The sequence below is a fragment of the Mustelus asterias genome, chromosome 5, assembly GCF_964213995.1.
Source record: "Mustelus asterias chromosome 5, sMusAst1.hap1.1, whole genome shotgun sequence".
Lineage (NCBI taxonomy): Eukaryota > Metazoa > Chordata > Chondrichthyes > Carcharhiniformes > Triakidae > Mustelus > Mustelus asterias.
Genome location: NC_135805.1, coordinates 12687220 through 12970095, shown reverse-complemented (window position 1 = coordinate 12970095; position 282876 = coordinate 12687220). Strand labels below are relative to the sequence as shown.

The 282876-nt window shown below is 45.4% G+C and overlaps 1 protein-coding gene across 1 annotated transcript; it reads left to right on the top strand.

Moving 5' to 3' along the window:
• The first annotated feature begins 83694 nt into the window (after window positions 1-83694).
• susd4 (sushi domain containing 4) lies at window positions 83695-280760 on the top strand. The gene is made up of 11 exons (XM_078213637.1): window positions 83695-83812; window positions 95915-95920; window positions 175986-176180; window positions 178925-179128; window positions 184176-184391; window positions 195605-195784; window positions 210932-211120; window positions 213156-213377; window positions 220774-220918; window positions 230027-230421; window positions 280606-280760. The coding sequence occupies exons 1-11, from the start codon at window positions 83695-83697 to the stop codon at window positions 280632-280634; spliced, it is 1899 nt and encodes a 632-aa protein (XP_078069763.1). The 3' UTR covers window positions 280635-280760.
• Window positions 280761-282876: the final 2116 nt, after the last annotated feature.

Here is a 282876-nt window from a genome sequence, read left to right as displayed (position 1 = left end):
GCACATGCGCACTATATGCGAGTCCAGCTGCCAGCAAGAAAGATGGCGCCACTCAATTGTTCACAGTGAGGAAAAGCAAATCAACTCCGAGTGTTCCCGGCGGAGGCGGCGACATAGTGATCCGGGTTCGAATCCCGCCATGGCAGATGGTGGAATTTGAATTCAATAAAAAAAAACTGGAAATAATCTACTGGTGACCATGAAACTACTGTGGATTGTCAGAAAAACCCACCTGGTTCACTAATGCCCCATTAGGGAAGGAAATCTTTGTGGAAATGATAATTTGGGACAACATTGACAAGGAAGGGAAGTCTTTACCTGGTCTGACCTACATGTGACTCCAGAGCCACAGCAATGTGGTTGACTTTCAACTGCCTTCAGGCAACTAGGGATGGGCAATAAATGCTGGCCAGCCAGCGACGCCCATGTCAATGAATAAAAAAAATCTTTCCCCACACCCACTCGAAGCTACCTCATCCCATTCCACCACTACCTCCCTTTCCCTTCTCCCTATTCCTGTCATTAATGAGTGCCAGTGGCTGCTCATAAGAATAATAAGGAATAGGAGCAGGAGTTGGCAGTTCAGCCTGCCCCGTCATTCAATATGAACATGGCTGGTCTCATCTTGGCCTCAACTCCACTAACCTGTCCACTTACCATAGCCCTTCGAACCCTTACCAATTAAAAATCTCCACCTCTTCCTTAAATTTACTCAATGTCCCAGCATTCACCATGCTCTGGGGTAGTGAATTCCACACTCACAACCTTTTGAGGGCATAGTTCAGCAAATCTTATTGAAGTATTTGCAGTCTTATGAAGTCTAACAGAAAGTATTTATTAATTATTGGAAACATAGGCACAGTAAATGTCCAAAATATCCAGATGGGTGGCAGGGTGGCACAGTGGTTAGCACTGCTGCCTCACAGCACCCAGGGACCTGTGTTCGATTCCCGGCTTGGGTCACTGTCTGTGTGGAGTTTGCACGTTCTCCTCATGTCTGTGTGGGTTCCTCCGGGTGCTCCGGTTTTCTTCCATAGTCCAAAGATGTGTGAATTATGTGCATTGTCCATGCTAAATTGACCCTTCATGTCAAGTGGACTAACTAGGGTAAATGCATGGGGCTATGGGGATAGGGTCTGGGTGGGATTGTGGTCAGTGCAGACTCGATGGGCTGAATGGCCTCCTCCTGCACTGTAGGGTTCTATGAAACTAGGAGTTATCTCCAATGCTTTGATTGATTGATTTATTATTGTCACATGTATTAGTATACAGTGAAAAGTATTGTTTCTTGTGCGCTATACAGACAAAGCATACCGTTCATTGAGAAGGAAAGGAGAGGGTGCAGAATGTAGTGTTACAGTCATAGCTAGGGTGGAGAGAAAGATCTACTTACTGCAAGGTAAGTCCATTTAAAAGTCAGCAGGGAAGAAGCTGTTCTTGAGCCAGTTGGCACGTGACCGTTTGTATCTTTTTCCCAACGGAAGAAGGTGGAAGAGAGAATGTCCGGGGTGCGTGGGGTTCTTGATTATGCTGGCTGCTTTTCCGAGGTAGTGGGAAGTGTAGACAGAGTCAATGGATGGGAGGCTGGTTTGCGTGATGGATTGGATTACATTCACGACCTTTTGTAGTTTCTTGCAGTCTTGGGCAGAGCAGGAGCCATACCAAGCTGTGATACAACCGGAAAGAATGCTTTCTATGGTGCATCTGGAAAAGTTGGTGAGAGTCGTAGCTGACATGCCAAATTTCCTTAGTCTTCTGAGAAAGTAGAGGCATTGGTGGGATTTCTTCACCATAGTGTCGGCATGGGGGGCCAGGACAGGTTGTTGGTGATCTGGATACCGAAAAACTTGAAGCTGTCGACCACTTCTATTTCGTCCCCGTTGATGTAGACAGGGGCATGTTCTCCATTATGCTTCCTGAAGTCGATGACAATCTCCTTCGTTTTGTTGACATTGAGGGAGAGATTATTGTCATTGCACCAGTTCACCAGATTCTCTATCTTATCCCTGTATTCTGTCTCGTCATTGTTTGAGATCTGACCCACTACGGTGGTGTCATCTGCTCACGGCTCTGTCCAACACTACATGCCCCCCAGATGTGTTCTCTGTGTGGTGAGTACTGAGTTCCACTTTAACTGTTTAAGTGCCAGGTGCTTATGCTATACCTCCCCCAAGTCTTTATCCAATGCATTTGCAAGTTAGCCCAGTTTACTTTATGTAGTACACCTATGCCCCAGGTTCCTTTGCTCCTGCACTCACTTTTGAATTGTTCACTTTATATTCTCTCTCCCCATTCTTCTTACTGAAATTAATCACTTCACAGCTCTCTGGATTAAATTTCATCTGCCAGCTTCTGATCGGCCGACAGCCCTTGGGGTCCTTAAGATCTGGGCAGGCTCACTGATTGGCATTTAGTTGCACAGTATCCAAATGGAGGTTACAAAGGGCACTAGGCAGCTCTCCAGTCAGAGGGCGAGATCCTTCTCGCCTGGTTTAAATGCCACCCTCTGCTTTTCTCCAACAATGTTGCCTGACTTGCTGATTATTTCCAACAATGTTTGGTTTTATTTCAGATTCCCAGCATCTGTACTATTTTGCTTTTGTATTAATCTATTTGCAGTCTCAATATCCTGTTTGACTCTAAGCTGAGCTGCCAGGCCCATATCCTCTCTATTACAAAGACTGCTTCTCTCTCTACGATGTATCTTCAAATTGCCTCAAGGAGATCCATAGAGGCAAGCAATTTGAAGTTATTTTTAGACTGCAAAATGTGTCATTTCAATGCAGAAGAAGCATTTTCTGTTCATGGTAAATGAAATGTACTTTAAACTATCAAAGATATCTTTAATCCTTTTCCCTTTGAAGATTATTCTGATTTCCTGAAGTTTTTTTTCTGAATTGGCCACAGATGTTTCCTCTGCATTTTCACCTCATCCAGGCAAAAGGACAGTTGGGATTGGGAGGGTGAGTTGGAACTGGTGTGACGACAATAATCTCTCCCTCAATGTCAACAAAACGAAGGAGATTGTCATCGACTTCAGGAAGTGTAGTGGAGGGCATACTCCTGTCTACATCAATGAGGATGAAGTGGAAGTGATTGAGAGCTTCAAGTTTCTAGGTGTCCAGATCACCAATAACCTGTCCTGGTCCCCCCATGCCGACACTATAGTTAAGAAAGCCCACCAATGCCTCCATGTTCTCAGGAGGCTAAGGAACTTTGACATGTCCGCCACAACTCTCACCAACTTTTACAGATGCACCATAGAAAGCATTCTTTACATAGAAACATAGAAAAAATACAGCACAAACAGGCCCTTCGGCCCACAAGTTGCGCCAGTCATGTCCCTACCTATCTAGGTTTATATATAGGCTTACCTATAACCCTCAATCTTATTAAGTTCCATGTACTCATCCAGAAGTCTCTTAAAAGACCCTATCGGGTTTGGCTCCACCACCACTGACGGCAGCTGATTCCACTCACCCACCACCCTCTGAGTGAAAAGCTTACCCCTGACATCACCTCTGTACCTACTCCCCAGCACCTTAAACCTGTGTCCTCTCGTAGCAGCCATTTCAGCCCTGGGAAAAAGCCTCCGAGAATCCACCCGATCTATACCTCTCAACATCTTGTACACCTCTATCAGGTCACCTCTCACCCTCCGTCTCTCCAAGGAGAAAAGTCCGACCTCCCTCAACCTATCCTCTAAGGCATGCCAACCAATCCAGGCAACATCCTTGTAAATCTTCTCTGCACCCTTTCAATCATTTCCACATCCCTCCTGTAATGAGGCGACCAGAACTGAGCACAGTACTCCAAGTGGGGTCTGACGAGGGTCTTACATAGCTGCATCATTATCTCCCGACTCCTAAACTCAATCCCTTGATTGATGAAGGCCAGCACACCATACGCCTTCTTAACCACCTCCTCTACCTGTGAGGCCGATTTAAGAGTCCTATGGACCCGGACCCCAAGGTCCTTCTGATCCCCTACACTGCCAAGAGTCTTACCCTTGATATTATATTCCTTCATCCCATTTGACCTGCCAAAATGGACCACTACACATTTATCTGGGTTGAAGTCCGTCTGCCTCTTCTCCGCCCAGTCTTGCATCCTATCTATGTCACGCTGCAGCTTCTGACATCCCTCCAAACTATCCACAACACCACCAACCTTCGTGTCGTCGGCAAACTGACCAACCCATCCCTCCACTTCCTCATCCAGGTCATTTATGAAAATGACAAACAGCAAGGGTCCCAGAACAGATCCCTGGGGCACTCCACTGGTGACCGACCTCCATTCAGAAAAAGACCCATCTACAACCACTCTCTGCCTTCTTCAGGCAAGCCAGTTCTGGATCCACAAGGCAACAGCCCCTTGGATCCCATGCCCTGGTTGTTGTCAAAGCTTGGTATGGCTCCTGTTCTGCCCAAGACCACAATAAACTACAAAGGGTTGTGAAAGAAGCCCAATCACACAAACCAGTCTCCCATCCACTGACTCTGTCTACACTTCCCGCTGTCTTGGAAAAACAGCCAGCATAACCAAGGAGCCCACGCACCTCGGACATTCTCTCTTCCACCTTCTTCCATCATGAAAAGGATACAAAAGTCTGAGGTCATGTACCAACCAACTCAAGAACAACTTCTTCCCTGCTGCCATCAGACTTTTGAATGGACCACCTCATATTAAGCTGATCTTTCTCTACACCCTAACTATGACTGTAACACTACATTCTGCAGTCTCTCGTTCCCTTCTCCCTACGTACTCTATGAGTGGTATGCTTTGTCTGTATAGCGCGCAAGAAACAATACTTTTCACTGTATGCTAATACATGTGACAATCAAAGTGAGGGTACCCTTCTATTCTAGCCGGGGCGGGGGGCGGGGTGGTTAGGTCTGTTAGACTTTTCTCACCTGTGATATTCGTGTGTTTTGGACAGTTTTTTCCTTCCCAGTGAATTTAAGGTTTCATTTTCTGTTTGGCTGGCAGCAGTTTTAGTTTAGAAGGGACATCAAGCTGAAAAGAAGTGTTTCTCCCTGGTTTTTGGAAATTCTGCTGAAAGCAAGGCGTCTTGCCTTCCTGGAGTAGAGAATCTGCTGTTGGTGGCTCAACCAGAGTCTTTCCCTGGTGTTCTGGGAAGCTTTTTGACTCCAAGCCTGTCTGTGTGTGCCTCAAGAGAACTGCAGCATTCATCTAAAGGACTCAGTCCCAGTATCACTTGAACATTCGTGTTTGCTGTGTAAAACTTGTGGAAAGGGTTTTTATTGTCTCTGGGAAGTTTTGTTTGATTGGAACATTTTAGATATATTTATTAAGGATTATATATTATCATGATTTTTTTCTTGTTTGTAATTGATAAGAACTCATGCTAATTTTCTTCTGTACATGTTTGCTGTATTCTTAAAAAAACTATGTTTGATAAAAGCTCCCTAGTGGGTCATTTGAATCGTATCTGAAGTGAAACATATCATGCTTATACTAGCCAAATTCAAAGTGCAAAACTTATGATGCAGGCAAGCTTCATAAAACACTTTTGACCTGAATTATAACACACCCTTTTCCCACATTTCCACTTTCAGAGCAGGGGTTGAAGTCCGAAACTGTCTGATGTGTAAGGTTCAAATGTTATTGTGTACACACTGAGCCCAACTTATTCTAGCTCTGATTCTAACTGTGACACCAGATTTTCAGCACACATTTAGATTTCCTTCCGTATATTTCTTTAATATATTTAAGTGTTGCCGTTAAGTAGTTGAAAATCTGTGGCAGAAGCTGTCTGAACACAAGCTCCAATTCCAAGTTTCCAATCTCACCCAGCATTGACTCCCTGAAAATTGGTTACTTTTTCTTCTTCACACTTCACATTTCTCCACGTTAAGTTTCCTCTGCTATGTTTTTGCTTACAAAGATCTCCACATCTTTGCTTAGTTTACCAGTCCATAAAAGGCAGGCTGCAGTATACAGCGGGCAGCGTCGGGAGCGAGCAGTGGAGTGTGTGGGAAGCAGAGTGTGAGCTATAAGGGCTTTGCCTCACAGGGCTTCGGGGGACAGGGCGAGCAGGGGTGAGTTTTTTCATTCTTGGTTACTTTTCTCTGTGTACCTTGGTATAAAGGGGCAAATATGAGTGTGAAGCCAGCGTGTTGTTCCCAGTGTAGGATGTGGGAGGTCCTGGAGGCACCTGGCCTCCCGGACATCCACATCTGTGAGGGGTGTATCGAGCTGCGGTTCCTGAGGGGCTGTGTTAAGGAGCTGGAAGTGCAGCTCGAGGATCTTAGGCTGTTAAGGAAGAATGAGGAGGTGATAGACAAGAGCTATCATCAGGTGGTCACACCAGGGCCACGGGTGGAGGCCAAGTGGGTGACGGCCAGGAAGGGTAAAGCTCGGGTGATTGAGAGCACCCCGGTGGATGTGCCCCTACACAACAAGTACTCCTGCTTGAGTACTGCTGGGGGGGACAGCCCGCCTGGGGGAAGCAGCAGTGGCCGTGTCTCCGCAGTGGAGTCCGGCCCTGGAACTCAGAGGGCTAAGGAAAAGGGGAGGAAGGCGGTATTAATCGGGGACTCGACAGTAAGGGGGTCGGACAGGCGTTTTTGCGGAGGCAGGCGGGAGTCTCGGATGGTGGTCTGCCTCCCTGGGGCCGGGATCCAGGATGTCGCTGGTCGACTCCCGGAAATCCTGAGGGGGGGAGGGAGAGGAGCCAGAGGTAGCGGTACATATTGGTACCGCTGATGTGGGAAGGAAGGGGGAAGGGGTCATGAAAAGAAAGTATAGGGAATTAGGGAGACAGCTGAGAAGGAGGAAAGCAAAGGTAGTGATCTCAGGATTGCTGCCTGTGCCACGGGAGGGTGAGGGCAGGAATGGAGTGAGGTGGAGGATGAATGTGTGGCTGAGGGACTGGTGCAGGGGGCAGGGATTCAGGTTCCTGGACCACTGGGACCTCTTTAGGGGCAGGTGTGACCTGTACACACAAAACGGGTGGCACTTGAATCCCAGGGCGACCAATATCCTGGCAGGAAGGTTGGCTAAGGCTACTGGGGAGAGTTTAAACTAGATAAGTTGGGGGGAGGGAATCGAGACGAGGTGACTGGGAGCGAGGAACTTAGCTCGCAAACAGAGAAGGGTTATAGACAGTGCAAGAGGGAGGATGGACGGGGGATAGAGAAGGGGAGAGCTCAGACCAAAGGATTGAGATGTGTTTACTTTAATGCCAGGAGTATAGTGAATAAAGGGGATGAGCTCAGAGCGTGGATCGATGCCTGGAAGTGTGATGTGGTGGCCATAACGGAGACTTGGATGTCTCAGGGACAGGACTGGATACTACAGGTGCCGGGATTCAGATGTTTCAGGGCCTGATGGAATCTATCCAAGGCTGCTCAGGGAGACGAGAGGTGAAATCGTTGGGCCTCTGACGCAAATCTTTGTCTCGTCACTGGACTCAGGTGAGGTCCCAGAGGATTGGAGGATAGCCAATGTGGTCCCGTTATTTAAGAAGGGTAGGAAGGATAACCTGGGTAATTATAGGCCGGTGAGCTTGACGTCCGTGGTGGGGAAGTTGTTAGAGAAGATTCTTAAAGATAGGATGTATGCGCATTTAGAAAGGAATAAACTCATTAACGATAGTCAACATGGTTTTGTGAGAGGGAGGTCATGCCTCACTAACCTGGTGGTGTTTTTTGAAGAAGTGACCAAAATGGTTGACGAAGGAAGGGCCGTGGATGTTGTCTATATGGACTTTAGTAAAGCGTTTGACAAAGTCCCTCATGGTAGGCTAGTGAAAAAGGTTGGATCCCATGGGATAAAGGGGGAGGTGGCTAGATGGGTGGAGAACTGGCTTGGTCACAGAAGACAGAGGGTGGTAGTGGAAGGGTCTTTTTCCGGCTGGAGGCCTGTGACTAGTGGTGTACCGCAGGGCTCTGTATTGGGACCTCTGCTGTTTGTGATTTATATAAATGATCTGGAAGAAGGAGTAACTGGGGTGATCAGTAAGTTTGCGGACGACACAAAACTGGCAGGACTTGCAGATAGTGAGGAACATTGTCAGAGGCTACAGAAGGATATAGATAGGCTGGAAATTTGGGCAAGGAAATGGCAGATGGAGTTCAATCCTGATAAATGCGAAGTGATGCATTTTGGTGGGAATAATGTAAGGAGGAGCTACACGATAAATGGAAGAACCATAAAGGGTGTAGAGACGCAGAGGGACCTGGGTGTGCAAGTCCACAGATCTTTGAAGGTGACGTCACAGGTGGAGAAGGTGGTGAAGAAGGCATATGGCATGCTTGCCTTTATAGGACGGGGCATAGAGTATAAAAGTTGGGGTCTGATGTTGCAGATGTATAGAACGTTGGTTCGGCCGCATTTGGAATACTGCGTCCAGTTCTGGTCGCCACACTACCAGAAGGACGTGGAGGCTTTGGAGAGAGTACAGAGGAGGTTTACCAGGATGTTGCCTGGTATGGAGGGGCTTGGTTATGAGGAGAGATTGGGGAAACTGGGGTTGTTCTCCTTGGAAAGACGGAGGATGAGGGGAGACTTAATAGAGGTGTATAAAATTATGAAAGGCATAGATAGGGTGAACGGTGGGAAGCTTTTCCCCGGGTCGGTGGTGACGTTCACAAGGGGTCATAGGTTCAAGGTGAAGGGGGGGAGGTTTAACACAGATATCAGAAGGACATATTTCACACAGAGGGTCGTGGGGGCCTGGAATGTGTTGCCGGGCAAGGTGGTGGAGGCGGACACACTGGGAACGTTTAAGACTTATCTAGACAGCTATATGAACGGAGTGGGAATGGAGGGATACAAAAGAGTGGTCTAGTTTGGACCAGGGAGCGGCGCGGGCTAATTGTTCCTTGTTTCTCGTGGAAGTGGAAATGACTAGGGTTGGGAAGCATTTTCCGATCAGGGCCATTGTGATCTCCTGGACTCGTTTCGATCGCCTCAGGGGGTCGGAGAGGAATTTCCCAGATTTTTTTTTCCCCATATTGGCCCTGGGGTTTTTCACTCTGGGTTTTCGCCTCTCCCTGGAGATCACATGGTCTGGAATGGGGGGGTGGGGGTGAGTTAATAGGTTGTAATGAACAAAACATCGTAGCTGTGGGGGACAGCTCGGTGGATAGGATATTGGTATGTAGATAGGCTGGAAAATTGGGCGGGGATCCTGGATTCAGGATTCAATCCTGGACCGGGGAGCGGCGCGGGCTTGGAGGGCCGAAGGGCCTGTTCCTGTGCTGTATTGTTCTTTGTTCTTTGTTCTTTGACAGGGAGGGAGGCAAGAGAGGGGGTGGAGTGGCACTGCTGATCAGGAATAGTGTCACAGCTGTAGAGAAGGTGTATGCTGTGGAGGGATTGTCTACAGAGTCTCTGTGGGTGGGAGTTCGGAGTGGGAAGGGGTCGATCACTTTGCTGGGAGTTTTCTAGAGGCCGCCCAATAGTGACAGGGAGGCGGAGGAGCAGATAGGGAAACAGATCCTGGAGAGTTGCAATAATAGCAGAGTTGTTGTGATGGGAGACTTTAATTTCCCAAACATAGATTGAAATATCCCTAAGGTAAGGTGATTGGATGGGGAGGAGTTCGTGAGGTGTGTTCAGGAGGGTTTCCTGACACAGCATGTGGACAAGCCTACAAGAGGAGAGGCTGTACTTGATCTAATACTGACCAATGAGCCTGGACAGGTGTCAGATCTCTCAGTGGGAGAGCATTTTGGAGACAGCGATCATAACTCTATCTCCTTTATGCTTGCATTGGAAAAAGAGAGGATCAGGCAAGCTAGGAAAGCATTTATATGGAGTAAGGGGAAATATGAAGACATAAGGCAGCAAATTAGAGGAGTAAATTGGAAGGAGGTATTCTCGAGGAAATCTACTGAAGAGAGGTGGCAGTTTTTCAAGGAATGTCTGTCTAGGGTTCTACAGGACAACGTTCCGAGCAGAGAACATTGTCCTGTAGGAGGGCAGCACGGTAGCACAGTGGTTAGCACTGCTGCTTCACAGCTCCAGGGTCCCGGGTTCGATTCCCGGCTCGGGTCACTGTCTGTGTGGAGTTTGCACATTCTCCTCGTGTCTGCGTGGGTTTCCTCCGGGTGCTCCGGTTTCCTCCCACAGTCCAAAGATGTGCGGGTTAGGTTGATTGGCCAGGTTAAAAATTGCCCCTCAGAGTCCTGGGATGTGTAGGTTAGAGGGATTAGCGGGTAAATATGTGGGGGTAGGGCCTGGGTGGGATTGTGGTCGGTGCAGACTCGACGGGCCGAATGGCCTCCTTCTGCACTGTAGGGTTTCTATGATTTCAGACAGGGAGGAGTTGGCAGGTTAAAGGCACCGTGGTGTACGAAAGCTGTGCGGGACCTAGTCGAGAAGAAAAGGAAAGCGTACAAAAGGTTCAGAGAGCTTGGCGAAGATAGGGATCTAGATGAGTATACGGCTTGTAGGAAGGGACTAAAGAAGGAAATTAGGAGAGCCAGAAGGTGTCACGAGAAGGCCTTGGCAAGTAGAATAAGGCGTTCTATAAATATGTGAAGAGTAAAAGGATGAGACGTGAAGGAATAGGGCCTATAAAAGGTGAAGGCGGGAAAATCTGTACGGAACCAGTAGAAATGGCAGAGGTGCTTAATGAGTATTTTGCCTCGGCTTTCACAGAGGAGAAGGACATGGGTGGATGTACTGTGGGCTTGCGGTGGACTGAAAAGATTGAGCATGTGGACTTTAACAAAGAGGTTGTGCTGGAATCTTTGAATGGCATCAAGATAGATAAGTCGCCGGGACCGGATGGGATGTACCCCAGGTTGCTGTGGGAGGCGAGGGAAGAGATTGCAGAGCCTCTGGCGATGATCTTTGTGTCGCCGATGGAGACAGGAGAGGTGCCGGAGGATTGGAGGATTGTGGATGTGGTTCCTATTTTCAAGAAGGGGAATAGGGATAGCCCAGGAAATTACCGACCGGTGAGTCTAACCTCAGTGGTTGGTAAGCTGATGGAGAAGATCCTGAGGGACAAGATTTATGAGCATTTAGAGAGGTTTAGTATGCTCAAGAGTACTCAGCATGGCTTTGTCAAAGGCAAATCGTGCCTTACGAGCCTGGTGGAGTTCTTCGAAAATGTGACTAAACACATTGACAAAGGGAAAGCGGTAGATGTGGTTTATATGGATTTTAGCAAGGCGTTCGATAAGGTCCCCCATGCAAGGCTTCTAGAAAAAGTGAGAGGGCATGGGATCCAAGGGGCTGCTGCCCTGTGGATCTAGAACTGGCTTGCCCAAAGGAGGCAGAGAGTGTGTATAGATGGGTCTTTTTCTAATTGGAGGTCGGGCACCAGTGGTGTGCCCCAGGGATCTGTTCTGGGACCCTTGCTGTTTGTCATTTTCATAAATGACCTGGATGAGGAAGTGGAGGGATGGGTTGGTAAGTTTGCCGACGACACAAAGGTTGGTGGGGTTGTGGATAGTCTGGAGGGATGTCAGAAGTTACAGAGGGACATAGATAGGATGCAAGACTGGGCGGAGAAGTGGCAGATGGACTTCAACCCATCTGGTGGTCCATTTGGGCAGGTCAAATGGGATGAAGGAGTACAATATAAAGGGAAAGACTCTTAGTACGGTAGAGGATCAGAAGGACCTTGGGGTCCGGGTCCATAGGACTCTAAAATCGGCCCCGCAGGTGGAGGAGGTGGTTAAGAAGGCGTATGGTATGCTGGCCTTTATCAATCGAGGGATTGAGTTTAGGAGTCCGGGGATAATGATGCAGCTATATAAGACCCTCGTCAGACCCCACTTGGAGTACTGTGCTCAGTTCTGGTCGCCTCATTACAGGAAGGATGTGGAAAAGATTGAAAGGGTGCAGAGGAGATTTACAAGGATGTTGCCTGGATTGAGTGGCATGCCTTATGAGGATAGGCTGAGGGAGCTCGGTCTTTTCTCCTTGGAGAGACGTAGGAAGAGAGGAGCCCTAATAGAGGTGTATAAGATGTTGAGAGGCATAGATCGGGTGGACTCTCACAGGCTTTTTCCCCAGGGTGGAAATGGCTGCTACGAGAGGACACAGGTTTAAGGTGCTGGGGGGTAGGTACAGGGGAAATGTTAGGAGGAAGTTTTTCACACAGAGGGTGGTGGGTGAGTGGAATCGGCTGCCATCAGTGGTGGTGGAGGCAAACTCAATAGGGTCTTTTAAGAGACTCCTGGATGAGTACATGGGACTTAATAGGATGGAGGGTTATAGGTAGGCCTAAAAGGTAGGGATATGTTCGGCACAACTTGTGGGGCCGAAGGGCCTGTTTTGTGCTGTAGTTTTCTATGTTTCTATATCCTCCTGAAGTCTATTACTGTCCATCTCACTGTTTACGATATTTCCAAGCTTTATGTCATTCACAAATCTGAAATGCTGTCCTGTATCTCTGTTTATTCATCTATATGAAAAACAGCAGCAACCTCTGTGTTGTAGGTAAAAAATACCTCTGAGACTGGTCTGAGTCAAAATACAGTGAGGCTTCATTCTCACAAGCTTGCAGGAGAACCTGACCCCTGAAAGCGGAAGCCAAAGTTCTCCCTGAACACAGAAAAGTGGGGATATATATACAGCATGGCTCCCAATACTAGTCACAAAGCAATCTCCAGACTAATCACGACTCAAAAGTACAATTCACAACTGCTGGTCACGAAGCAAACTCCAGACCAGTTACATCAGTGCTATACCGTATAATAAAAATAATCAAGCGGCTGTTATATCATGCCACTTTACACAGCAAAACCGTAATATCCAAACCCTTTTAATTCAAGCTGTTTCCATTTTTAAACTGAGCTCCAGATCAAACCCCCGCTCTCGAGGAAAACCACAGGCGCCAAATCAAAACCAAAGTAGGTACAATACATACTAGTTAATTAATCAGTAACATTTTGGTTTGACTTTAACTGGCTAGATTTTAAGCTTGGCAGTGCTCTATATTTGGCAAACTTTGAACACTAGATAGCACATAAAATTCCAACGGCAGTACATAATTTTAACCAGTTACAGAATACTAAACTATCAGACATTCGTAAATCGCTATATCCTGCGGACCTTAACACTGCATTCTAAATGGGCAATTTGCATTGGCAACTAAGATTTAATTGGTTAATCTCCTGCTGGAACTTGAAATAAGCAGAATTACGATTCATTTCACTAACTTAATATATTTTAAACTGACTCATAGACAGTACATTTACCTCATTCCTTTGTTCTTGCTTATCTACTTTCCATAAAATTATTTATTTTCTTCTCCCAATTCTCAACTAATTCTCTCATAATCTTCACTTTGAGACAAAGGAGAGAGCACATGGTTCCCTCCAAGGTTTAAATCCTTTCTTAACAAAATTCAAACACAGGTTTATTCAAAATTCAAATTGGCCATTTCAAACTTCAATTTATGTACTTCGATTTTGAAATTTCAATTTACTTTCCAATTTTTATTTAAACTCTGTATCAAACCCACTATTGTAAAACCACAACTAGGGGAAAACACCAAAGCAAACAACTTTGTTAAACACACACATAGACTCACATGGAAGCTTCCAACATTCATTCAAACTTAACACCTTAAACTGAGATGTAAGTAAAACATTTAAAAGAATACAGAAAGTTGATTAAGACAGTCGCTTTTATTCTTCTTTCTTCCAAACTGTAATTAAACTCAAAACAGAAGTAAATTCAAGAAATCTTATCACTTTAACCTTTAACAGTTTTAACACTTCCACAGCTCCCCTGAAGCTAAACTAAGATACAAAGCATTGCATTTATTACCCACAATAAACACTCCACAAGAACAAACAGGCTACAACAACTTCTGTTCTCAATCTAATACAACAACAACCACCTACATTCGACTAGCATTCAGATCACACAAACACACTGAAATACAAAAACTAAGATTTCTCCTATCCACCCCCAGGTATGGCACTAGCCCACTCTACCAATTCATCATAATCCTGGGACATAATCACTCCCGCTTTTAGGATGTTTTGATGAACACTAAAGAATTCATCCTTAAAAGCCTGGATGAACACTCGATCTCCTTGTCCTGAGCACTCCTGATATATCTGGAACAACCATCCCCCATATTCAGAAGCTCCTTCCCCTTTTAACTGTTTTGTTGTGGTTATTCTACTCCAGTTAGTAGGAGCATTCCCTACCACTCTCAGAGTTTCAAACTGGGCGAAGGGTGTCTCCTGGGCATCTATCTCTGATGTTAGGGCGACTACATGTGTCCACCGTCCCCCACTATAATCCTGTGCTGGAGGAGTGGCGGGTCCACCTGCTACCTGCCTCCACTTACCCGCTGGACAGGCTGCCCTTACCAGCTGGTGTACGTCTCTCAGGTGTAATAGGTGTCCTACCCAGATTGTGTCTAATTCTTCCCAGAATTTAGTGTTTGCGCTTCTAGGTTGCAATTTACCCAGGGAAGCCATTATCTGCTGCCTCTCACCTGGGGTGAAGGGTTCATAATTTACTTTTGGCTGCGCATCCGTTCCCCCTTGGGTTACTGGCGCTAAGTTGTGTTCTAGCGCTTCCCACTCCTCTGGAAGAGCGGTTAGTCCCTGTTGTGTGGACTCAAAAGGAGGTAGAAGAACGGTTTCCCCTCTCCATTGCTTTTCTTCTAATACTTGGTTTTGTTTCTCCAGTTCCCTTACTCTGGATTCTAACTCCCTAATCCTTTCTTTATCCTCACTCGACTTCTTAGTGGAGGCGATTACTTGCTCAATTAGTCCAGTTAACTGATGTATTAACAATACTCCTATTTTCTTTGTCATGTTTCTCTTTTCTATATCCAACCACTTATGCTGTTGGCCCAGAGGGTAGGATAAGTCCCACCCCCCTTTTCTCATCTGTTTAATGAATTTGTTCCTCTCAGTCATACACTCATTTATCAGGGATCCTGGCGGTCCCCACTGTCCTTGTGATCCCGCCATAATACAGATAAGTTTTATACTCACCACCTGGACTCTTCTATTCTCCCTTCTCGCTCTCCCCCTCCTAGGTCGCTCTTATCAGAGTCCGGTGTTACCTGTCAGGGGTGATCAAATCCCTCCGTACCAGCGCTTACACTATTAAGCTCACACCATTAAGCTTACACCACTAAGCCGGCTTCTACTCTGGTGATCACTCAGACAGTCTCTCTCTCTCACTCACGTCTGAACATCACACCTCAGGCATCTCTTTTTAGAACATAGAACATAGAAAAGCTACAGCACAAACAGGCCCTTCGGCCCACAAGTTGCGCCGAACAATTTCCTTACCTTCTAGGCTCATCTATAACCCTCTATCTTACTAACCTCCATGAACCTATCCAAAAGTCTCTGAAAAGATTTTTTCTCCAGTCTTTATACCCAAAAGGCTGAGTATAAAAGACAAATGATGCCTCCTTGTCCGTATGTGTTCAGTTCAGACGTCTTTCACTCTCACACTCTCTCATCACATATGATCACCTCACTGTAGTTTGACTCACCCCATTAGGTTCAGAATTCTATTCCAGTACCCAGGTTGTGGCCATTCAACCTGAGCCCGCAAACAGATCCCGGGGTCTCCCGGGTTTCGGCACCAATTGTTGTAGGTAAAAAATACCTCTGAGACTGGTCTGAGTCAAAATACAGTAAGGCTTCATTCTCACAAGCTTGCGGGAGAACCTGACCCCTGAAAGCAGAAGCCAAAGTTCTCCCTGAACACAGAAAAGTGGGGATATATATACAGCATGGCTCCCAATACTAGTCACAAAGCAAACTCCAGACTAGTCACAACTCAAAAGTACAATTCACAGCTTCTGGTCACGAAGCAAACTCCAGACCAGTTACAAATCAAAAGTACAATTCACAGCTTCTGGTCACGAAGTAAACTCCGGTTTCCTGCTCTTCCGCGGTTTCCCCTTTGAAGTTACCGGCGCATTTGCAGCTGTCCCAGCGGGGAGTCTTCCTGTCAAATGGCCGTATCGCACTCCACATCATGTAATTGCTTTCTTTCCTCAAACCACACACACGCTTGTAGAAAAGGTCAGACTTTACAATTAACATTCACATTGACTGTCTATCGTTATAAGAATAAGAGTTTAAAGAATGAATAACTTGTATTAATGTCAGGAGTAGTATAGACAAGGGGAGATTAGCCACAATGAAGGGTTATGTTGGTGATACATTCTAAGTACAAAGTTCAACCTTTTAGGTACAAAGTACATTTACCCTTTCCCTTCTTCACTCTGGAACACCAATGAATACCTTTGCCAATTACTCCCCCTTCCCACACACCAACTCTCAAAGAAGCAGCCATCATCTGAGGTATTGTTCTACAGTTCTATAGATTGGACAATGTACAGCAGGCACCTCAAAGCACCAGTGAGGTGCCATCCGTGGTGCCTTTGCAAGATCCTTCAAATTCAGGGACAAGGAAGGCAGTCCAATAGCAGCGCCCTCTCCTAAAACAATTTTCCCAGCTTCGAGGCAATCACTTAAAACCAACCACGAGATGTTCTTGGCAGGCAGGATTAAGGAGAATCCTGAAGCATTCTATTCATATGTACGGAACAAAAGAGTTGTCAGGGAGAAAATCAGACCTCTCAGGGACAAAGGAGGGGAATTATGCTTAGAAGCCAAGGGAATAGGGGAGATCCTAAATGAATACTTTGCATCGATATTCACGAAGGAGAGGGACATGTTAACCGGGAGTGTCTCGGAGGGAGGTGTTGACCCGTTAGAGAGAATCTCCATTACAAGGGAGGAAGTGTTAGGTTTTTTAGGGAACATTAAAACTGACAAAGCCCCAGGGCCTGATGGCATCTATCTTAGACTGCTCAGGGAGACGAGAGATGAAATTGCTGGGCCTCTGACGGAAATCTTTGTCGCTTCTTTGGTCACAGGTGAGGTCCCTGAGGACCAGATCGCCTCCACGGAGACAGGCTCAGGGGTCCGGAAGGGAAAGAAGGGGTTTAGGAGAGCGATAGTTGTGGGGGACGCAATAGTTAGAGGCACGGACAGGCGCTTCTGTGGGACTGAACGAGAATCCAGGATGGTAGTCTGCCTCCCTGGTGCCGGGGTACTGGATGTCTCCGAGAGGGTAGGAAGCATATTTAAAAAGGAAGGTAGTCAAACGGATGTGATTGTACACATTGGGGGAAATGATGTAGGTAGGAAGAGCAGGGGGGTCATACGAGAGAAATTCAGGGAGTTGAGTGCTAGGCTAAAAAGTAAGACCTCCAGTGTAGCAATCTCTGGACTGCTCCCGGTGCCTAGTGCAAGTGAGGCTCGGAACAGGGAGATTCTACAGTTGAACGCGTGGCTAAAGGACTGGTGCAAGAGGGAGGGTTTTAAATTCATAGATAACTGGGAAATCTTCAAGTCAGGATGGCAACTGTACAGAAAGGATGGGTTACACCTTAACGGGAAGGGAGCAAATATCCTGGCTGGGAGTTTTGCTCGAGTGTTTCAGCAGGATTTAAACTAGTGTGGCAGGGGGGTGGGGAACAAAACAGGAGGTCAGTAAATACTGAGGCTGGGGTCGAGCTGGGGGCCAGGGCAAGGCTAGCTAAGAAGAGGAGCACTCTGGAGGAGGAGGACCTGACTGGGCCTGGAGGTCTGGAGTGCATCTGCTTCAATGCGAGGAGTGTAACGGGTAAAACAGACGAACTTAGGGCCTTAATGCTTGTGCGGAATTTGGATGTGGTTGCGGTGACGGAAACTTGGTTAAAAGAAGGACAGGACTGGCAGCTGAATATTCCGGGGTATCAGTGTTTTAGGCGAGACAGAGGAGGGGCTAAAAAAGGTGGGGGAGTAGCGATATTAGTTAAGGAGCATATTACCGCGGTGCAGAGGGTAGACAACTTAGAGGGGTCATGTACTGAGTCGCTGTGGGTGGAACTCAGAAACAGGAAGGGTGCAGTCACTATGCTGGGGGTGTACTACAGACCACCCAACAGCCCACGGGAAGTGGAGGAAAGGATATGTCAGGAGATTCTGGATAGGTGCAGAAAAAATAGGGTTGTTGTAGTGGGGGACTTTAATTTCCCTGGCACAGACTGGAAAGTGCTTAGAGCTGGGGGACCGGACGGGGAGGAATTTGTAAAATGCGTACTGGAAGGTTCTTTGGAACAGTATGTAGATAGCCCGACTAGAGAGGGGGCTATACTGGACCTAGTTCTGGGAAATGAGCCCGGTCAGGTCGTCAAAGTTTCGGTAGGGGAACATGTGGCAAATAGTGACCACAACTCTGTTAACTTTAGGATAGTAAATGGACTAGGATGAGTGCTGTCCTACGGGCAGGGTGCTAAATTGGGGGAAGGCTGACTATAGCCGGATTAGGCAGGAATTGGTGGATGTTGATTGGGAGAGGATGTTCGAGGGTAAGTCCGCGTCTGGCATGTGGGAGTCTTTTAAGGATCTATTGATAAGGCTGCAGGATAGGCATGTGCCTGTAAAAAGGAAAGATAGGAAAGGTAGGATTCGAGAGCCGTGGATAACCAGGGAAATTGAGGATCTGATTAAAATGAAAAGGGAGGCGTACGTTAAGTCCAGGCAACTGAAAACAGATGGAGCTCTGGAGGAATACAGAGAGAATAGGAAAGATCTCAAACGGGGAGTTAGAAGGGCAAAAAGAGGGCACGAGATGTTCTTGGCAGGCAGGATTAAGGAGAATCCTAAGGCATTCTATTCATACGTTAGGAACAAAAGAGTTGTCAGGGAGAAAATCGGACCTCTCAGGGACAAAGGAGGGGAATTATGCTTAGAACCCAAGGGAACAGGGGAGATCCTAAATGAATACTTTGCATCGGTATTCACGAAGGAGAGGGGCGTGTTAACCGGGAGTGTCTCGGAGGGAGGTGTTGACCCGTTAGAGAAAATCTCCATTACGAGAGAGGAAGTGTTAGGTTTTTTAGGGAACATTAAAACTGACAAAGCCCCAGGGCCTGATGGCATCTATCCTCGACTGCTCAGGGAGACGAGAGAGGAAATTGCTGGGCCTCTGACGGAAATCTTTGTCGCTTCTTTGGACACGGGTGAGGTCCCTGAGGATTGGAGGATAGCGAATGTGGTCCCGTTGTTTAAGAAGGGTAGCAGGGATAACCCAGGAAATTATAGGCCGGTGAGCTTGACATTCGTGGTAGGGAAGTTGTTGGAGAGGATTCTTAGAGACAGGATGTATGTGCATTTAGAACGGAACAATCTCATTAGTGACAGACAGCATGGTTTTGTAAGAGGGAGGTCGTGCCTTACAAATTTGGTGGAGTTTTTTGAGGAAGTGACAAAAACGGTTAATGAAGGAAGGGCCGTGGATGTCGTCTATATGGATTTCAGTAAGGCATTTGACAAATTCCCACATGGCAGGTTGGTTAAGAACGTTAAGGCTCATGGGATACAAGGAGAAGTGGCTCGATGGGTGGAGAACTGGCTTGGCCATAGGAGACAGAGGGTAGTGGTCGAAGGGTCTTTTTCCGGCTGGAGGTCTGTGACCAGTGGTGTTCCGCAGGGCTCTGTACTGGGACCTCTGCTATTTGTGATATACATAAATGATTTGGAAGAAGGTGTAACTGGTGTAATCAGCAAGTTTGCGGATGACACAAAGATGGCTGGAATTGCGGATAGCGAAGAGCATTGTCGGGCAATACAGCAGGATATAGATAGGCTGGAAAATTGGGCGGAGAGGTGGCAGATGGAGTTTAATCCGGATAAATGCGAAGTGATGCATTTTGGAAGAAATAATGTAGGGAGGAGTTATACAATAAATGGCAGAGTCATCAGGAGTATAGAAACACAGAGGGACCTAGGTGTGCAAGTCCACAAATCCTTGAAGGTGGCAACACAGGTGGAGAAGGTGGTGAAGAAGGCATATGGTATGCTTGCCTTTATAGGACGGGGTATAGAGTATAAAAGCTGGAGTCTGATGATGCAGCTGTATAGAACGCTGGTTAGGCCGCATTTGGAGTACTGCGTCCAGTTCTGGTCGCCGCACTACCAGAAGGACGTGGAGGCATTGGAGAGAGTGCAGAGAAGGTTTACCAGGATGTTGCCTGGTATGGAGGGTCTTAGCTATGAGGAGAGATTGGGTAGACTGGGGTTGTTCTCCTTGGAAAGACGGAGAATGAGGGGAGATCTAATAGAGGTATACAAGATTATGAAGGGTATAGATAGGGTGAACAGTGGGAAGCTTTTTCCCAGGTCGGAGGTGACGATCACGAGGGGTCACGGGCTCAAGCTGAGAGGGGCGAAGTATAACTCAGACATCAGAGGGACGTTTTTTACACAGAGGGTGGTGGGGGCCTGGAATGCGCTGCCAAGTAGGGTGGTGGAGGCAGGCACGCTGACATCGTTTAAGACTTACCTGGATAGTCACATGAGCAGCCTGGGAATGGAGGGATACAAACGATTGGTCTAGTTGGACCAAGGAGCGGCACAGGCTTGGAGGGCCGAAGGGCCTGTTTCCTGTGCTGTACTGTTCTTTGTTCTTTGTTCTTTGATTGGAGGATAGCGAACGTGGTCCCGTTGTTTAAGAAGGGTAGCAGGAATAACCTGGGAAATTATAGGCCAGTGAGCTTGACATTCGTGGTAGGGAAGTTGTTGGAGAGGATTCTTAGAGACAGGATGTATGTGCATTTAGAACGGAACAATCTCATTAGTGACAGACAGCATGGTTTTGTAAGAGGGAGGTCGTGCCTTACAAATTTGGTGGAGTTTTTTGAGGAAGTGACAAAAATGGTTGACGAAGGAAGGGCCGTGGATGTCGTCTATATGGATTTCAGTAAGGCATTTGACAAAGTCCCACATGGCAGGTTGGTTAAGAAGGTTAAGGCTCATGGGATACAAGGAGAAGTGGCTCGATGGGTGGAGAACTGGCTTGGCCATAGGAGACAGAGGGTAGCGGTTGAAGGGTCTTTTTCCGGCTGGAGGTCTGTGACCAGTGGTGTTCCGCAGGGCTCTATACTGGGACCTCTGCTATTTGTGATATATATAAATGATTTGGAAGAATGTGTAACTGGTGTTATCAGCAAGTTTGTGGATGACACGAAGATGGCTGGACTTGCGGATAGCGATGAGCATTGTCGGGCAATACAGCAAGATATAGATCGGCTGGAAAATTGGACGGAGAGGTGGCAGATGGAATTTAATCTGGATAAATGTGAAGTGATGCATTTTGGAAGAAATAATGTAGGGAGGAGTTATACAATAAATGGCAGAGTCATCAAGAGTATAGAAACACAGAGGGACCTAGGTGTGCAAGTCCACAAATCCTTGAAGGTGACAACACAGGTGGAGAAGGTGGTGAAGAAGGCATATGGTATGCTTGCCTTTATGGGATGGGGTATAGAGTATAAATGCTGGAGTCTGATGATGCAGCTGTATAGAACGCTGGTTAGGCCACATTTGGAGTACTGCGTCCAGTTCTAGTCGCCGCACTACCAGAAGGACATGGAGGCATTAGAGAGAGTGCAGAGAAGGTTTACCAGGATGTTGCCTGGTATGGAGGGTCTTAGCTATGAGGAGAGATTGGGTAAACTGGGCTTGTTCTCCCTGGAAAGACGGAGAATGAGGGGAGATCTAATAGAGGTGTACAATATTATGAAGGGGATAGATAGGGTGAACGGTGGGAAGCTTTTTCCCAGATCAGAAGTGACGATCATGAGGGGTCACGGGCTCAAGGTGAGAGGGGCGAAGTATAACTCAGATGTTAGAGAGATGTTTTTTACACAGAGGGTGGTGGGGGCCTGGAATCCGCTGCCAAGTAGGGTGGTGGAGGCAGGCACGCTGACATCGTTTAAGACTTACCTGGATAGTCACATGAGCAGTTTGGGAATGGAGGGATACAAACGATTGGTCTTGTTGGACCAAGGAGCGGCACAGGCTTGGAGGGCCGAAGGGCCCGTTTCCTGTGCTGTACTGTTCTTTGTTCTTTGTTTGTTCTTTGTTCAACTCCACTGGGCGGGACATTCTCTGACAGGGGACTCCTGAAACAACTGCTCTACTCAAACCTCTTTGTGGCAGGGGTTCTCAGGAGTACACTCAAAGAAGTCAATTATAATGGTTGGCATAAGGGAGATCCTGGCTTGTGACTGATCAAAATGAAGGAGGCTAACTTGGGAAGGCATGAGTGACGTTGTTTGGAAGGTGCGGGGGCAAAGTGGAGGCATTTAGAGGAGTTACAGGAACCTCCAAACACCACCATTCACCCAACCCTTCAAACACCAGCTAACCCTGCACGTGGCAGAGTCTGCAGATCGTGCACTGGACTTATCAGCCATCTCAGAACCGCTCGAACCAGATTAGAAACAAGTCAGCCTCAATCCCGAGGGGCTGATGAAGAATAATAATAGTTCTACAGGCATCCTTCCCCTTCATCATATGTGCCCGGACAGCACATCTGAGATCAGCTATCTCAGCACAGAGCAAACACAGAATCAGCTTTCTTGTTGTCTGGTGTGTTTACCTCAGCATTCCATGTAAATGATGCCCTTGCTGGCTGAACCTGAGGAGTTAAATTCACCTTTCTAATCATCATAATTAAATAACATTGTGTTCTTTTCAGTTTCTTCTACTTCTACCTTTGGAATATATTTTAATCAGACATCCTTTTCTTTTTATAATTGCTTTAACTCACATCTATTTGTATTTCTTTCAACTAGTTTTGATTTGATCCATTGACAGTATCTCATTTACCAATTCCTAACACCCTTTGTTCTTTGTCTTCTGGTTATTTTAACAAGCACTTTCAACCCTGATTTTTGTTTGTTTCATTATTACTTTCGTTGCGAGGATTGATTTTTAGATCTTGTTTATGATCAATTTTCATACTTATTAAGATGAAGGACAAACCTCGGTGCCCTACCCTGTAGTTCATTTATTTGACACCAGCAGATCCCCAGATATATGAATTAAAAGGACTGTAGTGTTGAACCATATTATTCTCAATGTCTTAAGCTGAAGCCCTGGCCCTTCAAAGACAGCCGAGTCCAATTTTTAAGCCAACACCCTTCAGGTCATTCAGAGTTCAGTTGTTTGGACATCAGGCAGTGCTGGTCAGTTTCCGGTCATTCAGAGTTCAGTTGTTTGGACATCAGGCAGTGCTGGTCAGTTTCAGGTTGCAAGTCAAAGTAAGAAATATTAAGCAACACAAAATGTCATTTGATGCTGTGCACAGCTTGCAATAAATCACTTTAATCCAGCGCCATCGTGGAAACAAAATGTAATGAGTGCGACAGATAGATATTGTGCGAAAGCATCTTTTACATAGCAGAATCAAGTTTGGTCTGCTGATCAGAAATAGAGACTAATGGCCTCACTAGCAAATGGAAATGTAACTTTAAAATTTATAGCTGAAATGTAGGATGTCCTGATGTGTAGGTGTGTCCTGGTGTGTCAAAGTCTCCTCATAATAATTAGAGCAAAAGAAAATACATGCAAATTTACTTAAAATGATCATGCTACCCAAACCAAGGAATGAACTGACACCAGCAAAGTTCACCTGCTTGAAAATCACTTCAAAGGTTCAGGTTGCAAAACTGGGCCCCAAGCACTGTCCGCGATGTCAAAAATGTCGGCCAGATTTTGTTCAACCACTTCTCATGCAGCTTGGGCAAACATGTCATGCATGTGCTAAAGCAGGCAGCGTGCGCAGGCAGTTATCTGAGGATTACTACCAATACCACATCCTAGTCAGAGTAGAACCAACAGGATATGTAGCATGAATATGTGGCTGAAAAGCTGGTGTGAGGGGGAGGATTTCATACTCTTAGGGCATTGGGCCAGTACTAGGGGTGGTGGGAAAAACTGGAATCTCCTTGGGGGTGGGGGGGATGACTTGCTAGAGTGTTTGGGGATATGGACGACACATTGAGGTTCTACTGGGGATATTGAGTAAACGTTGAGGTTCTAATGGGGACGTTGTGTAAACAGAGAGGTTCCAATGGGGATATTGAGTAAACAGTGAGATTCCAATGGGGATATTGTGTAAACAGTGAGGCTCCAATGGGGATATTGTGTAAACAGTGAGATTCCAATGGGGATATTGTGTAAACAGTGAGGTTCCAATGTGGATATTGAGTAAAAAGTGAGGCTCCAATGGGGATATTGTGTCAACAGTGAGATTCCAATGGGGGTATTGTGTAAACAGTGAGGCTCCAATGGGGATATTGTGTAAACAGTGAGATTACAATGGGGATATTGTGTAAACAGTGAGGTTCCAATGGAGATATTGAGTGAAAAGTGAGGTTCCAATGGGGATATTGAGCAAACATTGAGGTTGTAATGGGGCCATTGAGTAAATATTGAGGTTCTAATGGGGATATTGAGTAAACACGGAGGTTCCAATGGGGATATTGAGTAAACAGTGAGGTTCCAATGGAGATATTGAGTAAACACTGAGGTTCCAATGGGGATATTGAGTAAACACTGAGGTTCCAATGGGGATATTGTGTAAACAGTGAGGTCCCAATGGGGATATTGAGTAAACACTGAGGTTCCAATGGGGATATTGAGTAAACACTGAGGTTCCAATGGGGATATTGTGTAAACAGTGAGGTTCCAATGGAGATATTGAGTAAACACTGAGGTTCCAATGGGGATATTGTGTAAACAGTGGGGTCACAATGGGGATAATTTGTAAACAGTGAGGTTCCAATGGGAATATTGAGTAAACAGTGAGGTTCCAATGGGGATATTGAGTAAACAGTGAGGTTCCAATGGGGATATTGAGTAAACAGTGAGGTTCCAATGGAGATATTGAGTAAACACTGAGGTTCCAATGGGGATATTGTGTAAACAGTGAGATTCCAATGGAGATATTGAGTAAACACTGAGGTTCCAATGGGAATATTGAGTAAACAGTGAGGTTCCAATGGGGATATTGAGTAAACAGTGAGGTTCCAATGGAGATATTGAGTAAACACTGAGGTTCCAATGGGAATATTGTGTAAACAGTGGGGTCACAATGGGGATAATTTGTAAACAGTGAGGTTCCAATGGGAATATTGAGTAAACAGTGAGGTTCCAATGGGGATATTGAGTAAACAGTGAGGCTTCAATGGGGATATTAAGTAAACAGTGAGGTTCCAATGGGGATATTGAGTAAACAGTGAGGTTCCAATGGGAATATTGAGTAAACCGTGAGGTTCCAACGGGGATATTGAGTAAACAGTGAGGTTCCAATGGGGATATTGAGTAAACACTGAGGTTCCAATGGGGATATTGAGTAAACACTGAGGTTCCAATGGGGATATTGTGTAACCAGTGAGACTCCAATGGGGATATTGTGTAAACAGTGAGGGTCCAATGGTGATATTGAATAAACAGTGAGGTTCCAATGGGGTTATTGTGTAAACAGTGAGGTCCCAATGGGGATATCGTGTAAACAGTGAGATTCCAATTGAGCTATTGTGCAAACAGTGAGGTTCCAATGGGGATATTGAGTTAACAGTGAGGCTCCAATGGGGATATTGTGTAAACAGTGAGGCTCCAATGGAGATATTGAGTAAACAGTGAGGTCCCAATGGGGATATTGTGTAAACAGTGAGGCTCCAATGGGGATATTGTGTAAACAGTGAGGTTCCAATGGGGATATTGAGTAAACAGTGAGGTCCCAATGGGGATATTGTGTAAACAGTGAGATTCCAATTGAGCTATTGTGTAAACAGTGAGGTTCCAATGGGGATATTGAGGAAACTGTGAGGCTCCAATGGGGATATTGAGGAAACAGTGAGGCTCCAATGGGGATATTGTGTAAACAGTGAGGTTCCAATGGTGATATTGAATAAACAGTGAGGTTCCAATGGGGTTATTGGGTAAACAGTGATGTCCCAATGGGGATATTGAGTGAACAGTGGGGTCACAATGGGGATAATTTGTAAACAGTGAGGTCCCAATGGGGATATTGTGTAAACAGTGAGATTCCAATTGAGCTATTGTGTAAACAGTGAGGTTCCAATGGGGATATTGAGTTAACAGTGAGGCTCCAATGGGGATATTGTGTAAACAGTGAGGTCCCAATGGGGATATTGTGTAAACAGTGAGGCTCCAATGGGGATATTGTGTAAACAGTGAGGCTCCAATGGGGATATTGTGTAAACAGTGAGGTCCCAATGGGGATATTGTGTAAACAGTGAGATTCCAATGGGGATATTGTGTAAACAGTGAGATTCCAATGGGGATATTGTGTTAACAGTGAGATTCCAATGGGGATATTGTGTAAACAGTGAGGTTCCAATGGGGATATTGAGTAAACAGTGAGGACCCAATGGAGATATTGTGTAAACAGTGAGGTTCCAATGGGGAAATTGAGTTAACAGTGAGGTTCCAATGGAGATATTGAGTAAACAGTGAGGTCCCAATGGGGATATTGTGTAAACAGTGAGGCTCCAATGGGGATATTGTGTAAACAGTGAGGCTCCAATGGGGATATTGTGTAAACAGTGAGGTTCCAATGGGGATATTGAGGAAACAGTGAGGCTCCAATGGGGATATTGAGGAAACAGTGAGGCTCCAATGGGGATATTGAGTAAACAGCGAGGCTCCAATGGGGATATTGTGTCAACAGTGAGATTCCAATGGGGATATTGTGTAAACAGTGAGGCTCCAATGGGGATATTCTTTCAACAGTGAGGTTCCAATGGGGATATTGAGTAAACAGTGAGGTTCCAATGGAGATATTGAGTAAACAGTGAGGTTCCAATGGGGATATTGAGGAAACAGTGATGTTCCAATGGGGATATTGTGCAAACAGTGAGGTTCCAATGGAGATATTGAGTAAACAGTGAGGCTCCAATGGGGATATTGAGTAAACAGTGAGATTCCAATGGGGATATTGAGTAAACAGTGAGGTTCGAATGGAGATATTGAGTAAACAGTGAGGCTCCAATGGGGATATTGAGTAAACAGTGAGGTTCCAATGGGGATATTGAGTAAACAGTGAGGCTCCAATGGGGATATTGAGGAAACAGTGAAGCTCCAATGGGGATATTGTGTAAACAGTGAGGTTCCAAAGGGAATATTGAGTAAACAGTGAGGCTCCAATGGGGATATTGAGTAAACAGTGAGGTTCAACTGGGGATATTGTGTAAACAGTGAGGTTCCAATGGGGATATTGAGTAAACAATGAGGCTCCAATGGGGATATTGTGTAAACAGTGAGGTTCCAATGGGGATATTGTGTAAACAGTGAGGTTCCAATGGGGATATTGAGTAAACAGTGAGGTTCCCATGGGGATATTGTGTAAACAGTGAGGTTCCAATGGGGATATTGTGTAAACAGTGAGGTTCCAATGGGAATATTGAGTAAACAGTGAGGTTCCCATGGGGATATTGTGTAAACAGTGAGGCTCCAATGGGGATATTGTGTAAACAGTGAGGTTCCAATGGGGATATTGTGTAAACAGTGAGGTTCCAATGGGGATATTGTGTAAAGAGTGAGGTTCCAATGGAGATATTGAGGAAACAGTGAGGTTCCCATGGGGATATTGTGTAAACAGTGAGGTTCCAATGGGGATATTGAGTAAACAGTGAGGTTCCCATGGGGATATTGTGTAAACAGTGAGATTCCAATGGGGATATTGTGTAAACAGTGAGGTTCCAATGGGGATATTGAGTAAACAGTGAGGTGCCACTGGGGATATTGTGTAAACAGTGAAGCTCCAATGGGGATATTGTGTAAACAGTGAGGTTCCAATGGGAATATTGAGTAAACAGTGAGGTTCCAATGGGGATATTGTGTAAACAGTGAAGCTCCAATGGGGATATTGTGTAAACAGTGAGGTTCCAATGGGAATATTGAGTAAACAGTGAGGCTCCAATGGGGATATTGTGTAAACAGTGAGGTTCCAATGGGGATATTGTGTAAACAGTGAGGCTCCAATTGGGATATTGTGTAAACAGTGAGGCTCCAATTGGGGTATTGAGTAAACAGTGTGGTTCCAATGGGGATATTGTGTAAACAGTGAGGTTCCAATGGGGATATTGTGTAAACAGTGAGGTTCCAATGGGGATATTGAGTGAACAGTGAGGTTCCAATGGGGATAATGAGTGAACAGTGAGGTTCCAATGGAGATATTGTGTAAACAGTGAGGCTCCAATTGGGATATTGAGTAAACAGTGAGGTTCCAATGGGGATATTGAGTAAACAGTGAGGTTCCAATGGGGATATTGAGTAAACAGTGAGGTTCCAGTGGGGATATTGTGTAAACAGTGAGGCTCCAATTGGGGTATTGAGTAAACAGTGTGGTTCCAATGGGGATATTGTGTAAACAGTGAGGTTCCAATGGGGATATTGTGTAAACAGTGAGGTTTCAATGGGGATATTGAGTAAACAGTGAGATTCCAATGGGAATATTGAGTGAAGAGTGAGGTTCCAATGGAGATATTGTGTAAACAGTGAGGTTCCAATGGGGATATTGTGTAAACAGTGAGGTTCCAATGGGGATATTGAGTGAACAGTGAGGTTCCAATGGGGATATTGTGTAAACAGTGAGATTCCAATGGGGATATTGAGTGAAGAGTGAGGTTCCAATGGGGATATTGTGTAAACAGTGAGGTTCCAATGGGGATATTGAGTGAACAGTGAGGTTCCAATGGAGATATTGTGTAAACAGTGAGGCTCCAATGGGAATATTGAGTAAACAGTGAGGCTCCAATGGGAATATTGAGTAAACAGTGAGGCTCCAATGGGGATATTGTGTAAACAGTGAGTTTCCAATTGAGATATTGTGAAAACAGTGAGGTTCCAATGGGGATATTGAGTAAACACTGAGGTTCCAATGGGGATATTGTGTAAACAGTGAGGTTCCAATGGTGATATTGAGTAAACACTGAGGTTCCAATGGAGATATTGAGCAAACAGTGATGTTCCAATGGGGATATTGTGTAAACAGTGAGGTTCCAATGGAGATATTGTGTAAACAGTGAGGCTCAAATGGAGATATTGTGTAAACCGTGAGGTTCCAATGGGGATATTGAGCAAACAGTGAGGTTCCAATGGAGATATTGAGCAAACAGTGAGGTTCCAATGGTGATATTGAGTAAACAGTGAGGTTCCAATGGAGATATTGTGTAAACCGTGAGGTTCCAATGGGGATATTGTGTAAACAGTGAGATTCCAATGGAGATATTGTGTAAACAGTGAGGTTCCAATCGGGATATTGTGTAAACAGTGAGGCTCCAATGGGGATATTGTGTAAACAGTGTTGTTCCAATGGGGATATTGTGTAAACAGTGAGGTTCCAATGGGGATATTGCGTAAACAGTGAGGTTCCAGTGGGAATATTGTGTAAAAAGTGAGGTTCCAATGGGAATATTGTGTAAAAAGTGAGGTTCCAATGGGGATATTGTGTAAACAGTGAGGCTCCAATGGGGATATTGTGTAAACAGTGAGGTTCCAATGGGGATATTGTGTAAACAGTGAGGCTCCAATGGGGATATTGTGTAAACAGTGAGGTTCCTGTGGAGATATTGTGTAAACAGTGAGATTCCAATCGGGATATTGTGTAAACAGTGAGGCTCCAATCGGGATATTGTGTAAACAGTGAGGCTCCAATGGGGATATTGAGTAAACACTGAGGTTCCAATGGGGATATTGTGTAAACAGTGAGGTTCCAATGGGGATATTGAGTAAACAGTGAGATTCCAATGGGGATATTGAGTGAAGAGTGAGGTTCCAATGGAGATATTGTGTAAACAGTGAGGTTCCAATGGGGATATTGTGTAAACAGTGAGGTTCCAATGGGGATATTGAGTGAACAGTGAGGTTCCAATGGGGATATTGTGTAAACAGTGAGATTCCAATGGGGATATTGAGTGAAGAGTGAGGTTCCAATGGGGATATTGTGTAAACAGTGAGGTTCCAATGGGGATATTGAGTGAACAGTGAGGTTCCAATGGAGATATTGTGTAAACAGTGAGGCTCCAATGGGAATATTGAGTAAACAGTGAGGCTCCAATGGGAATATTGAGTAAACAGTGAGGCTCCAATGGGGATATTGTGTAAACAGTGAGATTCCAATTGAGATATTGTGTAAACAGTGAGGTTCCAATGGGGATATTGAGTAAACACTGAGGTTCTAATGGGGATATTGTGTAAACAGTGAGGTTCCAATGGTGATATTGAGTAAACACTGAGGTTCCAATGGAGATATTGAGCAAACAGTGATGTTCCAATGGGGATATTGTGTAAACAGTGAGGTTCCAATGGAGATATTGTGTAAACAGTGAGGCTCCAATGGAGATATTGTGTAAACCGTGAGGTTCCAATGGGGATATTGAGCAAACAGTGAGGTTCCAATGGAGATATTGAGCAAACAGTGAGGTTCCAATGGTGATATTGAGTAAACAGTGAGGTTCCAATGGAGATATTGTGTAAACCGTGAGGTTCCAATGGGGATATTGTGTAAACAGTGAGATTCCAATGGAGATATTGAGTAAACAGTGAGGTTCCAATGGGGATATTGTGTAAACAGTGAGGTTCCAATCGGGATATTGTGTAAACAGTGAGGCTCCAATGGGGATATTGTGTAAACAGTGAGGTTCCAATGGGGATATTGCGTAAACAGTGAGGTTCCAGTGGGAATATTGTGTAAAAAGTGAGGTTCCAATGGGAATATTGTGTAAAAAGTGAGGTTCCAATGGGGATATTGTGTAAACAGTGAGGCTCCAATGGGGATATTGTGTAAACAGTGAGGTTCCAATGGGGATATTGTGTAAACAGTGAGGCTCCAATGGGGATATTGTGTAAACAGTGAGGTTCCGGTGGAGATATTGTGTAAACAGTGAGATTCCAATCGGGATATTGTGTAAACAGTGAGGCTCCAATCGGGATATTGTGTAAACAGTGAGGCTCCAATGGGGATATTGAGTAAACAGTGAGGTTCCAATGGGGATATTGTGTAAACAGTGAGGTTCCAATGGGGAGATTGAGTAAACAGTGAGGTTCCAATGGGGATATTGTGTAAACAGTGAGGTTCCAATGGGGATATTGAGTAAACAGTGAGATTCCAATGGGGATATTGTGTAAACAGTGAGATTCCAATGGGGATATTGAGTAAACAGTGAGGTTCCAATGGGGATATTGTGTAAACAGTGAGGTTCCAATGGGGATATTGTGTAAACAGTGAGGTTCCAATGGGGATATTGAGTAAACAGTGAGATTCCAATGGGGATATTGTGTAAACAGTGAGATTCCAATGGAGATATTGTGTAAACAGTGAGATTCCAATGGTGATATTGAGTAAACAGTGAGATTTCAATGGGGATATTGTGTAAACAGTGAGGTTCCAATGGGGATATTGAGTAAACAGTGAGATTCCAATGGGGATATTGTGTAAACAGTGAGATTCCAATGGTGATATTGTGTAAACAGTGAGGTTCCAATGGGGAAATTGTGTAAACAGTGAGATTCCAATGGTGATATTGAGTAAACAGTGAGGTTCCAATGGGGATATTGTGTAAACAGTGAGGTTCCAATGGGGATATTGAGTAAACAGTGAGATTCCAATGGGGATATTGTGTAAACAGTGAGATTCCAATGGAGATATTGTGTAAACAGTGAGATTCCAATGGTGATATTGTGTAAACAGTGAGGTTCCAATGGGGAAATTGTGTAAACAGTGAGATTCCAATGGTGATATTGAGTAAACAGTGAGGTTCCAATGGGGATATTGTGTAAACAGTGAGATTCCAATGGGGATATTGAGTAAACAGTGAGGTTCCAATGGGGAAATTGTGTAAACAGTGAGATTCCAATGGGGATATTGTGTAAACAGTGAGGTTCCAATGGGGATATTGTGTAAACAGTGAGATTCCAATGGAGATATTGTGTAAACAGTGAGATTCCAATGGGGATATTGTGTAAACAGTGAGATTCCAATAGAGATATTGTGTAAACAGTGAGATTCCAATGGGGATATTGTGTAAACAGTGAGGTTCCCATGGGGATATTCAGAAAACAGTGAGGTTCCAATGGGGATATTGAGTAAACAGTGAGATTCCAATGGGGATATTGAGTAAACAGTGAGATTCCAATGGGGATATTGTGTAAACAGTGAGATTCCAATGGAGATATTGTGTAAACAGTGAGGGTCCAATGGGGATATTGTGTAGACAGTGAGGTTCCAATGGGGATATTGAGTAAACAGTGAGATTCCAATGGGGATATTGAGTAAACAGTGAGATTCCAATGGGGATACTGAGTAAACAGTGAGGTTCCAATGGGGATATTGTGTTAACAGTGAGGCTCGAATGGGGATATTGAGTAAACAGTGAGGTTCCAATGGGGATATTGAGTAAACAGTGAGGTTCCAATGGGGATATTGTGTTAACAGTGAGGCTCCAATGGGGATATTGAGTAAACAGTGAGGTTCCAATGGGGATATTGTGTAAACAGTGAGGTTCCAATGGGGAAATTGTGTAAACAGTGAGGCTCCAATGGGAATATTGTGTAAACAGTGAGGTTCCAATGGGGATATTGTGTAAACAGTGAGGTTCCAATGGGGATATTGTGTAAACAGTGAGGTTCCAATGGAGATATTGAGTAAACAGTGAGGTTCCAATGGGGATATTGAGTAAACAGTGAGGTTCCAATGGGGATATTGTGTAAACAGTGAGGTTCCAATGGGGATATTGAGTAAACAGTGAGGTTCCAATGGGGATATTGAGTAAACAGTGAGGTTCCAATGGGGATATTGTGTAAACAGTGAGGCTCCAATGGGGATATTGTGTAAACAGTGAGGCTCCAATGGGGATATTGTGTAAACAGTGAGGTTCCAATGGGGATATTGTCTAAACAGTGAGGTTCCAATGGGGATATTGAGTAAACAGTGAGATTCCAATGGGGGTATTGTGTAAACAGTGAGGCTCCAATGGGGATATTGTGTAAACAGTGAGATTCCAATGGAGATATTGAGTAAACACTGAGGTTCCAATGGCGATATTGTGTAACCAGTGAGACTCCAATGGGGATATTGTGTAAACAGTGAGGTTCCAATGGAGATATTGAGTAAACATTGAGGTTGTAATGGGGCCATTGAGTAAATATTGTGGTTCTAATGGGGATATTGAGTAAACACGGAGGTTCCAATGGGGATATTGAGTAAACGGTGAGGTTCCAATGGAGATATTGAGTAAACACTGAGGTTCCAATGGGGATATTGAGTAAACACTGAGGTTCCAATGGGGATATTGTGTAAACAGTGAGGTCCCAATGGGGATATTGAGTGAACAGTGGGGTCACAATGGGGATAATTTGTAAACAGTGAGGTTCCAATGGGAATATTGAGTAATATGTGAGGTTCCAATGGGGATATTGAGTAAACACTGAGGTTCCAATGGGGATATTGTGTAAACAGTGAGGTCCCAATGGGGATATTGAGTGAACAGTGGGGTCACAATGGGGATAATTTGTAAACACTGAGGTTCCAATGGGGATATTGAGTAAACACTGAGGTTCCAATGGGGATATTGTGTAACCAGTGAGACTCCAATGGGGATATTGTGTAAACAGTGAGGGTCCAATGGTGATATTGAATAAACAGTGAGGTTCCAATGGGGTTATTGTGTAAACAGTGAGGTCCCAATGGGGATATTGAGTGTGCAGTGGGGTCACAATGGGGATAATTTGTAAACAGTGAGGTCCCAATGGGGATATTGTGTAAACAGTGAGATTCCAATTCAGCTATTGTGTAAACAGTGAGGTTCCAATGGGGATATTGAGTTAACATTGAGGCTCCAATGGGGATATTGTGTAAACAGTGAGGCTCCAATGGAGATATTGAGTAAACAGTGAGGTCCCAATGGGGATATTGTGTAAACAGTGAGGCTCCAATGGGGATATTGTGTAAACAGTGAGGTTCCAATGGGGATATTGAGTAAACAGTGAGGTCCCAATGGGGATATTGTGTAAACAGTGAGATTCCAATTGAGCTATTGTGTAAACAGTGAGGTTCCAATGGGGAAATTGAGGAAACTGTGAGGCTCCAATGGGGATATTGAGGAAACAGTGAGGCTCCAATGGGGATATTGTGTAAACAGTGAGGTTCCAATGGTGATATTGAATAAACAGTGAGGTTCCAATGGGGTTATTGTGTAAACAGTGATGTCCCAATGGGGATATTGAGTGAACAGTGGGGTCACAAGGGGGATAATTTGTAAACAGTGAGGTCCCAATGGGGATATTGTGTAAACAGTGAGATTCCAATTGAGCTATTGTGTAAACAGTGAGGTCCCAATGGGGATATTGTGTAAACAGTGAGATTCCAATTGAGCTATTGTGTAAACAGTGAGGTTCCAATGGGGATATTGAGTTAACAGTGAGGCTCCAATGGGGATATTGTGTAAACAGTGAGGTCCCAATGGGGATATTGTGTAAACAGTGAGGCTCCAATGGGGATATTGTGTAAACAGTGAGGCTCCAATGGGGATATTGTGTAAACAGTGAGGTCCCAATGGGGATATTGTGTAAACAGTGAGATTCCAATGGGGATATTGTGTAAACAGTGAGATTCCAATGGGGATATTGTGTTAACAGTGAGATTCCAATGGGGATATTGTGTAAACAGTGAGGTTCCAATGGGGATATTGAGTAAACAGTGAGGACCCAATGGAGATATTGAGTAAACAGTGAGGCTCCAATGGGGATATTGAGTTAACAGTGAGGCTCCAATGGAGATATTGAGTAAACAGTGAGGTCCCAATGGGGATATTGTGTAAACAGTGAGGCTCCAATGGGGATATTGTGTAAACAGTGAGGTTCCAATGGGGATATTGTGTAATCAGTGAGGCTCCAATGGGGATATTCTTTCAACAGTGAGGTTCCAATGGGGATATTGAGTAAACAGTGAGGTTCCAATGGGGATATTGAGTAAACAGTGAGGTTCCAATGGAGATATTGAGTAAACAGTGAGGTTCCAATGGGGATATTGAGTAAACAGTGAGGTTCCAATGGGGATATTGAGTAAACAGTGAGGTTCCAATGGAGATATTGAGTAAACAGTGAGGTTCCAATGGGGATATTGAGTAAACAGTGAGGTTCCAATGGGGATATTGAGTAAACAGTGAGGTTCCAATGGAGATATTGAGTAAACAGTGAGGTTCCAATGGGGATATTGTGTAAACAGTGAGGTTCCAATGGGGATATTGTGCAAACAGTGAGGTTCCAATGGGGATATTGTGTAAACAGTGAGGTTCCAATGGGGATATTGAGTAAACAGTGAGGTTCCAATGGGGATATTGAGTAAACAGTGAGGTTCCAATGGAGATATTGAGTAAACAGTGAGGCTCCAATGGGGATATTGTGTAAACAGTGAGGTTCCAATGGGGATATTGTGTAAACAGTGAGGCTCCAATGGGGATATTGTGTAAACAGTGAGGTTCCAATGGGGATATTGTGTTAACACTGAGGTTCCAATGGGGATATTGTGTAAACAGTGAGGTTCCAATGGGGATATTGTGTAAACAGTGAGGCTCCAATGGGGATATTGTGTAAACAGTGAGGTTCCAATGGGGATATTGTGCAAACAGTGAGGTTCCAATGGGGATATTGTGCAAACAGTGAGGTTCCAATGGAGATATTGTGTAAACAGTGAGTTTCCAATGGAGATATTGTGTAAACAGTGAGGTTCCAATGGGGATATTGAGGAATAGTGAGGTTCCAATGGAGATATTGAGTAAACAGTGAGGTTCCAATGGGGATATTGAGTAAACAGTGAGGTTCCAATGGGGATATTGTGCAAACAGTGAGGTTCCAATGGAGATATTGAGTACACAGTGAGGCTCCAATGGGGATATTGAGTAAACAGTGAGATTCCAATGGGGATATTGAGTAAACAGTGAGGTTCCAATGGGGATATTGTGTAAACAGTGAGGTTCCAAAGGGAATATTGAGTAAACAGTGAGGCTCCAATGGGGATATTGAGTAAACAGTGAGGTTCAACTGGGGATATTGTGTAAACAGTGAGGTTCCAATGGGGATATTGAGTAAACAGTGAGGCTCCAATGGGGATATTGAGTAAACAGTGAAGCTCCAATGGGAATATTGAGTAAACAGTGAGGTTCCAATGGGGATATTGCGTAAACAGTGAGGTTCCAATGGGGATATTGTGTAAACAGTGAGGTTCCAATGGGGATATTGAGTAAACAGTGAGGCTCCCATGGGGATATTGTGTAAACAGTGAGGTTCCAATGGGGATATTGTGTAAACAGTGAGGTTCCAATGGGGATATTGAGTAAACAGTGAGGTACCACTGGGGATATTGTGTAAACAGTGAGGTTCCAATGGGAATATTGAGTAAACAGTGAGGTTCCCATGGGGATATTGTGTAATCAGTGAGGTTCCAATGGGGATATTGTGTAAACAGTGAGGTTCCACTGGGGATATTGTGTAAACAGTGAGGTTCCAATGGGGATATTGTGTAAACAGTGAGGCTCCAATGGGGATATTGTGTAAACAGTGAGGTTCCAATGGGGATATTGAGTAAACAGTGAGGTTCCACTGGGGATATTGTGTAAACAGTGAGGTTCCAATGGGGATATTGTGTAAACAGTGAAGCTCCAATGGGGATATTGTGTAAACAGTGAGGTTCCAATGGGAATATTGAGTAAACAGTGAGGCTCCAATGGTGATATTGTGTAAACAGTGAGGTTCCAATGGGGATATTGTGTAAACAGTGAGGTTCCAATGGGGAAATTGTGTAAACAGTGAGGCTCCAATGGGAATATTGTGTAAACAGTGAGGTTCCAATGGGGATATTGTGTAAACAGTGAGGTTCCAATGGGGATATTGTGTAAACAGTGAGGTTCCAATGGAGATACTGAGTAAACAGTGAGGTTCCAATGGGGATATTGAGTAAACAGTGAGGTTCCAATGGGGATATTGTGTAAACAGTGAGGTTCCAATGGGGATATTGAGTAAACAGTGAGGTTCCAATGGGGATATTGAGTAAACAGTGAGGTTCCAATGGGGATATTGTGTAAACAGTGAGGCTCCAATGGGGATATTGTGTAAACAGTGAGGCTCCAATGGGGATATTGTGTAAACAGTGAGGTTCCAATGGGGATATTGTGTAAACAGTGAGGTTCCAATGGGGATATTGAGTAAACAGTGAGATTCCAATGGGGGTATTGTGTAAACAGTGAGGCTCCAATGGGGATATTGTGTAAACAGTGAGATTCCAATGGGGATATTGAGTAAACACTGAGGTTCCAATGGCGATATTGTGTAACCAGTGAGACTCCAATGGGGATATTGTGTAAACAGTGAGGTTCCAATGGAGATATTGAGTAAACATTGAGGTTGTAATGGGGCCATTGAGTAAATATTGTGGTTCTAATGGGGATATTGAGTAAACACGGAGGTTCCAATGGGGATATTGAGTAAACAGTGAGGTTCCAATGGAGATATTGAGTAAACACTGAGGTTCCAATGGGGATATTGAGTAAACACTGAGGTTCCAATGGGGATATTGTGTAAACAGTGAGGTCCCAATGGGGATATTGAGTGAACAGTGGGGTCACAATGGGGATAATTTGTAAACAGTGAGGTTCCAATGGGAATATTGAGTAAACAGTGAGGTTCCAATGGGGATATTGAGTAAACAGTGAGGCTTCAATGGGGATATTAAGTAAACAGTGAGGTTCCAATGGGGATATTGAGTAAACAGTGAGGTTCCAATGGGAATATTGAGTAAACCGTGAGGTTCCAACGGGGATATTGAGTAAACAGTGAGGTTCCAATGGGGATATTGAGTAAACACTGAGGTTCCAATGGGGATATTGAGTAAACACTGAGGTTCCAATGGGGATATTGTGTAACCAGTGAGACTCCAATGGGGATATTGTGTAAACAGTGAGGGTCCAATGGTGATATTGAATAAACAGTGAGGTTCCAATGGGGTTATTGTGTAAACAGTGAGGTCCCAATGGGGATATTGAGTGTGCAGTGGGGTCACAATGGGGATAATTTGTAAACAGTGAGGTCCCAATGGGGATATTGTGTAAACAGTGAGATTCCAATTGAGCTATTGTGTAAACAGTGAGGTTCCAATGGGGATATTGAGTTAACATTGAGGCTCCAATGGGGATATTGTGTAAACAGTGAGGCTCCAATGGAGATATTGAGTAAACAGTGAGGTCCCAATGGGGATATTGTGTAAACAGTGAGGCTCCAATGGGGATATTGTGTAAACAGTGAGGTTCCAATGGGGATATTGAGTAAACAGTGAGGTCCCAATGGGGATATTGTGTAAACAGTGAGATTCCAATTGAACTATTGTGTAAACAGTGAGGTTCCAATGGGGATATTGAGGAAACTGTGAGGCTCCAATGGGGATATTGAGGAAACAGTGAGGCTCCAATGGGGATATTGTGTAAACAGTGAGGTTCCAATGGTGATATTGAATAAACAGTGAGGTTCCAATGGGGTTATTGTGTAAACAGTGATGTCCCAATGGGGATATTGAGTGAACAGTGGGGTCACAAGGGGGATAATTTGTAAACAGTGAGGTCCCAATGGGGATATTGTGCAAACAGTGAGATTCCAATTGAGCTATTGTGTAAACAGTGAGGTCCCAATGGGGATATTGTGTAAACAGTGAGATTCCAATTGAGCTATTGTGTAAACAGTGAGGTTCCAATGGGGATATTGAGTTAACAGTGAGGCTCCAATGGGGATATTGTGTAAACAGTGAGGTCCCAATGGGGATATTGTGTAAACAGTGAGGCTCCAATGGGGATATTGTGTAAACAGTGAGGCTCCAATGGGGATATTGTGTAAACAGTGAGGTCCCAATGGGGATATTGTGTAAACAGTGAGATTCCAATGGGGATATTGTGTAAACAGTGAGATTCCAATGGGGATATTGTGTTAACAGTGAGATTCCAATGGGGATATTGTGTAAACAGTGAGGTTCCAATGGGGATATTGAGTAAACAGTGAGGACCCAATGGAGATATTGAGTAAACAGTGAGGCTCCAATGGGGATATTGAGTTAACAGTGAGGCTCCAATGGAGATATTGAGTAAACAGTGAGGTCCCAATGGGGATATTGTGTAAACAGTGAGGCTCCAATGGGGATATTGTGTCAACAGTGAGGTTCCAATGGGGATATTGAGTAAACAGTGAGGTTCCAATGGGGATATTGAGTAAACAGTGAGGTTCGAATGGAGATATTGAGTAAACAGTGAGGTTCCAATGGGGATATTGAGTAAACAGTGAGGTTCCAATGGGGATATTGAGTAAACAGTGAGGTTCCAATGGAGATATTGAGTAAACAGTGAGGTTCCAATGGGGATATTGAGTAAACAGTGAGGTTCCAATGGGGATATTGAGTAAACAGTGAGGTTCCAATGGAGATATTGAGTAAACAGTGAGGTTCCAATGGGGATATTGTGTAAACAGTGAGGCTCCAATGGGGATATTGTGTAAACAGTGAGGTTCCAATGGGGATATTGTGCAAACAGTGAGGTTCCAATGGGGATATTGTGTAAACAGTGAGGTTCCAATGGGGATATTGAGTAAACAGTGAGGTTCCAATGGGGATATTGAGTAAACAGTGAGGTTCCAATGGAGATATTGAGTAAACAGTGAGGTTCCAATGGGGATATTGTGTAAACAGTGAGGCTCCAATGGGGATATTGTGTAAACAGTGAGGTTCCAATGGGGATATTGTGCAAACAGTGAGGTTCCAATGGGGATATTGTGCAAACAGTGAGGTTCCAATGGAGATATTGTGTAAACAGTGAGTTTCCAATGGAGATATTGTGTAAACAGTGAGGTTCCAATGGGGATATTGAGGAACAGTGAGGTTCCAATGGAGATATTGAGTAAACAGTGAGGTTCCAATGGGGATATTGAGTAAACAGTGAGGTTCCAATGGGGATATTGTGCAAACAGTGAGGTTCCAATGGAGATATTGAGTCAACAGTGAGGCTCCAATGGGGATATTGAGTAAACAGTGAGATTCCAATGGGGATATTGAGTAAACAGTGAGGTTCCAAAGGGAATATTGAGTAAACAGTGAGGCTCCAATGGGGATATTGAGTAAACAGTGAGGTTCAACTGGGGATATTGTGTAAACAGTGAGGTTCCAATGGGGATATTGAGTAAACAGTGAGGCTCCAATGGGGATATTGAGTAAACAGTGAAGCTCCAATGGGAATATTGAGTAAACAGTGAGGTTCCAATGGGGATATTGCGTAAACAGTGAGGTTCCAATGGGGATATTGTGTAAACAGTGAGGTTCCAATGGGGATATTGAGTAAACAGTGAGGCTCCCATGGGGATATTGTGTAAACAGTGAGGTTCCAATGGGGATATTGTGTAAACAGTGAGGTTCCAAAGGGAATATTGAGTAAACAGTGAGGCTCCAATGGGGATATTGAGTAAACAGTGAGGTTCAACTGGGGATATTGTGTAAACAGTGAGGTTCCAATGGGGATATTGAGTAAACAGTGAGGCTCCAATGGGGATATTGAGTAAACAGTGAAGCTCCAATGGGAATATTGAGTAAACAGTGAGGTTCCAATGGGGATATTGCGTAAACAGTGAGGTTCCAATGGGGATATTGTGTAAACAGTGAGGTTCCAATGGGGATATTGAGTAAACAGTGAGGCTCCCATGGGGATATTGTGTAAACAGTGAGGTTCCAATGGGGATATTGTGTAAACAGTGAGGTTCCAATGGGGATATTGAGTAAACAGTGAGGTACCACTGGGGATATTGTGTAAACAGTGAGGTTCCAATGGGAATATTGAGTAAACAGTGAGGTTCCCATGGGGATATTGTGTAATCAGTGAGGTTCCAATGGGGATATTGTGTAAACAGTGAGGTTCCACTGGGGATATTGTGTAAACAGTGAGGTTCCAATGGGGATATTGTGTAAACAGTGAGGCTCCAATGGGGATATTGTGTAAACAGTGAGGTTCCAATGGGGATATTGAGTAAACAGTGAGGTTCCACTGGGGATATTGTGTAAACAGTGAGGTTCCAATGGGGATATTGTGTAAACAGTGAAGCTCCAATGGGGATATTGTGTAAACAGTGAGGTTCCAATGGGAATATTGAGTAAACAGTGAGGCTCCAATGGTGATATTGTGTAAACAGTGAGGTTCCAATGGGAATATTGAGTAAACAGTGAGGTTCCAATGGGGATATTGTGTAAACAGTGAAGCTCCAATGGGGATATTGTGTAAACAGTGAGGTTCCAATGGGAATATTGAGTAAACAGTGAGGTTCCAATGGGGATATTGTGTAAACAGTGATGTTCCAATGGGGAAATTGTGTAAACAGTGAGGCTCCAATGGGAATATTGTGTAAACAGTGAGGTTCCAATGGGGATATTGTGTAAACAGTGAGGTTCCAATGGGGATATTGTGTAAACAGTGAGGTTCCAATGGAGATACTGAGTAAACAGTGAGGTTCCAATGGGGATATTGAGTAAACAGTGAGGTTCCAATGGGGATATTGTGTAAACAGTGAGGTTCCAATGGGGATATTGAGTAAACAGTGAGGTTCCAATGGGGATATTGAGTAAACAGTGAGGTTCCAATGGGGATATTGTGTAAACAGTGAGGCTCCAATGGGGATATTGTGTAAACAGTGAGGCTCCAATGGGGATATTGTGTAAACAGTGAGGTTCCAATGGGGATATTGTGTAAACAGTGAGGTTCCAATGGGGATATTGAGTAAACAGTGAGATTCCAATGGGGGTATTGTGTAAACAGTGAGGCTCCAATGGGGATATTGTGTAAACAGTGAGATTCCAATGGGGATATTGAGTAAACACTGAGGTTCCAATGGCGATATTGTGTAACCAGTGAGACTCCAATGGGGATATTGTGTAAACAGTGAGGTTCCAATGGAGATATTGAGTAAACATTGAGGTTGTAATGGGGCCATTGAGTAAATATTGTGGTTCTAATGGGGATATTGAGTAAACACGGAGGTTCCAATGGGGATATTGAGTAAACAGTGAGGTTCCAATGGAGATATTGAGTAAACACTGAGGTTCCAATGGGGATATTGAGTAAACACTGAGGTTCCAATGGGGATATTGTGTAAACAGTGAGGTCCCAATGGGGATATTGAGTGAACAGTGGGGTCACAATGGGAATAATTTGTAAACAGTGAGGTTCCAATGGGAATATTGAGTAAACAGTGAGGTTCCAATGGGGATATTGAGTAAACAGTGAGGCTTCAATGGGGATATTAAGTAAACAGTGAGGTTCCAATGGGGATATTGAGTAAACAGTGAGGTTCCAATGGGAATATTGAGTAAACCGTGAGGTTCCAACGGGGATATTGAGTAAACAGTGAGGTTCCAATGGGGATATTGAGTAAACACTGAGGTTCCAATGGGGATATTGAGTAAACACTGAGGTTCCAATGGGGATATTGTGTAACCAGTGAGACTCCAATGGGGATATTGTGTAAACAGTGAGGGTCCAATGGTGATATTGAATAAACAGTGAGGTTCCAATGGGGTTATTGTGTAAACAGTGAGGTCCCAATGGGGATATTGAGTGTGCAGTGGGGTCACAATGGGGATAATTTGTAAACAGTGAGGTCCCAATGGGGATATTGTGTAAACAGTGAGATTCCAATTGAGCTATTGTGTAAACAGTGAGGTTCCAATGGGGATATTGAGTTAACATTGAGGCTCCAATGGGGATATTGTGTAAACAGTGAGGCTCCAATGGAGATATTGAGTAAACAGTGAGGTCCCAATGGGGATATTGTGTAAACAGTGAGGCTCCAATGGGGATATTGTGTAAACAGTGAGGTTCCAATGGGGATATTGAGTAAACAGTGAGGTCCCAATGGGGATATTGTGTAAACAGTGAGATTCCAATTGAGCTATTGTGTAAACAGTGAGGTTCCAATGGGGATATTGAGGAAACTGTGAGGCTCCAATGGGGATATTGAGGAAACAGTGAGGCTCCAATGGGGATATTGTGTAAACAGTGAGGTTCCAATGGTGATATTGAATAAACAGTGAGGTTCCAATGGGGTTATTGTGTAAACAGTGATGTCCCAATGGGGATATTGAGTGAACAGTGGGGTCACAAGGGGGATAATTTGTAAACAGTGAGGTCCCAATGGGGATATTGTGCAAACAGTGAGATTCCAATTGAGCTATTGTGTAAACAGTGAGGTCCCAATGGGGATATTGTGTAAACAGTGAGATTCCAATTGAACTATTGTGTAAACAGTGAGGTTCCAATGGGGATATTGAGTTAACAGTGAGGCTCCAATGGGGATATTGTGTAAACAGTGAGGTCCCAATGGGGATATTGTGTAAACAGTGAGGCTCCAATGGGGATATTGTGTAAACAGTGAGGCTCCAATGGGGATATTGTGTAAACAGTGAGATTCCAATGGGGATATTGAGTAAACACTGAGGTTCCAATGGCGATATTGTGTAACCAGTGAGACTCCAATGGGGATATTGTGTAAACAGTGAGGTTCCAATGGAGATATTGAGTAAACATTGAGGTTGTAATGGGGCCATTGAGTAAATATTGTGGTTCTAATGGGGATATTGAGTAAACACGGAGGTTCCAATGGGGATATTGAGTAAACAGTGAGGTTCCAATGGAGATATTGAGTAAACACTGAGGTTCCAATGGGGATATTGAGTAAACACTGAGGTTCCAATGGGGATATTGTGTAAACAGTGAGGTCCCAATGGGGATATTGAGTGAACAGTGGGGTCACAATGGGAATAATTTGTAAACAGTGAGGTTCCAATGGGAATATTGAGTAAACAGTGAGGTTCCAATGGGGATATTGAGTAAACAGTGAGGCTTCAATGGGGATATTAAGTAAACAGTGAGGTTCCAATGGGGATATTGAGTAAACAGTGAGGTTCCAATGGGAATATTGAGTAAACCGTGAGGTTCCAACGGGGATATTGAGTAAACAGTGAGGTTCCAATGGGGATATTGAGTAAACACTGAGGTTCCAATGGGGATATTGAGTAAACACTGAGGTTCCAATGGGGATATTGTGTAACCAGTGAGACTCCAATGGGGATATTGTGTAAACAGTGAGGGTCCAATGGTGATATTGAATAAACAGTGAGGTTCCAATGGGGTTATTGTGTAAACAGTGAGGTCCCAATGGGGATATTGAGTGTGCAGTGGGGTCACAATGGGGATAATTTGTAAACAGTGAGGTCCCAATGGGGATATTGTGTAAACAGTGAGATTCCAATTGAGCTATTGTGTAAACAGTGAGGTTCCAATGGGGATATTGAGTTAACATTGAGGCTCCAATGGGGATATTGTGTAAACAGTGAGGCTCCAATGGAGATATTGAGTAAACAGTGAGGTCCCAATGGGGATATTGTGTAAACAGTGAGGCTCCAATGGGGATATTGAGTAAACAGTGAGGTCCCAATGGGGATATTGTGTAAACAGTGAGATTCCAATTGAGCTATTGTGTAAACAGTGAGGTTCCAATGGGGATATTGAGGAAACTGTGAGGCTCCAATGGGGATATTGAGTAAACAGTGAGGCTCCAATGGGGATATTGAGTAAACAGTGAGGCTCCAATGGGGATATTGTGTAAACAGTGAGATTCCAATGGGGATATTGTGTAAACAGTGAGGTCCCAATGGGGATATTGTGTAAACAGTGAGGCTCCAATGGGGATATTGTGTAAACAGTGAGGCTCCAATGGGGATATTGTGTAAACAGTGAGGTCCCAATGGGGATATTGTGTAAACAGTGAGATTCCAATGGGGATATTGTGTAAACAGTGAGATTCCAATGGGGATATTGTGTTAACAGTGAGATTCCAATGGGGATATTGTGTAAACAGTGAGGTTCCAATGGGGATATTGAGTAAACAGTGAGGACCCAATGGAGATATTGAGTAAACAGTGAGGCTCCAATGGGGATATTGAGTTAACAGTGAGGCTCCAATGGAGATATTGAGTAAACAGTGAGGTCCCAATGGGGATATTGTGTAAACAGTGAGGCTCCAATGGGGATATTGTGTCAACAGTGAGGTTCCAATGGGGATATTGTGTAATCAGTGAGGCTCCAATGGGGATATTCTTTCAACAGTGAGGTTCCAATGGGGATATTGAGTAAACAGTGAGGTCCCAATGGGGATATTGTGTAAACAGTGAGATTCCAATTGAGCTATTGTGTAAACAGTGAGGTTCCAATGGGGATATTGTGTAAACAGTGAGGTTCCAATGGGGATATTGAGTAAACACTGAGGCTCCAATTGAGCTATTGTGTAAACAGTGAGGTTCCAATGGGGATAATGTGTAACCAGTGAGGCTCCAATGGGGATATTGTGTAAACAGTGAGGCTCCAATGGAGATATTGAGGAAACAGTGAGGCTCCAATGGGGATATTGAGTAAACAGTGAGGCTCCAATGGGGATATTGAGTAAACAGTGAGGTTCCAATGGGGATATTGTGTAAACAGTGAGGTTCCAATGGGGATAATGTGTAAGCAGTGAGGTTCCAATGGGAACATTGTGTAAACAGTGAGGTTCCAATGGGGATATTGAGTAAACAGTGAGGTTCCAATGGGGATATTGTGTAAACAGTGAGGCTCCAATGAGGATATTGTGTAAACAGTGAGGCTCCAATGGGGATAATGTGTAACCAGTGAGGCTCCAATGGGGATATTGTGTAACCAGTGAGGCTCCAATGGGGATATTGTGTAAACCGTGTGGCTCCAATGAGGATCATGTGTAAACAGTGAGGTTCCAAAGGGGATATTGAGTAAACAGTGAGGTCCCAATGGGGATATTGTGTAAACAGTGAGGCTCCAATGGGGACATTGTGTAAACAGTGTGGTTCCAATGGGGATATTGTGTAAGCAGTGAGGTTCCAATGGGGATATTGAGTAAACAGTGAGGTTCCAATGGAGATATTGAGTAAACAGTGAGGTTCCAATGGGGATATTGAGTAAACAGTGAGGTTCCAATGGGGATATTGAGTAAACAGTGAGGTTCCAATGGGGATATTGAGTAAACCGTGAGGTTCCAATGGGGATATTGAGTAAACAGTGAGGTTCCAATGGAGATATTGAGTAAACAGTGAGGTTCCAATGGGGATATTGAGTAAACAGTGAGGTTCCAATGGGGATATTGAGTAAACAGTGAGGTTCCAATGGGGATATTGAGTAAACAGTGAGGTTCCAATGGAGATATTGAGTAAACAGTGAGGTTCCAATGGGGATATTGAGTAAACAGTGAGGTTCCAATGGGGATATTGAGTAAACAGTGAGGTTCCAATGGAGATATTGAGTAAACAGTGAGGTTCCAATGGGGATATTGTGTAAACAGTGAGGCTCCAATGGGGATATTGTGTAAACAGTGTGGTTCCAATGGGGATATTGTGTAAGCAGTGAGGTTCCAATGGGAATATTGAGTAAACAGTGAGGTTCCAATGGAGATGTTGAGTAAACAGTGAGGTTCCAATGGGGATATTGAGTAAACAGCGAGGCTCCAATGGGGATATTGTGTCAACAGTGAGATTCCAACGGGGGATATTGTGTTAACAGTGAGGTTCCAATGGGGATATTGAGTAAACAGTGATGTTCCAATGGGGATATTGAGTAAACAGTGAGGCTCCAATGGGGATATTGTGTAAACAGTGAGGTTCAAATGGGGATATTGTGTTAACAGTGAGTTCCAATGGGGATATTGTGTAAACAGTGAGGTTCCAATCGGGATATTGAGTGAACAGTGGGATCACAATGGGGATAATTTGTAAACAGTGAGGTCCCAATGGGGATATTGTGTAAACAGTGAGGCTCCAATGGGGATATTGAGTAAACAGCGAGGCTCCAATAGGGATATTGTGTCAACAGTGTGATTCCAATGGGGATATTGTGTAAACAGTGAGGCTCCAATGGGGATATTCTGTAAACAGTGAGGTTCCAATGGGGATATTGAGTAAACAGTGAGGTTCCAATGGGGATATTGAGTTAACAGTGAGGTTCCAATGGGGATATTGAGTAAACAGTGAGGTTCCAATGGGGATATTGTGTAAACAGTGAGGTTCCAATGGGGATATTGAGGAAACAGTGAGGCTCCAATGGGGATATTGAGGAAACAGTGAAGCTCCAATGGGGATATTGTGTAAACAGTGAGGTTCCAATGGGAATATTGAGTAAACAGTGAGGCTCCAATGGGGATATTGTATAAACAGTGAGGTTCCAATGGGGATATTGTGTAAACAGTGAGGTTCCAATGGGGATATTGAGTAAACAGTGAGGTTCCAATGGGGATATTGTGTAAACAGTGAGGTTCCAATGGGGATATTGAGTTAACAGTGAGGTTCCAATGGGGATATTGTGTTAACAGTGAGGCTCCAATGGGGATATTGAGTAAACAGTGAGGTTCCAATGGGGATATTGTGTAAACAGTGAGGTTCCAATGGGGATATTGTGTAAACAGTGAGGTTCCAATGGGGATATTGTGTAAACAGTGAGGTTCCAATGGGGATATTGAGTAAACAGTGAGGTTCCAATGGGGATATTGAGTTAACAGTGAGGCTCCAATGGGGATATTGAGTAAACAGTGAGGTTCCAATGGGGATATTGTGTAAACAGTGAGGTTCCAATGGGGATATTGTGTAAACAGTGAGGTTCCAATGGGGATATTGTGTTAACAGTGAGGTTCCAATGGGGATATTGAGTAAACAGTGAGGTTCCAATGGGGATATTGTGTAAACAGTGAGGTTCCAATGGGGATATTGAGTAAACAGTGAGGTTCCAATGGGGATATTGAGTAAACAGTGAGGTTCCAATGGGGATATTGTGTTAACAGTGAGGCTCCAATGGGGATAATGAGTAAACAGTGAGGTTCCAATGGGGATATTGTGTAAACAGTGAGGTTCCAATGGGGAAATTGTGTAAACAGTGTGGCTCCAATGGGAATATTGTGTAAACAGTGAGGTTCCAATGGGGATATTGTGTAAACAGTGAGGTTCCAATGGGGATATTGTGTAAACAGTGAGGTTCCAATGGGGATATTGTGGAAACAGTGAGGCTCCAATGGGGATATTGAGTAAACAGTGAGGTTCCAATGGGGATATTGAGTAAACAGTGAGGTTCCAATGGGGATATTGAGTCAACAGTGAGGTTCCAATGGGGATATTGTGTAAACCGTGATGTTCCAATGGGGATATTGAGTAAACAGTGAGGTTCCAATGGGGATATTGAGTAAACAGTGAGGTTCCAATGGGGATATTGAGTAAACAGTGAGGTTCCAATGGGGATATTGTGTAAACAGTGAGGTTCCAATGGGGATATTGTGTAAACAGTGAGGTTCCAATGGGGATATTGTGGAAACAGTGAGGCTCCAATGGGGATATTGAGTAAACAGTGAGGTTCCAATGGGGATATTGTGTAAACAGTGAGGTTCCAATGGGGATATTGAGTAAACAGTGAGGTTCCAATGGGGATATTGTGTAAACAGTGAGGCTCCAATGGGGATATTGTGTAAACAGTGAGGCTCCAATGGGGACATTGTGTAAACAGTGAGATTCCAATGGGGATATTGTGTTAACAGTGAGGTTCCAATGGGGATATTGTGTAAACAGTGATGTTCAAATGGGGATATTGAGTAAACAGTGAGGTTCCAATGGGGATATTGTGTAAACAGTGAGGTTCAAATGGGGATATTGAGTAAACAGTGAGGTTCCAATGGGGATATTGTGTAAACAGTGAGGCTCCAATGGGGATATTGAGTTAACAGTGAGTTCCAATGGGGATATTGTGTAAACAGTGAGGTTCCAATGGGGAAATTGTGCAAACAGTGAGGCTCCAATGGGAATATTGAGTAAACAGTGAGGTTCCAATGGGGATATTGAGTAAACAGTGAGGTTCCAATGGGGATATTGTGTAAACAGTGATGTTCCAATGGAGATATTGAGTAAACAGTGAGGTTCCAATGGGGATATTGAGGAAACAGTGAGGTTCCAATGGGGATATTGTGTAAACAGTGAGGTTCCAATGGGGATATTGAGTAAACAGTGAGGTTCCAATGGGGATATTGAGTAAACAGTGATGTTCCAATGGGGATATTGAGTAAACAGTGAGGTTCCAATGGGGATATTGTGTAAACAGTGAGGTTCCAATGGGGATATTGAGTAAACAGTGAGGTTCCAATGGGGATATTGAGTAAACAGTGAGGTTCCAATGGGGATATTGTGTAAACAGTGAGGTTCCAATGGGGATATTGTGTAACCAGTGAGGCTCCAATGGGGATATTGTGTAAACAGTGAGGTTCCAATGGGGATATTGAGTAAACGGTGAGGTTCCAATGGGGATATTGAGTAAACAGTGAGGTTCCAATGGGGATATTGTGTAAACAGTGAGGTTCCAATGGGGATATTGTGTAAACAGTGAGGCTCCAATGGGGTTATTGTGTAAACAGTGATGTTCCAATGGGGATATTGAGTAAACAGTGAGGTTCCAATGGGGATATTGAGTAAACAGTGAGGTTCCAATGGGGATATTGAGTAAACAGTGAGGTTCCAATGGGGATATTGTGTAAACAGTGAGGTTACAATGGGGATATTGTGTAAACAGTGAGGTTCCAATGGGGATATTGTGGAAACAGTGAGGCTCCAATGGGGATATTGTGTAAACAGTGAGGTTCCAATGGGGATATTGTGTAAACAGTGAGGTTCCAATGGGGATATTGTGGAAACAGTGAGGTTCCAATGGGGATATTGTGGAAACAGTGAGGCTCCAATGGGGATATTGAGTAAACAGTGAGGTTCCAATGGGGATATTGAGTAAACAGTGAGGTTCCATTGGGGATATTGAGTAAACAGTGAGGTTCCAATGGGGATATTGTGTAAACAGTGAGGTTCCAATGGGGATATTGTGGAAACAGTGAGGCTCCAATGGGGATATTGAGTAAACAGTGAGGTTCCAATGGGGATATTGTGTAAACAGTGAGGTTCCAATGGGGATATTGTGTAAACAGTGAGGTTCAAATGGCAATATTGTGTAAACAGTGAGGTTCCAATGGGGATATTGCGTAAACAGTGAGGTTCCAATGGGGATATTGAGTAAACAGTGAGGTTCCAATGGGGATATTGAGTAAACAGTGAGGTTCCAATGGGGATATTGTGTAAACAGTGAGCTTCCAATGGGGATATTGTGTTAACAGTGAGGCTCCAATGGGGATATTGAGTAAACAGTGAGGTTCCAATGGGGATATTGAGTAAACAGTGAGGTTCCAATGGGGATATTGTGTTAACAGTGAGGCTCCAATGGGGATAATGAGTAAACAGTGAGGTTCCAATGGGGATATTGTGTAAACAGTGAGGTTCCAATGGGGAAATTGTGTAAACAGTGAGGCTCCAATGGGAATATTGTGTAAACAGTGAGGTTCCAATGGGGATATTGAGTAAACAGTGAGGTTCCAATGGGGATATTGTGTAAACAGTGAGGTTCCAATGGGGATATTGAGTAAACAGTGAGGTTCCAATGGGGATATTGAGTAAACAGTGAGGTTCCAATGGGGATATTGAGTAAACAGTGAGGTTCCAATGGGGATATTGTGTAAACAGTGAGGTTCCAATGGGGATATTGTGTAAACAGTGAGGTTCCAATGGGGATATTGTGGAAACAGTGAGGCTCCAATGGGGATATTGAGTAAACAGTGAGGTTCCAATGGGGATATTGTGTAAACAGTGAGGTTCCAATGGGGATATTGAGTAAACAGTGAGGTTCCAATGGGGATATTGTGTAAACAGTGAGGCTCCAATGGGGATATTGTGTAAACAGTGAGGCTCCAATGGGGACATTGTGTAAACAGTGAGATTCCAATGGGGATATTGTGTTAACAGTGAGGTTCCAATGGGGATATTGTGTAAACAGTGATGTTCAAATGGGGATATTGAGTAAACAGTGAGGTTCCAATGGGGATATTGTGTAAACAGTGAGGTTCAAATGGGGATATTGAGTAAACAGTGAGGTTCCAATGGGGATATTGTGTAAACAGTGAGGCTCCAATGGGGGTATTGAGTTAACAGTGAGTTCCAATGGGGATATTGTGTAAACAGTGAGGTTTCAATGGGGAAATTGTGTAAACAGTGAGGCTCCAATGGGAATATTGAGTAAACAGTGAGGTTCCAATGGGGATATTGAGTAAACAGTGAGGTTCCAATGGGGATATTGTGTAAACAGTGATGTTCCAATGGAGATATTGAGTAAACAGTGAGGTTCCAATGGGGATATTGAGTAAACAGTGAGGTTCCAATGGGGATATTGTGTAAACAGTGATGTTCCAATGGGGATATTGAGTAAACAGTGAGGTTCCAATGGGGATATTGAGTAAACAGTGATGTTCCAATGGGGATATTGAGGAAACAGTGAGGTTCCAATGGGGATATTGTGTAAACAGTGAGGTTCCAATGGGGATATTGTGTAAACAGTGAGGCTCCAATGGGGTTATTGTGTAAACAGTGATGTTCCAATGGGGATATTGAGTAAACAGTGAGGTTCCAATGGGGATATTGAGTAAACAGTGAGGTTCCAATGGGGATATTGAGTAAACAGTGAGGTTCCAATGGGGATATTGTGTAAACAGTGAGGTTACAATGGGGATATTGTGTAAACAGTGAGGTTCCAATGGGGATATTGTGGAAACAGTGAGGCTCCAATGGGGATATTGTGTAAACAGTGAGGTTCCAATGGGGATATTGTGTAAACAGTGAGGTTCCAATGGGGATATTGTGGAAACAGTGAGGTTCCAATGGGGATATTGTGGAAACAGTGAGGCTCCAATGGGGATATTGAGTAAACAGTGAGGTTCCAATGGGGATATTGAGTAAACAGTGAGGTTCCATTGGGGATATTGAGTAAACAGTGAGGTTCCAATGGGGATATTGTGTAAACAGTGAGGTTCCAATGGGGATATTGTGGAAACAGTGAGGCTCCAATGGGGATATTGAGTAAACAGTGAGGTTCCAATGGGGATATTGTGTAAACAGTGAGGTTCCAATGGGGATATTGTGTAAACAGTGAGGTTCAAATGGCAATATTGTGTAAACAGTGAGGTTCCAATGGGGATATTGCGTAAACAGTGAGGTTCCAATGGGGATATTGAGTAAACAGTGAGGTTCCAATGGGGATATTGAGTAAACAGTGAGGTTCCAATGGGGATATTGTGTAAACAGTGAGCTTCCAATGGGGATATTGTGTTAACAGTGAGGCTCCAATGGGGATATTGAGTAAACAGTGAGGTTCCAATGGGGATATTGAGTAAACAGTGAGGTTCCAATGGGGATATTGTGTTAACAGTGAGGCTCCAATGGGGATAATGAGTAAACAGTGAGGTTCCAATGGGGATATTGTGTAAACAGTGAGGTTCCAATGGGGAAATTGTGTAAACAGTGAGGCTCCAATGGGAATATTGTGTAAACAGTGAGGTTCCAATGGGGATATTGAGTAAACAGTGAGGTTCCAATGGGGATATTGTGTAAACAGTGAGGTTCCAATGGGGATATTGAGTAAACAGTGAGGTTCCAATGGGGATATTGAGTAAACAGTGAGGTTCCAATGGGGATATTGAGTAAACAGTGAGGTTCCAATGGGGATATTGTGTAAACAGTGAGGTTCCAATGGGGATATTGTGTAAACAGTGAGGTTCCAATGGGGATATTGTGGAAACAGTGAGGCTCCAATGGGGATATTGAGTAAACAGTGAGGTTCCAATGGGGATATTGTGTAAACAGTGAGGTTCCAATGGGGATATTGAGTAAACAGTGAGGTTCCAATGGGGATATTGTGTAAACAGTGAGGCTCCAATGGGGATATTGTGTAAACAGTGAGGCTCCAATGGGGACATTGTGTAAACAGTGAGATTCCAATGGGGATATTGTGTTAACAGTGAGGTTCCAATGGGGATATTGTGTAAACAGTGATGTTCAAATGGGGATATTGAGTAAACAGTGAGGTTCCAATGGGGATATTGTGTAAACAGTGAGGTTCAAATGGGGATATTGAGTAAACAGTGAGGTTCCAATGGGGATATTGTGTAAACAGTGAGGCTCCAATGGGGGTATTGAGTTAACAGTGAGTTCCAATGGGGATATTGTGTAAACAGTGAGGTTTCAATGGGGAAATTGTGTAAACAGTGAGGCTCCAATGGGAATATTGAGTAAACAGTGAGGTTCCAATGGGGATATTGAGTAAACAGTGAGGTTCCAATGGGGATATTGTGTAAACAGTGATGTTCCAATGGAGATATTGAGTAAACAGTGAGGTTCCAATGGGGATATTGAGTAAACAGTGAGGTTCCAATGGGGATATTGTGTAAACAGTGATGTTCCAATGGGGATATTGAGGAAACAGTGAGGTTCCAATGGGGATATTGTGTAAACAGTGAGGTTCCAATGGGGATATTGAGTAAACAGTGAGGTTCCAATGGGGATATTGAGTAAACAGTGAGGTTCCAATGGGGATATTGTGTAAACAGTGAGGTTCCAATGGGGATATTGTGTAACCAGTGAGGCTCCAATGGGGATATTGTGTAAACAGTGAGGGTCCAATGGGGATATTGAGTAAACAGTGAGGTTCCAATGGGGATATTGAGTAAACAGTGAGGTTCCAATGGGGATATTGTGTAAACAGTGAGGTTCCAATGGGGATATTGTGTAAACAGTGAGGCTCCAATGGGGATATTGTGTAAACAGTGATGTTCCAATGGGGATATTGAGTAAACAGTGAGGTTCCAATGGGGATATTGAGTAAACAGTGAGGTTCCAATGGGGATATTGAGTAAACAGTGAGGTTCCAATGGGGATATTGTGTAAACAGTGAGGTTACAATGGGGATATTGTGTAAACAGTGAGGTTCCAATGGGGATATTGTGGAAACAGTGAGGCTCCAATGGGGATATTGTGTAAACAGTGAGGTTCCAATGGGGATATTGTGTAAAGAGTGAGGTTCCAATGGGGATATTGTGGAAACAGTGAGGTTCCAATGGGGATATTGTGGAAACAGTGAGGCTCCAATGGGGATATTGAGTAAACAGTGAGGTTCCAATGGGGATATTGAGTAAACAGTGAGGTTCCAATGGGGATATTGAGTAAACAGTGAGGTTCCAATGGGGATATTGTGTAAACAGTGAGGTTCCAATGGGGATATTGTGGAAACAGTGAGGCTCCAATGGGGATATTGAGTAAACAGTGAGGTTCCAATGGGGATATTGTGTAAACAGTGAGGTTCCAATGGGGATATTGTGTAATCAGTGAGGTTCAAATGGCAATATTGTGTAAACAGTGAGGTTCCAATGGGGATATTGCGTAAACAGTGAGGTTCCAATGGGGATATTGAGTAAACAGTGAGGTTCCAATGGGGATATTGAGTAAACAGTGAGGTTCCAATGGGGATATTGTGTAAACAGTGAGCTTCCAATGGGGATATTGTGTTAACAGTGAGGCTCCAATGGGGATATTGAGTAAACAGTGAGGTTCCAATGGGGATATTGAGTAAACAGTGAGGTTCCAATGGGGATATTGTGTTAACAGTGAGGCTCCAATGGGGATAATGAGTAAACAGTGAGGTTCCAATGGGGATATTGTGTAAACAGTGAGGTTCCAATGGGGAAATTGTGTAAACAGTGAGGCTCCAATGGGAATATTGTGTAAACAGTGAGGTTCCAATGGGGATATTGTGTAAACAGTGAGGTTCCAATGGGGATATTGTGTAAACTGTGAGGTTCCAATGGGGATATTGTGGAAACAGTGAGGCTCCAATGGGGATATTGAGTAAACAGTGAGGTTCCAATGGGGATATTGAGTAAACAGTGAGGTTCCAATGGGGATATTGAGTAAACAGTGAGGTTCCAATGGGGATATTGTGTAAACAGTGAGGTTCCAATGGGGATATTGAGTAAACAGTGAGGTTCCAATGGGGATATTGAGTAAACATGAGGTTCCAATGGGGATATTGTGTAAACAGTGAGGTTCCAATGGGGATATTGTGTCAACAGTGAGGTTCCAATGGGGATATTGTGGAAACAGTGAGGCTCCAATGGGGATATTGAGTAAACAGTGAGGTTCCAATGGGGATATTGTGTAAACAGTGAGGTTCCAATGGGGATATTGAGTAAACAGTGAGGTTCCAATGGGGATATTGTGTAAACAGTGAGGCTCCAATGGGGATATTGTGTAAACATTGAGGCTCCAATGGGGACATTGTGTAAACAGTGAGATTCCAATGGGGATATTGTGTTAACAGTGAGGTTCCAATGGGGATATTGTGTAAACAGTGATGTTCAAATGGGGATATTGAGTAAACAGTGAGGTTCAAATGGGGATATTGTGTAAACAGTGATGTTCAAATGGGGATATTGAGTAAACAGTGATGTTCCAATGGGGATATTGAGGAAACAGTGAGGTTCCAATGGGGATATTGTGTAAACAGTGAGGTTCCAATGGGGATATTGTGTAAACAGTGAGGCTCCAATGGGGTTATTGTGTAAACAGTGATGTTCCAATGGGGATATTGAGTAAACAGTGAGGTTCCAATGGGGATATTGAGTAAACAGTGAGGTTCCAATGGGGATATTGAGTAAACAGTGAGGTTCCAATGGGGATATTGTGTAAACAGTGAGGTTACAATGGGGATATTGTGTAAACAGTGAGGTTCCAATGGGGATATTGTGGAAACAGTGAGGCTCCAATGGGGATATTGTGTAAACAGTGAGGTTCCAATGGGGATATTGTGTAAACAGTGAGGTTCCAATGGGGATATTGTGGAAACAGTGAGGTTCCAATGGGGATATTGTGGAAACAGTGAGGCTCCAATGGGGATATTGAGTAAACAGTGAGGTTCCAATGGGGATATTGAGTAAACAGTGAGGTTCCATTGGGGATATTGAGTAAACAGTGAGGTTCCAATGGGGATATTGTGTAAACAGTGAGGTTCCAATGGGGATATTGTGGAAACAGTGAGGCTCCAATGGGGATATTGAGTAAACAGTGAGGTTCCAATGGGGATATTGTGTAAACAGTGAGGTTCCAATGGGGATATTGTGTAAACAGTGAGGTTCAAATGGCAATATTGTGTAAACAGTGAGGTTCCAATGGGGATATTGCGTAAACAGTGAGGTTCCAATGGGGATATTGAGTAAACAGTGAGGTTCCAATGGGGATATTGAGTAAACAGTGAGGTTCCAATGGGGATATTGTGTAAACAGTGAGCTTCCAATGGGGATATTGTGTTAACAGTGAGGCTCCAATGGGGATATTGAGTAAACAGTGAGGTTCCAATGGGGATATTGAGTAAACAGTGAGGTTCCAATGGGGATATTGTGTTAACAGTGAGGCTCCAATGGGGATAATGAGTAAACAGTGAGGTTCCAATGGGGATATTGTGTAAACAGTGAGGTTCCAATGGGGAAATTGTGTAAACAGTGAGGCTCCAATGGGAATATTGTGTAAACAGTGAGGTTCCAATGGGGATATTGAGTAAACAGTGAGGTTCCAATGGGGATATTGTGTAAACAGTGAGGTTCCAATGGGGATATTGAGTAAACAGTGAGGTTCCAATGGGGATATTGAGTAAACAGTGAGGTTCCAATGGGGATATTGAGTAAACAGTGAGGTTCCAATGGGGATATTGTGTAAACAGTGAGGTTCCAATGGGGATATTGTGTAAACAGTGAGGTTCCAATGGGGATATTGTGGAAACAGTGAGGCTCCAATGGGGATATTGAGTAAACAGTGAGGTTCCAATGGGGATATTGTGTAAACAGTGAGGTTCCAATGGGGATATTGAGTAAACAGTGAGGTTCCAATGGGGATATTGTGTAAACAGTGAGGTTCCAATGGGGATATTGTGTAAACAGTGATGTTCCAATGGGGATATTGAGTAAACAGTGAGGTTCCAATGGGGATATTGAGTAAACAGTGATGTTCCAATGGGGATATTGAGGAAACAGTGAGGTTCCAATGGGGATATTGTGTAAACAGTGAGGTTCCAATGGGGATATTGAGTAAACAGTGAGGTTCCAATGGGGATATTGAGTAAACAGTGAGGGTCCAATGGGGATATTGTGTAAACAGTGAGGTTCCAATGGGGATATTGTGTAACCAGTGAGGCTCCAATGGGGATATTGTGTAAACAGTGAGGGTCCAATGGGGATATTGAGTAAACAGTGAGGTTCCAATGGGGATATTGAGTAAACAGTGAGGTTCCAATGGGGATATTGTGTAAACAGTGAGGTTCCAATGGGGATATTGTGTAAACAGTGAGGCTCCAATGGGGATATTGTGTAAACAGTGATGTTCCAATGGGGATATTGAGTAAACAGTGAGGTTCCAATGGGGATATTGAGTAAACAGTGAGGTTCCAATGGGGATATTGAGTAAACAGTGAGGTTCCAATGGGGATATTGTGTAAACAGTGAGGTTACAATGGGGATATTGTGTAAACAGTGAGGTTCCAATGGGGATATTGTGGAAACAGTGAGGCTCCAATGGGGATATTGTGTAAACAGTGAGGTTCCAATGGGGATATTGTGTAAAGAGTGAGGTTCCAATGGGGATATTGTGGAAACAGTGAGGTTCCAATGGGGATATTGTGGAAACAGTGAGGCTCCAATGGGGATATTGAGTAAACAGTGAGGTTCCAATGGGGATATTGAGTAAACAGTGAGGTTCCAATGGGGATATTGAGTAAACAGTGAGGTTCCAATGGGGATATTGTGTAAACAGTGAGGTTCCAATGGGGATATTGTGGAAACAGTGAGGCTCCAATGGGGATATTGAGTAAACAGTGAGGTTCCAATGGGGATATTGTGTAAACAGTGAGGTTCCAATGGGGATATTGTGTAATCAGTGAGGTTCAAATGGCAATATTGTGTAAACAGTGAGGTTCCAATGGGGATATTGCGTAAACAGTGAGGTTCCAATGGGGATATTGAGTAAACAGTGAGGTTCCAATGGGGATATTGAGTAAACAGTGAGGTTCCAATGGGGATATTGTGTAAACAGTGAGCTTCCAATGGGGATATTGTGTTAACAGTGAGGCTCCAATGGGGATATTGAGTAAACAGTGAGGTTCCAATGGGGATATTGAGTAAACAGTGAGGTTCCAATGGGGATATTGTGTTAACAGTGAGGCTCCAATGGGGATAATGAGTAAACAGTGAGGTTCCAATGGGGATATTGTGTAAACAGTGAGGTTCCAATGGGGAAATTGTGTAAACAGTGAGGCTCCAATGGGAATATTGTGTAAACAGTGAGGTTCCAATGGGGATATTGTGTAAACAGTGAGGTTCCAATGGGGATATTGTGTAAACTGTGAGGTTCCAATGGGGATATTGTGGAAACAGTGAGGCTCCAATGGGGATATTGAGTAAACAGTGAGGTTCCAATGGGGATATTGAGTAAACAGTGAGGTTCCAATGGGGATATTGAGTAAACAGTGAGGTTCCAATGGGGATATTGTGTAAACAGTGAGGTTCCAATGGGGATATTGAGTAAACAGTGAGGTTCCAATGGGGATATTGAGTAAACATGAGGTTCCAATGGGGATATTGTGTAAACAGTGAGGTTCCAATGGGGATATTGTGTCAACAGTGAGGTTCCAATGGGGATATTGTGGAAACAGTGAGGCTCCAATGGGGATATTGAGTAAACAGTGAGGTTCCAATGGGGATATTGTGTAAACAGTGAGGTTCCAATGGGGATATTGAGTAAACAGTGAGGTTCCAATGGGGATATTGTGTAAACAGTGAGGCTCCAATGGGGATATTGTGTAAACAGTGAGGCTCCAATGGGGACATTGTGTAAACAGTGAGATTCCAATGGGGATATTGTGTTAACAGTGAGGTTCCAATGGGGATATTGTGTAAACAGTGATGTTCCAATGGGGATATTGAGTAAACAGTGAGGTTCAAATGGGGATATTGTGTAAACAGTGATGTTCAAATGGGGATATTGAGTAAACAGTGAGGTTCCAATGGGGATATTGTGTAAACAGTGAGGCTCCAATGGGGATATTGTGTAAACAGTGAGGCTCCAATGGGGACATTGTGTAAACAGTGAGATTCCAATGGGGATATTGTGTTAACAGTGAGGTTCCAATGGGGATATTGTGTAAACAGTGATGTTCAAATGGGGATATTGAGTAAACAGTGAGGTTCCAATGGGGATATTGTGTAAACAGTGAGGTTCCAATGGGGATATTGTGTAAACAGTGAGGTTCAAATGGGGATATTGAGTAAACAGTGAGGTTCCAATGGGGATATTGTGTAAACAGTGAGGCTCCAATGGGGATATTGAGTTAACAGTGAGTTCCAATGGGGATATTGTGTAAACAGTGAGGTTCCAATGGGGAAATTGTGTAAACAGTGAGGCTCCAATGGGAATATTGAGTAAACAGTGAGGTTCCAATGGGGATATTGAGTAAACAGTGAGGTTCCAATGGGGATATTGTGTAAACAGTGAGCTTCCAATGGGGATATTGTGTTAACAGTGAGGCTCCAATGGGGATATTGAGTAAACAGTGAGGTTCCAATGGGGATATTGAGTAAACAGTGAGGTTCCAATGGGGATATTGTGTTAACAGTGAGGCTCCAATGGGGATAATGAGTAAACAGTGATGTTCCAATGGGGATATTGTGTAAACAGTGAGGTTCCAATGGGGAAATTGTGTAAACAGTGAGGCTCCAATGGGAATATTGTGTAAACAGTGAGGTTCCAATGGGGATATTGTGTAAACAGTGAGGTTCCAATGGGGATATTGTGTAAACAGTGAGGTTCCAATGGGGATATTGTGGAAACAGTGAGGCTCCAATGGGGATATTGAGTAAACAGTGAGGTTCCAATGGGGATATTGAGTAAACAGTGAGGTTCCAATGGGGATATTGAGTAAACAGTGAGGTTCCAATGGGGATATTGTGTAAACAGTGAGGTTCCAATGGGGATATTGAGTAAACAGTGAGGTTCCAATGGGGATATTGAGTAAACAGTGAGGTTCCAATGGGGATATTGAGTAAACAGTGAGGTTCCAATGGGGATATTGTGTAAACAGTGAGGTTCCAATGGGGATATTGTGTCAACAGTGAGGTTCCAATGGGGATATTGTGGAAACAGTGAGGCTCCAATGGGGATATTGAGTAAACAGTGAGGTTCCAATGGGGATATTGTGTAAACAGTGAGGTTCCAATGGGGATATTGAGTAAACAGTGAGGTTCCAATGGGGATATTGTGTAAACAGTGAGGCTCCAATGGGGATATTGTGTAAACAGTGAGGCTCCAATGGGGACATTGTGTAAACAGTGAGATTCCAATGGGGATATTGTGTTAACAGTGAGGTTCCAATGGGGATATTGTGTAAACAGTGATGTTCAAGTGGGGATATTGAGTAAACAGTGAGGTTCCAATGGGGATATTGTGTAAACAGTGAGGTTCAAATGGGGATATTGAGTAAACAGTGAGGTTCCAATGGGGATATTGTGTAAACAGTGAGGCTCCAATGGGGATATTGAGTTAACAGTGAGTTCCAATGGGGATATTGTGTAAACAGTGAGGTTCCAATGGGGAAATTGTGTAAACAGTGAGGCTCCAATGGGAATATTGAGTAAACAGTGAGGTTCCAATGGGGATATTGAGTAAACAGTGAGGTTCCAATGGGGATATTGTGTAAACAGTGATGTTCCAATTGGGATATTGAGTAAACAGTGAGGTTCCAATGGGGATATTGTGTAAACAGTGAGGTTACAATGGGGATATTGTGTAAACAGTGAGGTTCCAATGGGGATATTGTGGAAACAGTGAGGCTCCAATGGGGATATTGTGTAAACAGTGAGGTTCCAATGGGGATATTGTGTAAACAGTGAGGTTCCAATGGGGATATTGTGGAAACAGTGAGGTTCCAATGGGGATATTGTGGAAACAGTGAGGCTCCAATGGGGATATTGAGTAATCAGTGAGGTTCCAATGGGGATATTGAGTAAACAGTGAGGTTCCAATGGGGATATTGAGTAAACAGTGAGGTTCCAATGGGGATATTGTGTAAACAGTGAGGTTCCAATGGGGATATTGTGGAAACAGTGAGGCTCCAATGGGGATATTGAGTAAACAGTGAGGTTCCAATGGGGATATTGTGTAAACAGTGAGGTTCCAATGGGGATATTGTGTAAACAGTGAGGTTCAAATGGCAATATTGTGTAAACAGTGAGGTTCCAATGGGGATATTGCGTAAACAGTGAGGTTCCAATGGGGATATTGAGTAAACAGTGAGGTTCCAATGGGGATATTGAGTAAACAGTGAGGTTCCAATGGGGATATTGTGTAAACAGTGAGCTTCCAATGGGGATATTGTGTTAACAGTGAGGCTCCAATGGGGATATTGAGTAAACAGTGAGGTTCCAATGGGGATATTGAGTAAACAGTGAGGTTCCAATGGGGATATTGTGTTAACAGTGAGGCTCCAATGGGGATAATGAGTAAACAGTGAGGTTCCAATGGGGATATTGTGTAAACAGTGAGGTTCCAATGGGGAAATTGTGTAAACAGTGAGGCTCCAATGGGAATATTGTGTAAACAGTGAGGTTCCAATGGGGATATTGAGTAAACAGTGAGGTTCCAATGGGGATATTGTGTAAACAGTGAGGTTCCAATGGGGATATTGAGTAAACAGTGAGGTTCCAATGGGGATATTGAGTAAACAGTGAGGTTCCAATGGGGATATTGAGTAAACAGTGAGGTTCCAATGGGGATATTGTGTAAACAGTGAGGTTCCAATGGGGATATTGTGTAAACAGTGAGGTTCCAATGGGGATATTGTGGAAACAGTGAGGCTCCAATGGGGATATTGAGTAAACAGTGAGGTTCCAATGGGGATATTGTGTAAACAGTGAGGTTCCAATGGGGATATTGAGTAAACAGTGAGGTTCCAATGGGGATATTGTGTAAACAGTGAGGCTCCAATGGGGATATTGTGTAAACAGTGAGGCTCCAATGGGGACATTGTGTAAACAGTGAGATTCCAATGGGGATATTGTGTTAACAGTGAGGTTCCAATGGGGATATTGTGTAAACCGTGATGTTCAAATGGGGATATTGAGTGAACAGTGAGGTTCCAATGGGGATATTGTGTCAACAGTGAGGTTCAAATGGGGATATTGAGTAAACAGTGAGGTTCCAATGGGGATATTGTGTAAACAGTGAGGCTCCAATGGGGATATTGAGTTAACAGTGAGTTCCAATGGGGATATTGTGTAAACAGTGAGGTTTCAATGGGGAAATTGTGTAAACAGTGAGGCTCCAATGGGAATATTGAGTAAACAGTGAGGTTCCAATGGGGATATTGAGTAAACAGTGAGGTTCCAATGGGGATATTGTGTAAACAGTGATGTTCCAATGGAGATATTGAGTAAACAGTGAGGTTCCAATGGGGATATTGAGTAAACAGTGAGGTTCCAATGGGGATATTGTGTAAACAGTGATGTTCCAATGGGGATATTGAGTAAACAGTGAGGTTCCAATGGGGATATTGAGTAAACAGTGATGTTCCAATGGGGATATTGAGTAAACAGTGAGGTTCCAATGGGGATATTGTGTAAACAGTGAGGTTCCAATGGGGATATTGAGTAAACAGTGAGGTTCCAATGGGGATATTGAGTAAACAGTGATGTTCAAATGGGGATATTGAGTAAACAGTGAGGTTCCAATGGGGATATTGTGTAAACAGTGAGGTTCAAATGGGGATATTGAGTAAACAGTGAGGTTCCAATGGGGATATTGTGTAAACAGTGAGGCTCCAATGGGGGTATTGAGTTAACAGTGAGTTCCAATGGGGATATTGTGTAAACAGTGAGGTTTCAATGGGGAAATTGTGTAAACAGTGAGGCTCCAATGGGAATATTGAGTAAACAGTGAGGTTCCAATGGGGATATTGAGTAAACAGTGAGGTTCCAATGGGGATATTGTGTAAACAGTGATGTTCCAATGGAGATATTGAGTAAACAGTGAGGTTCCAATGGGGATATTGAGTAAACAGTGAGGTTCCAATGGGGATATTGTGTAAACAGTGATGTTCCAATGGGGATATTGAGTAAACAGTGAGGTTCCAATGGGGATATTGAGTAAACAGTGATGTTCCAATGGGGATATTGAGGAAACAGTGAGGTTCCAATGGGGATATTGTGTAAACAGTGAGGTTCCAATGGGGATATTGAGTAAACAGTGAGGTTCCAATGGGGATATTGAGTAAACAGTGAGGTTCCAATGGGGATATTGTGTAAACAGTGAGGTTCCAATGGGGATATTGTGTAACCAGTGAGGCTCCAATGGGGATATTGTGTAAACAGTGAGGGTCCAATGGGGATATTGAGTAAACAGTGAGGTTCCAATGGGGATATTGAGTAAACAGTGAGGTTCCAATGGGGATATTGTGTAAACAGTGAGGTTCCAATGGGGATATTGTGTAAACAGTGAGGCTCCAATGGGGATATTGTGTAAACAGTGATGTTCCAATGGGGATATTGAGTAAACAGTGAGGTTCCAATGGGGATATTGAGTAAACAGTGAGGTTCCAATGGGGATATTGAGTAAACAGTGAGGTTCCAATGGGGATATTGTGTAAACAGTGAGGTTACAATGGGGATATTGTGTAAACAGTGAGGTTCCAATGGGGATATTGTGGAAACAGTGAGGCTCCAATGGGGATATTGTGTAAACAGTGAGGTTCCAATGGGGATATTGTGTAAAGAGTGAGGTTCCAATGGGGATATTGTGGAAACAGTGAGGTTCCAATGGGGATATTGTGGAAACAGTGAGGCTCCAATGGGGATATTGAGTAAACAGTGAGGTTCCAATGGGGATATTGAGTAAACAGTGAGGTTCCAATGGGGATATTGAGTAAACAGTGAGGTTCCAATGGGGATATTGTGTAAACAGTGAGGTTCCAATGGGGATATTGTGGAAACAGTGAGGCTCCAATGGGGATATTGAGTAAACAGTGAGGTTCCAATGGGGATATTGTGTAAACAGTGAGGTTCCAATGGGGATATTGTGTAATCAGTGAGGTTCAAATGGCAATATTGTGTAAACAGTGAGGTTCCAATGGGGATATTGCGTAAACAGTGAGGTTCCAATGGGGATATTGAGTAAACAGTGAGGTTCCAATGGGGATATTGAGTAAACAGTGAGGTTCCAATGGGGATATTGTGTAAACAGTGAGCTTCCAATGGGGATATTGTGTTAACAGTGAGGCTCCAATGGGGATATTGAGTAAACAGTGAGGTTCCAATGGGGATATTGAGTAAACAGTGAGGTTCCAATGGGGATATTGTGTTAACAGTGAGGCTCCAATGGGGATAATGAGTAAACAGTGAGGTTCCAATGGGGATATTGTGTAAACAGTGAGGTTCCAATGGGGAAATTGTGTAAACAGTGAGGCTCCAATGGGAATATTGTGTAAACAGTGAGGTTCCAATGGGGATATTGTGTAAACAGTGAGGTTCCAATGGGGATATTGTGTAAACTGTGAGGTTCCAATGGGGATATTGTGGAAACAGTGAGGCTCCAATGGGGATATTGAGTAAACAGTGAGGTTCCAATGGGGATATTGAGTAAACAGTGAGGTTCCAATGGGGATATTGAGTAAACAGTGAGGTTCCAATGGGGATATTGTGTAAACAGTGAGGTTCCAATGGGGATATTGAGTAAACAGTGAGGTTCCAATGGGGATATTGAGTAAACATGAGGTTCCAATGGGGATATTGTGTAAACAGTGAGGTTCCAATGGGGATATTGTGTCAACAGTGAGGTTCCAATGGGGATATTGTGGAAACAGTGAGGCTCCAATGGGGATATTGAGTAAACAGTGAGGTTCCAATGGGGATATTGTGTAAACAGTGAGGTTCCAATGGGGATATTGAGTAAACAGTGAGGTTCCAATGGGGATATTGTGTAAACAGTGAGGCTCCAATGGGGATATTGTGTAAACAGTGAGGCTCCAATGGGGACATTGTGTAAACAGTGAGATTCCAATGGGGATATTGTGTTAACAGTGAGGTTCCAATGGGGATATTGTGTAAACAGTGATGTTCAAATGGGGATATTGAGTAAACAGTGAGGTTCCAATGGGGATATTGTGTAAACAGTGAGGTTCAAATGGGGATATTGAGTAAACAGTGAGGTTCCAATGGGGATATTGTGTAAACAGTGAGGCTCCAATGGGGATATTGAGTTAACAGTGAGTTCCAATGGGGATATTGTGTAAACAGTGAGGTTCCAATGGGGAAATTGTGTAAACAGTGAGGCTCCAATGGGAATATTGAGTAAACAGTGAGGTTCCAATGGGGATATTGAGTAAACAGTGAGGTTCCAATGGGGATATTGTGTAAACAGTGAGCTTCCAATGGGGATATTGTGTTAACAGTGAGGCTCCAATGGGGATATTGAGTAAACAGTGAGGTTCCAATGGGGATATTGAGTAAACAGTGAGGTTCCAATGGGGATATTGTGTTAACAGTGAGGCTCCAATGGGGATAATGAGTAAACAGTGATGTTCCAATGGGGATATTGTGTAAACAGTGAGGTTCCAATGGGGAAATTGTGTAAACAGTGAGGCTCCAATGGGAATATTGTGTAAACAGTGAGGTTCCAATGGGGATATTGTGTAAACAGTGAGGTTCCAATGGGGATATTGTGTAAACAGTGAGGTTCCAATGGGGATATTGTGGAAACAGTGAGGCTCCAATGGGGATATTGAGTAAACAGTGAGGTTCCAATGGGGATATTGAGTAAACAGTGAGGTTCCAATGGGGATATTGAGTAAACAGTGAGGTTCCAATGGGGATATTGTGTAAACAGTGAGGTTCCAATGGGGATATTGAGTAAACAGTGAGGTTCCAATGGGGATATTGAGTAAACAGTGAGTTTCCAATGGGGATATTGAGTAAACAGTGAGGTTCCAATGGGGATATTGTGTAAACAGTGAGGTTCCAATGGGGATATTGTGTCAACAGTGAGGTTCCAATGGGGATATTGTGGAAACAGTGAGGCTCCAATGGGGATATTGAGTAAACAGTGAGGTTCCAATGGGGATATTGTGTAAACAGTGAGGTTCCAATGGGGATATTGAGTAAACAGTGAGGTTCCAATGGGGATATTGTGTAAACAGTGAGGCTCCAATGGGGATATTGTGTAAACAGTGAGGCTCCAATGGGGACATTGTGTAAACAGTGAGATTCCAATGGGGATATTGTGTTAACAGTGAGGTTCCAATGGGGATATTGTGTAAACAGTGATGTTCAAATGGGGATATTGAGTAAACAGTGAGGTTCCAATGGGGATATTGTGTAAACAGTGAGGTTCAAATGGGGATATTGAGTAAACAGTGAGGTTCCAATGGGGATATTGTGTAAACAGTGAGGCTCCAATGGGGATATTGAGTTAACAGTGAGTTCCAATGGGGATATTGTGTAAACAGTGAGGTTCCAATGGGGAAATTGTGTAAACAGTGAGGCTCCAATGGGAATATTGAGTAAACAGTGAGGTTCCAATGGGGATATTGAGTAAACAGTGAGGTTCCAATGGGGATATTGTGTAAACAGTGATGTTCCAATTGGGATATTGAGTAAACAGTGAGGTTCCAATGGGGATATTGTGTAAACAGTGAGGTTACAATGGGGATATTGTGTAAACAGTGAGGTTCCAATGGGGATATTGTGGAAACAGTGAGGCTCCAATGGGGATATTGTGTAAACAGTGAGGTTCCAATGGGGATATTGTGTAAACAGTGAGGTTCCAATGGGGATATTGTGGAAACAGTGAGGTTCCAATGGGGATATTGTGGAAACAGTGAGGCTCCAATGGGGATATTGAGTAATCAGTGAGGTTCCAATGGGGATATTGAGTAAACAGTGAGGTTCCAATGGGGATATTGAGTAAACAGTGAGGTTCCAATGGGGATATTGTGTAAACAGTGAGGTTCCAATGGGGATATTGTGGAAACAGTGAGGCTCCAATGGGGATATTGAGTAAACAGTGAGGTTCCAATGGGGATATTGTGTAAACAGTGAGGTTCCAATGGGGATATTGTGTAAACAGTGAGGTTCAAATGGCAATATTGTGTAAACAGTGAGGTTCCAATGGGGATATTGCGTAAACAGTGAGGTTCCAATGGGGATATTGAGTAAACAGTGAGGTTCCAATGGGGATATTGAGTAAACAGTGAGGTTCCAATGGGGATATTGTGTAAACAGTGAGCTTCCAATGGGGATATTGTGTTAACAGTGAGGCTCCAATGGGGATATTGAGTAAACAGTGAGGTTCCAATGGGGATATTGAGTAAACAGTGAGGTTCCAATGGGGATATTGTGTTAACAGTGAGGCTCCAATGGGGATAATGAGTAAACAGTGAGGTTCCAATGGGGATATTGTGTAAACAGTGAGGTTCCAATGGGGAAATTGTGTAAACAGTGAGGCTCCAATGGGAATATTGTGTAAACAGTGAGGTTCCAATGGGGATATTGAGTAAACAGTGAGGTTCCAATGGGGATATTGTGTAAACAGTGAGGTTCCAATGGGGATATTGAGTAAACAGTGAGGTTCCAATGGGGATATTGAGTAAACAGTGAGGTTCCAATGGGGATATTGAGTAAACAGTGAGGTTCCAATGGGGATATTGTGTAAACAGTGAGGTTCCAATGGGGATATTGTGTAAACAGTGAGGTTCCAATGGGGATATTGTGGAAACAGTGAGGCTCCAATGGGGATATTGAGTAAACAGTGAGGTTCCAATGGGGATATTGTGTAAACAGTGAGGTTCCAATGGGGATATTGAGTAAACAGTGAGGTTCCAATGGGGATATTGTGTAAACAGTGAGGCTCCAATGGGGATATTGTGTAAACAGTGAGGCTCCAATGGGGACATTGTGTAAACAGTGAGATTCCAATGGGGATATTGTGTTAACAGTGAGGTTCCAATGGGGATATTGTGTAAACCGTGATGTTCAAATGGGGATATTGAGTGAACAGTGAGGTTCCAATGGGGATATTGTGTCAACAGTGAGGTTCAAATGGGGATATTGAGTAAACAGTGAGGTTCCAATGGGGATATTGTGTAAACAGTGAGGCTCCAATGGGGATATTGAGTTAACAGTGAGTTCCAATGGGGATATTGTGTAAACAGTGAGGTTTCAATGGGGAAATTGTGTAAACAGTGAGGCTCCAATGGGAATATTGAGTAAACAGTGAGGTTCCAATGGGGATATTGAGTAAACAGTGAGGTTCCAATGGGGATATTGTGTAAACAGTGATGTTCCAATGGAGATATTGAGTAAACAGTGAGGTTCCAATGGGGATATTGAGTAAACAGTGAGGTTCCAATGGGGATATTGTGTAAACAGTGATGTTCCAATGGGGATATTGAGTAAACAGTGAGGTTCCAATGGGGATATTGAGTAAACAGTGATGTTCCAATGGGGATATTGAGTAAACAGTGAGGTTCCAATGGGGATATTGTGTAAACAGTGAGGTTCCAATGGGGATATTGAGTAAACAGTGAGGTTCCAATGGGGATATTGAGTAAACAGTGAGGTTCCAATGGGGATATTGTGTAAACAGTGAGGTTCCAATGGGGATATTGTGTAACCAGTGAGGCTCCAATGGGGATATTGTGTAAACAGTGAGGGTCCAATGGGGATATTGAGTAAACAGTGAGGTTCCAATGGGGATATTGAGTAAACAGTGAGGTTCCAATGGGGATATTGTGTAAACAGTGAGGTTCCAATGGGGATATTGTGTAAACAGTGAGGCTCCAATGGGGATATTGTGTAAACAGTGATGTTCCAATGGGGATATTGAGTAAACAGTGAGGTTCCAATGGGGATATTGAGTAAACAGTGAGGTTCCAATGGGGATATTGAGTAAACAGTGAGGTTCCAATGGGGATATTGTGTAAACAGTGAGCTTACAATGGGGATATTGTGTAAACAGTGAGGTTCCAATGGGGATATTGTGGAAACAGTGAGGCTCCAATGGGGATATTGTGTAAACAGTGAGGTTCCAATGGGGATATTGTGTAAACAGTGAGCTTCCAATGGGGATATTGTGGAAACAGTGAGGTTCCAATGGGGATATTGTGGAAACAGTGAGGCTCCAATGGGGATATTGAGTAAACAGTGAGGTTCCAATGGGGATATTGAGTAAACAGTGAGGTTCCAATGGGGATATTGAGTAAACAGTGAGGTTCCAATGGGGATATTGAGTAAACAGTGAGGTTCCAATGGGGATATTGTGTAAACAGTGATGTTCCAATGGAGATATTGAGTAAACAGTGAGGTTCCAATGGGGATATTGAGTAAACAGTGAGGTTCCAATGGGGATATTGTGTAAACAGTGATGTTCCAATGGGGATATTGAGTAAACAGTGAGGTTCCAATGGGGATATTGAGTAAACAGTGATGTTCCAATGGGGATATTGAGTAAACAGTGAGGTTCCAATGGGGATATTGTGTAAACAGTGAGGTTCCAATGGGGATATTGAGTAAACAGTGAGGTTCCAATGGGGATATTGAGTAAACAGTGAGGTTCCAATGGGGATATTGTGTAAACAGTGAGGTTCCAATGGGGATATTGTGTAACCAGTGAGGCTCCAATGGGGATATTGTGTAAACAGTGAGGGTCCAATGGGGATATTGAGTAAACAGTGAGGTTCCAATGGGGATATTGAGTAAACAGTGAGGTTCCAATGGGGATATTGTGTAAACAGTGAGGTTCCAATGGGGATATTGTGTAAACAGTGAGGCTCCAATGGGGATATTGTGTAAACAGTGATGTTCCAATGGGGATATTGAGTAAACAGTGAGGTTCCAATGGGGATATTGAGTAAACAGTGAGGTTCCAATGGGGATATTGAGTAAACAGTGAGGTTCCAATGGGGATATTGTGTAAACAGTGAGCTTACAATGGGGATATTGTGTAAACAGTGAGGTTCCAATGGGGATATTGTGGAAACAGTGAGGCTCCAATGGGGATATTGTGTAAACAGTGAGGTTCCAATGGGGATATTGTGTAAACAGTGAGCTTCCAATGGGGATATTGTGGAAACAGTGAGGTTCCAATGGGGATATTGTGGAAACAGTGAGGCTCCAATGGGGATATTGAGTAAACAGTGAGGTTCCAATGGGGATATTGAGTAAACAGTGAGGTTCCAATGGGGATATTGAGTAAACAGTGAGGTTCCAATGGGGATATTGTGTAAACAGTGAGGTTCCAATGGGGATATTGTGGAAACAGTGAGGCTCCAATGGGGATATTGAGTAAACAGTGAGGTTCCAATGGGGATATTGTGTAAACAGTGAGGTTCCAATGGGGATATTGTGTAATCAGTGAGGTTCAAATGGCAATATTGTGTAAACAGTGAGGTTCCAATGGGGATATTGCGTAAACAGTGAGGTTCCAATGGGGATATTGAGTAAACAGTGAGGTTCCAATGGGGATATTGAGTAAACAGTGAGGTTCCAATGGGGATATTGTGTAAACAGTGAGCTTCCAATGGGGATATTGTGTTAACAGTGAGGCTCCAATGGGGATATTGAGTAAACAGTGAGGTTCCAATGGGGATATTGAGTAAACAGTGAGGTTCCAATGGGGATATTGTGTTAACAGTGAGGCTCCAATGGGGATAATGAGTAAACAGTGAGGTTCCAATGGGGATATTGTGTAAACAGTGAGGTTCCAATGGGGAAATTGTGTAAACAGTGAGGCTCCAATGGGAATATTGTGTACACAGTCAGGTTCCAATGGGGATATTGTGTAAACAGTGAGGTTCCAATGGGGATATTGTGTAAACAGTGAGGTTCCAATGGGGATATTGTGGAAACAGTGAGGCTCCAATGGGGATATTGAGTAAACAGTGAGGTTCCAATGGGGATATTGAGTAAACAGTGAGGTTCCAATGGGGATATTGAGTAAACAGTGAGGTTCCAATGGGGATATTGTGTAAACAGTGAGGTTCCAATGGGGATATTGAGTAAACAGTGAGGTTCCAATGGGGATATTGAGTAAACAGTGAGGTTCCAATGGGGATATTGAGTAAACAGTGAGGTTCCAATGGGGATATTGTGTAAACAGTGAGGTTCCAATGGGGATATTGTGTAAACAGTGAGGTTCCAATGGGGATATTGTGGAAACAGTGAGGCTCCAATGGGGATATTGAGTAAACAGTGAGGTTCCAATGGGGATATTGTGTAAACAGTGAGGTTCCAATGGGGATATTGTGGAAACAGTGAGGTTCCAATGGGGATATTGTGTAAACAGTGAGGCTCCAATGGGGATATTGTGTAAACAGTGAGGCTCCAATGGGGACATTGTGTAAACAGTGAGATTCCAATGGGGATATTGTGTTAACAGTGAGGTTCCAATGGGGATATTGTGTAAACAGTGATGTTCAAATGGGGATATTGAGTAAACAGTGAGGTTCCAATGGGGATATTGTGTAAACAGTGAGGTTCAAATGGGGATATTGAGTAAACAGTGAGGTTCCAATGGGGATATTGTGTAAACAGTGAGGCTCCAATGGGGATATTGAGTTAACAGTGAGTTCCAATGGGGATATTGTGTAAACAGTGAGGTCCCAATGGGGAAATTGTGTAAACAGTGAGGCTCCAATGGGAATATTGAGTAAACAGTGAGGTTCCAATGGGGATATTGAGTAAACAGTGAGGTTCCAATGGGGATATTGTGTAAACAGTGATGTTCCAATGGAGATATTGAGTAAACAGTGAGGTTCCAATGGGGATATTGAGTAAACAGTGAGGTTCCAATGGGGATATTGTGTAAACAGTGAGGTTCCAATGGGGATATTGAGTAAACAGTGAGGTTCCAATGGGGATATTGAGGAAACAGTGAGGTTCCAATGGGGATATTGTGTAAACAGTGAGGTTCCAATGGGGATATTGTGTAACCAGTGAGGGTCCAATGGGGATATTGTGTAAACAGTGAGGGTCCAATGGGGATATTGAGTAAACAGTGAGGTTCCAATGGGGATATTGAGTAAACAGTGAGGTTCCAATGGGGATATTGTGTAAACAGTGAGGTTCCAATGGGGATATTGAGTAAACAGTGAGGTTCCAATGGGGATATTGAGTAAACAGTGAGGTTCCAATGGGGATATTGAGTAAACAGTGAGGTTCCAATGGGGATATTGTGTAAACAGTGAGGTTCCAATGGGGATATTGTGTCAACAGTGAGGTTCCAATGGGGATATTGTGGAAACAGTGAGGCTCCAATGGGGATATTGAGTAAACAGTGAGGTTCCAATGGGGATATTGTGTAAACAGTGAGGTTCCAATGGGGATATTGAGTAAACAGTGAGGTTCCAATGGGGATATTGTGTAAACAGTGAGGCTCCAATGGGGATATTGTGTAAACAGTGAGGCTCCAATGGGGACATTGTGTAAACAGTGAGATTCCAATGGGGATATTGTGTTAACAGTGAGGTTCCAATGGGGATATTGTGTAAACAGTGATGTTCAAATGGGGATATTGAGTAAACAGTGAGGTTCCAATGGGGATATTGTGTAAACAGTGAGGTTCAAATGGGGATATTGAGTAAACAGTGAGGTTCCAATGGGGATATTGTGTAAACAGTGAGGCTCCAATGGGGATATTGAGTTAACAGTGAGTTCCAATGGGGATATTGTGTAAACAGTGAGGTTCCAATGGGGAAATTGTGTAAACAGTGAGGCTCCAATGGGAATATTGAGTAAACAGTGAGGTTCCAATGGGGATATTGAGTAAACAGTGAGGTTCCAATGGGGATATTGTGTAAACAGTGATGTTCCAATTGGGATATTGAGTAAACAGTGAGGTTCCAATGGGGATATTGTGTAAACAGTGAGGTTACAATGGGGATATTGTGTAAACAGTGAGGTTCCAATGGGGATATTGTGGAAACAGTGAGGCTCCAATGGGGATATTGTGTAAACAGTGAGGTTCCAATGGGGATATTGTGTAAACAGTGAGGTTCCAATGGGGATATTGTGGAAACAGTGAGGTTCCAATGGGGATATTGTGGAAACAGTGAGGCTCCAATGGGGATATTGAGTAATCAGTGAGGTTCCAATGGGGATATTGAGTAAACAGTGAGGTTCCAATGGGGATATTGAGTAAACAGTGAGGTTCCAATGGGGATATTGTGTAAACAGTGAGGTTCCAATGGGGATATTGTGGAAACAGTGAGGCTCCAATGGGGATATTGAGTAAACAGTGAGGTTCCAATGGGGATATTGTGTAAACAGTGAGGTTCCAATGGGGATATTGTGTAAACAGTGAGGTTCAAATGGCAATATTGTGTAAACAGTGAGGTTCCAATGGGGATATTGCGTAAACAGTGAGGTTCCAATGGGGATATTGAGTAAACAGTGAGGTTCCAATGGGGATATTGAGTAAACAGTGAGGTTCCAATGGGGATATTGTGTAAACAGTGAGCTTCCAATGGGGATATTGTGTTAACAGTGAGGCTCCAATGGGGATATTGAGTAAACAGTGAGGTTCCAATGGGGATATTGAGTAAACAGTGAGGTTCCAATGGGGATATTGTGTTAACAGTGAGGCTCCAATGGGGATAATGAGTAAACAGTGAGGTTCCAATGGGGATATTGTGTAAACAGTGAGGTTCCAATGGGGAAATTGTGTAAACAGTGAGGCTCCAATGGGAATATTGTGTAAACAGTGAGGTTCCAATGGGGATATTGAGTAAACAGTGAGGTTCCAATGGGGATATTGTGTAAACAGTGAGGTTCCAATGGGGATATTGAGTAAACAGTGAGGTTCCAATGGGGATATTGAGTAAACAGTGAGGTTCCAATGGGGATATTGAGTAAACAGTGAGGTTCCAATGGGGATATTGTGTAAACAGTGAGGTTCCAATGGGGATATTGTGTAAACAGTGAGGTTCCAATGGGGATATTGTGGAAACAGTGAGGCTCCAATGGGGATATTGAGTAAACAGTGAGGTTCCAATGGGGATATTGTGTAAACAGTGAGGTTCCAATGGGGATATTGAGTAAACAGTGAGGTTCCAATGGGGATATTGTGTAAACAGTGAGGCTCCAATGGGGATATTGTGTAAACAGTGAGGCTCCAATGGGGACATTGTGTAAACAGTGAGATTCCAATGGGGATATTGTGTTAACAGTGAGGTTCCAATGGGGATATTGTGTAAACCGTGATGTTCAAATGGGGATATTGAGTGAACAGTGAGGTTCCAATGGGGATATTGTGTCAACAGTGAGGTTCAAATGGGGATATTGAGTAAACAGTGAGGTTCCAATGGGGATATTGTGTAAACAGTGAGGCTCCAATGGGGATATTGAGTTAACAGTGAGTTCCAATGGGGATATTGTGTAAACAGTGAGGTTTCAATGGGGAAATTGTGTAAACAGTGAGGCTCCAATGGGAATATTGAGTAAACAGTGAGGTTCCAATGGGGATATTGAGTAAACAGTGAGGTTCCAATGGGGATATTGTGTAAACAGTGATGTTCCAATGGAGATATTGAGTAAACAGTGAGGTTCCAATGGGGATATTGAGTAAACAGTGAGGTTCCAATGGGGATATTGTGTAAACAGTGATGTTCCAATGGGGATATTGAGTAAACAGTGAGGTTCCAATGGGGATATTGAGTAAACAGTGATGTTCCAATGGGGATATTGAGTAAACAGTGAGGTTCCAATGGGGATATTGTGTAAACAGTGAGGTTCCAATGGGGATATTGAGTAAACAGTGAGGTTCCAATGGGGATATTGAGTAAACAGTGAGGTTCCAATGGGGATATTGTGTAAACAGTGAGGTTCCAATGGGGATATTGTGTAACCAGTGAGGCTCCAATGGGGATATTGTGTAAACAGTGAGGGTCCAATGGGGATATTGAGTAAACAGTGAGGTTCCAATGGGGATATTGAGTAAACAGTGAGGTTCCAATGGGGATATTGTGTAAACAGTGAGGTTCCAATGGGGATATTGTGTAAACAGTGAGGCTCCAATGGGGATATTGTGTAAACAGTGATGTTCCAATGGGGATATTGAGTAAACAGTGAGGTTCCAATGGGGATATTGAGTAAACAGTGAGGTTCCAATGGGGATATTGAGTAAACAGTGAGGTTCCAATGGGGATATTGTGTAAACAGTGAGCTTACAATGGGGATATTGTGTAAACAGTGAGCTTCCAATGGGGATATTGTGGAAACAGTGAGGCTCCAATGGGGATATTGTGTAAACAGTGAGGTTCCAATGGGGATATTGTGTAAACAGTGAGCTTCCAATGGGGATATTGTGGAAACAGTGAGGTTCCAATGGGGATATTGTGGAAACAGTGAGGCTCCAATGGGGATATTGAGTAAACAGTGAGGTTCCAATGGGGATATTGAGTAAACAGTGAGGTTCCAATGGGGATATTGAGTAAACAGTGAGGTTCCAATGGGGATATTGTGTAAACAGTGAGGTTCCAATGGGGATATTGTGGAAACAGTGAGGCTCCAATGGGGATATTGAGTAAACAGTGAGGTTCCAATGGGGATATTGTGTAAACAGTGAGGTTCCAATGGGGATATTGTGTAATCAGTGAGGTTCAAATGGCAATATTGTGTAAACAGTGAGGTTCCAATGGGGATATTGCGTAAACAGTGAGGTTCCAATGGGGATATTGAGTAAACAGTGAGGTTCCAATGGGGATATTGAGTAAACAGTGAGGTTCCAATGGGGATATTGTGTAAACAGTGAGCTTCCAATGGGGATATTGTGTTAACAGTGAGGCTCCAATGGGGATATTGAGTAAACAGTGAGGTTCCAATGGGGATATTGAGTAAACAGTGAGGTTCCAATGGGGATATTGTGTTAACAGTGAGGCTCCAATGGGGATAATGAGTAAACAGTGAGGTTCCAATGGGGATATTGTGTAAACAGTGAGGTTCCAATGGGGAAATTGTGTAAACAGTGAGGCTCCAATGGGAATATTGTGTACACAGTCAGGTTCCAATGGGGATATTGTGTAAACAGTGAGGTTCCAATGGGGATATTGTGTAAACAGTGAGGTTCCAATGGGGATATTGTGGAAACAGTGAGGCTCCAATGGGGATATTGAGTAAACAGTGAGGTTCCAATGGGGATATTGAGTAAACAGTGAGGTTCCAATGGGGATATTGAGTAAACAGTGAGGTTCCAATGGGGATATTGTGTAAACAGTGAGGTTCCAATGGGGATATTGAGTAAACAGTGAGGTTCCAATGGGGATATTGAGTAAACAGTGAGGTTCCAATGGGGATATTGAGTAAACAGTGAGGTTCCAATGGGGATATTGTGTAAACAGTGAGGTTCCAATGGGGATATTGTGTAAACAGTGAGGTTCCAATGGGGATATTGTGGAAACAGTGAGGCTCCAATGGGGATATTGAGTAAACAGTGAGGTTCCAATGGGGATATTGTGTAAACAGTGAGGTTCCAATGGGGATATTGTGGAAACAGTGAGGTTCCAATGGGGATATTGTGTAAACAGTGAGGCTCCAATGGGGATATTGTGTAAACAGTGAGGCTCCAATGGGGACATTGTGTAAACAGTGAGATTCCAATGGGGATATTGTGTTAACAGTGAGGTTCCAATGGGGATATTGTGTAAACAGTGATGTTCAAATGGGGATATTGAGTAAACAGTGAGGTTCCAATGGGGATATTGTGTAAACAGTGAGGTTCAAATGGGGATATTGAGTAAACAGTGAGGTTCCAATGGGGATATTGTGTAAACAGTGAGGCTCCAATGGGGATATTGAGTTAACAGTGAGTTCCAATGGGGATATTGTGTAAACAGTGAGGTCCCAATGGGGAAATTGTGTAAACAGTGAGGCTCCAATGGGAATATTGAGTAAACAGTGAGGTTCCAATGGGGATATTGAGTAAACAGTGAGGTTCCAATGGGGATATTGTGTAAACAGTGATGTTCCAATGGAGATATTGAGTAAACAGTGAGGTTCCAATGGGGATATTGAGTAAACAGTGAGGTTCCAATGGGGATATTGTGTAAACAGTGAGGTTCCAATGGGGATATTGAGTAAACAGTGAGGTTCCAATGGGGATATTGAGGAAACAGTGAGGTTCCAATGGGGATATTGTGTAAACAGTGAGGTTCCAATGGGGATATTGTGTAACCAGTGAGGGTCCAATGGGGATATTGTGTAAACAGTGAGGGTCCAATGGGGATATTGAGTAAACAGTGAGGTTCCAATGGGGATATTGAGTAAACAGTGAGGTTCCAATGGGGATATTGTGTAAACAGTGAGGTTCCAATGGGGATATTGTGTAAACAGTGAGGCTCCAATGGGGATATTGTGTAAACAGTGATGTTCCAATGGGGATATTGAGTAAACAGTGAGGTTCCAATGGGGATATTGAGTAAACAGTGAGGTTCCAATGGGGATATTGAGTAAACAGTGAGGTTCCAATGGGGATATTGTGTAACCAGTGAGGTTACAATGGGGATATTGTGTAAACAGTGAGGTTCCAATGGGGATATTGTGGAAACAGTGAGGCTCCAATGGGGATATTGTGTAAACAGTGAGGTTCCAATGGGGATATTGTGTAAACAGTGAGGTTCCAATGGGGATATTGTGGAAACAGTGAGGTTCCAATGGGGATATTGTGGAAACAGTGAGGCTCCAATGGGGATATTGAGTAAACAGTGAGGTTCCAATGGGGATATTGAGTAAACAGTGAGGTTCCAATGGGGATATTGAGTAAACAGTGAGGTTCCAATGGGGATATTGTGTAAACAGTGACGTTCCAATGGGGATATTGTGGAAACAGTGAGGCTCCAATGGGGATATTGAGTAAACAGTGAGGTTCCAATGGGGATATTGTGTAAACAGTGAGGTTCCAATGGGGATATTGTGTAAACAGTGAGGTTCAAATGGCAATATTGTGTAAACAGTGAGGTTCCAATGGGGATATTGCGTAAACAGTGAGGTTCCAATGGGGATATTGAGTAAACAGTGAGGTTCCAATGGGGATATTGAGTAAACAGTGAGGTTCCAATGGGGATATTGAGTAAACAGTGAGGTTCCAATGGGGATATTGTGTAAACAGTGAGGTTCCAATGGGGATATTGTGTAAACAGTGAGCTTCCAATGGGGATATTGTGTAAACAGTGAGGTTCCAATGGGGATATTGTGTAAACAGTGAGGTTCCAATGGGGATATTGTGTAAACAGTGAGGTTCAAATGGCAATATTGTGTAAACAGTGAGGTTCCAATGGGGATATTGAGTAAACAGTGAGGTTCCAATGGGGATATTGAGTAAACAGTGAGGTTCCAATGGGGATATTGTGTAAACAGTGAGCTTCCAATGGGGATATTGAGTAAACAGTGAGGTTCCAATGGGGATGTTGTGTAACTAGTGAGGTTCCAAATGGGGATATTATATAAACAGTGAGGTTCCAATGGAGATATTGAGTAAACAGTGAGGTTCCAATGGGGATATTGATTAAACAGTGAGCTTCCAATGGGGATGTTGTGTAAACAGTGAGGCTCCAATGGGGATATTGATTAAACAGTGAGCTTCCAATGGGGATATTGTGTAAACAGTGAGGCTCCAATGGGGACATTGAGTAAACAGTGTGGTTCCAATGGGGATTTTGAGGAAACAGTGAAGTTCCAATGGGGACATTGAGTAAACAGTGAGGTTCCAATGGGGATATTGTGTAAACAGTGAGGTTCCAATGGCGATATTGAGTAAACAGTGAGGCTCCAATGGTGATATTGAGTAAACAGTGAGGTTCCAATGGGGATATTGCGTAAACAGTTAGGTTCCAATGGGGATATTGAGTAAACAGTGAGGCTCCAATCGGGATATTGAGTAAACAGTGAGGCTCCAATGGGGATATTGAGTAAACAGTGAGGTTCCAATGGGGATATTGAGTAAACACTGAGGTTCCAATGGGGATATTAAGTAAACAGTGAGGCTCCAATGGGGATATTGAGTAAACAGCGAGGCTCCAATAGGGATATTGTGTCAGCAGTGAGATTCCCATGGGGATATTGTGTAAACAGTGAGGCTCCAATGGGGATCTTCTGTAAACAGTGAGGTTCCAATGTGGATATTGAGTAAACAGTGAGGTTCCAATGGGGATATTGAGTTAACACTGAGGTTCCAATGGAGATATTGAGTAAACAGTGAGGTTCCAATGGGGATATTGTGTAAACAGTGAGGTTCCAATGGGGATATTGAGGAAACAGTGAGGCTCCAATGGGGATATTGAGGAAACAGTGAAGCTCCAATGGGGATATTGTGTAAACAGTGAGGTTCCAATGGGAATATTGAGTAAACAGTGAGGCTCCAATGGGGATATTGTATAAACAGTGAGGTTCCAATGGGGATATTGTGTAAACAGTGAGGTTCCAATGTAGATATTGAGTACACAGTGAGGCTCCAATGGGGATATTGTGTCGACAGTGAGGCTCCAATGGGGATATTGTGTGAACAGTGAGGTTCCGATGGGGATATTGAGTAAACAGTGAGTTTCCAATGGGGATATTGAGTAAACAGTGAGGTTCCTATGGGGATATTGAGTAAACAGTGAGGTTCCAATGGGGATATTGTGTAAACAGTGAGGTTCCAATGGGGATATTGAGTAAACAGTGAGGTTCCAAAGGGGATATTGAGTAAACAGTGAGGTTCCAATGGGGATATTGAGTAAACAGTGAGGTTCCAATGGGGATATTGTGTAAACAGTGACGTTCCAATGGGGATGTTGTGTAACTAGTGAGGTTCCAATGGGGATATTGTGTAAACAATGAGGTTCCAATGGGGATATTGAGTAACAGTGAGGTTCAAATGGGGATATTGAGTAAACAGTGAGGTTCCAATGGGGATATTGTGTAAACAGTGTGGTTCCAATGGGGATATTGAGTAAACAGTGAGGTTCCAATGGGGATATTGAGTAAACAGTGAGGTTCCAATGGGGATATTGAGTAAACAGTGACGTTCCAATGGGGATATTGTGTAATCAGTGAGCTTCCAATGGGGATATTGAGTAAACAGTGAGGTTCCAATGGGGATATTGTGTAAACAGTGAGGTTCCAGTGGGGATATTGTGTAAACAGTGAGGTTCCAATGGGGATATTGAGTAAACAGTGAGGTTCCAATGGGGATATTGAGTAAACAGTGAGGTTCCAATGGGGATATTGAGTAAACAGTGAGGTTCCAATGGGGATATTGAGTAAACAGTGAGGTTCCAATGGGGATATTGTGTAAACAGTGAGCTTCCAATGGGGATATTGAGTAAACAGTGAGGTTCCAATGGGGATGTTGTGTAACTAGTGAGGTTCCAATGGAGATATTGAGTAAACAGTGAGGTTCCAATGGGGATATTGATTAAACAGTGAGCTTCCAATGGGGATATTGTGTAAACAGTGAGGCTCCAATGGGGATATTGATTGAACAGTGAGCTTCCAATCGGGATATTGTGTGAACAGTGAGGCTCCAATGGGGACATTGAGTAAACAGTGTGGTTCCAATGGGGATTTTGAGTAAACTGTGAGGTTCCAATGGGGACATTGAGTAACCAGTGAGGTTCCAATGGGGATATTGTGTAAACAGTGAGGTTCCAATGGAGATACTGAGCAAACAGTGAGGTTCCAATGGGGATATTGAGTAAACAGTGAGGCTCCAATGGGGATATTGAGTAAACAGTGAGGCTCCAATGGGGATATTGAGTAAACAGTGAGGTTCCAATGGGGATATTGTGTAAACAGTGAGGTTCCAATGGGGATATTAAGTAAACAGTGAGGCTCCAATGGGGATATTGAGTAAACAGTGAGGCTCCAATGGGGATATTGAGTAAACAGTGAGGCTCCAATGGGGATATTGAGTAAACAGTGAGGTTCCAATGGGGATATTGTGTAAACAGTGAGGCTCCAATGGGGATATTGAGTAAACAGTGAGGCTCCAATGGGGATATTGAGTAAACAGTGAGGCTCCAATGGGGATATTGAGTAAACAGTGAGGTTCCAATGGGGATATTGTGTAAACAGTGAGGCTCCAATGGGGATATTAAGTAAACAGTGAGGCTCCAATGGGGATATTAAGTAAACAGTGAGGTTCCAATGGGGATATTGAGTAAACAGTGAGGCTCCAATGGGGATATTGTGTAAACAGTGAGGCTCCAATGGGGATATTAAGTAAACAGTGAGGCTCCAATGGGGATATTGAGTAAACAGTGAGGTTCCAATGGGGATATTGAGTAAACAGTGAGGCTCCAATGGGGATATTGTGTAAACAGTGAGGCTCCAATGGGGATATTGAGTAAACAGTGAGGTTCCAATGGGGATATTGAGTAAACAGTGAGGTTCCAATGGGGATATTGAGTAAACAGTGAGGTTCCAATGGGGATATTAAGTAAACAGTGAGGCTCCAATGGGGATATTGAGTAAACAGTGAGGTTCCAATGGGGATATTGAGTAAACAGTGAGGTTCCAATGGGGATATTAAGTAAACAGTGAGGCTCCAATGGGGATATTGAGTAAACAGTGAGGTTCCAATGGGGATATTGAGTAAACAGTGAGGTTCCAATGGGGATATTGAGTAAACAGTGAGGTTCCAATGGGGATATTAAGTAAACAGTGAGGCTCCAATGGGGATATTGAGTAAACAGTGAGGTTCCAATGGGGATATTGAGTAAACAGTGAGGTTCCAATGGGGATATTAAGTAAACAGTGAGGCTCCAATGGGGATATTGAGTAAACAGTGAGGTTCCAATGGGGATATTGAGTAAACAGTGAGGTTCCAATGGGGATATTAAGTAAACAGTGAGGCTCCAATGGGGATATTGAGTAAACAGTGAGGTTCCAATGGGGATATTGAGTAAACAGTGAAAAATGGTGTTTCAAGCAACTCTCACACCCTCAGCAGGCGGATGACGCGTCGCGTCGCGCCTGCGCACACCCTGGTCTCACACCTGATCCGCACTGGGGGGCGGGACTTCGTAACTGCCACCTGTGGGCGTGGCCTGCGACCTGCCAATCACTGGGGAGCGGCGCGTTCTGTCAATCATGTGGTGTGGACACGCATCTGTCAATCACAGGGCTGGGCCAGGACTGGCCTCGTATCTGTCAATCACAGCCCAGAGGGCGGGGCCTGTCAGCTGTCAATCACACGGCGGGCTGTGAGCGCGGCGAGGGGTGGAGCCACCCGTCAGGGCGCGTGGTCTGCGGAACTGTCAATGAAGCAGCAGGGGGCGGCGGGGGATGGCAGTCCGGGCGGGCCTTGTGGATCAGTCAGTGATGGCGGAGGAGGCTCGGTGGAGCTGTTAGTGAAGGGGTGAATGGGCAGAGGCAGGCCTGGGAGTACAACTGTCAGGCGGGGGCGGTCAGTCAGAGAGGATGCGAGGTTATCAGGCCACGGGGCAGCTGTCAGCACTCTGGGGCGGGGTCTGAGCAGCTGTCAATCAGGCAGTGGGCGGGGCTGTGTTAAAGGGGCGGGGCTGTGAATGGGTTAAAGGTAAAGTTTATTCATCAGAAGTCGACTTACATTAACACTGCAATGAAGTTACTGTGGTTAGGGGCGGGTCTGAGCTGAGCTGCCAGTCAGTGGGGCGGTGAGTGCTATGGGCGGGGTTGAGCTGTCAATCTGTCAGTGGGGCGGGACTGTCGGCTCGGGCCTGAGCTGAGCTGTCAATCAGTCAGTGGGGCGGGACTGTCGGCTGACGCTGAGCTGTCAATCAGTCTGGGGCGGGGTTGTCGGCTCGGGGGCTGAGCTGAGCTGTCAATCAGTCAGTGTGGCGGGGTTGTCGGTTAGGGGCGGGGCTGAGCTGTCAATCTGTCAGTGGGGCGGGACTGTCGGCTGGCGCTGAGCTGTCAGTCAGTCAGAGGGCGGGGCTGTCGGCCGGCGCTGAGCTGTCAATCAGTCAGTAGGGCGGGGCTGTCGCCTAGGGGCGGGGCTGAGCTGTCAATCAGAGCCCCGGTTGGGGAGGGGAGGGAGCGCTCTGAGGTTCACCGCGGAAGTGGCGGTCAATGCAGGTATGCTGAGGAATGTCCCAGCACAGCTCACAGCACCTCATATTCAACTCTGCTCTCTCCCCGGAGGATAGTAATCCTTATCTAATTCAGTGTAATACTCTCTGTCTATAAATGCCTGGTTAAAGATATGAATGAGTGAGTGCTGTGAACAGAATGGTTTGTGTGATTGGAGAATGAATGGGCTGCACAGTTTATACAGGAGAGGGCAGGAGCACTGTGCCCAGTGAAAGCTGGTAATCTTTCCCGTTTAATAACAGAGACATGGATAATCTCTGCCCCGTTTAATAACAGGGACATGGATAATCTCTGTCCCGTTTAATAACAGGGATATGGATAATCTCTGTCCCGTTTAATAGCAGGGACATGGATAATCTCTGTCCCGTTTAATAACAGGGACATGGATAATCTCTGTCCCGTTTAATAACAGGGATATGGATAATCTCTGTCCCGTTTAATAGCAGGGACATGGATAATCTCTGTCCCGTTTAATAACAGGGATATGGATAATCTATGTCCCGTTTAATTGCAGGGATATACACAATCTCTGTCCCGTTTAATAGCAAGGATATGGATTATCTGTCCCGTTTAATAACAGGGATATGGATAATCTCTGTCCCGTTTAATACCAGGGATATGGATAATGCTGTTGTATTATTGATGATATTTTCTCTTTGCAGCTTGCAGTCTAATTGAGGCTCTCTGCTGCTACTGAAACATGTATTATGGGATGACTTCTCGCAGCCCAGTTACATCTGGGACTTCCTGGCACCTTCAATCAGCCACTTTGATCCTGTGCGCTGAAGTCTTGCTGTGTGTTTTCACTGCGGACCAGGGTAAGTTCTCCTCTATAACTTGCCTGGGCCAGGCAGGGTTATGTTTGCACTGCGTCCCATGATCTGTTCATTATTTGCAATGCAACGCATTAAAATATAAATTATTCTAAAGTTATTGTTAAAATTCTGCATCCATCTTGCACGGTGCGGAACCCTGCTTGTCCATCTCGAGGTTATATAAATGTTATGGGGAAATGTATGACACACTGTTATATAAATGTTGCACCGACAAGCTTGTAAAAGGATTACTCCAAGGTGGAACCGTGTGCAAGGTGGCTTTTAGATAAACGGCAAGTACATGTCTGAGATCAGTCCCTATCCAATCACTGGTATCAGTCAAGTTTGCAGTTCAGAGGGTTTCTGTATTTCCAGCTTCAGGACAGTGTAACATTACTGCTCCTCCTTTCACTGTTTCAGCATTTGGATTGTGATATTTGAAAGATGTTCCTGGAATTTGACTAAGAGAGTTTAAGTTTATTTATTAGTGTCACAAGTAGGCTTACGTTAACACTGTAATGACGTTACTGTGAAAATCCTCTAGTCATCACATTCCAGCACCTGTTTGGGTACACTGAGGGAGAATTTAGCATGGCCAATGCACCTAACCAGAAAGTCTTTCAGACTGTGGGAGGAAACCGGAGCACCCGGAGGAAACCCACGCAAACACGGGGAGAACTTGCAGATTCCTCACAGACAGTGACCCAAGCCGGGAATCGAACCTGGGTCCCTGGCACTGTGAGGCAGCAGTGCCAACCACTGTGCCACCGTGTTCCCCCTATTGATGCTATAGTCAAAGACTGTAGGTTTAAACACCTCTGGTACTTAAGCTCATCAATCTGGGCTGACAGTTAGGTCCAGTACTGTATTTGCTAACATTAGGATGAACTTCCATGAAGATGGAAAAGATTCCGTGATTAATTGAAGAAGAGTTCTCCTCAGTGCCAGTGAGGCCACGAAACGGGTAATATTGTCATGCAACTCACTGTTGTTGGTAAGAACCTTCTGTGTGCAAGTTAGCTACATTTCCATATATCGCAACAGCAACACACTTCATAATGGACTATAAAGGACTTTGGGACATTGAGAAAGGCGTTATATAAATGTAAGATCTCCCTTTACAGTGACGGATGCTGTTGGGAATCCTGCAGTGATTTGCTGAGTGCAGTTTCTTCAGCCTCTATTGGAAATGAGAGTTACTGCTTTTCACCAACCTCCAGAGACAGTGGGACAAGAGTTTGCAATGTGGAGTCATCTGCTTCAGTATTATTAACAATTCTGCCGTCCTGTTCCTTTGAGCTGCTGCTGTCTGGATGTACTTCAGTTCCATTCAATTTCACTTCACTGCCCACATGGAAATCAATTTCAGGTACATTGCTCATTCATTAAAAATGAACCACAACAATAAAAAGAAAAGAAATTACCTTATCACAGATATCTAACTTTAATTAAACTGTGTATTAGAAACCACTCCAGTGCATTGAAATAACTAGTCATTCAGCTCCATCCTGAGTGTGTATCTTCACCCACGCATCAAACAAATGGCTTCAGGAACCGATTTGTCCTCATCTGAGGGATTGTAGACTTTTCCCTGACTACATCCAACAGTAACACAGAGACAAGAGACGATTCTCATTGTTCATGATAGTCTTTACCTGTGTCAGAAATCTTTGTGAACACATGTTTAGCACTGCTGCCTCACAGCGCCAGGGACCTGGATTCGATTCCCGGTTTGGGTCAGTGTCTGTTTGGAGTCTGCACGTTCTCCCGGTGTCTGCGTGGGTTTCCTCCGGGTGCTCCGGTTTCCTCCCACAGTCCGAAAGACGTGCTGGTTAGGGTGCATTGGCCATGCTAAATTCTCCCTCAGTCTACCTGAACAGGCGCCGGAGTGTGGCGACTCGGGGATTTTCACAGTAACTTCATTGCGGTGTTAATATAAGACTACTTGTGACACTAATAAATAAACTTAAACTTTGCCAAGAAGGGTCTGCTCATCAAAAACCCTTCCTGCCTGGTTCAAGATGGAAGGGATCTGTGAAACTTTCACTCCATGTTCGGAATGACTAGTTGGTGTCCATCTTTCGACTGTACCATCACAGCAAGATAGCACATTCACACCAGGCATTCTTCCTTTTCCTCTGTGTTACAGGACTTCCACCCTCAGCCAGGGTGGAACAGTACAGTGCCAGGAAAATGAGAGCGCTATTATTTCTTTTTAGCAATATCACCGTTGTGTATGGGGAAACAAGCTTGTGCGGGTATGACTAGTTTAACTGAATTGGAGACAGATAGACTGCAAAGACCAGACTTCAACAGAGGGTGCTAAGGCAAGTGGTTTGACATGGTGGACTGACGAATGGCAGATGGAGTTTAATTTAGACAAATGCGAGGTGATGCATTTTGGTAGATTGAACCAGGGCAGGATTTACTCAGTTAATGGCAGGGCATTGGGGTGAGTTACAGAACAAAGAGATCTAGGGGTACATGTGCATAGCTCCTTGAAAGTGGAGTCACAGGTGGGCAGAGTGGTGAAGAAGGCATTCGGCATGCTTGGTTTCATCGGTCAGAACATTGAATACAGGAGTTGGGACGTCTTGTTGAAGTTGTACAAGACATTGGTAAAGGCCACACCTGGAGTACTGTGTACAGTTCTGGTCACCCTATTATAGAAAGGATATTATTAAACTAGAAAGAGTGCAGAAAAGATTTACTAGGATGCTACTGGGACTTGATGGTTTGAGTTATAAGGAGAGGCTGGATAGAACATAAGAACATAAGAAATAGGAGCAGGAGTAGGCCATCTAGCCCCTCAAGCCTGCCCCGCCATTCAATAAGATCATGGCTGATCTGACGTGGATCAGTACCACTTACCCGCCTGATCCCCATAACCCTTAATTCCCTTACCGATCAGGAATCCATCCATCCGCGCTTTAAACATATTCAGCGAGATAGCCTCCACCACCTCAGTGGGCAGAGAATTCCAGAGATTCACCACCCTCTGGGAGAAGAAGTTCCTCCTCAACTCTGTCTTAAACCGACCCCCCTTTATTTTGAGGCTGTGTCCTCTAGTTTTAACTTCCTTACTAAGTGGAAAGAATCTCTCCGCCTCCACCCTATCCAGCCCCTGCATTATCTTATAAGTCTCCATAAGATCCCCCCTCATCCTTCTAAACTCCAACGAGTACAAACCCAATCTCCTCAGCCTCTCCTCATAATCCAAACCCCTCATCTCCGGTATCAACCTGGTGAACCTTCTCTGGGACTGGGACTTTTTCCTCTGGAGCGCAGGAGGCTGAGGGGTGACCTTATAGAGGTCTATAAAATAATGAGGGGCACAGATCAGCGAAATAGTCAATATCTTTTCCCAAAGGTAGGGGAGTCTAAAACTAGAGGGCATAGGTTTAAGGTGAGAGGGGAGAGATACAAAAGTGTCCAGAAGGGCAATTTTTTCACACAGAGGGTGGTGAGTGTCTGGAACAAGATGCCAGAGGTAGTAGTAGAGGCGGGTACAATGTTGTCTTTTAAAAAGCATTTAGATAGTTACATGGATAAGATGAGTGTAGAGGGATATGGGCCAATTGGGATTAGCTTAGGGGTTTAAAAAAAAGGGCGGCATGGACAAGTTGGGCCGAAGGGCCTGTTTCCATGCTGTAAACCTCTGTGACTCTATGATTCTATGACTCCATGGTACTGAACAGGGAGCCAAGAGAGCTTGAATAGAAATTTATATATTTGATTTGATTTGATTTATTATTGTCACATGTATTAACATACAGTGAAAAGTATTGTTTCTTGCATGCTATACAAACAAAGCATACCGTTCATAGAGAAGGAAAGGAGAGAGTGCAGAATGTAGTCATAGCTAGGGTGTAGAGAAAGATCAACTTAATGCAAGATGGGTCCATTCAAATGTCTTGACAGCAGCAGGGAAGAAGTTGTTCTTGAGTCGGTTGGTACGTGACCTCAGACTTTTGTATCTTTTTCCCGAAGGAAGAAGGTGGAAGAGAGAATGTCCGGGGTGTTTGGGGTCCTTAATTATGCTGGCTGCTTTGCCGAGGCAGCAAAAAGTGTAGACAGAGACAATGGATGGGAGGCTGGTTTGCGTGATGGATTGGGCTACATTCACGACCTATTGATAGAGTGGACGTTCAGAGACTATTTCCTCGGGTGGATGCAGCTGTTACTAGGGGGCATAACTATAAGGTTCGTGTTGGGAGATATAGGAGGGATGTACGAGGTAGGTTCTTTACTCAGAGAGTGGTTGCGGTGTGGAATGGACTGCTTGCTGTGATAGTGGCGTCAGAGACTTTAGGAACTTTCAAGCGGTTATTGGATAGGCACATGGAGCGCACTGGAATGATAGGGAGTGGGATAGCTTGATCTTGGTTTCGGAAAAGGTTTGGCACAACATCGTGGGCCGAAGGGCCTGTACTGTGCTGTACTGTTCTATGTTCTATGTTTGTAGTTCCTTGCGGTCTTGGGCAGAGCAGGAGCCATACCAAGCTGTGATACATCCAGAAAGGATGCTTTCCATGGTGCATCTGTAAAAGTTGGTGAGAGTCGTAGCTGACATGCCAAATTTTCTTAGTCTTCTGAGAAAGTAGAGGCGTTGGTGGGCTTTCTTAACTATAGTGTCGGCATGGGGGGGACCAGGCCAGGTTTTTGGTGATCTGAACACGTAGAAACTTGAAACTCTCGACCCTTTCTACTTCGTCCCCGTTGATGTAGACAAGTGAATAAAAGAAGTGGTTTGAAGTTGGCTGTTGTACTTCAAAAAGGATCATATACAATTGGAAGATTGCAAATAGATGAGGCAAAATAGTGTAAGTTTACCTTTAAAACATGGTAACTATAAAGTAAAAAAAGGGATGCAATTCTGGGAAAAGATACTTCTGAAGGATCATAGAAAACAACAGAGGGTAAGATCAAAGGGGAAAAACATTGACGACTGTCTCAGGTGGCTGATGAGATCTCGAACAAGACAGAGTGTGAATGAAGTCAGACCTGTGAACACCAGTTTGCTGTCACCCTTCGAGACCAGCCTAGAGCAGGCCATTTTCTGGTAATGCTAGTGGAATTTTATAGATTAGAAAATCTTTAAGGACCCCATCAAAATGGGGTTTAGCTCTGGGTTTATTTATGCCAATGTTTCTAAAGTACTGGTAACTGCGTAAAGATATTATTATATTTTAATTGTTACTTTTTCTTCTTTTGTTTAAAACATAAAATGATCAGATTTGATCTGAGTCACTTGTCTTGACTTTAGAAAACCTCCTCATAATACACAAATTACAAAACCATTCAGACAACTGTTTCAAGTTTCCCTTTTACTTGCCATCTGCTGTGCAATGTCAGTAGAGATTGGGAAAAACTCAACTTGCTTCCTGACTTTATATGGTCCAAGATATTTCCAACCATGGAAACTGCTGATCTGCCTTTAGTTATGAGACAGATAGCTAAGACAGTTAGCAGAGCACGTAGAATTGTGTTAATTCCACCGACGCTTCTCCTGGAAAGTGCAAAACGTCAGCAGCCAGGAGATGCTTGTGCTCCCGAACCACCCCCAATAAGTTCCAGCATCTCCACACCAAGATCTGGTCCAGTGCAGTGTCCTTCAATGTTGCTGCCTGCCATCCATATTTGATTGTGAAAGTTTGAACTTCATCAGTTGTGTGATTTCAGTGCTTTGTTAATTGAGGGAGGAATGTGATGAAGGAGCAGCGCTCCAAAAGCTCATGATTCCAAATAAACCTGTTGAACTTTAACCTGGTGTTGTGGGACCTCTTACTGAGCCTACCCCAGTCCAACGCCTGCATCTCCACATCATGGTTGTAAGGCAGCAGTGCTAACCTCTGTGCCATCATGCCGCCCAGGTCAGGTTATTGGTCTGTTTGTATGCGTGTGTATGTATATATTTTATATATATATATTTACAACCCCTGAAGGTAAAGAGATGGCTTTAGAGTTTAACGATTGTGGGGAGGAAAATATAAAGTAGAAAAAAAACCTTACTGTTGCCGAGCAACAGCGATCTAGGGACACAGACAGAGATAAGACAGCAGAGGGAGTTGAGTGTGTGTCAGATAGTGAAGACAGGGGTTTTCAGCTCTCTGAGAAGAGAAACGTCACAAGGCTATTGGGACAGTGGTTGACTGAATAGTCAGTTAAAGAACTCAGTAAAGTTCTTGTTCAGCAGAGGTGTTACTGGAAGACTGAGTTGAGAGTGGATTTCTTGGCCGTCCCAACGAGAGATACGAGTTGGGTGAAAAGCATTGAGCGAATGCTCAGGAAATCATTGAAAGAAAATAGTTTGAAACTGTGCCAGTCCCAAGCAAGAAACCTTCATGTATTTAGCTAGTGGTAACCCTTCACTGTTCATGTGTCTGTAAATATAGTGCTGGGGTAAAGGAATAGTGCAAATTGGAAGCACTTTATGTATTTGTATTGCGATCTCTCCAATCTATTTTTCTGGTGTAATATAGTTCATCCTTCTTGCTCAATAAATATTTTATTCTTTGTGTGGAAAATTCTTCAGCAGACTCCTGTGAATTTGTTCAGTAACTTTCCTCCCAGGTTTCTAAAAAAAAAGTTAGGATCTATCAAGGGGTTTCACTTTAGGATCCGACTTAGCCTTTATTAACCATCAGCTGGGAGCATAACACAAATAACATCAACAGAAATACTGCTGTCCGTGAGATCTTGCTGTGCAGAACTAGGCTATTGAATGAATGCACATAAAACAGTTGATTGTACTTCATACTGGGCTTTGCACCTGAGATGTTTCTGAAAGATGAGGATATGGGCTTGAATTTTTGGGATGGCGTGGTCTTGCTTCTTGCCATCCAGAGAGATTCTGGGAGTGATCTTACCAGCTCCTTCCACTGGTCGATCGGAGTGGTGAGCAGGATGTGAGGTGCATAATTGGGTTTGCGCCTGGTTTCTCGCCTCTCGTGATCCTACCGGCACTGTTTTGCCGGCAAAATCAGCTTTGTGTCCATCAAGAGTGTGAAGACAATTTCAATGCTCATTACTTAATTTAAATATCATTAGTGAGTCACGGACATGATTGTCTGGGCTCACTTGCCCTTACCTGCTCCCTGGTCGAGGGCCTCACCAGTGATGATCACGTGTGGTCCCCATCATCAGGAACTAGTCGTGACGGTCTCGTCAGTGGGACTGGAGGACATTGAAGCCCCCTGGATGGCCAGGGCTGGGTTTGGCACTGCCTGCCCGACACTCTGGCACTATCCACTGGACAGTGCCAAGAGGGTAGGGCCTGGGGGCCCAAAGGGGGGCAGGGACATGATGGGGGGAGGCGGCAGGATGGGAGCTCCATTGAGAGGAGGGAAGGAGAGACCTCTGCAGGGTGGGGGGTTGACTGGTCGGCGATCGGGGCGGGTGGGTTGATCAGCCAGGGTGACGATCAGCAGGGGCTGGAGTAGGGCGGAGGGCGGAGACATCTTATACACCTCTATCAGGTCACCTCTCATCCTTCGCCTCTCCAAGGAGAAAAGACCTAGCTCTCTCAACCTATCCTCATAAGGCATGCCACCTAATCCAGGCAACATCCTTGTAAATCTCCTCTGCACCCTTTCTATGGCTACAAAGAGTCATGAACAAAGTCCAATCCATCATGCAAACCAGCCTCCCATCCATTGATGCTATCTGCACTTTCTGCTGCCTCAGAAAAGCAGCCAGCATAATTCAAGACTCCACGCTCCCCGGACATTCTCTCTTCCACCTTCTTCCATCAGGAAAGAGAAACAGAAGTCTGCGATCACGTACCAAGAACAGCTTCTTCCCTGCTGCCATCAGACTTTTGAATGGACCTACCTTGCACTAAGTTGATCTTTCTCTACACCCTAGCTATGACTGTAACACTACATTCTGCACCTTCTCCTTTCCTTCTCTATGAACGGTATGCTTTGTCTGTATAGTGCGCAAGAAACAATACTTTTCACCGTATACTAATACATGTGACAATAATAAATCAAATCAAATTAAAGATGAGATTGGTCACCTCTGTCTCAATCTTACACGTTCACAGAATAAAGGTGACATGACCCTACAAAGCATGTGAACAAGGTTTGTTCCACAATCACACGTGACATTAAAGTCGAGACATCACTGATGGTGAGACTGAACTGGAAAAGAGGCACACACGCTGGTGATGTGGAAGTGAACTACAGATCGGAGAGGCCCAAGACAGCAACAGCTGGTATGAGCAGCTCGTTTTCTATTTTATTCACTTGTACAAAGTACTGAAAACACTTGGCATATGAACTCCATGATACATTTTCTTCATTGAGCCAGGGATCCTAATTGACCCACCATTTCTGTTGTAAGCACCAGCAACTCGAAACTATCTATTTTTCTACTGCCTTCCCAGTACTCCCCTTTTTACCCTGGAGACTGTTGACATCAAATGGCTCCACCTATACAGCAAAGTATCTACTCTTTTCAAATATGCCAGATACTGCCTGGAATCTCACCCCGTCTTTGAAAACCACTTCTGACTTGAGTCTTCCTTCACTGGCACTTAATCTTTAATCCTGTTGTTCCTTCTTCCCAGCTTCTAATATTTGAAGTGTGAGGAGCCACAATTTTACTCTTAGGATCTTTTCTCGATGAAACAAAATCCCGACTCGTCGCCAGTTTTCTTTCTGTAATAGAAACATAGAAAGAAACATAGAAAAACTACAGCACAAAACAGGCCCTTCGGCCCCACAAGTTGTGCCGAACATATCGCTACCTTTTAGGCCTACCTATACCCCTCCATCCTATTAAGTCCCATGTACTCATCCAGGAGTCTCTTAAAAGACCCTACTGAGTTTGCCTCCACCACCACTGACGGCAGCCGATTCCACTCGCCCACCACCCTCTGTGTGAAAAACTTCCCCCTAACATTTCCCCTGTACCTACCCCCCAGCACCTTAAACCTGTGTCCTCTCGTAGCAGCCATTTCCACCCTGGGAAAAAGCCTCTGAGAGTCCACCCGATCTATGCCTCTCAACATCTTATATAGCTCTATTAGGTCTCCTCTCATCCTACGTCTCTCCAAGGAGAAAAGACCGAGCTCCCTCAGCCTATCCTCATAAGGCATGCCACTCAATCCAGGCAACATCCTTGTAAATCTCCTCTGCACCCTTTCTATCTTTTCCACATCCTTCCTGTAATGAGGTGACCAGAACTGAGCACAGTACTCCAAGTGGGGTCTGACGAGGGTCTTATATAGCTGCATCATTATCCCCGGACTCCTAAACTCAATCCCTCGATTGATAAAGGCCAGCACACCATACGCCTTCTTAACCACCTCCTCCACCTGCGGGGCCGATTTTAGAGTCCTATGGACCCGGACCCCAAGGTCCTTCTGATCCTCCACAGTACTAAGAGTCTTTCCCTTTATATTGTACTCCTTCATCCCATTTGACCTGCCAAAATGGACCACTATGCATTTATCTGGGTTGAAGTCCATCTGCCACTTGTCCGCCCAGTCTTGCATCCTATCTATGTCCCTCTGTAACTTCTGACATCCCTCCAGACTATCCACAACCCCACCAACCGTCGTGTCATCGGCAAACTTACCAACCCATCCCTCCACTTCCTCATCCAGATCATTTATGAAAATGACAAACAGCAAGGGTCCCAGAACAGATCCCTGGGGCACACCACTGGTGACCGACCTCCATTTAGAAAAAGACCCATCTATACACACTCTCTGCCTCCTTTGGGCAAGCCAATGTCTGAATGTCTGAACTATGTTAGGGGTTGTGGGTTTTACTCAGAAAGAAAAGACTTGGCTTGCACGTGTAGATTCAAGCAAGCCCACAACAGGTTTTATTGAAGAGCTGCTCTCTGCTCTGCATCAGAATACAAAACTGAAAGTAAAACAGCAGCTTGAGCACGCACCCTAATGACATCACCGTCAAATCATGCGATCAGCTTTTAAAGCAACCTTTCAACCCTTTTTAAATATATAACACGGAGACAATCACAGAAAGGAAGGAATGTTAGCTGTACTCCTCAGGTTGCAATATATGATGGACAAGTCTGCCCGCCTTCAATCTGAGGTGATATCACCAGCATGTCAACAAGTGAGGTCAACACTGGCAGGATGGCGGCTGCCGTAGAGACCTTAGTTCAAGACTAAGTCTAAGTCTAAGCCACTCAAGTGGATAGAGCTGTGAAGAAGGCCTATAGTGCGTTAGCTTTTATTAACAGGGGGTTGGAGTTTAAGAGCCGTGGGGTTATGCTGCAACTGTACAGGACCTTGGTGAGACCACATTTGGAATATTGTGTGCAGTTCTGGTCACCTCACTATAAGAAGGATGTGGAAGCGCTGGAAAGAGTGCAGAGGAGATTTACCAGGATGCTGCCTGGTTTGGAGGGTAGGTCTTATGAGGAAAGGTTGAGGGAGCTAGGACTGTTCTCTCTGGAGTGGAGGAGGCTGAGGGGAGACTTAATAGAGGTTTATAAAATGATGAAGGAGATAGATAGAGTGAACGTTCAAAGACTATTTCCTCGGGTGGATAGAGCTATTACAAGGGGGCATCATGGTGGGAGATATAGGAAGGATATCAGAGGTAGGTTCTTTACGCAGAGAGTGGTTGGGGTGTGGAATGGACTGCCTGCAGTGATAGTGGAGTCAGACACTTTAGAAACATTTAAGCGGTTATTGGATAGGCACATGGAGCACACCAGGATGATAGGGAGTGGGATAGCTTGATCTTGGTTTCAGATAAAGCTCGGCACAACATCGTGGGCCGAAGGGCCTGTTCTGTGCTGTACTGTTCTCTGTTCTAAGACACAGACCCTGCACTGATGCAGTGGGGTTGCACTCCATCACGGCAGCCCTTGTTGGCATCCATCAATGTCAAAGTGAGAGGGGGGGGTGGTGATCAGGACACCTAGACTCACTCCCTGCCCCTTCTCCTCAAGTAGTCAGCCAGGGGCCCTCAGGCACCTCAGGAAGGGGGGCTAGTAACTCGACACCCCGGAATCATCCACCCAGGTGACTCCGAGACAGTCCGGCTGATCCCATTCTCCTCTTCTTGTCATCCCATGAGCTCCACTCTCCAGGACAACCATGGCCCTGTCATGGAGAACCAAAGCAGGCCAGGGCCCTCCAGGTCTCAGCTCTCCAAAGGATGCCCACCAAAAGCATCATAGATAGCAGGGCTTAGCAGCCAGCAGGCTACATCCACCTCCGCTGTGGATGTCAGGGATGCACCAAGATGTAACAGTAGGGTCAGGAAAGTTAATTTAGGAGAATGGGTGTTCCGAACAAGTATATCATGTTCACAAATGGAAATAGAACCCATTTCACATCTCCTCCTGTCTATGCCTCCTTTTTATGATAGAATCCTACAGAGCAGAAGGAGGCCATTCAGCCCATCAAGTCTGCACTGACCACAATCCCAGCCAGGCCCTATCCCTATAACCCCATGCATTTATCCTAGCCAATACCCCTGACACTAAGGGGCAATTTATCATGGCCAATCCACCTAACCCGCACACCTTTGGACTGTAGGAGGAAATTGGAGCACCCGGAGGAAACCCATGCAGACACGGGGAGAATGTGCAAACTTCACACAGACAGTGACCCAAGCCGGGAATCGAACCCGGGTCCCTGGCGCTTTGAGGCAGCAGTGCTAACCATTGTGCCACTGTGCTGCCCATGGTGAGTTGTGTAATTGTCGATCAGGTGTGGTACCATGGTTCCTCCCCCGAGTTGGGGGAGGGTCCATGGTACCACACCTGATTGACAATTGTCTCAGTACAATTGGAAGTAAAACCTACAATTTGCCCTGGAACTTGGTTCATCCAGCAAAGCCAGGAAGCAAAACTGACAATGACTTTTCTTTGAAGAGCATTACTCTCCAAAGCCATCGATCATCACGACCAACAAAGAACAAAGAAAATTACAGCACAGGAACAGGCCCTTCGGCCTTCCAAGCCTGCACCGACCATGCTGCCTGACTTAACTAAAACCCCCTACCCTTCCGGGGACCATATCCCTCTATTCCCATCCTATTCATGTACTTGTCAAGATGCCCCTTAAAAGTCACGACCGTATCCGCTTCCACTACCTCCTCCGGCAACGAGTTCCAGGCACCCACTACTCTCTGTGTAAAAAATCTGCCTCGTACATCTCCTTTAAACCTTGCCCCTCACACCTTAAACCTATGCCCCCATTAATTAACTCTTCCACCCTGGGAAAAAGCTTCTGACTATCCACTCTGTCCATGCCTCTCATAATCTTGTAGACTTCTATCAGGTCTCCCCTCAACCTCCGTCGCACCAGTGAGAACAAACCAAGTTTCTCCAACCTCTCCTCATAGCTAATGCCCTCCATACCAGGCAACATCCTGGTAAGCCTTTTCTGTACCCTCTCCAAAGCCTCCACATCCTTCTGGTAGTGTGGCGACCAGAATTGAACACTATATTCCAAGTGCGGCCTAACTAAGGTTCTATAAAGCTGCAACATGATTTGCCAATTTTTAAACTCAATACCCCGGCCGATGAAGCATGCCGTATGCCTTCTTGACTACCTTCTCCACCTGCATTGCCACTTTCAATGACCTGTGAACCTGTACACCCAGATCCCTTTGCCTATCAATACTCTTAAGGGTTCTGCCATTTACTGTATATTTCCTATCTGTATTAGACCTTCCAAAATGCATTACCTCACATTTGTCTGGATTGAACTCCATCTGCCATCTCTCCGCCCAAGTCTCCAACTGATCTATATCCTGCTGTATGCTCTGATGGTCCTCATCGCTATCCGCAAATCCACCAGCCTTTGTGTCGTCCGCAAACTTACGAATCAATCCAGTTACATTTTCCTCCAAATCATTCATATATATTACAAACAGCAAAGGTCCCAGCTCTGATCCCTGAGGAACGCCACTTGTCACAGCCCTCCATTCAGAAACGCACCCTTCCACTGCTACCCTCTGTCTTCTTTGACCAAGCCAGTTTTGTATCCACCTTGCCAGCTCACCTCTGATCCCATGCGACTTCACCTTCTGCACCAGTCTGCCATGAGGGACCTTGTCAAAGGCCTTACTGAAGTCCATGTAGACAACACCCACTGCCCTACCCTCATCAATCATCTTTGTCACTTCCTCGAAAAACTCGATCACGTTCGTGAGACACGGCCTCCCCTTCACAAGCCCAGTTCAGGCTCCACTGAAGGAATCAAGTGGAAGGTGAAAGTATTGCTCTGTTTGTGGCAACTGTAAAAAGCTGGAAATACATTGTGAGTTTAGTGAGTTGTTAGAGGATTCTCTTCACGATCGGCTAGTTTGTGGTATCCAAAACGAGGCCATTGAAAGAAAATTGCTTACTGAACCTGATTTGACTTTCAAAATAGCAGTAGAAATCGCAGTGCCAGTGGAACTGGCTGCTAAAGAGGCTTCACAATTTACAGAATTGAAGATCCACAAGTTGGGAATTGCCCATCATAGGTCAAAATGGAAACAAACATGTCACAGATGTGCCAAATGGGCCATTCAGCGTGCGAATGCTGGAGCAAGAATAGTCATACAACAATTGTGACAAAATGGTCACATTGCAAAAGCTTGTTGGGCTAGACCAGCTTCCCCTGAGAAAAATATTCCGAAGAAGAATCTAGGTATCTTCAAGAAGAACAACAAATTGAGTTCTTCAAAAAGAGTTTACAACATGGAAGAAAAGGATTAGGAGTGTGAAGAAGAGAATGTCCAGAAATACGATGAAGAGTTCCAGCTAAACATCTTATCCATACAGGGTGAATCACATAGATTCCGGGTGGATTAGAATGAAGGTCGATAGTGGTGCTGCTATATCTTTATTTCTGAGACTACATAGCAGCAAAAGTTGAAGCATCTTTGTTTAAAGCCAGCTGATGTGATTTTAAGGACATACATGGAACAGATCGTGCTGTTAAAAGGTTACACCATAGTCGATGTAGAGTTGATTTGACAAACAGCAAAGTTGCCTCTCCATGTGGTCTGTGGTAATTTTCCAGCTCTATTTGGGAGGCAATGGTTGGAGAAGATAAAGCTTAACTGGACTTCTGTCAACAGATTGACCAATGTTAAACCAGACCTACAGCACCTTCTGGGTAAACACAAGAGTGTATTCAAAGAGATTCAAAGAGGTAACTAAGTGTGTTGATGAAGGTAGGGCAGTTGATGTCATATACATGGATTTTAGTAAGGCGTTTGATAAGGTCCCCCATGGTCGGCTTATGATGAAAGTGAGGAGGTGTGGGATAGAGGGAAAGTTGGCCGATTGGATAGGTAACTGGCTGTCTGACCGAAGACAGAGGGTGGTGGTCGATGGAAAATTTTCGGATTGGAGGCAGGTTGCTAGCGGTGTGCCGCAGGGATCAGTGCTTGGTCCTCTGCTCTTTGTGATTTTTATTAATGACTTAGAGGAGGGGGCTGAAGGGTGGATCAGTAAATTTGCTGATGACACCAAGATTGGTGGAGTAGTGGATGAGGTGGAGGGCTGTTGTAGGCTGCAAAGAGACATAGATAGGATGCAAAGCTGGGCTGAAAAATGGCAAATGGAGTTTAACCCTGATAAATGTGAGGTGATTCATTTTGGTAGGACAAATTTAAATGTGGATTACAGGGTCAAAGGTAGGGTTCTGAAGACTGTGGAGGAACAGAGAGATCTTGGGGTCCATATCCACAGATCTCTAAAGGTTGCCAGTCAAGTGGATAGAGCTGTGAAGAAGGCCTATAGTGTGTTAGCTTTTATTAACAGGGGGTTGGAGTTTAAGAGCCGTGGGGTTATGCTGCAACTGTACAGGACCTTGGTGAGACCACATTTGGAATATTGTGTGCAGTTCTGGTCACCTCACTATAAGAAGGATGTGGAAGCGCTGGAAAGAGTGCAGAGGAGATTTACCAGGATGCTGCCTGGTTTGGAGGGTAGGTCATATGAGGAAAGGTTGAGGGAGCTAGGGCTGTTCTCTCTGGAGCGGAGGAGGCTGAGGGGAGACTTAATAGAGGTGTATAAAATGATGAAGGGGATAGATAGAGTGAACGTTCAAAGACTATTTCCTCGGGTGGATGGAGCTATTACAAGGGGGCATAACTATAGGGTTCGTGGTGGGAGATACAGGACGGATATCAGAGGTAAGTTCCTTACGCAGAGAGTGGTTGGGGTGTGGAATGGACTGCCTCCAGTGATAGTGGAGTCAGACACCTTAGAAACATTTAAGTGGTTATTGGATAGGCACATGGAGCACACCAGGATGATAGGGATAGCTTGATCTTGGTTTCAGATAAAGCTCGGCACAACATCGTGGGCCGAAGGGCCTGTTCTGTGCTGTACTGTTCTATGTTCTATGTTCTATACTTGGCTCAATGAAGAGAGTTCAAGTGAAACTCAAGATAAAGCCTAATACAAATATGGCAAAATTGTTCCTAACTTAGCTACATTATTGAAGCCATTGCATAATTTATAAAAAGTCTCAAAGCAAGAGCGGTGCCATATGCTATTCTTCCCAAGGTCAAAGCAGAATTAATAAGACTTGTTAACATTGGTGTGTTACAGCCAGTTATAATGAGTGACTGGGCTACCCCCATTGTACCTGTCATGAATCAGATGATTCAGTTTGTGTTTCTGGTAATTTAAAAACAATAAATCCAGTGTTGTGTGCTAATCAATATCCACTTTCTTTCATTGAAGATTTGTTTGCGGGGTTATCAGATGGGCAGAAATTCAGCAAGATAGGCCTTTCACAAACATATTTACAGATGAATATAGCTATTGAATCTCAACCATTGCTTACCATCATTAGTCATAAAGGTCTGTTCCATTATAAAAAGATTACCTTTTGGAATAGCATCTGCACCAGCCTTATTCCAAAGATTGATGGATCAGATTTTAAGTGGTCTCTCTGGTGTACAATGTTACCTGGATGGTATTCTAATTATAAGGTTCAGTGAACAAGACCACTTGAATAATTTAGAAGTAACATTGGAACATCTTGAAGCACATGGTCTGCGTATCAAGAAGGAAAAGTATGACTTTTTCCAGACGTCAGTCCAGTGTTTCAGTCATGTTGTTGATAGTGAAGGCCTACATAAAGCACCTAAAAAGATGGAAGCTATTTTAGAAGCACAATGTCAGATGAATGTGATACGATTGAGGTCCTTTCTAGAATTAGTAAATTATTATGGCAAAATTGTTCCTAACTTAGCTACATAATTGAAGCCATTGCATAATTTACTGTGCGTGAAACAGTCATGGGACTGGACAACAGATTATGAGAAAGTATACAAGAATGTCAAAGATGCTTTGCAGAAGTCTGAAATGTTGGTTTTTTTAAAATCCAAAGCTACCATTACCGCTTGCTTGCAACACTTCACTTTAAGGAGTAGGGGCAGTCGTTTTACATATTATACCTTCTGGAGAACAACAACTAGCTTTTGTTCACATACTCTGATCAGTGCTGAATCTAACTATCTTCAGTTAGAAAAAGAATTGAGCATAATTGATGTACGAATGTTTCATCATTATTTATATCGTTGTCATTTCACATTATTGACTGATCATCGACTTTTAACTACGATTTTTGGACGATATAATGGGAAACCTTTATACATTTGGTTCCCTCATCCAAGCACTGATCCCTGCCACTCAGAAAAAGACCCCTTTATTTTTACTCCTGTTATGTATGTGTATTAATCTTTATCAGATGACGGAAGCTCCATTTCACTGGAAGTGACGTTACAAGTCACTAGCGCAGGGAACAGGCAGAGGAGAGGCAGCATATAAGACAACACATTCCTGTAAATAACGCTGCATTGTATTAATTCTCCATGTCCTGTCTGCAGCATATTTCCAATATACAACAATTCCCAACCTGTTTCCTGTCTGTCAACCAATTCACGATCCATGTCAATACATTTCCCCTAAACCCAAGTGCTTCAATTTTCCCACTAACCTGATGTCATATACATGGATTTTAGTAAGGCGTTTGATAAGGTCCCCCATGGTCGACTTATGATGAAAGTAAGGAGGTGTGGGATAGAGGGAAAGTTGGCCGATTGGATAGGTAACTGGCTATCTGATCGAAGACAGAGGGTGGTGGTGGATGGACAATTTTCGGACTGGAGGCAGGTTGCTAGCGGAGTGCCACAGGGATCAGTGCTTGGTCCTCTGCTCTTTGTGATTTTTATTAATGACTTAGAGGAGGGGGCTGAAGGGTGGATCAGTAAATTTGCTGATGGCACCAAGATTGGTGGAGTAGTGGATGAGGTGGAGGGCTGTTGTAGGCTGCAAAGAGACATAGATAGGATGCAAAGCTGGGCTGAAAAATGGCAAATGGAGTTTAACCCTGATAAATGTGAGGTGATTCATTTTGGTAGGACAAATTTAAATGTGGATTACAGGGTCAAAGGTAGGGTTCTGAAGACTGTGGAGGAACAGAGAGATCTTGGGGTCCATATCCACAGATCTCTAAAGGTTGCCAGTCAAGTGGATAGAGCTGTGAAGAAGGCCTATAGTGTGTTAGCTTTTATTAACAGGGGGTTGGAGTTTAAGAGCCGTGGGGTTATGCTGCAACTGTACAGGACCTCGGTGAGACCACATTTGGAATATTGTGTGCAGTTCTGGTCACCTCACTATAAGAAGGATATGGAAGCGCTGGAAAGAGTGCAGAGGAGATTTACCAGGATGTTGTCTGGTTTGGAGGGTAGGTCTTATGAGGAAAGATTGAGGGAGCTAGGGCTGTTCTCTCTGGAGCGGAGGAGGCTGAGGGGAGACTTAATAGAGGTTTATAAAATGATGAAGGGGATAGATAGAGTGAACGTACAAAGACTATTTCCTCGGGTGGATGGAGCTATTACAAGGGGGCATAACTATAGGGTTCGTGGTGGGAGATACAGGAAGGATATCAGAGGTAGGTTCTTTACGCAGAGAGTGGTTGGGGTGTGGAATGGACTGCCTGCAGTGATAGTGGAGTCAGACACTTTAGGAACATTTAAGCGGTTATTGGATAGGCACATGGAGCACACCAGGATGATAGGGAGTGGGATAGCTTGATCTTGGTTTCAGATAAAGCTCGGCACAACATCGTGGGCCGAAGGGCCTGTTCTGTGCTGTACTGTTCTATGTTCTATGTGACCTCTTATGAGGGACATTATCAAAAACCTTCTGAAAGCCCAAATACACCACTGGTATCTATTCTACTCGTTACATCCTCAAAATACTCCAGTAGATTTGTTAAGCATGATTTGCCTTTCATAAACCCATGCTGGCTTTGACAATTCCGTTAATGCTTTCCAAATGCTCTATTATCTCATCTAATAAACTCTAGCATCTTCACCGCTACTGATGTCAGGCTAATTGGTCTGTAGTTCTCCCATTTTCCTCTACCTGCCTTTTTAACTGGGGGGGGGGGGGGGAGCGTGGGGGCAGTTACATTTGCCACCCTCCAATCTATAGGAACTGCTCCAGAGTATATAGAATTTTGAAAGATGAATACCAATGCATCCAATATGCAAGCCACTTCCTTAATACTCTGAGATATAGAGTATCAGATCCTGGTGATTTGTCAGCCTTTAACCCCATTAATTGCCTCAGCACCATTTTCTGACTAATACTGATTTCCTTCAACTCTGCCCACTCACTAAGCCCTTGTTCCTGAGGAACTGGTGCAGGGGGCAGGGTTTCCAATTCTTGGATCATTGGGACCTCTTTTGGGGCAGGTGGGACCTGTACAAGAGAGACGGGTTACACCTAAACTACAAGGGGACCAATATACTTGCAGGGAGATTTGCTAGTGTTATTGGGGAGCGTTTAAACTAGATTTGCAGGGGGGTGGGAACCAGAGTGCCAGAACAGATAGTGGAGCAGGGGTAAAAAGACAGGTTAGTTCAAGCAAAATCACAAATGGAAGGGTAGAGTGTGGTGGAAATAATTTTTTGAGGTGTGTCTATTTCAATGCCAGGAGTATTGTGGGGAAGGCATGAAGGCGTGGATAGACACGTGGAAATATGACATTATAGCCATTAGTGAAACTTGGCTACAGGAGGGGCAGGACTGGCAGCTCAATGTTCCAGGGTTCCAATGTTTCAGGCGGGATAGAGGCAGAGGGATAAAAGGTGGGGGGGTGGCATTGTTGGTCAGGGAAAATGTTACAGCGGTACTCAGGCAGGATAGATTAGGGAGCTTGTCTACAGAGGCCCTATGGGTGGAGCTGAGAAACAGGAAAGGTATGACCACATTAATGGGGTTGTATTATAGACCACCCAATAGCCAGCGAGAATTGGAGGAGCAAATCAGCGGAGAGATAGCTGACAACTGCAAGAAACACAAAGTTGTGATAGCGGAGAGATAGCTGACAACTGCAAGAAACACAAAGTTGTGATAGTAGGGGATTTTAATTTTCCACATATAGATTGGGACTCGCATACTGTTAAAGGTTTAGACAGGGTAGAGTTTGTAAAATGTGTTCAGGAGAATTTTCTACATCAGTATATAGAGGTGCCAACTAGAGAGGATGCGATATTGGATCTCCTATTGGGAAATGAGTTAGGGCAGGTGATGGATGTGAGTGTGAGGGAACACTTTGGATCCAGTGATCATAATGCCATTAGTTTCAACCTGATCGTGGATAAGGATAGATCTGGTCCTCGGGTTGAAGTTCTGAACTGGAAAAAGGCCAAATTTGATGAAATGAGAAGGGATCTGGGAAGTGTGGATTGGCACAGGCTGTTCTCTGGTAAGGATGTAAATGGAAAGTGGGAGGCCTTCAAAGGAGAAATTTTGAGAGTGCAGAGTTTGTATGTTCCTGTCAGGATTAAAGGCAAAGTAAATAGGAATAAGGAGCCTTGGTTCTCGAGGGAGATTGTAACACTGATTAAGAGGAAGAGAGAGTTGTATGAAATGTACAGGCAGCAAGGAACACATCAGATGCTCGAGGAGTATAAAAAGTGCAAGAAGCTACTTAAGAGGGAAATCAGGAGGGCCAAAAGAAGACATGAGGTTGCTTTGGCAGACAGAGTGAAGGAAAATCCAAAGAGCTTCTATAGGTATGTTAGGAGCAAAAGGATAGTGAGGGATAAAATTGGTCCTCTTGAAGACCAGAGTGGTAGACTGTGTATGGAACCAAAAGAGATGGGGGAGATACTAAATGGTTTTTTTGCATCCGTATTTACTGAGGAAACGGGCATGGAGTCTACGGAAATAGGGCAAATAGGGTAGGGAGGCCATGGAACCTTTACAGATTAAAGGGGAGGAGGTGCTCGCTGTCTTGAGGCAAATCAGAGTGGATAAATCCCCAGGACCGGACAGGGTATTCCCACGGACCTTGAGGGAAGCTAGTGTTGAACTTGCAGGGGCCCTGGCAGACATATTTAAAATGTCAGTATTCACGGGGGAGGTGCCGGATGATTGGAGGGTGGCTCATGTTGTTCCGTTGTTTAAAAAAGGTTCCAAAAGAAATCCGGGAAATTATCGGCCAGTAAGTTTGACGTCGGTGGTGGGCAAGTTATTGGAAGGTGTGATAAGGGATAGGATCTACAAATATTTGGATAGACAGGGACTTATTAGGGAGAGTCAACATGGCTTTGTGTGTGGTAGGTCATGTTTGACCAATCTATTAGAGTTTTTCGAGGAGGTTACCAGGAAAGTGGATGAAGGGAGGGCGGTGGATGTTGTCTACCTGGATTTCAGCAAGGCCTTTGACAAGGTCCCTCATGGGAGGTTAGTTAGGAAGGTTCAGTCGCTAGGTATACATGGGGAGGTAGTAAATTGGATAAGACACTGGCTCAATGGAAGAAGCCAGAGAGTGGTTGTGGAGGATTGCTTCTCTGAGTGGAGGCCTGTGACTAGTGGTGTGCCGCAGGGATCGGTGTTGGGTCCATTGTTGTTTGTCATCTATATCAATGATCTGGATGATAATGTGGTCAATTGGATCAGCAAGTTTGCTGATGATACAAAGATTGGAGGTGTAGTGGACAGTGAGGAAGGTTTTCAAAGCTTGCAGAGGGATTTGGACCAACTAGAAAAATGGGCTGAAAAATGGCAAATGGAATTTAACGCAGACAAGTGTGAGATATTGCACTTTGGAAGGACAAACCAAAGAAGAACGTACAGGGTAAATGGTAGGACTCTGAAGAGTGCAGTTGAACAGAGGGATCTGGGAATACAGGTACAGAATTCCCTAAAAGTGACGTCACAGGTGGATAGGGTTGTAAAGAGTGCCTTTGGTACATTGGCCTTTATAAATCGGAGTATCGAGTATAAAAGTTGGAGTGTTATGGTAAGGTTATATAAGGCATTGGTGAGGCCGAATTTGGAGTATTGTGTACAGTTTTGGTCACCTAGTTACAGGAAGGATGTAAATAAGATTGAAAGAGTGCAGAGAAGGTTCACAAGGATGTTGCCAGGACTTGAGAAGCTGAGTTACAGAGAGAGATTGAATAGGTTGGGACTTTATTCCCTGGAGCGTAGAAGATTGAGGGGAGATTTGATAGAGGTGTATAAGATTTTGATGGGTATAGATAGAGTGAATGCAAGCAGGCTTTTTCCGCTGAGGCTAGGGGAGAAAAAAACCAGAGGGCATGGGTTAAGGGTGAAAGGAGAAAAGTTTAAAGGGAATATTAGGGGGGGCTTCTTCACGCAGAGAGTGGTGGGAGTGTGGAATGAGCTGCCGGATAAAGTGGTAAATGCGGGGTCACTTTTAACATTTAAGAAAAACTTGGACGGGTTCATGGATGAGAGGGGTGTGGAGGGATATGGTCCAAGTGCAGGTCAGTGGGACTAGGCATAAAATGGTTCGGCACAGACAAGAAGGGCCAAAAGGCCTGTTTCTGAGCTGTAATTTTCTATGGTTCTATGGTTCCCTAACATTTCTGGGAAGGTATTTGTGCCCTCTTTGGTGAAGACAAAATCAAAGTATGTGTTCAATTCTTCCACCATTTCATTGTTCCCCATTGTAATTCCTCTGGTTTCTGACATTTGTCTTTACTAACCTTTTTATCTTCACATATTAAGATAAGTTTTTCAGTCAGTTTCTATGTTCCCTGCAGTTTTACTCTCATACTCTATTATCTCCCTGTGATAATCCTCATGAGTTCTAATCTCTAATTGATCTCCCTGTGGGGATCATTGAACATGAGTTCCTCCGGTAACAGCCTGCCCAGGTGGAACTTGTCAGCTGAGCCCTTTATGAGGTAGATGCTGGGAAGGTCTACAGAACTGTTGTCCATTCTGGGACTTGTGTGAAAACTGTTCCGGTTGGGACTTGTGTATCCTAGAAGGTGAAACTCTGGAATGTGTAACCCTGGAAGGCAAAGCCCTTTGGTTTAATTAACATACAAGAATATGAACTGTTTTCATTGTATAAAGTATATTTGCTGCTGACATTGTGATTATATCAGCTTGTTGTTTTAATAATTTATCATTGGGTAAGAAAAGAGGCTGGTGCTGACTATCTACCATGTTAATGGGGTTGCCATTATTTTATGATTGTGACAGTTTGTTTAATACAGGTGACGATGCTTCATGGGGAATTGGCCATCCTCTCAACTTCATTGATAAGGAAATGAACTGATTCTGCCAGCCTGTTAATACTTAATTCTAAATCATGTTAGAGGAGTACCTATTTCAGAGAGGTTGCTAAAATGGACTGGGTCTACAATGTATTGTAATTTATAATGTATTTGGATAAATTGAAATAGATTTGGATACATTGTTTCAACATAAAAGAAAGGTGGGACTTGTGTATGTACGCTACAGATTTTATTTTATGTTTAACGATAGATACCATTCCTTTCCAGTCGGGCTTCCTGAGTTATTACACTGGCGACGAGGAACAAGGAGTGCTTTGGATAACCTTGCCTTTCAATGGAAGCGGTAAGACAGTAATGCTAAAAATAGTGAAAATGCCGCTGTTTGGAAAATTTGGTACCACAACCATGGAGGATGGGCCGGAGTACAGCAAACAAATGAAATACTTCTTCCAGGCAGATGGGAGAGAAGAGGACGACCTGTAGAAAGTCATCCTCCTGACTGCTTGTGGGCCACAACTTTCAGCATTATAACCAACCAGGCAGCCCCAGATTCAAAGTCCTTTAATGGACTGATAAATTTGGCAGCGAACCATTACAACCCCCAACCGTCTGTTATATTGCAGCGATACAGGTTTAATACGGCACCGTCTGTTATATTGCAGCGATACAGGTTTAATACAGCACCGTCTGTTATATTGCAGCAATACAGCTTTAATACAGCACCGTCTGTTATATTGCAGTGATACAGCTTTAATACAGCACCGTCTGTTATGTTGCAGTGATACAGGTTTACTACAGCACCGTCTGTTATATTGCAGCAATACAGCTTTAATACAGCACCGTCTGTTATGTTGCAGTGATACAGGTTTAATACGGCACCGTCTGTTATATTGCAGTGATACAGGTTTAATACAGCACCATCTGTTATATTGCAGTGATACAGGTTTACTACAGCACCGTCTGTTATATTGCAGCAATACAGCTTTAATACAGCACCGTCTGTTATGTTGCAGTGATACAGGTTTAATACGGCACCGTCTGTTATATTGCAGTGATACAGCTTTAATACAGCACCGTCTGTTATGTTGCAGTGATACAGGTTTACTACAGCACCGTCTGTTATATTGCAGTGATACAGGTTTAATACAGCACCGTCTGTTATATTGCAGTGATACAGGTTTAATACAGCACCGTCTGTTATATTGCAGTGATACAGGTTTAATACAGCACCGTCTGTTATATTGCTGTGATACAGGTTTAACACAGCACCGTCTGTTATATTGCAGTGATACAGGTTTAATACAGCACCGTCTGTTATATTGCAGTGATACAGGTTTAATACAGCACCGTCTGTTATATTGCAGTGATACAGGTTTAATACAGCACCGTCTGTTATATTGCTGTGATACAGGTTTAACACAGCACCGTCTGTTATATTGCAGTGATACAGGTTTAATACAGCACCGTCTGTTATATTGCAGCGATACAGGTTTAATACAGCACCGTCTGTTATATTGCAGTGATACAGGTTTAATACAGCACTGTCTGTTATATTGCAGTGATACAGGTTTAATACAGCACTGTCTGTTATATTGCAGTGATACAGGTTTAATACAGCACTGTCTGTTATATTGCAGCGATACAGGTTTAATACGGCACCGTCTGTTATATTGCAGTGATACAGGTTTAATACAGCACCGTCTGTTATATTGCAGCAATACAGGTTTAATACAGCACCGTCTGTTATATTGCAGTGATACAGGTTTAATACGGCACCGTCTGTTATATTGCAGTGATACAGGTTTAATACGGCACCGTCTGTTATATTGCAGCGATACAGCTTTAATACAGCACCGTCTGTTATATTGCAGCGATACAGCTTTAATACAGCACCGTCTGTTATATTGCAGTGATACAGGTTTAATACGGCACCGTCTGTTATATTGCAGTGATACAGGTTTAATACAGCACCGTCTGTTATATTGCAGTGATACAGGTTTAATACAGCACCGTCTGTTATATTGCAGTGATACAGGTTTAATACAGCACCGTCTGTTATATTGCAGCGATACAGCTTTAATACAGCACCGTCTGTTATATTGCAGTGATACAGGTTTAATACAGCACCGTCTGTTATATTGCAGCAATACAGGTTTAATACAGCACCGTCTGTTATATTGCAGTGATACAGGTTTAATACAGCACCGTCTGTTATATTGCAGTGATACAGCTTTAATACAGCACCGTCTGTTATATTGCAGTGATACAGCTTTAATACAGCACCGTCTGTTATATTGCAGTGATACAGGTTTAATACAGCACCGTCTGTTATATTGCAGTGATACAGGTTTAATACAGCACCGTCTGTTATATTGCAGTGATACAGGTTTAATACGGCACCGTCTGTTATATTGCAGTGATACAGGTTTAATACAGCACCGTCTGTTATATTGCAGTGATACAGGTTTAATACAGCACCGTCTGTTATATTGCAGTGATACAGGTTTAATACGGCACCGTCTGTTATATTGCAGTGATACAGGTTTAACACAGCACCGTCTGTTATATTGCAGTGATACAGCTTTAATACAGCACCGTCTGTTATATTGCAGTGATACAGGTTTAATACAGCACCGTCTGTTATATTGCAGTGATACAGGTTTAATACGGCACCGTCTGTTATGTTGCAGTGATACAGGTTTAATACGGCACCGTCTGTTATATTGCAGCGATACAGGTTTAATACGGCACCGTCTGTTATATTGCAGTGATACAGGTTTAATACAGCACCGTCTGTTATATTGCAGTGATACAGGTTTAATACGGCACCGTCTGTTATATTGCAGCGATACAGGTTTAATACGGCACCGTCTGTTATATTGCAGTGATACAGGTTTAATACAGCACCGTCTGTTATATTGCAGTGATACAGGTTTAATACAGCACCGTCTGTTATATTGCAGCGATACAGGTTTAATACAGCACTGTCTGTTATATTGCAGTGATACAGGTTTAATACAGCACCGTCTGTTATATTGCAGCGATACAGGTTTAATACGGCACCGTCTGTTATATTGCAGTGATACAGGTTTAATACGGCACCGTCTGTTATATTGCAGCGATACAGGTTTAATACGGCACCGTCTGTTATATTGCAGTGATACAGGTTTAATACAGCACCGTCTGTTATATTGCAGTGATACAGGTTTAATACAGCACCGTCTGTTATATTGCAGCGATACAGGTTTAATACAGCACTGTCTGTTCTATTGCAGTGATACAGGTTTAATACAGCACCGTCTGTTATATTGCAGTGATACAGGTTTAATACAGCACCGTCTGTTATATTGCAGTGATACAGGTTTAATACAGCACCATCTGTTATATTGCAGCAATACAGGTTTAATACAGCACCATCTGTTATATTGCAGTGATACAGGTTTAATACAGCACCGTCTGTTCTATTGCAGTGATACAGGTTTAATACAGCACCATCTGTTATATTGCAGCAATACAGGTTTAATACAGCACCGTCTGTTATATTGCAGTGATACAGGTTTAATACAGCACCGTCTGTTATATTGCAGTGATACAGGTTTAATACAGCACCGTCTGTTATATTGCAGTGATACAGGTTTAATACAGCACCGTCTGTTATATTGCAGTGATACAGGTTTAATACAGCACTGTCTGTTCTATTGCAGTGATACAGGTTTAATACAGCACCGTCTGTTATATTGCAGCGATACAGGTTTAATACAGCACCGTCTGTTATATTGCAGTGATACAGGTTTAATACAGCACCGTCTGTTATATTGCAGTGATACAGGTTTAATACAGCACCGTCTGTTATATTGCAGTGATACAGGTTTAATACGGCACCGTCTGTTATATTGCAGCGATACAGGTTTAATACAGCACCGTCTGTTATATTGCAGTGATACAGGTTTAATACAGCACCGTCTGTTATATTGCAGCGATACAGGTTTTATACAGCACCATCTGTTATATTGCAGTGATACAGGTTTAATACGGCACCGTCTGTTATATTGCAGTGATACAGGTTTAATACGGCACCGTCTGTTATATTGCAGTGATACAGCTTTAATACGGCACCGTCTGTTATATTGCAGTGATACAGGTTTAATACAGCACCGTCTGTTATATTGCAGTGATACAGGTTTAATACAGCACCGTCTGTTATGTTGCAGTGATACAGGTTTAATACAGCACCGTCTGTTATATTGCAGTGATACAGGTTTAATACAGCACCGTCTGTTATGTTGCAGTGATACAGGTTTAATACGGCACCGTCTGTTATATTGCAGTGATACAGGTTTAATACAGCACCGTCTGTTATATTGCAGCGATACAGGTTTAATACAGCACCGTCTGTTATATTGCAGCGATACAGGTTTAATACGGCACCGTCTGTTATATTGCAGTGATACAGGTTTAATACAGCACCGTCTGTTATATTGCAGCGATACAGGTTTAATACGGCACCGTCTGTTATATTGCAGTGATACAGGTTTAATACAGCACCGTCTGTTATATTGCAGCGATACAGGTTTAATACAGCACCGTCTGTTATATTGCAGTGATACAGGTTTAATACAGCACCGTCTGTTATATTGCAGCGATACAGGTTTAATACAGCACCGTCTGTTATATTGCAGTGATACAGGTTTAATACGGCACCGTCTGTTATATTGCAGTGATACAGGTTTAATACGGCACCGTCTGTTATATTGCAGCGATACAGGTTTAATACGGCACCGTCTGTTAGATTGCAGCGATACAGGTTTAATACGGCACCGTCTGTTATATTGCAGCGATACAGGTTTAATACGGCACCGTCTGTTATATTGCAGCGATACAGGTTTAATACGGCACCGTCTGTTATATTGCAGCGATACAGGTTTAATACGGCACCGTCTGTTATATTGCAGCGATACAGGTTTAATACGGCACCGTCTGTTATATTGCAGTGATACAGGTTTAATACAGCACCGTCTGTTATATTGCAGCGATACAGGTTTAATACGGCACCGTCTGTTATATTGCAGCGATACAGGTTTAATACGGCACCGTCTGTTATATTGCAGTGATACAGGTTTAATACAGCACCGTCTGTTATATTGCAGCAATACAGGTTTAATACAGCACCGTCTGTTATATTGCAGTGATACAGGTTTAATACAGCACCGTCTGTTATATTGCAGCAATACAGGTTTAACACAGCACCGTCTGTTATATTGCAGTGATACAGGTTTAATACAGCACCGTCTGTTATATTGCAGCAATACAGGTTTAACACAGCACCGTCTGTTATATTGCAGTGATACAGGTTTAATACAGCACCGTCTGTTATATTGCAACAATACAGGTTTGATACAGCACCGTCTGTTATATTGCAGTGATACAGGTTTAATACAGCACCGTCTGTTATATTGCAGTGATACAGGTTTAATACGGCACCGTCTGTTATATTGCAGCAATACAGGTTTAACACAGCACCGTCTGTTATATTGCAGTGATACAGGTTTAATACAGCACCGCCTGTTATATTGCAGCGATACAGGTTTAATACGGCACCGTCTGTTATATTGCAGCAATACAGGTTTAACACAGCACCGTCTGTTATATTGCAGCGATACAGGTTTAATACAGCACCGTCTGTTATATTGCAGCGATACAGGTTTAATACAGCACCGTCTGTTATATTGCAGCAATACAGGTTTAACACAGCACCGTCTGTTATATTGCAGCGATACAGGTTTAATACGGCACCGTCTGTTATATTGCAGCAATACAGGTTTAACACAGCACCGTCTGTTATATTGCAGCAATACAGGTTTAATACAGCACCGTCTGTTATATTGCAGCAATACAGGTTTAACACAGCACCGTCTGTTATATTGCAGCGATACAGGTTTAATACAGCACCGTCTGTTATATTGCAGTGATACAGGTTTAACACAGCACCGTCTGTTATATTGCAGTGATACAGGTTTAATACAGCACCGTCTGTTATATTGCAGCGATACAGGTTTAATACGGCACCGTCTGTTATATTGCAGTGATACAGGTTTAATACGGCACCGTCTGTTATATTGCAGCGATACAGGTTTAATACGGCACCATCTGTTATATTGCAGTGATACAGGTTTAATACGGCACCGTCTGTTATATTGCAGCGATACAGGTTTAATACGGCACCGTCTGTTATATTGCAGTGATACAGGTTTAATACGGCACCATCTGTTATATTGCAGTGATACAGGTTTAATACGGCACCGTCTGTTATATTGCAGTGATACAGGTTTAATACGGCACCGTCTGTTATATTGCAGCGATACAGGTTTAATACGGCACCGTCTGTTATATTGCAGTGATACAGGTTTAATACGGCACCATCTGTTATATTGCAGTGATACAGGTTTAATACGGCACCGTCTGTTATATTGCAGCGATACAGGTTTAATACGGCACCGTCTGTTATATTGCAGTGATACAGGTTTAATACGGCACCGTCTGTTATATTGCAGCGATACAGGTTTAATACGGCACCGTCTGTTATATTGCAGTGATACAGGTTTAATACGGCACCATCTGTTATATTGCAGTGATACAGGTTTAATACGGCACCGTCTGTTATATTGCAGTGATACAGGTTTAATACGGCACCGTCTGTTATATTGCAGCGATACAGGTTTAATACGGCACCGTCTGTTATATTGCAGTGATACAGGTTTAATACGGCACCATCTGTTATATTGCAGTGATACAGGTTTAATACGGCACCGTCTGTTATATTGCAGCGATACAGGTTTAATACGGCACCGTCTGTTATATTGCAGTGATACAGGTTTAATACGGCACCGTCTGTTATATTGCAGCGATACAGGTTTAATACGGCACCATCTGTTATATTGCAGCAATACAGCTTTAATACGGCACCGTCTGTTATATTGCAGCAATACAGGTTTAACACAGCACCGTCTGTTATATTGCAGCGATACAGGTTTAATACAGCACCGTCTGTTATATTGCAGCGATACAGGTTTAATACGGCACCGTCTGTTATATTGCAGCGATACAGGTTTAATACGGCACCATCTGTTATATTGCAGCAATACAGGTTTAATACGGCACCATCTGTTATATTGCAGCAATACAGGTTTAATACAGCACCGTCTGTTATATTGCAGCAATACAGGTTTAATACAGCACCATCTGTTATATTGCAGTGATACAGGTTTAATACGGCACCGTCTGTTATATTGCAGCAATACAGGTTTAATACAGCACCGTCTGTTATATTGCAGCGATACAGGTTTAATACAGCACCGTCTGTTATATTGCAGCAATACAGGTTTAATACGGCACCATCTGTTATATTGCAGCAATACAGGTTTAATACGGCACCGTCTGTTATATTGCAGCAATACAGGTTTAACACAGCACCGTCTGTTATATTGCAGCGATACAGGTTTAATACAGCACCGTCTGTTATATTGCAGTGATACAGGTTTAACACAGCACCGTCTGTTATATTGCAGTGATACAGGTTTAATACAGCACCGTCTGTTATATTGCAGTGATACAGGTTTAATACGGCACCGTCTGTTATATTGCAGCGATACAGGTTTAATTCGGCACCATCTGTTATATTGCAGCAATACAGGTTTAATACGGCACCGTCTGTTATATTGCAGTGATACAGGTTTAATACAGCACCGTCTGTTATATTGCAGTGATACAGGTTTAATACGGCACCGTCTGTTATATTGCAGTGATACAGGTTTAATACAGCACCGTCTGTTATATTGCAGTGATACAGGTTTAATACGGCACCGTCTGTTATATTGCAGTGATACAGGTTTAATACAGCACCGTCTGTTATATTGCAGTGATACAGGTTTAATACAGCACCGTCTGTTATATTGCAGTGATACAGGTTTAATACGGCACCGTCTGTTATATTGCAGCGATACAGGTTTAATACAGCACCGTCTGTTATATTGCAGCGATACAGGTTTAATACAGCACCGTCTGTTATATTGCAGTGATACAGGTTTAATACAGCACCGTCTGTTATATTGCAGCGATACAGGTTTAATACGGCACCGTCTGTTATATTGCAGTGATACAGGTTTAATACGGCACCGTCTGTTATATTGCAGTGATACAGGTTTAATACAGCACCGTCTGTTATATTGCAGCGATACAGGTTTAATACGGCACCGTCTGTTATATTGCAGCGATACAGGTTTAATACGGCACCGTCTGTTAAATTGCAGTGATACAGGTTTAATACAGCACCGTCTGTTATATTGCAGTGATACAGGTTTAACACAGCACCGTCTGTTATATTGCAGTGATACAGGTTTAACACAGCACCGTCTGTTATATTGCAGTGATACAGGTTTAATACAGCACCGTCTGTTATATTGCAGTGATACAGGTTTAATACAGCACCGTCTGTTATATTGCAGTGATACAGGTTTAACACAGCACCATCTGTTATGTTGCAGTGATACAGGTTTAACACAGCACCGTCTGTTATATTGCAGTGATACAGGTTTAACACAGCACCATCTGTTATATTGCAGCAATACAGGTTTAATACAGCACCGTCTGTTATATTGCAGTGATACAGGTTTAACACAGCACCGTCTGTTATATTGCAGCAATACAGGTTTAATACAGCACCGTCTGTTATATTGCAGCAATACAGGTTTAATACAGCACCGTCTGTTATATTGCAGTGATACAGGTTTAATACAGCACCGTCTGTTATATTGCAGTGATACAGGTTTAACACAGCACCATCTGTTATATTGCAGTGATACAGGTTTAACACAGCACCGTCTGTTATATTGCAGTGATACAGGTTTAATACGGCACCGTCTGTTATATTGCAGCGATACAGGTTTAACACAGCACCGTCTGTTATATTGCAGTGATACAGGTTTAACACAGCACCATCTGTTATATTGCAGTGATACAGGTTTAACACAGCACCGTCTGTTATATTGCAGTGATACAGGTTTAATACAGCACCGTCTGTTATATTGCAGTGATACAGGTTTAACACAGCACCATCTGTTATATTGCAGTGATACAGGTTTAACACAGCACCGTCTGTTATATTGCAGTGATACAGGTTTGATACAGCACCGTCTGTTATATTGCAGTGATACAGGTTTGATACAGCACTGTCTGTTATATTGCAGCAATACAGGTTTAATACAGCACCGTCTGTTATATTGCAGCGATACAGGTTTAATACAGCACCGTCTGTTATATTGCAGCAATACAGGTTTAATACAGCACCGTCTGTTATATTGCAGCAATACAGGTTTAACACAGCACCGTCTGTTATATTGCAGTGATACAGGTTTAATACAGCACCGCCTGTTATATTGCAGCGATACAGGTTTAATACGGCACCGTCTGTTATATTGCAGCAATACAGGTTTAACACAGCACCGTCTGTTATATTGCAGTGATACAGGTTTAATACAGCACCGTCTGTTATATTGCAGTGATACAGGTTTAATACGGCACCGTCTGTTATATTGCAGCAATACAGGTTTAACACAGCACCGTCTGTTATATTGCAGTGATACAGGTTTAATACAGCACCGCCTGTTATATTGCAGCGATACAGGTTTAATACGGCACCGTCTGTTATATTGCAGCAATACAGGTTTAACACAGCACCGTCTGTTATATTGCAGCGATACAGGTTTAATACAGCACCGTCTGTTATATTGCAGCGATACAGGTTTAATACAGCACCGTCTGTTATATTGCAGCGATACAGGTTTAATACAGCACCGTCTGTTATATTGCAGCGATACAGGTTTAATACAGCACCGTCTGTTATATTGCAGCGATACAGGTTTAATACAGCACCGTCTGTTATATTGCAGCAATACAGGTTTAATACAGCACCGTCTGTTATATTGCAGTGATACAGGTTTAATACAGCACCGTCTGTTATATTGCAGCGATACAGGTTTAATACAGCACCGTCTGTTATATTGCAGTGATACAGGTTTAATACAGCACCGTCTGTTATATTGCAGCAATACAGGTTTAATACAGCACCGTCTGTTATATTGCAGCAATACAGGTTTAATACAGCACCGTCTGTTATATTGCAGCAATACAGGTTTAATACAGCACCGTCTGTTATATTGCAGTGATACAGGTTTAATACAGCACCGTCTGTTATATTGCAGTGATACAGGTTTAATACAGCACCGTCTGTTATATTGCAGCAATACAGGTTTAATACAGCACCGTCTGTTATATTGCAGTGATACAGGTTTAATACAGCACCGTCTGTTATATTGCAGCAATACAGGTTTAATACAGCACCGTCTGTTATATTGCAGCAATACAGGTTTAATACAGCACCGTCTGTTATATTGCAGCAATACAGGTTTAATACAGGACCGTCTGTTATATTGCAGTGATACAGGTTTAATACAGCACCGTCTGTTATATTGCAGTGATACAGGTTTAATACGGCACCGTCTGTTATATTGCAGTGATACAGGTTTAATACAGCACCGTCTGTTATATTGCAGTGATACAGGTTTAATACAGCACCGTCTGTTATATTGCAGTGATACAGGTTTAGTACAGCACCGTCTGTTATATTGCAGTGATACAGGTTTAATACGGCACCGTCTGTTATATTGCAGTGATACAGGTTTAATACAGCACCGTCTGTTATATTGCAGTGATACAGGTTTAGTACAGCACCGTCTGTTATATTGCAGTGATACAGGTTTAGTACAGCACCGTCTGTTATATTGCAGTGATACAGGTTTAATACGGCACCGTCTGTTATATTGCAGTGATACAGGTTTAATACGGCACCGTCTGTTATATTGCAGCAATACAGGTTTAATACAGCACCGTCTGTTATATTGCAGCAATACAGGTTTAATACGGCACCGTCTGTTATATTGCAGTGATACAGGTTTAATACGGCACCGTCTGTTATATTGCAGCAATACAGGTTTAATACGGCACCGTCTGTTATATTGCAGTGATACAGGTTTAATACGGCACCGTCTGTTATATTGCAGCAATACAGGTTTAATACAGCACCGTCTGTTATATTGCAGCAATACAGGTTTAATACGGCACCGTCTGTTATATTGCAGTGATACAGGTTTAATACGGCACCGTCTGTTATATTGCAGCAATACAGGTTTAATACGGCACCGTCTGTTATATTGCAGCGATACAGGTTTAATACGGCACCGTCTGTTATATTGCAGCGATACAGGTTTAATACAGCACCGTCTGTTATATTGCAGTGTTACAGGTTTAATACGGCACCGTCTGTTATATTGCAGCAATACAGGTTTAATACGGCACCGTCTGTTATATTGCAGCAATACAGGTTTAATACGGCACCGTCTGTTATATTGCAGTGATACAGGTTTAATACGGCACCGTCTGTTATATTGCAGCAATACAGGTTTAATACGGCACCGTCTGTTATATTGCAGCAATACAGGTTTAATACGGCACCGTCTGTTATATTGCAGTGATACAGGTTTAATACGGCACCGTCTGTTATATTGCAGCAATACAGGTTTAATACGGCACCGTCTGTTATATTGCAGCGATACAGGTTTAATACGGCACCGTCTGTTATATTGCAGTGATACAGGTTTAATACGGCACCGTCTGTTATATTGCAGCAATACAGGTTTAATACGGCACCGTCTGTTATATTGCAGCGATACAGGTTTAGTACAGCACCGTCTGTTATATTGCAGTGATACAGGTTTAATACGGCACCGTCTGTTATATTGCAGTGATACAGGTTTAATACGGCACCGTCTGTTATATTGCAGTGATACAGGTTTAATACGGCACCGTCTGTTATATTGCAGTGATACAGGTTTAATACGGCACTGTCTGTTATATTGCAGCAATACAGGTTTAGTACAGCACCGTCTGTTATATTGCAGTGATACAGGTTTAATACGGCACCGTCTGTTATATTGCAGTGATACAGGTTTAATACAGCACCGTCTGTTATATTGCAGTGATACAGGTTTAGTACAGCACCGTCTGTTATATTGCAGTGATACAGGTTTAATACAGCACCGTGTGTTATATTGCAGCGATACAGGTTTAGTACAGCACCGTCTGTTATATTGCAGTGATACAGATTTAATACAGCACCGTCTGTTATATTGCAGCGATACAGGTTTAGTACAGCACCGTCTGTTATATTGCAGTGATACAGGTTTAATACAGCACCGTCTGTTATATTGCAGCGATACAGGTTTAATACAGCACCGTCTGTTATATTGCAGTGATACAGGTTTAATACAGCACCGTCTGTTATATTGCAGCGATACAGGTTTAATACAGCACCGTCTGTTATATTGCAGCGATACAGGTTTAATACAGCACCGTCTGTTATATTGCAGTGATACAGGTTTAATACAGCACCGTCTGTTATATTGCAGCGATACAGGTTTAATACAGCACCGTCTGTTATATTGCAGCGATACAGGTTTAATACAGCACCGTCTGTTATATTGCAGTGATACAGGTTTAATACAGCACCGTCTGTTATGTTGCAGTGATACAGGTTTAATACAGCACCGTCTGTTATATTGCAGTGATACAGGTTTAATACAGCACCGTCTGTTATATTGCAGTGATACAGGTTTAATACAGCACTGTCTGTTATATTGCAGTGATACAGGTTTAATACAGCACTGTCTGTTATATTGCAGTGATACAGGTTTAATACAGCACCGTCTGTTATATTGCAGTGATACAGGTTTAATACAACACCGCCTGTTATATTGCAGTGATACAGGTTTAATACAGCACCGTCTGTTATATTGCAGTGATACAGGTTTAATACAGCACCGTCTGTTATATTGCAGCGATACAGGTTTAATACAGCACCGCCTGTTATATTGCAGTGATACAGGTTTAATACAGCACTGTCTGTTATATTGCAGTGATACAGGTTTAATACAGCACCGTCTGTTATATTGCAGTGATACAGGTTTAATACAACACCGCCTGTTATATTGCAGTGATACAGGTTTAATACAGCACCGTCTGTTATATTGCAGTGATACAGGTTTAATACAGCACCGTCTGTTATATTGCAGCGATACAGGTTTAATACGGCACCGTCTGTTATATTGCAGCGATACAGGTTTAATACGGCACCGTCTGTTATATTGCAGTGATACAGGTTTAATACGGCACCGTCTGTTATATTGCAGTGATACAGGTTTAATACAGCACCGTCTGTTATATTGCAGTGATACAGGTTTAATACGGCACCGTCTGTTATATTGCAGCGATACAGGTTTAATACGGCACCGTCTGTTATATTGCAGCGATACAGGTTTAATACGGCACCGTCTGTTATATTGCAGTGATACAGGTTTAATACAGCACCGTCTGTTATATTGCAGCGATACAGGTTTAATACAGCACCGTCTGTTATATTGCAGCGATCCAGGTTTAATACAGCACCGTCTGTTATATTGCAGTGATACAGGTTTAATACGGCACCGTCTGTTATATTGCAGTGATACAGGTTTAATACGGCACCGTCTGTTATATTGCAGTGATACAGGTTTAATACAGCACCGTCTGTTATATTGCAGCGATACAGGTTTAATACAGCACCGTCTGTTATATTGCAGCGATACAGGTTTAATACAGCACCGTCTGTTATATTGCAGTGATACAGGTTTAATACAGCACCGTCTGTTATATTGCAGCGATACAGGTTTAATACAGCACCGTCTGTTATATTGCAGTGATACAGGTTTAATACAGCACCGTCTGTTATATTGCAGCGATACAGGTTTAATACGGCACCGTCTGTTATATTGCAGTGATACAGGTTTAATACAGCACCGTCTGTTATATTGCAGTGATACAGGTTTAATACGGCACCGTCTGTTATATTGCAGTGATACAGGTTTAATACGGCACCGTCTGTTATATTGCAGTGATACAGGTTTAATACAGCACCGTCTGTTATATTGCAGCGATACAGGTTTAATACAGCACCGTCTGTTATATTGCAGCGATACAGGTTTAATACAGCACCGTCTGTTATATTGCAGCGATACAGGTTTAATACAGCACCGTCTGTTATATTGCAGTGATACAGGTTTAATACAGCACCGTCTGTTATATTGCAGCGATACAGGTTTAATACAGCACCGTCTGTTATATTGCAGCGATACAGGTTTAATACAGCACCGTCTGTTATATTGCAGTGATACAGGTTTAATACAGCACCGTCTGTTATGTTGCAGTGATACAGGTTTAATACAGCACCGTCTGTTATATTGCAGTGATACAGGTTTAATACAGCACCGTCTGTTATATTGCAGTGATACAGGTTTAATACAGCACTGTCTGTTATATTGCAGTGATACAGGTTTAATACAGCACTGTCTGTTATATTGCAGTGATACAGGTTTAATACAGCACCGTCTGTTATATTGCAGTGATACAGGTTTAATACAACACCGCCTGTTATATTGCAGTGATACAGGTTTAATACAGCACCGTCTGTTATATTGCAGTGATACAGGTTTAATACAGCACCGTCTGTTATATTGCAGCGATACAGGTTTAATACAGCACCGCCTGTTATATTGCAGTGATACAGGTTTAATACAGCACTGTCTGTTATATTGCAGTGATACAGGTTTAATACAGCACCGTCTGTTATATTGCAGTGATACAGGTTTAATACAACACCGCCTGTTATATTGCAGTGATACAGGTTTAATACAGCACCGTCTGTTATATTGCAGTGATACAGGTTTAATACAGCACCGTCTGTTATATTGCAGCGATACAGGTTTAATACAGCACCGCCTGTTATATTGCAGTGATACAGGTTTAATACAGCACCGTCTGTTATATTGCAGTGATACAGGTTTAATACGGCACTGTCTGTTATATTGCAGTGATACAGGTTTAATACAGCACCATCTGTTATATTGCAGCAATACAGGTTTAGTACAGCACCGTCTGTTATATTGCAGTGATACAGGTTTAATACAGCACCGTCTGTTATATTGCAGTGACACAGGTTTAATACGGCACCGTCTGTTATATTGCAGCAATACAGGTTTAGTACAGCACCGTCTGTTATATTGCAGTGATACAGGTTTAATACAGCACCGTCTGTTATATTGCAGTGATACAGGTTTAATACAGCACCGTCTGTTATATTGCAGCGATACAGGTTTAATACAGCACCATCTGTTATATTGCAGTGATACAGGTTTAATACAGCACCGTCTGTTATATTGCAGCGATACAGGTTTAACACAGCACCGTCTGTTATATTGCAGTGATACAGGTTTAATACAGCACCGTCTGTTATATTGCAGCGATACAGGTTTAACACAGCACCATCTGTTATATTGCAGTGATACAGGTTTAATACAGCACCGTCTGTTATATTGCAGCAATACAGGTTTAACACAGCACCGTCTGTTATATTGCAGTGATACAGGTTTAATACGGCACCGTCTGTTATATTGCAGCAATACAGGTTTAATACGGCACCGTCTGTTATATTGCAGCAATACAGGTTTAATACAGCACCGTCTGTTATATTGCAGCAATACAGGTTTAACACAGCACCGTCTGTTATATTGCAGTGATACAGGTTTAATACGGCACCGTCTGTTATATTGCAGCAATACAGGTTTAACACAGCACCGTCTGTTATATTGCAGTGATACAGGTTTAATACGGCACCGTCTGTTATATTGCAGTGATACAGGTTTAATACGGCACCGTCTGTTATATTGCAGCAATACAGGTTTAATACAGCACCGTCTGTTATATTGCAGCGATACAGGTTTAATACAGCACCGTCTGTTATATTGCAGCGATACAGGTTTAATACAGCACTGTCTGTTATATTGCAGTGATACAGGTTTAATACAGCACCGTCTGTTATATTGCAGTGATACAGCTTTAATACGGCACCGTCTGTTATATTGCAGTGATACAGGTTTAATACAGCACCGTCTGTTGTATTGCAGTGATACAGGTTTAATACAGCACCGTCTGTTATATTCCAGCGATACAGGTTTAATACGGCACTGTCTGTTATATTGCAGCGATACAGGTTTAATACGGCACCATCTGTTATATTGCAGTGATACAGGTTTAATACGGCACCATCTGTTATATTGCAGTGATACAGGTTTAATACAGCACCGTCTGTTATATTGCAGTGATACAGGTTTAATACGGCACCATCTGTTATATTGCAGTGATACAGGTTTAATACAGCACCGTCTGTTATATTGCAGCGATACAGGTTTAATACGGCACCATCTGTTATATTGCAGCGATACAGGTTTAATACGGCACCATCTGTTATATTGCAGCGATACAGGTTTAATACGGCACCGTCTGTTATATTGCAGTGATACAGGTTTAATACAGCACCGTCTGTTATATTGCAGCGATACAGGTTTAATACGGCACTGTCTGTTATATTGCAGTGATACAGGTTTAATACAGCACCGTCTGTTATATTGCAGTGATACAGGTTTAATACAGCACCGTCTGTTATATTGCAGTGATACAGGTTTAATACAGCACCATCTGTTATATTGCAGTGATACAGGTTTAATACAGCACCGTCTGTTATATTGCAGCGATACAGGTTTAATACGGCACCGTCTGTTATATTGCAGCGATACAGGTTTAATACGGCACCATCTGTTATATTGCAGTGATACAGGTTTAATACAGCACCGTCTGTTATATTGCAGTGATACAGGTTTAATACGGCACCATCTGTTATATTGCAGTGATACAGGTTTAATACAGCACCGTCTGTTATATTGCAGTGATACAGGTTTAATACAGCACCGTCTGTTATATTGCAGTGATACAGGTTTAATACAGCACCGTCTGTTATATTGCAGTGATACAGGTTTAATACAGCACCGTCTGTTATATTGCAGCGATACAGGTTTAATACAGCACCGTCTGTTATATTGCAGTGATACAGGTTTAATACAGCACCGTCTGTTATATTGCAGCGATACAGGTTTAATACGGCACCGTCTGTTATATTGCAGCGATACAGGTTTAATACGGCACCGTCTGTTATATTGCAGTGATACAGGTTTAATACGGCACCGTCTGTTATATTGCAGTGATACAGGTTTAATACAGCACCGTCTGTTATATTGCAGTGATACAGGTTTAATACGGCACCGTCTGTTATATTGCAGCGATACAGGTTTAATACAGCACCGTCTGTTATATTGCAGCGATACAGGTTTAATACGGCACCGTCTGTTATATTGCAGTGATACAGGTTTAATACAGCACCGTCTGTTATATTGCAGCGATACAGGTTTAATACAGCACCGTCTGTTATATTGCAGCGATCCAGGTTTAATACAGCACCGTCTGTTATATTGCAGTGATACAGGTTTAATACGGCACCGTCTGTTATATTGCAGTGATACAGGTTTAATACGGCACCGTCTGTTATATTGCAGTGATACAGGTTTAATACAGCACCGTCTGTTATATTGCAGCGATACAGGTTTAATACAGCACCGTCTGTTATATTGCAGCGATACAGGTTTAATACAGCACCGTCTGTTATATTGCAGTGATACAGGTTTAATACAGCACCGTCTGTTATATTGCAGCGATACAGGTTTAATACAGCACCGTCTGTTATATTGCAGTGATACAGGTTTAATACAGCACCGTCTGTTATATTGCAGCGATACAGGTTTAATACGGCACCGTCTGTTATATTGCAGTGATACAGGTTTAATACAGCACCGTCTGTTATATTGCAGTGATACAGGTTTAATACAGCACCGTCTGTTATATTGCAGTGATACAGGTTTAATACGGCACCGTCTGTTATATTGCAGTGATACAGGTTTAATACAGCACCGTCTGTTATATTGCAGCGATACAGGTTTAATACAGCACCGTCTGTTATATTGCAGCGATACAGGTTTAATACAGCACCGTCTGTTATATTGCAGTGATACAGGTTTAATACGGCACCGTCTGTTATATTGCAGTGATACAGGTTTAATACGGCACCGTCTGTTATATTGCAGTGATACAGGTTTAATACGGCACCGTCTGTTATATTGCAGTGATACAGGTTTAATACGGCACCGTCTGTTATATTGCAGCGATACAGGTTTAATACGGCACCGTCTGTTATATTGCAGCGATACAGGTTTAATACGGCACCGTCTGTTATATTGCAGTGATACAGGTTTAATACAGCACCGTCTGTTATATTGCAGCGATACAGGTTTAATACAGCACCGTCTGTTATATTGCAGCGATCCAGGTTTAATACAGCACCGTCTGTTATATTGCAGTGATACAGGTTTAATACGGCACCGTCTGTTATATTGCAGTGATACAGGTTTAATACGGCACCGTCTGTTATATTGCAGTGATACAGGTTTAATACAGCACCGTCTGTTATATTGCAGCGATACAGGTTTAATACAGCACCGTCTGTTATATTGCAGCGATACAGGTTTAATACAGCACCGTCTGTTATATTGCAGTGATACAGGTTTAATACAGCACCGTCTGTTATATTGCAGCGATACAGGTTTAATACAGCACCGTCTGTTATATTGCAGTGATACAGGTTTAATACAGCACCGTCTGTTATATTGCAGCGATACAGGTTTAATACGGCACCGTCTGTTATATTGCAGTGATACAGGTTTAATACAGCACCGTCTGTTATATTGCAGTGATACAGGTTTAATACGGCACCGTCTGTTATATTGCAGTGATACAGGTTTAATACGGCACCGTCTGTTATATTGCAGTGATACAGGTTTAATACAGCACCGTCTGTTATATTGCAGCGATACAGGTTTAATACAGCACCGTCTGTTATATTGCAGCGATACAGGTTTAATACAGCACCGTCTGTTATATTGCAGCGATACAGGTTTAATACAGCACCGTCTGTTATATTGCAGTGATACAGGTTTAATACAGCACCGTCTGTTATATTGCAGCGATACAGGTTTAATACAGCACCGTCTGTTATATTGCAGCGATACAGGTTTAATACAGCACCGTCTGTTATATTGCAGTGATACAGGTTTAATACAGCACCGTCTGTTATGTTGCAGCGATACAGGTTTAATACAGCACCGTCTGTTATATTGCAGTGATACAGGTTTAATACAGCACCGTCTGTTATATTGCAGTGATACAGGTTTAATACAGCACTGTCTGTTATATTGCAGTGATACAGGTTTAATACAGCACTGTCTGTTATATTGCAGTGATACAGGTTTAATACAGCACCGTCTGTTATATTGCAGTGATACAGGTTTAATACAACACCGCCTGTTATATTGCAGTGATACAGGTTTAATACAGCACCGTCTGTTATATTGCAGTGATACAGGTTTAATACAGCACCGTCTGTTATATTGCAGCGATACAGGTTTAATACAGCACCGCCTGTTATATTGCAGTGATACAGGTTTAATACAGCACTGTCTGTTATATTGCAGTGATACAGGTTTAATACAGCACCGTCTGTTATATTGCAGTGATACAGGTTTAATACAACACCGCCTGTTATATTGCAGTGATACAGGTTTAATACAGCACCGTCTGTTATATTGCAGTGATACAGGTTTAATACAGCACCGTCTGTTATATTGCAGCGATACAGGTTTAATACAGCACCGCCTGTTATATTGCAGTGATACAGGTTTAATACAGCACCGTCTGTTATATTGCAGTGATACAGGTTTAATACGGCACTGTCTGTTATATTGCAGTGATACAGGTTTAATACAGCACCATCTGTTATATTGCAGCAATACAGGTTTAGTACAGCACCGTCTGTTATATTGCAGTGATACAGGTTTAATACAGCACCGTCTGTTATATTGCAGTGACACAGGTTTAATACGGCACCGTCTGTTATATTGCAGCAATACAGGTTTAGTACAGCACCGTCTGTTATATTGCAGTGATACAGGTTTAATACAGCACCGTCTGTTATATTGCAGTGATACAGGTTTAATACAGCACCGTCTGTTATATTGCAGCGATACAGGTTTAATACAGCACCATCTGTTATATTGCAGTGATACAGGTTTAATACAGCACCGTCTGTTATATTGCAGCGATACAGGTTTAACACAGCACCGTCTGTTATATTGCAGTGATACAGGTTTAATACAGCACCGTCTGTTATATTGCAGCGATACAGGTTTAACACAGCACCATCTGTTATATTGCAGTGATACAGGTTTAATACGGCACCGTCTGTTATATTGCAGCAATACAGGTTTAACACAGCACCGTCTGTTATATTGCAGTGATACAGGTTTAATACGGCACCGTCTGTTATATTGCAGCAATACAGGTTTAATACGGCACCGTCTGTTATATTGCAGCAATACAGGTTTAATACAGCACCGTCTGTTATATTGCAGCAATACAGGTTTAACACAGCACCGTCTGTTATATTGCAGTGATACAGGTTTAATACGGCACCGTCTGTTATATTGCAGCAATACAGGTTTAACACAGCACCGTCTGTTATATTGCAGTGATACAGGTTTAATACGGCACCGTCTGTTATATTGCAGTGATACAGGTTTAATACGGCACCGTCTGTTATATTGCAGCAATACAGGTTTAATACAGCACCGTCTGTTATATTGCAGCGATACAGGTTTAATACAGCACCGTCTGTTATATTGCAGCGATACAGGTTTAATACAGCACTGTCTGTTATATTGCAGTGATACAGGTTTAATACAGCACCGTCTGTTATATTGCAGTGATACAGCTTTAATACAGCACCGTCTGTTATATTGCAGTGATACAGGTTTAATACAGCACCGTCTGTTGTATTGCAGTGATACAGGTTTAATACAGCACCGTCTGTTATATTCCAGCGATACAGGTTTAATACGGCACTGTCTGTTATATTGCAGCGATACAGGTTTAATACGGCACCATCTGTTATATTGCAGTGATACAGGTTTAATACGGCACCATCTGTTATATTGCAGTGATACAGGTTTAATACAGCACCGTCTGTTATATTGCAGTGATACAGGTTTAATACGGCACCATCTGTTATATTGCAGTGATACAGGTTTAATACAGCACCGTCTGTTATATTGCAGCGATACAGGTTTAATACGGCACCATCTGTTATATTGCAGCGATACAGGTTTAATACGGCACCATCTGTTATATTGCAGCGATACAGGTTTAATACGGCACCGTCTGTTATATTGCAGTGATACAGGTTTAATACAGCACCGTCTGTTATATTGCAGCGATACAGGTTTAATACGGCACTGTCTGTTATATTGCAGTGATACAGGTTTAATACAGCACCGTCTGTTATATTGCAGTGATACAGGTTTAATACAGCACCGTCTGTTATATTGCAGTGATACAGGTTTAATACAGCACCATCTGTTATATTGCAGTGATACAGGTTTAATACAGCACCGTCTGTTATATTGCAGCGATACAGGTTTAATACGGCACCGTCTGTTATATTGCAGCGATACAGGTTTAATACGGCACCATCTGTTATATTGCAGTGATACAGGTTTAATACAGCACCGTCTGTTATATTGCAGTGATACAGGTTTAATACGGCACCATCTGTTATATTGCAGTGATACAGGTTTAATACAGCACCGTCTGTTATATTGCAGTGATACAGGTTTAATACAGCACCGTCTGTTATATTGCAGTGATACAGGTTTAATACAGCACCGTCTGTTATATTGCAGTGATACAGGTTTAATACAGCACCGTCTGTTATATTGCAGCGATACAGGTTTAATACAGCACCGTCTGTTATATTGCAGTGATACAGGTTTAATACAGCACCGTCTGTTATATTGCAGCGATACAGGTTTAATACGGCACCGTCTGTTATATTGCAGCGATACAGGTTTAATACGGCACCGTCTGTTATATTGCAGTGATACAGGTTTAATACGGCACCGTCTGTTATATTGCAGTGATACAGGTTTAATACAGCACCGTCTGTTATATTGCAGTGATACAGGTTTAATACGGCACCGTCTGTTATATTGCAGCGATACAGGTTTAATACAGCACCGTCTGTTATATTGCAGCGATACAGGTTTAATACGGCACCGTCTGTTATATTGCAGTGATACAGGTTTAATACAGCACCGTCTGTTATATTGCAGCGATACAGGTTTAATACAGCACCGTCTGTTATATTGCAGCGATCCAGGTTTAATACAGCACCGTCTGTTATATTGCAGTGATACAGGTTTAATACGGCACCGTCTGTTATATTGCAGTGATACAGGTTTAATACGGCACCGTCTGTTATATTGCAGTGATACAGGTTTAATACAGCACCGTCTGTTATATTGCAGCGATACAGGTTTAATACAGCACCGTCTGTTATATTGCAGCGATACAGGTTTAATACAGCACCGTCTGTTATATTGCAGTGATACAGGTTTAATACAGCACCGTCTGTTATATTGCAGCGATACAGGTTTAATACAGCACCGTCTGTTATATTGCAGTGATACAGGTTTAATACAGCACCGTCTGTTATATTGCAGCGATACAGGTTTAATACGGCACCGTCTGTTATATTGCAGTGATACAGGTTTAATACAGCACCGTCTGTTATATTGCAGTGATACAGGTTTAATACAGCACCGTCTGTTATATTGCAGTGATACAGGTTTAATACGGCACCGTCTGTTATATTGCAGTGATACAGGTTTAATACAGCACCGTCTGTTATATTGCAGCGATACAGGTTTAATACAGCACCGTCTGTTATATTGCAGCGATACAGGTTTAATACAGCACCGTCTGTTATATTGCAGTGATACAGGTTTAATACGGCACCGTCTGTTATATTGCAGTGATACAGGTTTAATACGGCACCGTCTGTTATATTGCAGTGATACAGGTTTAATACGGCACCGTCTGTTATATTGCAGTGATACAGGTTTAATACGGCACCGTCTGTTATATTGCAGCAATACAGGTTTAATACGGCACCGTCTGTTATATTGCAGCGATACAGGTTTAATACGGCACCGTCTGTTATATTGCAGTGATACAGGTTTAATACAGCACCGTCTGTTATATTGCAGCGATACAGGTTTAATACGGCACCGTCTGTTATATTGCAGTGATACAGGTTTAATACGGCACTGTCTGTTATATTGCAGCGATACAGGTTTAACACAGCACCGTCTGTTATATTGCAGCGATACAGCTTTAATACAGCACCGTCTGTTATATTGCAGTGATACAGGTTTAATACAGCACCGTCTGTTATATTGCAGTGATACAGGTTTAATACGGCACCGTCTGTTATATTGCAGTGATACAGCTTTAATACAGCACCGTCTGTTATATTGCAGTGATACAGGTTTAATACAGCACCGTCTGTTATATTGCAGTGATACAGGTTTAATACGGCACCGTCTGTTATATTGCAGTGATACAGCTTTAATACAGCACCGTCTGTTATATTGCAGTGATACAGGTTTAATACAGCACCGTCTGTTATATTGCAGTGATACAGGTTTAATACAGCACCGTCTGTTATATTCCAGCGATACAGGTTTAATACGGCACTGTCTGTTATATTGCAGTGATACAGGTTTAATACAGCACCGTCTGTTATATTGCAGCGATACAGGTTTAATACGGCACCGTCTGTTATATTGCAGTGATACAGGTTTAATACAGCACCGTCTGTTATATTGCAGCGATACAGGTTTAATACGGCACCGTCTGTTATATTGCAGCAATACAGGTTTAATACGGCACCGTCTGTTATATTGCAGTGATACAGGTTTAATACAGCACCGTCTGTTATATTGCAGCGATACAGGTTTAATACGGCACCATCTGTTATATTGCAGTGATACAGGTTTAATACAGCACCGTCTGTTATATTGCAGTGATACAGGTTTAATACGGCACCGTCTGTTATATTGCAGCGATACAGGTTTAATACAGCACCGTCTGTTATATTGCAGCGATACAGGTTTAATACGGCACCGTCTGTTATATTGCAGTGATACAGGTTTAATACAGCACCGTCTGTTATATTGCAGCGATACAGGTTTAATACAGCACCGTCTGTTATATTGCAGCGATCCAGGTTTAATACAGCACCGTCTGTTATATTGCAGTGATACAGGTTTAATACGGCACCGTCTGTTATATTGCAGTGATACAGGTTTAATACGGCACCGTCTGTTATATTGCAGTGATACAGGTTTAATACAGCACCGTCTGTTATATTGCAGCGATACAGGTTTAATACAGCACCGTCTGTTATATTGCAGCGATACAGGTTTAATACAGCACCGTCTGTTATATTGCAGTGATACAGGTTTAATACAGCACCGTCTGTTATATTGCAGCGATACAGGTTTAATACAGCACCGTCTGTTATATTGCAGTGATACAGGTTTAATACAGCACCGTCTGTTATATTGCAGCGATACAGGTTTAATACGGCACCGTCTGTTATATTGCAGTGATACAGGTTTAATACAGCACCGTCTGTTATATTGCAGTGATACAGGTTTAATACAGCACCGTCTGTTATATTGCAGTGATACAGGTTTAATACGGCACCGTCTGTTATATTGCAGTGATACAGGTTTAATACAGCACCGTCTGTTATATTGCAGTGATACAGGTTTAATACAGCACCGTCTGTTATATTGCAGTGATACAGGTTTAATACAGCACCGTCTGTTATATTGCAGTGATACAGGTTTAATACAGCACCGTCTGTTATATTGCAGTGATACAGGTTTAATACGGCACCGTCTGTTATATTGCAGCAATACAGGTTTAATACGGCACCGTCTGTTATATTGCAGCGATACAGGTTTAATACGGCACCGTCTGTTATATTGCAGTGATACAGGTTTAATACGGCACCGTCTGTTATATTGCAGTGATACAGGTTTAATACGGCACTGTCTGTTATATTGCAGTGATACAGGTTTAATACAGCACCGTCTGTTATATTGCAGTGATACAGGTTTAATACGGCACCGTCTGTTATATTGCAGTGATACAGGTTTAATACGGCACCGTCTGTTATATTGCAGTGATACAGGTTTAATACGGCACCGTCTGTTATATTGCAGTGATACAGGTTTAATACGGCACTGTCTGTTATATTGCAGTGATACAGGTTTAATACAGCACCGTCTGTTATATTGCAGTGATACAGGTTTAATACGGCACCGTCTGTTATATTGCAGTGATACAGCTTTAATACAGCACCGTCTGTTATATTGCAGTGATACAGGTTTAATACAGCACCGTCTGTTATATTGCAGTGATACAGGTTTAATACGGCACCGTCTGTTATATTGCAGTGATACAGCTTTAATACAGCACCGTCTGTTATATTGCAGTGATACAGGTTTAATACAGCACCGTCTGTTATATTGCAGTGATACAGGTTTAATACAGCACCGTCTGTTATATTCCAGCGATACAGGTTTAATACAGCACCGTCTGTTATATTGCAGTGATACAGGTTTAGTACAGCACCGTCTGTTATATTGCAGTGATACAGGTTTAATACAGCACCGTCTGTTATATTGCAGCGATACAGGTTTAATACGGCACCATCTGTTATATTGCAGTGATACAGGTTTAATACAGCACCGTCTGTTATATTGCAGTGATACAGGTTTAATACGGCACCATCTGTTATATTGCAGTGATACAGGTTTAATACAGCACCGTCTGTTATATTGCAGCGATACAGGTTTAATACGGCACCATCTGTTATATTGCAGCGATACAGGTTTAATACGGCACCATCTGTTATATTGCAGCGATACAGGTTTAATACGGCACCATCTGTTATATTGCAGTGATACAGGTTTAATACAGCACCGTCTGTTATATTGCAGCAATACAGGTTTAATACAGCACCGTCTGTTATATTGCAGTGATACAGGTTTAATACAGCACCGTCTGTTATATTGCAGCGATACAGGTTTAATACAGCACCGTCTGTTATATTGCAGCGATACAGGTTTAATACGGCACCGTCTGTTATATTGCAGCGATACAGGTTTAATACAGCACTGTCTGTTATATTGCAGCGATACAGGTTTAATACGGCACCGTCTGTTATATTGCAGTGATACAGGTTTAATACAGCACTGTCTGTTATATTGCAGCGATACAGGTTTAATACAGCACCGTCTGTTATATTGCAGCGATACAGGTTTCATACAGCACCGTCTGTTATATTGCAGTGATACAGGTTTAATACAGCACCGTCTGTTATATTGCAGTGATACAGGTTTAATACAGCACTGTCTGTTATATTGCAGTGATACAGGTTTAATACAGCACCGTCTGTTATATTGCAGTGATACAGGTTTAATACAGCACTGTCTGTTATATTGCAGTGATACAGGTTTAATACAGCACCATCTGTTATATTGCAGTGATACAGGTTTCATACAGCACCATCTGTTATATTGCAGTGATACAGGTTTAATACAGCACCGTCTGTTATATTGCAGTGATACAGGTTTCATACAGCACCATCTGTTATATTGCAGTGATACAGGTTTAATACAGCACCGTCTGTTATATTGCAGTGATACAGGTTTAATACAGCACCGTCTGTTATATTGCAGTGATACAGGTTTAATACAGCACTGTCTGTTATATTGCAGTGATACAGGTTTAATACGGCACCGTCTGTTATATTGCAGTGATACAGGTTTAATACAGCACCGTCTGTTATATTGCAGTGATACAGGTTTAATACAGCACTGTCTGTTATATTGCAGTGATACAGGTTTAATACGGCACCGTCTGTTATATTGCAGTGATACAGGTTTAATACGGCACCGTCTGTTATATTGCAGTGATACAGGTTTCATACAGCACCATCTGTTATATTGCAGTGATACAGGTTTAATACAGCACCGTCTGTTATATTGCAGTGATACAGGTTTCATACAGCACCATCTGTTATATTGCAGTGATACAGGTTTAATACAGCACCGTCTGTTATATTGCAGTGATACAGGTTTAATACAGCACCGTCTGTTATATTGCAGTGATACAGGTTTAATACAGCACTGTCTGTTATATTGCAGTGATACAGGTTTAATACAGCACCGTCTGTTATATTGCAGTGATACAGGTTTAATACAGCACCGTCTGTTATATTGCAGTGATACAGGTTTAATACAGCACCGTCTGTTATATTGCAGTGATACAGGTTTAATACGGCACCGTCTGTTATATTGCAGTGATACAGGTTTAATACAGCACTGTCTGTTATATTGCAGCGATACAGGTTTAATACGGCACCGTCTGTTATATTGCAGTGATACAGGTTTAATACAGCACTGTCTGTTATATTGCAGCGATACAGGTTTAATACAGCACTGTCTGTTATATTGCAGTGATACAGGTTTAATACAGCACCGTCTGTTATATTGCAGCGATACAGGTTTAATACAGCACCGTCTGTTATATTGCAGTGATACAGGTTTAATACAGCACCGTCTGTTATATTGCAGCGATACAGGTTTAATACGGCACCGTCTGTTATATTGCAGTGATACAGGTTTAATACAGCACCGTCTGTTATATTGCAGTGATACAGGTTTAATACAGCACTGTCTGTTATATTGCAGCGATACAGGTTTAATACAGCACTGTCTGTTATATTGCAGCGATACAGGTTTAATACAGCACCGTCTGTTATATTGCAGCGATACAGGTTTAATACAGCACCGTCTGTTATATTGCAGTGATACAGGTTTAATACGGCACCATCTGTTATATTGCAGTGATACAGGTTTAATACAGCACCGTCTGTTATATTGCAGTGATACAGGTTTAATACGGCACCGTCTGTTATATTGCAGTGATACAGGTTTAATACGGCACTGTCTGTTATATTGCAGCGATACAGGTTTAATACAGCACCGTCTGTTATATTGCAGTGATACAGGTTTAATACAGCACCGTCTGTTATATTGCAGTGATACAGGTTTAATACAGCACCGTCTGTTATATTGCAGTGATACAGGTTTAATACAGCACCGTCTGTTATATTGCAGTGTTACAGGTTTAATACGGCACCGTCTGTTATATTGCAGTGATACAGGTTTAATACAGCACCGTCTGTTATATTGCAGTGATACAGGTTTAATACAGCACCGTCTGTTATATTGCAGTGATACAGGTTTAATACAGCACCGTCTGTTATATTGCAGTGATACAGGTTTAATACAGCACCGTCTGTTATATTGCAGTGATACAGGTTTAATACGGCACCGTCTGTTATATTGCAGTGATACAGGTTTAATACAGCACCGTCTGTTATATTGCAGTGATACAGGTTTAATACAGCACCGTCTGTTATATTGCAGTGATACAGGTTTAATACGGCACCGTCTGTTATATTGCAGCGATACAGGTTTAATACAGCACCGTCTGTTATATTGCAGCGATACAGGTTTAATACAGCACCGTCTGTTATATTGCAGTGATACAGGTTTAATACGGCACTGTCTGTTATATTGCAGCGATACAGGTTTAACACAGCACCGTCTGTTATATTGCAGCGATACAGGTTTAGTACAGCACCGTCTGTTATATTGCAGCGATACAGGTTTAATACGGCACCGTCTGTTATATTGCAGTGATACAGGTTTAATACGGCACCGTCTGTTATATTGCAGTGATACAGGTTTAGGACAGCACCGTCTGTTATATTGCAGTGATACAGGTTTAATACAGCACCGTCTGTTATATTCCAGTGATACAGGTTTAATACAGCACCGTCTGTTATATTGCAGTGATACAGGTTTAATACGGCACCGTCTGTTATATTGCAGTGATACAGGTTTAATACAGCACCGTCTGTTATATTGCAGTGATACAGGTTTAATACGGCACCGTCTGTTATATTGCAGTGATACAGGTTTAATACGGCACCGTCTGTTATATTGCAGCGATACAGGTTTAATACAGCACCGTCTGTTATATTGCAGTGATACAGGTTTAATACAGCACCGTCTGTTATATTGCAGTGATACAGGTTTAATACAGCACCGTCTGTTATATTGCAGTGATACAGGTTTAATACGGCACCGTCTGTTATATTGCAGTGATACAGGTTTAATACGGCACCGTCTGTTATATTGCAGTGATACAGGTTTAATACAGCACCGTCTGTTATATTGCAGCGATACAGGTTTAATACAGCACTGTCTGTTATATTGCAGTGATACAGGTTTAATACAGCACCGTCTGTTATATTGCAGCGATACAGGTTTAATACAGCACCGTCTGTTATATTGCAGCGATACAGGTTTAATACAGCACCGTCTGTTATATTGCAGCGATACAGGTTTAATACAGCACCGTCTGTTATATTGCAGCGATACAGGTTTAATACAGCACCGTCTGTTATATTGCAGTGATACAGGTTTAATACAGCACCGTCTGTTATATTGCAGTGATACAGGTTTAATACAGCACTGTCTGTTATATTGCAGTGATACAGGTTTAATACGGCACCGTCTGTTATGTTGCAGCGATACAGGTTTAATACAGCACCGTCTGTTATATTGCAGTGATACAGGTTTAATACAGCACCGTCTGTTATATTGCAGTGATACAGGTTTAATACAGCACCGTCTGTTATATTGCAGTGATACAGGTTTAATACGGCACCGTCTGTTATATTGCAGTGATACAGGTTTAATACGGCACCGTCTGTTATATTGCAGCGATACAGGTTTAATACAGCACCGTCTGTTATATTGCAGTGATACAGGTTTAATACAGCACCGTCTGTTATATTGCAGTGATACAGGTTTAATACGGCACCGTCTGTTATATTGCAGCGATACAGGTTTAATACGGCACCGTCTGTTATATTGCAGCGATACAGGTTTAATACGGCACCGTCTGTTATATTGCAGCGATACAGGTTTAATACAGCACCGTCTGTTATATTGCAGCAATACAGGTTTAATACAGCACCGTCTGTTATATTGCAGTGATACAGGTTTAACACAGCACCCTCTGTTATATTGCAGTGATACAGGTTTAATACGGCACCGTCTGTTATATTGCAGCGATACAGGTTTAATACAGCACCGTCTGTTATATTGCAGCGATACAGGTTTAATACGGCACCGTCTGTTATATTGCAGTGATACAGGTTTAATACAGCACCGTCTGTTATATTGCAGTGATACAGGTTTAATACAGCACCGTCTGTTATATTGCAGTGATACAGGTTTAATACAGCACCGTCTGTTATATTGCAGTGATACAGGTTTAACACAGCACCCTCTGTTATATTGCAGCGATACAGGTTTAATACAGCACCGTCTGTTATATTGCAGCGATACAGGTTTAATACAGCACCGTCTGTTATATTGCAGTGATACAGGTTTAATACAGCACCCTCTGTTATATTGCAGCGATACAGGTTTAATACAGCACCGTCTGTTATATTGCAGCGATACAGGTTTAATACAGCACCGTCTGTTATATTGCAGCGATACAGGTTTAACACAGCACCGTCTGTTATATTGCAGTGATACAGGTTTAGTACAGCACCGTCTGTTATATTGCAGTGATACAGGTTTAATACAGCACCGTCTGTTATATTGCAGCGATACAGGTTTAATACAGCACCGTCTGTTATATTGCAGCGATACAGGTTTAATACAGCACCGTCTGTTATATTGCAGCGATACAGGTTTAATACAGCACCGTCTGTTATATTGCAGTGATACAGGTTTAACACAGCACCGTCTGTTATATTGCAGTGATACAGGTTTAATACAGCACTGTCTGTTATATTGCAGCGATACAGGTTTAATACAGCACCGTCTGTTATATTGCAGTGATACAGGTTTAATACGGCACCGTCTGTTATATTGCAGTGATACAGGTTTAACACAGCACCGTCTGTTATATTGCAGTGATACAGGTTTAATACAGCACCGTCTGTTATATTGCAGTGATACAGGTTTAATACGGCACCATCTGTTATATTGCAGTGATACAGGTTTAATACGGCACCGTCTGTTATATTGCAGCAATACAGGTTTAACACAGCACCGTCTGTTATATTGCAGTGATACAGGTTTAATACGGCACCGTCTGTTATATTGCAGCAATACAGGTTTAACACAGCACCGTCTGTTATATTGCAGTGATACAGGTTTAATACAGCACCGTCTGTTATATTGCAGCAATACAGGTTTAATACGGCACCGTCTGTTATATTGCAGCAATACAGGTTTAACACAGCACCGTCTGTTATATTGCAGCGATACAGGTTTAATACAGCACCGTCTGTTATATTGCAGTGATACAGGTTTAACACAGCACCGTCTGTTATATTGCAGTGATACAGGTTTAATACAGCACCGTCTGTTATATTGCAGCGATACAGGTTTAATACAGCACCGTCTGTTATATTGCAGCAATACAGGTTTAATACGGCACCGTCTGTTATATTGCAGTGATACAGGTTTAATACGGCACCATCTGTTATATTGCAGCAATACAGGTTTAATACGGCACCGTCTGTTATATTGCAGTGATACAGGTTTAATACAGCACCGTCTGTTATATTGCAGTGATACAGGTTTAATACGGCACTGTCTGTTATATTGCAGTGATACAGGTTTAGTACAGCACCGTCTGTTATGTTGCAGTGATACAGGTTTAACACAGCACCGTCTGTTATATTGCAGTGATACAGGTTTAATACAGCACCGTCTGTTATATTGCAGCGATACAGGTTTAATACGGCACCGTCTGTTATATTGCAGCGATACAGGTTTAATACGGCACCGTCTGTTATATTGCAGCGATACAGGTTTAATACGGCACCGTCTGTTATATTGCAGCGATACAGGTTTAATACGGCACCGTCTGTTATATTTCAGCGATACAGGTTTAATACAGCACCGTCTGTTATATTGCAGCGATACAGGTTTAATACAGCACCGTCTGTTATATTGCAGTGATACAGGTTTAGTACAGCACCGTCTGTTATATTGCAGCGATACAGGTTTAATACGGCACCGTCTGTTATATTGCAGTGATACAGGTTTAATACGGCACCGTCTGTTATATTGCAGTGATACAGGTTTAATACAGCACCGTCTGTTATATTGCAGCAATACAGGTTTAATACAGCACCGTCTGTTATATTGCAGTGATACAGGTTTAACACAGCACCGTCTGTTATATTGCAGTGATACAGGTTTAATACAGCACCGTCTGTTATATTGCAGCGATACAGCTTTAATACAGCACCGCCTGTTATATTGCAGTGATACAGGTTTAATACAGCACCGTCTGTTATATTGCAGCAATACAGGTTTAATACAGCACCGTCTGTTATATTGCAGCAATACAGGTTTAATACAGCACCGTCTGTTATATTGCAGCAATACAGGTTTAATACAGCACCGTCTGTTATATTGCAGCGATACAGGTTTAATACGGCACCGTCTGTTATATTGCAGTGATACAGGTTTAATACGGCACCGTCTGTTATATTGCAGCGATACAGGTTTAATACAGCACCGTCTGTTATATTGCAGCAATACAGGTTTAATACAGCACCGTCTGTTATATTGCAGCAATACAGGTTTAATACAGCACCGTCTGTTATATTGCAGTGATACAGGTTTAATACAGCACCGTCTGTTACATTGCAGCAATACAGGTTTAATACGGCACCGTCTGTTATATTGCAGCGATACAGGTTTAACACAGCACCGTCTGTTATATTGCAGCGATACAGGTTTAACACAGCACCATCTGTTATATTGCAGCGATACAGGTTTAATACGGCACCGTCTGTTATATTGCAGCGATACAGGTTTAATACGGCACCGTCTGTTATATTTCAGCGATACAGGTTTAATACAGCACCGTCTGTTATATTGCAGCGATATAGGTTTAATACAGCACAGTCTGTTATATTGCAGTGATACAGGTTTAGTACAGCACCGTCTGTTATATTGCAGTGATACAGGTTTAATACAGCACCGTCTGTTATATTGCAGTGATACAGGTTTAGTACAGCACCGTCTGTTATATTGCAGTGATACAGGTTTAGTACAGCACCGTCTGTTATATTGCAGTGATACAGGTTTAATACGGCACCGTCTGTTATATTGCAGTGATACAGGTTTAATACGGCACCGTCTGTTATATTGCAGTGATACAGGTTTAATACGGCACCGTCTGTTATATTGCAGTGATACAGGTTTAATACGGCACCGTCTGTTATATTGCAGCAATACAGGTTTAATACGGCACCGTCTGTTATATTGCAGCGATACAGGTTTAATACAGCACCGTCTGTTATATTGCAGTGATACAGGTTTAATACGGCACCGTCTGTTATATTGCAGTGATACAGGTTTAGTACAGCACCGTCTGTTTTATTGCAGCAATACAGGTTTAATACGGCACCGTCTGTTATATTGCAGTGATACAGGTTTAGTACAGCACCGTCTGTTATATTGCAGCAATACAGGTTTAATACAGCACCGTCTGTTATATTGCAGTGATACAGGTTTAGTACAGCACCGTCTGTTATATTGCAGCAATACAGGTTTAATACGGCACCGTCTGTTATATTGCAGCGATACAGGTTTAATACAGCACCGTCTGTTATATTGCAGCGATACAGGTTTAATACGGCACCGTCTGTTATATTGCAGCAATACAGGTTTAATACGGCACCGTCTGTTATATTGCAGTGATACAGGTTTAATACGGCACCGTCTGTTATATTGCAGTGATACAGGTTTAATACAGCACCGTCTGTTATATTGCAGCGATACAGGTTTAATACGGCACCGTCTGTTATATTGCAGTGATACAGGTTTGATACAGCACCGTCTGTTATATTGCAGTGATACAGGTTTAATACAGCACCGTCTGTTATATTGCAGTGATACAGGTTTAGTACAGCACCGTCTGTTATATTGCAGCAATACAGGTTTAATACGGCACCGTCTGTTATATTGCAGTGATACAGGTTTAGTACAGCACCGTCTGTTATATTGCAGCGATACAGGTTTAATACAGCACCGTCTGTTATATTGCAGCGATACAGGTTTAATACAGCACCGTCTGTTATATTGCAGCGATACAGGTTTAATACAGCACCGTCTGTTATATTGCAGTGATACAGGTTTAGTACAGCACCGTCTGTTATATTCCAGTGATACAGGTTTAATACAGCACCGTCTGTTATATTGCAGCGATACAGGTTTAATACGGCACCGTCTGTTATATTGCAGTGATACAGGTTTGATACAGCACCGTCTGTTATATTGCAGTGATACAGGTTTAGTACAGCACCGTCTGTTATATTGCAGTGATACAGGTTTAATACAGCACCGTCTGTTATATTGCAGCAATACAGGTTTAACACAGCACCGTCTGTTATATTGCAGCAATACAGCTTTAATACGGCACCGTCTGTTATATTGCAGTGATACAGGTTTAATACAGCACCGTCTGTTATATTGCAGTGATACAGGTTTAATACAGCACCGTCTGTTATATTGCAGTGATACAGGTTTAGTACAGCACCGTCTGTTATATTGCAGTGATACAGGTTTAATACGGCACCGTCTGTTATATTGCAGTGATACAGGTTTAATACGGCACCATCTGTTATATTGCAGCAATACAGGTTTAATACGGCACCGTCTGTTATATTGCAGTGATACAGGTTTGATACAGCACCGTCTGTTATATTGCAGCAATACAGGTTTGATACAGCACCGTCTGTTATATTGCAGCAATACAGGTTTGATACAGCACCGTCTGTTATATTGCAGTGATACAGGTTTAATACAGCACCGTCTGTTATATTGCAGCAATACAGGTTTAATACGGCACCGTCTGTTCTATTGCAGTGATACAGGTTTAATACAGCACTGTCTGTTCTATTGCAGTGATACAGGTTTAATACGGCACCGTCTGTTCTATTGCAGTGATACAGGTTTAATACAGCACTGTCTGTTCTATTGCAGTGATACAGGTTTAATACAGCACCGTCTGTTATATTGCAGTGATACAGGTTTAATACGGCACCGTCTGTTATATTGCAGTGATACAGGTTTACTACGGCACCGTCTGTTATATTGCAGTGATACAGGTTTAATACGGCACCGTCTGTTATATTGCAGTGATACAGGTTTAATACAGCACCGTCTGTTATATTGCAGTGTTACAGGTTTAATACAGCACCGTCTGTTATATTGCAGTGATACAGGTTTCAAACAGCAGCGTCCATTATATTGCAGTGACACAGGTTTAATACGGCACCGTCTGTTATATTGCAGTGTTACAGGTTTAATACAGCACCGTCTGTTATATTGCAGCGATACAGGTTTAACACAGCACCGTCTGTTATATTGCAGCGATACAGGTTTAATACAGCACCGCCTGTTATATTCCAGTGATACAGGTTTAATACAGCACCGTCTGTTATATTGCAGTGATACAGGTTTAATACGGCACCGTCTGTTATATTGCAGTGATACAGGTTTAATACAGCACCGCCTGTTATATTCCAGTGATACAGGTTTAATACAGCACCGTCTGTTATATTGCAGTGATACAGGTTTAATACAGCACCGCCTGTTATATTCCAGTGATACAGGTTTAATACAGCACCGTCTGTTATATTGCAGTGACACAGGTTTAATACGGCACCGTCTGTTATATTGCAGTGTTACAGGTTTAATACAGCACCGTCTGTTATATTGCAGTGTTACAGGTTTAATACAGCACCGTCTGTTATATTGCAGCGATACAGGTTTAATACAGCACCGTCTGTTATATTGCAGCAATACAGGTTTAATACGGCACCGTCTGTTCTATTGCAGTGATACAGGTTTAATACAGCACTGTCTGTTCTATTGCAGTGATACAGGTTTAATACGGCACCGTCTGTTATATTGCAGCGATACAGGTTTAATACAGCACCGTCTGTTATATTGCAGTGATACAGGTTTAATACGGCACCGTCTGTTCTATTGCAGTGATACAGGTTTAATACAGCACTGTCTGTTATATTGCAGTGATACAGGTTTAATACAGCACCGTCTGTTATATTGCAGTGATACAGGTTTAATACGGCACCGTCTGTTATATTGCAGTGATACAGGTTTAATACGGCACCGTCTGTTATATTGCAGTGATACAGGTTTAATACAGCACCGTCTGTTATATTGCAGTGTTACAGGTTTAATACGGCACCGTCTGTTATATTGCAGTGATACAGGTTTAATACAGCACCGTCTGTTATATTGCAGCGATACAGGTTTAATACAGCACCATCTGTTATATTGCAGTGATACAGGTTTAATACAGCACCGTCTGTTATATTGCAGTGATACAGGTTTAATACAGCACCGTCTGTTATATTGCAGTGATACAGGTTTAATACAGCACCGTCTGTTATATTGCAGCGATACAGGTTTAATACAGCACCGTCTGTTATATTGCAGTGATACAGGTTTAATACAGCACCGTCTGTTATATTGCAGTGATACAGGTTTCAAACAGCAGCGTCCATTATATTGCAGTGACACAGGTTTAACACGGCACCGTCTGTTATATTGCAGTGATACAGGTTTAATACGGCACCGTCTGTTATATTGCAGTGATACAGGTTTAATACAGCACCGTCTGTTATATTGCAGTGTTACAGGTTTAATACAGCACCGTCTGTTATATTGCAGTGATACAGGTTTCAAACAGCAGCGTCCATTATATTGCAGTGACACAGGTTTAATACGGCACCGTCTGTTATATTGCAGTGATACAGGTTTAATACGGCACCGTCTGTTATATTGCAGTGATACAGGTTTAATACAGCACCGTCTGTTATATTGCAGTGATACAGGTTTAATACAGCACCGTCTGTTATATTGCAGTGTTACAGGTTTAATACAGCACCGTCTGTTATATTGCAGTGACACAGGTTTAATACGGCACCGTCTGTTATATTGCAGTGTTAGAGGTTTAATACAGCACCGTCTGTTATATTGCAGCGATACAGGTTTAACACAGCACCGTCTGTTATATTGCAGCGATACAGGTTTAATACGGCACCGTCTGTTATATTGCAGTGATACAGGTTTAATACAGCACCGCCTGTTATATTCCAGTGATACAGGTTTAATACAGCACCGTCTGTTATATTGCAGTGATACAGGTTTAATACGGCACCGTCTGTTCTATTGCAGTGATACAGGTTTAATACAGCACCGTCTGTTATATTGCAGTGATACAGGTTTAATACAGCACCGTCTGTTATATTGCAGTGATACAGGTTTAATACGGCACCGTCTGTTATATTGCAGTGATACAGGTTTAATACGGCACCGTCTGTTATATTGCAGTGATACAGGTTTAATACGGCACCGTCTGTTCTATTGCAGTGATACAGGTTTAATACAGCACTGTCTGTTATATTGCAGTGATACAGGTTTAATACGGCACCGTCTGTTATATTGCAGTGATACAGGTTTAATACGGCACCGTCTGTTATATTGCAGTGATACAGGTTTAATACGGCACCGTCTGTTATATTGCAGTGATACAGGTTTAATACAGCACCGTCTGTTATATTGCAGTGATACAGGTTTAATACGGCACCGTCTGTTATATTGCAGTGATACAGGTTTAATACGGCACCGTCTGTTATATTGCAGTGATACAGGTTTAATACAGCACCGTCTGTTATATTGCAGTGATACAGGTTTAATACGGCACCGTCTGTTATATTGCAGCGATACAGGTTTAATACAGCACCGTCTGTTATATTGCAGTGATACAGGTTTAACACAGCACCATCTGTTATATTGCAGCGATACAGGTTTAACACAGCACCATCTGTTATATTGCAGTGATACAGGTTTAATACAGCACCGTCTGTTATATTGTAGTGATACAGGTTTAACACAGCACCGTCTGTTATATTGCAGTGATACAGGTTTAACACAGCACCGTCTGTTATATTGCAGTGATACAGGTTTAATACAGCACCGTCTGTTATATTGCAGTGATACAGGTTTAATACAGCACCGTCTGTTATATTGCAGTGATACAGGTTTAATACGGCACCGTCTGTTATATTGCAGTGATACAGGTTTAATACGGCACCGTCTGTTATATTGCAGCGATACAGGTTTAATACAGCACCGTCTGTTATATTGCAGTGATACAGGTTTAATACAGCACCGTCTGTTATATTGCAGTGATACAGGTTTAATACAGCACCGTCTGTTATATTGCAGCGATACAGGTTTAATACGGCACCGTCTGTTATATTGCAGCGATACAGGTTTAATACGGCACCGTCTGTTATATTGCAGCGATACAGGTTTAATACAGCACCGTCTGTTATATTGCAGCAATACAGGTTTAATACAGCACCGTCTGTTATATTGCAGTGATACAGGTTTAACACAGCACCCTCTGTTATATTGCAGTGATACAGGTTTAATACGGCACCGTCTGTTATATTGCAGCGATACAGGTTTAATACAGCACCGTCTGTTATATTGCAGTGATACAGGTTTAACACAGCACCCTCTGTTATATTGCAGCGATACAGGTTTAATACAGCACCGTCTGTTATATTGCAGCGATACAGGTTTAATACAGCACCGTCTGTTATATTGCAGTGATACAGGTTTAACACAGCACCCTCTGTTATATTGCAGCGATACAGGTTTAATACAGCACCGTCTGTTATATTGCAGCGATACAGGTTTAACACAGCACCGTCTGTTATATTGCAGTGATACAGGTTTAGTACAGCACCGTCTGTTATATTGCAGTGATACAGGTTTAATACAGCACCGTCTGTTATATTGCAGCGATACAGGTTTAATACAGCACCGTCTGTTATATTGCAGCGATACAGGTTTAATACAGCACCGTCTGTTATATTGCAGCGATACAGGTTTAATACAGCACCGTCTGTTATATTGCAGTGATACAGGTTTAACACAGCACCGTCTGTTATATTGCAGTGATACAGGTTTAATACAGCACTGTCTGTTATATTGCAGCGATACAGGTTTAATACAGCACCGTCTGTTATATTGCAGTGATACAGGTTTAATACGGCACCGTCTGTTATATTGCAGTGATACAGGTTTAACACAGCACCGTCTGTTATATTGCAGTGATACAGGTTTAATACAGCACCGTCTGTTATATTGCAGTGATACAGGTTTAATACGGCACCATCTGTTATATTGCAGTGATACAGGTTTAATACGGCACCGTCTGTTATATTGCAGCAATACAGGTTTAACACAGCACCGTCTGTTATATTGCAGTGATACAGGTTTAATACGGCACCGTCTGTTATATTGCAGCAATACAGGTTTAACACAGCACCGTCTGTTATATTGCAGTGATACAGGTTTAATACAGCACCGTCTGTTATATTGCAGCAATACAGGTTTAATACGGCACCGTCTGTTATATTGCAGCAATACAGGTTTAACACAGCACCGTCTGTTATATTGCAGCGATACAGGTTTAATACAGCACCGTCTGTTATATTGCAGTGATACAGGTTTAACACAGCACCGTCTGTTATATTGCAGTGATACAGGTTTAATACAGCACCGTCTGTTATATTGCAGCGATACAGGTTTAATACAGCACCGTCTGTTATATTGCAGCAATACAGGTTTAATACGGCACCGTCTGTTATATTGCAGTGATACAGGTTTAATACGGCACCATCTGTTATATTGCAGCAATACAGGTTTAATACGGCACCGTCTGTTATATTGCAGTGATACAGGTTTAATACAGCACCGTCTGTTATATTGCAGTGATACAGGTTTAATACGGCACTGTCTGTTATATTGCAGTGATACAGGTTTAGTACAGCACCGTCTGTTATGTTGCAGTGATACAGGTTTAACACAGCACCGTCTGTTATATTGCAGTGATACAGGTTTAATACAGCACCGTCTGTTATATTGCAGCGATACAGGTTTAATACGGCACCGTCTGTTATATTGCAGCGATACAGGTTTAATACGGCACCGTCTGTTATATTGCAGCGATACAGGTTTAATACGGCACCGTCTGTTATATTGCAGCGATACAGGTTTAATACGGCACCGTCTGTTTTATTTCAGCGATACAGGTTTAATACAGCACCGTCTGTTATATTGCAGCGATACAGGTTTAATACAGCACCGTCTGTTATATTGCAGTGATACAGGTTTAGTACAGCACCGTCTGTTATATTGCAGCGATACAGGTTTAATACGGCACCGTCTGTTATATTGCAGTGATACAGGTTTAATACGGCACCGTCTGTTATATTGCAGTGATACAGGTTTAATACAGCACCGTCTGTTATATTGCAGCCAAACAGGTTTAATACAGCACCGTCTGTTATATTGCAGTGATACAGGTTTAACACAGCACCGTCTGTTATATTGCAGTGATACAGGTTTAATACAGCACCGTCTGTTATATTGCAGCGATACAGCTTTAATACAGCACCGCCTGTTATATTGCAGTGATACAGGTTTAATACAGCACCGTCTGTTATATTGCAGCAATACAGGTTTAATACAGCACCGTCTGTTATATTGCAGCAATACAGGTTTAATACAGCACCGTCTGTTATATTGCAGCAATACAGGTTTAATACAGCACCGTCTGTTATATTGCAGCGATACAGGTTTAATACGGCACCGTCTGTTATATTGCAGTGATACAGGTTTAATACGGCACCGTCTGTTATATTGCAGCGATACAGGTTTAATACAGCACCGTCTGTTATATTGCAGCAATACAGGTTTAATACAGCACCGTCTGTTATATTGCAGCAATACAGGTTTAATACAGCACCGTCTGTTATATTGCAGCGATACAGGTTTAATACGGCACCGTCTGTTATATTGCAGTGATACAGGTTTAATACAGCACCGTCTGTTATATTGCAGCAATACAGGTTTAATACGGCACCGTCTGTTATATTGCAGCGATACAGGTTTAACACAGCACCGTCTGTTATATTGCAGCGATACAGGTTTAACACAGCACCATCTGTTATATTGCAGCGATACAGGTTTAATACGGCACCGTCTGTTATATTGCAGCGATACAGGTTTAATACGGCACCGTCTGTTATATTTCAGCGATACAGGTTTAATACAGCACCGTCTGTTATATTGCAGCGATACAGGTTTAATACAGCACCGTCTGTTATATTGCAGTGATACAGGTTTAGTACAGCACCGTCTGTTATATTGCAGTGATACAGGTTTAATACAGCACCGTCTGTTATATTGCAGTGATACAGGTTTAGTACAGCACCGTCTGTTATATTGCAGTGATACAGGTTTAGTACAGCACCGTCTGTTATATTGCAGTGATACAGGTTTAATACGGCACCGTCTGTTATATTGCAGTGATACAGGTTTAATACGGCACCGTCTGTTATATTGCAGTGATACAGGTTTAATACGGCACCGTCTGTTATATTGCAGTGATACAGGTTTAATACGGCACCGTCTGTTATATTGCAGCAATACAGGTTTAATACGGCACCGTCTGTTATATTGCAGCGATACAGGTTTAATACAGCACCGTCTGTTATATTGCAGTGATACAGGTTTAATACGGCACCGTCTGTTATATTGCAGTGATACAGGTTTAGTACAGCACCGTCTGTTTTATTGCAGCAATACAGGTTTAATACGGCACCGTCTGTTATATTGCAGTGATACAGGTTTAGTACAGCACCGTCTGTTATATTGCAGCAATACAGGTTTAATACAGCACCGTCTGTTATATTGCAGTGATACAGGTTTAGTACAGCACCGTCTGTTATATTGCAGCAATACAGGTTTAATACGGCACCGTCTGTTATATTGCAGCGATACAGGTTTAATACAGCACCGTCTGTTATATTGCAGCGATACAGGTTTAATACGGCACCGTCTGTTATATTGCAGCAATACAGGTTTAATACGGCACCGTCTGTTATATTGCAGTGATACAGGTTTAATACGGCACCGTCTGTTATATTGCAGTGATACAGGTTTAATACAGCACCGTCTGTTATATTGCAGCGATACAGGTTTAATACGGCACCGTCTGTTATATTGCAGTGATACAGGTTTGATACAGCACCGTCTGTTATATTGCAGTGATACAGGTTTAATACAGCACCGTCTGTTATATTGCAGTGATACAGGTTTAGTACAGCACCGTCTGTTATATTGCAGCAATACAGGTTTAATACGGCACCGTCTGTTATATTGCAGTGATACAGGTTTAGTACAGCACCGTCTGTTATATTGCAGCGATACAGGTTTAATACAGCACCGTCTGTTATATTGCAGCGATACAGGTTTAATACAGCACCGTCTGTTATATTGCAGCGATACAGGTTTAATACAGCACCGTCTGTTATATTGCAGTGATACAGGTTTAGTACAGCACCGTCTGTTATATTCCAGTGATACAGGTTTAATACAGCACCGTCTGTTATATTGCAGCGATACAGGTTTAATACGGCACCGTCTGTTATATTGCAGTGATACAGGTTTAATACAGCACCGTCTGTTATATTGCAGTGATACAGGTTTGATACAGCACCGTCTCTTATATTGCAGTGATACAGGTTTAATACAGCACCGTCTGTTATATTGCAGTGATACAGGTTTGATACAGCACCGTCTGTTATATTGCAGTGATACAGGTTTAGTACAGCACCGTCTGTTATATTGCAGTGATACAGGTTTAATACAGCACCGTCTGTTATATTGCAGCAATACAGGTTTAACACAGCACCGTCTGTTATATTGCAGCAATACAGCTTTAATACGGCACCGTCTGTTATATTGCAGTGATACAGGTTTAATACAGCACCGTCTGTTATATTGCAGTGATACAGGTTTAATACAGCACCGTCTGTTATATTGCAGTGATACAGGTTTAGTACAGCACCGTCTGTTATATTGCAGTGATACAGGTTTAATACGGCACCGTCTGTTATATTGCAGTGATACAGGTTTAATACGGCACCATCTGTTATATTGCAGCAATACAGGTTTAATACGGCACCGTCTGTTATATTGCAGTGATACAGGTTTGATACAGCACCGTCTGTTATATTGCAGCAATACAGGTTTAATACAGCACCGTCTGTTATATTGCAGTGATACAGGTTTAATACAGCACCGTCTGTTATATTGCAGCAATACAGGTTTAATACGGCACCGTCTGTTCTATTGCAGTGATACAGGTTTAATACAGCACTGTCTGTTCTATTGCAGTGATACAGGTTTAATACGGCACCGTCTGTTCTATTGCAGTGATACAGGTTTAATACAGCACTGTCTGTTCTATTGCAGTGATACAGGTTTAATACAGCACCGTCTGTTATATTGCAGTGATACAGGTTTAATACGGCACCGTCTGTTATATTGCAGTGATACAGGTTTACTACGGCACCGTCTGTTATATTGCAGTGATACAGGTTTAATACGGCACCGTCTGTTATATTGCAGTGATACAGGTTTAATACAGCACCGTCTGTTATATTGCAGTGTTACAGGTTTAATACAGCACCGTCTGTTATATTGCAGTGATACAGGTTTCAAACAGCAGCGTCCATTATATTGCAGTGACACAGGTTTAATACGGCACCGTCTGTTATATTGCAGTGTTACAGGTTTAATACAGCACCGTCTGTTATATTGCAGCGATACAGGTTTAACACAGCACCGTCTGTTATATTGCAGCGATACAGGTTTAATACAGCACCGCCTGTTATATTCCAGTGATACAGGTTTAATACAGCACCGTCTGTTATATTGCAGTGATACAGGTTTAATACGGCACCGTCTGTTATATTGCAGTGATACAGGTTTAATACAGCACCGCCTGTTATATTCCAGTGATACAGGTTTAATACAGCACCGTCTGTTATATTGCAGTGATACAGGTTTAATACAGCACCGCCTGTTATATTCCAGTGATACAGGTTTAATACAGCACCGTCTGTTATATTGCAGTGATACAGGTTTAATACAGCACCGCCTGTTATATTCCAGTGATACAGGTTTAATACAGCACCGTCTGTTATATTGCAGTGACACAGGTTTAATACGGCACCGTCTGTTATATTGCAGTGTTACAGGTTTAATACAGCACCGTCTGTTATATTGCAGTGTTACAGGTTTAATACAGCACCGTCTGTTATATTGCAGCGATACAGGTTTAATACAGCACCGTCTGTTATATTGCAGCAATACAGGTTTAATACGGCACCGTCTGTTCTATTGCAGTGATACAGGTTTAATACAGCACTGTCTGTTCTATTGCAGTGATACAGGTTTAATACGGCACCGTCTGTTCTATTGCAGTGATACAGGTTTAATACAGCACCGTCTGTTATATTGCAGTGATACAGGTTTAACACAGCACCGTCTGTTATATTGCAGTGATACAGGTTTAATACGGCACCGTCTGTTCTATTGCAGTGATACAGGTTTAATACAGCACTGTCTGTTATATTGCAGTGATACAGGTTTAATACAGCACCGTCTGTTATATTGCAGTGATACAGGTTTAATACGGCACCGTCTGTTATATTGCAGTGATACAGGTTTAATACAGCACCGTCTGTTATATTGCAGTGTTACAGGTTTAATACGGCACCGTCTGTTATATTGCAGTGATACAGGTTTAATACAGCACCGTCTGTTATATTGCAGCGATACAGGTTTAATACAGCACCATCTGTTATATTGCAGTGATACAGGTTTAATACAGCACCGTCTGTTATATTGCAGTGATACAGGTTTAATACAGCACCGTCTGTTATATTGCAGTGATACAGGTTTAATACAGCACCGTCTGTTATATTGCAGCGATACAGGTTTAATACAGCACCGTCTGTTATATTGCAGTGATACAGGTTTAATACAGCACCGTCTGTTATATTGCAGTGATACAGGTTTCAAACAGCAGCGTCCATTATATTGCAGTGACACAGGTTTAACACGGCACCGTCTGTTATATTGCAGTGATACAGGTTTAATACGGCACCGTCTGTTATATTGCAGTGATACAGGTTTAATACAGCACCGTCTGTTATATTGCAGTGTTACAGGTTTAATACAGCACCGTCTGTTATATTGCAGTGATACAGGTTTCAAACAGCAGCGTCCATTATATTGCAGTGACACAGGTTTAATACGGCACCGTCTGTTATATTGCAGTGATACAGGTTTAATACGGCACCGTCTGTTATATTGCAGTGATACAGGTTTAATACAGCACCGTCTGTTATATTGCAGTGATACAGGTTTAATACAGCACCGTCTGTTATATTGCAGTGTTACAGGTTTAATACAGCACCGTCTGTTATATTGCAGTGACACAGGTTTAATACGGCACCGTCTGTTATATTGCAGTGTTACAGGTTTAATACAGCACCGTCTGTTATATTGCAGCGATACAGGTTTAACACAGCACCGTCTGTTATATTGCAGCGATACAGGTTTAATACGGCACCGTCTGTTATATTGCAGTGATACAGGTTTAATACAGCACCGCCTGTTATATTCCAGTGATACAGGTTTAATACAGCACCGTCTGTTATATTGCAGTGATACAGGTTTAATACGGCACCGTCTGTTCTATTGCAGTGATACAGGTTTAATACAGCACTGTCTGTTCTATTGCAGTGATACAGGTTTAATACAGCACCGTCTGTTATATTGCAGTGATACAGGTTTAATACAGCACCGTCTGTTATATTGCAGTGATACAGGTTTAATACGGCACCGTCTGTTATATTGCAGTGATACAGGTTTAATACGGCACCGTCTGTTATATTGCAGTGATACAGGTTTAATACGGCACCGTCTGTTCTATTGCAGTGATACAGGTTTAATACAGCACTGTCTGTTATATTGCAGTGATACAGGTTTAATACGGCACCGTCTGTTATATTGCAGTGATACAGGTTTAATACGGCACCGTCTGTTATATTGCAGTGATACAGGTTTAATACAGCACCGTCTGTTATATTGCAGTGATACAGGTTTAATACGGCACCGTCTGTTATATTGCAGTGATACAGGTTTAATACAGCACCGTCTGTTATATTGCAGTGATACAGGTTTAATACGGCACCGTCTGTTATATTGCAGTGATACAGGTTTAATACAGCACCGTCTGTTATATTGCAGTGATACAGGTTTAATACGGCACCGTCTGTTATATTGCAGTGATACAGGTTTAATACGGCACCGTCTGTTATATTGCAGTGATACAGGTTTAATACAGCACCGTCTGTTATATTGCAGTGATACAGGTTTAATACGGCACCGTCTGTTATATTGCAGTGATACAGGTTTAATACAGCACCGTCTGTTATATTGTAGTGATACAGGTTTAACACAGCACCGTCTGTTATATTGCAGTGATACAGGTTTAACACAGCACCGTCTGTTATATTGCAGTGATACAGGTTTAATACAGCACCGTCTGTTATATTGCAGTGATACAGGTTTAACACAGCACCATCTGTTATATTGCAGCGATACAGGTTTAATACAGCACCGTCTGTTATATTGCAGTGATACAGGTTTAACACAGCACCATCTGTTATATTGCAGCGATACAGGTTTAATACAGCACCGTCTGTTATATTGCAGTGATACAGGTTTAACACAGCACCGTCTGTTATATTGCAGTGATACAGGTTTAATACAGCACCGTCTGTTATATTGCAGTGATACAGGTTTAACACAGCACCATCTGTTATATTGCAGCGATACAGGTTTAATACAGCACCGTCTGTTATATTGCAGCGATACAGGTTTAACACAGCACCATCTGTTATATTGCAGTGATACAGGTTTAATACAGCACCGTCTGTTATATTGTAGTGATACAGGTTTAACACAGCACCGTCTGTTATATTGCAGTGATACAGGTTTAACACAGCACCGTCTGTTATATTGCAGTGATACAGGTTTAATACAGCACCGTCTGTTATATTGCAGTGATACAGGTTTAACACAGCACCATCTGTTATATTGCAGTGATACAGGTTTAATACAGCACCGTCTGTTATATTGCAGTGATACAGGTTTAATACAGCACCGTCTGTTATATTGCAGTGATACAGGTTTAACACAGCACCATCTGTTATATTGCAGCGATACAGGTTTAACACAGCACCATCTGTTATATTGCAGTGATACAGGTTTAATACAGCACCGTCTGTTATATTGTAGTGATACAGGTTTAACACAGCACCGTCTGTTATATTGCAGTGATACAGGTTTAACACAGCACCGTCTGTTATATTGCAGTGATACAGGTTTAATACAGCACCGTCTGTTATATTGCAGTGATACAGGTTTAATACAGCACCGTCTGTTATATTGCAGTGATACAGGTTTATCACAGCACCATCTGTTATATTGCATTGATACAGGTTTAACACAGCACCGTCTGTTATATTGCAGTGATACAGGTTTAATACAGCACCGTCTGTTATATTGTAGTGATACAGGTTTAACACAGCACCGTCTGTTATATTGCAGTGATACAGGTTTAACACAGCACCGTCTGTTATATTGCAGCGATACAGGTTTAATACAGCACCGTCTGTTATATTGCAGCGATACAGGTTTAATACAGCACCGTCTGTTATATTGCAGTGATACAGGTTTAATACAGCACCGTCTGTTATATTGCAGTGATACAGGTTTAATACAGCACCGTCTGTTATATTGCAGCGATACAGGTTTAACACAGCACCATCTGTTATATTGCAGTGATACAGGTTTAACACAGCACCATCTGTTATATTGCAGCGATACAGGTTTAACACAGCACCATCTGTTATATTGCAGTGATACAGGTTTAATACAGCACCGTCTGTTATATTGTAGTGATACAGGTTTAACACAGCACCGTCTGTTATATTGCAGTGATACAGGTTTAATACAGCACCGTCTGTTATATTGCAGTGATACAGGTTTATCACAGCACCATCTGTTATATTGCAGTGATACAGGTTTAACACAGCACCGTCTGTTATATTGCAGCGATACAGGTTTAATACAGCACCGTCTGTTATATTGCAGTGATACAGGTTTATCACAGCACCATCTGTTATATTGCATTGATACAGGTTTAACACAGCACCGTCTGTTATATTGCAGTGATACAGGTTTAACACAGCACCGTCTGTTATATTGCAGTGATACAGGTTTAGTACAGCACCGTCTGTTATATTGCATTGATACAGGTTTAACACAGCACCGTCTGTTATATTGCAGTGATACAGGTTTAACACAGCACCGTCTGTTATATTGCAGTGATACAGGTTTAACACAGCACCATCTGTTATATTGCAGTGATACAGGTTTAATACAGCACCGTCTGTTATATTGCAGTGATACAGGTTTAACACAGCACCGTCTGTTATATTGCAACAATACAGGTTTGATACAGCACCGTCTGTTATATTGCAGCGATACAGGTTTAGTACAGCACCGTCTGTTCTATTGCAGTGATACAAGTTTGATACAGCACCGTCTCTAGTCTTTGCCGTGTGCTTCTTTCTTTCCCTTATCCCCCTCTTAATCTGTGACTGTACCGGGGGCTGTGTTAAGAACCGCCTTCCAGTGTTTGGAGTGAATCACAGAATCATTGTATTGTTACGGCACAGAGTGAGGCCCTTTGGTCCATTGAGCCTGCCCAGCATTATGACTTAGTGCCTTTTCCCCATACCCCCTGCACATTGTTCCTCTTCAAATAATCATCTAACGCCCTCTTGAGTGCCTTGATTGAACCTGCCTCTACCCCACTTCCAGGCAGAGCATTCCACACCCCAACCACTCACTGTGAAAATGATTTTTCTCACATCACATTTTCTTCTTTTGCAAATCACTAAATCTGTGCCCTCTGGTTCTCCATTCTTGGGGTTCTGTGTTCTCTCATTAGCTGCCACACATTGTACGAGTTTGTTTTGAGTAAGACATCTGGAAGTTTGTGTGGTTGAACATTAAGTGCGGATTTTTCCCACACAATTCTCGGTGCTATCCCCAATGGGAAAGCCAGTGAGATTCCCGCTCGATGGTTTGGAGCGATTCAGTTTACAATTCACCCTCACTGGGGACCTGAGGAGCAAGGCCAGCTCCTGAGATATCGGGGCACCCGTTTTAAATCTCCAGACAACCTTACACACTTCACCCCCATCCCAATTCACTGGCTAAGACACCCTCACCCACTCACTGGCAGCAGCACCCCCTGCCCCATGCCCCCCGTTCCACCACAAGTGAGCGACATTCTGCTGCGGGATTGCCAGAGGCCACTCCTTCAGGACCCTTCCCCCCTCCTCCCCCACTTCAGGAGCCCCCATTTGGCACTACCGACCTAGCACTCTGGCACTTTGCCAGGTTGGCACTGCCAGGGTGTCAGGGGCAGTGCCAGGACACTACCCAGCCATTTCCTCGACCGTCCAGGGGCTTCAACAGTCTCCGATGCCCCCAGCGTAACCATCACTACTGCTCTCTGTGGAGCTGAGTAGTGACTGGCTCCAGGTTCCTGCTGTTACCAAGAGTAGGAGAATTGAAGGAGCCGGGAGATATGTAAATGATTATTTGAATATGCTAATCTGGTTCACACCCTCTCTGGGCATGAACCAGATGACATTGGGGACTGGTTCTTGCTGGCGCTAACCTCTCTTTGTCCCCTCCCCCATGATTCTCCGGCCCTATTGCGATTTGCGTATGAGCAGGCAGGGCCGAGATTCAGGTCCTATGTAACTATATAAATATCTCCAAGCTATGGCCCAAACTCGGTACTGTCTCCATGCTGGATTCTGCTCGACTATCACTGTACTCAGTGCACTATCATGTGACTCTCTACATCATACTGTGGGCAGTACTGTTTCTCCCTGTCCCATATTAACCCTTGCTATGCCAAACACCTCTGTACAACATCAAGTTGCACATTCTCACCACTTCCTGTGTAAAGTAGGTTTTTCTAAATTCCCTGTGGGATTTCTTGCTTTATTGTATTGTAATGCCATGAGATTTTTTCTTGTTTCCAAGTGTATTAGAACGTTTCGTAATTTTAAAGACCTTTTTTAGATCGCCCCAAGCCTTTACATCTGTTTCCCTGTTCCCTCTCACTCAGATGCTGTAAGCTAACATCTTGCAAGGTGGATATATAGACTACTGCTTGAAATGCCTTTTATTCAGCAGTTCACCGACTAGTTAAGTATCCATCCCTCTATTACTGACGTACAATGGCTGGATTGTTTACTTTATATAAGATGCAATGCAACCACTCACCAAGACGTCTCTCAAACTGTACCTCTACCACCTAGAAGTACAGGAAGAGCAACATTTCACATATTTCACATAATCCCTACAGTGTCGGAGGAGGCCATTTGGCCCATCAAGCCTGCATCGACAGCAATCCCACCCAGGCCCTATCCCCGCAACTCCATGTACTTACCCTGCTAAGGGGCAATTTAGCATGGCCAATCAACCTAACCCGCACATCTATGGACTGTGAGGTGAAACCGGAGAACTTGGAGGAAACCCACCATAAACAGGAAAAACGTGCAAACTCCGCACAAACCGTGACCCAGGGCCGGAATTGAACCTGGATCCCTGGCGCTGTGAGGCAGCAATGCTAATCACTGTGCCACCGTTTCCTTCAAGTTGTCCTCCCAAGTCAAACATCACAATTGTTATGGTGCCAAAGGAGGCCATTTGGCCCATCGTATCTCCAATGACCAGCACAATACAATATCTTCACTTGTGTGTGCAGGTATATAGATATTATATATATTATATTTCATTGTCAGTGGCTCAAGTTCCTGGAAAACTCCAACAAAACATTAATAATTTGGAAGAGAAGGAAGTGGCGAAAACAGATTGGGAAAGGAAGATGGTAGAAAAAACAAAAAGCAGAGAAATGTTGCTGTTTTGAAGGAAGGTTTATAAATAGATGCAAGGCAGTGAGTCAGCCTGTGTTACTCCCCCACATCATAAAACTACTGCTTTCAGAATGGCTGGAGCAGAAAACTGGGTCTACAGCCCCTCTGGAAATATTCATAACCTGGGCACAGGTGTTACAGAAAGTGATGTGAGAGGGCAATGATAAACAGAGGTCAGCTGTCCCTGCTATTAAAAGATCACCATATTCATGCCATATAAAGGCAGGATTATATTAATCATTAATATTGGGATATGTCGATGTACAAAGTAACCTGGGTGTCTTCGTATGAAAGACAGTGACTAGTGGAGTCCCACAGGGATCAGTGCTTGAGTCCCAGCTATTCACTATACACATCCAACACGTGGTTTTGTGAAAGGCAAGTCTTGTTTGACAAACCTGCTAGAGTTCTTTGAGGGTATAACCAGCAAGGCAGATAATGGGGATCTGTGGATGTGATCTATCTGGACTTCCAGAAGGCATTTGATAAGGTGCCACACAAGAGACTGATCCAGAAGGTTATATCCCAAGGGGTTGGGGGTAGAGTAGTGGCTTGGATTGAGGATTGGCTAACTGACAGAAAGCAGAGAGTTGGGATGAAGGGGTCCTTCTCCAGTTGGCGATCTGTAACTAGTGGGGTCCCACAGGGTTCAGTTCTCAGACCACTATTTACAATCTATATCAATGATCCACAGGTAGGGACAGAGTGTTACATGGCGAAATATGCTGACGGCACGAAAATAGGTGGGAAAACAGGCTGTTATGAGATAAACAGTTTACAAATGGATATTGACAGGCTAGGGGATTGGGCCAGAATCTGGCAAATGGAGTTTAATGTAGATAAATGTGAGGTCATCCATTTTGGTAGGAAAAATAAAAGGGCAAATTATAGATTCAAAAGGCATCTGTGCAGAGGGATCTGGGTGTCCTTGTGCACAAGTCTCAGAAAGTGGGTATGCAGGTGCAGAATGTTATAAGGAAGGCAAATGGAATCTTGGCATTTATTGCAAAGGGTCTAGAGTATAAAAGTAGAGAAGTGTTGTTACAATTGTATAAGGTATTGGTGAGACCACACTTGGAATATTGTGTTCAGTTTTGGTCACCTTCCTCGAGGAAGGAGGCGGTGGCACTGGAGACGGTTCAGAAGAGGTTCACTAGATTGATTCCAGATTTGAAGGGGCTGTTGTATGAGGAACGGTTGAGTAGCTTGGGCTTGTACTCGCTGGAGTACAGAAGAATGAGGGGGGGATTTGATAGAGGTATATAAAATACTCAATTGATAAAGTAAATGTAAACCAAATGTTCCCCCTTCTAGAACAGTCTAGGACAAGAGGTCATAGTTGTAGAGTAAGAGGGGGGCAGTTCAAGATAGAGATAAGGAGAAGCTACTTCTCACAGAGGGTTGTGAATCTATGGAACTCACTGCCCCAGAATGCAGTGGATACAGAATCAATCAATGGATTCCAGAAAGAGATAGATAAATATTTGATCAAAAGCAGGATAAAGAGCTATGGGGAAAAGGCAGGGAAGTGGAGTTAGGATGAGATGGAGATCAGCCATGATCAGATAGAATGACGGAACGGGCTCGAAGGGCTGAATTGCCTACTCTCACTCCTAATTCCTATGTTCTTAATGTTTTGGATGAGGGAATCAAATGTAATATTTCCAAGTTTGCTGACACCACAAAACTAGGTGGAATTGAGAGTGATGAGGAGGCTGTGAAGAGGCTTCAGGGCAATTTAGCCAAGTTGAATGAGTGGGCAAATACATGGCAGATCCAGAAAAACATGGATACTTTGTTCAGAGAAACAGGATGGCAGAGTATTATTTAAATGGTAGTAGATTGGGAAATGTTGATGTACAAAGCAATCTGGATGTTTGCTTGTACAGCAATCACTGAAAGCAAGCATGCAGGTACAGCAAGCAGTTAGGAAGGCAAATGGTATGTTGGCCTTCATTGCAAGAGGACTTGAGTACAGGAGCAAGGATGTCTTACCCGAGCTGTACAGGGCCTTGGTGAGACCACACCTGGAGTATTGAGTGGAGTTTTGGTCTCCTTATCTAAGAAAGCGGGAGAATCCATCAAGGAGAGTCGTGCAATATTGGTCTGAGGAATCGGATGGTCTACGGGGATGCTTGGAGTCAGTGGACTGGTCAGTATTTAAAAACTCGGTGACCAGCCTGAATGGATACGCCACTACAGTAACTGACTTCATTAGTAAGTGTGTAGAAGACTGTGTGCCAAAGAAGCAAATCCACATGTTCCCCAACCGGAAACCATGGATGAACAGGGATAGCCACTGCTTGCTGAAGTCCAGGTCTGAGGCGTTCAAGTCAGGCGACACTGACCTACACAAGAAAGCCAGATACGATCTAAGGAGATGCATCAAAGATGCCAAAAGACAGTACCGGACCAAGCTAGAGTCCCAGGCTGGCCACACCGACCCCTGCCGATTATGGCAAGATCTGCAAGACATAACACGCTACAAGATGAAGGCATGTAAAATCGCTGGCTCCAACGCACCCCTCCCTGATGAGCTCAATGCATTCTACGCCCGATTTGAGCAAGAGGTCAGCGAGAACGTGCCCTCCACCCTGGAAGCCCTGGATGAACCTGTATCTGGGGTCATCATTGCAGGTGTCAGGGCAGCTTTCTCGAAGGTCAATCCATGGAAAACAACTGGCCCGGATGGGGTACCCGGACGAGCACTCAGATCCTGCGCAGGTCAGCTGGCGAGAGTATTCACCGACATCTTCAACCTCTCTTTATACCAATCTGAGGTCCCTGTCTGCTTCAAGAAGACAACCATCATCTCGGTATCGAAGAAAAACCAAGCAGCGTGCCTTAATGACGATCAGCCGGTGGCTCCGACATCCATCATTATGAAGTGCTTCGAAAGGCTGGTCATGGCACTAATCAATTCCAGCCTCCCGGACTACCTGGATCCACTACAGTTTGCCTACCATTGCAACAGGTCCACAGCAGACGCCATCTCCCTAGCCCTGCACTCAACCCCGGAATACCTAGATAACAAGGATACCTATATCAGTTTCCTATTTATTGACTACAGCTCAGCCTTCAACACCATTATTCCCACAAAACACATCTCCAAACTCCATGGCTTGGGCCTTGGCACCTCCCTCTGTGACTGGATCCTGAACTTCCTAACTCACAGACCACAATCAGTAAGGATAGGCAACAACATGGGATGTTGGCCTATATCGCAAGTGGGATAGAATATAAAAGCAGAGATGTCTTGCTGCATCTGTACAGGGCATTGGTGAGGCCGCAGCTGGAATACTGTGTGCAGTATTGGTCCCCTTATTTGCGGAAGGATATATTGGCCTTGGAGGGAGTGCAGAGAAGGTTCACCAGGTTGATACCAGAGATGAGGGGTGTTGACTCTGAGGAGAGACTGAGCAGATTGGGTTTGTATTCGTTGGAATTTAGAAGGCTGAGGGGTGATCTTATAGAGACCTATAAGATAATGAAGGGGCTGGATAGGGTAGAGATGGAGAGATTCTTTCCATTTAGAAAGGAAACTAGAACTAGAGGGCACAGCCTCAAAATAAAGGGGGGTCAGTTTAGGACAGAGTTGAGGAGGAACTTCTTCTCTCAGAGGGTGGTGAATCTCTGGAATTCTCTGCCCACTGAAGTGGTGGAGGCTACCTCGTTGAATATGTTTAAATCACGGATAGATGGATTCCTGATTGGTAAGGGAATTAGGGGTTATAGGGATCAGGCGGGTAAGTGGAACTGATCCACTTCAGATCAGCCATGATCTTATTGAATGGCGGGGCAGGCTCGAGGGGCTAGATGGCGTACTCCTGCTCCTATTTCTTATGTTCTTAACACCTCCTCCATGATCATCCTCAACACTGATGCCCCACAAGGCTGTGTTCTCAGTCCCCTACTATACTCCTTATATACCTATGACTGTGTGGCCAAATTCCCCTGCAACTCAATTTTCAAGTTTGCTGACGACACCACCGTAGTGGATTGGATCTCAAACAATGACGAGACAGAGTATAGGAATGAGATAGAGAATCTGGTCAACTGGTGCAGCAACAATAATCTCTCCCTCAATATCAACAAAACGAAGGAAATTGTCATTGACTTCGGGAAGTGTGAAGGAGAACATGCCCCTGTCTACATCAATGGGGACGAAGTAGAAAGGGTTGAGAGTTTCAAGCTTTTAGGTGTCCAGATCACCAATAACCTGTCCTGGTCCCCCCATGCCGACACTATAGTTAAGAAAGCCCACCAACGCTTCTACTTTCTCAGAAGACCACGGAAATTTGGCATATCAGCTACGGCTCTCACCAACTTTTACAGATGCACCATAGAAAGCATTCTTTCTGGTTGTATCACAGCTTGGTGTGGCTCCTGTTCTGCCCAAGACCGCAAGGAACTACAAAAGATCATGAATGTAGCCCAATCCATCACGCAAACCAGCCTCCCATCTATTGACTCTGTCTACACTTCCTGCTGCCTCGGCAAAGCACCCAACATAATTAAAGACCCCACGCAACCCGGACATTCTCTCTTCCACCTTCTTCCATCGGGAAAAAGATACAAAAGTCTGAGGTCACGTACCAATCGACTCGAGAACAGATCCTTCCCTGCTGCTCTCAGACTTTTTAATGGATCTACCTCGCATTAAGTTGATCCTTCTCTACACCCTAGCTATGACTGGAACACTACATTCTGCACACTTCCTTACCTCTTCTATGAATGGTATGCTTTGTCTGTATAGCACGCAAGAAACAATACTTTTCACTGTACAATAATACATGTGACAATAATAAATCAAATCAAATTAAAATTGAAAGGATATACTTGCCATTGAGGGATTGCAGTGGAGGTTCACCAGACTGATTCCTAGGAGGACAGGATTATCTCCCGAGGTGAGATTGTGTCAACTAGACCCGTATTCAATTTAGAAGAATTCGAGGCGATCTAATTGAATCGTATAAAATATTACAGAGCTGGATAGATTGGATGCAGGGATGTTATTTCCTCTGGGGATACGGGGTCTGGAACAAAGGGCCACAGACTCAGAATACAGGGTTGGCTATTTAGAACTGAGATGGGGAGAAATTTCTTCACTCAGAGGGTGGTGAACCTGTGGAAATCTCGAACCCAGAAGGCTGTGGAGGCCAAGTCACTGAAAAGATTTCAGAAGGAAATGGATAGATTTCTCTAAAAGCAGCAAGAGGTATGGGGAGAGTGTGGAAGGATGGCATTGAGATGGAGAATCAGCCATGATGATATTGAATGGTGAAGCAGGCTTGAGGGGCTGAATGGCTTCCCCCTGCTCCTGTTTTCAATGTTTCTAATCACGCCTAGCAACATGACCTGTACATGCTATGCGGAGCACAGCACCATGCTAAAAATCCATGCACACATAGAATCAGCAAAGCGCAACAGGAGGCCATTCGCCCTGTCCAATCAGTGCTGGCTCTCTGCAGGATCAGATCCCATCCCCGGCCCATTCCCTACCAAGTTTATTCCTCTGTGAGTGTTCCTTATTTAAAGCCCAGTTGAGTCTGCCTCCAGCACTGTCTCAGCCAGTGCATTCCAGTTGCTAACAGTTCACTGCTTGAAAATGTTTTTCTTCACATCTGCTTCTTTTGCCATTCGCTTTATATCAGTGTTCTTTGCTTCTCAAATCTCTGCCAATGGGAACAAATTCTCCCTATCTCCTCTGTCTCTATCCCTCTCATGAATTTGAACACCTCTATCAAATAAACCCTCAACCTTCTCTGAGAACAACCCCAGTTTCTCCAATCTCTTCAAGTAGCTGAAGTTCCTCATCCCTGGAACCAACCTCAAAAATCTTCGCTGCATCCTCTCTCATGCCTTTTCATCTTGGGCCAAAGTTTTGTGGCCCATCCCAAGGTTGAGAGTGGATGTGCTGGAGATGTTTAAAATCATGAGGGATCCGGACAGAGTAGACAGGGACAAAGTGTTCCCATCAAAAACCAAAGGACATTGATTTAAAATGAAAGGCAAAAACTGAAATGGCAACACAATGGAAACCCTTTAAGTACAGCGAGGGGTTAGAATGGGGAATACACTGCCTCAGAGTGTTTGGAGATTTACTCAGGGTTTTTAAAAGGAAATTGAGTAATTATGTGAAGAGATGAGATTGGCAGAGATACAGGGAAAAAGCAGGAGAGTGGGACTAGCTGGGATGTTCCTGTGGAGAGATAGCACCAACACGAAGGGCTGAGTTGCCTTGCTCTGTATTGAGTCTGTGCTTCTATGATCGCTGCCGCTTAGCCAAAGGCATTGCTGCAAGTTATCTGTCGACGAGACCAAACCCATCATCTCTGGAGCTGATCCCGGCTCTCTCACTAACAGCTTCACCTCATACAAGTGATTAAGGTTAAGCTGACACCTTGTAAAGGCAACCGTGTGAAATGGCACACTGTCAAAGATCAATATACTTGCTTATTTATGAATACTGTAGACTGGACCACTTTCAGACTAAAGTAATTGTCCTATTTTGAGCTAGAATCTCAAATCTGACTGAGCGAAAGAATAATTGCCTGCTGTTCACTTTCTCACTGAATAATTCAAAATCTAATCTCTGTGCTGTTTTTACCTGCAAAGCCTGTATTCTGGACTGGCAAATGGTTTTGCTGCATTACTTGAGTTAGACTTAAGCAAAGTGAATTAAGTGACCACAACTTAAAGATCCCAATTGAGGGTTTATATATAGAATAATGGATACCTGGGAGTGATTACAGACTGGAATCTAATCCAGGGGTTCAGATGGTTTATATATAGAATAATGGATACCTGGGGGTGATTAGAGACTGGAATCTAATCGAGGGGTTCAGATGGTTTATATATAGAATAATGGATACCTGGGAGTGATTACAGACTGGAATCTAATCGAGGGGTTCAGATGGTTTATATATAGAATAATGGATACCTGGGAGTGATTACAGACTGGAATCTAATCCAGGGGTTCAGATTTTATTTGATTTTGATTTATTATTGTCACATGTATTAACATACAGTGAAAAGTATTGTTTCTTGCGCGCTATACAGACAAAGCATACAGTTCATAGAGAGGGAAACAAAAGAGTGCAGAATGTAGTGTTACAGTCATAGCTAGGGTGTAGAGAAAGATCAACTTAATGCAAGGTAGGTCCATTCAAAATTCTGATGGCAGCAGGGAAGAAGTTGTTCTTGAGTCGGTTGGTACGTCACCTCAGACTTTTGTATCTTTTTCCCGACAGAAGAAGGTGGAAGAGAGAATGTCTGGGGTACGTGGGGTCCTTAATTATGCTGGCTGCTTTTCCGAGGCAGTGGGAAGTGTAGACAGAGTCAATGGATGGGAGGCTGGTTTGCGTGATGGATTAGGCTACATTCACGACCTTTTATAGTTTCTTGCGGTCTTAGGCAGAGCAGGAGCCAGACCAAGCTGTGATACAACCAGAAAGAATGCTTTCTATGGTGCATCTGTAAAAGTTGATGAGAGTCGTAGCTGAAATGCCAAATTTCTTTAGTCTTCTGAGAAAGTAGAGGCGTTGGTGGGCTTTCTTAACTAAAGTGTCGGCATGGGAGGGACCAGGACAGATTGTTGGTGATCTGGAAAACTAAAAACCTGAAGCTCTCGACCCTTTCTACTTTGTCCCGGTTGATGTAGACAGGGGCATGTTCTCCTCTATGCTTCCTGAAGTCGATGACAATCTCCTTCGTTTTGTTGACATTGAGGGAGAGATTATTGTTGCCGCATTAGTTCACCAGATTCTCTATCTCATTCCTGTACTCTGTCTCGTCATTGTGTGAGATCCGACCCACTATGGTGATGTCATCAGCAAACTTGAAAATCGAATTGGAGGGGAATTTGGCCACACAGTCACAGGTGTATAAGGAGTATATTAGGGGGCTGAGAACACAGCCTTGTGGGGCATCGGTGTTGAGGATGATTATGGAGGAGGTGTTGTTGCCTATCCGTACTGATTGTGGTCTGTGAGTTAGGAAGTTCAGGATCCAGTCACAGAGGGAGGTGCCGAGGCCCAGGCCGTGGAGTTTGGAGATGAGTTTCGTGAGAGTAATGGTGTTGAAGGCTGAGCTGCAGTCAATAAATAGGAGTCTGACATAGGTATCCTTGTTATCTAGGTGTTCCAGGGTTGAGTGCAGGGCCTGGAAGATGCGTCTGCTGTGGACCTGTTGCGGCGGTAGGCAAACTGTAGTGGATCCAGGTAGTCCGGGAGGCTGGAATTGATTCGTGCCACGACTAGCCTTTTGAAGCACTTCATAATGATGGATGTCAGAGCCACTGACCAATAGTCATTGAAGCACGATGCTTGGTTTTTCTTAGGTACCAGGTCATCTTCTTAAGGCAGATAGGGACCTCAGATTTTTGTAAAGAGAGGTTGAAAATGTCTGCAAACACCCCTGCCAGCTGATCCGCGCAGGATCTGAGTGCCCCATCCGGGCCAGTCGCTTTCCATGGGTTGACCTGCGAGAAAGCTGCTCTGACATCTGCAATGGTGACCCCAGATACAGGTTCATCCAGGGCTTCCAGGATGGAAGGCATGCTCTCGCTGACCTCTTGCTCATAATGCATACCTGGGAATAATGTATACCTGGGAGGGATTACACACTGGAATCTAATCGCGGTGTTCAGATGGTTTATATATAGCATAATGGATACCTGAGAGTGATTTCAGATAAATCTAATTGAGGGGTTAAGATGGTTTATATATAAAATAATGGATACCTGGGAATGATTACAGACTGGAATCTAATCGAGGGATTCAGATAGTTTGTATGTAGAATAGTGGATACCTGGGAGTGATTACAGACTGGAATCTAATCGAGGGATTCAGATAGTTTGTATGTAGAATAGTGGATACCTGGATGCGATTACAGACTGGAATCTAATCGAGGGATTCAGATAGTTTGTATGTAGAATAATGGATACCTGGATGCGATTACAGACTGGAATCTAATCGAGGGATTCAGATAGTTTGTATGTAGAATAGTGGATACCTGGGAGTGATTACAGACTGGAATCTAATCGAGGGATTCAGATAGTTTGTATGTAGAATAATGGATACCTGGATGCGATTACAGACTGGAATCTAATCGAGGGATTCAGATAGTTTGTATGTAGAATAGTGGATACCTGGGAGTGATTACAGACTGGAATCTAATCGAGGGATTCAGATAGTTTGTATGTAGAATAGTGGATACCTGGATGCGATTACAGACTGGAATCTAATCGAGGGATTCAGATAGTTTGTATGTAGAATAATGGATACCTGGATGCGATTACAGACTGGAATCTAATCGAGGGATTCAGATAGTTTGTATGTAGAATAGTGGATACCTGGGAGTGATTACAGACTGGAATCTAATCGAGGGATTCAGATAGTTTGTATGTAGAATAATGGATAACGGGGAGTGATTACAGACTGGAATCTAATCGAGGGATTCAGATAGTTTATATATAGAATAATGGATAACGGGGAGTGATTACAGACTGGAATCTAATCGAGGGATTCAGATAGTTTGTATGTAGAATAGTGGATACCTGGATGCGATTACAGACTGGAATCTAATCGAGGGATTCAGATAGTTTGTATGTAGAATAGTGGATAACGGGGAGTGATTACAGATTGGATCTGGTGAGTGTGAGAATGGCTGTGCTCTGTCTCTTCTCACTGAAGAAACGATAGATGCTCAGGGACAGGCAACCCTCCATGCCGCACTCCCCACAACCCCTGGAAATCCTTCCCTCATCCCAATTCAGTGAAGGGACGTCCCGACTTCACCAAGATTAGAGCATTTTAATGGTGTAACATTGCTCCAGTGCACAATCGGCCAAAAGGCTGTTGAAATGCTGAGAGGTTGCCCACCTTGGCAACCTCTGCTGAAACTGCAAAGCTGAGCACTAGAGTCACAGAGTCAAAGAGGTTTACAGCATGGAAACAGGCCCTTCAGCCCAACTTGTCCATGCCACCCTTTTTTTTAAAACCCCTAAGCTAATCCCAATTGCCCGCATTTGGCCCATATCCCTCTATACCCATGTAACTGTCTAAATGCTTTTTAAAAGACAAAATTGTACCCGCCTCTACTACTACCTCTGGCCGCTTGTTCCAGACACTCACCACCCTCTGTGTGAAATAATTGCCCCTCCAGACCCTTTTGTATCTCTCCCCTCTCACCTTAAACCTATGCCCTCTGGTTTTAGACTCCCCTACCTTTGGGAAAAGATATTGACTATCTACCTTGTCTATGCCCCTCATTATTTTATAGACCTCTATAAGGTCACCCCTCAGTCTCCTACGCTCCAAAGAAAAAAGTCCCAGTCTATTCAGCCTCTCCTTATAACTCAATCCATCAAGTCCCAGCAGCATCCTAGTAAATGTTTTCTGCACTCTTTCTAGTTTAATAATATCCTTTCTATAATAGGGTGACCAGAATTGCACACAGTATTCCAAGTGTGGCCTTACCAATGTCTTGTACAACATCAACAAGACGTCCCAACTCCTGTATTCAATGTTCTGACCGATGAAACCAAGCATGCTGAATGCCTTCTTCACCACTCTGTCCACCTGTGACTCCACTTTCAAGGAGCTATGAACATGTACCCCTCGATCTCTTTGTTCTGTAACTCTCCCCAATGCCCTACCATTAACTGAGTAAGTCCTGCCCTGGTTCAATCTACCAAAATGCATCACCTCGCATTTGTCTAAATTAAACTCCATCTGCCATTCATCAGTCCACTGGCCCAATTGATCAAGATTCCGTTGCAATTGGAGATAACTTTCTTCACTGTCCACTATGCCACCAATCTTGGTGTCATCTGCAAACTTACTAACCATGCCTCCTATATTCTCATCCAAATCATTAATACAAATGACAAATAACAGTGGACCCAGCACTGATCCCTGAGGCACACTGCTGGTCACAGGCCTCCAGTTTGAAAAACAACTCTCCACAACCACCCTCTGGCTTCTGTCAAGAAACCAATTTTGTATCCATTTAGAGACCTGACCCTGGATTCGCTGACAGCTGGAACTGTTGCTGGGTGCAGCATACCCTGGATAGGTGACATTCAGTCTCTGAGTTCAGTCAGAGCACAGCTCCTTCCAAATATTCAAGAACACAGGGATCCTGGTCCCTCGATACAGGGGCACAGGGATATGATGCCCTTTTTTCCCAGTTACCCTCAACCAGTCAGATAAACCCTTGGGGACAGAGAATGACACAACCACAGGTAATGGCTGAACTGATCACAAAGACAGACAGGCTCAGATCCTCCAATCTCAGGATGGTCGGAGACCAGACGTACCACAGGCGTATGCTAAAGGACCCCCTGGAAGTCCCAGCAGGTCACCGTGGGAATTACCTGGAAAGTTGGAGCTGACAGTGGGCAATTCTCCTGTTCTCCGGGACCCTCTGAGAACGTCTCCAACTCTGACTTAAGAGTCGGAGACTTCTGACAGTTCCAATTTAAATACTCAGGAAATGTTAGATAGAGAATAATCATGTCTAACAGCTGGGTAACCATACAACTGACACCCTCCCCCACCCCCCCGAATCACTCACACTGACCCTCCCCCAACTCCCCATCGATCCCCCATCTAGACACCCCTCACCCACCAACTTCCCCCACCACCCAAATGGATTTGCCCCCACTCATCCTCAGCCCTCCAACCCGACCCCACCTGACTAGCCCTTGACCCACCTTGACCCTACAATTCACCTGAGCTGACAACTCCTCCCACACTAACTTGACTATCCCTGATCCACCCACCCACCCACTGACCCACCCACCCACAGACCTGCCCACCCACTGACCCACCCACCCACAGACCTGCCCATCCACTGACCCACCCACCCACTGACCCACCCATCCACTGACCCACCCACCCACTGATCCACCCATCCATCACCTGCCATCCTACAACTCTACCTAAATACCATTCTGCCACCCTATCCACTTCAGCCATCTGCCACCATGCCACCCTATCTATCTAAACCCCTGCCAGTCTGCCCACCTGCCAGCCTAGCCCTTTGCTTACCCATCATTAGTGGTCTGATATAAAAAGGAGAAAGAACATGTCTGTGTGTGTGAGTGCGTGTATGTGTGGGAGTGTGTGTGCATGTGTGGGAGTGTGTGTGTGTGCATGTATGTGTGGGAGTGTGTGTGTGCATGTATGTGTGGGAGTGTGTGTGTGTGCATGCATGTGTGGGAGTGTGTGTGTGTGTGTGTGCATGTGTGGGAGTGTATGTGTGTGCATGTATGTGTGGGACTGTGTGTGTGTGTGTGCATGTGTGGGAGTGTGTGTGTGTGCATGCATGTGTGGGAGTGTGTGTGCATGCATGTGTGGGAGTGTGTGTGTGTGGGAGTGTGTGTGTGTGTGTGTGTGGGGCTAAAACAATTGCTCAGTGATGCCCTCTGTCACCCTATGGTGTATGTTTTAAACCACTGGCTTCACCCCCTTTGTCTTCCTCCGCTGTGTTGTCCTATCACCTGGGCCAAACGCTGTTTGACTCTCATCAGCCCAACTTTCCTGTGGGAATTGCCTGGGAAGTTGGAACTTCCCATGAGCAATTATTAATGTGTAGATTACCCAGCTTCATACGCTGAGGCAGAGGTTCCCCATGAGGGACATAGATAGGATGCAAGACTGGGCGGACAAGTGGCAGATGGACTTCAACCCAGATAAATGCGTCGTGGTCCATTTTGGCAGGTCAAATGGGATGAAGGAGTACAATATAAAGGGAAAGACTCTTAGTACTGTAGAGGATCAGAAGGACCTTGGGGTCCGGGTCCATAGGACTCTGAAATCGGCCCTGCAGGTGGAGGAGGTGGTTAAGAAGGCGTATGGTGTGCTGGCCTTTATCAATTGAGGGATTGAGTATAGGAGTCCGGGGATAATGATGCAGCTATATAAGACCCTCGTCAGACCCCACTTGGAGTACTGTGCTCAGTTCTGGTCGCCTCACTATATGAAGGATGTGGAAAAGATTGAAAGGGTGCAGAGGAGACTTACAAGGATGTTGCCTGGATTGAGTGGCATGCCTTATGAGGATAGGCTGAGGGAGCTCGGTCTTTTCTCCTTGGAGAGACGAAGGATGAGAGGAGACCTGATAGAGGTGTATAAGATGTTGAGAGGCATAGATCGGGTGGACTCTCAGAGGCTTTTTCCCAGGGTGGAAATGTCTGCTACGAGAGGACACAGGTTTAAGGTGCTGGGGGGTAGGTACAGGGGAGATGTTAGGGGTAGGTTTTTCACACAGAGGGTGGTGGGCGAGTGGAATCGGCTGCCGTCAGTGGTGGTGGAGGCGAACTCAATAGGGTCTTTTAAGAGACTCCTGGATGAGTACATGGAGCTTAATAGGATGGAGGGTTATAGGTAGGTCTAGAAGGTAGGGATGTGTTCGGCACAACTTGTGGGCCGAAGGGCCTGTTTGTGCTGTAGTTTTTCTATGTTTCTATGAGTTGCCAATCACCAGTTACTGGGAAATCTGTGGCATTAGTGTCAGGAAGATGACAGCTCACCCTGTGAGTTTCAAGAAATTGCATTAGTCACCATTTAATATCAGCATTGAAATTAGTAATGGCAACAGCACCTTTTTAATGCTGAGACTCCTGCAATGCCTTGGAACATCTCCGGTGTGGAAAGGAAACACTTGAAACTGTGGAGTCTCATTCCTGCAGTTTGTAACTTGTTGTTAAAGACGTTATTAAATTTCAGAGAGATGAGGGGGGGACGGAGTGGGGGGGCGGGGTGCGGTGGAGGGTGAAAGCGGCTTGGAAAAGAAGGCAAGCAAACAAATTGGGGAGGGGCCCATACTCTGTCCTGGGATGAAGGCACGAGATTCCGCATGGATCATTGCAATTAGCAGTGTGATGTTTACAAGGTCTGTTCCCTACATCCCAGCGCTGCTCATGTAATGGTGTTTGAGAGAGACGGTAATTAGCCCAAGAGCAAAACCAGTAAGAAGTCTCACTGCACCAGGTTAAAGTCCAACAAGGTTATTTGGAATCACAAGCTTTCGGAGCGCTGCTCCTTCAACATTCACCTGTTCTGCCCCCAATACACATGTTTAACCAAGCTCTGGCCTACACCACAGTCTTGTCATTTCTATTCAGTGTTATACGCAGTGAGGATGAGTTATCATCCACTTTCCACCAGACCTGAACCTTAATATCATGTCAGCAATAGCTAAAAATAATCTCCACAATGCAGCTGGTGAGAAGCACTGCAGTGCACAGCTTTTGCAGCCGTTTCTCAAATGTAGCTAACTCTGAGAGGTAGCACTGTCATTCACTGGTCAGCCCGAGCTGTCCTGAACTCTATAACTGAGAGATTGTTAAGTGCCGCTAGGGCATTAAGAGGCAGTCACATAGTTCACATAGGCCAGACCAGGTATGGCATTAGCTGGATCTTAGGCGGATTGGAAAGCGGCTAATGTTACGCCGCTGTTTAAAAACGGAAATAGACAAAAGGCGGGTAACTACAGGCCGGTTAGCTTAACGTCTGTAGTTGGGAAAATGCTGGAATCCATCATTAAAGAAGAAATAGCAGGCCATCTGGATAAGAATGGTTCGATTAAGCAGACGCAGCATGGATTCATGAGGGGAAAGTCGTGCTTGACGAACTTGTTGGATTTTTATGAAGATGTGACTAGTGCAGTTGACGGAGGGGAACCGGTAGATGTGGTGTTTTTGGATTTCCAAAAGGCCTTTGATAAGGTGCCTCACAAAAGGTTGCTGAAGAAGATTGGGTCACACGGAGTTGGGGGTAGGGTGTTAGCGTGGATTGGGGATTGGTTATCCAACAGGAAGCAGAGAGTCGGAATAAATGGGTGCTTTTCTGGTTGGCGGATGGTAACTAGTGGCGTGCCGCAGGGATCGGGACTGGGGCCTCAACTATTTATCATTTATATAGACGATCTGGAGGAGGGGACTGAGTGTAGGGTAACAAAGTTTGCAGACAACACAAAGATAAGCGGAAAAGTGAATCGTGTGGAGGGCGTAGAATGTCTGCAGAGAGATTTGGACAGGCTGAGTGAGTGGGCAAGGATCTGGCAGATGGAATATAACGTTGACAAATGTGAGGTTATTCACTTTGGAGGAAATAATAGCAAATTGGATTATTATCTAAATGGAAAAAAATTACAACATGCTACTGTGCAAAGGGACCTGGGGGTCCTTGTGCATGAGACGCAAAAACGCAGTCTGCAGGTGCAACAGGTGATCAAGAAGGCAAATGGGATGTTGGCCTATATCGCAAGGGGGATAGAATATAAAAGCAGAGATGTCTTGCTGCATCTGTACAGGGCATTGGTGAGGCCACAGCTGGAATACTGTGTGCAGTATTGGTCCTCTTATTTGCAGAAGGATATATTGGCCTTGGAGGGAGTGCAGAGAAGGTTCACCAGGTTGATACCAGAGATGAGGGGTGTTGATTATGAGGAGAGACTGAGCAAATTGGGTTTGTACTCGTTGGAATTTAGAAGGCTGAGGGGGGATCTTATAGAGACCTATAAGATAATGAAGGGGCTGGATAGGGTAGAGGTGGAGAGATACTTTCCACTTAGAAAGGAAACTAGAACTAGAGGGCACAGCCTGAAAATAAAGGGGGGTCAGTTTAGGACAGAGTTGAGGAGGAACTTCTTCTCTCAGAGGGTGGTGAATCTCTGGAATTACTCTGCCCACTGAAGTGGTGGAGGCTACCTCGCTGAATATGTTTAAATCATGGATAGATGGATTCCTGATCGGTAAGGGAATTAGGGGTTATAGGGATCAGGCGGGTAAGTGGAACTGATCCACTTCAGATCAGCCATGATCTTATTGAATGGCGGGGCAGGCTCGAGGGGCTAGATGGCCTACTCCTGCTCCTATTTCTTATGTTCTTAACCTGCAGTACATTAGAATCATAGAATCCTGACAGTGCAGAAAAAGGCCACTCGGCCTATACAGTCTGTACCGACTCGCTGACAGATATTGTACCGAGGCTCTCTCCCTCGCCCTATCCCCATAACCCCGCACATTTACCATGGCTAATCCCTCTAACCTACACCTCTTGGGGCAATTTAGCACGGCCAATCCACTAACCTGCAAATCTTTGGACTGTGGGAGGAAACCGGAGCACCCGGAGAAAACCCATGCAGACACGGGGAGAATGTGCAAACTCCACACAGACAGTGACCCGAGCCGGGAATCGAACCCGGGTCCCCGGCACTGTGAGGCAGCTGTGCTAACCACTGTGCCACCATGCCACCCGTCAGCCAGTTATGTTTACAGCATTTGTGGCCATGAATTTTTCTGATATTTGCATCCAAGTTATTAGATTCATTGAATTTAAGCTCACAACTTTCCTCTGGTCGGATTTGAACTCCAAGTTATCAGCTCCAGTGGCTTAGCCACTGTACCACCCTGCAGCCAGCCTTTGCTTGGGGCTGGGTTAGAGATGATTGCTTTAAAGGTTGGGTCTCCTCACAGGGACCTCACTGGGTGAGCTGCCCTCTGGGCACCCATGGGTTTTCCTGACCCTTTAGTTGTCTCTAATCGGAAGATCAGTTCCTGCCCTTCTTATCAATGGTCTGCAAATCCAGGCCTACTTCCAGCCCTCTCAGTGTTAGTTACTTCAGCAGTTGGGAGGTTACAGGGCTCTCACGAATATATCACAATACTTTCAACTTGTCACAGTGATAAGGAAACAGGAATATTTCTGGTGGAAAGGGAAATGGATTAGAACACTCAGCCTGCTGTGTATAACAGAACATAAGAACTAGGAGCAGGAGTAGGCCATCTGGCCCCTCGAGCCTGCTCCGACATTCAATAAGATCATGGTTGATCTCTTCCTGGACTCAGCTCCACTTACCCGCCCACTCACCATAACCCTTTATTCCTTTACTGTTCAAAAAATTATCTATCCTTGCCTTAAAAACATTCAATGAGGTAGCCTCAACTGCTTCACTGGGCAGGGAATTCCACAGATTCACAACCCTTTGTGTGAAGAAGTTCCTCCTCAACTCAGTCCTAAATCCGCTTCCCCTTATTTTGAGGCTATGCCCCCTAGTTCTGGTTTCACCCGCCAGTGAAAACAACCTCCCTGCTTCTATCTTATCTATTCCCTTCACAATTTTATGTTTTTGGAAGATCGTCTCTCATTTTTCTACAGGAGACCAGAGCCTCTCCAAACACGAGTCAAGTTCATCTTTGCAGTGTCTCACTGTGCACGTGGGAACAATTTTAACCTAACGTGCTGGGTGAAAATCCCACAGGAAGAGGTGGCAGTCTGCTTTACACCTCCACAATAACACTATTAACCATTGGGAGTAAAATTGAGTGAGGGATTAAACCAGCATTGCACCCAATTCCATCACTTTTCCAGTGATGGGTTATGTTAAAATTGCCCTGTCTATCTGTAGATAAAAGCAAAATACTGCGGATGCTGGAATCTGAAACAAAAACAGAAAATGCTGGAAAATCTCAGCAGGTCTGACAGCATCTGTGGGGAGAGAATGGAGCCAACGTTTCCAGTCTGGATGACTCTTGATCAAAGGATGACAAGTCATCCAGACTCGAGCTCTATTCTCTCTCCACAGATGCTGTCAGACCTGCTGAGATTTTGCAGCATTTTCTGTTTCTGTGCCTGTCCTCTCTCTCTCACTCCCTCTGGGTAATCACAACTGGGCTGAAACACAAAATGTGGAAGTTATATTGACAGACACTTGGCAACACGGGACTTGAATATTGTCAAAAAGGGAGACATGTCGCAGAAGTTTTTTGCCTTACATTCATCAGGATTCCAAATTTCAAACAATCACAACAATTTATACTGCAGGAGAAAAGGGTGCTGATTGGACACCAAATCGACTCTGATTGGCTGAGACATTATCATGGAGAAAATAACAGGAAACTATAGGCTCACCAAGCTTCCGGGCAATTCAAAAAAAGCCACAAGGCTTGAACCTATTCCTCTTGTGTGCAGAGAGCGGGTTCCTGTGTGTGAATGTATGTCACTTCTGTCAAGGGTAACTGAGTCATGTTATAAACTCACAGCAATAAGAACAGTGGGACTGTTTAAAAATGAGGAGCGCTGTTCTGTAGGAAGCTGTCAGATACTGAACGCAATATTAAAAAAAGGCAGCAGCAACTTCAGAAAGCTGCTGTCTGTAACCAGGGTGTTGGACAGCAAAGAGAGAGCCAGCAACCTGCTCCCAACCCATTCCCAGAGCACCGATTAAACAGAAAATGCTGGAAACACCAACAACTGGCTTGGTGGGCCTTGGGACAAGAGTAAAGAGCGTGTGTGCTGCCAATGAGCATTGCCAGCAGAGTTGTAGCTCCTCTGTGTGCAGGACTATTGGTGACGGTTACGGCAATGACTTTCTGGAGTAACAGTGGGTTTTGTGTTGTCTTCAATCTCAGGGGAGTACTGCCTGGAGCCTGCCGAACCTGACTATGGGTATTTTGTGCATCAAAAGCCTCGCTACGCTGAGAATTCCTCGATTCACTTCTTCTGCCTGCGAGGTTACAGGCTATCTGGACCTGTCACCATGGCCTGCATGAGGAATCGCAGCAACAAATTGGGCTGGATACCTCCTGAACTCCCTGTGTGTAACTGTAAGTAATGTGGAACCTACAGTCCGACAGTGTGCCATTCAACCATTAACTCTGTGCTAGAATCTGCCTCCATTGATACACCTCGTTTAGCCTCTTTCTTCTGTTCATTTCCCATCCCCTTCAATGTCTCTCTTGGATATCTATCCGACATACCTCTGTTTCTTTTCTCTCCCTCTATCTCACTGGTATCTCGACATGGTCTCTCTGACTTTTCCCCCCTCTCTCTCTGTTCCCCCTTTCTTTGTTGTTGTTCTTTTCTTGGCCTCTGGTCTCTTTCTCACTCGAGTATTGATATTGATTGCTCTCTCCCTCTCTTTGTCTCTCGTTCTCTTTCATTCCCTCTCGCTCGCTCCTCTTTTTTTCACCGCACTCCAGCCTTTTTCTTCCTCCCTCACTTGCAGAGCCTTCTCTTCTTCATTAGTCACTGGCCTCTTTCATTCTCTCTTCCTCTTCATTTTGTGTTCAAAATACTACACAGTATTTTCTCATTTCTGAACCCCCTGTCTTTAGACCAAAGTCCATCTCCTGCTCTAATTTCTTTCTGGTGTTCTGGTTCCTATATAAACTACTTTTAACTTGAGCTTACTTCATCATTTCCTCTTGATTTATCCCATCTTCTCTTTCTATGCATTTTACCTTGGTTGATGCCATAAGGGTTTTATATAACTTGCATATATCACAATGCCTGCACTTTGTGACTAATTGACATAGAAACATAGAACATAGAAACATAGAAAACCTATAGCACAATACAGGCCCTTCAGCCCACAAAGTTGTGCCGAACATGTCCCTACCTTAGCGATTACTAGGCTTACCTATGACCCTCTATCTTACTAAGTTCCATATACTTATCTAAAAGTCTCTTATAGAACATAGAACATAGAACAGTACAGCAGAGAACAGGCCCTTCGGCCCACGATGTTGTGCCGAGCTTTATCTGAAACCAAGATCAAGCTATCCCACTCCCTATCATCTTAAAAGACCCTATCGAATTCGCCTCCACCACCATTGCCGGCAGCCGATTCCACACACCCACCACCCTCTGAGTGAAAGATTTACCCCTGACATCTCCTCTGTACCTACTCCCCAGCACCTTGAACCTGTGTCCTCTTGTGGCAACCATTTCAGCCCTAGGAAAAAGCCTCTGACTGTCCACTCGATCAATACCTCTCAACATCTTATACACCTCTATCAGGTCACCCCTCATCCTTCGTCTCTCCAAGGAGAAAAGGCCGAACTCAACCTATCCTCATAAGGCATGCCCCCCAACCCAGGCAACATCCTTGTAAATCTCCTCTACACTCTTTCTATGGCTTTCACGTCCTTCCTGTAATGAGGCGACCAGAACTGAGCACAGTACTCCAAGTGGGGTCTGACCAGGGTCCTATATAGCTGCAACATTGTCTCACGACTCCTAAACTCAATTCCTCGATTGATGAAGGCCAATACACCATACGCCGCCTTAACCACAGCCTCAACCTGCACAGCTGCTTTGAGCATCCTATGAATTTGGACCCCAAGATCCTTCTAATCTTCCACACTGCCCAGAGTCCTACCATTAATATTATATTCCGCCATCCTATTTGACCTGCCAAAATGAACCACCTCACATTTATCTGTGTTAAACTCCATCTGCCACTTCTCCGCCCAGTCTTGCATCCTATCAATGTCTCGCTGCAACTTCTGACATCCCTCCACACTATCCACAACACCTTTGGTGGGGAAGGAGAGTTACAGCCCAGCTGGCCTGGGTTTAAATGTCCTGGATTTAAGTGCCCTTACTCTCAGGGCAGGTGATGGCCTAGCAGTATTATCGCTCGACTATTAATCCAGAAACTCAGCTGATGTTCTGGGGACTTGGGTTCGAATCTCACCACAGCAGATGGTGAAATTTGAATTCAATATAAATCTGGAATTAAGAATCTACTGATGACCATGAAACCATTATCGGAAAAACCCATCTAGTTCACTGATGTCCTTTAGGGAAGGAACTCTGCCGTCCTTACCTGGTCTGGCCTACAAGTGACTCCAGACCCACAGCAATGTGGTTAACTCTCAACTGCCCTCGGGCAACTAGGGATGGACAATAAATGCTGGCCCAGCCAGCGATGCCCATGTCCCACGAATGAATTTAAAAAGTGACGCCATCACCCAAATCTACAGTCCCTCGCGCAGTATTTTAAGCTGAGATTGATTATTTTTTTAACCATGCAGTTTTGATGTTCAATTCTGTTCCGGACAGTAGATTTTGCTGGAAAGGGTTTCAGTGTTGTATTAGTTCCTAAACAACTTGATTAGCTGGCTCATTGCATTTAATCCCTGACCTTCACTTCAGTTAGAGAAGAGTAATTGTTATGGTGTGTGTAGAACAGGGTCCAGCTGGGTCCTGATTTCACTGCCTCACACCAGCGTTGTAACTGCTGATTTACGGTCTATCTCCTCCTCCCTGGATAGTGCTGTGTGGTTTAGAGCGTCACCAGACTGAAGATACCATCACATCCTCCTGCTCATTGACTTGTTAGCATCACACGCGCACTGCATGGTTGAGGCCTTATGTGGGTGACCTTCTCACCTATCCCCAAAAAAAATACCTGAGGTACATGCAGAGGACTAAAATAATGATGATTTTGCTTTGACGAAGATGTGAAACAGATTGTTCTTGCTCCTGGCCTGTGGTGGAGTTTGGAGAGTTCGAGGTCACCCAACCTCAATGATGTTTCAGGGAAACTCTCTTCTTTTTTCAGTTGTTGTCTGCCGAGTTCTAAGCATTGCGAACGGAGAGGTGGAGAACAGGACCTACCGAGTGGACGATATACTCGAGTTCCACTGCCTGACTGCCTTCCACCTCGACTTGCTGTCATCAGAGCTTCCTCCCAGGTGTCAGGAGGGCGGAGTGTGGAGTACAATCCCCAGCTGTCTCAGCAACTCTGTCACACCACTTTCACCAGGTGAGGGAGCAAGGATGGGGAGATGAGGGGGAAGAGGATGGAGGGAGGAATATGGAGGAAGGGGAAAGGGGCAGGGATCAAGGAGAAGAGGGGAGGAGAGTGGAGGGAGAGGGAGGAAGGGAGGGAGCAAGGAGCAGGAGGGAGGTGTAATGTTGTATGTTATGTCATGGAGAGGCTTGTGTGGTTAAACAATAGCTGATTATATATAAATATACAGGATATTGTCCTGACTAGGTGCTATCTTCATGCTGACCTTTACCACACTCACTACTACACTACTTCTTCCAACTGACTCTCGATACCATGTGGACAGTATTGTTTCCCCAGTCGCATGCCCAGGGGTGACATGGTAGCACAGTGGTTAGCACTGCTGCCTCACAGCGCCAGGGACCTGGGTTCAATTCCGGCCTCGGGTCACTGTCTGTGTGGAGTTTGCACATTCTCCTCGTGTCTGCGTGGGTTTCTCTGGGTGCTCTGGTTTCCTCCCACAGTCCAAAGATGTGTGGGTTAGGTTGATTGGCCATGCTAAATTGACCCTTAATGTCAGGGGGACTCGCTTGGGTAAATGCTTGGGGTTATGGGAATAGGGCCAGGTGGGATTGTGGTCGGTGCAGACTCGATGGGCCGAATGGGCTCCTTCTGCACTGTGGGATTCTATGATTCTATGAGTCCCTACATTAACCCTTACAGTCCCAAACACCCTAATACTACATCTCCCCCCCAAGTCTTCACCAAAATGTATTTACAAGAATATTGACATGCTAACCCTTCTCCCTTCAAGTCTCTGACTTTACAGACTCAGATGGACTGCAACCACTCTTCCAGATCTCGTTTTTTTCCAGTTTGGAAGAGTGCTCATCGCAACTATTTTACAAATAGACGAACTGGGAACAGGAGGAGGCTGTAGAACATAGAACATTACAGCGCAGTACAGGCCCTTCGGCCCTCGATGTTGCGCCGACCAGTGAAACCAATCTAAAGCCCATCTAACCTACACTATTCCAATATCATCCATATGTTTATCCGATAACCATTTGAATGCTCTTAATGTTGAAACATTCCACACCCTTACTACTCTCTGAGTAAAGAACCTACCTCTAACATCTGTCCTATATCTATCACCCCTCAATTTAAAGCTATGTCCCCTCGTGCTAGCCATCACCATCCGAGGAAAAAGGCTCTCACTATCCACCCTATCTAATCCTCTGATCATCTTGTATGCCTCTATTAAGTCACCTCTTAACCTTCTTCTCTCTAACGAAAACAACCTCAAGCCCCTCAGCCTTTCCTCATACGATTTTCCCACCATACCAGGCAACATCCTGGTAAATCTCCTCCGCACCCTTTCCAACACTTCCACATCCTTCCTGTAATGCGGCGACCAGAACTGTACGCAATACTCCAAGTGCGGCCGCACCAGAGTTTTGTACAGTTGCAACATGACCTCCTGGCTCCGAAACTCAATCCCTCTCCCAATAAAAGCTAACACACCGTACGCCTTCTTAACAACCCTATCAACCTGGGTGCCAACTTTCAGGGATCTATGCACATGGACACCCAGATCCCTCTGTTCATCAACACTACCAAGTATCTTACCATTAGCCCAGTACTCTGTATTCCTGTTACTCCTTCCAAAGTGAATCACTTCGCACTTTTCCGCATTAAACTCCCATTTGCCACCTCTCAGCCCAGCTCTGCAGCTTATCTATGTCCCTCTGTAACCTGCCACTTCCCTCCACACTGTCTACAACTCCACCGACTTTAGTGTCATCCGCAAATTTACTAACCCATCCTTCTATGCCCTCATCCAGGTCATTAATAAAAATGACAAACAGCAGTGGCCCCAAAACAGATCCTTGCGGTACACCACTAGTAACTGAACTCCAGGATGAATATTTCCCATCAACCACCACCCTCTGTTTTCTTACAGCTAGCCAATTCCTGATCCAAACCACTAAATCACCCTCAATCCCATGTGTCCGTATTTTCTGCAAAAGCTTACCATGGGGAACCTTATCAAATGCTTTGCTGAAATCCATATACACCACATCAACTGCTTTACCCTCATCCACCTCTTTGGTCACCTTCTCAAAGAACTCAATAAGGTTTGTGAGGCACGACCTACCCTTCACAAAACCGTGCTGACTATCCCTAATCAAATTATTCCTTTCCAGGTGATTATAAATCCTATCTCTTATAATCCTTTCCAATACTTTGCCCACAACAGAAGTAAGGCTCACCGGTCTATAATTACCAGGGTTGTCCCTACTCCCCTTTTTGAATAAGGGGACAACATTTGCTATCCTCCAGTCTTCTGGCACTGTTCCAGTAGACAATGACGACCCAAAGATCAAAGCCAAAGGCTCTTCAATCTCCTCTCCAACCTCCCAGAGAATCCTAGGATAAATCCCATCCGGCCCAGGGGACTTATCTATTTTTACCCTTTCCAGAATTGCTAACACCTCCTCCTTATGAACCTCAATCCCATCCAGTCCAACAGCCTGCATCTCAGTACTCCCCTCGACACTGTCCCTCTCCAGTGTGAATACTGACGAAAAATATTCATTTAGTGTCTCTCCTATCTCTTCAGACTCCACGCACAACTTCCCACTCCTGTCCTTGACTTGCCCTAATCTTACCCTAGTCATTCTTTTACTCCTGACATACCTATAGAAAGCTTTAGGGTTTTCCTTGATCCTACCTGCCAAAGACTTCTCATGTCCCCTCCTGGCTCTTCTTAACTCTCTCTTTAGGTCCTTCCTGGCTAACTTGTAACTCTCAAGCTCCCCAACTGAGCCTTCACGTCTCATCTTTACACAAGTCTCCTTCTTCCTCTTCACAAGAGATTCAACCTCCTTAGTGAACCACGGTTCCCTCACACGTCTGCTTCCTCCCTGCCTGACAGGTACATATTTATCAAGGGCGCGTAGTAGCTGTTCCTTGAACAAGTTCCACATTTCAATTGTGCCCATCCCCTGCAGTTTCCTTCCCCAACCTATGCCAGCTAAATCTCGCCTAATCGCATCATAATTTCCTTTCCCCCAGCTATAACTCTTGCCCTTTGGTATATACCTATCCTTTTCCATAGTTAAGGTAAACATAATCGAATTGTGGTCACTGTCACCAAAGTGCTCACCTACCTCCAAATCTAACACCTGGCCTGGTTCATTACCCAGTACCAAATCCAATGTGGCCTCGCCTCTTGTTGGTCTATCTACATCAGGAAGCCTTCCTGCACACATTGGACAAAAACCGACCCCTCCAAAGTACTCGAACTATAGCTTTTCCAGTCAATATTTGTAAAGTTAAAGTCCCCCAGTCCAACTACCCTGTTACTTTCGCTCCTATCCAGAATCATCTTTGCAATCTTTTCCTCTACATCTCTGGAACTTTTCGGAGGTCTATAAAAAAACTCCCAACAGGGTGACCTCTTCTTTCCTGTTTCTAACCTCAGCCCAAACTACCTCAGTAGACGAGTCCTCATCAAATGTCCTTTCTGCCACCGCAATACTGTCCTTGACTAACAATGCCACACCTCCCCCTCTTTTACCACCTTCCCTGCACTTACTGAAACATCTAAACCCTGGAACCTGCAACAACCATTCCTGTCCCTGCTCTGTCGGCCCTTCCAGCCTGCTCCACCATTCAAAAAGATCATGGCTGATCTGATAGTAACCATAACCCCACATTCCTGCCTACCCCCCCGATAACCTTTAATCAAGAATCTATCTAGCTCAACCTTAAAAATATTCAAAGGCTCTGCTTCCACTGCCTGTGGAGGAAGAGAATATGGAGGGAGAGCAGATGAGAGTAAATGTGGGCTGACCTTTTTGGTCTGGAGTTGAACTTGTGGCACTTGGTGTACTCCGATGTTAAGCTCTGGTTTGCTACCTGTGCTCCTGAGTGTTGTATATTTCTTTGTCGATAATCTGTCTTTATTGGTTGATTACCATGGGTTTATTCCGCTGCTTCAAGAGGGAGTGTTCACTCCGGTTATTCATAAAGTGGACCCAAGCTTTCTTCATTGGTTGGGTCCCCCATGCTCTTCCTGGAAGTTAAAGGTTTACCTCCCTTATATTTGTATGTTCCTCATCCTTGAGCTCAGCCTACGGTTTGGCTGCTAATGCTGCGCTGTTTTTCGTGTGCGCTCAACCGGGATCTTGGGTTCATGTCACACTATCTGTAACCCCCACGACTTGCCTGGGCTTGCAAAATCTCACTAACTGTCCTGGATTGAGACAATTCACACTTCTTTAATTTGTGCTTAACCCTCTCTCCACTCACATTGTCTGTACCTGTAAAGACTTGATTACCTGTTAAGACACACATTCCAACCATTATCTTGTAAATTGAGTCTGTCTATATATGCCCTGTTTGTGAACCCAATCCTTCACTCACCTGATGAAGGAGCAGCACTTCGAAAGCTCGTGCTACCAAATAAACCTGTTGGACTTTAACCTGGTGTTGTGAGACTTCTTACAGTTTAATTTCACTACACTACAGGGAGTCCATTCCTGACTCTCCGACTCAGTTGCAGCAGCACAGAGACACTGAAAACAATTCCATCTGGCCCTTCATGTGTCTCAAAGCCCAGGAAACCCAGCCTGTAGGTGTTAAAGACTTATTCAGGACTGACTGCAGCCACCTTGGGGGGGGGGATTGGTCACCTGATTCCCCCGTCCCCTCGCTCAGCCACCTCTGTATAGGGTTGGGTTGTCCGTGTTAGCATTTTCACTCCTCACCCTGCACTTCCTGTCACCACCTACCCACCAGAGGGTTAAAATGACTCCTGATTGGTGCAGAACTGCTCCCCCGGGGGAATCTTCCCGTCCCGCCTGTCACGGGAATTGTAGCGGCCGGGACACGGACAGTTGACCTGGGGTGGGATTTTCCGGTTTTGGGACAAACGCGGCTGGAAATCCCCGGCCCGGGTGTGAGCACGATGGCAGCTTTTCAGGAGCTTTGGGTTCCACAGCTGAGGTGAGTATGTCTAAAGGCCGAATCTACGGTGACGGAGAGTGTTAATAACTCTGCCCTGTCTTTCCAGAACTCGACGATCTGAACACTTGCAGCGATCCTGGATTCCCTGAGCACGGAAGCAGGACTCTGTCTCCCCACGGGCTCTTGTACGAGGGCTCCCTGGTGAGGTTCCACTGCCAAGACAGCTACAAACTCAGAGGGCCACCCAAGATAGAATGTGAAAGACAGGAAGATGGGAGCCTGGCCTGGGAACCCAGCTCACTTCCTGTTTGTCTCTCTGAATGTAAGTTAAAGAGCAATAAATCCTCCAGCTAAAGGCAGCAGAAATTTAGGGACAGGAATCTTAGCTGAGCGCTGTCAACCAGTGATCCTTGCTGCAAAATGTGTTTGTATATTTGCAATTGTGTTTCTGTATAGAAACATAGAAAAACTACAGCACAAAACAGGCCCTTCGGCCCCACAAGTTGTGCCGAACATATCCCTACCTTTTAGGCCTACCTATAACCCTCCATCCTATTAAGTCCCATATACTCATCCAGGAGTCTCTTAAAAGTCCCTATTGAGTTTGCCTCCAGACACATATGTGTGTCTGTACATGTATATGATTTTTTTCATTCATTCATGGGACATGGGCATCGCTGGCTGGCCAGCATTTGTTGCCTATCCCTAGTTGCCCTTGAGAAGGTGGTGGTGAGCTCCTTCTTGAATCGCTGCAGTCCATGTTCTGTGGGTTGACCCACAATGCTGTTAGGGAGGGAATTCCAGGATTTTGATCCAGTGACTGTGAAGGAACGACGATATATTTCCAAGTCAGGACGGTGAGTGGCTTGGAGGGAACTTGCAGGTGAAAGTATTCCCATGAATCTGCTGCCTTTATCCTTCTAAATGGAAGTGGTTGTGGGTTTGGAATGAATTGCTGCAGTGCATCTTGTAGATAGTACACACTGCTGCTGCTGAGCATCGGTGGGGGAGGGAGTGGATGTTTGTGGATGTGTTGCCAATTTAGCGGGCTGCTTTGTCCTGGGTGGTGTCAAGCTTCTTCAGTGTTGTTGGAGCTTTATCCATCCTGCAAATGGGGGGTATTCCATCACACTCCTGACTTATCATTTGCACTGATGTGCTGGACCTCTTCATCATTGAGGATGGGGATATTTGTGGAGCCTCCTTCTCCAGTGAGTTGTTTAATTGTCCACCATCATTCACGACTGGATGTGGCAGGACTGCAGAGCTTAGGTCTGATCCATTGGAAGAATGAATAAATAAAAAAGCCTCACAATAAATCTGAAAAAGACTTTTATACCAACCTACTCTTGGCCACAAAGCCCATAGTCACAGTTAGCAATCCACCCTTTAGCTCAGTCCAGCAGCTCTTCTATCTGGGGAGTGTCCCCTCCAACACCACATTGAATGCTCAAATTGCTCATCGCCTGGTCAAGGCAGACTCAGCATTCGGCAGATTCACCCTTAGAGCTTGGCTCAGAGAATGGGGTTGTCTCAAAACAACAATCAAAGTATGGCAGGCAGTGATTCTCACATCACCCCTCTGTGGCTGAGAGGCACGGGCATCACTAGATGAATGCCACTTTGCTGCTTATTTCTGAAAATGGCAGAGCTAATTCCCAGCGCTGAGGTTGCAGCAGAGTACCAATACCTGCTTTCGAGAATGTGTCCAGCAGAGTTCAGCATTGCTGGCTCAGCAGAGTGGTTTGCACAAAGGATTCCCACACACGAAAGGTGGTCTTCTACAGCCAGCGAGCACTGGAACCGGCACCACAGAACGTCCAAAGCTCAGGTACAAAGGATGCGGGTTTTCCACTCCCGTGGCAGAGACAGGAAGACAGAGAGACTCCCGCTGCAGAGAGTAGCGGGTAAACCCACCCTATTACGCAATGTTAAACCCATTATACAGCCAGGAGATTCACATCAAATCTCTCATGTCATGTCATTCTCTCCCCTCTGTATTTCAGGTGTCAGCAGGAACGGGGAAGGCAGCGGGAAAGGGGAAAGGAGGCAGCGGGAAGAGGAAAAGGAGGCAGTGGGAAGGGGGAAAGGAGGCAGCAGGAAAGGGGAAAGGTGGCAGTGGGAAGAGGGGGAGGGGCAGCAAGAAGAGCAGGAGGGGTTGTAAGAAGAGGGGCAGGGTCTGAGTGTGTGAGATATTGTGAGTGTATGAAATTGTGAGTGTGTGATACCGTGTGAGTGTGATATTTTGAGTGAGTGCGAGTGTGTACATGGGCGTGATATTGTGAGTGTGTGTGTGTGTGATACTGTGCATGATATTGTGTGTGTGTGAAGTTGAGAGTGTGTGTGTGATACTGCGTGTGTGAGTGTGATATTTTGAGTGAGTGTAAGAATTTGTGAGTGTGTGCGTGACTGTGATATTGTGAGTGTGATAGTGATAGCGAGTGTGATATTGTGAGTGTGGGTGTGATATTGTGTGTGATGTGTGTGTGATATTATCTGTGTGTGCATGTGTGATATTTATTGTATGTGTGATATTTATTGTGTGTGCGTGATATTGTGTGTGCGTGATATTGTGTGTGCGTGATATTGTGTGTGCGTGATATTGTGTGTGCGTGATATTGTGTGTGCGTGATATTGTGTGTGCGTGATATTGTGTGTGCGTGATATTGTGTGTGCGTGATATTGTGTGTGCGTGATATTGTGTGTGCGTGATATTGTGTGTGCGTGATATTGTGTGTGCGTGATATTGTGTGTGCGTGATATTGTGTGTGCGTGATATTGTGTGTGCGTGATATTGTGTGTGCGTGATATTGTGTGTGCGTGATATTGTGTGTGCGTGATATTGTGTGTGCGTGATATTGTGTGTGCGTGATATTGTGTGTGCGTGATATTGTGTGTGCGTGATATTGTGTGTGCGTGATATTGTGTGTGCGTGATATTGTGTGTGCGTGATATTGTGTGTGCGTGATATTGTGTGTGCGTGATATTGTGTGTGCGTGATATTGTGTGTGCGTGATATTGTGTGTGCGTGATATTGTGTGTGCGTGATATTGTGTGTGCGTGATATTGTGTGTGCGTGATATTGTGTGTGCGTGATATTGTGTGTGCGTGATATTGTGTGTGCGTGATATTGTGTGTGCGTGATATTGTGTGTGCGTGATATTGTGTGTGCGTGATATTTATTGTATGTGATATTTATTGTGCGTGAGATGTTATGGAGTGTGATATTTATTGTGAGTGTGATATTTATTGTGAGTGTGATATTTATTGTGAGTGTGATATTTATTGTGTGTGTGTTTGATACTATGTGTGTGAGTGTGATATTTTGAGTGATTGTGTGTATGGGTGTGACCTGGTCAGTGTTATTGTGACAGTGTGAGTGTGACAATGATAGTGAGAATGAAAGTAATAGTAAGAGTTTATGAGTGTGTGCATGAGTGTGATATTGTGAGTGTGTGAGTGTGATAATGAGAGTGTGTGTGATATTGTGAGTGTGTGCATGAGTGTGATATTGTGAGTATATGTGTGTGATAGTGAGAGTGTGTGTGATATTGTGAGTGTGTGCATGAGTGTGATATTGTGTGTGTGTGTGATAGTGAGAGTGTGATATTGTGTGTATGATATTTATTGTGTGTAATATTTATTTTGTGTGTGATATTGATTGTGTGTGTGTGTGAGATTGTGTGTGTGATACTATGTGTGTGAGTGTGATATTTTGAGTGAGTGTGTGTATAGGTGTGACAGCGTGAGTGTGACAGCATGTGTGTAACAGCGTGAGTGTGACAGTATGTGTGTGATGGTGAGTGTGAGAGTGATAGTGAGAGTTTGAGTGTGATAGTGAAAGTGAGTGTGATAGAGTGTGTGTGTATGATAGTGAGAGTGTGTGAGCGTGATAGCATGAGTGTGTGTGTGATAGTGAGAGTGTGTGCGTGTGTGTGTGTGAAGGGTAATCTTGGTTGCAGGGCGATTCTGGTGTTGAGAGAGAGTGATAGTGAGAGTGTGACAGTGAGAGTGTGAGTGTGACAGTGAGTGTGACAGTGAGTGTGACAGTGAGTGTGACAGTGAGTGTGATAGTGAGTGAGTGTGTGTGATAGTATGAGTGTGTGTGTGTGATAGTGAGAGTGTGAGTGTGATAGTGAGAGTGTGTGTGAGTGTGATAGTGAGAGTGTGTGTGAGTGTGATAGTGAGAATGTGAGTGTGATAGTGTGTGTGAGATAGTGAGTGTGATAGTGAGAGTGTGAGTGTGAGAGTGTGATAGTGATAGTGAGAGTGTGAGTGTGAGAGTGATAGTGTGAGTGTGATAGTATGAGTGTGTGTGTGATAGTGAGAGTGTGTGTGTGATAGTGAGAGTGTGAGTGTGATAGTGTGAGTGTGATAGTGTGAGTGTGTGTGTGATAGTGAGAGTGTGAGTGTGATAGTGAGAGTGTGATAGTGAGAGGTGTGTGTGATAGTGAGAGTGTGATAGTGATAGTGTGAGTATGATAGTGTGAGTGTGATAGTGAGAGTGAGTGTGATAGTGAGAGTGAGTGTGATAGTGAGAGTGAGTGTGACTGTGATAGTGAGAATGTGAGTGTGATAGTGATAGTGAGAGTGTGATAGTGAGAGTGTGGTAGTGAGAGTGTGATAGTGAGAGGGTGTGAGTGTGTGAGTGTGTAGTGAGGAGTGTGATATGAGAGTGTGAGTGTGAGTGAGTGTGATAGTGAGTGTGTAGTGTGAGTGAGTGTATTGAGAGATGTGTGTGATAGTGTGAGTGTGAGTGTGATAGTGTGTGTGTGTGAGTGTGTGTGTGTGAGTGTGTGTGTGTGTGTGTGTGTGTGTGGGAGAGTGGTGTTGTGTGTGTGTGGTGTGTGGGGTGGGGTGATGAGTGTGAGGTGATCCTGGTTCAGGGTGACGGTGACTGGTGTGCAGGGTGATCCTGGTTCCAGGTGATCCGGTTGTAGGGTGATCCTGGTTCCAGGGTGATCTGGTTGCAGGGTGATCCTGGTTCCAGGGTGATCCTGGTTCCAGGGTGATCCTGGTTGTAGGGTGATCCTGGTTTCAGGGTGATCCTGGTTTCAGTGATCGGTTCGGTGATCCTGGTTGCAGGGTGATCCTGGTTGCAGGGTGATCCTGGTTGTAGGGTGGTCCTGGTTGCAGGGTGATCCTGGTTGCAGGGTGATCCTGGTTGCAGGGTGATCCTGGTTGCAGGGTGATCCTGGTTGCAGGGTGATCCTGGTTGTAGGGTGGTCCTGGTTGCAGGGTGATCCTGGTTGCAGGGTGATCCTGGTTGCAGGGTGATCCTGGTTGCAGGGTGATCCTGGTTGCAGGGTGATCCTGGTTGCAGGGTGATCCTGGTTGTCGGATGATCCTGGTTGTAGGGTGATCCTGGTTGTCGGGTGATCCTGGTTGCAGGGTGATCCTGGTTGCAGGGTGATCCTGGTTGCAGGGTGATCCTGGTTGCAGGGTGATCCTGGTTGCAGGGTGATCCTGGTTGTAGGGTGATCCTGGTTGCAGGGGGTGATCCTGGTTGTAGGGTGATCCTGGTTGCAGGGTGATCCTGGTTGCAGGGTGATTCTGGTTGTAGGGTGATCCTGGTTGTAGGGTGATGTTGGTTGCAGGGTGATCCTGGTTGCAGGGTGATTCTGGTTGCAGGGTGATCCTGGTTGCAGGGTGATCCTGGTTGCAGGGTGATCCTGGTTGCAGGGTGATCCTGGTTGCAGGGTGATCCTGGCTGCAGGGTGATCCTGGATGCAGGGTGATCCTGGTTGCAGGGTGATCCTGGTTGCAGGGTGATCCTGGTTGCAGGGTGATCCTGGTTGCAGGGTGATCCTGGTTGCAGGGTGATCCTGGTTGCAGGGTGATCCTGGTTGTCGGGTGATCCTGGTTGCAGGGTGATCCTGGTTGTAGGGTGATCCTGGTTGCAGGGTGATCCTGGTTGCAGGGTGATCCTGGTTGCAGGGTGATCCTGGTTGCAGGGTGATCCTGGTTGCAGGGTGATCCTGGTTGCAGGGTGATCCTGGTGTTGGTGGCGAGTGTCAGATTGAGAGGCTGGGTGATTAATCAGATATCTCGCACTGCAATAATTATCAATCAATACTCCAGCTACAGGAATGTAACAAAGAAACAGCAAACACCTGCAAATTTAAATCCCATTTGCCATTTAACTGGTAAATTTTAAGAACATTTTATCTCCGATATCGTGTTTTCCCACACAATGGATATGATAGTCTTCTCAGTGCCTGATTTATTATCCTCATGTTCCCAGGCCTGCCTCCGCCAGAAGTTGCCATCGATCCCGGATCTGTTGTTTACTCTGGTTTTTGTCCAATTTGCAAGATTCTGGTCACAACTGCCTGTATTTATGCAGCAATATTGGCAGTCACATTCCCAAACTTCCACAAAGCCCTGAGTCACAGCAGACAGGGCTACAGCTGAACCCAACACTTGTCCAGTGCGTTACTGACTCTCACAGATCAGCATAAACATCATGGGAGAAACACCACAAAGGGCCTGTGAGTCCGAGCCCGCGATCCCGGTCATCTCAGCACCAGCCCAACCCCCCTCACCCACCCTTTCCTTCACTCCCCCCCCTCACCCACCCTTTCCTTCACCACCCCCCCCTCACCCACCCTTTCCTTCACCCCCCCTCACCCACCCTTTCCTTCACCCCCCCCCCTCACCCACCCTTTCCTTCACCCCCCCCTCACCCACCCTTTCCTTCACCCCCCCCTAACCCACCCTTTCCTTCACCACCCCCCCCTCACCCACCCTTTCCTTCACCCCCCCCTCACCCACCCTTTCCTTCACCCCCCCCACCCACCCTTTCCTTCACCCCCCCCTCACCCACCCTTTCCTTCACCACCCCCCCTCACCCACCCTTTCCCTCACCCCCCCCCCTCACCCACCCTTTCCTTCACCACCCCCCCCTCACCCACCCTTTCCTTCACCCCCCCCTCACCCACCCTTTCCTTCACCCCCCCCTCACCCACCCTTTCCTTCACCCCCCCCTCACCCACCCTTTCCTTCACCCCCCCCTCACCCACCCTTTCCTTCACTCCCCCCTCACCCACCCTTTCCTTCACCCCCCCCTCACCCACCCTTTCCTTCACCCCCCCCTCACCCACCCTTTCCTTCACCCCCCCCTCACCCACCCTTTCCTTCACTCCCCCCTCACCCACCCTTTCCTTCACTCCCCCCTCACCCACCCTTTCTTCACCCCCCTCACCCACCCTTTCCTTCACCCCCTCACCCACCCTTTCCTTCACCCCCCTCACCCACCCTTTCCTTCACCCCCCTCACCCACCCTTTCCTTCACCCCCCTCACCCACCCTTTCCTTCACCCCCCCTCACCCACCCTTTCCTTCACTCCCCCCTCACCCACCCTTTCCTTCACCCCCCCTCACCCACCCTTTCCTTCACTCCCCCCTCACCCACCCTTTCCTTCACTCCCCTCACCCACCCTTTCCTTCACTCCCCCCTCACCCACCCTTTCCTTCACCCCCCTCACCCACCCTTTCCTTCACTCCCCCCCACTCACCCACCCTTTCCTTCACTCCCCCCTCACCCACCCTTTCCTTCACTCCCCTCACCCACCCTTTCCTTCACTCCCCCCTCACCCACCCTTTCCTTCACCCCCCCCCCTCACCCACCCTTTCCTTCACTCCCCTCACCCACCCTTTCCTTCACTCCCACCTCACCCACCCTTTCCTTCACCCCCCCCCTCACCCACCCTTTCCTTCACTCCCCTCACCCACCCTTTCCTTCACTCCCCCCTCACCCACCCTTTCCTTCACCCCCCCCCCCTCACCCACCCTTTCCTTCACTCCCCTCACCCACCCTTTCCTTCACTCCCACCTCACCCACCCTTTCCTTCACCCCCCCCCTCACCCACCCTTTCCTTCACTCCCCTCACCCACCCTTTCCTTCACTCCCCCCTCACCCACCCTTTCCTTCACCCCCCCCTCACCCACCCTTTCCTTCACTCCCCTCACCCACCCTTTCCTTCACTCCCCACCTCACCCACCCTTTCCTTCACCCCCCCCTCACCCACCCTTTCCTTCACCCCCCCCCTCACCCACCCTTTCCTTCACCCCCTCACCCACCCTTTCCTTCACCCCCCTCACCCACCCTTTCCTTCACTCCCCTCACCCTCCCTTTCCCTTCATCCCCCCCTCACCCACCCTTTCCTTCACCACCCCCCCCCCCTCACCCACCCTTTCCTTCACCCACCCCTCACCCACCCTTTCCTTCACCCCTCCCCTCAACCCACCCTTTCCTTCACCCCCCCCTCACCCACCCTTTCCTTCACCCCCCCCAACCCACCCTTTCCTTCACCACCCCCCCCTCACCCACCCTTTCCTTCACCCCCCCCCTCACCCACCGTTTCCTTCACCCCCCCTCACCCACCCTTTCCTTCACTCCCCCCTCACCCACCCTTTCCTTCAACCCCCTCACCCACCCTTTCCTTCACCCCCCTCACCCACTCTTTCCTTCACCCCCCTCACCCACCCTTTCCTTCACCCCCTCACCCACCCTTTCCTTCATCCCCCACTCACCCACCCTTTCCTTCACCCCCTTCACCCACCCTTTCCTTCACTCCCCCCCCCCCACCCACCCTTTCCTTCACTCCCCCCCCCCACCCACCCTTTCCTTCACCCCCCCTCACCCACCCTTTCCTTCACTCCCCCCCCCCCACCCACCCTTTCCTTCACCCCCCCTCACCCACCCTTTCCTTCACCCCCCCCTCACCCACCCTTTCCTTCACTCCCCCCCCCCACCCACCCTTTCCTTCACCCCCCCCCCACCCACCCTTTCCTTCACCCCCCCCTCACCCACCCTTTCCTTCACCCCCCCCTCACCCACCCTTTCCTTCACTCCCCCCTCACCCACCCTTTCCTTCACCCCCCCTCACCCACCCTTTCCTTCACCCCCCCCTCACCCACCCTTTCCTTCACTCCCCCCCCTCACCCACCCTTTCCTTCACTCCCCCCTCACCCACCCTTTCCTTCACCCCCCCCTCAACCACCCTTTCCTTCACCCCCCCCTCACCCACCCTTTCCTTCACCCCCCCCTCACCCACCCTTTCCTTCACTCCCCCCCCTCACCCACCCTTTCCTTCACCCCCCCCTCACCCACCCTTTCCTTCACTCCCCCCTCACCCACCCTTTCCTTCACTCCCCTCACCCACCCTTTCCTTCACCCCCCTCACCCACCCTTTCCTTCACCCCCCCCCTCACCCACCCTTTCCTTCAAGAAGAAATCAGATGTAACTCTGGGGGCTAAAGGGATCAAGGGATATGGGAGGAAGGGGAGGTCAGGATATTGAATTTGATAATCAGCCATGATCAAAATGAATAGCAGAGCAGACTCAAAGGCTGAATGGCCTACTCCTGCTTCTAGTTTGTATGTTTCTATGTCACACAGATGGACGTGTTGGTGACTAATGGCTGGGGGCAGTCATGTGATCAAATCTCCAGGGATACATTTCACCACAGAAACTGGTGAACTGCCTTAGAACCATAGAAAATTACAGCTCAGAAACAGGCCTTTTGGCCCTTCTTGTCTGTGCCGAACCATTTTATGCCTAGTCCCACTGACCTGCACTTGGACCATATCCCTCCACATCCCTCTCATCCATGAACCCGTCCAAGTTTTTCTTAAATGTTAAAATGTTAAAAGTGCATTTACCACTTTATCCGGCAGCTCATTCCACACTCCCACCACTCTCTGCGTGAAGAAGCCCCCCCTAATATTCCCTTTAAACTTTTCTCCCTTCACCCTTAACCCATGCCCTCTGGTTTTTTTCTCCCCTAGCCTCAACGGAAAAAGTCTGCTTGCATTCACTCTATCTATACCCATCAAAATCTTATACACCTCTATCAAATCTCCCTTCAATCTTCTACGCTCCAGGGAATAAAGTCCCAACCTATTCAATCTCTCTCTGTAACTCAGCTTCTCAAGTCCCGGCAACATCCTTGTGAACCTTCTCTGCACTCTTTCAACCTTATTTACATCCTTCCTGTAACTAGGTGACCAAACTGTACACAATACTCCAAATTCGGCCTCACCAACGACTTATATAACCTTACCATAACACTCCAACTTTTATACTCGATACTCCGATTTATAAAGGCCAATGTACCAAAGGCACTCTTTACGACCCTATCCACCTGTGACGTCACTTTTAGGGAATTCTGTACCTGTATTCCCAGATCCCTCCGTTCAACTGCACTCTTCAGAGTCCTACCATTTACCCTGTACGTTCTACTTTGGTTTGTCCTTCCAAAGTGCAATATCTCACACTTGTCTGCGTTAAATTCCACTTGCCATTTTTCAGCCCATTTTTCTAGTTGGTCCAAATCCCTCTGCAAGCTTTGAAAACCTTCCTCACTGTCCACTACACCTCCAATCTTTATATCATCAGCAAACTTGCTGATCCAATTTACCACATTATCATCCAGATCATTGATATAGATGACAAACAACAATGGACCCAACACCGATCCCTGCGGCACACCACTAGTTACCATCTGCCAACCAGAAGAGCACCCATTTATTCCGACTCTCTGCATCCTGTCGGATAGCCAATCCCCAATCCACGCTAACACCCTACCCCCAACTCCGTGTGACCCAATCTTCTTCAGCAACCTTTAGTGAGGCACCTTATCAAAGGCCTTTTGGAAATCCAAAAACACCGCATCCACCGGTTCCCCTCCGTCAACCGCACTAGTCACATCTTCATAAAAATCCAACAAGTTCGTCAAGCACGACTTTCCCCTCATGAATCCATGTTGCGTCTGCTTAATCGAACTATTCTTATCCAGATGGCCTGCTATTTCTTCTTTCATGATGGATTCCAACATTTTCGCAACTACAGACATTAAGCTAACCGGCCTGTAGTTACCCGCCTTTTGTCTATTTCCTTTTTTAAACAGCGGCGTAACATTAGCTGTTTTCCAATCAGCCGGCACTACCCCAGAATCCAACGAATTTTGATAAATAACCACTAACGCATCCGCTATTACCTCTGACATTTCTTTCAGTACCCTGGGATGCATTCCATCCGGGCCCGGGGACTTGTCCACCTTCAGTCCCGTTAGTCTACCATCATGCAATATGTCTTTCAGCTCCTCAGTCTCTCTCTCTCTCACTGGGTTAGGTTTCAATTTCTCTCACTCCTTCTGCTCCGGCTCAATCTGTCTCTACTCTAACTGAATCAACCTTATTCCCCTGCCCCCAAACCAGTCTTACCACCTCTCCCCCGCCCCCCCCCCCTCCCCACCACCACCACCCCACCCCAAACCAGCCCCAAGGCATTGAATGGCCTCAGGTCTCTGGTTCGCTGTGATTTCCCGCACAGACAAACAGTTTAACATCAGTGAATGGCCATATTAACATGGATTTGACCAGATGTGTGGGTGATTGGCTGGTACTTGCAGAGTTTGAGTTCAGAGAGAGTCAGAGTCTACTGTTGAGATGGAGAGTGGATTGGACACAGGGTAGGTTAGGTGAGACCTTTGCTTTGATGATTCTGACCACCTGTCCCTTTGCTTGAAGCTACGGTGTGCCCCGTGCCACATATTGAAGATGCAGATGTGTACAACAGCACCTACCAGCCCGGGGACCAGCTGACTGTGAGCTGTCACCGAGGGTTCCAGATCCGCTATCCAGACATGGACAATATGGTGTCGCTGTGCCCAGATGACGGGATATGGGACAACCTGCCCACCTGCCAAGGTCTGTATGCCATCAGGCAACGAGACACACCTCCCATATCCACGGCCACTCTGTTATCTTTTGTAAACCATGTTGACAGGGATGCGTGAGTTGTCCTCACTCTGCTGGGCGGTGGGAGGAAAGGAGGAAATGGGGCAGGCCCTCCACATCCTGACTCCGTCCTGCAGGAGATGTGGAAGTTTTGGTGAGGTCTGGGTGAGAGCAGGGATAACGCATGGTTCTGATGGCCCCCAATTCTGAGACTTACACATGGAGATGTTGCAACAATTAACTGATAGGAGTGGGATCAATAGAGCCACATGATAGAGCTCTCCTCTGCAGAAAATAGTGTGTTAAACTATGTCAGAGGATAAGGTTCACACTGAGGGGAAAGAGGATAAGGTTCTCACTGAGGGCAAAGAGGGTAAGGTTCTCACTGAGGGCAAAGAGGGTAAGGTTCTCACTGAGGACAAAGAGGGTAAGGTTCTCACTGAGGACAAAGAGGGTAAGGTTCTCACTGAGGGCAAAGACGGTAAGGTTCTCACTGAGAGCAAAGAGGATAAGGTATTCGCTGAGAGCAAAGAGGGTAAGGTTCACACCGAGAGCAAAGAGGGGAAGGTTCTCACTGAGGGCAAAGAGGGTAAGGTTCTCACTGAGGGCAAAGAGGGTAAGGTTCTCACTGAGGGCAAAGAGGGTAAGGTTCACACTGAGGGCAAAGAGGGTAAGGTTCTCACTGAGGGCAAAGAGGGTAAGGTTCTCACTGAGGGCAAAGAGGGTAAGGTTCTCACTGAGGGCAAAGAGGGTAAGGTTCTCACTGAGGGCAAAGAGGGTAAGGTTCTCACTGAGGGCAAAGAGGGTAAGGTTCACACTGAGAGCAAAGAGGGTAAGGTTCACACTGAGGGCAAAGAGGGTAAGGTTCACACTGAGGGCAAAGAGGGTAAGGTTCACACTGAGGGCAAAGAGGGTAAGGTTCTCACTGAGAGCAAAGAGGGTAAGGTTCTCACTGAGGGCAAAGAGGATAAGGTTCACACTGAGAGCAAAGAGGGTAAGGTTCACACTGAGGGCAAAGAGGGTAAGGTTCACACTGAGGGCAAAGAGGGTAAGGTTCTCACTGAGAGCAAAGAGGGTAAGGTTCACACTGAGGGCAAAGAGGGTAAGGTTCACACTGAGGGCAAAGAGGGTAAGGTTCACACTGAGGGCAAAGAGGGTAAGGTTCTCACTGAGGGCAAAGAGGGTAAGGTTCTCACTGAGAGCAAAGAGGGTAAGGTTCACACTGAGGGCAAAGAGGGGAAGGTTCTCACTGAGAGCAAAGAGGATAAGGTTCACACTGAGGGCAAAGAGGGGAAGGTTCTCACTGAGAGCAAAGAGGATAAGGTTCTCACTGAGGGCAAAGAGGGTAAGGTTCTCACTGAGAGCAAAGAGGGTAAGGTTCACACTGAGGGCAAAGAGGGTAAGGTTCTCACTGAGGGCAAAGAGGGTAAGGTTCTCACTGAGGGCAAAGAGGGTAAGGTTCTCACTGAGGGCAAAGAGGGTAAGGTTCACACTGAGGGCAAAGAGGGTAAGGTTCTCACTGAGGGCAAAGAGGGTAAGGTTCTCACTGAGGGCAAAGAGGGTAAGGTTCTCACTGAGGGCAAAGAGGGTAAGGTTCTCACTGAGGGCAAAGAGGGTAAGGTTCTCACTGAGGGCAAAGAGGGTAAGGTTCTCACTGAGGGCAAAGAGGATAAGGTTCACACTGAGAGCAAAGAGGGTAAGGTTCACACTGAGGGCAAAGAGGGTAAGGTTCACACTGAGAGCAAAGAGGGTAAGGTTCACACTGAGAGCAAAGAGGATAAGGTTCACACTGAGGGCAAAGAGGGTAAGGTTCACACTGAGGGCAAAGAGGGTAAGGTTCTCACTGAGGGCAAAGAGGGTAAGGTTCTCACTGAGGGCAAAGAGGGTAAGGTTCACACTGAGGGCAAAGAGGGTAAGGTTCTCACTGGGAGCAAAGAGGGTAAGGTATTCGCTGAGAGCAAAGAGGGTAGGTTCACACCGAGAGCAAAGAGGCTAAGGTTCTCACTGAGGGCAAAGAGGATAAGGTTCTCACTGAGGGCAAAGAGGGTAAGGTTCTCACTGAGGGCAAAGAGGGTAAGGTTCACACTGAGAGCAAAGAGTGTAAGGTTCACACTGAGAGCAAAGAGGATAAGGTTCACACTGAGGGCAAAGAGGGTAAGGTTCTCACTGAGGGCAAAGAGGGTAAGGTTCTCACTGAGGGCAAAGAGGGTAAGGTTCTCACTGAGAGCAAAGAGGGTAAGGTATTCGCTGAGAGCAAAGAGGGTAAGGTTCACACTGAGAGCAAAGAGGATAAGGTTCACACTGAGGGCAAAGAGGGTAAGGTTCTCACTGAGGGCAAAGAGGGTAAGGTTCTCACTGAGGGCAAAGAGGGTAAGGTTCTCACTGAGGGCAAAGAGGGTAAGGTTCACACTGAGAGCAAAGAGGATAAGGTTCACACTGAGAGCAAAGAGGATAAGGTTCACACTGAGAGCAAAGAGGATAAGGTTCACACTGAGAGCAAAGAGGGTAAGGTTCTCACTGAGAGCAAAGAGGGTAAGGTTCTCACTGAGGGCAAAGAGGGTAAGGTTCTCACTGAGGGCAAAGAGGGTAAGGTTCACACTGAGGGCAAAGAGGGTAAGGTTCTCACTGAGGGCAAAGAGGGTAAGGTTCTCACTGAGGGCAAAGAGGGTAAGGTTCTCACTGAGGGCAAAGAGGGTAAGGTTCTCACTGAGAGCAAAGAGGGTAAGGTTCTCACTGAGGGCAAAGAGGGTAAGGTTCTCACTGAGGGCAAAGAGGGTAAGGTTCTCACTGAGGGCAAAGAGGGTAAGGTTCACACTGAGGGCAAAGAGGGTAAGGTTCTCACTGAGGGCAAAGAGGGTAAGGTTCTCACTGAGGGCAAAGAGGGTAAGGAATTCGCTGAGAGCAAAGAGGGTAAGGTTCACACTGAGGGCAAAGAGGGTAAGGTTCACACTGAGGGCAAAGAGGGTAAGGTTCTCACTGAGGGCAAAGAGGGTAAGGTTCTCACTGAGGGCAAAGAGGGTAAGGTTCTCACTGAGGGCAAAGAGGGTAAGGTTCTCACTGAGAGCAAAGAGGGTAAGGTTCACACTGAGAGCAAAGAGGGTAAGGTTCTCACTGAGGGCAAAGAGGGTAAGGTTCACACTGAGGGCAAAGAGGGTAAGGTTCTCACTGAGGGCAAAGAGGGTAAGGTTCACACTGAGGGCAAAGAGGGTAAGGTTCACACTGAGGGCAAAGAGGGTAAGGTATTCGCTGAGAGCAAAGAGGGTAAGGTTCACACTGAGGGCAAAGAGGGTAAGGTTCTCACTGAGAGCAAAGAGGATAAGGTATTCGCTGAGAGCAAAGAGGGTAAGGTTCACACTGAGGGCAAAGAGGGTAAGGTTCTCACTGAGGGCAAAGAGGGTAAGGTTCTCACTGAGGGCAAAGAGGGTAAGGTTCTCACTGAGAGCAAAGAGGGTAAGGTTCACACTGAGGGCAAAGAGGATAAGGTTCTCACTGAGGGCAAAGAGGGTAAGGTTCTCACTGAGGGCAAAGAGGGTAAGGTATTCGCTGAGAGCAAAGAGGGTAAGGTTCACACTGAGGGCAAAGAGGGTAAGGTTCACACTGAGGGCAAAGAGGGTAAGGTTCACACTGAGGGCAAAGAGGGTAAGGTATTCGCTGAGAGCAAAGAGGGTAAGGTTCACACTGAGGGCAAAGAGGGTAAGGTTCTCACTGAGGGCAAAGAGGGTAAGGTTCACACTGAGGGCAAAGAGGGTAAGGTTCACACTGAGGGCAAGGAGGGTAAGGTTCTCACTGAGGGCAAAGAGGGTAAGGTTCACACTGAGGGCAAAGAGTGTAAGGTTCTCACGGAGGGCAAAGAGGGTAAGGTTCTCACTGAGGGCAAAGAGGGTAAGGTTCTCACTGAGAGCAAAGAGGGTAAGGTATTCGCTGAGAGCAAAGAGGGTAAGGTTCACACCGAGAGCAAAGAGGGTAAGGTTCTCACTGAGGGCAAAGAGGATAAGGTTCACACTGAGAGCAAAGAGGGTAAGGTTCACACTGAGAGCAAAGAGGGTAAGGTTCTCACTGAGGGCAAAGAGGATAAGGTTCACACCGAGAGCAAAGAGGGTAAGGTTCATACCGAGAGCAAAGAGGGTAAGGTTCACACTGAGGGCAAAGAGGGTAAGGTTCTCACTGAGGGCAAAGAGGATAAGGTTCACACTGAGAGCAAAGAGGGTAAGGTTCTCACTGAGGGCAAAGAGGGTAAGGTTCTCACTGAGGGCAAAGAGTGTAAGGTTCTCACTGAGGGCAAAGAGGGTAAGGTTCTCACTGAGGGCAAAGAGGGTAAGCTTCTCACTGAGGGCAAAGGGGGTAAGGTATTCGCTGAGGGCAGTGTCACTGGTTAATATGTGACCTGAACTCTCAAATTCATTGGTGGGTTTGAGTTTTCTTATTCATTCAGGAGTTGTGGGCATCGCTGGCTGGGCCAGCATTTATTGCCCATCCCTAACTGCCCTCGCCTTGAACTGAGTGGTTTGTAAACCATTTCAGTGGGCAATCCAGAGTCAACCACATTGCTGTGGCTCTGGAGTCACATGTAGGCCAGACCAGGTAAGGACAGAAGATTCCCTTCCCTAAAGGACTTTAGTGAACCAGATGGGTTTCTCCAACAATCGACAATGGTTTCATAGTCATCAGTAGATTCTTAATTCCAGATTTTTTAAATTTAATTTCCACCATCTGCTGTGGTGGGATTCAAACCCGGGTCCCTAGAACATTTCCCTGGGTCTCTGGATTACTAGTCCAGAGACAATACCACTATGACACTTCATGTGATAGAGCAGAATCGATGGCTGTCCGCTGTCATGATGAGCGACAGATATAAAGCTGGTCAGGTTGGACGGTTCTAAATAGACAATACGCATCGAAGATCTCTCTGAGCTGAGGAAGGAGCGATGGGCGATGGAGTGAGATGGTGGAGGGAGGGATGAGGAGAGGGCCATAAAGTGGGGGAGGCAGAGGGTGAGAGGGATTATCTGGAGGGAGAGGGTGAGGGGGATTATCTGGAGGGTGAGGGGGATTATCTGGAGGGAGAGGGTGAGGGGGATTATCTGGAGGGTGAGGGGGATTATCTGGAGGGTGAGGGGGATTATCTGGAGGGAGAGGGTGAGGGGGATTATCTGGAGGGAGAGGGTGAGGGGGATTATCTGGAGGGAGAGGGTGAGGGGGATTATCTGGAGGGAGAGGGTGAGGGGGATTATCTGGAGGGAGAGGGTGAGGGGGATTATCTGGAGGGAGAGGGTGAGGTGGATTATCTGGAGGGAGAGGGTGAGGTGGATTATCTGGAGGGAGAGGGTGAGGGGGATTATCTGGAGGGAGAGGGTGAGGGGGATTATCTGGAGGGTGAAGGGGATTATCTGGAGGGAGAGGGTGAGGGGGATTATCTGGAGGGAGAGGGTGAGGGGGATTATCTGGAGGGTGAGGGGGATTATCTGGAGGGAGAGGGTGAGGGGGATTATCTGGAGGGTGAAGGGGATTATCTGGAGGGAGAGGGTGAGGGGGATTATCTGGAGGGAGAGGGTAAGGGGGATTATCTGGAGGGTGAGGGGGATTATCTGGAGGGAGAGGGTGAGGGGGATTATCTGGAGGGAGAGGGTGAGGGGATTATCTGGAGGGAGTGAGGGTGAGGGGATTATCTGAAGGGAGAGGGTGAGGGGGATTATCTGGAGGGTGAGGGGGTTTATCTGGAGGGAGTGAGCGTGAGGGGGATTCTCTGGAGGGAGTGAGGGTGAGGGAGGTTCTCTGGAGGGAGTGAGGGTGAGGGAGATTCTCTGGAGGGAGTGATGGTGAGGGAGATTCTCTGGAGGGAGTGAGGGTGAGGGGGATTCTCTGGAGGGAGTGAGGCTGAGGGAGATTCTCTGGAGGGAGTGAGGGTGAGGGGGATTCTCTGAAGGGAGTGAGGGTGAGGGGGATTCTCTGGAGGGAGTGAGGGTGAGGGAGATTCTCTGGAGGGAGTGAGGGTGAGGGGGATTCTCTGGAGGGAGTGAGGGTGAGGGAGATTCTCTGGAGGGAGTGAGGGTGAGGGGGATTCTCTGGAGGGAGTGAGGGTGAGGGGGATTTTCTGGAGGGAGTGAGGGTGAGGGAGATTCTCTGGAGGGAGTGAGGGTGAGGGGGATTCTCTGGAGGGAGTGAGGGTGAGGGGGATTCTCTGGAGGGAGTGAGGGTGAGGGAGATTCTCTGGAGGGAGTGAGGGTGAGGGGGATTCTCTGGAGGGAGTGAGGGTGAGGGGGATTTTCTGGAGGGAGTGAGGGTGAGGGGGATTCTCTGGAGGGAGTGAGGGTGAGGGGGATTCTCTGGAGGGGGTGAGGGAGATTCTCTGGAGGGAGTGAGGGTGAGGGAGATTCTCTGGAGGGAGTGAGCGTGAGGGAGATTCTCTGGAGGGAGTGAGGGTGAGGGGAATTCTCTGGAGGGAGTGAGGGTGAGGGAGATTCTCTGGAGGGAGTGAGGGTGAGGGGGATTCTCTGGAGAGAGTGAGGGTGAGGGAGATTCTCTGGAGGGAGTGAGGGTGAGGGAGATTCTCTGGAGGGAGTGAGGGAGATGCTCTGGAGGGAGTGAGGGTGAGGGGGATTCTCTGGAGGGAGTGAGGGTGAGGGGGATTCTCTGGAGGGAGTGAGGGTGAGGGAGATTCTCTGGAGGGAGTGAGGGTGAGGGAGATTCTCTGGAGGGAGTGAGGGTGAGGGAGTTTTTCTGGAGGGAGTGAGGGTGAGGGAGATTCACTGGAGGGAGTGAGGGTGAGGGAGATTCTCTGGAGGGAGTGAGGGTGAGGGAGATTCTCTGGAGGGAGTGAGGGTGAGGGGGATTCTCTGGAGAGAGTGAGGGAGATTCTCTGGAGGGAGTGAGGGTGAGGGAGATCCTCTGGAGGGGGTGAGGGAGAGGGAGATTCTCTGGAGGGGGTGAGGGAGATTCTCTGGAGGGAGTGAGGGTGAGGGAGATTCTCTGGAGGGGGTGAGGGAGATTCTCTGGAGGGAGTGAGGGTGAGGGGGATTCTCTGGAGAGAGTGAGGGTGAGGGAGATTCTCTGGAGGGAGTGAGGGTGAGGGAGATTCTCTGGAGGGAGTGAGGGTGAGGGAGATTCTCTGGAGGGAGTGTGGGTGAGGGAGATTCTCTGGAGGGAGTGAGGGTGAGGGGGATTCTCTGGAGGGAGTGAGGGTGAGGGAGATTCTCTGGAGGGAGTGAGGGTGAGGGGGATTCTCTGGAGGGAGTGAGGGTGAGGGAGATTCTCTGGAGGGAGTGAGGGTGAGGGACATTCTCTGGAGGGAGTGAGGGTGAGGGAGATTCTCTGGAGGGGGTGAGGGAGATTCTCTGGAGGGAGTGAGGGTGAGGGAGATTCTCTGGAGGGAGTGAGGGTGAGGGAGATTCCCATCCTGCTGAGTTTGCATTTCTCTTGACTGAGGTTTTTCTGAGGTTTGTGGTTCTGAGTGAGTGTTTTCCGAACTGTTTCCCAGTAAACTCTCCCCTTCCCAACGAATATTCCAGATTATATCCCCGGCTTTATTGGGAAAAGTATTGATGAAACAGAAGCTGTTTGCTCTGCAGCAGTGGGTTCAATCAGCGATTGGTCAACATCAGCCGGTTTGCAGTAAATTATCTCACATAACTCACAGCACAGACTGAGTGAGAGTCTGGAGCCTGTTAACCATCGCCGACTGTTAACCAGTGCCGACTGTAAACCATCGCCGACTGTTAACCAGTGCCGACTGTAAACCATCGCCGACTGTTAATCATCGCCGACTGTAAACCAGTGCCGACTGTTAACCATCACCGACTGTAAACCATAGCCGACTGTAAACCAGTGCTGACTGTTAACCATCGCCGACTGTAAACCAGTGCTGACTGTTAACCATCGCCGACTGTAAACCAGTGCCGACTGTAAACCAGTGCCGACTGTAAACCAGTGCCGACTGTAAACCATCGCCGACTGTTAACCATCGCCGACTGTTAACCATTGCCGACTGTAAACCAGTGCCGACTGTAAACCAGTGCCGACTGTAAACCATCGCCGACTGTTAACCATCGCCGACTGTTAACCATCGCCGACTGTTAACCATCGCCGACTGTTAACCATCGCCGACTGTAAACCATCGCCGACTGTAAACCATTGCCGACTGTTAACCATCGCCGACTGTTAACCATCGCCGACTGTTAACCATCGCCGACTGTAAACCTGTGCCGACTGTAAACCTGTGCCGACTGTTAACCAGTGCCGACTGTTAACCATCGCCGACTGTAAACCATAGCCGACTGTATCCAGTGCTGACTGTTAACCATCGCCGACTGTAAACCAGTGCTGACTGTTAACCATCGCCGACTGTAAACCAGTGCCGACTGTAAACCAGTGCCGACTGTAAACCAGTGCCGACTGTAAACCATCGCCGACTGTTAACCATCGCCGACTGTTAACCATCGCCGACTGTAAACCAGTGCCGACTGTTAACCATCGCCGACTGTAAACCAGTGCCGACTGTAAACCAGTGCCGACTGTAAACCATCGCCGACTGTTAACCATCGCCGACTGTTAACCATCGCCGACTGTAAACCAGTGCCGACTGTAAACCATCGCCGACTGTAAACCATTGCCGACTGTTAACCATTGCCGACTGTTAACCATCGCCGACTGTTAACCATCGCCGACTGTAAACCTGTGCCGACTGTTAACCAGTGCCGACTGTTAACCATCGCCGACTGTTAACCATCGCCGACTGTTAACCAGTGCCGACTGTAAACCAGTGCCGACTGTTAACCATCGCCGACTGTTAACCATCGCCGACTGTAAACCAGTGCTGACTGTAAACCAGTGCCGACTGTAAACCATTGCCGACTGTAAACCATTGCCGACTGTAAACCATTGCCGACTGTTAACTAGTGCCGACTATTAACCATCGCCGGCTGTTAACCATCGCCGACTGTAAACCTGTGCCGACTGTTAACCAGTGCCGACTGTTAACCATTGTCGACTGTTAACCATCGCTGACTGTTAACCATTGCCGACTGTTAACCATCGCCGACTGTTAACCATCGCCGACTGTAAACCATTGCCGACTGTTAACCATTGCCGACTGTTAACTAGTGCCGACTATTAACCATCGCCGACTGTTAACCATCGCCGACTGTAAACCTGTGCCGACTGTTAACCAGTGCCGACTGTTAACCATTGTCGACTGTTAACCATCGCCGACTGTTAACCAGTGCCGACTATTAACCATTGCCGACTATTAACCAGTGCCGACTGTTAACCATTGCCGACTGTTAACCAGTGCCAACTGTCAACCATCCCCTACTGTCAACCATCGCCAACTGTTAACCATTGCCGACTGTTAACCATCGTCGAATGTTAACTATCGCTGACTGTTAACCATCGCCGACTATTAACTAATGCCGACTGTGAACCATTGCCAACTGTTCATCAATGACGACTGTTAACCGTTAACCATCACCCACTGTTAACTCATGCTGACTGTTAACTAATGCCGACTGTTAACCATCATCGACTGTTAACCATTGTCGACTGTTAACTATTTCCGACTGTTAACCACTGCCGACTGTTAACCACCGCCAATTGTTAACCAATGCCGACTGTTAACCATCGCTGACTGTTAACCATCGCTGACTGTTAACCATCGCTGACTGTTAACCAGTGGTGACTGTTCACCATTGCCGACTGTCAGGGCCGTGCCCAACATCTAGATGGACTGGAGCAATTCATGAAGGCGGCCTAAGGGTAATTAGGGATGGGTAATTAATCCTACTGTGCCTTCCAAGGGAGTTGCCCCTTGGTGAGAGCAGACCTGATATCTGAGCTTCCCCATGGGGTTAGGAATCAGTCACCTTGTTAGTCCACACAAGGGGCTCTGTGCCAATAGAACACATTCACCCTGGAGTCTTGAACAATGACCTGACTCACTCTTGGTTGGAGGGTGTTTCAGGTGTCTCTGGGATGCGAGACCTCGGGTCCCTCAAACTGGACTCTGTTAACCCCAAATAGAAATATGGGCCGGGATTCTCTGGCCGTTCACGCCAGTGGGATTCTCTGGTCCTGCTAGCGGCAAAGCCCCGGCAGCATGGGGTGGCTTCAGTAAGAATTCCCATTGACAGTGGCGAGACTTGAGCATCCCACTGCCAGCAAACAGCGGGCTACCTCCTACCGCCCAGAAACACACTGTGGCAAGGCCAGAGAATCCCACCCGCAATGAAGAGCTCTGACCTGTTAGAAATTAAATATCCCACCAACAAGATTTATAACCCACGATAGATTACAATTACTTTATGTTGGTAAAAATAGCATGCTTTTAATTAATTTTGAAGGGTTTGTTTCCTGGTTTATAAGACCGAGGAAGTTGGCATTGTTAACAGGAAAGGGGAGTTGTGTACTTTGGCTCAGGAGTGTGAATATCCAGCGAGAAACCAGGCAGTGACCTTTAGAACATGCTGTGGAATGTGGATGTGACTGGACAGGTCAGTGTTTGTCACCAAACCGGATTTACCCTGAGAATTTTGGTGCTGAGCCACATTCTCAGACAGCGACAGTCCGTGTGCCGCAGTGCCACCAGAAAGGGAGTTTGGAAATTTGATCCCAGCAGGGTGAAGGAACAGCAGTATAGTCCCAGAACCTTCCGCAGCTGAACAACCAGTAACAGGCTCAATGAGGCACACAACAGGAGACAGAACATAGAACATAGAACATTACAGCGCAGTACAGGCCCTTCGGCCCTCGATGTTGTGCCGACCAGTGAAACCAATCTAAAGCCCATCTAACCTACACTATTCCAATATCATCCATATGTTTATCCAATACCATTTGAATGCTCTTAATGTTGACGGGTCTACGACTGCTGCAGGCAGGGCATTCCACGCCCTTACTACTCTCTGAGTAAAGAACCTACCCCTCACATCTGTCCTATATCTATCACCCCTCAATTTAAAGCTATGTCCCCTCGTGCTAGCCAACACCATCCGAGGAAAAAGGCTCTCACTATCCACCCTATCTAATCCTCTGATCATCTTGTATGCCTCTATTAAGTCACCTCTTAACCTTCTTCTCTCTAACAAAAACAACCTCAAGCCCCTCAGCCTTTCCTCATAAGACCTTCCCACCATACCAGGCAACATCCTGGTAAATCCCCTCTGCACCCTTTCCAATGCTTCCACATCCTTCCTATAATATGGTGACCAGAACTGTACACAATACTCCAAATGCGGCCCCTCCAGAGTTTTGTACAGCTGCAACATGACCTCCTGGCTCCGAAACTCAATCCCTCTCCCAATAAAAGCTAACACACCATACGCCTTCTTAACAACCCTATCAACCTGGGTGCCAACTTTCAGGGATCTATGCACATGGACACCCAGATCCCTCTGTTCATCCACACTACCAAGTATCTTACCATTAGCCCAGTACTCTGTATTACTGTTACTCCTTCCAAAGTGAATCACCTCACACTTTTCCGCATTAAACTCCATTTGCCACCTCTCAGCCCAGCTCTGCAGCTTATCTATGTCCCTCTGTAACCTGCAACATCCTTCCGCACTGTCCACATCTCCACCAACTTTAGTGCCATCTGCAAATTTACTAACCCATCCTTCTACGCCCTCATCCAGGTCATTTATAAAAATGACAAACAGCAGTGGCCCAAAACAGATCCTTGCGGTACACCACTAGTAACTGAACTCCAGGATGAACATTTCCCATCAACCACCACCCTCTGTCTTCTTACAGCTAGCCAATTTCTGATCCAAACCGCTAAATCACCCTCAATCCTATGCCTCTGTATTTTCTGCAATAGCTTACCGTGGGGAACCTTATCAAACGCTTTACTGAAATCCATATACACCACATCAACTGCTTTACCCTTATCCACCTCTTTGGTCACCTTCTCAAAGAACTCAATAAGGTTTGTGAGGCACGACCTACCCTTCACAAAACCGTGCTGACTATTCCTAATCAAATTATTCCTTTCTAGATGCTTATAAATCCTATCTCAAAACTTTCCAAAACTTTGCCCACAACAGGGTTATAGGTAGGCCTAAAAGGTAAGGATATGTTCGGCACAACTTGTGAGGCCGAAGGGCCTGTTTTGTGCTGTAGTTTTCTATGTTTCCATGTTAACAGAAGTAAGGCTCACTGGTCTATAATTACCAGGGTTGTCTCTACTTCCCTTCTTGAACAAGGGGACGACATTTGCTATCCTCCAGTCTTCTGGCACTATTCCTGTAGACAATGACGACATAAAGATCAAAGCCAAAGGCTCTGCAATCTCCTCCCTAGCCTACCAGAGAATCCTGGGATAATTCCCATCCGGCCCAGGGGACTTATCTATTTTCACACTTTCCAGAATTGCTAACACCTCCTCCTTATGAACCTCAATCCCGTCTAGTCTAATAGCCTGGATCTCAGTATTCTCCTCGACAACATTGTCTTTTTCCTGTGTGAATACTGACGAAAAATATTCATTTAGCGCCTCTCCTATCTCTTCGGACTCCACGCACAACTTCCCACTACTGTCCTTGACTGGCCCCAATCTTACCCTAGTCATTCTTTTATTCCTGACATACCTGTAGAAAGCTTTAGGGTTTTCCTTGATCCTACCTGCCAAAGACTTCTCATGTCCCCTCCTGGCTCTTTTTAGCTCTCTCTTTAGGTCCTTCCTGGCTAACTTGTAACTCTCAAGCGCCCTAACTGAGCCTTCATGTTTCATCTTTACATAAGTCTCCTTCTTCCTCTTCACAAGAGATTCAACTTCTTTAGTAAAACAGGGATATAAACCGATCAAAGTTTCTTTAAAACTTAAACAACAGAGCAGCAGATTAAAGACACAGTACCAGTGCCAGAGTGCGATCCAGTGCCAGAGTGCGATCCAGTGCCGAAACACGATTCAGTACCAAAGTGTAATCCGGAGAAATCCAGTAGACCATAATGAAGCAGAAGTGGGCCATTCGGCCCACTGAGTCTACTCCGCCATTCGATGAAATTATGAGTGATCTGATAATCCTCAACTCCACTTGTCCACCTTTTAACCTCGATTCCCTTACTGATTATAGAATGACAGAATCACACAGGGCAGAAGAGGCCCTTCGGCCCATCGAGTCTGCACCAACACATTAGAAACACCTGACCTCCCACCTAATCCCATCTGCCAGCACTTGGCCCATAGCCCTGAATGTTATAACATGCCAAGTGCTCATCCAGATACTTTTTAAAAGATGTGAGGCATCCCGCCTCCACCACCCTCCCAGGCAGCGCATTCCAGACCATCACCACCCTCTGGGTAAAAAGGTTTTTCCTCACATTCCCCCCTAAACCTCCTGCCCTTCACCTTGAACCTATGTCCTCTCGTGACTGATCCTTCAACTTAGGGGAACTGCTGCTCCTTATCCACTCTGTCCATGTCCCTCATAATCTTGTATACCTCGATCAGGTCGTCCCTCAGTCTTCTCTGCTTCAACGAAAACAACCCAAGCCTACTCAATCTCTTTTCATAGCTTAAATGTTCCATCCTGGTGAATCTCCTCTGTACCCTTTCCAGTGCAATCACATCCTTCCGATAATGTAGCGACCAGAACTGCACACGGTACTCCAGCTGTGGCCTCACCAAAGTTCTATACAACTGTTTCCATGCTGTAAACCTCTATGACTCTGTGACTCTAATTCCAACATGACTTCCCTGCTTTTGTAATCTATGCCTCGATTGATAAAGGCAAGTGTCCCATATGCCTTTTTCACCACCCTGCTAACATGCCCTTCCTCTTTAAGAGATCTGTGGACAAACACGCCAAGGTCCCTTTGTTCCACAGAACTTCCTAGCGTCCTACCATTCATTGAATACTTCCTTGTCAAATTACTCCTTCCAAAGTGTATCACCTCATACTTTTCAAGGTTAAATTCCATCTGCCACTGATCTGCCCATTTGACCATTCCGTCTATATTTTCTTATAACCCAAGACACTCAGCCTCACTGTTAACCACCTGACCAATCTTTGTGTCATCCGCAAATTTACTAATCCTACTCACCCACATAGTCATCAATGTCATTTATGTAAATGATAAATAATAGGGGACCTAACCTGTGGTATGATTAAAATCTGTCTACCTCAACCATGAGCATATATTTAACAATCCAGGCTCTAGAGCCCTCTGCGGTAAAGAGTTCCACAAATTCACTGCCCTCTGAGAGAAGAAATTCCTCCTCACTTCTTTCTTAAATGGGCGACTCCTTACTCTGAGATTCTGCCCCTTGGTCCTAGATTCTCCCACAAGGGAAACAACCTCTCAGCATCTACCCTGTCAAGCCCCCTGAGAATCCTTTATCTCTCAATAAGGTCGCTTCTCATTCTTCTAAAATCCAATGAGTACAGGCCCAACCTACTCAAACTGCTCATAAAAAAATCCCTCCATACCCAGGATCAACCTAGTGAACCTTCTCTGGACTGTCTCCAATGTCAATATATCTTTCCTTCGATAAGGAGACCAAAACTATTCACAGTATTCCAGGTGCGGTCGAACTAGTGCCTTGTATAGCTTTGGGATGACTCTCCTATTTTTATACTTCATTCCATTTGAAATAAAGGCCAACATTCCATTTGCCTTCCCCATTACTTGCTGAAGTGCAGGAATTTGGGAATCAGATTTAAGAGATCTAGCTGGCTGAGGAAATCAGGCACAGTGGATGGACAAGTATTCTGTGGCCATTTAAATCAGCTAGCAATTCAGGCTAAAATCTATCTACTAATAGAGCCAGCGGAACATAAACAGTGAGAGGAAGGAGACTGGGGGAGAGTAGGCAAAGGCTGATGGAGAATAGGCTATGGGTAGAGCTGCAGAGTGAGGAGCTAACTGCCTAGGAGCCATTGGACTGGGGAAATTGAATGGGATGGGATTATCCTCTGGGGACTGAGATTCCTTGGGACTGGTCGGGCAGCATGGTCGGTGCAGGCTGGAGGGCCAAAGGGCCTGTTCCTGTGCTGAAATTTCCTTTGTTCTTTGTTCTTTATATTTCCCTGGCAATACGGGTGTCCCTGGGGAGTCAGTCCCCCAGTAGACTGGGTTTCCTATCAAAATCACAAAGCTTGCTTTGTTGTGTCTGTTTGTCTGCAGGATGCTTGAAGCCCCAGGTATTTCCTCACAGTTACGTCAACGTATCCGATTCTCTGAGCCCCTTCCCGGTGGGCTCCATCCTGCGTTATCAGTGTTTCCCTGGCTATAAGCTGTCGGGCCCTGAGCTTCTGGAATGTATGTACAACTTGCTGTGGTCAGCGAGCCCTCCCCGCTGTCTGGATGTTGAAGGTGCGAATCTCTGTTTAATACAGTCACCCATTGCCCTTTCCTTCTCATTGCCGCTGAATCAGACACCCAAAGACTTGCATCCATTCCTCAGGCACCTAAATACCCAACGTGGTGCTAATCACCAGCCAGCCAGCCAGTACATTCAATCAACTTTCTCCATCGACATTCAGAGTGAATGCCAGGCTAGTTATAATCACAACATTATGCAGCCCAGAAGGAGGCCACTCAGCCTGCCATGTACTGTCTAAGACACCGTAATTAATAACTTATTCAAATAAATGTCCTGCCCTTATCTGAAGACCCTTTCTGATTTTTGGATATAGAAAGGATATTATTAAACTAGAAAGAGTGCAGAAAAGATTTACTAGGATGCTACCGGGACTTGATGGATTGAGTTATAACGAGAGGCTGGATAGACTGGGACTTTTTTCTCTGGAGCGTCGGAGGCTGAGGGGTGATCTTATAAATAAAATAATGAGGGGCACAGATCAGCTAGATAGTCAATATCTTTTCCCAAAGGTAGGGGAGTCTAAAACTAGAGGGCATAGGTTTAGGGTGAGAGGGGAGAGATACAAAAGTGTCCAGAGGGGCAACTTTTTCACATGGAGGGTGGTGAGTGTCTGGAACAAGCTGCCAGAAGCAGTAGTAGAGGCGGGTACAATTTTGTCTTTTAAAAAGCAAAAAAGCATTTAGACAGTTACATGGGTAAGATGGGTATAGAGGGATATGGGCCAAACGCGGGCAATTGGGATTGGCTTAGTGGTTTAAAAATAGGGGCGGTATGGACAAGTTGGGTCGAAGGGCCTGTTTCCATGCTGCAAACCTCTATGACTCTATACGCCACCTACTGAACTTGCTGAGTATGTCATGGTGTTAACAGGCAGAACCAGTGTTAGTTACAGTGATGATGGAGTTCTGTATTTGGGGCTGCTGTTTAATTCCTGGGTATGTTTGGTGTAGTTTCTGCTTCTGGAAAGTTCTGTCTGCCTGAGCAGATTTTGACTGTTTCAATGCAGCACCTTGTGAACAACTTGCAGTCAGTGTGTGACCGGCAGGGTCAGCAGGTCCTTTCACTTTATGCAACAGCTTTTATCAAACAACTCAATTCCGCCTCGAATCAATGACAGAAAGAATTCTGAATCATCTGTGTGCAACCCCTGAGGACTCTCTCCCTGTGGTTGTACAGTGTGATTCCCCAGAACCTGCAGCCTGGGAAGGGAAAGGCTGAATTTCCCTTCGCTCCGCTGGGATCTGTCCCCTCCTCCATGTCCCCACTCCCACCCCCGCACAGAGTTCTCCAGTGGCCGGTGAGCAACGTAAATCGCTATTGATTCCAGATCATAAAATCCCGACAGTAGAAAGAAGCCGTTTGGCCCATTGACTCTGCACCGACCTGCCGATAGAGCATCTTACCGAGACCCTATCCCCGTAACCCCAGGTATTTACCCCATTAATCCCTCTAACCTACACATCTTGGGACACTAAGGGACAGTTTAGCCTGGCCAATCCACGTAGCCAGCACGTCTTTGCACTGTGGGAGGAAACCGGAGCACCTGGAGAAAACCCACGCAGACACGGGGAGGACGTGCAGACTCCACACAGACAGTCACCCAAGCCGGGAATCGAACCCGGGTCCCTGACGCTGTGAGGCAGCAGTGCTAACCAATGACGAGTCTACTTCACTACCAGAGAAGCCACCGTGGATGGAGCTGGAAAATCCCGGCCACAGGGTCATTGCGAGGGTCACGATGGGTGAACTGGCATGGCTCTGGGTGCAGAGGCCCCGGCTCCAGGCTGTAACACTGGAGAGTGGGCCTGGAGAGTGTTGACAGGGTCCCTGGGAGGGGGGAAGACATGCCGTCATTCTGAGACAGGACAGCAAGTGCCTCTCCCATAGAGCACTGTCCTGGGACTGTGCCTCTGTACCACTACGGCTCAGCATTCACTGTGACAATCACAGCCCTCTCGGGTAGGGATGGTGATATTATTCTCTCTTTAACTCTCTCTTTCTCTCCTTCCCTCTCTCTCTCTGCAGCATGCCCTCTTCCTCCAATACCAGATCACGGTGACTATGTCTGCCACCCCTATCCCTGCGACCGCTACATCCATGGCACCGTCCTGGAATTCTACTGTGACCCTGGTTACTCCCTCAGCAACGATTACAAATACATCACCTGCCAGTACGGAGAGTGGTTCCCCACCAGCCGGGTCTTCTGCCAACAAGCTGGTGGGTGCTTGACGCCGGATGGAAGAGAGGGTGTGGCACCCTCTGGGTTAGGAAAAGGTGGTAGTGCCAGCAGTGTGGGACAAGGTAGGAGGGGCTGATGCTGCAGTAAAGCTCAGGGACCTGTGTGAGATCCAGCAGGTAACCAAGTATACTCAGAGAGACACGTTGTGAGGGAGGGAAGAATGTAGGGGCATGGGGTTCAGGAATCATAGATTCACACAGTGCAGAAGGAGACCATTCGGCCCATCGAGTCTGCACCGACCACTATCCCACCCGGGCCCTATTCCCATAACCCCACATATTTACCCTGCTAATTCCCTTGACACCAGGGTCAATTTTCCATGGCCAATCAATCTAACTGCACATCTTTAGACTGTGGGAGGAAACCCATGCAGACACGGGGAGAACGTGCAAACTCCACACAGACAGTGACCCCAAGCTGGGAATTGAACCCACGTCCCTGGCACTGTGAGACAGCAGTGCTAACCACTGTGCCATCCATTATTGTACCAAACTCTGAATGGTCACCTCCTAAATCCATTTCTCTTTCAAAGCGTTAAGGTTTTGCCCTGCCACGGGACTGCAATGGATTTTTTCTGATGTGACTGTGACAAAGATAAACCGTCTCTCCTCGTTGTGGACCACAGCCTCCTCCTCCTCCCAACGCTCTCCTCCAACGCCCTCCTCCAACGCCCTCCTCCAACGCCCTCCTCCAATGCCCTCCTCCAACGCCCTCCTCCAACGCCCTCCTCCAACGCCCTCCTCCAACGCCCTCCTCCAACGCCCTCCTCCAACGCCCTCCTCCAACGCCCTCCTCCAACGCCCTCCTCCAACGCCCTCCTCCAATGCCCTCCTCCCAATGCCCTCCTCCCAATGCCCTCCTCCAATGCCCTCCTCCAATGCCCTCCTCCAGCGCCCCCCTCCCAACGCCCTCCTCTCAACGCCCTCCTCCCAACGCCCTCCTCCCAACACCCTCCTCCAATGCTCTTCTCCTCACGCCTTCCTCCCAACACCCTCCTCCAGCGCCCCCCTCCCAACGCCCTCCTCCAACGCCCCCTCCCAATGCCCTCCTCCCAACGCCCTCCTCCAACACTCTTCTCCAACACCCTCCTCCCAACGCCCTCCTTTAAATGCCCTCCTCCAACACTCTCCTCCCAATGCCCTCCTCCCAACGCCTTCCTCCCGACGCCCTCCTCCCGACGCCCTCCTCCCAACGCCCTCCTCCTAACGCCCTCCTCCCGACGCCCTCCTCCCGACGCCCTCCTCCCGACGCCCTCCTCCCGACGCCCTCCTCCCGACGCCCTCCTCCCGACGCCCTCCTCCCGACGCCCTCCTCCCAACGCCCTCCTCCCAACGCCCTCCTCCCAACGCCCTCCTCCCAACGCCCTCCTCCTAACACCCTCCTCCCAACGCCATCCTCCAAACGCCCTCCTCCCAACGCCCTCCTCCCAACACCCTCCTCCCAACACCCTCCTCCCAACACCCTCCTCCCAACACCCTCCTCCCAACGCCCTCCTCCCAACACCCTCCTCCCAACACCTTCCTCCCAACGCCCTCCTCCCAACGCCCTCCTCCCAACGCCCTCCTCCCAACGCCCTCCTCCCAACGCCCTCCTCCCAACGCCCTCCTCCCAACGCCCTCCTCCCAACGCCCTCCTCCCAACGCCCTCCTCCCAACGCCCTCCTCCCAACGCCCTCCTCCCAACGCCCTCCTCCCAACGCCCTCCTCCCAACGCCCTCCTCCTAACGCCCTCCTCCCAACACCCTCCTCCCAACACCCTCCTCCCAACACCCTCCTCCCAACGCCCTCCTCCTAACGCCCTCCTCCCAACACCCTCCTCCCAACACCCTCCTCCCAACACCCTCCTCCCAACACCCTCCTCCCAACACCCTCCTCCCAACACCCTCCTCCCAACACCCTCCTCCCAACACCCTCCTCCCAACGCCCTCCTCCCAACGCCCACCTCCCAACACCTCCTCCAACACCCTCCTCCCAACACCCTCCTCCCAACACCCTCCTCCCAACGCCCTCCTCCCAACGCCCACCTCCCAACATCTCCTCCAACACCCTCCTCCCAACACCCTCCTCCCAACACCCTCCTCCCAACACCCTCCTCCCAACGCCCTCCTCCCAACGCCCTCCTCCCAACACCTCCTCCAACACCCTCCTCCCAACACCCTCCTCCCAACGCCCTCCTCCCAACGCCCTCCTCCCAACGCCCTCCTCCTAACGCCCTCCTCCCAACGCCCTCCTCCCAACACCCTCCTCCCAACACCCTCCTCCCAACACCCTCCTCCCAACACCCTCCTCCCAACACCCTCCTCCCAACACCCTCCTCCCAACACCCTCCTCCCAACACCCTCCTCCCAACGCCCTCCTCCCAACGCCCACCTCCCAACACCTCCTCCAACACCCTCCTCCCAACACCTTCCTCCAACGCCCTCCTCCCAACGCCCTCCACCAATACCCTCCTCCCAACACCCTCCTCCAACACCCTCTCCACTGCCACCCAGCTGGGTGAGACCACTCTCACCCGCTTCCGACCTTATCCAGTGAACTGCAGGCAGAGTAATGTCTGCAATGTTTTCTCTTTCCCGATGCTGATATCTCTGCCTTTCCCCCATTATCCTCCTCCTATTTCTCATTGACATCTGAGAGCCCAGTGTTCGTTGTCACATGTGCCCAGCTCTATCTCACCACCACCACCTCTGTCCAATCCTGCCCTGTTGCTAAATTATCGGACTGCGTATCCGGTATCCAGCACTGGCGGAGCAGATGTTTCCTCACTCTGGATAAAATACTGGCAATGGGAAGAGGGCCTGTAACTGGCCATTCAGTCAGTAGCTCAATGCCTTCCCCACCCCTGTATGATTTCAGTCGGATTGGGAGTGGGCAGGTTCCCGTGGGAAGGCTGTCCTCAGGATTCAAACCCGCCAGCGGAAGTGTGAAACCCAGCCCAGTGTGTGTGCTCTGGGTCAGGGTTCCCACTAAGCTGCAAGGATGCGTGGCAATCCAGAACTTACTGTGCAGGGACAAACAGGCCACGTACAAGCAGCTGTACCTTTAAGATGTGTGTTGGGTGGGGAGGTTGGGTTGTGGGACACAGGTACCCTTAAAGGGGTCGTTCAGTGTAACAAAGAGGCAGCTCACAACAAAGGGAAATTAGAAGGAACTTTGCTTCCAGTTTATCTAAATGGAAAGTACCTACACTGGTGAAGCTGGAGTGTGAAAGACTGACAGGTAACAGAGGAATGGGTTTTCATCGAGAGTTAGTGTAACAGGGATGGGCTTTGATGGGGAGTTAGTGTAACAGGAATGGGCTTTGATGGAGAGTTAGTGTAACAGGGATGGGGTTTGATGGGGAGTTAGTGTAACAGGAATGGGCTTTGATGGGGAGTTAGTGTAACAGGGATGGGGTTTGATGGGGAGTTAGTGTAACAGGAATGGGCTTTGATGGGGAGTCAGTGAAACAGGGATGGGGTTTGATGGGGAGTTAGTGTAACAGGAATGGGCTTTGATGGGGAGTTAGTGTAACAGGGATGGGGTTTGATGGGGAGTTAGTGTAACAGGAATGGGCTTTGATGGGGAGTTAGTGTAACAGGGATGGGGTTTGATGGGGAGTTAGTGTAACAGGGATGGGGTTTGATGGAGAGTTAGTGTAACAGGGATGGGGTTTGATGGGGAGTTAGTGTAACAGGAATGGGCTTTGATGGGGAGTTAGTGTAACAGGGATGGGGTTTGATGGAGAGTTAGTGTAACAGGAATGGGCTTTGATGGGGAGTTAGTGTAACAGAAATGGGCTTTGATGGGGAGTTAGTGTAACAGAAATGGGCTTTGATGGGGAGTTAGTGTAACAGGGATGGGGTTTGATGGAGAGTTAGTGTAACAGGAATGGGCTTTGATGGGGAGTTAGTGTAACAGAAATGGGCTTTGATGGGGAGTTAGTGTAACAGGGATGGGGTTTGATGGGGAGTTAGTGTAACAGGAATGGGGTTTGATGGGGAGTTAGTGTAACAGGAATGGGTTTTGATGGGGAGTTAGTGTAACAGGAATGGGTTTTGATGGGGAGTTAGTGTAACAGGAATGGGTTTTGATGGGGAGTTAGTGTAACAGGGATGGGCTTTGATGGGGAGTTAGTGTAACAGAAATGGGTTTTGATGGGGAGTTAGTGTAACAGGAATGGGTTTTGATGGGGAGTTAGTGTAACAGGGATGGGGTTTGATGGGGAGTTAGTGTAACAGGAATGGGCTTTGATGGGGAGTTAGTGTAACAGAAAAGGGCTTTGATGGGGAGTTAGTGTAACAGGGATGGGCTTTGATGGGGAGTTAGTGTAACAGAAATGGGCTTTGATGGGGAGTTAGTGTAACAGAAATGGGCTTTGATGGGGAGTTAGTGTAACAGGGATGGGGTTTGATGGGGAGTTAGTGTAACAGGAATGGGGTTTGATGGGGAGTTAGTGTAACAGGGATGGGTTTGGATGGGGAGTTAGTGTAACAGGAATGGGCTTTGATGGAGAGTTAGTGTAACAGAAATGGGCTTTGATGGAGAGTTAGTGTAACAGGGATGGGGTTTGATGGGGAGTTAGTGTAACAGGAATGGGTTTGATGGGGAGTTAGTGTAACAGGAATGGGGTTTGATGGGGAGTTAGTGTAACAGGGATGGGCTTTGATTTTGGAGTTAGTGTAACAGGAATGGGCTTTGATGGAGAGTTAGTGTAACAGAAATGGGCTTTGATGGGGAGTTAGTGTAACAGAAATGGGCTTTGATGGGGAGTTAGTGTAACAGGGATGGGGTTTGATGGGGAGTTAGTGTAACAGGGATGGGTTTGGATGGGGAGTTAGTGTAACAGGAATGGGCTTTGATGGAGAGTTAGTGTAACAGGAATGGGCTTTGATGGGGAGTTAGTGTAACAGGGATGGGTTTTGATGGGGAGTTAGTGTAACAGAAATGGGCTTTGATGGGGAGTTAGTGTAACAGAAATGGGCTTTGATGGGGAGTTAGTGTAACAGAAATGGGCTTTGATGGGGAGTTAGTGTAACAGGAATGGGCTTTGATGGAGAGTTAGTGTAACAGAAATGGGCTTTGATGGGGAGTTAGTGTAACAGAAATGGGCTTTGATGGGGAGTTAGTGTAACAGGGATGGGGTTTGATGGGGAGTTAGTGTAACAGGGATGGGTTTGGATGGGGAGTTAGTGTAACAGGAATGGGCTTTGATGGAGAGTTAGTGTAACAGGAATGGGCTTTGATGGGGAGTTAGTGTAACAGGGATGGGTTTTGATGGGGAGTTAGTGTAACAGAAATGGGCTTTGATGGGGAGTTAGTGTAACAGGGATGGGCTTTGATGGGGAGTTAGTGTAACAGGAATGGGTTTTGATGGGGAGTTAGTGTAACAGAAATGGGCTTTGATGGGGAGTTAGTGTAACAGGGATGGGCTTTGATGGGGAGTTAGTGTAACAGGGATGGGCTTTGATGGGGAGTTAGTGTAACAGGAATGGGCTTTGATGGGGAGTTAGTGTAACAGAAATGGGCTTTGATGGGGAGTTAGTGTAACAGGAATGGGTTTTGATGGGGAGTTAGTGTAACAGGAATGGGTTTGGATGGGGAGTTAGTGTAACAGGAATGGGCTTTGATGGGGAGTTAGTGTAACAGGGATGGGGTTTGATGGGGAGTTAGTGTAACAGGAATGGGCTTTGATGGGGAGTTAGTGTAACAGGAATGGGCTTTGATGGGGAGTCAGTGTAACAGGGATGGGGTTTGATGGGGAGTTAGTGTAACAGGGATGGGGTTTGACGGGGAGTTAGTGTAACAGGGATGGGGTTTGATGGAGAGTCAGTGTAACAGAGGAATGGGTTTTGATGGGGAATTTTAATGGTAGGCAGATGGATTCAGTTGGTTGAATGTCTATTTGTCATCCTTGACTAGTTGGTTTTATTGGATTGAAGCATTGAGCGGATCTCGCGGTGATCCTGTTGTGTTGAGTGATCCTGTTGTGTTGAGTGATCCTGTTGTGTTGAGTGATCCTGTTGTGTTGAGTGATCCTGTTGTGTTTAGTGATCCGGTTGTGTTTAGTGATCCGGTTGTGTTTAGTGATCCGGTTGTGTTGAGTGATCCGGTTGTGTTGAGTGATCCGGTTGTGTTGAGTGATCCGGTTGTGTTGAGTGATCCGGTTGTGTTGAGTGATCCGGTTGTGTTGAGTGATCCGGTTGTGTTGAGTGATCCGGTTGTGTTTAGTGATCCGGTTGTGTTGAGTGATCCGGTTGTGTTGAGTGATCCGGTTGTGTTTAGTGATCCGGTTGTGTTGAGTGATCCGGTTGTGTTGAGTGATCCGGGTGTGTTTAGTGATCCGGTTGTGTTTTGTTGAAGTCACCGGTTGCATTTGGAATACTGCGCCCAGTTCTGGTCGCCACACTACCAGAAGGACGTGGAGGCTTTGGAGAGAGTACAGAGGAGGTTTACCAGGATGTTGCCTGGTATGGAGGGGCTTAGTTATGAGGAGAGATTGGGTAAACTGGGGTTGTTCTCCCTGGAGAGACGGAGGATGAGGGGAGACTTAATAGAGGTGTATAAAATTATGAAAGGCATAGATAGGGTGAACGGTGGGAAGCTTTTCCCCAGGTCGGTGGTGACGTTCACGAGGGGTCATAGGTTCAAGGTGAAGGGGGGGAGGTTTAACACGGATATCAGAAGGACATATTTTACACAGAGGGTGGTGGAGGCCTGGAATGTGCTGCCAGGCAAGGTGGTGGAGTTGGACACACTGGGAACGTTTAAGACTTATCTAGATAGCCACATGAACGGAGTGGGAATGGAGGGATACAAAAGAATGGTCTAGTTTGGACCAGGGAGCGGCGCGGGCTTGGAGGGCGGAAGGGCCTGTTCCTGTGCTGTATTGTTCTTTGTTCTTTGTTATCCGGTTGTGTTGAGTGATCCTGTTGTGTTTAGTGGTCCAGTTGTGTTTAGTGATCCGCTTGTGTTTAGTGATCCGGTTGTGTTTAGTGATCCGGTTGTGTTTAATGATCCGGTTGTGTTGAGTGATCCTGTTGTGTTGAGTGATCCGGTTGTGTTGAGTGATCCGGTTGTGTTGAGTGATCCGGTTGTGTTGAGTGAACCTGTTGTGTTGAGTGATCCTGTTGTGTTGAGTGATCCTGTTGTGTTGAGTGATCCTGTTGTGTTGAGTGATCCTGTTGTGTTGAGTGATCCTGTTGTGTTGAGTGATCCGGTTGTGTTTAGTGATCCGGTTGTGTTTAGTGATCCGGTTGTGTTGAGTGATCCGGTTGTGTTTAGTGATCCAGTTGTGTTTAGTGATCCGGAGGGTTTAAGTATGTGGTGAATTCAGGTGGATCTATCTAATTTTGCAGTGGGTTTGGTTCTGTTAACACAGAACGTGGTGGTTTCACACTCACTTCCTGCTCAATCTCTCTTGCAGATCAAGCCTGGTCAGACTCTGAGGAAACTATCCTCTCCACCTGGAAGATTGTGGCCTTCACGGCCATCAGCGTTCTTCTGGCCCTGCTCCTGGTGGTCTTTGTCAAAGCCTTTCACATCAAGCTGAAGTCACCGTGCCAGTCTGGGTAAGACAGAGCGACCTCTGTGTGGTGAGGGTGGGACTGTGGGCTGTGGTGGGGAAGATTAGGTACAGTGGAACCCCGATTTTACGCGCCCCGATTTAGCGCAAAATCGGATATTACGCGATCGCGCAACGGACCCCTTTTTTTGCTATTTCCAGTTTCGTGAATTAGCGCGACCCCGATTTAGCGTGACCCTGATAACATTCGCGATAACATTTTATGGGCCCCAACCATCATGTTTTACACAGAGGGTGGTGGGGGCCTGGAATGTGCTGCCGGGCAAGGTGGTGGAGGCGGACACACTGGGAACGTTTAAGACTTATCTAGACAGCCATATGAACGGAGTGGGAATGGAGGGATACAAAAGAATGGTCTAGTTTGGACCAGGGAGCGGCGCGGGCTTGGAGGGCCGAAGGGCCTGTTCCTGTGCTGTATTGTTCTTTGTGATCCGGTTGTGTTGAGTGATCCTGTTGTGTTTAGTGGTCCAGTTGTGTTTAGTGATCCAGTTGTGTTTAGTGATCCGGTAGTGTTTTGTGATCCAGTTGTTTACAGATAACTAGTGTTATTGTTTTACAGGGCTCCATTGTATTATGTATAGTGAGCACTATCAGATCTGAACAACATCAAACACTCTCAGTTCGGGCTTCAGCCAGGGGGTCAATAGGCCAAAGCTCCATCCACACTGGTTTCACTGAAATATACAGCAGCTCCATTGGTACCCATCTGGTTCACCAATGTCCTTTAGGGAAGGAAATCTGCCGTCCTTACCCGGTCTGACCTACATGTGACTCCAGCGCCACAACAATGTTGTTGGCTCTCAACTGTCCTCTGAAATCACCTAGCGAGCTACTCAGTTCAAGGGCAACTAGGGATGGGCAATAAATGATGGCCCAGCCAGCAATGCACATGTCCAACAAATTAATTAAAAAAAGAAAAAAGGGTGAAACAAATCTCTACAAGCTTGGCTTAGAGATGAGGGACATCAGTTTAAGGCTTGGTAGGACAGGTTGGGGCTGGTGTCCTCAGAGAAGTGAATGTTGAGAGGAGACTTGACAGAGGTGTTTGAAATCATGAAGAGTAGATAGAGGTAGACTGTTCCCATTGGTGGAAGGGTCAAGAAACAGAGGTTACCAAGGTCAATGGGCAAAGAACTAAAGGCAACATGAGGAAAAGTTGTTATCTCACACAGCGACTGGTTAGGATCGGGAATGCACCATCCGAGGGTGTTGAAAGGCAGATCTAATCGAGGCTTTCAAAGGGACATTGGATAAGCATCTGAAGATAAAATTATTTGCAGGATGCCAGGAGAAAGGCAGGGGAATGCGACTAGCTGAGGCGCTCTTGCAGAAACCAAGCACAGACACAGTGGGCCAAATGGTCTTCAATGCTGTAATCACCCTCTGATAAAGAGAATGAACAGGAGAATGTTTCAGAGGAGACTTACCCTCTGAACAGTTCCAACCCATTCTCAACATCCACATTTGAAAATAATTAATTCTCGAGATATGATCTTTAAAGCAAAGCTGGCATTTATTGGCCATCGCCAACTCCCTTTGAGAAAGGCCTTTCTTTCGCTGCTACAGTCTGTGTGGTGAGGGTCCGCTCACAGTGTGGTCTGCTGGGATTTTGATGCAACCACAATGAATGAGTGGCGATATATGCCCAGGTCAGTGGCCGGGATTCTCTGACCTCGTCCGCGGCTGGGATTCTCCAGTCCCACTGCAATGAATGGAGGTTTGACTAAGTGCCAGATTCTCCGTTCTGACTGGCAGTGATGGCGGGGGAATGAGATTAGAGAATTCTGGCCAGTATGCTGTTATAACTTGGAGCTGATGGATTTGCCAGACAGGCATCGGCTGCCCTTGTCCTCCTAGCTGATGGAGGTTCTGTTTCTGGGAGGTGAATTGACCCTAGAATATTGGAAATGTAACTTCCTGCACTGTGAACCTTGACCTTTCACCCTAGTCAGTTCCCCATCGATGCAGTGTGTCAGGAAAATGTTAATCAGACTATCCTGAAATCTGCTAATCTTATCTGTGATTAATTTGCCTGTTTTTATTGTAGGAATAATAAAGGTCAGCTTGCCAGTTCAGTGAGAGATAGAGAATCGATTTTGATCTACCGTTGAACTAAAACTGAGCAAACAAAACTTGATTAAAAGACATTCCAGAGCCAGCAATCGATAACTTTCTCAGAAGGAATATTTGTGACAGCAAAAACCCTTTTCAAGTCAGCGAATTGCAAGAAAATGGTGCATGTTGAAAATGAGTTAATACGGCACAGAAGGTGGTGATTTGGCCCATTGGCCAACGCCAGCTCTCTGTAGAGCATGTCCCATGAAACCACTGTGTCTGTGGAGCTCTGCAAGTTTATTTCTCACAGGAGCCTATCCAATTTCCTTTTGGAATGATTGATCACCTCTCTCGTGTAGACTGTGAGTTCCAGGTCATCACCACTGCCCACTGTATCTCTCCCCAAAACCTTAAATCACTGTCCTCCAGTCCTCGTGCCATTAGCTCATGTAAAAAGCTTTACTTTCTGTCCCTTTGCTGGACCTGTTGTTATATTGTACACCCCTCACATCACATCTCCCCTCAATCCAGGGGAACAACCCCAACTTCTCCGACCTAACCTTGAATTTTTCCGGAATACATTTCAGAAATTCCTCCCCCTCCTTTCCCTTTACTCTAACATCATGGTCGGCATGGAGCAGTTGGGCCGAAGGGCCTGTTTCCATGCTGTATTGCTTGATGACTCTATGACTCCAAAGTTGATATTTGGTAAGGTAAATCCCTCAGTATCAGCACTGTACAGTTCTTGCACATCTCTGTGATTTCCCTGCAGATTTATTCCTGTATCCTCTCTCTCACTATTTCAAGGCCGATAGAATCATAGAATCCCTACAGGGCAGAAGGAGGCCATTCGGCCCATCAAGCCTGCACCAATAACAATCCCACCCAGGCCTTATCCCCATAACCCCATGCATTTACCCTAGCTAGTCCCCCTGACACTAAGGGGCAATTTTAGCATGGCCAATCCATCTAACCCCCCCCCAACATCGTTGGACTGTGGGAGGAAACTGGAGCACCGGAGGAAACCCACGCAGACACGGGGAGAACGTGCAGACTCCATACAGGCAGTGAACCAAGCCAGGATTTGAACTCGGGTCCCTGATGCTGTGAGGCAGCAGTGATAACCACTGGGCCACCATGCTGCCCAAATACTCCCCAGCAGTTGCTTCTCAATTCGAACCAAATCTTTCTGTCCTTGCCCCTTCAAGAACATCTACAATATATTCTCTAATTAGTACTGCCAGCCCGTCTCCCTTTGTTGCCTCCCTTTTCTCTTCTACACACTTTATATACATGAATATTAAGCACTCAGTCTTCACTATTTTTAAGTGACATTTCTGTTATTGCCACTACATCATAACCCCTATATTACAACTAACAATGACTATTCTGTAGCATTGGGGCAGCATGGTGGCACAGTGGTTAGCACTGCTGCCTCACAGCGCCAGGAACCTAGGTTCAATTCCGGCCTCAGGAGACTGTGGAGTCTGCATGTTCTCCCTTTGTCTGCGTGGGTTTCCTCCAGGTGCTCCAGTTTTCTCCCACAGTCCAAAGGTGTATAGGTTAGGTAGATTGGGCATGCTAAATTGCCCCTTAGTGTCAAGGGGACTGGCAGGGTAAATACTTGGGGTTATGGGGAACCCACAGTATAACCCCACAGTACATGGGGTTATAGGGATACGGTGTCGGTGGGATTGTTGTCAGTGCAGGACTGATGGGCAGAATGTTCTCCTTCTGCACTGTAGGAATTCTATGATTCTATTTGTGCTTGTAGCTCACCAATCTTATTCACCATGCTTTGTGCATTTGCATGCATGCATTCTGTTACTGTAGTCCTTCCTGTGTAATCTGGACCTATTTCCTGGTCCCGCCGATGTCTATGGGGTTTTGTGAGCCCCCCAACCTCTGCTACTGAGGAATGTGATGCGCGGGGGAGTGGGGTGGTGGGTCGCCATAGGCCACGGGACTGGAAGATCCTGCCTGTGGGAAGGACTGGAAGATCCTGCTGGTGGGAAGGGCTGGAATATTTTGGCTGTTAACTCTGGGTCCCACTCCACAGATGCTGCCAGACCTCATGAGTTTTTGCAGCAGTTTCTGTGTTTATCAATGCCTTCTCCTGTGTTTTTGGTACCAATGTGAACCACAACTTCTGGCTCACTCTCTTCATCCTGCAGGATATTCTGCACCATCTCTGTTATCTGCTTTACCCTGGCACCAGGATGGCAACACAGCACATGGAACTCTATGGAATCCCCTATGCCAACTACATTGCTGAGCTCCGCTGTTCCCCCTTCCCTTGTGTTGTCCCTTAGCCATTGATGACCTGGCCTGGACTCCACTTCTACAAGGTGTCATCACCCCCACAGTCTGAAGTGCTGAGAACCAGTTTGAGAATGACAGATACCCCAGAGGCTCCTGCACTTGCTGCCTCTTCCTAATGGTCACCCAGCTACTACTATCCTGAGCTCTTATTGCCTGTGAGGTGACCAACTCCTAGAACAGTCCAAGGAACTCTCAATCTCCCAGATGCTCTGCAGTGACTTCAGCTTCCCTTCAAGCTCAAAAACCCTCGCCTTGAGTCAAACTTGACACTTCCTGTTAAAACGGTTCCCCAAGACACGGGGAATGTTTTGTTCTAGTTTATTTGTTCATGGGATACAGGCATCATTGTCCAGCACCAATTACCCATCATCCCTAGCTGCTCTGTAAAGGTGGTGGTGAACCAGCTTCAACTGCTGGAATCCACCTGCTGCAGGTGCACCTGTTAGGGTGCGACCCCCAGGCTGTTGACCCAGTGACAGTGAAGGAATGCTGATATAGTTCGGATGATGTGGAGACGCCAACGTTGCATAATCTCACTAGCTGTTCTGTCTGGAGACTATACACATCTCTTTAACCTGTGTTTAATGTTCCCTCCACCCACATTATCTGTACCTTTTAAGACCTGGCTGGCTGTAGAGATTTGCATTCTAATTAGTATTCTGTAACTTGATTTCTGTGTCTGTGCACTGTTGGAGAACGGATAACCACTCGGACTGGGGTAGGCTCAGTAAGAAGTCTCACAACACCAGGTTAAAGTCCAACAGGTTTATTTGGAGTCACGAGCTTTTGAAGCGCTGCTCCTTCATCAGGTGAGCGGAGAGGTAGGTTCACAAACACGGCATATATAGACAAAGACACAATTGCAAGATAATGGTTGGAATGCGAGTCTTTTCAGATAACCAAGTTTTTACGGATGCAGACAGTGTGAGTCTGTGCTTATCCCTCTCTCCACTCGCACGGTCTGTATCTGTAAAGACTTCATTACCTGAAAAAACTCCCATTCTAACCATTATCTTGCAGTTGTGTCTTTGTCTATATATGCCTTGTTTGTGAAACCTACCTCTCCACTCACCCAGTGAGGGAGCAGCGCTCCGAAAGCTTGTGATTCCAGACAAACCTGTTGGACTTTAACCTGGTGTTGTGAGACGTGATATAATTCTGAGTTAGGATGGGAGGGGAATTTGTGACCTGACATTCCCACCTGCTGCAGGACTGGGAAGTTACAGGTCTCAGCTGCTCATTGGTGATGTTATAAAATCTCTTATCCCCTCTTTCCAAATCTAGTTAGTACCTTGTTTAAATGATGAATTTTAATGAATGCTCCTCAGGTTCAGTCCTCGCTGTCTCCTGCTCATTGTTTTCTCCTAACACTCGATGGGCACATCCTCCCCCACTGCACCAAATTCCAACATTCCACATTCCTGAGTTAACCCTTGCTGGCAGTAATTCCTCATTCTAACCAGCCTCTTAACTAACTAACTGCGGAACAACACTAACAGGCAAGACATTTACTACAAACATACTGAAAGAAACTGCAAGTAAAGGTTCAAGTTAACTTCAACACTAAATTCCACAACACAATCCTCCAATCAAGTTATAACACCTTGCTATGGACAGAGCCAAATAATTCTCCAACCAATCAGAGCTCTGCAGCCTACCGCATCCACTTGTGAAGAGTGGTGGACAATTAAACAACTACCTGGATGAGGAGGCTCCATAAATATAACCTTCTCCGATGGTAGCAGAGCCCAATATGTCAGCGCAAAAAAACAAGGCTGAAGCCAAAGGCACCAAAAGGTTGATCCATCCCGGCCTCCTTCTGAGGTCCCACAGTGTCACGGATGTCAGTATTCAGCTGATTCAATTCACTTCTCATGTTGAGAAATGGCTGAAGGTACTGGATACCTCAAAGGCTCTGGGCCCTGACAACATTCCGGCAACAGTACTGAAGACTTGTGCTCAGAACTTTCCATGCTCCAAGCCATGCTTGGATTCAACACTGGCATCTACCCGGCAATGTGGAAAATTCCCCTGATATCTCCTGTCCATAAAAAGCAGGACAAATCCAACCCGGACAATTATCGCCCACCTGAATCAGTAAAGTGATGGAAGGGGTCATCAACAGTGCTATCAAGCTGCACTTACTCAGCAATAACCTGCTCAGGGTTATTCCATTTGGGTTCTGCAGAGTCACTCAGCTCCTGACCTCATTACATAGAAACTAGAAGCAGGAGTAGGCCATTCGGCCCTTTGAGCCTGCTCCACCATTCATTTTGATCATGGCTGATCATCAAATCCAATATCCTGATTCCCCTTTCCCTCCATATCCCTTGATCTCTTTAGCCCCAAGAGCTATATCTAATTTCTTCTTGAAATCAGAAAACGTTTCGGTCTCAACTACTTTCTGTGGGAGTGAATTCCACAGATTCACCACCCTCTGGGTGAAGAAATATCTCCTCACCTCAGTTCTAAAAGGTTTACCCCTTATCCTCAATCTATGACCCCTAGTTCTGGACTCCCTGACCATTGGGAACATTCTTTCTGAATCTACCCTGTCTAACTCTGTTAGAATTTTATAAGTTTCTATGAGATTCCTTCTCACTCTTCTAAACTCCAGTGAATATAATCCTAACCGACTTAGTCCCTCCTCATATGACAGACCTGCCATCCCAGGAATCAGCCTGGTAAACCCTCGCTGTACTCGCTCTATAGCGATAAGGACACCAAAACTGAACACAATACTCCAGGTGTGGCCTCACCAACGCCCTACACAATTGCAGCAAAACATCCCTATCCCTGTACTCAAATCCCCTCACTATGGAGGCCAACTTACCATTTGCCTTCTTTACTGCCTGCTGAACCTGCACATTTACTTTCAGCGACTGATGCACGAGAACTCGAGGTCTCGTTGAGTATCCACCTCTCTCAATTTATTCAAGTAATAATCTGTCTTCCTATTATTGCTACTGAAGTGGATAACCTCACATTTATCCACATTATACTGCATCTGCCATACATATGCCCCCACACTCAGCCTGTCCAAATCACGCTGAAGCATCTCTGCATCCTCCTCACAGCTCACCCTCCCACCCAACTTTGTACCATATGCAAATTTGGAGATAATAAATTTAGATTTGCTCTTGTTGGAGATGATCATTGCCTGGCTCTTGTGTGGCACAAGTGTTACTTGGCACTTGTCAGTCCAAGCCTGTATATCATCCATGTCTTGTTGCATTTGGACATGGATTGCTTCAGTATCTGGGGAGTCACAAATGGCACTGAACGTTGTGCAATCATTGGCGAACATCCCCACTTCTGACCTTACGATGGAGGGAAGGTCACTGATGAAACAGCTGCAGGTGGTTGGGCCCAGGGCACTACCCTGAGGAACTCACGCAGTGATGTCCTGGAGCTGAGATGATTGACCTCCAACCACCACAACCACCTCCCTTTGTGCCACTGGTTGGAGATACAACTCCAACCATTGGAGAGTTTTCCTCCTGATTTCCATTGACTCCAGTTTTGCTAGGGCTCCTTGATGCCACGCTCAGTCAAAGGCTGCCTTAATGTCAAGGGCAGTCACTCTCAGCTCTGACATTCAGTTCTTCTGTCCATGTTTGAACCAAGGCTGTAATGAGGTCGGGAGCTGAGTGCCCCTGGCGAAACCCAAACTGAGCATCACTGAGCAGGTTATTGCTGAGCCTATCCCAACCCCCTCCACCCAGTCTGTGGAATCTTAGCGACTCTGCACAGTCCAGCCCTCAGGATTCCGTGCTCTGCAGTCCGTACATTGAATTCCCTATTGCAGCGTTTGTTTGCAGGTTTCATTGTCAGTGCAGCTGTACTCCTGTTCAGTGTACATTTCCCTTTTGTATGTTTAATAACTCAGTGATATGTGGCATTCAATGTTGCAAACTCTATTAATTTTAGCAGTAAATTATAATAAGAAACTTACATTTGTATAGCATCTTTATCTTTGTGAAACATCCAAAGGCACTTCACTGGAGTTTAGTCTGGTCAAATAAGCCACATAAGGAGACAGGGGATCAGAAACTTGCTCAGAGAGGAAAGTTTGAAAGAACATCCCAAATCAATATGGTGAGGTAAACAGGCAGAAAACTTTAGGAAGGGAATTGTGGAGCTCACAGCCTTGGCAGCTGAACACATTGGAAATTTGAATTCAATAAAAATCTGGAATTAAGAATCTACTGATGACCATGAAACCATTGTCGATTGTCGGAAAAACTCATCTGGTTCACTAATGTCCTTCAGGAAAGGAAATCTGCCGTCCTTACCCAGTCTGGCCTACATGTGACTCCAGAACAATAGCATTGGGGTCAATTCTGTCCTCTGAAATGGCTTAGCAAGCGACTCCGTTCAAGGGTAATTAGGGATGGGCAATAAATGCTGGTCTAGCCAGTGACGCCCACATCCCTCGATGAATTAAAAAAATGTTGCAGTGATTGAAATTGGGGATATGAAAGAGGCCAGAGTTGGAGGAGAGATGTAGGATTGGGGGAGGTTACAGAGATGGGGAGGACTGAGAGCCAGTGTAGGTCAGAAAGCCCAGGGCTCAGGGACAGGGTCTGAATGATGATACTGGAAGCAGGAGATTGGCCGTGAGTGCGTTGTGATAGTTGAGTCTAGGCGTAAGAAAGGCACAGACACGTTCACCTCCTCCTCTAACACGCACCCTTGTTGAATTGTTTTCTAATAGTGATCAAGACATCTCAGGTAGCCGAAATTTTGTGGTGGTTGATGGAGTGCCAGTGATATTGCCCACCTATGACGAGGCTGTATGTGACAGGACGAATACCAGCTCTGCCCCCGAGATCACAACCCCTCCAGGACAGGCCCATGAGGCAACACAACCAGATGACCAGAACCCTCCAGCCTATCCTGGACATGCTGCTGACCCGGTTGTGGCCGCAAACCCCACGCCCGCAGACCGGCCTGGCCAATTGGACTGCTCGGGGGGTGGGGAAGGGGACGATTCGTCACCGTCAATGTCATTTGGTACAGCAGCTACGCATCCAATCACTGAAGAAATCATCGATGGCCCCGAGACAGAGAACACAGCATCAACATCTCCCAGTATTAACATCGCTGATGGTGAGTGTTCCATCATGTTGTCGGCACTGCCTCACCCAATGGAAGCACGGCTTGCGGTTTTGTGCACTTAATGGCAAACTGCGGAGGGAAAATGGCTGGGTGGAAGAAGCGGGTGGTTGGTACTGGTAAGAGATTCTGGGACTGGTTGACAGTTTACAAAGCCTTGGAAAATTGACTCGAAGGCCCTGATTTTACCGGCACACCTATCCCTGAATCGGGGCGGGCTAGGCTCACAGAATGGCACTCTCCGTTAACCTTGGGCGTGATCTTTTGAGCCTCGGGCAGACGTGCCGGTAATATTCCGGCATAAGACTGGAATTTTCCTATCCCACCTGCCATGGGAATCGTAGTGGGCGGGGCTGGGGGGAAACGGACCATGCAAAGGTCCGTTGACCTTGAGCAGATTTTCTGGTTTTGGGACGAGTGTAGTTGGAAAATCCTGCACTAAAATGTGGCAAGTGACAGGGTTTCCAGTGGAGCCTCGGCAGCTGACAATATAGACTTCAATCGTGGAACAAAGTGTCAGTGCAAAAGTGATGTGCAAGTGATTTAAGTCAGAGACGTGGAAGATTGGGAGATGTTTCAAGTCTGAAGCAGATTATAGGGATACGGAAATGCAAGTCCATGGAGGGATTTCAATGTAAGGATGGGAATTTTGCATGGCTGTGAAAGTTAACACATGGGAGTTTTAGCTCATGGACAATGGCAGTTGGAAGCCAGTCAAGGTTGGCAGGTATAGGGGTCTGTGGAGCTGATCTGGGGGTTTGTAGAGTTTGTCCGGGGATATTTATACTGCTGGTTGGGGATGTAGTGGCAATTATGGAGAGACGACGGCCTAGTGGTATTATCGCTAGACTATTAATCCAGAAACTCAGCTAATATTCTGGGGACCGGGGTTTGAATCCCGATGATGGAAATTAAATTGAATTAAAATATCTGGAATTAAGAACCTACTGATGACCATGAAACCATTGTCGGAAAAACTCATCTGATTCACTCACGTCCTTTAGGGAAGGAAATCTGCCAACTTACCTGGTCTGGCCTACATGTGACTCCAGAGCCACGGCAATGTGGCTGATTCTTAACTACCCTTGGGCAACTAGGGATGGACAATAAATGCTGGCCAGCCAGCGATACCCATGTCCTACAAATGAATAAAAAAAATTGTGGGTTTATTGCAATGGTATAAATCTCCATTAGGGTTTATTGAAGTGGTTAAGTCTCCATTATGTGATCTGGGGCAAAATCTCCATTGATCAACTGAGATTTCTTACAGTGGTTTCATTGACATTAGGTTATTGGAATTTGTCCTGATTTAAATCTGCATTGGGTTAATTAGGTTTATGGTAATGGTTAAATCTCCACAATGCAAGGTTAGTTGCCAAGTCCCTCATTCCAATTTAACTGACCCTTCCCCAACCCCCTACTCCCCCTAACTCGTCAAAGGGGTGGAGTTACTATCAGAGCCATTCTGGGATCCAGAGTAATCCTTACTCTAAGATACTATTCACTGAAGATACCACATGAGCAACAGTCAAGAGGAGTCAGATGATTGACGAGGAGTGGTTACCATACAATCACTCGGGTGGAATATTATCAGTGAGGAAACAGCAGGTTTAAGATAGGCTGCAGGATCTTGTGTCACACAGTATAGCCAAGCTGTGCAATTGTTTGTTGAGGGAGATGAAGTCTGTCCCTGTGTGGTGTAGGGCCCTCTTTACTGTGTCTTTGCCGGGAATGTAGAAATAAAGTGGTTCAATAATGGTTGCCCCAGTTGGGAATGTGTTAGTCGTCCTCATGACAATGGGGGTAAGATGGAATTTTGTTTTACATTTCATTTGAGAAATTTAAGGACTGAGGAATATTTTCAGAGCTTCTAAAGTTGACTTTGAGGTTGTTGAGTAATTTGAAAGAATTCTCCATGCCCACATGGTATTCAGGGAAACGCAGTGAGGCAGCACATTACCTAGCTGTAAACTGGTACTGAGAACAAAAGTGGCATTCAGCCTGAACAAAGAGCACTTTGTCATTATCAATAGAGCTCACACATTTGACTGAAAGCAAATAAAAAATAAGAGATGGGGATAAAGTAAATGTATTCCTCACTACAATGGGGCCCAGATGTTTTTGAAGTAGATTCTAACCAGTGTTACCCACAAGACCCCACTACTGTGGAATCTGCTGAAACTCATGAAATTTTGGACTCGTATCAAGGCGCAACTGAATGAGATTGCGCTGAGAGTTACGTTAGGAGGCCTAAAGAACAAGAAAGTTGATGTAAAAACAGAAAATGCTGGAAAAACTCAGCAGCTCTGGCAGCAACTGAGGAAAGAGAAACAGAGGAAATGTTTTGAGTCCATATGACTTCCTCAAATGGACTCCAAACGTTAACTCTGTTTCTCTTTGCAGAGCTGCAGAGTTTTCCCAGCATTTTCTGTATCAGATCTCCAGCATCTGTTTTGCTTTTATAGTGAAATCGAGGCCAGGGTTTTGAGTAAAGGCAACAGAAACTGATGTGGACGGAGGTCTGAGATGAGGCCACAGCCAGGGAAATGGCAGAAAGAGAGTTGCAAATCCCAAGAAAGTTCTTTTCCTGAGTTAGCATGGGAGGTCCACTGTGAGATCCAGGCCAAGCAGCCTAGTTCACGGTCTTGCCGGCCATCCACGCCACACTCCCGCTGCAGCGAGGTCGGAGAATTTGGCAGACAGCCAGTTCACTACAGCAGGATGGGAAAGTCCCGCCGGCATGAACAGTGGTAGGATTCTTGCCTCAGAGTCAAAAACTTTGATAATACTGTTGCTATGGTAGCCACCAACCATTTAAATGCCCCCATTTCCAGTGAAAATGTTATGCCTGTGGGTGATATCCAGACAACGTGCAAGAGTAGAGGAAACAGTAGTGCTCCGGGTCACAGTGGTGTTGACCTAAAGTTAGTTCAGGAGTCTCGAAATCCTCGAATGTGTATACAATAGATGTTGATATTATGAAGCGGGAAGATTCAAGAGTTGCCCTCTGTTACAGTGTAAGAGAAACAGTACCTGGAAAATATGGCTGAAGATATAACTCCAATGCCCACAGTAAAAATGAAAGTTGAACATTCTCAGCGTATTCTCACAAGAATACAAATAGAATCACAATGGTTAGCACTGCTGCCTCACAGCGCCAGGGACCTGGGTTTGATTCCCGGCTTGGGTCACTGTCTGTGCGGATTTGCACGTTCTCCCCGTGTCTGCGTGGGTTTCCTCCGGGTGCTCTGGTTTCCTCCCACAGTCCGAAAGATGCGCTGGTTAGGTGCATTGGCCATGCTAAATTCTCCATCTGTGTACCCAAATAAGTGCCGGAGTGTGGCGACTAGGGGATTTTCACAGTAACTTCATTGCAGTGTTAATGTAAGCCTACTTGTGACACTAATAAATAAACTTTAAATAGAATCAGGAGTAAGGTACCAGGCCCTTCAAGCCTGCCCCGCCATTCAATAGGATTATGGCTGATCTATGCCGGCCTCAACTCCTCTGTGCCATTTCCCCATAGCCCTCTCTTCCTCAATCTATCAAATATTTATCCACCTCCACTTTAAATACTTCTAATGATCCAGTCTCCAGCAGCCTTTGGGACACAGAATTCCAGAGATCCAGCACCCTCTGCGAGAAGAAATTTCTACGCCCTTGAGTTTTAAATGACCGGCCCTTTATCTTGTAGCTATGTCCCCTTGTTCAAGACTCTTCCAGTAGTGAAAACATCTCATCATCTACCCTGCCAAGGTTCTGCCATGGAAAGACTGATCAATGGAGAGAATCAACTTCCACACATGAAAGGTGAGTTTACTAATAAAAAGTGAGAACTGGTGAGAATGTTTGAGCATTGGTCACGGGAAGTAGAATGAGGAATTGAAACATCTAAATGATAAACCTATAGAAGCAAATTCAAAGAGAGATCTTCAAGTAAAACTCGATGAAGTAACAAAAGCCATGTTAAGTATCATGAAAAATGCCTGGGACAGGAGTGGGAATCACTGATGAATCCAAACAGTTGGTCAAATGTAGAATAAAAACCAAGACTGATGAGCAACTGGAATTTAGTCCTGAAAAGAGCAATGAAATTCTTGAACTCCGATACAATCTGGAAAACAAAGAGACCATTAGACCATAAGACATAGGAGCAGAATTAAGCCACTCGGCCCATCAAGTCTGCTCTGCATGGCTGATTTTTTTCTCATCCCCATTCTCCTGCCTTTTCCCCATAACCCCTGTTCCCCTTATTAATCAAGAACCTATCTATCTCTGTCTTAAAGACACTCAATGACCTGGCCTCCACAGCCTTCTGTGGCAAAGAGTTCCACAGATTCACCACTCTCTGGCTGAAGAAATTCCTCCTCATCTCTGTTTTAAAGGATCATCCCTTTAGCCTGAGGTTGTGCCCTCTGGTTCTAGTTTTTCCTACTAGTGGAAACATCCTCTCCACGTCCACTCTATCTAGGCTTTGCAGTATTCTGTAAGTTTCAATAAGATCCCCCCTCATCCTTCTAAACTCCAGAGTCCTCAACCGTTCCTCATACGACAAGCTCTTCATTCCAGGGATCATTTCTTGTGAACCTCCTCTGGACCCTTTCCAAGGCCAGCACATCCTTCCTTAGATATGGGGTCCAAAACTGCTCACAGTACTCCAAATGGGATCTGCCCAGAGCCTTGTACAACCTCAGAAATACATCCCTGCTCCTGTATTCTAGCTCTCTCGACATGAATGCTAACATTACATTTGCCTTCCTAACTGCCGACTGAACCTGCACGTTAACCTTAAGAGAATCTTGAACAATGACTCTCAAGTCCCTTTGTGTTTCTGATTTCCTAAGCAATTTCCCATTTAGAAAATAGTCTATGCCTCCATTCCTCCTTCTAAAGTGCATAACCTCACACTTTTCCACATTGTATTCCATCTGCCACTTCTTTGCTCACTCTCCTAACCTGTCCAAGTCCTTCTGCAGCCCCCCTGCTTCCTCAATACTACCTGTCCCTCCACATATCTTTGTATCATCTGCAAACCTAGCAACAGTGCCTTCAGTTCCTTCCTCCAAATCGTTAATGTATATTGTGAAAAGTTGTGGTCCCAGCACTGACCCCTGAGACACACCACTAGTCACCGGCTGCAATCCTGAGAAAGACCCCTTTATCCCCACTCTCTGCCTTCTGCCAGTCAACCAATCCTCTATTGGTGCCAGGATCTTACCCTTAACACCATGGGCACTTAACTTATTTAACAGTCTCCTATGCGGCACCTTGTCAAAGGCCTTCTGGAAATCTAAATAAATCTCGTCCACTGGCTCTCCTTCATCTAACCTCCTTGTTACCTCCTCAAAGAACTCTAACAGATTTGTCAGACATGACCTCCCCTTGACAAAGCCATGCTGACTCAGTCCTACTTTATCATGCACTTCCAAGTACTCTGCAATCTCATCTTTAATAATGGATTCTAGAATCTTGCCAATGGCCAAAGTCAGGCTAACCGGCCTATAATTTCCCGTCTGCTGCCTCCCTCCCTTCTTAAACAGCGGTGTTACATTAGCCACTTTCCAGTCCTCTGGAAAAGTCTACTGATGAACATGAAACCATTGTCGATTATTGGAAAAACCCATCTGATTCACTAATGTCCTTTCGGGAAGGAAATCTGCCGTCCTTACCTGGTCTGGCCTACATGTGACTCCAGAGCCACAGCAATGTGCTTGACTCTTAAATGTGCTCAGGGATGGACAATAAATGCTGGCCCAGCCAGCGAGGCCTCATAAATGAATTTAAAATAAAACCTGTTCTGGAGGATGTGATTGAGGAAAATTATTTGGAAACTGATTGTCAATCAGACATACACACTTTATGAAGCAAACTTAAAGGATCCATTGAAGACATGGTTCCATCAGCAGAGGAGAGCAATAAAAAAATGTTCATCTTTATTACAGTGGAAAAACCTCTGGATTAGTCATTGGTAATTCACAATGTGAATACTATATATCCGTACGAGACGAGGAGGGGCTCTCCAGAGTATTGGTTTGCAGTTACACCAGGGAGGTTGAAAATCCATGGTACAAAGCTGCTCAAGGTTGTCCATGAAAAGATTTTGGGAAAAACACGTCATTGTTGGTGTTCTATCTGAGTTTAATGAAAAGCTGTTGGAAAAAAGGGCAGGTTCTGAGTTATCATAATTTAACATTTAGATCCTGTTAACCTTACTTGTCACATGTACTTGGGTAGTACATGTACTTAGTCTGGGTTAAGCCTTTATAACTTTGTAAATACAATATATATAAAAGTGGAAAACTGAAAAGGTTATCTGTACAGAATGTACAGGCGGCACGGTGGCCCAGTGGTTAGCACTACTGCCTCACAGCGCCAGGGACCTGGGTTCGATTCCCGGCTTGGGTCACTGTCTGTGCGGAGTCTGCACGTTCTCCCCGTGTCTGCGTGGGTTTCCTCCGGGTGTTCCGGTTTCCTCCCACAGTCTGAAAGACATGCTGATTAGATGCATTGACCCGAACAGGCGCCGGAATGTGGCGACTAGGGGAATTTCACAGTAACTTCATTGCAGTGTTAATGTAAGCCTTACTTGTGACACTAATAAATAAACTTATTTTACTTGACTAATAATTTGATTTGAATTATTATTGTCATATGTATTAACATACAGTGAAAAGTATTGTTTCTTGTGCGCTATACAGACAAAACATATCGTTCATAGAGAAGGAAACGACAGAGTGCAGAATGTAGTGTTACAGTCATAGCTAGGGGGTGGAGAAAGATCAACTTAATGCAAGGTCGGACCATTCAAAAGTCTGACAGCAGCAGGGAAGAAGCTGTTCTTGAGTCAGTTGGTACGTGACCTCAGATCTTTGTATCTTTTTCCCGAAGGAAGAAAGTGGAAGAGAGAATGTCCAAGGTGCGTGGGATCCTTAATTATGCTGGCCGCTTTGCCGAGCAGCGGGAAGTGTAGACAGAGTCAATGAACATAAGAACATAAGAAATAGGAGCAGGAGTAGGCCATCTGGCCCCTCAAGCCTGCTCCGCCATTCAATAAGATCATGGCTGATCTGATAGTGGGTTCAGTTCCACTTACCCGCCCGCTCCCCATAACCCTTAATTCCCTTATTGGCTAAAAACATTTCTATCTGTGACTTAAACTCATTTAATGAGGTAGCCTCTACCGCTTCATTGGGCAGAGAATTCCAAAGATTCACTACCCTCTGGGAGAAGAAGTTTCTCCTCAACTCTGTTCTAAATTGACTCCCCCGTATTTTGAGGCTATGCCCCCTAGCTCTTGTTTCCATTGTAAGTGGAAACAATCTCAATGTTTCTACCCTGTCTAGCCCCTTCATTATCTTATATGTCTCTATAAGATCTCCCCTCAACCTTCTAAACTCCAAAGAGTACAGGCCTAGTCTGCTCAATCTCTCCTCATAAGCCAACCCTCTCATCTCCGGAATCAACCTAGTGAACCTTCTCTGCACCCCTTCCAAACCCAATACATCCTTTCTTAAATAAGGGGACCAAAACTGTACACAGTACTCTAGGTGCGGCCTCACCAGCACCTTGTACAGTTGCAGCATGACCTTCCTGCTTTTATACTCCATCCCTCTCGCGATAAAAGCCAACATTCCATTTGCCTTCTTGATCACCTGCTGCACCTGCAAACTGAGTTTTTGTGATTCATGCACAAGGACCCCCAGGTCCCTCTGCACAGTAGCATGTTGTAATTTTTCACCGTTTAAATAATAGTCTCTTTTCCTATTATTCCTTCCAAAGTGGATAACCTCACACTTACCAACGTTATACTCCATCTGCCAGATCCTCACCCACTCACTTAACCTATCCAAATCTCTCTGCAGACTCTCTGTGTCTTCCACGCAATTTGCTTTCCCACCCATCTTAGTGTCATCCACAAACTTTGTTACCCTACACTCGGTTCCCTCCTCCAGATCATCTATGTATATGGTAAATAGTTGAGGCCCCAGCACCGATCCCTGCGGCACGCCACTAGTCACGGATTGCCAACCAGAAAAGCACCCATTTATACCTACTCTCTGTTTTCTGTTAGATAGCCAATCTTCAATCCACGCTAACACTTTACCCCCAACTCCGTGCACCTTTATCTTTTGCAGTAACCTTTTGTGAGGCGCCTTATCGAAAGCCTTCTGGAAATCCAAGTACAATACATCCACCGGTTCCCCTCTGTCAACCGCACTCGTCACCTCCTCAAAAAACTCCAGTAAATTAGTCAAACATGACTTTCCCTTCCTGAATCCATGCTGCATCTGCTTGATTGAACCATTCTTTTCCAGGTGTCCTGCTATTTCTTCCTTTATGATAGATTCCAGCATTTTCCCAACTACGGATGTTAAGCTAACCGGCCTGTAGTTACCTGCCTTTTCTCTGCCTCCTTTTTTAAACAGTGGCGTTACATTAGCTGTTTTCCAATCAGCTGACACCTCCCCAGAGTCCAGTGAATTTTGATAGATTACAACTAATGCATCTGCTATTGCCTCTGCCGTTTCTTTTAGTACCCTGGGATGCATTCCATCCGGACCAGGGGACTTGTCTACCTTTAGTCCCATGAGCCTACCCAGCACTACCTCTTTAGTAATAGTGATCATTTTAAGGTCCTCACCCCCTACAGTTCCATGACCGTCAATTTTCGGTAAGTTATTTGTGTCCTCTACGGTGAAGACCGACACAAAAAACTTGTTTAAGGCCTCAGCCATTTCCTCGTTTCCCAGTATTACATCCCCCTTCTCATCTTCTAAGGGACCAACATTTACTTTAGCCAATCTTTTCTTTTTTATATATTTGTAAAAACTCTTACTATCAGTTTTTATATTTTGTGCTAGTTTACTTTCATAATCTATCTTTCCTTTCTTTATTGCTTTCTTAGGAGTTCTTTGTTGCTTTTTAAAGCTTTCCCAATCTTCTAGTTCCCCACTAATCTTGGCTACTCTGTATGCATTGGTTTTTAATTTGATACTCTCCTTTATCTCCTTAGTTATCCATGGCTGGTTATCCCTTTTCTTACATCCCTTCTTTTTCACTGGGATATATTTTTCCAGAGTACTGAGAAAAATCTCCTTAAAAATCCTCCACTGTTCCTCAACTGTCCCACCAATTAGTCTGTGTTCCCAGTCTACAGTAGCCAACTCCACCCTCATCCTATTGTACTCCCCTCTGTTCAAGCAGAGGACACTGGTTTGGGACCCTACTTTCTCACCCTCCATCTGTATTAGAAATTCAACCATATTGTGATCACTCATTCCAAGAGGATCCCTCACAAGGAGATCATTTATTTTACCTGCCTCATTACACAGGACCAGATCCAGGATAGCTTGCTCCCTCATAGGTTCTGTAACATACTGTTCGAGGAAACTATCGCGACAGCATTCTAAGAACTCTTCCTCAAGTGCGACTTGAGTTGACCAATCAACGTGGAGGTTAAAATCCCCCATGATTATTGCTGTTCCATTTTTACATGCATCTGTCATTTGTTTGTTTATGGCCCGCCCCACCTCGAAGTTATTATTTGGAGGCCTATAGACCACGCCCACCAGTGACTTTTTTCCCTTACTATTCCTTATCTCCACCCACATTGATTCCACATTTTGCTCCTTCGAGCCTATATCGTCTCTCACTACCGCCCTGATGTTATCCTTAATTAACAGAGCTACCCCACCTCCTTTTCCTTCCTGTCTATCCTTCCAAATTGTCTGATATCTATGGATATTTAGTTCCCAGTCCTGGTCACCCTGCAACCACGTTTCTGTCATGGCCACTAGATCATACCCATTTGTACTGATTTGTGCCGTCAACTCATTCACTTTGTTTCGAATGCTACATGCATTCAGGTAAAGTGTCTTTATGTTAGTCTTTCCTACCTGGACCCGATTTGTTAGTGCATTCCTTTGTTTGCCTGCTCTGTCCCTTCCTATCACAGACTGGTTTTCCTATCCATAGAATGGATGGGAGACTGGTTTGCGAGATGGATTGGGCTTCATTCATGACCTTTTGTAGTTCCTTGCAGTCTTGGGCAGAGCAAGAGCCACACCAAGCTGTGATACAACCAGAAAGAATGCTTTCTATGGTGCATAAGCTATTTGTTAGAAGTTTATGATGTTGGGTTAGATACTGCTGGTAAAGAAACAGTAAAGCCATTGTAAAGAAACCTTCACTGTGGTGAAGCTTTCCTTCTCCCAAGGACAAGGTGATATGAAACAGGAACTAACCTCAATCCGGGCTGAGGCTGAGGCAGCCCAAGAGTTCTGGGCACGTGCAGAGTGAGGCAGGATGACAGGCTGTACATGCTCTGTTCTATATTTCCTTTTAGTTAAAGGGCCCGGTCTTCCAGGATATTAGAGGTGCACTGGTGTGACATGAATACAGGGATTCTACCACAGTTTCCCTGTTAGTTCACATGTACCTCCTGTTAATTCTGAATGTCAGAGTGAAGGATAGATAATTTAAATTATTTTACTTTTCTGGTTTTGTATCATAAAGTCTATCTTGTTTGGTTAAAAACTTTGGAATCTGGTGGCCTCATTCCCTTAGGAAGTACCTACAGTTTCAAACTTTATCTACCTTAAACTGGGCCCTAACTGGATTGCAATCTTTTTACTGGTTCCTAACTGGATCATAATAACATATCCTGGTGTTTAGGAGAAAATAGATGTATTTGTTTATTTAAAAAAGAGATGCGGTGACCAAGTGGGAAGGCGTCGATCTTGTAAACTAAAAATTGTGGGTCTGTTATCCACCTTAATATATCAGCTGTGGCTCAGTGCACTCCTGCCCCTGGGCCACAAGGTTTTGGGTTCAACACAATGCAAAATGAAAGACTGACACTCCAGTACAGTACCAAGGCAATACAGCACAGTTGGGGGTACTGTCTTTTGTAGGGGTTAGTCAGTTCAGTTGGCTAGAATGTGATGTAGAATGGTGTCAATGGTGTGAGTTCAATCCCTGTACCGGCTGCAGTAGTTCATGACGTCCTGCTTCCCTTATGGGGTGGCACGTTGGCACAGTGGTTAGCACTGCTGCCTCACAGTGCCAGGGACCCGGGTTCAATTCTGGCCCTGGGTCACTGTCTGTGTGGAGTTTGCATGTTCTCCCTGTGTCTGCGTGGGTTTCCTCCGGGTGCTCCGGTTTCCTCCCACAGTCCAAAGATGTGCGGGTTAGGTTGATTGGCCATGCTAAATTGACCCTTAGTGTCAGGGGGTTAGCAGGGTAAATATGTGAGGTTACAGGGATGAGGCCTGGGTGAGATTATGGTCAGTGCAGACTCGATGGGCTGAATGGCCTCCTTCTGCACTATGCTCCAGGTTTGGTGTGGAATGGTGTCCTCAAGTGATATCTAAACAATTGTCTCTCTCGAATGGAGAGGGATGTCTATTGTTCTTCATAGACTATGGCTAATTATAAAATAAGCACACTCATTTTACACGTGCATTATTCTGTTCATATTGGTCATGTATGTTTTGGGTGTGATTACAGGAGAAACAGGTATGCAATCCAATCCGTTAAATTTTGTATTTAAGTATTCACATTAAGAATGTAAGTATTGTTGGTATTTGTTTAGTTATATTGTATACTGGAACATTATCTACATGTACCGTTTTGCATTTTGATGAATAAGTTGTTTCTTTTTTCAAATGGGGCAGGGGTGTAATCTAAAGCCCTCTCTGCTGCCCTCTCTGTTGGGGAGGTGTAAATGAAGCTGTTCAATAATGGTTGCCTGCACTTGAGCACGTGTTCATCTTATTCAGGGCAAGACTCTGCAATGATGGTGTTTTTCCCTTTAATCATTCTCCCTCTTCCCAAATCCAAGCTTCCTCATGGGTGGGAGGGGGCAGCAGTACTTTGAAGACAGGAGGAGGCAGTGACATCGCAGAAGAATCGAGGCTGTTGCCACCACAACATAAGGAGTCACAACACCGACACAGGGCCAGTGTCCTATTCCGAGTTTTGGTCATCCCATTTGCCCCCCTCTTTTTCCAGTCTGTTGCCTCAGTGAAGAGGAAGCAGGATCTGAAAGATTCTCGTTGGCTATGAAGGTCCCTAGTCCCCGACCTACATCATGGTGGTTGCTATGGAAATCTTTCCCATAGTCATGACTAAGACTTTGGTTCTCCAGCTGAAATACAACAGACCATCAGTCAAATCTATTTCCTATGTTCAGGACCATTCAAATTCCATTCATTTTATAATCTGAGCTAATCAGGCTGAGAGCCATTCTCCTGGCTGTTGAACAGGATAGTCTGGCTGGCCAGTGGGAGATACACAGGTCCGACACTACAGACTCTGCTAGCTAGGTTTGGTCAAGCCTTTTGTACATGTAGTTATAGAGTCATACAACACAGCATGGGGCCATTCAGCCCACTGTGCCATTGCCAGCTCTTTGAATGAGCTATCCACTCCCTCTGCTCTTTCCCCACATAGAATCATAAAATCCTACAGCGCAGAAGGAGGCCATTTGGCCCATCAACCACAATCCCACCCAGGCCCTATCCCCATAACCCTATGCTTTACCCTAGCTAGTCCCCCTGACACTAAGGAGCAATTTAGCATGGCCAATCCACCTAACCCACACATCTTTGGACATCCCAGCTTTTTCCCAGAAAGTAATTGTCCAATTCTCCTTTGGGAATTATGATTGAATTTGCATCCACCACCCTCTTGGGCAGTGCATTCCAGATCATATCTCTCCCCCCTCCCCACCCCCATTGTTTTTTGCAAATAATCTTAAACCTGCGTCCTTTTTGGCTTCTGTGATTCTCCTTTATTTACCCTATCAAATTCTTCCCTAATTTTGAACACCTCAATTAACTATCCCCTTCACCTTCTCTGCCCTAAGATGAATAAAAGCAGCTTCTCCAGTTTTTCCAGGGAACTGAAGTTATCCGTAGTCACATTCTAGTAAATCTCCTTGGCACCTCTCGCCTCTGTTGATGACCTTTGACCCATAGCTTTAATCCAACATGCCAGACGTGCCAATGTTTCAGCAAAAGCTCGGAAGGGGCACAAGGGGCTCCAGATGTTGACTTAAGGGGCTTGGGATGAGATAGAGGAAGAGGAACAAAGGATATGGGGGAGGGAGGAGAGGCACTTACTCATGGGATCCCTTTTCTAGCAGTCCAGTTTGTGTTGGAGTAGGTCTGATATTCTCTGCATTGAAGCTGGGATTAGGGAATAGGGAGGGAACAATTAATTGTAGAGCTTTTCACTCGCTTGGGAAAAGAAACATTTTTTCTTCAACAAGATCTCTTTACTTCCACCCGGCACAGGGGGCGGCTCCCAGTTGGTCCTGTCAGGTGGGTACACTGTTTCCTGCTGTCCTGTTCTCTGCTTTATTTGATCTATTTTTGAACTTTTCAACTCCTCCACAGGTACCCCTTGACGGCCCATCCCCAGGATTCATCTCCTTCTCCATCAGCTCTTTTTTATGTTCCTTTTTTGTTTTCTCTCTCTCTCTCTTTCTCTCTCTCCCCATCTTGTTTGGGCTCCCTCCTGTTTGGACTCTTGTTAGGGAAGGCTACTTGATGAAGTGGGTTCAGGTGAAGCTGCCCCTTGTGCTGCTGCCAGAGCGCTCTCACTTTGTTCTGCGCTCCCGTTGCCTCCTCTTCTGTCAGTACTGATGCTGGTGTTGGTACTGAGGTCAAACCCTCCCCTCCCTCTTTCTCAATGCTGAAGCCTGAATTGCAGATGAGGGGATTGCTAATGCAGGTGAGTGGACCGGTCTTCTTGTTTTCTTTCAGTTTGGTCGTGTGAGTCAGTGGACAGTTTAGTGGCCGGAGCCTTTGGGCAGGGCAGCCTCACCGCACAACCATTGAAAATGGAGTCGGCCATTTGGCCCTTCTCCAAAGTCCAGCAAAATCATGGCTGATCTACTGTCCCAACCCTTCCTTCCCTCACTATTCCCATAACTCCAAATTCTCTCCATATCCAAAATACACTCAACGTTCCTCTTCCTATTCAGAGACAGAGAGTCTACTGTGGGTCTGGACTACATTATGAGTGGCATAGACAGAGTGGATAGTCAGAAGCTTTTTCCCAGGGTGGAAGAGTTAATTACTAGGGGGCATAAGTTTAAGGTGCGAGGGGCAAGGTTTAAAGGAGATGTACGAGACAAGTTTTTTACACAGAGGGTGGTGGGTGCCTGGAGCTCACCGCCGAGGGAGGTAGTGGAAGCGGATACGGAAGTGAGTTTTAAGGGGCACTGGACAAATACATGAATAGGATGGGAATAGAGGGATATGGTCCCTGGAAGGGGAGTGGGTTTTAGTTCAGTCGGGCAGTATGGTGAGTGCAGGCTTGGAGGGCCGAAGGCCTGTTCCTGTGCTGTAATTTTCTTTGCTCTATCTTCTAGATTCCAGAAATTCAGTGAGATCCTCTCTCATTCTTCGAAACAGGGGATATGGGCCAATCTTTATTTTTATTTGTTTATGGGATGTGTGCATCGCTGGCTGGGCCAGCGTTTGTTGTCCGTTCCTCATAGCCCTGAATGGTTTCCAAGGCCATTTCAGAGAGCATTTAAAAATCAACCACGTTGCTGTGGGTCTGGACTGGATAAAGATGTCACATTTCTTTCTCTAAAGGGCATTAGTGAATCAGATGGGTTTTTACGACAATGGTTTCAAGGTCATCATTAGATTTTTAATTCCAGATTTCAACATCATTTCTGGTGGGATTTGAACCCAGGTCCCCAGAGCACAATCCTGGGTCTCTGGATCACTAGTCCAGTGACAATACCACACACTACTGCCTCTCCATTGGACAACGCCCTCATCCCGGTAATCTGCCCATTGAACCTCCGTTGCACTCCCATGAGGGAAAGTATATCCTTCCTCGTGTAAAGAGACTGACACTACACATTACTCCAGGTGTGGCCTCACCAATGCTCTGGATAATTGTAGTGAAACTTCTTCAATCCAACTGTTTTGTGATAAAAGATGACATCATTTGCATGCTGTACCTGCATATTAACTATCTGTGATGTATGTACAAGGTCACCCAGGTCACCCAGGGGCGGCACAGTGGCGCAGTGGTTAGCACTGCTGCCTCACAGCGCCAGGGATCCTGGTTCAATTCCGGCCTCGGGTCACTGTCTGTATGGAGTTTGCACATTCTCCACGTGTCTGCGTGGGTTTCCTCCAGGTGCTCCGGTTTCCTCCCACAGTCCAAAGATGTGCGGGTTAGGTTGATTGGCCATGCTAAATTAACTGTGTCAGGGGGATTAGCAGGGTAAATATGAGGATATATGGGATCAGGGCCTGGGTGGGATTATGGTCAGTGCAGACTCGATGGGCCGAATGGCCTCCTTCTGCACTGTAGGATTCTATGATTTCTATGATGATTTCTATGTCCCTCTGAATAAAAACACTTCCCAGTTTCTCACCACTCCAGAATATTCTGCATTTTCATTTTTCCTACCAAACTTCACACTCTTGTCACATTCTAACGCTCTCGCAGTCATACCCACAGATCACTCACCTAAATTACCCATATCCCTCTGCAGGTCCTTAACATCCATCTCATCAGTTTAGGTGAATTAGGTTAGCTGGATTGGCCAAGCTAAATTCCCCCTTAGTGTCAGGGGGACTAGTCAGGGTAATGCATGGGGTTACGGGGATAGGGCCTGGGTGGGATTGTGGTCGGTGTAGACTCGATGGGCTGAATGGCCTCCTCCTGCACTGTAGGGATTCTATGGTTCACTTACTTTCCCACCTAACACTGCCCGGAATGTGCCCTAAATGTCCACGAGTAAGCCTAAAAAACGGCGTCCAACCCGCCGGCTGCAATGGTGGATTTCACATCATATCATATACTTCAAACATCATTAAATATTCATCATTGAGGAACACCCACTTTGCTGGTGGATGTTTTTTTTAACTTGGTTTGATTTATTATTGTCACATGTATTAGTATGCAGTGAAAAGTATTGTTTCTTGCGCGCTATACAGACAAAGCATACTGTTCATAGAGTACATAGGGGAGAAGGAAAGGAGAGAGTGCACAGTGTAGTCATAGCTAGGGTGTAGAGAAAGATCAACTTAGTGTGAGGTAGGTCCATTCAAAAGTCTGACAGCAGCAGGTAAGAAGCTGTTCTTGAGTCGGTTGGTACGTGACCCCAGACTTTTGTATCTTTTTCCCGAAGAAAGAAGCTGGAAGAGAGAATGTCCGGGGTGCCTGGGGTCCTTAATTATACTGGCTGCTTTGCCGAGGCAGCGGGAAGTGTCGACAGAGTCAATGGATGGGAGGCTGGTTTGTGTGATAGACTGGGCTTTGTTCACGACCCTTTGTAGTTTCTTGTGGTCTTGGGCAGAGCAGGAGCCATACCAAGCTGTGATACAACCAGAAAGAATGCTTTCTATGGTGCATCTGTAATTTGCAATCCCTGCAACGTTAGACAGCAGACATGGCTTCCAAAGGATCTGTGCCCAGGTTCAGGAACAGGTCACTGGAGCACCTGTTGGACACAGTCGAGGCCTGTCACGATGTTCTCTACCCTCACACTGTCCGCAGGAGATCCACCAAGGGGACCAATCCAGCTCGGGACATGGTCTCCGGGACCAATCCAGCTCGGGACATGGTCTCAGGGACCAGTCCAGCTTGGAACATGGTCTCCGGGACCAATCCAGCTCGGGACATGGTCTCCGGGACCAATCCAGCTTGGAACATGGTCTCCGGGACCAATCCAGCTCGGGACATGGTCTCCGGGACCAATCCAGCTTGGAACATGGTCTCCGGGACCAATCCAGCTTGGGACATGGTCTCCGGGACCAATCCAGCTTGGGACATGGTCTCAGGGACCAATCCAGCTTGGGACATGGTCTCAGGGACCAATCCGGCTCGGGACATGGTCTCAGGGACCAATCCAGCTTGGGACATGGTCTCAGTGACCAATCCGGCTCGGGACATGGTCTCAGGGACCAATCCAGCTCGGGACATGGTCTCCGGGACCAATCCAGCTTGGAACATGGTCTCAGGGACCAATCCAGCTTGGGACATGGTCTCAGGGACCAATCCAGCTCGGGACATGGTCTCCGGGACCAATCCAGCTTGGAACATGGTCTCAGGGACCAATCCAGCTTGGGACATGGTCTCAGGGACCAATCCGGCTCGGGACATGGTCTCCGGGACCAATCCAGCTTGGAACATGGTCTCCGGGACCAATCCAGCTTGGGACATGGTCTCCGGGACCAATCCAGCTCGGGACATGGTCTCAGGGACCAATCCAGCTCGGGACATGGTCTCAGGGACCAATCCAGCTCGGGACATGGTCTCAGGGACCAATCCAGCTCGGGACATGGTCTCCGGGACCAATCCAGCTCGGGACATGGTCTCCGGGACCAATCCAGCTTGGGACATGGTCTCAGGGACCAATCCAGCTTGGGACATGGTCTCAGGGACCAATCCGGCTCGGGACATGGTCTCAGGGACCAATCCGGCTCGGGACATGGTCTCAGGGACCAATCCGGCTCGGGACATGGTCTCAGGGACCAATCCGGCTCGGGACATGGTCTCAGGGACCAATCCGGCTCGGGACATGGTCTCAGGGACCAATCCGGCTTGGGACATGGTCTCCGTGACCAATCCGGCTTGGGACATGGTCTCCAGGACCAATCCGGCTCGGGACATGGTCTCAGGGACCAATCCAGCTTGGGACATGGTCTCAGCGATGGTCAGTGTAAACATTCTACAGAAAAGATCAGCCCAGTCAGTGCAGCAAGAAGATGGATGATCGCCTCTGTTCCATAAGGGTAAGTCAACCATCTCATCACTCTCAACTCTCAAACCCATCACACATTCACAGGGATCTCACTCCCTCACTCCTTGCCGCTCGCCACCTCTCGTCGGTGTGCCCCCCTCTCCGGTCGGCGCGTGCCCCATCCCCTCTCAGCGTGTGCCCCACCTCCTCTCGGCACGCACCCCCCCTCTCGGCACGCACCCCCCTCCCCTCGGCGAGCACCCCCCCTCCCCTCGGCGAGCACCCCCCCTCCTCTCGGCACGCACCCCACCTCCTCTCGGCACGCACCCCCCTCCTCTCGGCACGCACCCCCCCTCTCGGCACGCACCCCCCTCCCCTCGGCGAGCACCCCCCCTCCCCTCGGCACGCACCCCCCTCCCCTCGGCGAGCGCCCCCCCGCCCCTCGGCGTGCGCCCCCCCTGCCCTCGGTGCACGCACCCCCTCCCCTCAGCACGCCCCCCCCCCTTCCCTTGGCGCGCGCCCTCTCCCTCTCTCTCTCTCCTCAGCGCACCCTCTCTCTCTCTCTCTCCTCAGCACTCCCTCTCTCCCTCTCTCTCCACTGCGCTCTCTCACTCTCCTCTGAACTCTCTTTCTCTCTCCTCTGCGCTCTCTCTCTCTCCTCTGCGCTCTCTCTCTCCTCTGCGCTCTCGCTCTTGCACCTCTGCACGCTCTCTCTCTCCTCTGTGCATTCTCTCTCCTCTACACATTCTCTCTCTCTCTCCTCTGCACTCTCTCCCTCTCTCTTCTGCGCTCTCTCTCTCCCTCCTCTGCGTTCTCCCTCCTTCCTCTGCGCTCACTCTCTCACTCTCTCTCCTTTGCGCTCTCTCACTCTCCCTCCCTCCCCTGCGCTCTCGCTCTCTCCTCTGCACTCTCTCTCTCTCCCTCCTCTGCATTCCCTCTCTCTCTCTCCTCTGCGCTTTCTCTCTCCTCTGCACTCTCTCTCTCGCCTCTGCGCGCTCTCTCTCTCCTCTGTGCGTTCTCTCTCCTCTACACATTCTCTCTCTCTCTCTCCTCTGCACTCTCTCTCTCCCTCTCTCCTCTGCACTCTGTCTCTCTCTCCCTCTCTCCACTGTGCTCTCTCTCTCCCTCCTCTGCGTTCTCTCACTCTCTGTCCCTCCTCTGCGCGCTCTCTCTTTCCCTCCTCTGCACTCTCTCTCTCCCTCCTCTGCCCTCTCTCTCTCCCTCCTCTGCGCTCTCTCTCTCTCCCTCCACTGCGTCTCTCTCTTTCTCTCCCTCCTCTGCACTCTCTCTCCTTCCTCTGCGCTCGTTCTCTCTCTCTCCCTCCTCTGCGCTCTCTCTCCTTCCTCTGCGCTCGCTCTCCCTCTCTCCCTCCTCTGCGCTCTCTCTCTCTCTCTCCCTCCTCTGCACTCTCTCTCCTTCCTCTGCGCTAGCTCTCCCTCTCTCCCTCCTCTGCGCTCTCTCTCTCCTCTGCGCGCTCTCACTCTCCTCTGCGCGCTCTCACTCTCTCTCCTCTGTGCTCTCTCACTCTCTCTCCTCTGCACTCTCTCACTCTCTCCTTCCTCTGCGCTCTCTCTCTCTCCTCTGCGCTCTCTCACTCTCCTCTGCGCTCTCTCTCTCTCCTCTGCGCGCTCTCACTCTCTCTCCTCTGCGCGCTCTCACTCTCTCTCCTCTGCGCTCTCTCACTCTCTCTCCTCTGCACTCTCTCACTCTCTCCTTCCTCTGCGCTCTCACTCTCTCTCCTCTGCGCTCTCTCACTCTCTCTCCTCTGCGCTCTCTCACTCTCTCCTCTGCACTCTCTCACTCTCTCCTTCCTCTGCACTCTCTCTCTCTCTCCTCAGCGCTCTCTCACTCTCCTCTGCGCTCTCTCTCTCTCTCTTAAGCGCTCTCGCTCTCTCTCTCCTTCCTCTGCGCTCGCTCTCCCTCTCTCCCTCCTCTGCGCTCTCTCTCTCTCTGCGCGCTCTCTCACTCTCTCTCCTCTGCACTCTCTCACTCTCCTCTGCACTCTCTCACTCTCTCCTCTGCGCTCTCTCTCTCTCTCTCCTTCCTCTGCTCTCTCTCTCTCTCGATCTCACCTCTGCACTCTCTCTCTCTCCCTCCTCTGTGCTCTCTCTCCCTCCTCTACGCTCTCTCTCTCCCCCTCCTTCCTCTGCGCTCGCTCTCACTCTCTCTCTCCTCTGCACGCTGTCTCTCTCCCCCTCCTCTGCACTCTCTCTCTCTCCCTCCTCTGCGCTCTCTCTCTCTCTCTCCCCCTCTTCTGCGCTCTCTCTATCTTTCCCTCTTCTGCGGTCTCTCTCTCTCCCTCCTCTGCGCGCTCTCTCTCTCCCTCCTCTGCCCTCTCTCCCTCCTCTGTGCTCTCTCTCTCTCACTCCTCTGCGCTCTCTCTCTCCCTCCTCTGCGCTCTCGCTCTCTCACTCCTTCCTCTGTGCTCGCTCTCTCTCTCCCTCCTCTGCACCCTCTCTCTCTCTATCTCTCCTCTGTGCTCTCTCACTCTCTCTCCTCTGCGCTCTCTCTCCTAAGCGCTCTCGCTCTCTCTCTCTCCCTCTCTCCTTCCTCTGCGCTCGCTCTCTCTCTCTCCCTCCCCTGCGCTCTCTCTCTCGCTCCTCTGCGCTCGCTCTCTCTCTCTCCCTCCCCTGCGCTCTCTCTCTCGCTCCTCTGCGCTCTCTCTCTCTCTATCTCTCCTCTGCGCTCTCTCGCTCTCCCTCCTCTGTGCTCTCTCTCTCTCCCTCCTCTGCGCCCACTCTCTCTCTCTCCTCTGCGCTCACTGTCTCTCTCCTGCGCTCACTCTCTCTCTCTCACCTCTGCGCTCACTCTCTCACCTCTGCGCTCACTCTCTCACCTCTGCGCTCACTCTCTCTCCTCTGCGCTCACTCCCTCTCTCCTGCGCTCACTCTCTCTCTCCTGCGCTCACTCTCTCTCTCCTGCGCTCACTCTCTCTCTCCTGCGCTCACTCTCTCTCTCCTGCGCTCACTCTCTCTCTCCTGCGCTCACTCTCTCTCTCCTGCGCTCACTCTCTCTCTGTCTCTCCTCTGCGCTCACTCTCTGATGCGCGAATAATTCACACGGGAGGCTAGGACATACCCGGGAATAAAGGCTTTTATTCACAACAAGAATAGAGCACACTGCTTAACAATACTATCCCAGACTAAGGGCGACTAGGAAGTAGCAGTGACCTTTATACTCCTATAGGAAGGCGGAGTCAAACGGAGTGTACCACAGAACAATGCTAACAGGTGGAACACCCCAACCCTAACCCCAACAGTAACAAGAGTAACATATGTACAAGTACCCATAGTGGTAACCATCTATGGTTCACCACATTCACCCCTCCTTTAAAAACAAAGGCCGGTGGGGTAAGGAGACAATACGAACTGTCCATATGTTCACAAGTTCAGCCGTATCGCGGGTCCGCACCGTCTCTGCGACCTCCGCAGCACTGGCTCCAGTGCCGGTTCTGGTGACCGTGGTGACGACCCTCTCTCCGAGGTGGTGTCCAGTGACTCCTCCAGTTCCTCACATGCCTGTGGACCTCGAGGTGGCGACAATCTCCTGGACTCAGGCAAGCTGTACACGGGAGTAAGAGGATTAAGTTGAGGTCCCGATGCTGCCCGCGCCGTGTCAGGAGGGGAGAGAATGGGCAAAGGAATCCTAACCAGGGGTGCGGGAGTGACGGGGGTTTCCAGGTCCCCTGCAGGCGCCAGATCTCTGAAAGAGACCGTGTCCTCTCGCCCGTCAGGATATGCCACATAGGCATATTGAGGGTTGGCATGGAGGAGATGGACCTGTTCAACCAAAGGGTCGGACTTGCGGGCCCTAACATGCCACCGCAGGAGGACAGGTCCTGAGTACATCAACCAAGACGGTAATGAGGTCCCAGAGGAAGACTTCCGAGGGAAGGTAAACATCCGCTCATGTGGAGTAGCGTTGGTTGCCGTACACAGGAGGGACCGGATTGAATGGAGCGCCTCAGAAAGTACCTCTTGCCAACGGGAGACTGGAAGACCCCTAGACCTTATTTGGAAGAAGGTGTAACTGGTGTAATCAGCAAGTTTGCGGATGACACGAAGATGGCTGGAATTGCGGATAGCGAAGAGCATTGTCGGGCAATACAGCAGGATATAGGTAGGCTGGAAAATTGGGCGGAGAGGTGGCAGATGGAATTTAATCCGGATAAATGCGAAGTGATGCATTTTGGAAGAAATAATGTAGGGAGGAGTTATACAATAAATGGCAGAGTCATCAGGAGTATAGAAACACAGAGGGACCTAGGTGTGCAAGTCCACAAATCCTTGAAGGTGGCAACACAGGTGGAGAAGGTGGTGAAGAAGGCATATGGTATGCTTGCCTTTATAGGACGGGGTATAGAGTATAAAAGCTGGAGTCTGATGATGCAGCTGTATAGAACGCTGGTTAGGCCACATTTGGAGTACTGCGTCCAGTTCTGGTCGCCGCACTACCAGAAGGACGTGGAGGCATTGGAGAGAGTGCAGAGAAGGTTTACCAGGATGTTGCCTGGTATGGAGGGTCTTAGCTATGAGGAGAGATTGGGTAGACTGGGGTTGTTCTCCTTGGAAAGACGGAGAATGAGGGGAGATCTAATAGAGGTATACAAGATTATGAAGGGTATAGATAGGGTGAACAGTGGGAAGCTTTTTCCCAGGTCGGAGGTGACGATCACGAGGGGTCACGGGCTCAAGCTGAGAGGGGCGAAGTATAACTCAGACATCAGAGGGACGTTTTTTACACAGAGGGTGGTGGGGGCCTGGAATGCGCTGCCAAGTAGGGTGGTGGAGGCAGGCACGCTGACATCGTTTAAGACTTACCTGGATAGTCACATGAGCAGCCTGGGAATGGAGGGATACAAACGATTGGTCTAGTTGGACCAAGGAGCGGCACAGGCTTGGAGGGCCGAAGGGCCTGTTTCCTGTGCTGTACTGTTCTTTGTTCTTTGTTAACGCCAGTAAAACAGCTTCCAGACTGTAGCGTTTTCTCTCTCGACCTGTCCGATTTGATCTTTGTGTCGTCATTGTCTACAGGAACAGTGCCAGAAGACTGGAGGATAGTAAATGTTGTCCCCTTGTTCAAGAAGGGGAGTAGGGACAACCCTGGTAATTATAGACCGGTGAGCCTTACTTCTGTTGTGGGCAAAGTATTGGAAAGGATTATAAGAGATAGGATTTATAATCACCTAGAAAGGAATAATTTGATTAGGGATAGTCAGCACGGTTTTGTGAAGGGTAGGTCGTGCCTCACAAACCTTATTGAGTTCTTTGAGAAGGTGACCAAAGAGGTGGATGAGGGTAAAGCAGTTGATGTGGTGTATATGGATTTCAGCAAAGCGTTTGATAAGGTTCCCCATGGTAAGCTTTTGCAGAAAATACGGACACATGGGATTGAGGGTGATTTAGTGGTTTGGATCAGGAATTGGTTAGCTGTAAGAAAACAAAGGGTGGTGGTTGATGGGAAATATTCATCCTGGAGTTCAGTTACTAGTGGTGTACCGCAAGGATCTGTTTTGGGGCCACTGCTGTTTGTCATTTTTACTAATGACTTGGATGAGGGCGTGGAAGGATGGATTAGTAAATTTGCGGATGACACTAAAGTCGGTGGAGTTGTGGACAGTGCGGAGGGAAGTGGCAGGTTACAGAAGGACATAGATAAGCTGCAGAGCTGGGCTGAGAGGTGGCAAATGGAGTTTAATGCGGAAAAGTGTGAGGTGATTCACTTTGGAAGGAGTAACAGGAATACAGAGTACTGGGCTAATGGTAAGATACTTGGTAGTGTGGATGAACAGAGGGATCTGGGTGTCCATGTGCATAGATCCCTGAAAGTTGGCACCCAGGTTGATAGGGTTGTTAAGAAGGCGTACGGTGTGTTAGCTTTTATTAGTAGAGGGATTGAGTTTCAGAGCCAGGAGGTCATTCTGCAACTGTACAAAACTCTGGTGCGGCCGCATTTGGAGTATTGCGTACAGTTCTGGTCGCCGTATTATAGGAAAGATGTGGAAGTGTTGGAAAGGGTGCAGAGGAGATTTACCAGGATGTTGCCTGGTATGGTAGGAAAATTGTATGAGGAAAGGCTGAGGGGCTTGAGGTTGTTTTCGTTAGAGAGAAGGTGGTTAAGAGGTGACTTAATAGAGGCATACAAGATGATCAGAGGATTAGATAGGGTGGATAGTGAGAGCCTTTTTCCTCGGATGGTGTTGGCTAGCACGAGGGGACATAGCTTTAAATTGAGGGGTGAGAGATATAGGACAGATGTTAGAGGTAGGTTCTTTACTCAGAGAGTAGTAAGGGCGTGGAATGCCCTGCCTGCAGCAGTGGTGGACTCGTCAACGTTGAGAGCGTTCAAGTGGTTATTGGATAAACATATGGATGATATTGGAATAGTGTAGATTAGAGGGGCTTTAGATTGGTACCACTGGTCGGCGCAACATCGAGGGCCAAAGGGCCTGTACTGCGCTGTAATGTTCTATGTTCTATGTTACCCCTGGGATTATAACTCGTAGTCCTACTTGAGGCAATTCCTTTAGAGAGCAGGTATTGCCTCAAGTCATCGCTCATAAACGACGAACCCCTATCACTGTGGATATAACTGGGGTAGCCGAACAGGGTAAAAAGACTCCGCAGGGCTTTGATGACCGTGGCAGAGGACATGTCAGAACAGGGAATGGCAAAGGGGAATCGGGAGTATTCGTCAACCACGTTGAGGAAATACACATTCCGATCTGTCGAAGGAAGGGGGCCCTTGAAGTCGACACTCAGGGCGAGTGGCCTTAATGAGGTGTGCCCAGTCAGGCCGGTAGAAGTGCGGCTTGCACTCTGCACATACCTGGCAGCTTCGAGTTATCGACCTGACATCCTCTATGGAGTAGGGCAGATTCCGAGCCTTTACAAAATGGAAGAGCCGAGTGATCCCCGGATGGCAGAGATCATTGTGGAGGGCCTGTAACCGGTCCTCCTGCACACTGGCACATGTTCCATGCGACAGGGCATCTGGGGACTCATTGAGCTTCCCCGGACGGTACATGATATCATAGTTGTAGGTGGAGAGTTCGATTCTCCACCTCAAGATTTTATCATTCTTAATTTTTCCCCTTAACGTGTTGTTAAACATGAAGGCCACGGACCACTGGTCCGTAAGCAGGGTAAACCGTTTGCCAGCCAAATAATGGCACCAATGCCGTACGGGCTCCACAATGGCCTGAGCCTCTTTCTCCACAGATGAGTGCCGAATTTCAGGGCCTTGGAGGGTGCGAGAGAAAAAGGCGACGGGCCTGCCCGCCTGGTTAAGTGTGGCGGCCAGGGCGAAATCAGATGCATCACTCTCCACCTGGAAGGGGATGGTCCCGTTATTTAAGAAGGGTAGGAAGGATAACCCGGGTAATTATAGGCCAGTGAGCTTGACGTCCGTGGTGGGGAAGTTGTTGGAGAAGATTCTTAAAGATAGGATGTATGCGCATTTAGAAAGGAATAAACTCATTAACGATAGTCAAAATGGTTTTGTGAGAGGGAGGTCATGCCTCACGAACCTGGTGGTGTTTTTTGAAGAAGTGACCAAAATGGTTGACGAAGGAAGGGCCGTGGATGTTGTCTATATGGACTTTAGTAAAGCGTTTGACAAAGTCCCTCATGGTAGGCTAGTGAAAAAGGTTGGATCCCATGGGATAAAGGGGGAGGTGGCTAGATGGGTGGAGAACTGGCTTGGTCATAGAAGACAGAGGGTGGTAGTGGAAGGGTCTTTTTCCGGCTGGAGGCCTGTGACTAGTGGTGTACCGCAGGGCTCTGTATTGGGACCTCTGCTGTTTGTGATTTATATAAATGATCTGGAAGAAGGAGTAACTGGGGTGATCAGTAAGTTTGCGGACGACACAAAACTGGCAGGACTTGCAGATAGTGAGGAACATTGTCAGAGGCTACAGAAGGATATAGATAGGCTGGAAATTTGGGCAAGGAAATGGCAGATGGAGTTCAATCCTGATAAATGCGAAGTGATGCATTTTGGTGGGAATAATGTAGGGAGGAGCTACACGATAAATGGAAGAACCATAAAGGGTGTAGAGACGCAGAGGGACCTGGGTGTGCAAGTCCACAGATCTTTGAAGGTGACGTCACAGGTGGAGAAGGTGGTGAAGAAGGCATATGGCATGCTTGCCTTTATAGGACGGGGCATAGAGTATAAAAGTTGGGGTCTGATGTTGCAGATGTATAGAACGTTGGTTCGGCCGCATTTGGAATACTGCGTCCAGTTCTGGTCGCCACACTACCAGAAGGACGTGGAGGCTTTGGAGAGAGTACAGAGGAGGTTTACCAGGATGTTGCCTGGTATGGAGGGGCTTGGTTATGAGGAGAGATTGGGGAAATTGGGGTTGTTCTCCTTGGAAAGACGGAGGATGAGGGGAGACTTAATAGAGGTGTATAAAATTATGAAAGGCATAGATAGGGTGAACGGTGGGAAGCTTTTCCCCGGGTCGGTGGTGACGTTCACGAGGGGTCATAGGTTCAAGGTGAAGGGGGGGAGGATTAACACAGATATCAGAAGGACATATTTCACACAGAGGGTCGTGGGGGCCTGGAATGTGTTGCCGGGCAAGGTGGTGGAGGCGGACACACTGGGAACGTTTAAGACTTATCTAGACAGCTATATGAACGGAGTGGGAATGGAGGGATACAAAAGAGTGGTCTAGTTTGGACCAGGGAGCGGCGCGGGCTAATTGTTCCTGGTTTCTCGTTTCAAGCCTTCATTCTATGATCATCTTGCTGGTGCCAGTACAGAGTGAGACTGCGGATAGTTGGGAACCTGTCTCGGGGGCAGGGAATTCATATGGTGTTCGTGGAAGTGGAAATGACTAGGGTTGGGAAGCATTTTCCGATCGGGGCCATTGTGATCTCCTGGACTCGTTTCGATCGCCTCAGGGGGTCGGAGAGGAATTTCCCAGATTTTTTTTCCCCATATTGGCCCTGGGGTTTTTCACTCTGGGTTTTCGCCTCTCCCTGGAGATCACATGGTCTGGAATGGGGGGGTGGGGGTAAGTTAATAGGTTGTAATGAACAAAGCATCATAGCTGTGAGGGACAGCTCGGTGGATAGGATATTGGTATGTAGATAGGCTGGAAAATTGGGCGGGGATCCTGGATTCAGGATTCAATCCTGGACCGGGGAGCGGCGCGGGCTTGGAGGGCCGAAGGGCCTGTTCCTGTGCTGTATTGTTCTTTGTTCTTTGTTCTTTGTTCTTTGACTCATCGACAGCGTGCATCGTGGCTTTCGCGATGTCAGCTTTTATCCCTTCAAAGGCTTGGCGAGCCTCTGCTGTCAGGGGAAAAGATGTAGATTTTATGAGCGGACGGGCTTTGTCCGCGTAATTGGGAACCCACTGTGCATAGTACGAGAAGAAGCCTAAGCATCTTCTCAGTGCTTTGATGCTAGTGGGTAGGGGAAGTGCAAGGAGGGGACGCATACAGTCTGGATCGGGGCCGATGACCCCGTTTTCCACCACGTATCCAAGGATTGCTAGGCGGTGCTTGCTGAATACGCACTTCTCCTTGTTATAGGTCAGGTTCAGGAGAGTCGCAGTGCGTAAAAACTTCTGGAGGTTGGCGTCGTGGTCCTGCTGGTCATGGCCGCAGATAGTGACGTTGTCCAGGTACGGGAAGGTAGCCCGTAGCCCGTTTTGGTCCACCATTCGGTCCATCTCACGCTGAAAGACCGAGACCCCATTAGTGACGCCGAAAGGGACTCTTAAAAAGTGGTAGAGACGGCCATCCGCCTCAAAGGCCGTGTATTTGCGGTCCTCTGGGCGAATGGGGAGCTGGTGGTAGGCTGACTTCAAGTCGATGGTGGAGAACACCCGGTACTGCGCAATCTGGTTGACCATGTCAGATATGCGCGGGAGAGGGTACGCGTCCAGCTGCATGTACCTATTAATGGTCTGACTATAGTCTATGACCATCCGGGGCTTGTCTCCAGTCTTGACCACCACGACTTGTGCTCTCCATGGGCTAGTGCTAGGTTGAATGACCCCTTCCCTGAGGAGCCGCTGAACCTCAGATCGAATAAAGATCCGATCCTCAGCGCTGTAACGCCTGCTCTTAGTCGCGATGGGCTTGCAGCCTGGCACGAGATTTTTGAATAGGGAAGGCGGGGTAATTTTGAGTGTCGAGAGACTGCATGTGGAGCGCGCTGGACAATTTGGAGGCTGCTGTTCTCCCACTGAAAGTGGAGGGAGTGGCCCATCGTACTGCAGGGTCACACTCCTCAGGTGGACCATAAAGTCTAGCCCCAGGAGTACCAGAGTGCAAAGGTGCGGTAACACGAGGAGCCTGAAGTTCTCGTGAACTGTGCCCCGCACCGTTAAGGTTACCACACAGCTCCCAAGAACGATAACAGATCGGGACCTCGACGCCATGGAGATTGTCTGCCTGACAGTTTGCACACGGAGAGCGCACCGTTTCACTGTATCCGGATGGATGAAACTCTCCGTGCTCCCGCTGTCGAACAGGCAATGCGCCAGACGCCCGTTTACCTCTATGTCCATCATGGACTTGTTGAGTCTGTGAGGCTTGGCCTGGTCCAGGATGATTGACGCCACTGTTGGATCCCGAGTGCAGGCAGCTGAGATAGCCAACGACAAGGACCCCTGCTGGTCTTCTGTGGCCGGTGTCGACCAAAATGGCCGCGCCCACAAATCACACGTGGTCGATGATGTTGAAAGCGGCGGCACCCGCAGGTCACACGTGGCTTGCGTCGTCGTCATAGGAAATGGCGGCGCCCGTGAATCGCACGTGGCTGAAGACATCGACAAGGCCGGAGACGAGGAGATGGATCCTGGGGAGTCACACGCAGCACTGCTGGGCTTGGAAGGGGTCTTTGCTCGGCACACTTTTGCATAGTGCCCTTTCTTCCCACAGGCAGAGCAAAACACCGTCCTGGCCGGACATCTCTGACGAGGTGCTTCGCCAATCCGCAGAAATAGCACCATGGGCCTCCAGGAGCTGCCGCAGCCGTCAGGTCTGAAGTTGAGAGCATTATCACGCAGTTCCGAGGAGCCGCCGGGTACAGTTGAGGCGGTGGCTGTACTTGCCACGATGTTCCCACGTGGTCGGTGGGGTCGGTTTCAAGACTTCTAGAGGCCGTTTCCATCGCATCGGCCAATTCTACCGTCTTAGCCAGGTCCAGGTTACCCTGCTCTAGCAGCCGCAGGCGAATATAGGATGAGCTGATTCCCGCCACGAACGCATCTCGGATCAGATCGTTGGTGTATTGAGTAGCCGACACCTCCTTGCAATTGCAGGCTCTGGCTAGCTGTTGAAGTTCGCGCAGGTACTGTCCCGTCGTTTAGCCGGGCTGCCGCCGTCGAGTGGCTAATAGGTGACGAGCATGAATTTCGTTCGGCTGTTTATTATACAGCTTCTTGAGTAATTCGATGGCCTCTATGTAATTTTGGGAATGACGGATTGTTGCATACACAGTGTCGCTCACCCTTGCGTGGAGGACCCGCAATCTGTCGGTGTCGGACTGGACTGCTGTCGAGGCGTCGATGTAATCCTCGAAACACTTCAACCAATGGTCGAAAGTATTCGACGCTCCAGCGGCACGCGGATCCAAGGTTAGCCAATCGGGTTTCAGCATCTGCTCCATTTTTCTTCGAACAAAATTTTCGGTGTTTTGTTGTGAATAACATTGATGCGCGATTAATTCACTCGGGAGGCTAGGACGTACCCGGGAATAAAGGCTTTTATTCACAACAAGAATAGAGCATACTGCTTAACAATACCACCCCAGACTAAGGGCTACTGGGAAGTAGCAGTGACCTTTATACTCCTGTAAGAAGGCGGAGCCAAACGGAGTGTACCACAGAACAATGCTAACAGGTGGAACACCCCAACCCTAACCCCAACAGTAACAAGAGTAACATATGTACAAGTACCCATAGTGGTAACCATCTATGGTTCACCACACTCTCTCTCTCTCTCCTCTGCGCTCACTCTCTCTCTCCTCTGCGCTCACTCTCTCTCTCCTCTGCGCTCACTCTCTCCTCTGCGCTCGCTCTCTCTCACACTCTCACATCTCCATCTGGCCTCATCTCCCCTGGAAGTTGCGTTCTAATCCTGAGCTCCACTCACCATCCACACATGTCCGGTATCCTTAATCAGCTGCCCTGTCATGCGTCTTGCTCACTCTCTCCATCTGTCTTCATGCAGGACAAGCTGGCTCACAATAAGAAGGAGAGGTCCCAGGACGGGGGGGTTGGGGTTTCCAAGATCAAGACTCTCACGGACTTTGAGAACAGGGCCACAGAACTGGCCTGTGAGGACATAGACTGTCCCTGCACTGCTGGTGAGGTCAGCAGCTCACACCCAAGTGAGGACCCTGCACTAGAACATCCATCAGACGGCCATACTCTGAGCGATTGCTGACCATGCCTCATGCACTAATTATCTCTCATTTCTTTCTCAGTCACCTCTGGAAATCTGCCAAGGGCATCCACGAGACAGGCCCTCAAATCTAGCCCTTATGACACCTCGCATAAGGATCCTGAGGTCAACTCCTTTGAAGATCTGTCACACCCACACCCTCCACAGAGACACACGGCCGGGTGGGACTTGGTTCCAGGGGGGTCCGGTCGCAATGAGGAGCACAGCAAGCAATCCGGGCCACAGCAGGCAGAGGCAGGGACATACAAGGCCGCCAGTACTCAGAGGACTATTGGAGGCCGGGAGTCTGCGGAGTTCCAGACGGATAAGGAGCCGCCAGCCTCCTCCTCCTCAATCAGTTACTGGAGCTGAGGTGACATTGATAGGGACATCAGGAAGGGATGGCAGTTACACACCACAAACTGCAATGTACAATGGAGGAGTCTGTCCAGCTTCAGTCTGAGGTGGTAATGCCCCCTTGCCAACACTGAGGCCAACACTGGCAGGATGGCATCTTCCATGGAGACCTTGGTCCAGGACATTGCTCCATGGCTGAGACACTGGCTGCCATCCACCACAGTCAATGCCAGACTGGGGCGGACCATCTAGATCTCATCCCCTGCCCCTTCTCCTCAAGGAGTCAGCCAGGGGCCCTCGGGCACCCAGAGGGAGGAGGACAAGCAGCTCGACATCCTGGGACCATCCACCCAGGTGACACCGATACTGTCCGGCCAATCCCAATCTCTTCTTCCTGTGCCCCCGTCAGCTCCGGCTCCATAGACTGAGGAGGGTGGCCCTGCCCCACAACAGGGCACCCAAAGCAGGCTGTGGCCCTCCAGAGGACGCCCGCCAATGTCATCACAGTGCAGCAGTCAGCAGGCTGCCTCCACCTCCGCCGTGGATGTCGGGGGATGCACCAAGACATGGCGGCAGGGTGAGGAAAGTAAAAAGGATGTAGTTAACGAGTGTTAACCACCTGTAACTAATGTTCACAAAGGTCCTTTGGACACTCCTGATCATTTCATATCTCCTCAAGCAGCACCTAGAGGAGATTGAAAACATGGTGAGAGAGAGTGCAGTGAGGCATCTGAGTGAGAGCTTAGAGTTTGCAGCTCCTGAGGTAACGTCGGGATTCAAAAGTGATGTCAGGCAAGTGGGAGTAGCTGAGGTGAGTATGATTGGATATGTATTTACAACTTTTACTGCTTATAGTTTATAAGGACTATATTGTGCAGTAACAAGGACCAGGGAAGAAGGGCCTGAGAGTAATTGATATTATTTGAATTAAAGTATCTTCCAAAAGGTTTAATTTAAAAAGATAAGTCATAGCAGGAGAGCTCAAACCGTGGTGTGCTCTTCCTGTTCTGTGTGGGAAGCCATGAATATTTCCAGTGCCCGGGACCAGCACGTGCACAGGAGGTGACTACAGCTGCAGCTTCTAGATGCCTGGGTTTCAAAGCAGGAGCAGTGGCTGGGGACATTGTGGAGCAACTGCGAGGCTGAGTGTATCATAGATAATGCATGTAGACAGGTGGCCACACTACAGGTTCAGACTTCACAGGCAGGAAAGGAATGGGTGACCACCAGACAGAGCAAGAGCACTAGGCAGGCAATGCAGGAATGTCCTGTGGCCATTCCTCTGCAGAACAGATATACCATATTGGATACTATAGAGGAATGGTCTCTCAGAGGAAAGCAGCAGCAGCCAAATTTGGTGCACCACAATTGACTCTGCGGACAGGAGAGGAATGCAATAGTTATAGAGGATTCAATTAGAAGGGGAATAGATAGGAGTTTCTGTGGCTGCAAACGAGACTCCAGGATGGTCTGTTGCCTCCCTGATCCTAGGGTCAAGGATGTCTCGGAGTGGATAGAGGACATTCTGGAGGGGGAGAGTGAACATCCAGTGATCATCGTACACACTGGTACAAACAACATAGGTAAAAAAGGACTGAAGTTCTAAAAGCAGAATATAGGGAGTTTAAAAGTAGGACCTCAAAGGTAGTGATCTCAGGATTACTACCTGTGCCACGTGCTACTCAGAGCAGAAACAGCAGGATATATAGGATGAATGTGTGGCTGAAGAGATGGTGTGAGGGGGAGGGTTTCAGATTCCTGGGGCATTGGGACCGGTTCTGAGGGAGATGGGACCTGTCTGTACAAACTGGATGGGTTACACCTGGGCAGGATCGGGACTAATGCTTTTGGGGGGGTGGTTACTTGCTAGAGTGGTTGGGGAGGGTTTAAACAGGGGAATGGGAATGCAGAGGAGGGGGAAATAAAGGACAAAAACAAAAGACATTAAGGGAAACAAAACAAGTGATAGGCAGATAAACCAGGGCCAGAATCAGACAGGGCCTCAGTGCAGGAATGGGACCAGTAATGTTAAAAAGACAAGTCTTGAGGCTTTGTGCCTTAACACATGGAGCTTTCACAACAAAGTGGATGAATTAATCGTGCAAATAGATGTAAACGGGTATGATATAGTCGGGATTACGGAGACATGGCTGCAGGGTGACCAGGGATGGGAACTGAACCATCCAGGGGTATTCAGTATTCAGGAAGGACAGACACAAAGCTGAAGGTGTGGAGTTGCATTGCTGAGAAAATTAACACAACAGTGAAGAAAGACGTTAGCTCCAACAATGTGGAATCTGTATGTGGAGAGCTAAGAAACACCAAGTGTTAGTGGGTGATGTTGGGAATGACATTGAACAGGAAATTAGAGACGAATGTGACAAAGAAACATCTGTAATTATGGGTGATTGGGGCGGCACGGTGGCACAGTGGTTAGCTCTGCTGGCTCACAGTGCCGGGACCCGGTTCAATTCCCGCCTTGGGTCACTGTCTGTGAGGAGTTTGCATGTTCTCCCCGTGTCTGCGTGGGTTCCCTCCGGGTGCTCTGGTTTCCTCCCACAGTCCAAAGATGTGCAGGTTCGGTTGATTGGCCATGCTAAATTGACCCTTAGTGTCAGGGTGATTAGCAGGGTAAATGTACGGTGTAACAGGGATAGGGCCTGGGTGGGATTGTTGTCAGTGCAGACTCAATGGGCTGAATGGCCTCCTTCCGCACTGTAGGGATTCTGCATGTAGATTGGGCAAATCAAATCAGTCACAATACCATAGAGGAGGAATTTCTGAAGTGTGTACGAGATGGTTTTCTGGACCAATACGTTGAGGAACCACATAGGGAACAGGCCATCCAAGACTGGGTATTGCATAATGGGAAAGGAATAATTGGCAATCTAGTTGTGCAAGGTCCCTTGGAGATGAGCGACCATAATATGACATAATTCTTCAACTCGATGGAGAGTGACGTAGTTGATTCTGTGACTAAGGTCCTGAATCTGAAAGAAAGAAACCACACGGTATGTGGTGCAAGTTGCCTATGATAGACTGGGGAATGTTACTTAAAGGGATGACAGTGGATAGGCAATGGCAAACATTCAAAGAGCACAAGGGTGAACGACAACAATTGTTTATTCCTCTCTGAGCAAAAATAAAACAGGAAAGGTGGCCAAACCATGGCTTACAAGGGAAATTAGAGATTAGAGCGAAGGGGAGAGGCGTACAAACTGGCCAAGAGAAACAGCAGACCTGAGGATTGGGAGCAACTTAAAATTCATCAAAGGAGGCCAAAGGGATGAATAAGAAGGAGAAAATAGAGTACGAGAGTAAGCTTGTGATGAACATAAACTGTAAACGTTTCTGTAGATATGTGAGGAGAAAAATATTGATGAAGACAAATGTAGGTCTCTTACATTCTGAAACAGGGGAATTTATAATGGGGAACAAGGAAATGGCCAACCAACTGAATATATACTTTGCTTCTGTCTTCACAAAGGAGGACACAAATAAGATACCAGAAATGTTGGGGAACCCAGGGTTTAGTGAGAGGGAGGAACTGGAGGAGATCAGTATTAGTAGAGAAATGGTGTTGGAGAAATTGAGGGATTGAAGGCCAATAAGTCTCCGGGGACTGATAATCTACATCCCAGAGTGCTTAAGGAAGTGGCCTGAGAAATAGTGGATGTATTGGTGGTCATCTTCCGAGATTCTATAGACTCTGAAATAACTCTAACAGATTAAAGGGTAGCTAATGTAACCCCACTACTGAAAAAGGGAGATAGAGAGAAAACAGGAAATTATAGACCAGTCTGCTTGACATTGGTAGTGGGGAAAATTCTACAATCCATTATAAAAGATTTAATAGCATAGCATTTGGAAAGAACATAAGAACTAGGAGCAGGAGTAGGCCATCTGGTCCCTCGAGCCTGATGGCTGATCTTTTTGTGGACTCAGCTCCACTTACCCACCCACTCACCATAACCCTTAATTCCTTTACTGTTCAAAAATTTATCTATCCTTGCCTTAAAAACATTCAATGAGGTAGCCTCAACTGCTTCACTGGGCAGGGAATTCCACAGATTCACAACCCTTTGTGTGAAGAAGTTCCTCCCCAACTCAGTCCTAAATCTGCTTCCTGTTATTTTGAGGCTATGCCCGTTAGTTCTAGTTTCATCCGCCAGTGGAAACAACTTCCCTGCTTCTATCTTGTCTATTCCCTTCATAATCTTATATGTTTCTATAAGATCTTTCCTCATTCTTCTGAATTCCGATGAGTATAGCCCCAGTCTACTCAGTCTCTCCTCATAAACCAACCCTCTCAACTCCGAAATCAACCTAGTGAATCTCCTCTGCACCCCCTCCAGTGCCAGGATATTTTTTCTCAAGTAAGGAGACCAAAACTGTACACAGTACTCCAGGTGTGGCCTCACCAGCACCTTATACAGCTGCAACATAACCTCGCTGTTTTTAAATTCCATCCCTCTAGCAATGAAGGACAAAATTCCATTTGCCTTCTTAATTATCTGCTGCACCTGCAAACCAACTCCTTGAGATTCCTGCACAAGGACACCCAGGTCCCTCCGCACAGTAGCATGCTGCAATTTTTTACCATTTAAATAATAGTCCATTTTGCTGCTATTCCTACCAAAATGGATTTACCAACATTGTACTCCATCTGCCAGACCCTCACCCACTCACTTAGACTATCTATATCCCTTTGCAGACTTTCAGCGTCCTCTGCACACTTTGCTCTTCCACCCATCTTAGTGTCATCTGTGAATTTTGACACACTACACTTGGTCCCCAACTCCAAATCATCTATGTAAATTGTAAACAATTGTGGTCCCAACACTGATCCCTGAGGCACACCACTAGTCACTGATCGCCAACCAGAAAAACACCCATTTACCCCCACTCTTTGCTTTCTGTTAGTTAACCAATCCTCTATCCATGCTAATACATTACCCGTAACACTGTGCACCTTTATCTTATGTAGCAGTCTTTGGTGCGGCACCTTGTCAAATGCCTCCTGGAAATCCAGATACACCACATCCACAGGTTCCCCATTGTCCACTGCACATGTAATGTTCTCAAAGAATTCCACCAAATTAGTCAAACATGACCTGCCCTTCATGAACCCATGCTGCGTCTTACCAATGGGACAATTTATATCCCGATGTCTCGCTATTTCTTCCTTGATGATAGATTCAAGCATTTTCCCTCCTACAGAAGTTAAGCTAACCGGCCTGTAGTTACCTGCCTTTTGTCTACCTCCTTTTTTAAACAGTGGTGTCACATTTGCTGTTTTCCAATCTGCGCGAACCACCCCAGAGTCCAGCGAATTTTGCTAAATTACCACTAGTGTATTTGCTATTTCTCCTGCTATCTCTTTTAGTACCCTCGGATACATTCCATCAGGACCAGGAGACTTGTCTACCTTTAGCCCCATTAACTTGCCCAACACTACCTCTTTCGTGATAATGATAGTTTCTAGATTCTCACCTGCCATAGACTTCCTGTCATCAATTTTTGGCATGTTATTTGTGTCTTCCACAGTGAAGACCGACACAAAATACCTGTTCAATGCCTCAGCCATTTTCTCATTTCCAGTTATTACATCTCCCTTCTCGTCCTGTAAAGGACCAATGTTTACTTTCGCCACTCTTTTTTGTTTTATATATTTTTAGAAACTTTTACATAGAACATAGAACAGTACAGCACAGAACAGGCCCTTCGGCCCACGATGTTGTGCCGACCTTCATCTGAAACCAAGATCAAGCTATCCCACTCCCTACCATCCTGGTGTGCTCCATGTGCCTATCCAATAACCGCTTAAATGTTCCTAAAGTGTCTGACTCCACTATCACTGCAGGCAGTCCATTCCACACCCCAACCACTCTCTGCGTGAAGAACCTACCTCTGATATCCTTCCTATATCTCCCACCATGAACCCTATAGTTATGCCCCCTTGTAATAGCTCCATCCACCCGAGGAAATAGTCTTTGAACGTTCACTCGATCTATCCCCTTCATCATTTTATAAACCTCTATTAAGTCTCCCCTCAATCTCCTCCGCTCCAGAGAGAACAGCCCCAGCTCCCTCAACCTTTCCTCATAAGACCGACACTCCAAACCAGGCAGCATCCTGGTAAATCTCCTCTGCACTCTTTCCAGCGCTTCCACATCCTTCTTATAGTGAGGTGACCAGAACTGCACGCAATATTCCAAATGCGGTCTCACCAAGGTCCTGTACAGTTGCAGCATAACCCCACGGCTCTTAAACTCCAACCCCCTGTTAATAAAGGCTAACACACTATATGCCTTCTTCACAGCTCTATCCACTTGAGTGGCAACCTTTAGAGATCTGTGGATATGGACCCCAAGATCTCTCTGTTCCTCCACAGTCTTCAGAACCCTACCTTTGACCCTGTAATCCACATTTAAATTTGTCCTACCAAAATGAATCACCTCACATTTATCAGGGTTAAACTCCATTTGCCATTTTTCAGCCCAGCTTTGCATCCTATCTATGTCTCTTTGCAGCCTACAACACCCCTCCACCTCATCCACTACTCCACCAATCTTGGTGTCATCAGCAAATTTACTGATCCACCCTTCAGCCCCCTCCTCTAAGTCATTAATAAAAATCGCAAAGAGCAGAGGACCAAGCACCGATCCCTGCGGCACTCCGCTAGCAACCTGCCTCCAGTCCGAAAATTTTCCATCCACCACCACCCTCTGTCTTCGATCAGATAGCCAGTTACCTATCCAATCGGCCAACTTTCCCTCTATCCCACACCTCCTTACTTTCATCATAAGCCGACCATGGGGGACCTTATCAAACGCCTTACTAAAATCCATGTATATGACATCAACCGCCCTACCTTCATCAACACACCTAGTTACCTCCTCAAAAAATTCTATCAAATTTGTGAGGCACGATTTGCCCTTCACAAATCCGTGCTGACTATCCCGGATTAATCCGCATCTTTCTAAATGGTCGTAAATCCCATCCCTAAGGACCTTTTCCATCAATTTACCAACCACCGAAGTCAGACTAACCGGTCTATAATTACCAGGGTCATTTCTATTCCCTTTCTTAAACAGAGGAACAACATTTGCCACTCTCCAGTCCTCTGGCACCATCCCCGTGGACAGTGAGGACCCAAAGATCAAAGCCAAAGGCTCTGCAATCTCATCCCTCGCCTCCCAAAGAATCCTAGGATACATTTCATCAGGCCCAGGGGACTTATCGACCTTCAGTTTATTCAAAACTGCCAATACATCCTCCCTCCGAACATCTATTTCCTCCAGCCTATTAGCCTGTAACACCTTCTCTTCCTGAAAAACATGGCCCCTCTCCTTGGTGAACACTGAAGAAAAGTATTCATTCATCACCTCGCCTATCTCTACTGATTCCATACACAAGTTCCCACCACTGTCCTTGACCGGCCCTAACCTCACCCTGGTCATTCTTTTATTCCTCACATAAGAGTAAAAAGCCTTGGGGTTTTCCTTGATCCGACCCGCCAAGGACTTCTCATGTCCCCTCCTAGCTCTCCTCAGCCCCTTTTTCAGCTCATTCCTTGCTAACTTGTAACCCTCAATCGAGCCATCTGAACCTTGTTTCCTCATCCCTACATAAGCTTCCCTCTTCCTTTTCACAAGACATTCCACCTCTTTTGTGAACCACGGTTCCCTCACTCGGCCATTTCCTCCCTGCCTGACAGGGACATACCTATCAAGGACACCCAGTATTTGTTCCTTGAAAAAGTTCCACTTTTCATCAGTGCCTTTCCCTGACAGTTTCTGTTCCCATCTTATGCCCCCTAATTCTTGCCTAATCGCAACATAATTACCTCTCCCCCAATTGTAAGCCTTGCCCTGCCGTCCGGCCCTATCCCTCTCCATTGCAATAACAAAAGACACCGAATTGTGGTCACTATCTCCAAAGTTCTCTCCCACAACCAAATCTAACACTTGGCCCGGTTCATTTCCCAGTACCAAATCCAATGTGGCCCCACCCCTTGTCGGCCTATCCACATATTGTGTCAGGAAACCCTCCTGCACACACTGCACAAAAAGTGCCCCATCCAAACTATTCGACCTACAAAGGTTCCAATCAATATTTGGAAAGTTAAAGTCCCCCATGACAACTACCCTGTGACCCCCACACGTATCCATAATCTGCTTAGCAATTTCTTCCTCCACATCTCTATTACTATTTGGGGGCCTATAGTAAACTCCTAACAACGTGACCGCTCCTTTCCTGTTTCTAACTGCAGCCCATATTACCTCAGTGTGCATATCCCCCTCAAAGTGCTTTTCCGCAGCCGTTAAACTATCCTTGATTAACAATGCTACTCCTCCACCTCTTTTACCAGCTTCCCTACACTTACTGAAACATCTATAGTCCGGAACGTCCAACAACCATTCCTGTCCTTGTTCTACCCACGTCTCCGTAATGGCCACAACATCGTAGTCCCAAGTAGCAATCCACGCCCCAAGTTCATCCACCTTGTTCCGGATGTTCCTTGCATTGAAGTAGACACACTTCAACCCACCTTCCTGTCTACCGGTACCCACCCTTGACCTTGATACCTTCCCCAATACCTCACCACCCTCAACACTGACTTCCGGACTACAACTCCTTTTCCCACTCCCCTGACAAATTAGTTTAAATCCCCCTGAAGAGCCGTAGCAAATTTCCCTCCCAGGATATTGGTGCCCCTCTGGTTCAGGTGCACCCCGTCCTGTTTGTAGAGGTCCCACCTTCCCCAGAACGTGTTCCAATTATCCACGTATCTGAAACCCTCCCTCCTGCACCATCCCTGCAACCACATGTTTAAGTGCACTCTCTCCCTGTTCCTCAACTCGCTATCACGTGGCACCGGTAGCGTACCAGAGATGACCACATGTTTTGTCTTTGCTCTCAGCTTCCAGCCCAGCTCCCGAAATTCCTGTTTTAAATCCCCGTCCCTTCTCCTACCTATGTCGTTGGTACCAATGTGTACCACGACTTGTGACTGTTTCCCCTCCCCCTTAAGAATCCGGAAAACACGGTCCGAGACGTCACGATTTTGCTATCTGTTTTTATATTCTGAGCTAGTTTACTCTCATAATCCATCTTACCTTTCTTTATAGCTTTTTTCGTGGCTTTCTGCTGACCTTTAAAGATTTCCCAATCCTCGAGGTTCCCACTAATCTTTGCCACTTTGTATGCATTTTCTTTCAATTTGATTCCCTCCTTTATTTCCCGAGATATCCATGGCTGATTATCTCTTTTTCTACAGTCCTTCCTTATCACTGGTATACACTTTTGCTGAGCACTGTGAAAGATCGCTTTGAAAGTCCTCCACTGTTCCTCAATTGTCCCACCATAAAGTTTTTGTTCCCAGTCTACCTTAGCCACCTCCTCCCTCATCCCTTTATAGTCACCTTTGTTTAAGCACAAGACACTGGTATTGGATTTTACCTTCTCATACTCCATCTGTATTTTAAATTCAACCCATGCTGTGATCGCTTCTTCCAAGAGGATCCCTAACTGCAAGATCATTAATTATTCCCGTCTCATTACACAGGACCAGATCTAGGATAGCTTCTCCCTTGTCGGTTCCATTACACACTGTTCAAGGAAGCTATCGCGGATACATTCTATGAACTCCTCCTCAAGGCTGCCTTGACCAACCTGGTTTGACCAATTGATATGTAGATTAAAATCCCCCATGATAATTGCTGTATCACTTTTACATGCATCAGTTATTTCTTTGTTTATTTCTCGCCCCACCATGATGTCATTATTTGGTGGCCTATAGACTACACCTATCAGTGACTTTTTCTCCTTACTATTTCTAATTTCCACACAAATGGATTCAACCTTTTTTTCCATAGAACCTATATCATCTCTCACTATTGCCCTGATATCATCCTTAAATATCAGAGCTACACCACCTCCCTTACTTTCCTGTCAGTCCCTCTGAACAGTTTGATACCCCTGGATATTCAATTCCCAGTCGTGACCATCCTGCAACCATGTCTCTGTAATGGCCACCAAATCATACTCGTTCGCAATGATTTGTGCCGTCAACTCATTTACCTTGTTTCGAATGCTATGAGCATTCAGATAAAGTGCCTTTATGCTAGTTTTTGTACCTTCTTTTTGAATTCTAACACTTCCATTAATAACATCTCCTGAGGTCTCCTTTTTTCCTGATTTTTGATGTAGTTGGAACCTTCTCCCCACATTTTGTCCTTGCTCCCTCCTTCTCGGACTCCTTACATAGGTTCCCATCCCCCTGGCATATTAGTTTAAACTCTCCCCAACCGCTCTAGCAAACACTCCCCCAGGACATCAGTCCCAGTCCTGCCCATGTGTAACCCATCCAACTTGTACAGGTCCCACCTCCCCCAGAACCGGTCCCAATGCCCCAGGAATCTGAAACTCTCCCCCTGACACCATCTCTTCAGCCATGTATTTATCCGATATATCCTCTCATTTCTACTCTGACCAGCATGTGGCACTGGTAGTAATCCTGAGATCACTACCTTTGAGGTCCGATTTCTTAACTTTCTTCCGAGCTCCCTGTATTCTGCTTTCAGGACCTCATCCCTTTTTTTACCTATGTTGTTTGTACCTATGTGTACTACGATCACTGGCTGCTCGCCCTCTCCCTTCAGAATGTCCTGCAGCCGCTCCGAGACATCCTTGACCCAGGCACCAGGGAGGCAACAGACCATCCTGGAGTCTCGTTTGCGGCCACAGAAACGCCTGTCTATTCCCCTTACAATTGAATCTCCTATAACTATTGCACTGGCACAATTTTTCCCCCTCCCCTCTGCAGCAGAACAACCGTGATGCAACGAGTTTGGCTGCTGCTGCTTTCCCCAGAGAGGACATTCCCCTCAACAGTATCCAAAGCGGTATATCTGTTTTGCAGGGGAATGGTCACAGGAGATTCCTGCACTACCTGCCTGTCTCTCTTGGTCTGTCTGGTGGTCACCCATTCCCTTCCTGCCTGCGGAGTCTGAGCCTGTGGTGTGACCACCTCTCTATATGTGCTAGCCACGATACTCTCTGACTCGTGGATGCTCCACAGTGTCTCCAGCCGCCGCTCCAGCTCTGAAACTCGAGCTTCCAGGAGCTGTAGCTGGAGACACTTCCTGCACACATGCTGACCCAGGGGACTGGAGCTGTCCCCAGCCTCCCACATGGAGCAAGAGGAGCAAACCACAGCTTGGAGTAATCCTGTCATGTCCTACCCCTTTAAATTAAACTTTTGAAAGATGTTTTGTTTCAGATTATATCCAATTTTCGAGGGCCCTTCTTTCCTGCTCCTTGTTATTACCGAGTCGAACCTTTTCAAACTATAAACCACAGAAATTACACACAAACACTATAGTAGTGTACAACAACAACAATGTCAAGAGCAAAACAAACACTTACCGATCAACACTCTCGCTTGTAGCCTCTGCTGCCTGTTTCACCCAACTCCAAAAGGAGTGGAGGATTGGACAGAGTCAGTCCTGCTGATCCAAGGTGGAGGAGAGTTGTCCAGAAGGATCCTTAGTGTATCTCACCTTCCTCCTGGAGTCTGCTGCAGTGAGGTCCTCATGAGCACACTGTCCTTGCCTGGCCTGTGCAATGGCCTCTTCGACTCCATCCTCACCTTCCTTGACCTCATCACCGTCATCCCCTTCGAGGTCCTCTCCATTGGAGGAGACGTGCAGCCCCTCTATCTTGTAATCTGCCAAGTCCACCCCTCACCCTCCCGATTACAGTGGCTGGATGTGTGGCATGCAGCAAGGTGCGTGACACCCCCTGGAGAGGGTACTGAAGCACTCTGCCAGATCTGTCCAGGCATTGGAACTACATTGTGAGTAATCACCAATGACTGAGTAGCAGCATGAGCCTGGTTATACCTTCTGTCAGCAGCAGTCTGAGGCTGTTACACGGGTATCATCAGCCACGTCCAGTCTGGGTAATCCTTGTCCCCAAGGAGCCAGGCCTGCATCCTGTGTGGTCCCTCAAAGATGCCAGGATCTGAGGCCTACTCAGGGTGTACAAGTCAGGGACGCTTCCCAGGTATCTGCACAAATCTGCGTGATAGATTTCTTATGGTCACACACCAGCTGCACATTGAGCAAGTGGTAACCTTTCCAGGTGACGTATGCAACTGCCTGTTGCCAGGGAGCTTTTATAACCACGTGAGTGCAGTCGATGGCACCCTGCACCTATGGGAAACCAGAATCTCAGCCACACCCAGTGCTCTTGTGCCCCAGCTCTGCTTGGTCTCTGACGTTGACAAAATTGTGGGTCTTTGCAACAATGGCATCTGTGACTTCCAGGATGTGTTTGTGGGTGGGCGTTAGGGAGATCTCACAGACGTCTCCAGTGGAGCCCTGGAAGAAGTCACTACCGTAGAACAGCTGGTAACCTGCCTCAGCTGAGAAATAGTTCCCCAGTTGGAACATTTCAGTTGGATGGCCCTGTAGTGCTCCTGCACAGTCAGGGTTGGATGGCCCTGTAGTGCTCCTGCACAGTCAGAGTTGGATGGCCCTGTGCTCCTGCACAGTCAGAGTTGGATGGCCCTGTGCTCCTGCACAGTCAGGGTTGGATGGCCCTGTAGTGCTCCTGCACAGTCAGGGGTTTCATGACTTCCCTGCTTTTTGCCTCCAATGGAGCCAATGCTCTGTAGCACAGTAAAATCCAGCCCCGCCTGGTGTGGACGCTGTGGAGACTTGTCTGAGAGGCCTCCCTGAATCCACTGCAGCTTCCAGGGCCTGGCACTGATCTCTGTGAGTGCTGCGTGATGTCAATTATGTGAACTAACCTGGGAGTCTCCAGCAAGGTGCAGGTGGCCAGCTGCTTGTAGTTTAAATCCTGGTGTAAACCACATTGCTCTAATTGCACGCTGATCTGGGCTCTTAATCCAGTGTGGAGGGATGTGCAGTAGGCATCAGAATTAGATATGATTTATGCTAATTACGCCTGCGATGTTTGATGGTGGGAAGCTCAGCCTGCCATTGACAGCTGAGTCACATTATCGCTTCCTCATGTTACATTGTTATAAAACCGGTTTCCTTCCTTCTTCTGAGATTTTTGTCTCACACTGTGTTGATGAAGGTAGGGCAGTTGATGTCATATACATGGATTTTAGTAAGGCGTTTGATAAGGAATCTATCCAAGGCTGCTCAGGGAGATGAGAGGTGAAATAGTTGGGCCTCTGACGCAAATCTTTGTCTCGTCACTGGACACAGGTGAGGTCCCAGAGGATTGGAGGATAGCCAATGTGGTCCCGTTATTTAAGAAGGGTAGGAAGGATAACCCGGGTAATTATAGGCCGGTGAGCTTGACGTCCGTGGTGGGGAAGTTGTTGGAGAAGATTCTTAAAGATAGGATGTATGCGCATATAGAAAGGAATAAACTCATTAACGATAGTCAACATGGTTTTGTGAGAGGGAGGTCATGCCTCACGAACCTGGTGGTGTTTTTTGAAGAAGTGACCAAAATGGTTGACGAAGGAAGGGCCGTGGATGTTGTCTATATGGACTTTAGTAAAGCATTTGACAAAGTCCCTCATGGTAGGCTAGTGAAAAAGGTTGGATCCCATGGGATAAAGGGGGAGGTGGCTAGATGGGTGGAGAACTGGCTTGGTCATAGAAGACAGAGGGTGGTAGTGGAAGGGTCTTTTTCCGGCTGGAGGCCTGTGACTAGTGGTGTACCGCAGGGCTCTGTATTGGGACCTCTGCTGTTTGTGATTTATATAAATGATCTGGAAGAAGGAGTAACTGGGGTGATCAGTAAGTTTGCGGACGACACAAAACTGGCAGGACTTGCAGATAGTGAGGAACATTGTCAGAGGCTACAGAAGGATATATATAGGCTGGAAATTTGGGCAAGGAAATGGCAGATGGAGTTCAATCCTGATAAATGCGAAGTGATGCATTTTGGTGGGAATAATGTAGGGAGGAGCTACACGATAAATGGAAGAACCATAAAGGGTGTAGAGACGCAGAGGGACCTGGGTGTGCAAGTCCACAGATCTTTGAAGGTGACGTCACAGGTGGAGAAGGTGGTGAAGAAGGCATATGGCATGCTTGCCTTTATAGGACGGGGCATAGAGTATAAAAGTTGGGGTCTGATGTTGCAGATGTATAGAACGTTGGTTCGGCCGCATTTGGAATACTGCGTCCAGTTCTGGTCGCCACACTACCAGAAGGACGTGGAGGCTTTGGAGAGAGTACAGAGGAGGTTTACCAGGATGTTGCCTGGTATGGAGGGGCTTGGTTATGAGGAGAGATTGGGGAAATTGGGGTTGTTCTCCTTGGAAAGACGGAGGATGAGGGGAGACTTAATAGAGGTGTATAAAATTATGAAAGGCATAGATAGGGTGAACGGTGGGAAGCTTTTCCCCGGGTCGGTGGTGACGTTCACGAGGGGTCATAGGTTCAAGGTGAAGGGGGGGAGGTTTAACACAGATATCAGAAGGACATATTTCACACAGAGGGTCGTGGGGGCCTGGAATGTGTTGCCGGGCAAGGTGGTGGAGGCGGACACACTGGGAACGTTTAAGACTTATCTAGACAGCTATATGAACGGAGTGGGAATGGAGGGATACAAAAGAGTGGTCTAGTTTGGACCAGGGAGCGGCGCGGGCTAATTGTTCCTGGTTTCTCGTTTCAAGCCTTCATTCTACGATCATCTTGCTGGTGCCAGTACAGAGTGAGACTGCGGATAGTTGGGAACCTGTCTCGGGGGCAGGGAATTCATATGGTGTTCGTGGAAGTGGAAATGACTAGGGTTGGGAAGCATTTTCCGATCTGGGCCATTGTGATCTCCTGGACTCGTTTCGATCGCCTCAGGGGGTCGGAGAGGAATTTCCCAGATTTTTTTTCCCCATATTGGCCCTGGGGTTTTTCACTCTGGGTTTTCGCCTCTCCCTGGAGATCACATGGTCTGGAATGGGGGGGTGGGGGTAAGTTAATAGGTTGTAATGAACAAAGCATCGTAGCTGTGAGGGACAGCTCGGTGGATAGGATATTGGTATGTAGATAGGCTGGAAAATTGGGCGGGGATCCTGGATTCAGGATTCAATCCTGGACCGGGGAGCGGCGCGGGCTTGGAGGGCCGAAGGGCCTGTTCCTGTGCTGTATTGTTCTTTGTTCTTTGTTCTTTGTTTGTCCCCCATGGTCGGCTTATGATGAAAATGAGGAGGTGTGGGATAGAGGGAAAGTTGGCCGATTGGATAGGTAACTGGCTGTCTGATCAAAGACAGAGGGTGGTGGTGGATGGAAAATTTTCGGATTGGAGGCAGGTTGCTAGCGGAGTGCCACAGGGATCAGTGCTTGGTCCTCGGCTATTTGTGATTTTTATTAATGACTTAGAGGAGGGGGCTGAAGGGTGGATCAGTAAATTTGCTGATGACACCAAGATTGGTGGAGTTGTGGATGAGGTGGAGGGCTGTTGTAGGCTGCAAAGAGACATAGATAGGATGCAAAGCTGGACTGAAAAATGGCAAATGGAGTTTAACCCTGATAAATGTGAGGTGATTCATTTTGGTAGGACTACTTTAAATGTGGATTACAGGGTCAAAGGTAGGGTTCTGAAGACTGTGGAGGAACAGAGAGATCTTGGGGTCCATATCCACAGATCTCTAAAGGTTGCCACTCAAGTGGATAGAGCTGTGAAGAAGGCCTATAGTGTGTTAGCTTTTATTAACAGGGGGTTGGAGTTTAAGAGCCGTGGGGTTATGCTGCAACTGTACAGGACCTTGGTGAGACCACATTTGGAATATTGTGTGCAGTTCTGGTCACCTCACTATAAGAAGGATGTGGAAGCGCTGGAAAGAGTGCAGAGGAGATTTACCAGGATGCTGCCTGGTTTGGAGGGTAGGTCTTATGAGGAAAGGTTGAGGGTGCTAGGGCTGTTCTCTCTGGAGCGGAGGAGGCTGAGGAGAGACTTAATAGAGGTTTATAAAATGATGAAGGGGATAGATAGAGTGAACGTTCAAAGACTATTTCCTCGGGTGGATGGAGCTATTACAAGGGGGCATAACTATAGGGTTCATGGTGGGAGATACAGGAAGGATATCAGAGGTAGGTTCTTTACGCAGAGAGTGGTTGGGGTGTGGAATGGACTGCCTGCAGTGATAGTGGAGTCAGACACTTTAGGAACATTTAAGCGGTTATTGGATAGGCACATGGAGCACACCAGGATGATAGGGAGTGGGATAGCTTGATCTTGGTTTCAGATAAAGCTCGGCACAACATCGTGGGCCGAAGGGCCTGTTCTGTGCTGTACTGTTCTATGTTCTATGTTCACTCTTCCCGATTGGGAACAGAATACACTGGTCCTTGTATTAGCACAAAGCCTGGATACGTTACACACAGTTTCCTCATCTAAATCATTACAGCAGAGGCCCATGTACTGATCCTTGCAGTCGTCGATATGGACTTTCGTAAAGTGTTTGACAAAGTCCCTCATGGTAGGTTGGTGTAAAAGGTTGGATCTCATGGGATAAAGGGGGAGGTGGCTAGATGGGTGGAGAACTGGCTTGGTCACAGAAGACAGAGGGTGGTAGTGGAAGGGTCTTTTTCCGGCTGGATGCCTGTGACCAGTGGTGTTCCGCAGGGCTCTGTATTGGGACCTCTGCTGTTTGTGATTTATATAAACGATCTGGAAGAAGGTGTAACTGGGGTGATCAGTAAGTTTGCGGACGACACGAAAATGGCTGGACTTGCAGATAGTGAGGAACATTGTCAGAGGCTACAGAAGGATATAGATAGGCTGGAAATTTGGGCAAAGAAATGGCAGATGGAGTTCAATCCAGATAAATGCGAAGTGATGCATTTTGGTAGAACTAACATAGGGGGGAGCTATACGATAAATGGCAGAACCATAAAGGGTGTAGTAACACAGAGGGACCTGGGTGTGCAAGTCCACAGATCCGGGAAGGTGACGGCACAGGTGGAGAAGGTAGTGAAGAAGGCATATGGCATGCTTGCCTTTATAGGACGGGGCATAGAGTATAAAATTTGGGGTCTGATGTTGCAGTTGTATAGAACGTTGGTTCGGCCGCATTTGGAATACTGCGCCCAGTTCTGGTCGCCACACTACCAGAAGGACGTGGAGGCTTTAGAGAGAGTGCAGAGGAGGTTTACCAGGATGTTGCCTGGTATGGAAGGGCTTAGTTATGAGGAGAGATTGGGTAAACTGGGGTTGTTCTCACTGGAAAGACGGAGGATGAGGGGTGACCTAATAGAGGTGTATAAAATTATGAAAGGCATAGATAGGGTGAATGGTGGGAAGCTTTTTCCCAGGTCGGTGGTGACGTTCACGAGGGGTCATAGGTTTAAGGTGAGGGCGGGGGAGGTTTAACACGGATATCAGAAGGACGTATTTTACACAGAGGGTGGTGGGGGCCTGGAATGCGCTGCCAGGCAAGGTGGTGGAGGCGGACACACTGGGAACATTTAAGACTTATCTAGATAGCCACATGAACGGAGTGGGAATGGAGGGATACAAAAGAATGGTCTAGTTTGGACCAGGGAGCAGCGCGGGCTTGGAGGGCCGAAGGGCCTGTTCCTGTGCTGTATTGTTCTTTGTTCTTTGTACCCTGCTAATTACTACTTCCAATCTGAAAATATCCCATTTATTCCACTCGGTTTTCCTCAATCCACAATAATAGATTGCTGTAGATCCCATAAATCCTAATTTTATCAAATGCTTTTTGAAAATCCAGTACATCAGTGGCGCAGTGGTTAGCATTGCTCCCTCACAGCATCCGGGAGCTGGGTTCAATTCCCGGCTCGGGTCACTGTCTGTGTGGAGTTTGCACATTCTCCTCGTGTCTGCGTGGGTTTCCTCCGGGTGCTCCGGTTTTCTCCCACACTCCAAAGATGTGCGGGTTAGGTTGATTGGCCAGGCTAAATTGACCCTTAGTGTCCCGGGATGCGAAGATTAGAGGGATTAGTGGGTCAATATGAGGGTTAGAGGGATTAGCAGGTAAATATGTGGGGATACAGGGATGGGGCCCAGGTAGGATTGTTGTCGGTGCAGACTCGATGGGCCGAATGGCCTCTTTCTGCACTGTAGGGTTTCGATGGTTTCCCGCCTGGGTCACTGTCTGCGTGGAGTCTACACGTACTCCCCGTATCTGCGTGGGTTTCTTCCGGGTGCTCCAGTTTCCTCCCACAGTCCAAAGATGTGCAGATTAGGTGGATTGGCCATGATAAATTGACCCTTAGTGTCCCAAGATGCGTACGTTAGAGGGATTAGCGGGGTAAATATGTGGGGTTACGGGGAAGGGCCTGGATAAGAGGCTCTTTTTTGGAGAGGGTTGGTGCAGACTCGATGGTCCGAATGGCCTCCTTCTGCACTGTAGGGATTCTATCCACTGGTTCTCTTCTCTCCATCCAACTGGTTACATCCCCAAAACACTGGAAAGTGACATTGTTTGACAAATCCTTCTTGTCTCAGTGACACAACTTATTTTCTCAGATAGAAGAAAGTTTGAACTTTGATGCTGAGTGGTTGAGATTTTTCAAGACCAAGTTTCTTGGCCAGTATGAGATTCGAGGTCCGTGATAGGACAGAAAGGTGTTGAGGTCAAAGATCAGCCATAATTTGATTGGATGATGGAGGGGTCCTAGGAGTCACAAGGCTTCCTCCTGCTCCTATTTCTTAAGTTGTTATAAAGTTCTGTTTAGAAATCATATTTGACAGTCTGAGGACATCATCAAGTGAAGGAGTAATTCTGAAAGGGAATCCCTGGTGCAATGCAGGAAATGGCTCTCTGAGTTGCTGATGTGAGAGTGATGTGAGAGAGTTAGAAGAGTTGTGTGTGCACCTGTACCTGTGGGTGAGTCAGTATGTTTATGTGTGTATCTGTGCAGTAAAAACTGTTTTAATGTTGTTGTATTTTATGAAGAGTATTTTATGTTTAGTAAGGAGATAAATCCTATTTTAAGACTGCCCCGCTCTCCCAGGGTCCCCAGATTTTGGTTTTGTGTGAGTGACACTGGCAGTGGGTGCCCTCCACATCCCTCTGGCACGAAACCCTACAGCAGGTGGCAGTGTGACCAACCAGTTCCCTGAACATGCGCAGACTTCAGTGACACTCGCTCTCAGGCATCTGCACGTATGTTAAATGCTGGGTCTAGCGAGGTGCCTCCACAACATTCCCTCCAAACTCCCAGAATCCTCCCCCCTCCAGAACCCTCCCCCTCCAGAATCCCCAAAACCCCCAGCAGCAGTGGGGTGTGGGGGTCCCGTGAGGGGGGAGGGCACTGGTGTGGGAAACCCCCCTCTCCGTTTGTTAAAGCTGCCCGCAATGTAACATCACAGAGGGGGCAGCCTTTCCAAACATCGGTCGGTTTGCAATCAACTTTTCTGTGTGGTGGGGAGAGCCAGGAGTGGACACATAATATACTCCACCCCCTCCCCCCCTCCCCACACACTCACACACAGATACACACACACACACACACATACACACACACAGTAAAATTTAGCCGGGAATCTTTACTGCCACCCGAGAGGGAAGATTGGACCTCGGTTGAACATCTCCATAGACAGATAGAGATTGCAGCACTGTGGCACTCCCTCTGTAATGCACTGTCAACCCAGGTTATGTGCTCAAGTCTCTGGAGTGGGACTTGTCAGCTCCCCTTTAACCACCATCTGTGTTTGTCTCCCACAGGAATCCCACTGCTGGAAGATGACTCCTAGTCTGCAGCAAGCCCAGCTCAGCAAGCTGCCATTTGATCAGTGTGTACAAGGAGGACAGACCAGGTCCATTGCTTCAGGATGGATTGTGAATCCATATCTTTCTGTATCAAGGAGCTGTGAGCAGAATGATCAGACTCTATAAATTGGAAGAATTATTTTTTAATCACTATCTATTTGCACACAGCCACAGCTCAGAGATTTGCTGCACTCCCAGGCGTCATTTTTAACTGCACCTTTCGTGAGTGAAACTTTTGTGGAGCCACCAGATTAGAGAGAGGTTTCTGTGGTAAATGTTGTAGTTGCAGGAGTGAGTGTAAGGGGAACAGGGGATGGTGCAATCCTAGGCCACACCTTTAGACCAGCAAAGGAGAGAATCAGAGACTCATCCCAGTTACAACAAATCTCCCAGTGCCAAGAGAGAGAGAGATAATAATCACCCTGAGTAACCCCACCACTGAGTAAATAGACCCTTGAACACTGAGTAAAAAAGCCCAAAGTAAACACACCCCCGCCAATTACTGGCAGATCGCCCCAATTACTGGCAATAAACCGCTCCAATTACTGACAATAAACTCCCCAATTACTGACAATAAACCCCCCAATTACTGACAATAAACCGTCCCAATTACTGACAATAAACCCCCCAATTACTGACAATAAACCGTCCCAATTACTGACAATAAACCGCTCCAATTACTGGCAATAAACCGCTCCATTACTGACAATAAACCGCTCCAATTACTGACAATAAACCCCCGCCAATTACTGACAATAAACCCCCCAATTACTGACAATAAACCGTCCCAATTACTGACAATAAACCCCCCAATTACTGACAATAAACCGTCCCAATTACTGACAATAAACCGTCCCAATTACTGACGATAAACCGTCCCAATTACTGACAATAAACCCCCCAATTACTGACAATAAACCCCCCAATTACTGACAATAAACCCCCCAATTACTGACAATAAACCGTCCCAATTACTGACAATAAACCCCCCAATTACTGACAATAAACCCCCCAATTACTGACAATAAACCCCCCAATTACTGACAATAAACCCCCCAATTACTGACAATAAACCCCCAATTACTGACAATAAACCGCCATCACAAGTGAACAAACTCAAATTACTGAGAGGAAACACATACTCCCCACTTACTGAGGTCAATCATCTCAGCTCCAGGACGTCTCTGCAGGACTTCCTCAGGGTAGTGTCCTGGGCCCAACTACCTTCAGCTGCTTCATCAATGATCATCCTTCCATCATAAGGTCAGAAGTGGGGATGATTGCACAATGTTCAGTATAATTTGTGACTCCCCAGACACTGAAGCATTCCATGTCCAAATGCAGCAAGGCCTGGACAATATTCAGGCTTGGACTGACAAGTGGCACATCACATTCACACCACACAAGTGCCAGGTCATGACCATCTCCAACAAGAGAGATTATAACCATCGTCCCAGGACATTCAATGGCATTACCATTGCTGAATCCTCCACTATCAACATCCTGGTGATTACCATTGACCAGAAACTGAACTGGACTAACCACATAAAAGCTGTGGCCACCAGAGCAGGTAGGTCGAAGGCTGGGAATACTGTGGTGAATATCTCCCTCCTGACCCCCTGAAAGGCTGTCCACCATCTACAAGGCACAAGTCAGCAGTGACAGTAAAAACGCACACCCCAATTAGTAAGAGTAAACTCCCAGTTCCCCAATTTCTGGGGATGAATAGTTCCTCACCAGAAACTCTGCATCAGGAAACCATTCCCTAATTCACAAATACTGACATAATTCCTCATCCTCTGATCAGCTTCTGAGTGAAAGCATACATCTCCATTAGGTTAAGCATATCCAGCCCCTCCCCCCGTTCCGAAGGTCATTCTTTCCCCCACCCTCTCATTGCTAAGGCCAAACATAGAACATAGAACAGTACAGCACAGAACAGGCCCTTCGGCCCACGATGTTGTGCCGTGCTTTGTCTGAAACCCAGATCAAGCTATTTCCTCCCTATCATCCCGAAGTACTCCATGTGCCTATCCAATAGCTTCTTAAATGTTCCTAAAGTTTCTGACTCCACTATCCCTGCAGGCAGTACATTCCACACCCCAACCACTCTCTGCGTAAAGAACCTACCTCGGACATCCTTCCTATATCTCCCACCATGAACCCTATAGTTATGCCCCCTAGTTACCGCTCCATTCACCCGAGGAAATAGTCTTTGAACGTTCA

Excerpts from the sequence above, each read along its gene's own strand:
- susd4 (XM_078213637.1), top strand. The coding sequence starts at position 83,695 with ATGTATTATGGGATGACTTCTCGCAGCCCAGTTACATCTGGGACTTCC. Across the intron at positions 184,392-195,604 it reads TCCTGTTTGTCTCTCTGAAT|CTACGGTGTGCCCCGTGCCA; the intron begins GTAAGTTAAAGA and ends CTTTGCTTGAAG. Across the intron at positions 211,121-213,155 it reads CCGCTGTCTGGATGTTGAAG|CATGCCCTCTTCCTCCAATA; the intron begins GTGCGAATCTCT and ends CTCTCTCTGCAG.